The following is a 288,358-nucleotide window of genomic DNA, read 5'->3' as shown; positions in this document are numbered from 1 at the left end:
TCCCCATCTCCCATGCCTCTTACTGCTGTTCTATGGTGTGCACAGGTCATCATGATAAATTTCTCAGCCCACTATTTTTGTTTTCCTATTATGTCAGGTTGTGAGAACAGAACTGTGACAAGAAGGATAAATACAGGAAAGATGTGTAGTCGTCAGGAAGGTATGCCTTGGGCGATCAAATTCTATGAGCCATCATTAGGTGTGATGAATCCTTGGATGCAGCCTGCGATTGCTTCAGTTCTGGCCTGTCCGCAGGCCTTGATGGAGAGGATTCAAACACCATTTGGACTGAGGACAGTGCTCTGTTTCTTTTGTCAACTCTTTAGTGTTCGGTGTGTGCCCATATAAAAATCAGTGGGGCGCAGGCCTCTGTGCTTAGTAATACAAAGGAGACAAAGATGGACAAGTCCTGGACCTCAGCTGTAAAGAACTCTCAACTTTATTCTCCCCCAGTCTTTGTGTTTGTTTTCCCTGGGAATATTTCTTTTGTTTTGCTTTTTTAGATTATACTATAATTACATAATTTTCTCCTTTTCTTTCCTCCCTCCAGAACTTCCCCTATACCTCTCCTTGCTTTCTTTCAAATTCATTGCCTCATTTTTCATTAATTTTAATATATACATATATGAATATTTCCATTAGTTATTATATATACATATATATGAATATATGTGTGTTTGCATGATGTGTGAGTGTGTGTATGTATGTATGTGTGCGTATGTGTGTGTGGGTTCCTAAACACGCAAGTACAACCTGCTTAATCTTTACTTTTTGCCCTCTTTTCTATGATCCCTGAGACTTAGGACAGGAGATGTATTGTAGATGTTACCAAGCTCTACACTCTGTATTTTGATTGTTGTGATTTTTTGTAATGGTCTCCATCTGTTGCAGAGAGACGTTTATTTGATAGGGGTGAAGATTACACTTATCTGTGGGTATGAGGGCAAATACCTACAATGTAGTTAGAGATTATGCTGGTTTAGTACTATGGTGGTCATAGGTTCTCCTTCAAGATCCATGACTTGATTAGCCCTGAGTTGGCTGGGTTTCTGGTACCAGACATGATTTTCCTCTAGTTTTGAGGGTCTTATGTTTAATTAGAGCATTGTTGCTGTCAATATCTGTGTGCCACTACTGAACACTTTGGGTTATTGTGTGTGTTAGTCATTGTTGTGGTTCATAGGCATCATAGCTGGGTAGAGTTTTAAAAATAAGAAGAAAACAAGAAGCTGTTGGGGGGACCTACTGGGAGAAGGAGAGGTGCGTTGGGGTGGTGTAATCAAAATAAATGTGTGTGTGTCTGTACATATATATATATACATATATATTAGCCAAAAATAAGCAAAAATTTTAAGTTTTAATTTAAAAATTAAGAGTAATTTAAAAAGAATTAAATGAGTGGTGTGACTCCCTAGTAATGACATGGGAAAATGTTCTCAAATCATTTTAAGAGGAAAGTCAATGTCTAGAGTCATGTAACAAAATATTCTCCATATTTGAATATAGGTCATGTGTGCACATAGACTCACTGTCAATGTAATTTATATATTTGAAATACCTATGAGGAAGAGAATCAGATAGTTGCCATGTAGACATCTGCATGTATAGATCCCCACGAGATGTGTGGAATGCAAGTACCCTAGCCTAGCAGTCATCGCAACCATAGAACTTGGTCTTGAAAGATACTCTGAATTAATGGAATGCTGGATTGTTTTCTGTTATCACCCTTCTTCTACAGTCTCTCATAACCACTCTAGAATAGTCAGAAAATTGAATGGTCATAAAAATGCATTTGGGTCTGTGTCGGAGCTGTGATGTTCATTTCCTGTTGCTTCTGTCCTGGGCAAACATGAGTGCTTTTTGAGAAGCTGGCCTGAGATGATCCCATCTCCAGGGGCTGCAACATGGGTAATCAGGCTAAAGTGAAAGGAAGATGCTAAATGCTGGCTTTGGATCCGCCATAAGTGAAGCGGCTTTGATGTGGGTGCCAGTGGTGAGTCTGGATCAATCTGAGAAGCCCAGGATAAGTGGGGCCTGTGCCCCCTGTTCTGTCTCCTGTGGTGCCCAAGGGGAGATGTCCTCTTCACAGAAGCTGCACAGCAAGTGGGAGATGGCCAGGCTGTAATCCAGGATGCAGATGCTGCAGATAGGCAAACAGTGCAAGAGCTTGCCTAGGTGGAGGCTGTGATCAAATTAAGCCTCCCAAGGAACAGATTTTCATTCTCAACGGTGATCATAGCTCTTCTACTTTTCTCGATATTTCTTTTTTTTTCCTACTGCTCTCCACTGTAGAAACACCACAAAGAATCAAAGAATCTTCCTCCCAGATTCTCCACTTCGATAAAAAGGATGACCTGGTTATGTTATGTGGCTGTGACCAAAATACCTGGCAGAACAGTGGAGAGAAAAATGTTTATTTTGTCTCACAATCCACACTGGGTTGAATATGTGGTGGGGGATAGTGTTCACTCTATAATGGACAGGAAGCAGAGAAATGAGAAGGTGCCAGGGACAAGGTGTACCATAGGCTACCCTCACCCTAACTTACAAACTCTCTCTAGCTGGGCTCCACCTTTTAAAGTTTCTAAAACATTGCCACCAGCTGGGTATGAAGAGTTCCTGGGGAGACATTTCCTGTTTAAAGCACAAAAGGCCATGACAGAATCAGGGTGCCCTCATAATCCTGAGTTTCCTGTGACCACCATGGAAGGGGAAACCATATCCCCAGGGGCATGGAGAAGGGCATGTTTCCTCCAGCTTCTTCCCGTTTGTATCCATAAGGCCCTCAGAGTCACAGTCACGTGGGGCTTCTGCTGGGAACATTGACTCCCTTTCTCTATTGCTCAGAGAAAGCACAGCTGTGGTCTCCATCTTCCAAGAGCATCTGACATGCCTGGACCTGGCTGGCGGTTCGTTTTATGTGAGTCAAGTTGGCCGGACCACAGCAACCAAATAATTAAACAAAGATTATCATCAGTGCTTCTGTAAGACTGTTTTTTGGACAGTTAAACTGATGGGCTTTGAATAAAGCAGACGACCTTCAATAACACAGGTTGTCTGCATCCAGTCAGAAAGCTGAACGCAGAAAAACAACCAGGCTTTCTCAGGCAAGAAGGAACGCTCCACCAGACAGTCTGTGAGTGAAGTGTCAGATCTCAGTCACCAGCCCACCTCCCAGACGTGGACTTATCAGCTTCTATAATCATGTGTCTGAACCACCCAGTCTCTATCTGTCTCTCTATCTATCCATTTTCTCCCTTCTGTCACTCGACATACATACATGCATGTATGCATACATACACACATATAGTGTGTGTGTGTGTGTGTGTGTGTGTGTGTGTGTGTGTGTGTAAAACACTGACTGGTACTACCTATCATGTAAGATTTCTGGATTTCCTTGCCTGGGTTTGTGGCAACCACTGCAAACCCTAAGCTTAGACTGCCTCCATTAACACCTCTGCGTAGACTCTGAATGGCTTCTGGGTATCTCGCCCCTAGTCAGTCCTTCACAAACTATGGTTTCAGCAGCTGCCTTTGAGTCCCATGTGTAAATTCAGCTATGCCATGCTTTGCTATAGGACATTGCCTTGCACACTAAGAGACAAAAGAGAGAACAATATTCCTGGGAGCCAAGTTGCATGCTGTTGTACACAACTTGCATTCTCAGCCTGTCTCCCATCAAATACCCTTTTCTTTCTGTTTCTTACTTCACCCAAGAAGATTACAGAACAGAAGCATCTGTAAGTAGATGGCTTACTCTGTAGGTCTGGTTGCCCTTTGGTATCCTTCTTAGTAAAAAAAAATGCAGGAAATCATGCATGATAGAAAGGGCACTCTACTATCCCTACCTGAGATGCGGGGGTCAGAAGAAAAGGACTTCCACAGCAATGAGACTGGGTGCCTTCTCATGGGATTTTGAGGCTTCCAGGATTTCCTAGCACTGAGATTTGGTTACATTCATAACAGAGAGGTTTTGCTGGCTGGCTGGCAGGTTGATTGGCTGAGTGGTTGTTATCTTTGCACTTTCACAGATATAATAACTGAATAAAATTTTGAAGGGTGAGCAAAGCATCAATGTCATGCGGTATCTTAGAACTGAAAGCTACTACTGGGCTAGCATAGTGGTGGGGTACAGACATGAAGGACTAGAGCCCCCCAAAGCAGGTAGTGATCTGAATGAGAATTGTCCCTAATAGGCTCAGGTATTTGTAGACTCCATTCCTAATTGGTAGTGCTGCTTGGGGTGGGGTTTTGGAGGTTCCACTTGCTGCAGGAAGCGTGTCACTGAGGTCAAGTCTTGAGATTAGATAACCTCTCTGTACTTGCACTTTGTGGTGATGTATTACTTTTGATTTATTAAGGCTTGCCTGAGGATTCAGAAAGCAAAGTCAGCCTCAAGTTATAGAGATCAGCAAGTGGTGATACACACCTTTAATCTCAGCAGCCAGACTCTAAGAGGTGGTGATACGCACTTTTAAGAGGTAGATGGATCTCTGTGAGTCCAACGCCACGGAGATGTACACAAGAGTGATCCAGTCCTAAGGACAAACATCTCACACAAAGATGATCTGAGCACCTGGGATCACACGCCTTTAATCCCACCATTAGGGAGGCATATAAGATGGGAGCAAGGTCTTAGTATCAAGATTCATTCTCCAGCCACACTGAGGAAAGGAAGACACTGAAGTCTCAAGACTCTCCAGCCACGCTGAGGAGAGGCAGCAGTCTGAAGTTTGGGAGCACTTATGGATCAGCCACTTCAGTCTGAGGTAGAGTGAGAGCTAGTGGCTACTGCCTTGCTTTTCTGATCTTCAGCTTGAAGTTTGAACTGCAATATCTCACTCTCTGTGCTCCATGCTTCTGGTTGAGATGTGATCTCTCAGCTTAGGGCTCCGGCCATCTTCATTTGTCTGTTGCCTGTCATGCCTCCCCACCAAGACTTATCCCTCTGGAACTACAATCCCAAATAAATTTGTGTTTCTTAGTCATGGAGTTTTATTACAGCAACAGAAAAGTAACTAATTCAGGCGTTATTCTGACAAAGTTTAAAACACACAGGGGAAGTGCAGAATTTAAATGAAACACCTCATTTTGAAACTATTTTGGGGGATCATTCATTTAAAGATATATATTGAGTATCGGCTGTTGTATAACCAAAAATAAATGTACTTTTTCTATATCTTAATGCATATCATACATAAACTAAGCCTTACATAATTAGACAGTTCTCATCATCTTGATCAAACACTGGGTTACCTAGGTAAGGAAGGGGAGGGGAAACAATTTGTTCAAAGAATGCTTAACTAACATTCTCCCCTAACAAGGACCTTCTCTTTCAGGGAATGGAATGCATACAGTACACGAATTATGACATCTTATTCAAGACTCACTTCACAAACTGTCTCAACAGAAGATTTCATCAGATTGTCCCCGCGTAAGCAAATCTATATTCTATGGCTGAATTAAACCCTCCAAAATCCCAGTGTCCAGTACAGACCTGAATTTGCCAAAGTGTGCAGCATATGAGGGTTCTTCCTCCAGCCCTGAGGTCAATAGATTGGGGGGAAGGCCATATGAGTCTGGTAATAAACTACAGACTCAATGAGACGCTCAGGTGCAAGGTAACAGAGTAATAAAAATTCATTGCCTGACATAACATTTTTCCCTGAGGCTCCTATGGACTCTAAAGGGCAGGCGTGGGGGTAATTAAATATCAAGGAGGAGTGTAAGGGACTCTGGAGGTCTCCTCCTCAGCCTCTCCCTCCAGCTTACGACTGTTTGGATAAGATTGCGTCTCAGAAACAAGCATCTCTTGCACATGTGGTTCTTTTCCCTACAGCGAGCAAAGACTACCAAACAAATGCAGACACAGGAGGGTGAGAGGCCTCATCAGGATTCAGAACACGGCATGCTGGGGGAGCCATCATGAGACTGCCATGTAGCTTTCAGCATAGTGACTGGGCTCCATGCATGGCTCACAAGGATTCCGCTGCTGGGCTCCCTCATCTTGCTGCTGTGCCCAGCATATCCTCCATGTCTTACCCAGTGCTCACTTCTCCTTGTCTTCTTAGTCACTGTTCCCTTCCCTTGTGTCCCCCACTGTGGTTCCAGGTTCTACATCCTGGCTCAGCTCCAACCTGGTTTGTGTCTTGTGACAAGCCAGCCCTACACTCAGAAGTCCCCTTTCCAAGCTCCGCAGAGTCTAAGTTGCCTGAGTGGACTAACAATATGGCAAGTTCAGGCAGTACATGCTACATCTACAGAACTGAGAGCAATGACCGGAAGCTCAGCTCTCAAGGAGGCCTGGGGCTCCAGCCATGTGCGCAGGCACTGAACACTGTATCCTAACTCTAGATCACATAGTCTGTAAATGACAGTACTCCACAGTGACAGACCACATGATCCATGGAGTTGGAAAAGGAAGTAGCACTGGAGTTGGTAAACACTCTATGGAAGCAGGCAAGTGACTACTTCAGTGTGGGCTGCCAGTCTGGAGACCCCTCCCAATGGTGCAAAGGAAGCTCAGAGGTTGGTCACTAAGGGACACCCTCCTGCTCAGAGATGCCTTTTGTTCCACTTGAACCTCTGACTCACACAATTCTTTGGAGTCTCCTTCTGGTTCAAGGCTAATGTCATCCAAAATCCCCTTGAAATAGGGACATAAATTAAATGCTACACCCCATAACACTGTGGATCTATAATTAGAAGATAATAAAGATTAAAAAACAGGAGGCTCTTTGCTCTTAAGGTAAGTCCTAATAGCTTAATGTCCATCATGCATAAAACCCAGTCCTAAATGATGCAACAAGACAGCTCTCATTATCATCTTAATCAAACACACACACATGACTTAAAATAATACAAATAAATCTTTTTAAAAGAATGAAGTTAAATGGCCACATATTTGCATTCCAGTGAAGTGTTTCCATTCAGAAGATCAATGTTTAAAATATCTATGAAGCACCAAGAAAAAGGCAGGCAGCCCCATCTTTTCACGGGGACATGGTAGCTAAACAAGCATGTCCCAAAACTATTCTATAAATAGCAAAGAGCATAATGTCATCCTCTGCCCCCTCACCAGGGGTTATGTTGAGTCTGGGGGTGTGAAAGGTCATAGGATAAATTAACGTACAGCTGGTTTAGGGCATGTGCTTGGTGTCTACACGAACATCAGCAATCAGCACCATCATCTTTCTCCCCTGTGGCAGGAATCCACCACCCCTGGACAAATGCAGCAGGAGGACAAGAATATCAGTGTCAGACATTTCATTAAGAAAAACCCCTCGGCAGCACTGGTGATCTTCATCAAAAGCCAGAAAGAAGCCAATGCACATGAGCAGGATAGGGGAATGATCTGCAGGGTGTTTCCATGGGAATGAGTGGTCTACAAGTGCAGGCAGCATGTGTGTGAATCACACAAGCCCATTTGAGTAAAAGGAGCCAACAGCAAACTGCTCCTATGCTTTACTTAGAAAAGGCTCAAAAGAGGATGCTACAGGCCTAGAGAGAGCACACCCTGGAGGTGAGGGGCCTGGTGGAGCCTCTAACAATCCAAAAAGATGGGTTGTTTTTTCCTGATTTAGTCCAAGGTTTCATAAAATACAACAAAGTCTACACATTACAGTGTACATTTCTGTAAGTATACGTTCTACATCTGTTTTTAATAAAATTATCGATGCACATATTATTGAAGAATGTGGGGTTAGATAGATGTTCTAAATTACAAAAATAAAAAGGAATCATCCTCAATTCAACATAGAGTCTCACGATGTTTTCCTAAACCCACACAACCCACTACAAAGTGGTTACAAAGAAAAGCCAATTAAAAATAGTTGCATATAAACCAGAGGCAAGTTTGCAGTTAGACCTCATTGATTCTATCAAGACATGTTGACAAGTGAGTTGAAGCCCTTCGATTTCACTATGTCATGTTTACCTTAATAAGGAAGTACAACAGAATTAATAATTCAAGAACAAATTTTCCCAAGAACAAGAAAGTATGCACTGGCTTTAATTTTTAAATGCGAGTCTCCCAACCATTTCACCTGCCTGGTGCTGAGAACTTCTACTTACTCCGGTGACAAATGAAGTGGAACTTGTAAAATTTCCAGAAAAACTCTTAGAAATGTAAATGAATGTTGGAATTCAGAAAGCCATTGTATTTTTTTACCCTAATACAATGTCATTTACTCTATTCTACTGAAAATTATACACAACATGAAATGCACCACCTTTGCCATGTTTGAGAGTGCAATACAATGGTAATTAGAACAATTTGGTTGCATTACTGTAGTCATCATCTGTCTCAGAACTTTTTTCATCTAACCAAAGTCAGATTCTGTGCCCAATAAACACTGACTCCTGTTGAGGGATATAGGGTCACACTGTGAACCCTGAGTTTGCATTTGTGTTAATTAAACAAAAATCAACCTTGGGTCAGGGGGCCAAGTTGGCAACTAGTTGGCAGAAAGTAATCATAGAGAGTCAGGGGGCATCTGGAAGACTATGGAAAAACACACAGGAAGTAGTAGGAAGGGACTTTGTGTGGTGTGGGTTTTATTTGTTTGTTTATTTGTTGTTTGTTTTAGCAGAATAGAAGGACACTCTCTTTTGCAGACATGGACAAAGAGAAATGGTCAGCTACTTGCTACTCAACCTCCCTAAGCTAGCAGGTTTTCACCCCAGCCTCTGACTCTCAAGTCTCATTGATAAATAGAATGAAAGCAATTTGATTAAAAGCTATATTTGGCAGCAAGGACAGAGCCAGTGCCTGCAGGAACAGAATTCTCACCAGGCTGTGGCCTGAGCAACCGGGCCACTGCCAGTATCTGTGGAACCACCAATTGCTGACTAAAAAAGCAATAGATTAAAAGGCAGCCTCTTTACCAACAGAAAAGCAATAGAATCCCCTGCCCCATCCCTGAGATCCTGACAAATCCAATCCTACTTTATCTCTATGAATCTGCATGTGCTGAATATCTCATATAATTAGAACACAACTTGCTTGTGTTTTGAGATTGACTTGTATCATTTTGCAAAGAGCCCTCAAGGTCCACCCAAATTGTAATACTTGTCAGAATTCACCTCGTTTTTAAGGGTGAATAATGTTTCATTTTATGAATGAACAGACCTTGTTTTGTTTTTAAAAAGTAAACAAAACAAAGAAAATGTCATTCTTTAAATTTGATGTTCTTTGTGACTAAATAAAAAAAGAGATCTGGAAGCATAGCTCAGTACTAGAACTGAAAGACCCCCAGAGTGGGAAGACCCTCACTCAAGTCTCGGGATAAGCCGATGCCCCAATAATTCAAGAGAGACCATTCTTGCTGCAAGCACACGAGGTTTATTCGGGAAAACAGTGCGCTGGGGCCGAGTTCATGACCCTCGCAGGGACAGAGGAGTTCGACCCCTAGTAGCTGCAATTGGGGGTTTTTTAAAGGGAAAACCCAAATCGGGGAGTTAGGCAAGCATCATAAAGGATGAGAAGTTAAATAATAGCTTATGTCTTAACAGGAAGGTTATCTCAAGCAAGCATTCTTTGGGCATTGTACAGTTAAACACTGAGCAGGAATGTAGTGAGCTAGTTCCTGGATAAGGGAGGGTTATCTTTTAGGTTTATCTTGAGGTCTCCGGTTTCTCAGGAGAGGGCAGAAGGGCAAGTCACTCTGTGATGGGCTAGTCACTAGGGGTCCAAAAATGTTGAGTTGGGATCTCTCATTCCCCACTTCTTTTAGTAAGCAGTTCTAATCATAGAACTGCAGAACTAAATTTCTGACTCTATATAGTCTGCATTGTCCCTTTCTAATCTCTGATACTGTTGGTGTAGCATAAGAATCTGTACAGCACTAACTCTTTGTCTAATAAAAGCAATTAATCTATTAATTATGCAAGGTCCTATAGTCATCAGAAAAAGCAAGATCAGTAAGGGACCCATCAGGGCGGGCAGAAAGCAAAGTCGTCATCTATGGCGATCTGCTGAACCAGCCCTTGTACCAGTTTTGTGTGGCCTCCCGGTCTCATTTGCATTTTTCTAATCTTTCTCTGAGCCTGTTCATGGAATCTCTGATAGCTCCAGAGTGATCAATGTAAAAACAACATTCTTCTTTAAAGGCAGCACATAGTCCCCCTTCCTTAAGGAACAGCAGGTCTAAGCCTCTTCTATTCTGTAGAACTACCTCAGACAGGGAGGTGAGAGATTCTTCTAACTTAGTGACAGAGCATTCTAGTGCTTTGATATCCTGTGTCATAGCGGCCTGCAGAGTATTCAGGCCATGTTGGAGGTCTTGGGGTCCCTTACCGAGTGCTGTAGTCCCAGTACCAATTCCTGCTGCTATGCTCAAACCCAACATTACAGCTAAGGTGAGGGATACCGGTTCCCTCTTGTCCCTTCTTTGGTTATAATCATAGGCACCTGTGACTGTCTCCTTGGGGTGGTAGTAGACACAAGGAACCAGCTAAACCATAACACAAAAGTCTCTTGATTGGTTAAACACAACAGTAGAGACACAGGGGGTAAGCCCAGTACTACACGCCCACCAGCTATTGTTACTTGGTAACAGACAATGGTTGGTCTCTGTTATCATAACAGCTGAGCTGTTGCAGAGGTGCTGGTGGGAGCGAGGTACTGTCCCTAGGCATAATCCTGAGCCTGAGACTTCAGTAAGGGTGAGCTTACTTCGGGAGCCCCAGGAACATTGGTTTGGATCTGTCACAGAGGTGACAGTACCAGAGATGGCAGTTCCCTCGTAATAAGGAGGACCAGCAGCAAGACAAAGCCAGCAAGACGAGGTAGCATCGGGATTGGTAGTATTTAAAGCTAGAAAAGCCCCTTGAATCAAGTTAAAGAGTCTATCACCAGTGGTAGGGGGCAGAGTGAAGGTTTCTGCAGTGGGAATTATCGTCCCATGGAGTTGGGGCTCAGAAACAGGGGAATCAGGACTTATGGGGGGAGGAGGCAGTGGTAACACCCGTTGGGGAGGTCCTTGCTCTGGGAGTACCTTATCAGGTCCTATGGGAACCACTGGAGGGCTCTCAATCTTGAGCCTAATCTGGAACGAAAATCCGTTATCCCATCCTGACATATAGAACCTCAGACCCCAGGTTCTCCCCTTGGGCCAGGCAGTAAACTGCTTCCCTGGATTTGTGAAGGTGATATTGAGGGAGTCTAGGCCCTTATTCTTTCTAGCAACAGTAATCAAGTCCCATAGGGATGTGGGATGCCAGTGGGCATCTCCGGTAGTTTCACATCCCCATAGTTTGCAATAGAAATGTGCCAGTCCTCCACATCTATGTGTCTCCAACCTAGATCTGCCGTCTCTAGGGCAAACATAAAAGGAGGTCTGCTGAAGTCTTCTCTGCATAGATCTATCTTTACATCCCGGGGAATCAGCAAGGTGCTGGCCCTGTGAAACTGTTCCTTGATGAAGGGACCATTTTTGTAAATGCACCTCTTCTGAGGGTATTTCTTCATGAGTCATCCCAGGAATGTCCCATAAGTCTAACCCTGCCATCAGGGCACAGATTTCAGGAAACAAAGAGAGCCACCAAGTACCAGGGGAAGCGACTTTAGAGGTGGACCAGACTACATCCCCAGTTTGTGATAGTACCTGCCAGGTTAATGCTTGAGGAGCATGGGGATTTCTATTCTTTTGTGGTGAGCAGGCGACATAAACGCAGCTTAAGAGGATCACCAATCTGTTCCAGCTTCCAGGAGTCATCTTGGGTTGCAGGAGGGGCCTCTTTGACATGGGATGTGTGGATCCAAACTGGGATGCCATCAACCTTGATGGTGGTCGGACTTGTCAGGAGCACCAGGTAGGGTCCTTTCCATCTGGGTTCGAGGTTGCCAGATCGATGACGCCGGACCAGGATGGAGTCTCCCACTTGGAACTTATGTGGTACAGCTGTGGTTCCCGGATTGTATGCTCCTTTTAGCTGTTCCCAGGCATCCTTTCTGACCAGTTCAAGAGCCTTTAAATGAGCTAACAGGAGTTGGGAGAAAGAGGCATCAAGATCAAGTACCCCTCCTGCTTCTGGCAAGGGGGGCGGTCCCCCATGGAGGAGCTCGAATGGTGTGAGCTTAAATTTCCCTGGTGTGTTCCATACTTGGAACAAGGCGAAGGGTAGGAAGGCTGTCCAGTCCTTTCCACTGGTCTCTAAGGTTAATTTAGTCAAGGTCTCTTTTAATGCTCTATTTATTCTTTCTACCTGTCCTGAGTTCTGGGGTCTATAAGCACAATGTAATTTCCAATTAATCTCCAGTTGGGTGGCCAGTCCCTGACTTACCTGGGCAGCGAAGGCAGGGATGCCGAATCATGGGAAAATCTCCTCCAGTATCTTCTTTGCTACCTCATTGGCTGTTTCCCTCTTTGTAGGGAAAGCCTCTACCCATCCTGAGAAGGTATCTATGAAAACTAATAGATATTTGTTACCATATTTTGCTGGCTTAACTCCCAGTATGCTCCCGGCCTGTCTCCCGGGAGGCGTTTGCCGGGGTCACCTAGGTGATGTCCAGCATTGGTTAAGGCACAGGCTTTGCAATTCTGAACTAGTTTTTGAGCAATGTCCAAGAGACCCATGACATGATAATCGGAGTGACCTATGATGTCCTTTAGCTTCTTTGTCCCTAGATGAGTTAGTTGATGTAAACTGGTGACATAATGTCGTTCCTCCTCTTGGGGTAGTATGGATTTGCCACCTTCCGCCTCAGCTACTCCATGGGGGGAGTAGCCATGCATAATTTTTAGTTTTTCCATCTGCTTATGATCTTCAGGGGAATACCTGAAACTAGTTTCTCTAATGTCATAATAGTCTTTAGGTTCCTTAGTTTTTTGTTCAGCTGTGAGGATCATAGCTCCTTGAGCTGCCTGCTTGGCAGCCGTGTCAGCCATTTGATTTCCCTTGGCTATGACGTCTTGGCCCTTTTGATGGCCAGATCAATGTATAATGGCCAGTTTCTTTGGCAAATGTATGGCCTCTAACAGGCTCAAGCTTAAGATTTCTTCTTTATTTTTAATGTCCTTTCCAGCTGACATGAGTAACCCCCTCTGTTTATAAATTGCCCCATGTATGTGAGCGGTGGTGAAAGCATACCTGCTGTCCTGTAGATGTTGATAGCCTTTCCTTCTGCCAGCCGCAAGGCTTGTGTAAGTGCTATCAGCTCAGCTTTTTGGGCCGACGTTCCCTCGGGTAAGCTGCTGGCCCAGATGGTCCACTTCCCGTCTACTACGGCCGCCCCAGCTCTCCGCTTACCTTCAACCATGAAGCTGCTACCGTCTGTGTACCAATTAGGGTACCCTGGCCATGACTGATCAGTGAGGTCTCTCCTGGTTCTGGTTTCTTCTGCCAGGATGTCCATACACTGGTGTACCGGTAATGAGTAGTCTGTCTATGGCAGCAAGGAGCGGGGTTTGGGATAGCCGGGGGTGCAAACAGCATTCTCTCAGTTAACTAGAGGCTCTGATAGTGAGCCATGCGGGCATTGGTCATCCAATGGTCAGGCGGTGTCTGATGATGCTTCCCAGGGCATGTGGGGCTACCACTACAGTCTGTTGACCTAAAGTTAGTTTGTCAGCATCTTTGAGAAGCAGTGCCACTGCAGCGATGGCTTTTAGGCAAGATGGCCATCCACTAGCTACAGGATCTAATTTCTTTGACAGGTAGGCCACAGGTCGCTTCCATGGTCCCAAAGCCTGAGTTAGGACCCCTCGTGCTATTCCTGCCCTTTCATCTACATAGAGAGTGAATGGCTTTGTCAGGTCTGGCAGTGCTAGGGCTGGTGCACTGAGTAAAGCCCTCTTGATCTCTTCAAAGGCTTTCTGATGGTCGAGGGTCCATGAGAAAGTCCCAGTCTCCTTAGTGAGGGGGTAGAGTGGGGCTGCCAGGGTGGCAAAACCTGGAATCCAGAGTCTACCAAAACCCTGCAGTACCTAGAAATTCTCTCATTTGCTTTGGGGTTGCAGGAGTAGGGATTTGCGTCACGGTCTTTTTCCTAGCTTCGGTCAGCCATCGCTTCCCCTCCTTAAGAGTGTAGCCCAGGTAGGTTGCTTTTGTCTGACAAATCTGGGCTTTCTTTACTGAAACCCTGTACCCCAACTCACCCAGCTCAGTCAGTAATTTCTCAGTCCCCAGTCTGCACTCTTGCTCGGTGACAGCAGCTAGGAACAAATCATCAACATATTGAAGTAGGGTAACTTGAGGATTTTCTGACCTGAACGGAGCCAAATCTCGATGGAGGGCTTCGTCGAAGAGAGTAGGGGAGTTTTTAAATCCCTGAGGCAGACGTGGCCAAGTCAGCTGTCCAGCCTGTCCCTGATCTGGGTCTCTCCATTCAAAAGCAAAGATCGCCTGGCTTGTAGGATGTAGTCTCAGGCAAAAGAACATGTCTTTCAAGTCCAGAACCGTGTACCATCGTCTGTCAGGAGGGAGACAGGTTGTAAGGGTTAGGGACAGTAGGGTGGACATATTGCACCCTTTTGTTAACTTCTCTTAGATCTTGTACTGGCCGGTAATCATTGGTGCCTGGCTTCCTAACTGGCAGCAACGAATGTTCCAGGGAGACTGGCAAGGAACCAGAATACCTAGTTGCAGGAGTCTTTGGATGTGTGGTCTGATGCCTTCTCAGGCTTCCTTGCTCATGGGGTATTGTCGTACCCTAATGGGGGTTGCATCAGACTTTAGGCTTATGACGATGGGGGCACCCATTTGGCCTCTCCCATGCCCCCCATCTCTGCCCATGCTCTGGGGAACCGCTCTAGCCATGTTCCCCTCAGTGTCTTGTCTGTTGGGGCCAGGGGCTCATGTAACATATATTCTTCCTCCAGTTTTAAGGCCAAGATCATAGAAGTGGGAGTCTGCCAATTGACTATGGTTCCTTCTGAGGAAAAGCTCATTTGGGCTTTTAGCTTAGACAGCAAATCTCTCCCCAATAGAGGTGTGGGGCACTCAGGGATGACGAGAAAGGAGTGAGTTACTTGACCTTTTCCCAGATCAACCTTCCTGTCGGTGGTCCAAGAATATGGTTTCTGGCCAGTGGCCCCAAATACTATGGTTTTTTTATCTTTTAATTTTCCCAATGGTTTCTTTAAAACTGAAAATTCTGCTCTGGTGTCAACAAGGAAGTCCGTAGTGATCCCCTCCACAGTTAGGGTTACCCTAGGCTCGGGGAGGGGGCTCGAGCCCCGTCTCCCCTAATCATCTTCCTCTAAGGTGAGGACCTTGGGTGTCTTGTGTTTCTTCTTGGGGCAGTCCCTTGCCCAATGTCCCTTTTCCTTACAATAAGCACATTGATCCTTATCTAAAGGCTGCCAAGGGGGTCCTTCAGGTTCCAAGGTCTCCTTGGCCCTTCATTGCCCAGGTACCCTGTCTGCCTAGTTCCTTCTTCCTTCCTATGAGCTTCCCTGATGCCTACTACTGCGGCCAAAATCCTAGTTAAGTTTCTTTCTTGCCTTCTTTCTCGTCTATCCGGTCTCTCCTCAGCTTCCTTCTTTTCTCTTTCTCTTCTTTCTTCCTCAGTCTCTCTCTTATGGTACACTTTCTCTGCTTCCTTAACTAGGTCTTGCAAAAATAATGTTTGCAGACCTTCCAGGTGCTGTAACCTTCTCCTAATATTAGAGGCAAACTGTCCAATCAAAGCCATAGCAACTGCTGCTTGCTGACTCTCAGAAGTAGGATAAAAGGGAGTATAACACCTGTAAGCCTCTAAGAGACATTCTAAAAACACAGATGGGGGTTTCTTCTCCACTTGTAGAACTTCCCTTACCTTGGCCAAATTAGTGGGATGCCTGCCAGATCCCTTGAGACCTGCCACCAGAGCCTGGCGATAGACCGTCAGCTGCTCCCTACCTTCAGCTGTGTTGTAGTTCCAGTTAGGATGATTTAAGGGAAAGCCTGCATCTAATTCACTCTGAAGTTGAGTTGGTTGACCATTGATTCCAGGCACATTCTTCCGCACCTCCAAAAGTATTCTCTCTCTTTCCTCGGTGGTGAAAAGAACCTGCAAAAGCTGTTGACCGTCATCCCAAGTAGGCTGGTGAGAGAACATGAGGGACTCCGTCAGACCTGTAAGGCTTGAGGGATTTTCTGAAAAAGGGCCATGGTTAGATTTTCAATTGTAGAGGTCGGCCAAAGAGAAGGGCCAATACTGGAGTAATTGCAGCTGGTTAGGGTTTGCCGGTAGGGGGCCGTATACACGCAGAGGCAACGCTGTAGTTGAATCTGGACCCTCAGGACTCTGGGCACATCTGCTCCAGGTCCCAGGGGACCGTCCCTCTGCTGCTCCTCCAACGGCACCCTATTGAGGATTCTGAGGGGGTATCGGGAGGGGATAAGGGGGTGGGATACTAGGCCATCCTGGAGGCTCCTCAATTTTGGGATATATCTTAGGAGGAGCCGAGACTTGAGTCTTATTTGGCGGTTTAGACTCCGCCATTTCTGCTTTCGTTTTTTTTCTCCGTGTTGCAGAGAGCCAGGACTTGGGAACCTGGCTTACTTTTCTGGGTCCAAGGTTTTAACCAGGACAGAGGATCTTGCACCAGATCTTCCCAGATACAAATATAAGGTCCTTGGTCAGGGTGAGGCCCTGGTACCTTCTGAAAAACCATATTCTTAATGGCAGAAATCACAATAAGGTCAAATGTACCCTCCGGAGGCCAGCCAATGTTGTATGTTGGCCATTCTGAAGAACAACAAGTTCTCCAACGTCCCTTCTTAACTTCTACAGACAGGTTGCGTGCCCTAGTTCTAATTTCTGTCCAGTGGTCAAGAGTTTGATCAAGAGGAGTACTGACAGTCTGTCCCATCATCCAAGTCACACAAAAGAAGACAAACAGAACACTCAAAAAGACAGAAAAAGCTGAAACCAGAACCCGCCTCTTGCAGGACTTCAACACCAGGAAACAAAATCAGACGGCCAAGGGAACGCAAAGTCTCTCCTCAGCACCCAGACGGGAAATCTCCGGGCATCTCCGACTTCCCTCAGACCTTCTGGGATGTCTCCCAGGGCAACAGTCGGTTATCTCCTTACATGTCTGTCAATAACTCTCCTCTCCATCCTGGATAGGGAGATCATTGCTCTCATGAGCGTGGACAACTGCAAACCAAAAGTATCAGATTTAGACAGCCAGCAGACAAAGACACAGACAAAGACAGAATCTTACCTCCAAGAGGGGTCCCCAAGAATTTGGGTGGTCGCAAATCCCGGACAAGCCCCCAATTGAAAGACCCCCCCAGAGTGGGGAGACCCTCACTCAAGTCTCAGGACAAGCCAATGCCCCAATAATTCAAGAAAAACCATTCTTGCTGCAAGCACACGAGGTTTATTCGGGGAACCAGTGCACTGGGGCCGAGTTCACGATCCTTGCAGGGGCAGAGGAGTTTGATCCCTAGTAGCTGCAGTCAGGAGGGTTTTAAAGGGAAAACCCGAATCGGGGAGTTAGGCAAACATCATAAAAGATGAGCAGTTAAATGATAGCTTATGTCTTAACAGGAAGGTTATCTCAAGCTAGCATTCTTTGGGCATTGTACAGTTAAACATTGAGCAGGAATGTGGTGAGCCAGTTCCTGGATCAGGGAGGGTTATCTTTTAAGTTTATCTTGAGGTCTCTGGTTTCTCAGGAGAGGGCAGAAGAGCAAGTCACTAGAGGTCTAAAAATGTTGAGTTGGGATCTCTCAGAACATCTAAGGCTCTAAGTTTGATTCCAAGTACCACACCAAGATAGATAGATAGATAGATAGATAGATAGATAGATAGATAGATAGATAGATAATAAAAATAGAAAACAAAAGAGGAGGAGGAAAAGATAAGAAAAAGATGGCCACAATTTATTTGGCTCTCCTCCCATTCCATCCACAGGTGGGTTTGATGTTTTCTGCCCTGGGTCATAGCTGAGGTCCCTAACCATTTGACCAGTAGAACAAAACAAATATTCTCTTCAGACTTTAAAAATGGAAGGTTCCATCCTCCTACTCACTGGAGGATAAGATGATTAAGAGACCATAGCAGATGCTGTGCCCCTGTCCTAGCTGAACCTTACTTCCCTCCATCCAAGCCAAGACACCAGATGTGGAAAGACACATGGGCCCCTCAAACATATTCTCCCACCAGATATAGAAGGAAATACAGCCAGTCTACCTGGAAAACAAAAACTACCAAGACAACTTGTGCCAGTGATAAAACCCTTCTTAAATCAGTAAGTTTTGGAGTGTGGTGTGACAGAAAAATACTTAACCAGGATGATGGTGACTGTAAACATTCAGAAACTTCCCTGGATTCTCTCAGCAAGGAAACATGGAGGCTTTTCACATCCCAAAGATGCAGTGGCAGGAAGTCCCTTCCGGGGAGCAGACTGCAATGTCTAATGAGTAGCAGAGAGGCACAAGAAGAGGAGAGCCCACAGGAAACACACTGGAGTTTTGATGCTATGAGCCTGAGTTTGTTAGTTCGATCAACAGCATTGTGTCAAATGTGTGTTCTTAATAAGGACTGTGCTAGGACTTGGTGACAGATGTGTCACATGCCTGTCCTCAGTGTCACCACCTCTGTCCTCACAGTGCTTCTCACTCAGTCATTCTCTACCACTTCCCCATCCTCAACCCCAGCTCTTCATTCTGAAACCGACCGTCAGGCTCACAGATGGGTGGTTTTGCTGAAACCCATCACATTCTGAGAGCCACCTCCTGTTCAAAGGGAAAAAAAGACTAAAAGTAGAAAAAGATATAGCTGAGTAGCACTGAAAACCCTCATTTTGTGATGTCTTCTAATGAGCTGTGCTTCGTTCACTTTCATTCAAATCTACTAGACGCATCCCAGGGTGTTTGGAATTCATGAGACAGCGACAGCAGCTCACTGTTAACTTCTTAGTCTAAGACAACAGAGAGAATTCAAAGACAAAAGCAAGCAGAATACAGATATCTCTTAGGAATGAAATCTTAACTTTGTACAAGAAGACACAGAAAAATCAATTGTCCTAACAGGGTTGTGTCTGCCCGCCAAGCTTGGTGTGATCGCTTTCCCATGCTCAAACTTGTTTTATTTGTTTTGAAAGGAAAACAAGTGAAGGATTGGTTGCCCCAGGGAGAGAAGAGGCCTTATAATCAAGCAGAGTGGCCTCTGAACTCATAGAACCATATCTACCCGTTCTGGCTTTTCCTTGGTCTGTCACTGTGCTGTGGGCCATGACCACCTCAATTTATGGGTTCAGTCTCTCCCTGCACCATGGGTATCAGAGATACAAGCTGTGAAAACCAATTTCAATCAAAGAGTGGACATCTAGCATCAGCCTTAGGTACATGAAATGTCAGTGGGTCACCAGGAACCCGTGGCCACCCACAATCCTGCAGAACTGCAGCCTCTTCCCCAGTACGTGTGTGCAACCCTGCTACAGATGTCTCTCTCACTTCTAATGTATTACAACAGGAAACCTGTCATTACCTAAGTTCATTTTAATCCATTCCACACTTTAGCAGTGACGGGGTCTCCTAGTGTTAGATGACTTGGGGAAAGACTCAGATGAAAGAGTTGCAGAGGTGGACCTTCTCTGTTCAGGTGAAAGGTTTTTATTAATGGGGGGCACCCACAGGCATTGAGGGTCCTGGAGGTTTCCAATGGTGTGGAGAGGTCTCATGCCACAGGCATGTAGCAGCATGGGGGAATGTGTTACTTGGCCTACATGCTGAGAATTATGGAGGCTCTTGGTGAGAAATTACCATTGACCCTTGTATGACTGCAATTCAAGGTGCTTCTGGCCTCAGGCATGAGGTGAGGGTTGTTTTCCCACCCTGCTTCTGCTCGTGCCACATGCTGGCACTAGGCTCTGCTCCCTGCTTAAGGCCTGAAGGGCCTGGCTGCTTTGATACTCCAAGCTTCTTCATCCAAAGGTTTCCAATTTCGAAGAAAAGGGTTTTGAATCAGAGTTCCCCAGAGAAACAAAGCCATGTGACAAGCAGTGAATAGAAAAAGACCTACTTGGAGAGACTAGCAAATGCTGTGATAGAGCCTGGGCAAGGAAATTAGTCACATCCTAGTTGGAGCCCAAGAAAACAGATATTATAGTTTAATACAAGCCCACAGATCACAGAACCAAGGAAGCCAAGTTCACATGGGACTCCAAATCTGAAGGCTGAAACGAGGAGTGCTGATGCCTATGCATAGGGAAAATGGACATCCAAGCTCAGGCAGTGGATGGGAACTTGCCCTCCCTCTTTTTATTTTATTTGGGCCCTTAGTGCAGTGGTTCTCAACCTCCCTGATGCTGTGACCCTTTAATACAGTTCCTCCTGTTATGGTGACCCCCAACCATAAAATTATTTCATTGCTACTTCATAACTATAATTTTGCTACTGTTATGAATTCTAATGTAAATATCTGATATGCAACCGCAAAGGGGATGTGTGTTGTGGAATATTAGTTTAAGATATATTTGTTTATGCTGTGGAGTATTTATTTAATGACGCAAAGATGCATTACATTCTTTTATGTTGCATTTGTTTAACTCTGTGAAACTGTGTTACTTTGCCTGTCTAAAACACCTGAGTGGTCTAATAAAGAGCTGAATGGCCAATAGGTAGACAGGAGAGAGAAATAGGTGGGGCTGGCATGCAGAGAGAATAAATAGGAGATAAGAGGGAGGGTCAAAAAAGGAGGAGAAGAGGATGCCAGGGGTCAGCTAACAGACCAGTGATAGAGTAAAAATGAAAGAAAGGTATATAGGATAGAGAAAGAAAAAAGTCCAGAGGTCAAAGGTAGATAGGATAATTTAAGTTAAGAAAAGATGGCTAGAAACAAACCAAGCTAAGGTCAGGCATTCCTAAGTAAGAATAAGTCTTGGTGTATTTATTTGGGAGCTGGGTAGTGCACCCCCCCAAAAGAATAAAGGAACCAACTACAGCCAAGACCCATAAGTTGAGAATCACTGCCACAGTGGCTTGGAAGAGCCCAAAACACATGAGTGACAGCAAATCTTAACCCAGTCTACCAACTAAAATCAATGTCTTCTCAAAATGACCTCAGGCACACCCAGAATTGTGTTTCACATTATCTGACTCCAATTAACACCATCTCCATAATAGTCTCCATAAATATTTCCATATGCTTAAATCACTCCTAGCAGGCTCACCATATCTGAAACAAGGCAAATGCTGTACAAATAGTCTTCTACCAAACTACTCAGAGAGTAAGGACAGGTAAAATAAATCTAACCATTATCAGCAGCACAGACACAATTTGTAAACTGTTTTGAGTCTAAGATGATTGACATCCACTGAAAACCTCTTTAAAGATACATATAAGGTCAGGTCCTGCAAAAACAAATGGGACCAGCATAGGCCTTTGTGTCCACTCCCTCAGCCTTGGGGAGGGTGGTCTCTTTGTGTTAGCCATCATGGTTCTGTCACGATTAAGCTGCACTATCTCTAGTCAGAACTGGGTCTTGATGAGTCCATCTGGAAAAGGCTGGGGAGAGAAATCTCCCCCTTTCTCACACTTGGCACATCAGAGGAAACAGGTTTAATTGGGGTTACAGCATCAGCACTTCAAATGCTTGCCAGGAGATGTTTGTAAGAGTTCTGGTGATAGACACTCTTTAACTAAATGCATGGAAGTGTGCTCTGGGAAATGCCTTCTGTTTCTTTCCCAAATAAATGTTTGATTCATGCCCATATTTTAACACAAAGGTTTTTTTTCCTCATCACATGCCCCAAAACAATGACTGAACTCAAATAAGAATTCTTGTTTTAATCAACACAAGCCATTGAGGGAATATGTGTCTTTTTATTTACCTAATTTATTTACCTAAAGATAATTGCTAATTATCTTTAACCATATCGACCTTCACCCTCTGTTTTTGCCACATAGATTCATGAGTTGTTTTTCACAGAGTGTGGTTTTCATGCATTGAGAGGAGTGGGTTTATGCATTATTCACTACACATATAAAGGCGATTGCCTTTATTCAGAATTGTCAAAGATCTCAGAAAGAAACATGGAGGAGAAGTCCAAAGTCATTAGTGTTTGTGGAACACCTGAGAGTACCCCACACACGGGTCTGACCATCATCTGCCTCCACCTGCACAGGTAAAGAGGAGTCAACATGGGCCAAGACATGGAAAACTTTCAGAGGATCAAACACTAGAAAAATCAAGTAGCCAGAAGAATCCTGTTTGCTTCAAAAACTAACAGTGACATCAGTCTCCCTATAATCCACTACAATAAATCTCTTGTGAGAATCTGAAAAACAAGACTCAAAGTTAACTAGACTGGGATCACAGTTACTGACTGCCCCACCTACATAGCCAATCCATGCTGCCACGGGTCCTCATCAAGGTGTTTTATTCAAGACCTGCTGTATACACTACTCTTTTCATTGCCATGACAAAAGCAACTTGAGGAACGAATGGTTTCTTGGAACTCCCAAATATAGTTCATCACAGAGGGAAGTCATGGTGGCATGAAGCAGAAGCAACTGTCACACTACATTTGGGTCAGGGAGGAACATGTGCTGTGCACTTATGCTCAGTCTAGAAGCCCAGACCACAAAAAGGGACGACCCACACTTAAACCACCAATAACCCAAACAGAAAACTCCCTCACATATGCCCATTGGCTCATCTCCTAGGGGAGTCTAGATTCCGTCAAGCTGACCACATGTACTCCAGTTCATACTATGTATGACTACTTTCACACCATGAAAAGAGCATTGAGTGCTTCTATCAGAGATGACATGTTCTACTACATACAAAGCATTTAGAATGGAGTCTTTCAAATGAAGTAACTCCTCAATTAAACAGGTTGTTCCAACTTACTGTGCCTATGTGTTTGGGGAATACCCAAACACAGAAGTTAATATGCAAAAGTTAGCCTCAGGATTTTGCTATCACTGGGGTCCTACACAACCTGTACCACAGAAGACTCTCCAAAATGACAATCCACTGATAAATGAGTCACTGTCAAAAGCACACACAGGAGCAAGGAGACAGCCCCAGGAGAAAAGTAACCTCCACACAAACACTGTGACAGCAAAGTACAATACAATTAAAACACTGGAAGTCTTTAAAAGATTTGAAAAGTACTTAAAGAAATTCTCTAAAACAATTAGAACATAGCTAGAAATATGGAAATGATACAATAGCAAAGGAATGGCAAAACTCAAAGTCCACTGCTTATCTTGTTTCATAATCTGGAAGAACAGGCAGAGAAAAAGATTTCTATTTTTAATCTTTTAAATCTTTGGTTTTTATCTTTCAAATGAACACTAAAGTAGAATATCTTTGAAATTCGATGAAAAATAAGTACCAAGTTTTTAAAATCACATCTTCTGGGTAAGATGATTTTCTACACTGGCTTCAGATGACAACCACCTCCTGGTACTTACGTCCTGGAGAGGCAGACCACCTTGAGTGTGGGCTGAACCGTATGCCTTATTTCTAAGTAGACTGTGGCAATGGCAGTAGGTGGATGGATCTAAGGTAAGATGCAGAAGTCTAGTACTTCTCCTCTCCTGTGGTTAGCCTTTGTCGCTATGATAAAACATGATCAAAAGCAACCTGGGGAAAGAAAGGGTTTATTATATCTACAGTGGTGTCTTAGTTAACATTTCTAGTGCTGTGAAGAGATGCCATGACCGCAGCAACTCTTATAAAGGAAAACATTTAATTGGGACTGGCTTATAGTTCAGAGGTTTAGCCCATTGTCATCATGGCAGGAAGCATGGCAGCACACTGCCACGGACACACTTCCTGCAGCAATCCCACACCTACTCCAACAAGTCCGTATCTCCTAATAGTGATATTCTCTACTGGCCTATGGGGGCCACGATGGACTCTAACCCATATAAACACTTTCTTCTCCAAGTTGTTTAGGTCATGGTGTTTGATCACAGCAATAGAAAAGTAGCTTATCTTACAGGTTACAAGAGTCCATCAAAGGATGCCCAGGCAGGAGCTCAAGGAAGGGACCTGGAGGGAGGAACTGAAATGGATGCCATGGAGGGAAACTGCTTACTGCCCAGCCCGGTCTATTTGCTTATACACCCCAGGACCAATTGCACCACTCACAGTGATCTGGGCCCTCCCACATCAATCACAAATCAACAATGTCTCAGACATGCCCACAAGCCAATCTGATGGAGGCAGTTTCTCGGTTGAGGTTCCCTCTTCCTACTTGATCCTAGTTTGTGTTGAGTTGACAAAAACTAGGCCAGAACAATGAGCCATAAAACCAAACAAGGATTAAAGTGGTCAACTATAATATTCAAGCTACATTCCGAGACAGTGTAGAAGGATTCAAAGTATATATCTCAGGGAAACGGTGCTCAGGAGCTGTAGCGATAATGCAAAAATATCAATGGTAAATTAAAGATGCCAAACACCACGCATAGGGGAAAGAACCAATGAGCCCAAAAAGGTTACCAGAACTCACATGAGTTCAGGTGACCCAACAAGATAGTTTCAAAGCCTCTACTATAAAATCTAACTTTATTGTATAGAGGGGAGGGTATTGTATATGCGTGTGTGCACATGCATGTACAATGTAGAGACCAGAAGTAAACCTTGGGTGTCGTCCTTGGACACTCTCCACCTTTGGTTTTTGAGACAGGTTCTCTCACTTTTCCTAGAACTTGTCAATAAGACTGTGTTGGTTGGTCATTGATGCCCAGGGTGTTTCTGGTCTCTATCACCCTAGTGCTGGGATTACACAGATGTACCACCAAGTATGCTTTTCACACAGATTCTAGGAACTGAACTCAGACCTTCATGTTGCACAGCAAAGACCTCATCTACCTTTAAGTTTATTTTTTTATTTTTAAATTTTTTTTACCATTTCCTCAGAAAAAATGGTAAGACCTCCATTTCATCAAAAAGATTTCAATATGCATCTCTCTTAGCATGTGATAGGAGAAGAAAATAATTAAAAATAATATTTAAAAAAATTATAAACAAGGTTGACAGAATAGGCATATATAGGCCCCTACATCCAACAATTAGAAAATACATTTTCAGACACACATGGTACACTGGCAAAAATCAGTCATGCATTCATGAGCAGAGGCAGTACCAGTTGGCCAATCAAGATGATGTTGGCCATAAAGCCATGCAATTAGAAGTAACCATGGATGCTCAGAAAGAACGCTGCAGTTATCACTTAGCAGCCCTGAACACGAGAACCAACCGAGCCTCACAAGTCCGCTCGCTCCCTTTCTCCTCCAGAAATCATAAAAGAAAGCAATAAAGAGAGCCAAAGCCATTTTACAAACTAGTTGTTCAATGAAAGGAGACAAATACAACCCACAGCCTACAAATTGCATGTGCAAGCTGCCAAAAGTCACTGGTTTAGGGTAAACCTACACAGCTCACACATCCTGCCTACCCTACAGGCCAGTGACAAACAAAAGGGAGCCACTGTGTCCCTGACTTGCCAGTATGTGTGGAAACTGGACTACCGGGGACACGGCAACTGCTCTCCCACCCACGTGTCAATCAGATGAGGCAAGAGGCATGCTCGGACCCGTCATCGGACTGGTGTCTGTGGCCACCAGGATTCGTTAACGGTTCAGATTTTGAAAACAACTAACAATAATAAACACACGGGGACTAAAAATACTGTTCCCAGCCTGGTGTTTTGTAAGCTTTTCGTGGGGAGATACGAACAGACACGCCCTCACCCCAGAGAGGTGCCTAATGACAGACTCCAGAAATGATTCTACCAAAGTCTAACTTGAGGGACTGATGAGTCTATTAGGGTTACTTCCGGGGTGTGGGTGACTCAAAGGCAGCTGCATCACTGAAAAGCCTACCCCTACACAGGTGATGATGCAGCGAATCTGCATCTCTGGATTTCCCTGCCAAGTTTGCGGGCGGTTCCTCCTGAGAGTCTCTGCCCTGGCAACTGCCAGTGTTTCTAGAACCTGGAGAAGGAGCCTGAAGATCTTGCCATGCTCTAAGCCTCCTGCACCAGTCAGTCTGTGAGCTTCTGGCACCTTCTAAGCTCCCTGTGTTCCCTGGTCTTCTGAGGGTGTTTTGACTTCCAGGGAATGGCTTCTCAGCACCTAGAGTCCTCCTCAGAAAGCCAATAATGGATCGATCTCAGACACTAAATTACAGAATTAGCAGATTTTTAAAAAATGCGGGTAGTGCTGTTTATGCACAGAACCATGACATAAGGTAACAGCCTGTGTGCATATGCTATGTTCCCCAGGAGTGTGGAAAGAATTTAATTTTAAAGGTAGCAGAAATAAAGGAGAAAGCTTGGAATTAAATTCATTGAATGCTTAATCCAAAATAGCTGGGAGTTTTAAAATATAGCTTAAAGCTAATAAGGTAATTAAAGTATAAACATGCATAAAAGTACTAGACAAAGCCAAGAATACTAATATTAATAACTATGAAATAGGTGGTTGTGGGATCAGAGCAAAGAAGTAAACAAGCTAATTTTATGATTGTTCTCTGAGGGGAACCAATAAATATTCTTTAAGGAAATGGAGTCCTGAGGTAATTATATGACAGTGCAAAATAACCTTTGAATAAACATACCAACTCCAGTAATTATCACAAGAGTGAAGTAAAGGAACAAATATCTCACATAATTACACATCTTTAGTACACTATTTTCAGACGTTTGGGGTTCACAGGAAAGCCATGGAAAACATCAGGAATTCCTGTGCCCTGCCGCATTCCACATATACAAATCCCCCACCAGAGAGGCACATTTGATTACAACTGACCAACCTGTAAAGGCATATGGTTATTGCTCCAGGTCCACAGGCGACACTAGAACTAACTGCTGCTGTGTACCACATGTGTCTAATGCACAGTGATGTGAGTCCATCATCAAACATCACACACAGCATCACACCATCACACACATGTGTCTAATGCACAGTGATGTGAGTCCATCATCACACCAACACACACATGTGTCTAATGCACAGTGATGTGAGTCCATCATCACACCATCACACACATGTGTCTAATGCCAGTGATGTGAGTCCATCATCACACATCACACACAGCATCACAGCATCTCACACATATGTCTAATGCACAGTGATGTGAGTCCATCATCATAGTATCACACACATGTGTCTAATGCCAGTGATGTGAGTCCATCATCACACATCACACACATGTGTCTAATGCCAGTGATGTGAGTCCATCATCACACATCACACACATCATCACAGCATCACACATATGTCTAATGCACAGTGATGTGAGTCCATCATCACACCATCACACACATCATCACAGTATCACACACAGGGGTTTCATGGTCCTTAAGCTCCTGTCTTCTGCTCCTTTCCCTCCCTGCCTCTTTACACAGGCAGTCACCATTCCACATACTGTGTCTGTTTAATGCAGAAATAGTAAGCTACACAAAATAGGAATGTTCTATGATATTTTATTGAAGAAGAAATCACTTTTGTGAGAAGCCAAGAAAGCCAAGAACCAAGGGTTCACACACTGTTCTCCGGGCCGAGACTGGAACCCAAAGAGAAAGAGTCTCCTCCTCCTAGCTCTTTTATCCCCCCGTACATCCTACGTACCTGTGAACATACCCAAACGGGCATGATCAGTGCTACAGGTACATAGATCTCTCCCTACAATTCCCTTTTTGATCTAAAGAAAAGATTTAGACTTAAACCTAGATTGCATCAACTTACAAAATGTCTCAAACATATATAAGCATATATATAGAAGATGATAAATAAATTATAACCTACATATATCCTATCCTAAGTATATCTATCCCATATAGACCCTAAATTTATCTGAAAGAGATGCCCAAGTCTGAATACCACCTTCCAATCCCAACCCTAAATAATTGAAAACTAACTCTAACAAATGTAATGACAACAGTAGGGAAAGGGGGCACAGTATTCTCAGAATTACTTCCTGCTGAAATGGAATGATGATAACCTCAAGGGATCATATAGAAAGAAAATGTTAGGGTAGTGAAAGTCTTGAGCGGACTGGCTACAACATTTGTACCCAGTCTCTGTTTGGTGGGAGATGCTTGACTGAAGTTCTTTACTGAAGTTCTAATCTTGATTGAAGCTCTTATCTGAGGCCCTTGCCGAAGTGTAGAAGGTGCACCACATCAGTTCATTGGTCTGGAGTTGTGTAGAGCGATGATGTAGTCCCAAACCAATTTCAGGGTGGTACTTATCAGTTCAGATGCATCAAGTCGAATCAGGTGGAGTCGATGATGTGGAGCCCCATTTTCTTTCTGTAGTGTTGGAATATTGCTGTTTGGAAAGTCCTTGTTCTCTGTGGAAAACTCAAGCATTAATGTCAGCAAAAAATTCAACTTTTATATGTATGTATACCGGGAAAAGCAACAATAAGGAAGATAGTAAATATGAGGGAAATTAGACTTTCAAAAAATAACCAAGTATAAACAGATGACAGTCCCTAGATTTTGTTCTCTTTTGTCTTACATCAATTGGCTACTTGATATAATACAGAAACTATGAATTTTATTTTTAATAACATACTTGGATTTAGAGGAGGAGAGCCAAATCCAATACCAAAGCCAGTTTTGGTTTAAGTGAATTGAGACCGAAAGAGTATCAGGAAGTAAAGAGAAATAGATACTATATGGACAAAGTTAAGAGAATTAGACATTGATATCAAACATTACATTCTTCTTTATTTGATGGTCCTTTGGGTAGTCATCCTCTCTTCTTTAGGTATCCACATATTCAGTATCTTCTCACTGTTTGGAGATTGGTTTTTCCTGTGAAGACAAAAACAAAACACTTCCCTTTCCTTTTGTGTGGTGTCCTTATATATCGTAGACCATGACTTTGTGGATGAGCTGTCATCTTTCCTCCTCCCAAGGTTTCTCCTGTTCAGATCAAATCTTCATCAATTTTGACGGAATCCAAAGCTTTTCTTCTCCTGCAGAAATAAAGGCAAAACGAAACCCTTCCCCAACGTTACACTTATCCTGGTTTCCATTCTGAGGTCATAACATCCTTGAAATACACTGACTGATTTAGTTCAGAAGTTTTTTTCTGTAGTCCAATATCTTTCTGCAGCTGTTTATCCTTTTTCATTAGCATTAAGAAAGCTTAATGGTAATAAAGCATTAGGTAATCTGTGTTTGGGGTCATTGCTCCCCCTGGCTGTTTATGGAGCATTTCTTTTAAAGTGCAGTTAGATCTCTCAACCACTGCCTGTTCTGTGGAATTGTATGGTATACCAGTTATGTGTTTTATGTTGTAATTTCTGAAAAACTGTTCCAATTTGCTGGAGACATATGCTGGAGCATTGTGAGTTTTTATTTGTGCAGGTATATCCATAACATCCATCACCTCTAAAAGGTTTGTGATAACAGACTCAGCCTTTTCAGAGCTAAGAGCAGTAGCCCATTGGAATCCTGAAAATGTGTCTATGGTATGATGCCCATATTTTAAATTTCTAAATTCTGGAAAATAAAACAAATTCATTTACCAAATTTCATTTGGCAAATACCTTTGGGATTACTGCCTGCTGGTAACAGAGTTTGATTATAGAATGAACTGGTGGGGCAGTTTCTTACTATTTCCTTGGCTTGTTGTCTAGTGATAGAAAAATCCTTCTTTAAGCCTTTCCTATTAACAAGGTGTTTTTATGAACTTCTGAAGCTTCTAGCACATTTCCTATTAATAAATGATCAATCTCATCATTACCTTGTGCTAGAGGACCTGGCAGACCCATATATAAATGATGAGTTCTATTTCTGATAGTTTCCTGCAATTGTATAAACAATGAAGTTAATTTCTTATCGTCAGGAATAAATTCAGCAGTCTCAATGTGTAAGATGACTCTCTCTGCATATTGAGAGTCAGTAACTACATTGAAAGGCTATGTAAAATCCGTAAGTACCATGAGAATGGTGTGTAAATCTGCCATTTATACAGATATATAGGGGCTTTGAACTATTTACTTATATTTCCTGATTTATAACCTACCTTTTCTGACTTGTTTGCATCAGTGTAGAATGTAGGAACTCCAGAGATTGGCATTTTTCTTGTAATACATGGCAGATCCGCCGGGCATTGGTGGAGCACACCTTTAATCCCAGCACTTGGGAGGCAGAGGCAGGCGGATCTCTGTGAGTTCGAGGCCAGCCTGGTCTACAAAGTGAGTTCCAGGACAGCCACCAAAGCCACAGAGAAACCCTGTCTCTAAAAACCAAAAAAAAAAAAAATACATGGCAGATCCGTATTGTTTCCTTTATGAATTTGATTCTCTCTGTTTTGGGATAATGATTACTAATCGTTCCCAAAAAGTTACTGCAAGCCCTTTGCCAATATTCATTATCCTTCCATAAGGAGGAAAATTCTTCATTTTTTTTTTTGGTTTTTTACGAGACAGGGTTTCTCTGTATTGTTTTGGAGGCTGTCGGTCCAGCCTGGCCTCGAACTCACAGAGATCCGCCTGCCTCTGCCTCCCGAGTGCTGGGATTAAAGGCGTGCGCCATCACTGCCCGGCAAATTCTTCATTTGTTAAAGGTACAGTAATTTCTGTTGGCTCCCTTCCAGTTAGTTGATTAAACCTTAATTTACCTTTTAAAATCAAATAAGAGATCTTTTCTATATAGGTCTTCAGTTTTTTATTCTGTTTATGTGGCAGAAATATCCATTCTAATATAATATCTCCCCTCTGCATCAAAATTCCTGAGGGATTTTCTCTAGATGGTAAAATAACCAGAATGCACTCTAGTTTTGGATCTATACGGTTCACATGTACTTCTAGTATTCTCTTTTCTACCCATTCTAATTCTTTCTCAGCCTCAGCTGATAATATTTATGGACTATTTAAGTCCTAGTCTCCTTTTTGGGCCATTTTTAGGTGTTTTAAATCATGCCCTTCTACTCCAATAATTATCTCTAGTTGAGAAATTTCTCCTAGTATTTTTTGAAGATCATGAAGAGTCTGATAACGCTCTCTCCTGATCTATACTTTTTATGATCTAAAAATAATTTTATAACCCAAAAAGTTAATAGAATCTCCTCTTTGTATTTTTTCTAGGGCAATCTGTAATCCCCATTGAGGTAAAATTTCCTTTACTGCCTCAAACAACTTTTCCAATGCTCCTTCTTTTGAATCAGCCAACAGTATATCTTCTAACTGATGTATCAGATTGTAAGTCATTTAAGACCTGCAGTCTACTGACCACCGTTTCTCTAAATGATTGAATTTCCTGGGTCAAAAATTGTTCTAAGGACTTCATAGAGTCTTCCTGTTTCTTGGATTCATCATTTATACTCAATTCCAAGTATTTAATATTTTCATCCTTAAATATTATCTGAATGGCATGTAAGTTGCCTTCTAGGAACAGTGTTCTACCTGTTAGCTTGTCATTATCCTCAGACATGGAATGAATTGTTTCATTAAGTTTAACAATCTGGTGTTCCAGCTTTTGAGTTTTATTAGTCAAATCATCAGACATGGAATAAGTTGTTTCTGACAGCTTGATAATGTCCTGCTGAATTGATCCTATTTCCACCATACGGGCAGTGGGCATGGAATCAATTCTGTCCTTTAAGTTGTTATGTTTAAGTTTTGAGGTATTTACTTTGTTAAACATTTCCCTCATTGACTTGAGGATTTTGAATTTTTGTCTCTAATTTACCAATAGTTTGCACAACTTACCTGCTTTCTGCCCTATGATCAAGCCCTCTCTTCCAGAATATTATGTCAATTATGAAGCTAATTGCTAGCATTAGGCATAAATATATTTGGGGCATGTTATAATTCTCTCCTAGAATGTCATTCATGTAACAAGCAATGAGATCCCTAATTTTCTACATCATAAGATTATCAGCCATGGTAGCAAGTATGTAATCTTATCAGCAGCTTAAACTATCAGAATACAAAACTCACCTCCAATGATACAGGTTTGAGGAAAGAATTTTTACCTGCAATAATTATGCTTGGCCAGAGGTGGTGCAGGTGTGCCGCCAAACACAGCACCTTTGCAGGTGCTCTGTATTTCCGAGTGAAATCTGAAAAATCCTAAGTAGGTTTTACAGAAATTTAGCGAGGAGGATTTTTGTTAAAAGGAAGGGAAAGAGCCCTGTGCAGATTACAGGAACCTGCAGGCATGAAGTGCTGCAGAACCTTACAGGTGGGAAGGAAAGCAAATGCCATGTGCCTTTCAGGACGCTGGTTTCAGCAACCACTGACAGCATGCAGTCAGGGGAAGCCGTGGCGTTTAGTGGCTGCTCAGGGGCGATCATCCTGCAAGCTCCCTGGGGAGCAGGGCTCGCCAGGCTGGCATGGCGGAAGTGTTGAATCTTGGGCCTACAGGAGGGCTGCAGAGATGCGAGGACTCCAGAATGCTGGTGGTCCCGGAACACCAGAGGTCTTTGGCATGGCCGAAGAACAAAAGGGATGGAACCCAGTTCAGCAGAAACCCCGGTGACTTAGGATGGCCTCTGGGGGCACCAACATACACAGGGCCATAGGCCACGCACATAGGCTGGTGGCCGGCACCCAGCTGGGGAGGGAGGTAGAGGACCAGGAGGCTGGGTAATCTTATTTGCTGACACCAGATAATGCGGAAATATTAAGCTACACAAAATAGAGATGTCCTACGATATTTTATTAAGGAAGAAATTACTTACGTGAGAAGCCAAGAAAATCAAGAGCCAAAGGTCTGCACGCTGCTCTCCAGGCTGAGACCGGAACCCAAAGAGAAAGAGTCTCCTCCTCCTAGCTCTTTTATCTCCCCTGCATTCTACGTACCTGTGACCGCACCCAAACGGGCATGGTCAGTGCTATGGTTACATCTCTCCCTACATCTGTCACCTGCCATTTCTAAAAGGTCATGCAGTTGTTTTTTCTTGCAATTTGCCTATGACCTTTCCCCCAGGTCTTCCCATGATTTGATCTTATTTCTCTTAATAGTTCACTGTTTGACTATACTACAGGTTGTTTATACAGTCATCCTATAGTTATAAATATAATTTATAAACATTCATGTGCAGATTTTTGTGGATACAAATTTTGATTCCTGTGAATAAAAACCAAAGAGGATAGTTGTTAAATCAAATGAATTCTGTGAGTTCAAGTCCAACCTGATCTCCATAGCAAGTTCTGGGCCTGCCAGGGCTACATAGTGAGACCCTGTTTTAAGGAAGATTTTTAAAAATAATTAAACAATGACAAATCCTTCCCAAATGGAACTAGAAAAACTGTTTTTCTACCTGGAAATGTACAGAATACGATCCTACAAAAAAGGAACAAGTTCATTAAAGTTGGGCAGTGTTTCCATAAAACCAAAATTTGGGGGAAAGCATTGAAATCATTTAAATATCCTGATGGAAAACACTGTATTAAATTAGCCACAGAAAAACACAAACACTACTAGAAAAGTATACTAGATGTATATCTACATTAAAATTAAAAATTAAGGGCTGGTGAGATGGCTCTTGGGTGTAAAGGCACTTACCACAGAGCCTAATATCCCAGGTTCAAATATTGGGCCTCCACATAGGAGGAGAGGAGAACCAACTCTTGCAAGTTGCTCTCTGTTGTCCACGGATGCACCAAGGCATGCACAGTCTTCTACAGATGCATGAGAGTGAATTATAGAGAAGTTTGTCCCTGAAGCTCCCACCTCATTTCACGGTAAGAACACTTCAGAGCTTTCAGACTGAATGACATTTTTAAAAAACCTATGTAACCCTGTATTACTTATTTCTTGTACAGTTTTGTGCCTTATACTGTGGCGCCTTAAGACCTAGTAGACAGAGAGAGACTGACTGCTCCTCATAGACACAGATAATTCCTAGAGCTAGAAATACTCCTGTGTGAATATGTCTTTCATGTGCCCATAAGCAAGCCCAGCACCACCTTCCAAACCACCTCTATCCATCTAGGGTATTTGCAGAGGCATGATCAGCTTACCAGGAGGAGTTCAACAGTCCGTTTCAAGGATGACTCCATAGAAAGCAGGTGCAGAGGGTAAGTGCTGTTAGAGACAGACACGAGCTAGCACTCAGAATGACACCAAGCAGGAGGACCTGCTTAGACATGTATATAGTCTCATGTATAATCAGTCAGCATGGGCACAGTGAGCATGGCCTGCAAGCCACACCCTCTGAAGGGCAGCTAGAACAGGGCACAGAGGGACTGTCAACCAAGTCACACTTTCAGACTCCTTTGACTACGTTGAACTGAAGCTTAAAATTTGGGTCTTTGATTTGTGAGTCTGGAGTTTCCTCCAAAAGAAATACATAGACGCATTTCTCCCTGAAGCCCCAGGCAGGGGATCTCACTCTCCTTTAAAAGGTGACAGCACGCTCTCCCTGAGCCCTGTGCAGATGGAGCAGCGGGGAAGTGGAGTTTGTTCTCCACAACATTCCCTTTTCATAAAGGAAGAGCTGCATCTGAGAAAGGCGCGGGAGTTCCTTCCTCTCATCTAATACTACCAACAACACATGCGGTCCAGGTTGGGGAATTGTTTCTCCAGATTTTCTGCTCGAGGCATGAACACTGCAGGCCGAGTATTCATAAACCTCAGAATTCAGAAAGGTCTCTCAGCAGCCCCTTTTTAAAGGTTTTTATTAGCATATACTAATTATGCATAGTAATGGGGCCCATCATGACATTTTCATGCATGTATATAATGTATTTCAGTCATATTCACCCCGTTACCTTTTGTCTCACCACCCCCAATCCTTATGACCCCCTTTCTCTTCCAGGTTAAACCCATTCCTGCTTTCCTCTGTGCGTGCGTGCGTGTGTGTGTGTGTGTGTGTGTGTGTGTGTGTGTGTGTGTGTGTGTATGAGAGAGAGGAGGGGGGAGACAGAGACAGAGAGACAGAGTTTCATTAGGCTTGCTTACAGAAGGACAGGTGGGAGGGTATTTACAGGGGCATGATCAGCTTACCAGTGAATGGAGATACCTTCGACAAAAATGTCTATCCCTCCTCAGCAACCATTAACTGTTAAGGGTCTCAGAATCGCTTCCATGATGCGGTGCTGACAGGGCCCCTTCCTGTGAGGGTCATGCCTAGAAGACAGCATTCCACAACACTCCGTCCGCAAGCTGCCAGTCAAACCCCTAAACCATCCATATCCTGGGCAACATTCTTTGCAGAAAGTCAGGCCTGTCTTGCCTCATCTTCCTTGCTGAGCACCAAGGTCCCAAGCAGCCAAGCATCAGGTACCCAAGTGTTAGGCATACCATCACATCTCAGCACTCATAAACCTCAGTGTCAACATTCATTGTCCCAGAGAGCAGCAGAAGCCTCCAGAAAACACCACGGGGGCAAAACAAATCCGAGGAGGTTTGACGCCAAACAATGGCATTCCCAAAGAGCAAAGAAATCCAGATTTCTACAACAGAAACATGTTACGTATGACATGGAAAAATGGCCAGTCATAGTTAACGGAGTTTACTATTAGTCCTTCAGTGTCTTAAAAACAATAGTCACAGAAAGCCATTTTGCCCTAAAAATTTCAAACTCAGAAGAAAACATTATTAACATTTCATCATGTACCATTTTGTATTTTAAATGTCTATGTATATGCATGATTACATACACTGGTATTTTAGAAATATGTAACTATTCACCACATGTTTTTTATTACTTTTAAAGATTATTTGTTTGATTTTACAGTTATCAGTATTTTGCTTGCATGTGTGTATGTGTGCCATCTATGTGTTTGAAGTCCAGGGAAGCTAGAAGGTGGCATCAGAGCCTCTGGGCCAACAGACAGGTGTGAGCCAGCACGGAGGTGCTAGGAACCAAACATGGGTGCTCTGTAAGAAAAGTCAGTGTCCTTAACTGACCATCTCTCCAGCCCAATCGTAAGTTCCCTTTAATTTAAAAAATGCTTTATATTTAATCTATTTAATTGTGCACGCACGCATGCCAAGGAGCACATGTGGAAGTCAAAGGACAACTTTAAAGTTAGTTTTCTTCTTCCATCACGTGTGTCCCAGGGATGGAACTCAGGGGGTCAGATTTGGCAGCAAGCTCCTTTACCTGCTGAGCCATCTTGCTGACCAGGCCACTGTCTTTGTTCTCAGCAAAATAATATAAATATTTCCTTGTCCTATAAAAACATTCTTTAAAGTAATTTTAAGGGATCCATCACTGTTGTCCATCCCCCACTGATAGAAGTTTCGATCACTGGTGCTGTACTTCCACAAACAAGGCTAAGATGAACGCATCTTGGCAAACACCTTTCTGTCACTCAATAATGGTTTCCTTAGAGTAAACTCATAGAAACAAAATTACTGTGCAGGGGGCTCTGTTTTCGATTTTTATTTACAAAACAAGCTAACTTAGTGAACACCTGTAACAGCAACAGGAGTCCCATCACTCCACTCCTGATTCCTTGTTCCCCTCATCCCTGCCCCTGACACTTCAACCTTACATGCTTCTGATGCTTGCTTTTCTCATTGCAATGATGAAAATACCTGACAAAAGCAAGTTCTGGAGGCTGGTTTTTCTGGCTCATGATTTGAGAGCAGAATCCATCTTGGCAAGAAAGCCATGCGGTAGACTCAGTCAGCTCCTCACACTGCATCCCACGTCAGGGAGCAGAGAGAGGGGAACACTGGTAGTCAGTGTGCCTTCTGCTTTTTATTCAGTCTAAGATTCCAATTCATGGGATGGTGTCGCCCACAGATAGGGCAGTTCTTCCCATTTCAATCAACTTAGCCTAGAAAACCCCTGACAGACAAGTCCCGGGGCTTGTCTCCTAGGTGAATCTAGATCCTGTCAAGTTGACTATCAATATGGAGCACCATACTTCTGAGTCTATTTATTAAAAACATGGATACCCTCCAAGCTATTATAGTTGGGGAGACGAAGGAAAACCAGTATTAACACAAACCATTGCCTAAGATGCACATCATGCCTCTAGTCCTATAGTTCCAAAGATAGCATGGTCGGTTACTCCAGACTTGTTTTTAAAGTAATATTGACATTTTCAGCTCTGTTGTCTTTGCAGAAGTTTCTACTTATTTGCCTTTCTGCTCAGGATCAAGCTCAGGTTCAGTTAATTTCTGCAAACTTCATTTATGACAACATTACCAAATTAATAATACTTAGATTTATACTCCTGATTCAATAACATGATGGATTCAACTGGTTTCCCGATGTATGCCTGCTTATATAATAAAATAAATAACCACAGGCATCACATAATTTGTCTTTCACAAACTTTATAAATGTGTCAGCTAACAGTAAGGCTCTGTTGCTAAAGACAAAACTTACCTAAGTCATTGAACATGAAGAAATTGAGCTGATGTCCAACTAGATGATTCAGCCCTACTTGTCAGTGTTCATAGTAAAGGAAGGTATTACACATACTACTGCAGGAGAAACGTAATCTCGTCAATTGTGCCCATCTACAAACCAGGTGGCCTGTAACAGCAACTCGCAATTACATTGGTGTAATTATGGTGCAAACCAACCACTTTGTGGTTAGATTTAAGGCCCATTCCATGAGATGAAACCCACGCCTCACACTGCTAAAGTGGCCAAGAACCTGAGGCTAGATAGGTCATGGACCAGCCGGGCATTGGTGGTGCACGCCTTTAATCCCAACACTTGGGAGGCAGAGGCAGGCGGATCTCTGTGAGTTCCAGGCCAGCCCGGTCTACAGAGCAAGTTCCAGGACAGCCTCCAAAGCAATACAGAGAAACCTTGTCTCAAAAAAAGGGGGGGGGGGGCTGGAGAGATGGCTCAGCGGCTAAGAGCACTAACTGTTCTTCCAGAGGTTCTGAGGTTCTGAGTTCAATTCCCGGCAACCACATGGTGTCTCACAAGCACCTTGAATGAGATCTGGTACCTTCTGCTGGCATGCAGGCAGAAGGCTGTATACACAGTAAAGAAAAAAGAAAAGAGACTTCATGAAAGAGAACATGAAACTGGATGCGTAGGGAAGTAGGGATGTCTGGGAGGACTTGGGGGGAGGGGAAAGAATGTGACCAAAATAGAATCTATGAAAATATTCAAATTTCTAAAAATGTAATAAAAATGAAAAATAAATCAGCCTTCAAGACATTTGCATTTCACAAACAATTCATTGTCAGTTGTAACTCATCATATTCCGCTTCAGTGCTGACTTCCTGTAGAAATCCCATACATCAGGAGGACCTGGACAAGCCACAAAGTGCCACCCACTGGAGCCTCACAGCAACTATTATGACACCTGAGTAAGTGCCACAGCATTTCAACAAAACCTTAAATATGCTAGAACTTGAAGTTTGTGTTATTTTCAGGTGTCAGAAATATTTTGCTTTCAAATATTTTTTCAACTACTTAAAACATGCAAAAATGGGCTATAATTTACTAATCCCTAAAACAGAATGCAAACAAAAGCTAGAGCATATCATATCTGGTGGCATTAAGTCATGCCAATGTGGATTTTTCTAGTTGCTCTGATAAAAACCAAGCATAAAAATTAAAACAGGAGAGTAAATAAGAGGAAGCAAGTGTAATTCAATTCTAACCTTTGAGACACTATGCCGGGGAAACCCCAGTGAGCCCCGATGTCCCAAACTAAGCAACTGTGGTTATTTATGATTGAAATACTTTATTTTTCAACTTGTTTTTTCATATGGCCACTACATTGGCATGTCATAAATATTAAACATCATGGCATTTCTACTGAATGAATAGAACTGCTAGGCACATTTTTGCATCAAGAAGATAGCTGCAATTCTGAGGGACCCTGCCATGTGGGATGTCACTTAAGTCAGGGCCAGCTCCTCCTGCATGGTATGGGGTCCTTTCCAGAGGCCATCATTCTCCTACCATGCTTAGGGTTCTATGCCTGGCACTCTTTCGTTGATTCCTAGAGAGTAAACAGAATAACCCCAGAGAAAGTAAATGACAAAAACAGAAGAAAAATAAATAGAAACAGGGAGACTGTAGTCTGGTATTTCTACGCTGCTTTTTCCCCTTCCTTCTTTGGGCTTCCCCTACCTTCTCCACCATGTATATTGCCATTGCTACTAATCCCCAGCCTGCTTGTCGGTTTACTTGTGCTGTTGAGGTAGGAGCTGGTTTGATTGAATTCTCAGCATGAAAGCAATCTTTGCCGACAGCAGGCTTGTGTGTGAACACATCTCTTCCTCCTAGAGGCCTGACAGCAACAACTCCAGGGAAGAAATTCATCTCTTCCAGAGACTGAGCAGCCCTGGTTCTGAAAGGGATGCGCACCTTCCCCAAGGAATTGAGTGCAATGCCTACAGCCAAGAGAAGTGAAGGAGGATGGCAGAAATGGAAGAGAGACAGTTAAAGTTTTCTATAGTGAGTTACACTCACTAAAGAGGTGCAAGGTGGAAAAGGCTGCAAGACGCGAAAAGACAATTTGATAATGCAAATTAGAACAGAAAGTGAATTAGGTAGAACCTTTTGGATTCACCAAGATAGGATAGATAATGGAGTATTTTCTCAGAATTTGTCAAATGCAAATGGACTAGATATTGTTGATATACTTATTGCCTGTATATATTGTACACAGTTATTGTATATACTTTTTCTTATATTAGTTATAACCTTCTTTTTTGTATTTGACAAAAAAAGGGATTTGTGGTGATATATTGTTTTTGAGCTATTAAAGCTCGCCTGAAAATCAGAATACAAAGCTAGCCACAGCCAAAGAGGCCAGACAGTGGTAGCACACACCTTTAATCCCAGCAGCCACACTAGTTAGCCACAGAGGCTGGGCAGTGGTGGTGTATACCTTTAATCCCAGCACTAGAGAGGTGTATAAGAAAGGAACTCAGGGTCTCATGTGGCATTCAGTCTCCAGCCACACTGAGGTAAGGACTCTAGTGGTTGACTGCTTTGCTTTTCTGATCTTCAGCTTGAACCACAATATCTGTCTCTTGGTTTTTGTTATTCATACTACAGGAGAACATGAGGGAACTTGCTCACTTGTGGTTTTTGGTTTTTTTTTTTTTTTTTTTTTGGTTTTTTTGGTTTTTACGAGACAGGGTTTCTCTGTATTGTTTTGGAGGCTATCGGTCCAGCCCGGCCTCAGACTCACAGAGTCTTACTCCAGATACATACCTCCCTTGTTCCACAGAGATCTGGCCCCACATGCTATCAAGGCTGTCAACACCCTGCCCCCACCAAGCTCCTACGGGTTCCTCAGTACATGCCAGCTTCAGCCACATCAAGTAACATGCCAAATTGCTAGGTCATAAATATTTTAAGTATCACAACATCTCCATTTAATGAACAGGACTGTGTGTCAGTCGCCATGGCACCCAGGACATCTGATCAGAACCTGGTCTTCCAACTGCAAGCTTGAGGGCTCCTTGACTTCCCTAAGCCAAATAAATAATGTTTCCCTCCAGGAAGTTTCCCTCTGAAGTCTGTGCTGCCTAACCAGTTTGTGCAGGTCACAGGGAATGCATGTCTGGGTAAAGTGCTGCCATCTCCTGAGGGCCATCTTTCACCTCTGGGAAGAAAAGGCTCTAGGCTTTCTCTTCGGGTCTCACCATCGCCTGTGACAGATCCTATGCTATGCTATGTGGGAACGTGTTGTTATGATGATCATTGGTCAGTACCCTGGATCTGCTATGACAGGAAGCCTGGGGGCAGCACTTCACACCCCATCACTCTCCCCGATGCAGGGATCTGTTCAGTGTCTCTAACATCTAAAAAGAGCTACTGTAGCCACCCCAGTATAACTTCTGAAATAAGGCTTTAGAGAATGCTGAGAAGATCAAGGTTGGCAAGAGGGCTCAGAGGGTAAAGGCACCCGCACCCAATCCTAACAGCCCGAGTTTCATCCCCAGGAGCAAATGGGAGAGAGAGAGAACCAACTCCCTCATGCTGTCCTCTGACCTGTACCTCCATGTACACTAAATAAATATGTAAATTAGTAAACAAATGTAATTTAACATCAGATTAAAATAAAACAACATTGAAGCCACATTTATGAGACAGCAGATATGAGACTTGAGCCCAGCCTTCGTGTAGAGTGGTGCACACCTCTGCTCAGCAAGAACACACGCTGCATCAAACAATGAGTACCAGAGTAGCAGGCTCCTCCTGTCTTGCAGACAGATAGCAGTCCTTGGGTACTAGCAGAAGGAGAGACTCTGGGAGCAGATACACAAGCCTAGAATCCCTGAATGTGGGAGAAAAAGGCAGGAGGAACAGGCATTCAAGGGTATTCTTGGTTACAGGCAGAATCAGACCAACCTGGGCTATTTGACACCCTATCTCAAAAATGCTAAAATTTAATAATTAATTATTTCCATTAGGTAAGCAACAGAAACTGACTCGGACTAACTGGTTCAAACAGCATTTATTATCGGTGTGCTGGGAGCCCATAAGATACATGAGGCTGAAGAAATCCACAGCCTTAACATGGAACTGGCCAGCAAGACACACAGGCTGGCAGGAGAATTGTTGACTTCTGGTGCTAGGGGGTGTTGTGCTTAGAGTAAACATCCTACTAGGCTGACTGGCTGATGAGGATGTCCATGGCATTAAAGACTTAGAACTCAAAGACCAATTATGTGCTGTATTAGCCCCCTAAGTAGTCATTTATTGACCATCTCTGCATTTGGTCTAACGCCCTCATAAAACCCTCTTGGAATGTACAAACAGAGCTGGTTCCCACCAACCCGAAAGCTGAGGATGTCGTTGGACAGCATCTGAGGTCTACAGAAGAGATTTCCTGGTTTTGCTATAGCCCCATACCCCATGTTCCTTCCGATGTATTTTAAGTATCTTGATTTATGATTTTCTTTGTTATATTACTACAAAAAAATTTGTGAAACTGTTATTATGTTGGAACACATAAATTTAGGTAATGACCAGGCCATGGCCACTGGGATTTGGCTCCAGACTAAACCAGGCCTTATTCCCTTTAAAGTGATAACCATGTATTTTCCAGTGATGGTCCACTGCTAAGGTTCCTAGCATCTGTGAGCTGGCTTCCAAGAGACCATCCAGCTAGCTAAGTACAAAGTGATAACTCTGCTCTAGCTGGATGAGGATAGGAAGGACTAGGGCACTTCAACTTCAGCCAAGGAGAAAAGCACCCAGGCTACTGTCCCCCAAGGCTGCATAGTGTGGCAGGAAATTCTTGACAAGGAGTTGTGGTGTGGTTGAGGGAATTCTTGGAAATGACACACAGATGTGACACTGGAGGTTAGTTTTGTTTATGTAGAAAATGACAGAAAGGGAGTCTGTTTATATTGACTGTTTCCCCTAAATAGAACCATTGTCAACATCATCGAAGTCAACTACATTTAAAATTCAAATACTCTAAATTCATGCATCAACTATTAAGGTATGCCAAGTTTTAGGATGCTGTTCCATGAGAGCTTAGTGAAATTTATTCCCTTCCTCTCTTCCTTCTTTCCTTCCTTCCTTCCTTCCTTCCTTCCTGCTTGCCTGCCTGCCTGCCTCTCTTACTTCCTCTGTAGTTGCCCAGACTGGACTTGAATTCACACCAATCCTTCTGTTTTAGTCTCCCAAATGCCACAGGCCTGTCCATTCTCTCTTCCTTCATTTATTTTATTTCAGCTTTATTAAGGGATAATGGTCAGATAAATATTGCTTTCTTTTAAATATATGTGCATCCCATCATGTAGAAGATTATCTAAATTCGGGACTCATGTCTCTAAAATCTTTCCTAAATTGTTTTGTTGTCATTTGATCTGTTTTGGTTTTTTAAGGCGGGATCTCACTCTATGGCCCAGGCTGTTCTGAAAGTTGCCATGTAGCCCTGTGTAACCTTGAGTTCAAAGGCATCCTCCTAAAAGCTGTGAGCCATCATATCAAGGTGTGAGCCATCATATCAAGATTACAGTATCCGAATTCAAGATGTAACCGCCATAGGGTAGGAAGCCCGGAACGTCTCTGGTAAGAGAAATACTTAGATTAACAATTATGGGGTAAATACTTAAGTCAGAGCTAGCCAGTAAGAAACAAGCAAGGCCAACAGTTTCATAATTAAAAAAAAGATTACAGTATCCTTTTTGTAATGGTGAAATATTCTGAGACTTGGGTGCTTAACTTCTGCAAGCTGGCTTTCAGAATGTCACGACACTTGGATGGCTGAGGTGTTCCTTTTAAAGCTTTTGCAAGTGGTAGGGTTTAAGGATGTGCATAGGAGTGAAGTTCCCACAGCAGCCAGAAGAGGGCATCAGACTCCCTGAAGCAGGAGCAACAGGTGTTTGTGAGCCACCAGATACAGGGTGCTCTGCAAGAGCTGTGTCCACCCTTAACCTCTAAGCCATCTCTCTAGTCTCCTCATATTTATTTTGTTTTTCCCTAGACACCACGGGGCAAACCCTAACTCCGTGACACCCAGAACTGATGGAACTCAGAGCTGTCTGAAATCACAGCTAGGCTTCCATTTCCATTGGATCTATAAAAATATGAGCCTGATAATTTCTCATTTGAGGTCACTGTTTTCTGTTTGGAGCATCATGATGCAATCTGGCTGGCTTGATGCTGCCTGCGGAGAGTGACAACAGCAAATGAGTCAACTCTGGACAGTGCTCAACTTCCTATTGATCAGTGAAATTTCAGGGGAAATCAATAATTAGCAATCTCTTTTTCTTTCCAAAATATTGAGTAAAAGAAAGATATGGAACAGTTATTTGCTATTCTGGTCATCCCACAGCAGTTAGAAACTTGACCTACAGCCACTTAATCTCCCTGTGCCTTAATGAAGCAGTAGCACTGGCCAGCGTCGGGGCAGTCAGACTGACGTTTATGGGACTTGCCAACATCACTTGCTTGCTCTTTCCAGAAACAGGAAAACATCTTTACAAGGCAGCTTTCCCAGGGAGATGGCTATTGTGGTTTAGATCTTAAGTGTCTTTAAGCACATGTTTTGAAAACTTGGTCCCCAACGAGTGGTGCTATTGGGAAGTAGTGAAAACTCTAGATAAGGGGGCCCTAGCTGGAGAAAGTAGGTCACTGGGGACATAGCTTTGACGACTACATTTTGTAACCAGCCCCTGGTGTTCTACCTCCGTCCCACCCCCTCTCCCCAGCCAGGCTTCCTCACTCCCAAGTGCCATCCCTCACTTCACCAAGGGCTTGCTGCTGTGATGATCTGACTCAACACAGCCCAGAATCAAAACTCAGCAGACCATGGATTGAATAAGCCCCTGAAACTGTGAGCCAAGATAAATCCTTGCTTCTCTTAGTGGATGCCCTTGGGTGTGTTGCCATAACAGCCTAAGAGTTGATTAACACAACTACTGTCCTCTGTGTCTCGATCTTACCTGACAGCAGCCTTCCAATTCAAGCTGCCCAAACTTCTTTAAGAAACAGGAATGAGCCGGGCGGTGGTAGCTCACGCCTTTAATCCCAGCACCTAGGAGGCAGAAGCAGGCAGATCTCTGTGAGTTTGAGGCCAGCCTGGTCTACAGAGCGAGTTCCAGGACAGCCTGAGCTGCAGAGAAACCCTGCCTTGAAAAAAGAAAGAAAAAGAACAGGAATGAAAAAGACGAACAAACAGGTGTTGTGTGGCAGTTTCCTCCCAGATTGAAGCCTTCCATCTAAAACAACTCAAAACAGCTGCAGGAAGTCCCTGAACCTGATGGGATTCATAAGACCTCTCCATCCAGAAGAGTCTACACACACACACACACACACACACACACACACACACACGCACGCACGCACGCACGCACGCACGCACGCACGCACGCACGCACGCACGCGCGAGTGATACTAGAGAGAGCCACTCTCAGCCGGCCAGCCAAGCAGCCTGGAAGACGCAGAGAGTAACCAAGCTGCATAGAAGTAGCCAAGAGCAGCTGAGCTGCCTGGAAGAGGTTCTGACACACTCTCCTACTTGTTGAGCTGCCTGCAGGCTGTGCAGGATGCTCCAGGTTCCCGGCTTTTGTGAGCTGTCAGCCATGCTTCGGCATGTGCAGCTGTCTTTGAGTCATTTTTGCCCCTGTAAGTGACCCCTCATCTATATGTAACCCCAATAGAATGCACTAGTTCACCATATTGGACTTTGGCAGTATCAGTTCTCTGGTATGTCATCGGTTCCTTACCTGGGGTGAGTAGACCTCCGTCCACGTCTCCCCAGGAAAAGTCTGTCACACAACAAGATGAATGGGGTAGGGTTAGAGACAGGTGGGCTGAACATCAAAGAGGGTTACTGCAGATATGTGGACATTCATGAAATATGCACAACGCTCCGTTTTTTATGGAAGTATCACTTTGACAGGGAAAAGAGAGTTAAAATCGGCAAGTGCATGTTTCCACATAAATGAAGCTGGGTAGACTCTGAGGTAGAGCGGACAGTGGGACAGATGGAGACTTTGCCCTTTCGATGGGAACCCTGTTAGGGTGACCATACATCTATCTCTACGCTGTGTCAATGATTTTCTGAGAGAAAAAAAGGGATCTTTCATTTGGGGTGACTGATGAGACAGGAGAGCTGGGAGCTTAGCCAGGAGCCATAAACACAAAGTAAGCAGGGCAGGAGGGGTTGGGGACACTGCAGCCTGTGGGAGAACCTGGGGAGGAGTGTGGGGGAGGTGTGAATGAAGAGGGACAGGAAGGTGACAAGAAATGAGATGGCCAAACAAGGAGGTAACATCCCCAAGCGAAACTCCCAGTGAAACATGGTAGAGTCTAGTTTGGCTCAGCATTTACTTCTAAAAACTAGAAAAATGCTGTGGCTGATGGAACCACAGGGTGGAATCTGAGACCAGACCAACAGCTGTGTGTGACACTGGAATGATTTCTGGAATTCACTCAGGTTTACAAGATGAAGCCTTATCCTACCTGATACGGAGATTTTACCATGTACAGAACCAGCTGTAGAGATTTGGCTGTAACGAACAGAGCAGGAGAAAGCCTAGCTGTCTTGGAAGTCACTTTTAGATCAGGCTGGCCTAGAACTCACAGAGATTCATCTGCCTCTGCCTCCTGAGTGCTGGGATTAAAGGCGGGTGCCACCACTGCCTGGCTCAATAATCAGTCTTTCTAACAAGAGTCTCCACATGGCTCTCAAGCCTCTGTTTTCCCTCAACTGTCTATCTGGATCATTTGTTCCCAGAGATGAGGGAACTCATTTCTGGGCTAGGGGTTGCCTCTCTGAAGTGGGGCTGGTTTCTTGATTGCTCTGTTGAGGATGCTGCCTCAGACACAGATCCACATACTTCTTTCAGAACTCAGACTCACCATGGAGGACACTATCTTTCCTTAGAAACACTGAGAACGAAGCATGGATTAAAAACACAAAAAACCTGGCTCTGGAATCATTGGGAAGCCTGTGGTTCTCGTTGCATATTGTGCTTTGCCTATGATAACTGAAACCCCTAGGCTACTTTTGTTTTCATTTAAATAAAAAGGGGGAAGATGATTTGAAAAGTCTATGTAGTATAATTTCATGATCTGCAAATGTGTTGTTTATTTTATGTTTGTGAATGGGTGTGTGTCTGCTCTCTCTCTGTCTCTGTCTGTGTGTGTGTGTGTGTGTGTGTGTGTGTGTGTGTGATGCTGTACAGACTTGTTAGGGTATATGCATGTTGGTTTGTATGTATACCTGTGCATGTAAAGCCCAGAGGTCAACATCAGGTCAGGAGGCATCGAAAACCCTTAAAGTTGAAGTTACAGTAGACTGTAAGATAGAAACTGAACTCAAGTCCTCTGGAAGAATAGCAAGCACTCTTAACCACTGAGCCTTCAAAGAAATCTTATGGAAACAGTTTTCACAGCCAGACCAACCTAGTTCCATTGTGCTTTTGAAAACTACTAGTGAGGGGACCTTGAGCCAGATGTTCTGTCTCTCCTAGTCTTGGATTCCTCAAGATAAACTATATCCAACACAGTCCTATGGGAACTCAGTGTGTCAGGCACACAAATTATAGACCATGGCTCTTGTATATAGTCTCTTAACAACTCTTCCTCTTGCTGTGATGAAATATCATGGCAAATGCAACTTAAGGGAGAAAGAGTTGATTTCAGGTCGCAGTTCAAGAGGACTGTCGATCATAGAAGGGAAGTCATGGAGGCAGGAGTTTGAGATGGATGGTTACATTGCATCTGAAGGCAGGAACCAGAGAGTGATAAGTACTTGTACTCAGCTCACTTGTTCCAGAATCCTAGCCCAGTAAATGGTGCCACCAGTAGTGAGTAAGTCTTCCCACCTCAAGCAATCTATGCCTGTTGCCTGGGCGATTCTAGATCTCATCAGGGTTGATACCTGAGATTAAACACCACACATGCTAAGCCTTAACAAGTCACCCATCCTAAATATCTTCACAAGGAATCAGGCTTTCTGAGACTGAGTAGTTACCTGAGGCATCAGAGTTGCAAGTGTTACAGCCAGGATCCCAGCACAAGTCTATGTGAAGCCTATGTCCTTTCCAGGATTCAAATTGAGTGAGTGAAGCTGAGCCCTATCCCTCTCCACAATGAACAGGCTGTCCCCTCGCAGGTGCTGTTGGGTACAAGTTAGCTAATAGATTGTAGTCACTCAGCTACTAGAGTCACTTAATTTATTAGCTGTCCTATTTTCCCCTGGGAGTGGTTACTTATGCCTCACAGAGTCATCTATCTTAACTCTGGGCTATTGCAAAAAGAAGCTATACAAGGGATGAGCCATGGAGATAAATACCTGAGGACAAGAATGAGCTGACCTCACGCAAAACCAGCATCTTAATCAACGCAGCAGGAGAGAGCTGAGAGAGAGGGGGGAGGGAGAGAGAGAGAGTATATGGCATCTCTGTTTAGACTATGAATCATCCTCCGGGCAAGGCTTTTCTGCTTTTGCTCTTTTTATATGTTCATTGAAATAAAGGCAAGCTAGCATTAAACACATTAGCATTCATTATTTATTTCAAATATACATATCTATGGGCAGGTCATATGGTCAACAGCGAGGACTCCCTGAATATGTGAGCTTGAACTGAGAAGCTATTTTCCCTGATAGAATTCGCAGGATGAACTTGTCATAAATAAGCCCAGCTGTCTGTAGAAGCACTTGCCTGCCCTAAGAGATCACGTGTAGTCATCAGAATATGAGGCTTATTATTTAGTAATGCCTATAGTTCCTTGCATCTAGGGTGAAGAATAGCTCAGCATCGGGAGATGAAGGGTAACACTAATTTAGGCAGCAGTCACCATGTTGGATGCTGTCATGTATCTTTTGTTGACAGAATTTTTACAGCAACTTGATTGGAGTTCCACTTCACAGGAGAACAGAAGTGCATACCAGTGACACCATTTGTCCAGGAGCTCAGGGATGAAATGTGAGTCAAACTCTAGCCCCAACCACATCCTTTTTCCACAGGGAAGAATGTGGATAGCAACATCATGTTCTTATGCCTAGAGGAGACTTCAATACAGCAACACTGGAGACTTTAGGTGAGGTGAGTTTGCAGAGAGACCAGCAACCCTTCTCTAAAACACTGCTCTCCACAGACCTCCCCTAGCAGGGTTGACACTGGGCCCCTAGAACTCTTCTTTCAACATAAATTATCCCATGCTCAATCTGAATCACCTCCTATCTTCTTGCTAACCTAATAATCATTCACTGGCCTTTTTAGGTACCCAGGAAACAGTTTCTGGGTCTTGGAGAGGCTGAGACTGCCTGTAACGGCTGCCCCTTAGCCCCGAAGCAGGTTTTAATGCTCTAATAGAACATTTGCAAATGTCTGGAGCCATCTCTGTAAAACCTCTCTCACTAGTTAAATTCGGGACACCCCCCCTCCCCGCCATGCTAGAGTGCCTTGCATAATCTCTAAAGAGCCCAACTCACATTTGTTACTTCAGTACCCCAGTGCCCAGATGCTAAACGAAACACAAAGGGTTAAACCATAATTCAAAGATGACAAGATCTACCTCTGCCTTAGGGAAAACAGGCTCACAAAAGCTCACAATTTCTCACCAGCAGATAAAAACCTATCTGATCATATGGACAGGTCTGTCTCTCTAGGAAGCAGAACACAGAGACACAGGGCTCAAAGATCACATATAAAAATGAGTTGAAAGAAGGACAGGCATTGGTGATGCACATCTTTAGTCCCAGGACTCGGGAGGCAGAGGCAGGCGGACCTCTGTGAGTTGGAGGCCAGCCTGGTCTACAGAGCGAGTTCCAGGAAAAAGTGCAGAAAGAGGGAAACGGAGCCTCCCTTCTGAGTTGTGGAAGTACTGCTTTTTTTCCCATTCAGTCTCGTTTGCATTCTGGGCCCCTCATTACTGCTGGAAGAAGCGTACAGAGGTTCCTGACACGCTGGTGGCCTCGGGCCCTGAGGGTCCTATCTGTCTGCCTTCGTCTACCTTGCTGTGTCTTCTGTCTCCCTCTGAGCATCCAGGATTTTCAGTGGACACGGCCAAGGAAACACAGCGCTTGTACTCTGTCTCCCCCAAACCATGTCAGCCAGAGCCACCTTGTGTCGTACATGCCCTAGAACTCACATGAAAAGGACTGAAGCTTGTTTCCAGCTTATGCCATGCCTGAAATGACGGTGCCCTGTGGGCGCCGCCTGTCCCCACCCTATTAGTCTTTCAGACTCACAGCAGAATGACAGAGTAACTCCCAGTTCCTGGAAAGGTAGGTGGGCTGAGCGGTGGGTGAGAAAACAGTCATTCCTCTCTGGCTTCATTCTGCTCGCTCTCAACTAGCAGCATAATCAGCCATATGCTGAACTGGATTCCTGGCTAATAACCGGGAAGGAGGAAATGAGCCCGTGTATGAATTATCCTGTTGATGTTCTTTGGCTCGCAGATCCAAGTGTTATTTTAAGTACTATCTCTGCCAAAATAATCAGTTCCCACCACTGATGCTTCATTTTGAAGTAACCTTGGAAATGGTCTTCTTCACAAGGCCCTCTTTACATTTTTAATCTAATTTCAACCTACTAAGCTTAATTTTGCACCAATCACTGACACCCAAGGATCAATGGGCATCAGCTACTTAAAAAAAAAGGCACTTACTGGCCTGTATGTTGAGAAAACATAAAAGAGGCACAGCTTTCACTTGAAGAGCCAACATCTTTGAAAAAATGCATCAAATAATATTTTGGCATAAAATTTGATAAGCAAATTCAGACATATTACTAAAAAGTTCTTTGAAATAGGGATGGATGCTAAATAAGAAACAGAACATTCTCATCAAAGAAAAAGTTAAAAATCAGAAAGTAAGGAAAGCTGGGGCTGTCTCTTTCTCTCTGTTCTTTCTAGGCCTCAGTTTCTGTGTGACCACTCATAACTGTGTGTTCCAGTTCATTCTCAGAACTTCTGAATCCCACACTACCTCTGTTAGTGTGCACACCTTAAGATCCTGCATCTGTCTTTCCTTACGACCCCCAAAGCATCCACATGCACAGAGTGGGAAACAATTGTTAGCCAGGTACAAGGCTACAGAACCAACCACACAGTGCACAGGCAGGAAGAAAACCACACAAGCATGTGAGCCAAATTATAGCAGAAGGGCAGACACGGGAGCTCACTTTCCATGAATCTTTACAATCTCTTAGCAAATCTTCCCAAGTGTATGCGTCTAGCTTTGAATCCCAAAGCTATAAAGAGTCAACTTAATGAATCATTCTACTCTTAACTCTGACAGAATAGGGAAAATCAACAAAAATCTATTATGGTTTCTGGCCTGCAAAGGCATTACATTGCAATGTCTTTTGTTTGGTTGATTGGCTAGTTGACTAGTTGGTAGGTAGGTTTCTTTTGAGATAAAATTTCATGTAGTGTAAGTGGGCTTTAAGCTTGCTATTTAGACGAGGCTAGCCTTGACCTCCTAATCCCCCATATTCGTGCTAGGATTACAGTCCCGAGCCATCACACCCAGCCTTTTCTTCTTTGGTGTGGTTGCTGTAATACTGCCTCCCACCTGATCCACATGAAGCCTCCTACATAGGCAAGCAGCATGCTGTCCCCCTGGCCCTGCAACTCCACATCTGCATGTGATGCACCCATCTTATTCACAAGAGTGTTTGAAACATCTACTATGTCAGGTACCTGGTTAAAAAAAGAGCATAAAAGTAAACATGCAAAATCCGTATATCACTTGTCGACAGTAACCAAACACACACACACACACACACACACACACACACACACCACTGTCAGTGTGTTTGCTTACTTACAGTCCTAGGGTTGAGATTGAAACCTGGAAGGGTCAGGCTACAGGACTCATCTGTCCTCTTACCCATCTTGTCCCTCCTTATTTACTCAAAGGAATTTATCAATCCAGATTTAGGAAGTTCCCAGAGAACCCAAGAGATACCAGTATCACATCTGGGTTTCCTGGCTCACAAGAACCCCACTCGTTCTTTTGCCAACTTAGAGGAGCAGACTTGAGTATCTGGGGGCGAAAAAATATTTCAGCAATTAGCCAAATAGAAGAAAGTGTCCCGCACTGAGCGCAGACATACGGAGGACTTGAGTGTGTGCAAAACTGATGGCTTTGATGCTGTGCCCGTCTCTGAGGCTGCCTGAGCCGGTGACAGTCCCCCTCAAGGAGCCCCAGATGCTTCACCTGTGAAGTGACTGCCAGGATCCCAATGCCGCCTTTTTGCACAGCTGCCAGAGAAGAGGAGAGCAAAGCTATTGATGGAGAGAAGGCCCTGTGGATTCCAGATGTTCGCATCAAACCAGGCACTAATGCTGTCATTGTTGCTCCTTCTCTGGCCTATTCTCCACTCCTTCCCGTGCTCGGCTCTGCACAGCGTTGCCCTCAGCCTGTCTTCTGCGTCATTGCAAGGGTCTTCTTCAGCACAGTCCTTCCCCAGCCCTGTGGGCAGCAGAGTATGATCACGGATATGCAGACTCGGCAGGCAGGCCAAGGATGACACCCTGTGCTGTTTTTGAAGGGCCACATCACCCCTGTCAGGGGACCCATCCTTCTGCAACCATCTTTTTTTTTTAATTTTTAATTTAATTTTATGTGTATTGGTATTTTGCCTATATTCATGTCTGTGTGAGGGTATTGGATCACCTGGAACTGGAGTTACAGACAACCTGGGTTGTCTGGAAAAGCAGTCAGTGCTCTTAACTGCTGAGTCATCTCTCCAGGCCCTGAACACATCTTTTAACTTGATTAAAAGTATCTACTTCGTTGTGAGCAAGAGGAAATCTTGTAAAACACAAACAGGATATTGTTCCTGTTGTTAAGTACACTTGAGGGTCATGTATACAGACATTCACAGTGGCTATTTCTGCACCATCATCTCCAGAGCAAAACATGGACCCACATGTGTCTGTTTTCAATAGAATTGTCCATTTCTTTCCAGTATAGCTTTAGCCAGCAAAGTGTCTTGTGTATTGGAGCAAGACTACATCGTGTCTTTAATATGCATCCTAAATCAAGCCTCTAAAAACATAATGATAATAATAATGTTCAGTGACTCAAAATCTTCTGAATGTTACGCCATATGTACAGAAACATCTTAAGAAAGTTTGCATTTTATGTTCATGTGCATCTTACAAGCTGAGTAAAATCAGCCTTCTTCCGCTGAGATCCAGCACTGGGACCCATCTTCCGGCCTTTCTCATTACCCACTTTCCTACTCCACCCCGAGTCAGATGACCATCTCACCCCCATCAGCTGTCAGTCAAGATGTTAAGAGCCAGATGACCTAATGAGGAAACCCAAGATCTAAGGCAGTTGCTTGGAGGAAGAGGACTCAAGAGGCCAATGAAGACATCTTGGTAGAGACAGAGTCAAAATGGGGACATCACAGCACGGTAGAGCTCCCCAGAACTGGAGATTGGACACAGGAAGAATGTGAGAGGACAGATTGAGATTAAATAGGGAAATGCCTTCATTTAAGGCCTCAAAAAAAACACGTGTTGACTTCTGTCTGGAACCTAAAAAGGCTGAATTACAGAGAGAACAGTGAGGTCCTTCTTGAGCATCAAGGTACTTGATGGTACTTGTGGAGCTTCAAGTAGGAGAAGGAGTAAAGGTCGCAATGATTTCCAGAGTCTGAGAAAAGTGGCTGCTGGAGAAGAAAAGTTCATAAGGAAGAGTGCTGTAAATCCCTGAAGACAGCCAACGGGGTTAATGGAAGATTTGTCAGAGGGGAGACTGAAGAGGGAAACTTCTTCAGTTTGAAAATCTGATGCATTTTTAGGGGAAAACATCCCTACTTATACGTTTGATTTTTACCTCTAAAATGCATCCTAATCACACTGCCTTGTGAACCAGAGGGAAAGACCTTGATGAGGTCAGTCGGAGGAAGCAAAAGCTGAAAGTCCATTTTCACAGGGAGAAAGGGAAACCAAGAGGGATGGAAAGGGAAGTCTAACACTTAAACCCAGCCCAACAGCAACAAATTAAAGCATGGGTAAATTATTTTGAGTACAAAATGCTCTTTTTAAAAAAGTAGAACCCAATGGCTCTTTTGCACCCAGATAACACCATTTCAAGTAACAAGAAAAGAGTATTTGCACAGATTTATTGTACATATGCACAATGGGTGTCGGTGTGGATGGGCTCCATCAAGATGTTTTCATTGAACTGTGTCATATGCTTCTGCCTCCCCATCCTTTCTCCCTTCCCCTTCCTGCTGGCCCTCCTCCATTCCCAGAGATCCTCTCTTCAACTGTTATATCGTGTGTGTGTGTGTGTGTGTGTGTGTGTGTGTGCGCGCGCACGTGCGTGCGCGTGTGTTATAAATCTAAGATTCACAAATGAGAGAAAGCGTGATGTTTGTCCTTCTGAGTCCAGATGATTTCACTAATTATCCCCAGTACCATCCGTTTTCCTACAAACACCATAATTTCATCTCCATTAAATATTTACTTTTTAAAAAATGCTTTTTCAAGATTCATTTTACTTAAAATACTGAGCAGCCTACAGAGAAAATACATTTTATCTTCTGACATACAATCAGTACAAGGATTGATAACAGTAAATTTCTTAACAGTAAATCTGTTGCAGGCTGTGGCTTGGCTGTGGTAGAAAGCTTGAGCATATATGACCCTACATTCCACCCCAAACACAACAGTAATTCATTACTTATAAATAACTTTTGAATTCTAGCATTCAAAGCACCTAAGTGGCCACTTATTCTGAGCAATGGAGAACAATTTCTGTCATCCTCCCTCCCAGCCCTCCTCCCTGTCCCTACAGCTCTACCTCTCCCCCACAGCTCTGTCCCCCTCCCCCACAAGCCGCCCCCCTCCCCCACAATCATCCTTACTCAGGAAAGCTTGTTCTTCACCGTCACTTCTAGTCCTGGAATGAAAGTTTTCAGGCCGAGATTTAATAATTATAGGCAAACACTGTACAACACCATCATGACACAATTTTCTGTGGTGACAATGGCCTCCAGCTCATTCCTAATAAATGAGAAAGTCTCTCCAGTTCCTAATACTACATACTAACTTGTCATCGCTACTCAATCACCTTCGAAATTACAGTCTCAAACCATGGAGTGGTTTCATACAGGAGGCCATGAAAAGAGGATGGCTTGAAGCCAGCCAGGGATACATAGCCAGTACCAGGTCAGTCAGGGCCACAAAGCAAAATATTATATATCAAAAAAAATTATAAAGCCGAGAATTTTACCTCTGATGTGATGCCCAAGTTCTGCACAATCTTCACCCTCCTTGAGACATCAAACACAGACACCCCCCATTTCCTCCTCCACTCTACCCTCACTCAACTCTGGCAGAGTGAGTCAGCCAGTCCAGACACTCTGCTGACCCTGCAGATGCCCCGCCCCCTCTGAAGACCTCTGCCATGTTCTGGTGGAAACACCTCCTCACCCTGGGATCCCCAGGAGAGGCTCTTGTGCATGCCTTTGGCGTGCTGCTCGTTTTGTCTTTCCAACACCTGCTAACATCACAAACACAGACAACGAAGGAAGGAAATCCAGTGAGAACACAGTGGGTCTACATAGGAAACACAGCCATTTGCTTAAGCTCACAATTCGAACGACGCTGCGATAATCCTGGCTCTTTTTTCCAAGGATAGAAGGGCAGCCACACAAGGTTAACTGATGCAGCCAAGACAGGACTCACTCCATAGATACTAGAAAACAAAAACAAGGCGCTTCCCGCCAGTAACTGAGAAAAGAGACTTCTCAGTACCTCTTTTTTAAATCTGTAAATTTCGGACACAATGACGGAAAAAAACGTATAGCTCCATAGCCAGTGGCTCAATCAGGAAAAACTACGGAAGAATACCAAGCCTGGTCCTGCGCCAGCCACACACAGCACACTCTGCTTTCTGTAGCTTTTGTACAATTCTTACTTCTGGAGAGTTACCTGTGACTGGAGGGGATGTGGGAATGGAGAGGTGCTTCTTAGATGTCTCGTGTGTGGAAGACGAAAGGAAGGGAGGAAAGGGAAAGATTAGATCAGAATCTTTCTATATAAATAATGTTACTTTCACTGGATGGATTTGGAAAGTTGGAAAAGCTGAATAATTTAGCCAAGAGTAAGATAATCATAGCCAGGCATGGTGGCTTGTGCTTATATCACACCAGCACCCGAGAGGTGGAAGCAGAAGCCCCGGGAGTTCAAGGCCAGCCAGGGCTATGCAGTGAGTTTGAAGTTACCGAGGACTACAGGAGAACTGGACTGGAGGGGTGGGTGACAGGCAGCAGCAGCAGCAGTGATCCAGCTACTTGCTAAACCACAGGAGAGTTCACCTCAAGCCACACTTGTCCTCTGCCCCACTGTCTGCCCTCACTTGGTTCCCCACTGTGTCGAATGAAGGCATCACAAATCTGCCATTCCCCAACAGTCATCAAGCTAAGAGGAACTTCTGGGAAGTAAATTAGCCCACAGATATCATCAGGACCACTACAGGGAGATCAGCACTTTGCACATCTAATGCATGTGTTTATGTAAATGGCGGTAAACAAGGCTGATTTACATCGGTGTCAGCATGAGTTGTGCTTGACTTTGCATAATGAATTTTAACCTTCAACTGTGGGTAGGTGAAATTCAGAGGCAGACGTCAAAGCCACAGAGGAAAGCACACCCAGAGCAGGGAAGCCAAGTCTCTGAGACTCGAAGAAGAAAGTGGGGCAGGAGTTCTTTAGATCCTGGGGAGATGAAGATTAGAAAGCAGGTAGAGGTGTCTTGTAGCGAGCCGCCGGTGTTTGCAGTTACGGTGCAACACTTCACAAGGCGAAGGGCTAAGGATGTGAATGAAGACAAAGACAGCGGCTCATTCTTACAAGGAGAATGGCGTTTATTTTAACAAGGGTAGAGCCTTATATGCCAAAGGCAGACATGGTGGAAAATCCCCAAGGTCAGAAACCTACATTCCCAGGGCCCTCCAGCAAAGGGTGAGCCAAAAGCAGGAATTAGCATTTAGACAAGAAGGATGGACAGAAAACAGGTACTTGCACGCAGGCCTTACTGGGAGAAGGGGACGAGAAGTGTTTTGCTAAAGGCTCCTAGTCACAAGCTGGTCAACAGACCCCCATGAGGGAAGGGTGCAACAGTGTCTGCCTCCCCGAGTGGCTATGTCTGAATTCAGACATTTCCAGAGTTTCTTCTCACCCTGCAGCCTATGACACCACTCTACAGAGGAGACCCTGGTGGCTGAGCAGGGGACCTCTGAGGTGAGATCTGTGAGCTCCTGCATCTATCTCCCTTCTACATCCTGGGCTAAAAGAACCCAGCAGGAGACCTTGGGTCCCTCACTCAGAATGAGTGGCGTTGGTTCTCTGGCCAGCAAAGTCCTATGACTGGGACCCCAATCCTCCAGGTGCTTCCTGAAAGGTTAACCTTTCAAGTCAGTTAAGCATTCTTTCCCAAAAGAGGAAGTATCAGCCTAGCTTGGTTCAGATTCCGTCCTGCTCCTTAAACTCTTTTAAAGGCCAGGGTCCTAACACAGGGTCTCAGGATGACTCTGCCGGAGAGCCGTCTCTCGTTTTTCTTTTCTTCGCAGGGCATGTTTATGCTCACAGGTGTGCAGGGGCCAAGAAGCTAACACTAGCCTCTTCCTCAGTCGCTCTCCACCCTATAAAGTGAGGCAGCCTCTCACTTGAACCTAGAGTTCGACAGTTTAGCTAGCCTAGCTAGCCACCTTGCCCTGGGGATTCCCCCCATCTCCGTCTCTCAAGGGCTGGGATGACAAGTGGGCTGCCACGCCCAGCCACCACTTCTGTGGTGCTAGGGATGAGAACTCAAGGAGCCTCCTGGCCTGGCGGCACAGCAAGCATTTTAAACACTCAGCCATTTCCCCAGCCCAAGGAGCAAAGTTTTTATATGCCAGCTGTGTGCATGCGGGGAGCGGGAGCTAAGTCTCTTGGGAAGGCGTGATGGCATCTCATGGTGCCCCCACTGATAATGTCTAATGAACACTGAGTTGGTGGCACCGCTCAAAACTGTGCTGGTCTGCAGCTCGTTTCCAAAGAAGACACTCTCACTAGACTTCCTTCACAGGGAGGAGCTCTGCACTGAATCCTGTCCACATGAGAAACTTGTTACAAGTGCTCTGTCTACTAAAATGCCTTCAAATGTCATTAGCAATACATTACAACACCACATAAGCAAAAACTCCTTCCATCCTAAACACACTTGTCACTTACAAACAATTCTGGAAAGATGACTTAAGCCTCTTAGAAAAAGATGCATGTAATATGTTATTTGGGTGCATTAAAATGGGAGAAATAAGCAAAAGACTTTTAAGCCTTCTTCAGATGGAGCCTAACTTTTCTGAAATGCATTAAAGTCAATGTATATTTTCCCATCTAACTCTGTTATCTGCCTTGTTTAAAATGCTGGAGAGACAGCCTTTCCTAGAAGAATTTGTGACTCAATTAAAAGCCATTGTTGCTGAGCGTGTAATCCTGTTTTCTGGTTAGGGAAGGCTCATCTGCTGCGGACCCTGCCTCTGAATAAATATACCTGGGTTTTCGTTGTTTGTTTGTTTGTTTGTTTGTTTGTTTGTTTTTTCCACTTCTTCCACCACAGTTTGGGTTTTAGAAGTTCAAACCCCAGGAGGCTGGACCCGGATCTTTTTCCCAGTGACCCTTGTCACCATGGCCCTTCCCTGCTGGGGAGGCAGCCACCTGCCCCGTGGTGATAGCAAGCAATCATCAGAATTAAACTGATGATTGTATAAAACTCACGAAAGCTCATGCAAGAAGTTCACAACACCCAGAGCTCGAGGCAGAGGTGTGGGGAATTCGAAGACCAGAGTAAAGCAGAGGCGCCAGAACAGACGGGGCTAAGGCAGGCGGCTTCAGGGTGGTATCAGCCCTGCTTTTCTAAAAGCTGTGTGGAGTGTGTCCAGGGACCGTCATCCTGACCGTCTGCATTCTCTAACTCGGTGATTCGATGTTTTCTTGCCCCTCCTCGGCTCACTCAATAACTGGTCCTGTTTGTGTTCTAGCATCTCTACCCTATAGCTCTGTGTCACACGCACCTGCAGGCGCCGGCTGCAGCGCCGTTTCACCTCCACTCCAGGGCAGCTTACACACGTAGCGTTGTCCTCACCGTTTCCAAAGAATGACAGCGCCACCTAGAGGCACAGTGCATAACTCCGGCTCGTTCAGGTCTCCCGGCGGATTTGCTTACCCATGCATCTTGTGATTAAATCACAGGCCCTCCCTCAGATTTGAGTTCTATGGAGAAGACAGTAAAATATACAGGCAATAAATATATAGTCAAACCCGCAAATTTTTCATTAATAGTAGTTGTATGCCTCGTGCAATTTCTAAACGTTTGCAATATCTGGATACTGTTGTAAGACCAGACACGTTTCACCCAAAGGTGATGTATTTCAGGCATGAGTTATTTCTTTTACAGAATTACACTGCAGGGTGAGAATCCTGATCCATGACTCACCTGCCCTAATTAAATTATCTTACAAATTAATAGGAGACAGTCCCTGGATTTATTGCTCTGCAGTTATTTATCTGTTAATGAATTTTTAGAGAATTTTAACTGGATAGGCTTTATTAAGAGAAAGGTTTTCCATCAATCCTTTCTTGAGCTAGGTATTTCCTGGTATCCCACCAAGTTACGCAGATGGGATATATTTGTAAAACACGGCAGACATTGAGGGTCTCTCTGTGAAGACAATCCAGCGGCCACCATTGAGACCTCTTTACTTCCGTCTTCAGCTTCCTCATCCTTTTAGATTCTAAATTACATTTGAAGCTTTCTCCTCCCCTGTCTTGTTTCTGCAACGAACACCAATGGCGGCACTCACAGTTTCATCTAAAATTCCGCTTTCACAGAATCTCCCTACATTGTTACCATTACCCCAGTCTAGACGGTTGGGGGAGCCAGTAGGCAGGCTCATCAGACTTTCATCATTTCTCTGTGTTCTCAGTAGCTTGACGGTCTGAAAGTCACAGGGGTGAGTGATCGATGCCGAGAACACGTGTTCAAGGGCTGAGGACGTCGCTGTCAGTGTATTGTTATCCTAGCACGAAGGGATGCTCTGATTCCAACCCCAGCCCCACATAAACCAGGCTCTGTGACAACACCTATCCCCTCAGAACTCAGGAGGATTGGAAATTCAAGGCCATCCTAGGTTATGTAGAGATCTGAAGGACAGCCTGGGCTACATGAAACTTTCTCCAAAAAAAAAATAAAAGTAAAAGTGTGCAAAACTCAGATACCAGACAAAAAAAAAAGTGAGCTTCCTGCCCCTTCATTCCTTCCTTCCATCAGAAGTAGTGAGGGGCCATGCAGTGATGTTAATGCCTGCTATTAACAATTATAGATTTGTAAACACACACACCACCACCACCACCACCACCACCACCACCACCACCATAATTTCCTCAACAGCAAAGAGAGTTCTGCCAGGGGAAAAGATGAGCATGAACGTGTTGGCGGCTGGGCTGTATGTAAAGACGGGTTTAGTGTCACAGTCGGCCGTCTTGCCTACCATTTTCCTACTAAATTGCCTAAAAATGCAGTTTCTGGAATGCAATTTGAAGTGGACTTAATCTTACTGATCCTCTTGCTAATTAGCAAGTTCAGAAATCTCTACAGCATACTCATCCTATATGCTGGCAGGACTTTACCTTTGGGAACTTGGTTTTAGCCATTTGTACTAACTGCAATCCTGGGTGGAACGTGACACTCAGGTTTAATGTACATGTCCCTCACAGGCTCACATTTTAACACAGTTGGTGGCCCTGCTTAGGAGGTGGAGTCTCACTGGATAGTAGGCTTGTATGTCGTATAAATAAGCCAAGGCTTTATATGGCTGGGTTAATGTCTCTGTGTTACTTTCTTATCACAATTCCATGTAACAATTAGTCGCTAATTTAATAGCCACTTCAGAGGGCAGAAGCTCACCAGGAGCTTCCCTGGGTTCAAATCCAGGGGATTTGAGAGTCAAGTTCCTACTGGATACTCCACAGGGGGCCCTGTTCCTGTTTTTTGTTTTGAATGTCAGTTTCCAGAGGCATCTGCAGTCCTTAACTTGCAGTCCTATACCTTTAACCTCTGCGTCCGTGGCCACATCCTTCTGACTCCTACCCTTTTTTTGTTTGTTTCCATAGCCATATCCTCTCTGACCCTTCCTTCATCATTTAAGGCCCCAAGATGACCCTTAGCCCACTGAGTAAGCATTTACCCATCTCAAGGTCTCACCTGAAATCATGCCTATAAGGTTCATTTGGTCTTATCCTAACACACTAAAAATATGCACTTGGAACTATTTTACAGAATAATAAGATGCTTTTGCATCATAGGCTGTGAACTTTAAGCACCCCCAATCCACTTAGATCAATATGTGGTACAGTTTAAGCAGTTATACTTAGTGGTGAATGTCTCGTGTACTTTTATACATGTTCTTTAAATTCCCGGGACTTACTATTATGTGCTTATGTGGGCAGAGGTCTGGGATCAGATCAATTCAGTCCAGCTCTGGCTGTGACATTCAATCTTGGTAAGTTATCTGACCTGGCTAGCTCCAGTTTATCATTTATTTAGTCAGTGAAGATCATGACTCACTGAGAGTTTTGAGGGGTTAAATGTGAGTATGCTGACCACAGACCCTGGTACACAGTGAGCATTTACGCTGCTGTGGCTGCAGTTGGCTCTAATTGCCCATTCTCTGCACCACTGCCGTCTCGGCCGCTAATGCCCTCACCTGGAAAGCCTGATCACATCAGGACATCTTGTCCATGGTTCCACAGTGAAGCAGGCGTCCACATTCACAAGACGACGTCGCTAACGCTCGCATCACGTCAAGTCTGTTCTGTGCCCTGCAGTGCCACTCACAAAGTTCTCCTTGCTGTCTCCTCCTGTCAGTCATGTGGCAGGGTCTGCCTGCTGCAGCAGTACTCCGCCCCTACCCGGGCACTGCTCCAAAGCCCAACTCATTTCCCTCTGCCAAATGACTTTCTTCATCTCCTGCTTCCAAATGTTGCCTTGCAGCTGAGGCCTATGCTCTTTGCTCTTTTCCAATCTCAGGCTCCCTCTTCCATGTCCACCACAAACATCCTCAGCTTAAATGCCTTGCATAGGATTTGTCTTCAACCCACATAATATTTTCCATCTGTGTTTTTTCCAATTATTAAATATATAAAGGTAAGAATTCCTATAGCCAGTCCAAGCTAGTAGCACACACTTAATACTAGTTATTTGCGTAACTGACTCAGAAAAAAAAACAACCACGATTTCAAGGTCATCCTAGGCAACATAGTTGAAATCTTATCTTAGATTTTAAAAAGAGAACTGGAAAACGGCTCACCAGTTAAGAGCACTTACTCTTCCTGTGGAGGAGCAGGGTTGTGTTCCCAGAACCCAGGGGACAGCTTATAACTACCTACAGCTGGAGTTCCAGGGCATCCAATGCCATCTTCTTCCTCCATGGGCACCTGCACACATGTCCTGCACATAGACCCACAAGACTATACACGCACAGACATAACTGTAAGCAAAATCTTTAAAAAGAGGGTGAATGTCTAGCACAGTGATACAGTGCCGGCCTGGCTCGCGTGAGGCTCTGGGCTCAAAACCAATATAGAAAATAATTCAATTAATGAGTACTCACAGTTTAGCCAGTGCATATTACATGCACCAAAAAAGCTGTTTCCAGAATAAATGGTAGGGCACGTTCTGGTGTGGATTGCTGGTGCCAGTCTTTCCGGGTTGTATGCTCTTCCTACTGTATTCGTTACTTCTGTGCTGCTGTAATAAGACAACACAACCAAGGCAGTCTACAAAAGAAAGAGCTTATTTGGGGATTACAGTTTAAAGGGCAAAGTCCATGGCCCTAGTGGCAGAGGGCATGGCACTGGAACAGTAGCTGAGAGCTCACATCTCGAAACACAACCACCACGAGGCAGAGTAACTGGGATTGGCAGGGCCAGTCTTTTGAAAACTCAAACTCATCCCCAGTGACACGCCCTCTCCAACAGGCTACACCTCCCAGTCCAAACGTTTCTACCATGTGGGGACCAAATTTGCCAACACAGGGGAGCCGTTGGCATTCACATCACCACACCTGCTTTGTAGCCCTGGACGTAACTCCTAACTGTGACCAGCACAGGCACTACTCGATGCCCAGAGAGTAGAATGAGATGCAAGACTTTAGAAACATTTTGTGAATGTTGTCACCTTCACAAAAATGACAGAAACACTCAGATCCATTTTGTGGCCACTCCAGTAACTACGATAAGAGAGAAACAAATGTGGAAGAGGAGGTAGGCAGACTGGGATTTGCCCAGCTGGGTGGGAACGTAAACCGGTGTGGCCACTTTGGAAAACAAGAGTCTCTCAAAGAATTAAACGCAAAACTTCTATCTGCCTCATTCATTCATCTCCAAGGTGTCCACTCAAGGGAAGTGGAAACATTAAAACGAGACTCCCATTATTCCTAAAACTGAAAAACTGCTAACAGTCTTGCTATTGGATGGAGAGTGAATAGACAAGATATGTATCCACACAGTGGAATCCCACCCAGTAATGAAAATGAGTGAGCTGCAGACACACACCACACATGACCTTACAAGGCATGCTGGGATACTACCAGACACAGTAGAGTAAGGACATCCAAATGTCTGCTCCCTGAAAAGTTGACAGAGCTACTACGCAGTCTGGGGATTATCTGGAGACTTGCAAATGATCAAGACATGTCTATTCCAGAGAAAACAGCTCATTTCGGTTAGTGTCATGTCTGAGTAAGTGGGCTTACTCCCAGGCCCCTTGCTACAGCTGTGCAATGACCATAAAAACCAACAGCCCCTTTCCAATAAAGACAGCGGCATGACAACCACTGGAGAGGAAGAATGGGTCTGAGGTCTCCCAAACTCCCCATTCCCAGAGAACTGAGACTTCAATACACATGGTGGTGCCCTGTGGATCTGCCGACACGGGGTTTATTCTTGCATGATCTTGCACAGTCCTGGCTTGGTAACATGGTCCTTTCCCAGGGGTGTTTTGCTGAAGGTAATCAGAGATGCTTTTTAAATATCCATCTGTACGCGGCAGTGCCATCCAGGGACTGAACAGAGAACTAGGCAGAGTGTCACAAGCTTGTAATCCCAGCATTCAGGAGGCAGAGACAGGTGGTTCTCTGTGAGTTGGAAGCCAATCTGACCATCATAGTGAGTTCCAGGACTGCCAGGGATACACAGTGAGACCCTATCTTGAAAGGAGGGAGGAAGGAAGGAAAGGAAGGAGGGAGAGAAAGAGAAAGTGGGAAGGAGGGAGACAGAGGGAGGGAGGGGGGATCTGAGCAGGCAGGAGGTAGATAAACATCAAGGCAAACTCTTAAGCTGTTGAATTTAGAAAGCAGGCTTCCTGATGCACACAAAAACCACTTGACAGAAACTGGGAGGTCAGCCCTAAGCACCAGGTGGCAGTGGCAAGAAGAAAAACAAAGAAAAACAAAATGAAATTGCTCAATACACTATGTAGATTTAGTTTTGAAAGTCACTAAACAGTCTACGGCAACCACACACAGAGAAATGAGCTGAATTTGATCCCCAGGGTGGCATTACGTAATCCCAAATGTCCAGGCTTCAACAGGGACTTATTGACATAGAAACCAAGTTTGACTTACACATGTGGGGGATGCACAGTAGAACTGGTTCTTAAGAAAGTGTAGACATTAAACTTACTGGACAGACTAGGTTTTGTTCTTTTTATTACAATTAGTGCATGAGTGTTTGTGTCTGTCTGTCTGCCTCTGTGTGTGTGTGTGTGTGTGTGTGTGTACATGTACTAACAACTGCATTTGCCACAGTGTACATGAGGTCAGAGAACAATTTCAAAGCTCAGGTCTTTCCTTCAACCACGTGGGTTCTGGGATCAAATTCAAGTTATCATTCTTGGTAGCCAGGGCGGTTGCCCACTAAGCCATCCTGGCATCCTCACAAACAAAGATGTAATCACTGTTTTGTTGACATTTTGAGACAATATCTTACTGCGTATCTTAGACTGGCCTTGAATTCATGGTCTTTCTCCTTCTAATCTCAAGTGCTGGAGCTATAGAAATGCATCTCCTGGTTAAGCAACTATTTTAAATATGTCCAATGAACCAGGAGCTTGCATGTAAAAACTAAAGACAAATATGAAATGCTGTCTCTTCAAAGATAGACTATCAAGAAAGAGATAGACAACTATGAAAGAAAACCAAAAATTCCAGAGGTAAAAATACACTAATAAGATTCTTTGTTGAAGTATGTGAGAGAATTTTGATGACAGACTGGACAGAAGAAAAGAGTCAAGAAACTTAAAGCTAAATTGAGATTATACAATGAAGGCACAGAAAGAAAAATGAAACAAAATTAACAGTCTCAGAGGCCTGTGGGGCTTTACTGGCATACTAGAGGGAGAGACAGACATGATATTTTGTAGAGTGTAGACTTTCCTGCCATCCACCTGGGCCCTGCCACAGTTGCAGTCCCCAAATAACACACAGGACACTGTATTAATTATGAAGCTGTTGGCCGGTTGCTTGGTTTCTTACTGGCTATCTCTGACTTAAGTATTTAACCCATAATTGTTAATCTAAGTATTTCTCTTACCAGAGAAAGGGTCCAGACCTTACTTCTATGGTAGCTACATGATATCTGCCTGTATCTCTCTTTCCCAGAATCCTCCTCAACTCCTAGTCCCACCTATCTTGATTCCCAATTGGCCAACAGTGCTTTATTAACATATACACAGGATTTCCCCATAAATATTTTAAGAAAAAGTTGACAAAATTGATGACCTATGTTACTCTACATAAATGGCAAATTAAAAAAAGTTGCAGTTGATATAAACTCAGTAAAATTCTTGCCTAAGTACATTGCAATCAAAATGACAAATGGCAAACACAAAACAGGAAGAAGGAAAAGAGACATATCATATACCCAAGAGTTTCAGTATGGTTAACAGCTGATTTCTCATATAAAACATTGGAGGCCACTGGCAGTGAAATGGCATACTCCAAAATCTGGAAGAGAGGGCCAGCCTGTCAATCAAAATCTATCTGGCAAAACTATCCTTCAGATATAAAGAATAATTAACAATACATTTGTTGAAGCTTAAGTCTTTATGCACATTTGATTGATTATATATATATATATACATATATATATGGGGAAGCTTAATAAACCTAAAAATTTTCACAGCACGTTGTTCTCTGAGTCTAGGCGGGTAAGTGTAGTCTTCACCATTCAGCAAAGAAATGGGTCTCAGCACAGAGATCATGACAAAAACCAGAATCAATCAAAATCAGAGTTGTGGAGCACCAGTTCCAACCAACACATCTACAACATAACTCCTTCACCCAAGACCCAAGGACTACAGGGAAAAAAAAAGGTGGACCTTTGGAATGAACAGGGAGTTTGCTCTGACATTGTTTCTCCTACAAATACTAGAAACTGCACTAGTGATATCTCATCAACATAACTGCCTAAACATTAACTGAACCAGGACAACATCAATGACCATGCTAATATGGACAGGGGATTCTCACAAGGATGAAGCAGCTAAGGAATCCTGAGAGCAAGAAGAAATAGTCTCCCTCAGGGAAGGACACACCAATCGGTTATCCAATACCAAATGGTCAGCCCTGAGAATATACATGCACATAAAACTATCCAGATTTGAGCAGGTTGTAGTTATGCATTTAGGAGCACATGCACATGCACACACACACACACACACACACACACACACACACACACACACACACACACACGATGTGTGTATGTGTTACAATTTAAGAAGACGGTCATGAACTGGAAAGACACCAAGGTGGGGAGGTACATGAGAGGATCTAGAGGGAGGAAAGGAAAGAGAAAATGATGTAATTATAATCTCAAAATATAAAAAAATGTTTTAAAAAACCATAAAGGGTTCTACTACGAACTGAATATTCCCATTCAATTTTGATATTGAACAAAAGATTTTTCTGTATCTAAGTCTAACGTGGGTGCTCCTTTCAAAAAGAAGGATGTGAGCATCAAAGTTACTTCAATTCACAAAGGAAGAAGGGTAGGGGCTCCAGCAGTGACTTTCAGACAGTCTCCAGAGGAAGAATAGTTACATCAATGAGTTCACCTTGCCCAGGCTTGGTGCTTTGTTTTACTTTGTTTTCCCTAGAATAGAGGTATTTATTTTGCTCATTGTATCTCAGTTTTATGATTCCACCATAGATTTGTTTATCTGTTTAACTCATTTCCTGGCACAATCCTAGCACAAACACACAATCCTGGCATGCACGCGCGCGCACACGCACATACGTACAATTTAAAACATTCTCTTCTTCCCGAATAAAATATTCATAGGCAGGCATTGTCTTTGTGGGTTTTTACCAACTTCTTAACCTAAATGAAAAGCAACTGAGTTGGCTATCTCCCTGACTTGAACATAAATCAGCTGACAACTAAAACAAACAAACAAACTTCACTGTCTATTGATTTAGTTAGGCCTATTTTCACCAAGGGTCCATTTATATTCCAACACTGAACAACTGTTACCATTTATTGAAGATCTCTTCCCGTTGGATCTGCAGCACTCATTATTTCTGACTGTCCCACCTACCTAGCGGGTGGAAATTATTATCGTTCCCAGGTCAGAGATGAGTATTAAGTATTGGCTCTGAAGTTTGTCCTCAGTAAAGCTAAGCCTGGCCTCTGAAGTTATCCTAATTTTCACCGCACCATCGCAGTAAGAGAATTCCACCCAGAGATTCACCCTTCATCTCTTCCCACCTCTGAATCCTCTCTCAGAGTCCTTGGTGCTCTTCCTGTTACAGAATTTTAAATAGACAGCACCACCCTAATCTTGGGTGACTTAAACAATTGACATTGTTGCAATTCCTCCTTTTACCCTCCCTAGCAATAAATCCCTTCTGCATAAGATAGTTCATTAATAAGTGTGGTGGTCTAAATGGCAATGTCCCCATATGTTCATACATTTGAATACTTGGTCCACAGGTCATAGAACTGTTTGGGAAGGATTAGGAGGTGTGGCCTTGCTGGAGGTGGAGTATCACTGAGGGCAGTAGCTCTCACTGCCTCCTTTGTGCGGACCAACCCTGCTCTCCACTACTGCTCTAGGGTTATGCCTGTCTGCCTATTGCCATGCCCCTTGCCATGATGGTCATGAACTCTAACCCTCTGAAACAGTAAACCCCAAATAAACTCTTTCTTGTATAAGTTCCCTTGGTCACAGCATCTTATCACAGCAACAGAGAAGTAACTCAAGACAGTAAGAGACCAGGGAACATGAAGGAATTTTCACAAGCTTGGTAAGGAAATCCCAACGAAGACCTCACCTCCAACCAAACTACAGAGGGTGCTGTAGCCTGACAGCACAGAGCTATGACCCTGTGCATATCTGCACACTGACCAACCAAGGATGCTCTGATACATATGGTCTTTATTTGCATGGCTCAGATTGCATGCCTTTAATTTGCATGGCAGATGCATAATTGGAAATGACACACAAAGCAATTTGTGCTAACCTCCAGACCTGTACACTGCCCAACATGGGCAGCCCTCGGTCGCATGGTGCAAATTACAGGTCAGGAAACTGCACAAACTAATTCACTGTAATAGCACAAGAATTCCCCAAATGGAGACTACTCCCTTTGTCAATGTCTCATGTTACCTAGCATGCAGTTACCTTATGGTATGTTGGACAAACCTGTCTCTTCCTAGGAGATGAGTCCTTTAGCCATTCTCCAATCCCTGCCTTCTACTTTTGTGTCGCTTTTCTCTCAGACTACTTTTCCTGTTGCTTCTTGCACCTCTTCCAATGTTGGAGGCCTGAAGAGATTTGTCCTAGCTACTTTGCCTTTTCTTTATTCATTTATTCAGATTCAACAAAACTTTCTTGAACCAATACTATGAATAAGCACTTATGCTGGCAGTTCTGACTCTGAGAGAGACCAGCGTTAAGCCATTACAATAAAGGCAGGAGTAAGTACATAATGAGGAAGCGTTGAAAAGGAGAACTCACAGGAGGCCTCTGCGAGGTGTGGCTGAGGGAAGGTACAATGTGGGACAGGGCAGGAAGGAGGAGCTCCTACTCCAGACAGCATTTGAAAGAGGAGTGGAGGCTATTAGCCTATGAAAGAGAATGAATTGTTCTGCCTGACCAAAAATAAAATTAAATTTTAAAAAATCCAAGAAGCTAAGAGTGAGCACTGCTGAGTTCAGGAAAAGGTAGGGCTGAAATAGGGAGCCAGAAAATCTGGAAGAAAACCATACCATAGCATGTCTGGAAGGCTGCAGAAGGACCTTGTGTACTCACTGAGGGCAGCAAAGCCATTCACTGAAGGAATTGAAGAAGAGTGGTCTGACCTTGACTGTGCTTTTACGGGAGCATTTTGGCTGCAGCAATGAGCATGCTGAGAACGCAAGTTGGGAATCTGTATCATTCTTGGCCTGACTTCTGTAGCCTTTCAGTTTTTCTTTACCCATGTTATTGCTGTTCTCCAGTGTTTTATGTGAGGAGTGGATAGTGTGTGTGTGTATGTGTGTAAATCATGTGCCTACACATGTGTGCAAGTATATGTGGAGGTCAGAGATAAACATCAGGTCTTCATTTCTGATGCTTTGATAAGACGCCATGACCAAGGTAACTTAGAAAGGGATAGTTTGTTGGAGGCTTACAGTTTCAGAGGGTTAGAGTCCCATGACCATCATGCCAGGGAGCATAGCAGTAGGCAGGCAGGCATGGGGATGGAGCAGCGGCTCACATCCTAATCCACAGGCACAAGTAAAGAGAGAGATACTCGGTATGGTGTGAGTTTTTAGAAACCTCAAAGTCCACTCCCCAGTGACACACCTCCTCCAACAAGGCCACCCCTCCTAATTCTTCTTAAGACAGTTCCAGGAACTGGGGACCATGTATTCTAACATGTGAGCCTCTGGGGCCGTGGGTATTCAAACCACCACAGATGTTTTCTGTTATTCACTTAGCTTTTAAGATGAGTTGCTCACTGAACTTGAAATTCAAAGGCACATGGCCAGCAAGTTCCCAGGATCCCCCTGTCTCTGCTGTCCCTGCACTAGGTTCACAGGAGTATGTCACCATGCCTGGATTTATACATGGATGCTGAGGATCAAAACCCAAGTCCTCATGTGTGGCAAGCACTTTACTGACAGGGTCATAGCCCGCCCTTGGCATTATACTGTAATTCTAAAACATCAAAAGGAATGCATGGACACACATTGTTTTTCAGCTCTGTAAGCACGGCTTCCCAGAGGTGAATCTATCTAGATCCTTTTTCATTTCCCCAGTCAAAGTACAGATCTCAACACACCATTTCAGGGTGCTTTGGGCCATTTATGTTTACAGGAAGGAGCTGCCTATTGCTGTGATAAAACATAATAAGCAAAAGCATCATAGGGAGGGAGGAGTTCTCTGGTTTACAGGTTACAGTCCATCATCAGAAGTCAAGACGGGAACCTGAGGCAGACGCCACCGAGGAATACTGCTTACTGGCTCGCTCTTCATGGCTCACTCTGCCTGCTTTCTTTACAACCCAGGCTCATCTGCCAGAGCTGGCACCACCCACAGCGGATTAGGCCCTCCCACATCAACCATTAATCAAGAAAATGCCCCACAGGCCTGCCTATAGACAATCTGATGGGGGTATTTTCTCAGTTGAAGTTCCCTTGCCCAAAGTGTGTATCAAGTTAACAGAGAACTAGCCTGCAACCTGGTATAGATGCAAACCTGTTATTATTAAAGGTACTTAACACTAGCTGGCGGACTTCTGCTGAACAAACCATGGAAACTTTTGGTTGAATGGGCCCCGAATTTTAGAGAAAACTCCTGTATTGAATATATGGTGGATTTTTCAAAGGAGACGCTACTGGTTTGGTAACCTGTTGCGTTAATCTGCTCCGGCTACCACAACTGGATATACAGTCCATGTTGCTAAACGGAAATCTAATATATAAACTACAAAACTGTTACCAGTCTTGTAAACCTGACTTGAGAAAGACAGACTGCTGAAAGCCACAGGGATGTTAAAATCTGACTAGCTGTTAACTCAGCCAGCTGATCTTGCAGTCGCTGACTACCTCCTTGGAGCTGTGTGACTTCGGGCTGAGAGGAGTCCTGGGATCCCTCCATCACTGTCTTATCCCACATAACATAGACCTCAACTTGTATTTCTGGACAGCCATCGTTTCAACACAAACAGTAGAGCTGTCAGGAGCATTTGGTAGAGAAATATCAGAATTCGAATCATGCATTTTCCATCTGTAATTGAGTCCTCCACTCCTGCTGTATTTCAGATGGCAGAAAGCAGAATCCCAGTGTTGTGGTAGGACTGGCCAGCCGCTCTAATAGTCTCAGGACGTCCAAGCCTCCATTCTCATGCCTCCCTGGTTAGTATGCAGCTTATTAAACCAATGAAATTTCTTCCCGTGTGTGTGTGTGTGTGTGTGTGTGTGTGTGTGTGTGTGAGAGAGAGAGTGTGTGTGTGTGTGTGTGTGTGAGAGAGAGTGTGTGTGAGTGTGTGTGTGAGAGAGTGTGTGTGTGTGAGAGAGTGTTGTGTGAGTGTGAGTGTGTGTGAGAGAGAGTGTGTGTGTGAGTGTGTGTGAGAGTGTGTGTGTGAGTGTGTGTGTGTGTGAGAGTGTGTGTGTGTGAGAGAGTGTGTGTGTGAGTGTGTGTGTGTGTGAGAGAGTGTGTGTGTGAGAGAGAGTGTGTGTGTGAGAGAGAGTGTGTGTGAGTGTGAGTGTGTGTGTGAGAGAGTGTGTGTGAGTGTGTGTGTGAGAGTGTGTGTGTGAGTGTGTGTGTGTGAGAGTGTGTGTGTGTGTGAGAGAGAGAGAGAGAGAGTGTGTGTGTGTGTGTGTGTGTGTGTGTGTGTGTGTGTAAACCTGGAGCCTCATTTATGAGGCCAGCACTGCAGCAGTAAACTACATCACCAGTCCAAGTCAGTAAAAGATCTGCTGGCCCTGATTCTTCTATTATACTATGAGCCATCTAAGTAATTTCTAGAAAATAAAAATGAAACCCTACAGAAAGAAATGAAAAGAAAAACAATAGCAAACTCAACCACACAGGTGAACTTCTCAATACTCCTGCTCCAGGGAGAGCAGAGATGGCTGTTAGCCCTGCAGACTCTGACAGATGCTTCGGGAAGAGCCTGGTCTATGGAGGTTTTAAAAAGCACTTTTATATTACTTTTTATCCAAATTTTATATGAGAAAGTAACCGGAAAATTTAAATGGGCACACAGATAACACTTCCCCCCGCAATTTCAAGGCAGTGTTTTCATTTTCTCTCTCCTTTTCTTTCACATCGCTCCACTTTCTGCCCAGTTTCTATTTGGCTGCTCTTGCTTCCTGAGGCTGTGAAATTTAATACTGCTCTCTTAGGTGCCATACTCTTCCCTCTCTTATCTGGCTGACTTATTATATGTCCCCTTTACTACTGAATAGCTAAGGAATGAGCAGGCCACAGGGTCCAAACTGGAAAAAAGATAGTATCAGAATATACGGCAGGCACTGAAGAGGTAGCTGGATTCGCAAAGTGCTTGCTGTGCATGCATGAGGAACTGAGTTCAAGTCCCAGAAAGCACATAAAAAATCTAGGCACAGGGCTGTCAGGATTGCTCAGTGGATAAAGGCTCTTGCTGTCAATCCTGACAACCTGAGTTTGATATCTAGGTGCCACATGGTGAAAGGGGACAACTGACCTCCACACCTGCACAGTGGCGCATGTGTCTGCTGTGGGGTGGTGGATAAATGTAATAATATGTTTCATGCTAGGCATGGTAATGTAGCACATCCTTGTAGAGCCAGAATTAAGGAGAGGGAGACAACAGTGGATCACTGTATGTCAAGGGTCAGCCAACTTAGCTTAATAATAACCAGTGAGAGACCCAGTTTCAAAACAAAACAAAAAGGTGGCACCAGAATATACACAGAGATAGATAGATAGAGAGGGAGGGAGGGAGGGAGGGAGGGAGGGAGGAACTAGGTATAGTGGCACATGTCCTTAACCCCAGCACTCAGGAGGCAGACAGCTGGATCTCTAGGATTTTGAGATGAGCTTGTTCTACACAGCAAGTTACAGGCCAGCCAAGTCTACAGAGTGAGACAGCAAGGACATGCACGCACTGCTCCAAGCCCACCCGGCATGCATGCTTCCACTGCCTAGCAGACCTTTGGATTCCATCTGTTCATCCCCCTACATCCCAAAAGATACCTACAATTTTCCTTCTTTTAGCCTTTGCCAGGCTGTCTAGATGGACTTGTTCAGTGTGCAGCCTGTCCAGTATATACATCTAACTTTCCCCTATGCCTTTTCTGGGCTTGATAGCACTTTTCATTTTAGATATCAAACGGTATCTATCTGTCTGGATAGGCAATGACTGTTCCCATTCATGCACTGAAAGATATTTTGGGACAATTATAAATAAGCCTGCTAAAATGCTCATGTGCAGATTTTTAATGCATTTGCTATCTTTAAATATATTATATATAAATATATGAATATATATCTCTCGATATATATCTATGTTTATATAGATATATCTGAAGTGGTAGCTTGGCAGCAGAGTACTTGTCTAGCATAAATTCAGTTTCAAACACTGTATAAATAAAGTTGCTCCTGTAGATATTCAAGGATCCTCATTAGCAAAATTATCAGCAACTATAGTATAAGTACCTATACTCAAAGGTCTGGGTTGAGTCTCTCACAGTCCCTGCTAAATTAGGAATTAAAGATATGGGGCAGGGATCATAGGGTAGCAGCCTCTTCCGAATTATCCAATGATTGGTGATACCCCTGTCCTCAGTGGCAAAGCCGAACACAGGACCCCAGCAGTGGATCACCGAACGTTTTCAGTCACACCACCTATAAGTAATTATGCCCCAGCAGAGTTTTCATTTTGGTTTCACAATATGCTGTGCTCATTTCCCACACTGCATGTGCTTATCCAAGCTTCAGGAAGATATCGGAGGTGATTTAGTTTTGAGTCAGCCTATGAGTGCTGAAGAATAATTTCTGTAGCCTCAGAGAATTGTTTTGAACAACCTCCTTTGTAACGATGGACTCTGCTGCCCTTTATGAGAACAGGAACCTATCCATTTGGTACATTGCTGGATCTGCAGGTCTCCCTGGTGTACCCAGGCCATGGGAAGTAGGTGGTTGGGGTATACCAGGGTCACAGGGAAACAAGGAGGAAACCCACTTTAAGTGATAACTGCCAAGAACAGTAGGTAGAAACTGGCCAGGCAGTTTTAGGGCAGGGGCCTCAAAAATGAACAGTTCTGATTCTTGTTCTTGGACAGAAGTTGAAAATGCTCCAGGGTCTATTCTGGCCAGAAGCCAGAAATGGCAAGAGTGTTTGGGGGCAGGGGCTAAATCATGATGGGGTTTCTTATTATCCTCTTCACAGCTGGAGCACACGTGCATGAAGGGTTGAGTGAAGGGGTGTCCTAAATGGCACACAGACATCCATGGGTAGGCCAACTAGACAGATCAGCTCACCTCTCCGGCATACAAAAAGCTCCTGTAGCTAGCAGCTAACGGCAACCCATCTGTTGGGTCCACTCCTGTTATACTGGAGTCCTGCTGCCCCCTGCCTCTCAAGTTCTCACCTGTAAACCTATACATAATTCCTCCTAGACTCCTTCTTGTCTATGAAATTCATTCCAGGTCAGGAGATGAAGGATCTGGAAGCCACTGTCCTTGCCTGTGGTGGCCTTGGTGGCTGTTAACTGTCCAGGACTCAAGCACCCTGAGTGATGTTTGCCTAAGGGAGAAGTCTCACTATTTTCCCCTCAAATCGTTACTACCTTAGGAGACGTAAACATTTGTAAAGAGCTAGCATTTCCAATAAAACCAATTCCCTGGCAATCTGCGCAGCAACTTTTCATCTGTACGGCACAAACAAGGATAATAACTGTAGGCTTTCCAGACAGAGTTTACATAGATCCTACCAGGAATAAAGATCATGGGCTATATATTTCTTAGCTCTTAAGAGACGTAGCTAGTCAAGATTTAAAACTTCCCTTATGATAAATCCTTATCTTATTTGACTAGCTATATTTCTTAAGAGCTAAGAGATACATATTAATTAAAACAAGAACTCTCCATGCTGGAAAGACGGCTCAGTGATTAAGAGAACTTGATTAAGAGAACTTGTTCTTGAAGAGGACTGTGTTCAATTTCTCGTTACAACCACCTGTTAACTCCAGGCAGGGGATCTGACGACCTCTTCTGGCCTAAGTGGGAATTGCATGCAAACACATAAAATTTTTTAAAATTTTGAAACTCTGCCTAAATTTATTTGCTCACCCACTAAAATTCCACTTATACTACAAGGCATACAAGTAAAGCAATTCATTATTTTTCTCCCAACTACCTCTCTGGTATGTTATATTTGTTTTGTTTTTTTACCCTCTGATTTTTAAAATCAATTTACTCTATTTTCAAAATACTTCGGTCTGTCTGAGTACAAGAATATTTCTTATTAAATACCATCAAATAATATTTTACAACATAAAATATGTGTTTTAATCACTTTATTTTTAATTTATATATTATTTGTATGTGAGAGAGAGGAGAGAAGGGGGGTGCCACAGAGTGCTTGTGGAGGTCAAAAGACAATCTTTTGGGGTCAGTTCTCTTTTTCAACCTTCATGTGGGTTCTGGATACTAAAGTTAGGTCAGCAGGATTATGTAGCTGGGCCATCTAACTAGCCACAATAAAATCTGTTAAGAGAATGGTGTTCTGTTATTATTGTCGGATTAACATAGTCTAGGCAGCAGTGGGAAACTCATTTGTCTACAAAAGTTTTCTATTAGAGTTAATGTCTATTCCTCAGCTCTCTGGCTTCCCCCTACCCTTTCTTTCTCTTCAATTCCGTTTGGTTTTTCAGAAAGAGCAATAAGGAAAGTGCGCCTGCCTGGTTGGTACTTGGCATTTGATATTCACGAGCTTCTAGAAACTCAGATCTATCTATCCCCTGCTGCGTTTGAGCCACACTGTTGAGAATGCAGGCTTGGGGAGGGGGACTGCAGACTGCAGGGGGGCAGTGTTTTCCTTGAAACCACCCTTTCTCTGACTTGCTTGCCAGGACTTCTTGGAGACTTGACTGCTGCCCCAAAGCTGTCAGGTTGTTGAGAAGAATTCTCTGAAAGCTGGTCACCTGCTGAGCCCAAGTGTGTGCCTCACAAAAAGTCAATATTTCCAGCTCTCCCTTAGCCCTAGCGAGTTTAAAGGGCTTTCTGGTGTACATCCTTTGATTGTGAGAGAGTGCTGGTAAGGAAAATGGCTTTCATCTTTTGTCTGTGGAGGGTGGAAAGAAGCAGAGTTGCTCTGCTCTAGTCTTCACCAGCCTTTCCTTAGAAGAAGTTAATTCATTTAAAAAATAGTCGAAGAGCAGTAACAACAACAATAAGCATAAGACCACAGGCAAGGGCATCGTGATGCAAAGTCAGACACATTTGCATTCTCTAACGTTTGCTGGCCTGCAAAGTGAGGGTCGGCTGAGGAAAGAAGGTAGCACAAGAGGAAATTCCAAGGCCTATGTGGCAGCAGGAAGGTCTTGGTTGTTACATAAATTACTAAGGTCCGTAATCTAATTTATACGTCTTACTAAAGGAGAGCGCTTTTTGAGACAGGTTTTTCTCTAGCCCAGGCTGGCCACCAACTCACTGTATATCCAAGATGACCTTGAACTCCTGATCCTCCTGCTTCTACCTCCCAAACTCTGGGATAACAGGTGTAGGCTACCATACCCAGCCTCTCTTTGCTGACAGGTGTGGCTGTGTATGACTTTAATCCTGGAACTCTGGAAGCAGAGGCAAGTGGATCTGTGTAACTTGGAGGCCAGCCTGGTCTACACAGCAAGTTCCAGACCAGCTAGACCTACATAATGAAACCTCTGGCTCCAGATACTGTGATTTTAAGATTTATTATTATTTTTTAAATGTATAGTTGTTTTGCCTACGTGTATACCTGCAGTCACGTGAAGTACATGTGGATTATGTAAAGCCCTTAATAACCGAGCCATCTTCCTAGCTCCTTACATAAGTTTCAAACAGAGCATTTTATGCTAGTATTTCTTTAGAGAAAATAACATCTATATTAGACTAACCCCACTTGTGATAACTGGATGAGAAATGTCCTCATACGTGCTGGCACTTGAGCACATGGTCTCCGGTTGGTGGTGCTGTTTGGGGAGATCATGGAACCTTTAGGAGGTTCAGCTGGAGGAAGCCCATCATTGGAGGTGGGCTATGAGCCTATATAGCCTCACCTCATTTCCTGTTCGTTTTCTCTGCTTCCTATGTACGGAATAAAATGTGATCAGCCACCTTCCGACTCCTGCCACGATGGACTTGATTCCTCTGAAATCTTAAGTCAAAGAACCCTTTCTTCTCTAAACTGTTTTTGGTCATGGTGTTGAATCACAGCAACAGCAAAATAACAACCTTTAAAGAAATGACTTTTAGCTTGCACAGTTAGGCTTTTTTATCAGTAGGCTACGATACTGCTACAATCTGAATGTTGGTGTCTCTTCAAACTTCAAGAGTTAAAAATCCACTCCTCCCTGAGAAGGGCGGTATGCACCAAAAAGGGATCGCAGCCCTCCAGGTCATGGCACTAGGTGAGTGAGGTCACTGGGAGGTGATTGGCCCTGAGAGCAGAGGTGGAAAGGCACACCCTAAATGTGGGCAGCATCAGGCTGCTAGGATGGCGGGTTGAATGACAGGAGAAATAGAGCCTAGATGCAATGCCAGCAGCTCCCTCATAATCTGGCCCCCGCTGCCTCTGTGCCCAGACGAACTATATCCTTCAACTGTGAGCCAGAATAAACTCTTGCTTCCTTATGTTTCCCTTTCAGGTATTTTTGTCAGAGCATCAAGACAGCAACTGATGCAGCTCTCCGTATGGGCTCCTCACATGTACATAAATATGGAAGAATATCCAACTGGTTTCAGCCTTGAGTGGGAGTAGGGTCATATTGACCAAAAATTATTTAGCCCACTACTTATTTTCCTGCTAGATTTTCTTAACTTTTCCTTTTTTAATAAGAATTTCAGTCTTATAAAAATGCATAAATAGTGAACAATCTTATAATCCATTCACAGAGTCACAATGTGTGCCACGCTTCCTCAGTCCTCTCTAATCTAGCCTATCTATTGCATTTTAGTTGACTAAAAGCCCATTTTCAACTTTGATTACAGGCTTCACCCACACGGCGCTAACCGACTTGGAGGCCAGTACTCTTTCCCGCTGGCACAAATTCAGCAAGGGTCATAGGGGACTGGAGATGGCAGCCCCTAAAACGATTCTGGGAGCCGGGCGTTGGTGGCGCACGCCTTTAATCCCAGCACTCAGGAGGCAGAGGCAGGCGGATCTCTGTGAGTTCGAGGCCAGGCTGGACCGACAGCCTCCAAAACAGAGAAACCCTGTCTCGTAAAACCAAAAAAAAAAAAATTAAAATGATTCTGGGAGTGGTGCTGCTGCCCTGTGTTGGGAGAGAGCGTGTCCAGGGGAGAGACGATTAAACAAAGATCTGGGGCTGAGCTTGAACACCAGGTCCAACAGAACCGATCAAACCAAAGCAGAGTCGGTCATGCTAAGTGCCAGACTGTGAAAGTGAAGGTGTAAAGGAGCCGAAAGATCCCAAAGGTGAAAGCAGGTTCCAGTCCACCTAGGCCAGCCAAATAAGGATATCCAAATAGATAACTACACGAACAAACAAATAAAAGTTGAACCATGGTTCTGCTTCTGTGTTCCCTTCTTAGGAAGCCAAGTCCTGCTCTTACTGCCTGTATAAAGTGAGGACATGGCTACTCCAAGGTATGGCTGAGGAGAAGGATCTTTTTTTTTTTTTTATTTTATTGTAGATATGAGGGAGAGTACAGCCAGAGGCGTCTGGAAGAGTCCAGAGCAAGGGAAGTAGTATATTGAACATGGACAGTAGGGTGGACCAGGCCATGAGGGGAGGGGGGGAGAGGAGAGAGAGGAAGACAAAAGAGAGGACCAGAAAGAGAGGCAAGAGGGGGCCAAGAGGACCAACAGAACTCAAGGCCAAAACGACAGGGTTACCTAGAATGAGGAGCTGGAGCAGCAGCGGAGAGGTTGGGGGTGGGGGGGGTGGGGCGAGAAGCGCTAAGAGGAGTCCCAGGGTGCTGACTGAGCCTGGAGGCCAGCAGACACTTTGGTATGTTAATAGGCATCGGTTAGCCCTTTGTCTGAGTTTCTTACGCACCTGACACTGCCTGACAGTTCCCAGGCGGTTTAAGTGAACTCTACCTCGACTCCTGAATTTCCAATAGTAGCTAATTACTTTTAATTTAAACATTGTTTTTAAAAGATAGGGTCTCTCTACGTGGTCAAAAGTGGCTTCCAATTCCCAGCCCTTGTCCCTCAGGCGTACACCATCACATTCGACAATTTATCTTCTGACAGAAGCAGAAGGAGACAACACAGACAAATTCCCTCCCAAGCAATGGTTCTCAAGCCGGGGGTCATGACCCCTTTTTGGGTGGAAAGACTCTTTCACAGCGATCGCCTAAGACCATCAGAAAACACAGATCTTTACAATTCATAACAGTAGCAGAATTACAGTTCTGAAGTAGCAACGAAAATAATTTTACGGTAGGGGGTCACCACAACATGAGGAACTGTCTTAAAGGGTCGCAGCATTAGGAAGGTTGAGAACCTTCAGAAGGCTAGCAAAACCAGGCAGAGAGCATCCCCACTTCCCAAAGAGGAAAGGGACACAGCCTAATCAATGTCAGTTAGGGATCAACAGAAACTCCTTAAAGTCCAATCTAATCCCAAAGCATACTCCTCAGTTCTAGGTTGAGTCCCTCTAATTTTTTAGTGCCGTGTTTTTATTAAGCTCGTGAAAGGATTATGGTCTTCAAGATGGAACAAAGGGTAAAGGATTACCATATGCATTTGGCTCATCTTTTAAAAAACAAGGTGGAGGACCGTCTGAGGTGGCACACCCAGCAATCCCAGCACTCGGGGAGGCTGAGGCAAGAGGACTGCTGAGAGCCGTGGGCTAGAAAACAAGACCCTGTCTCAAAAACAGAAAAACAAACAAACAAAAAAACCCAGGGGCTATAGAGATGGCTCAGTGGTTAAGGACACGGATTTGGTCCCCGACACCCACATGGTGGCGCATAACCACGTGTTAACTCCTGCTCCTGGGGACCCGACGCCCTCCTCCGGATGTCCACTGGCAGGCACCAGGCACGCACGTGGTGCACATATGTACACGGCAGGCAAAATACTCACACTAGTAACATTAGTGGGTATCGAGAAGAAATAGCAGAAAAAGAAAACCCCGTCTAACCAAAGAAGGAGCTTTGAATGCCCCGTGCTTAGGGCGACTAAAGGAGACCTTTGCCATCAGATCAGCTGGCTCCAGCAGGCAGGGGTCCTCCCGGGCTCGTCTGGCCCCCTCCCCCTCCCGGCAGCCCTTGCGCGGGGAGGCGGGCCGGTCTCCGGCTCTCCCACTCTGCGGATCGCCTTGGCGGGCGTTTTGAAAGGCCGGGCGCACGCAGAGGCTCCCGCAGCCGGCCTCCCGCTCCACGGTGCGGGGCTGGGTCGAGGGCCCACGAGTGGGTCTGGGTGGCTGAGAGCGCAGGGTCCCCCGACCGGGTCACCGGCAAGGACGCGGCGCTGACCGGCGCCCTGAAGCCGCCGCCGTGCGGCGGACCGACTGCAGCCAGGGCGCCGCCCGCAGTTGCCGGCGCCGCGGATAGCTTCCGGGGCTTCCTGGAGGGAGCAAGGACTTTGCTGCGCCGTGTCACAGACGGAGCCCGGAGCACGCGGAGAGGGAAGGGAGGAGACGCGAGTTGCTCCCACAGGCGCCGGGTCCCGAGCCGCCGAGCCCCCGGGGGCGCGGCCTGCGCATGCGCACCCCCTGCCTTCCTGCCCGCGCACGCTCGGTCCGGCCGCCCGCCGGGTCATGGAGACCTCGGGAGGCGCTGGGGGCGCCTTCCTGAAAGGTGAGGAGACACGCCTAGTTCTTTTTTTGGGGGGGGGGTGGTTCTGCGTGACGCGTGCTCGGAAGCCCTTCCTGGGCCACCCGGGTCCCCTGACTCAGGGTCCTCATCAAGCTGTGTGGCCCGCCCACCCCAGTCACTGTGTGGCCTTCACCTCTCTCGGGGTCCCTGCCATGACACCTATGCGAGTGTGTCGCGTGTGTGTCCCCCCACCCCCGGTGTAACCTGAACCCTGGGCAGCTGGCAGGAGGATCAGGTCCTATCTTAGCTCTCACCTCTGAGGCCTGGGTAGTTGTGGGAAGAGGAAAAGTAATTCTTTTGGTAATAATGGGAGTGGCCTCTCGGTGGGTCCTACCTACTCTGAGCTGGCACTCGTGGAACCTTCTTACTTTTGTGGTGTAAGGAGAGCAAGGCTTGTTCCTCCTTTGCTTAGCAGGGTCCTCTTGGTTGAGCCCGCAGGGTGCCTGTTGACAGGCATGACTCCACAAACTGAGACCTGGGCTGTGCTGATGCCGGTTGAGGTTGGCTTTGAGGAAAGGTCTGTGTGGAGGGACTTGGAGTGCCACAGCTGAAAGAACAGACTGACTAGTCGTTTGCACAATTCCGTAACCAGGCAGGGGTGACTGTTTTTCTGGTATTGCTGCAGTATTTTGTAACAGAACCAGGTATTGCATTTGCTTCCCCACTGTTACTTAGCAGTGGGACCTCTTGGAGAAAAAAATAATTTGGTTTTGGAGACAGTCTCAAACCCATGCTAACCTACAATACTTGCTAGGCAGCTGAGGCTGACCTTGAATCCTCCTGCCTTGAGATGGGATTAAAGGTGTGGGCTTCCAAGTGTTGTAGTAGGCTTAAAACCCAGAACCTACTGCATGCTAAATAAGCAGTCTATCAACTGTGCTACATCTCCAGCCCTTCTTCAGAGTTTAGATATGAAAAAAAAGATGAATCTAATTTCCTTCTCCATATATATTTTAAGACAAGGTCTCCTGCAGCCCAAGCTGGCTTCCAACATGCTCTATAGCTGAGGCTGGCCTAGAACTCTTGACCCTCTTGCCAAATCCCTAAATGCTAAGGTTACAGTCATGTGCTAATATGCCCAGCTCCACAAACAAAATCTTACTAGAACAAAGATATATTGGCTTGTTAACCTACTGCCTATGATATGGCCTGGAATAATTACTGTTTGTTTACAGAAAGCAGAATTCAGGATAATTAAGCCCAGGTTAGGAAGATTTTTAAGTACCACCAAAATAGCAGTGACGATATTTTGAACATATTCCTAATAGAAATTTTCATTTATTTTCTTAACATAAATAAAACTAGAGGAAAACCTGTTGAGCAGGGGGTATTGCAATTTTACAGTGTGTATTTCCCCCTGCTAATGTCTTGCTTATTTTCAGATATTGTGGCCTATGTTGAAGTATGGTCTTCCAACGGGACAGAGAATTACTCAAAGACATTTACAAAACAACTTGAGGATATGGGGGCAACGGTAAGAAATTAACATCAGAATGATTGATAGCCCACTGGCATTTTCTTGTTAGGGGAGCTGTTCCTTAGAAGACGAAGGACGTGGAAGACAAAACAAAGAAACGAAATAGCAGTTGGGCAGTGGTGCTTACAGAGCAGATGGTCTTGGAGGGTGTGAGGAGAAATCTAGGAGGAAACAGGAATCTGACAAGAATAAAGATACAGGAGAATCTAAGTTCCTAAGGGAAGGCTGTGACCTTAGACTTACTGGAAACATCTCATAGCCATTTAACTATCCATATCTACAGCTTGAAGCAGTCACAGCTATAGATTGCTATGTGGCACCAAGAGCTCTGGGTTCAGGAGAGAATATTGGCCTCACTCAGATTCCAGTTAGAGTGAATAGTGCTGAAGGAGGTGGCCTTTTGAATATTTAAGGACCAGTAATGGCCTGACCACCAACCCAGGGGCAAGAGAGAAAAATATGTCAGGAAAATGCGGAAGCAAGTATGGAAGAATTAAAAGACTGGAATTCAGCCAGGTGTTGGTGATATACCCCTTTAATCCCAGCATTTGGGAGACAGAGGCAGGTGGGTTTCTGGTTCAGTGCCAGCCCGGTCTACATAGTGAGTCCCAGGACAGCCAGAGCTACATGGAGAAACCCTGTTGCAAAACAAACAAAAACAAAAGATGGGGATTCAGAACAAAAGAGCCCCCAAGGAAAGGTATGATATACGTGAGGTTTGAAAACTCTGAGGTGACTTTCTTAGTTCACTTTCTCATTATAGAGATAAAGGGGTTTGAGGTAAGTCTAAGAATCCTGGCTTAGAGCCAGGCGTTGGTGGCGCATGCCTTTAATCCCAGCACTCGGGAGGCAGAGGCAGGCGGATCTCTGTGAGTTCGAGGCCAGCCTGGTCTACAGAATGAGTTCCAGGACAGCCTCCAAAACAATACAGAGAAACCCTGTCTCGAAACCCCCCACCCCCAAACAAAAAAGAATCCTGGCTCAGGAGAAAATGGAGACAGTGCTCTGGTAGGCAGTTTTGCTTTGAACAATGTGTGCTCACTTACTGGTCTTCAGGAGCCGCTCACTGACATAAGGTAGGTGACAGGATAGATAACTCAAGGCAGTGTAAGCATTGATGTTAGAAGAAAATTGAAAATGTATTTAATCACACAGCTTAGCAGCTCTGTGTGTGTGGAGCAGTGGCGACTCTTGGGACTGACTGAGAATTGCTGTTCTTTGCATCATGAATTGTAGTGTAATGCATATCCTACAGTACATAGCCCACTTAACAAAATGCCGTTTCTACCACCTCAATCCCAAGTAAAACCGTGATAAATCAGGGACTTTCTATATGGAAGGCCAGTGTAGTTTCCATTGAAGAGGCACAGCAGGTTTTGTTACACTGACATGTGGGACACCAAGTAGAGTTTTATTTTAGGAGGGTTGGAGTGTAAATTCTGGCTCATGTCTCCGTCTAGATGTAGTCCGTGGCAACCCCATCCAAGGTGTGGGATTTTTTTTCCAGATCCTCGTCTGTTAAGCTGTTAAAGGCGTACAGGTGCTGTTTATTGTCTGATAATGGGAACATCTCAGGGAGGGTGTCCCCAGCTGTTAAGTTGGGCTCTTTCTGATTGCCTTGAGAATGGCTGTGCACTGTTTAAAACTACTATGACAGGGCTGTGAAATCTGTAACGAAGCCCTTTGTCCTTTGCTTTATGGTCCTTTTGTGCTGGGAGAGAATTCTTGGTCTCATGAGTACTAGTACACCATCAGTGAGCTAGGTCCCCAATCTCTTTACAGTTCTGGAAAGATAATCATTTAAAAAAAGTTTTTAAACATGTATGGGTGGAGGACAGGAACACATAGCATATGTGTGGTCAGAAGACAGCTTGAGGTGGAGCAGGGCCTCCTACCATGCAGGACCTGGAGAACACCTGTCATTAGACGTGGTGGTGCAAGTGACTCCCTTTACCCACTGAGTCGTGTCACCAGACCCCAAATGTTTTGTTTTTAAACTCTTCTTTTTTATACTTGCTTTCATATTTCCAGTGTACAGTACTTTCCAGGGAAGATAAAGTCCAAGACCTCCCCCCCCCAGGATGCCTGAACTTGCAGATAGTACAGAGCCCTATCTATGCATACACACCCATGAGCTGGCCCAGTAGTATAGGGCAGTATCCCAGCTACCTGAGAGAGTGAGGCACATAACCAAGTTGAAGATGTCTTATCAGGTCTTGTATCACAGTTAAAAAAATAAAAACAGCTTTATTCTCAGTACTAGTGAGGCAGAGGCAGGTGGATCTCTGTGAGTTCGAGACCAGCCTGGTCTACAGAGCAAGTTCCAGGACAGCCTCCAAAACAATACAGAGAAACCCTGTCTTGAAAAACAAAACAAGAAAATAAATAAGAACAGAAAGGGTTGGTTATGTACGTATAGATTTAGTAGTAGAATATCTGCCAAGCATGCTTAATACCACAGGTTCAAGCCTCCCCAGTACTGGGATTATAAGCATGAAACACCATGTCTGACTTTTTACACAAATCCAGCAAATCAAACTTGCAGTTGTTTTTTGTTTTTTTGGTTTTTTTTTGTCTCTTTTACTTTTGGGGGGGCTGCCACCCAGCTCCAAGTAAATATACAAAGGAGGCTTATTATTACTTATGAATGCCTGGCCTTAGCTTGGCTTACTTATTGCCAGCCTGCCCTCCTTCCTTCCTTCCTTCCTTCCTTCCTTCCTTCCTTCCTTCCTTCCTTCCTTCCTTCCTTCCTTCCTTCCTCCCTGCCTCCCTCCCTCCCTCTCTCTCTCTCTCTTTCTTTCTTCCTTCCTTTCTTTCTAATTTTATGTGCATTGGTGTTTTGCCTGCATGTATGTCTGTCAGATATTGGAGTTACAGACAGTTGTGAGCTGCCATATGGGTGCTGTGAATTGAGCCTGGGTTCTCTGGAAGAGCTGCCAATGCTGTGGAAGAGCTGCCAATGCTCTGAACCACTGAGCCATCTCCAGCCCCCATTACCAGATTTTCTTAAATTATCTCATCTATCTTTTGCCTCTGGGCTTTTCTCTTTCTCTGCATATTTTTCTTTATTTCTTACTCTGTGGCTTGCTGTGTAACTGGCCCCTGATGTCCTCCTCCTGTTGCTCCTTCTCTTTTTCCCAGATTTCTCTTCCCATTTATTCTCTCTGCCTGGCATCCCTGCCTATCCTTTCTCCTGCTTTGCTATTGGCCATTCAGCTCTTTATTAAATAATCCGGTGTTTTAGACGGGCACAGTAACACAGCTTCACAGAGTTAAAGACAAATGCAACATAAAACAATGCAACATATCTTTGCATCATTAAACAAATGATCCACAGAATAGACAAATGTAACACATCTTAAAATAGTATTCTACAACACAAACTGCGGATATCAGTATTTGCAAAGCAGACACTTCACTGACTGAGCCATTTCCCCAGTCCCAAAAAGCATATTTCGACTTAGTATTTTAGCTGATTGAAAAATATTTTAGCTGATTGAAAAATATTAGCATGTACTCTTTGTCCCTGAAGGAATGGATTCATTACCTTTTTACACAAAGTCTCATTATATCGCTGTACTCAATCTCAAGTGATGATCCTCCTACCTCAGTCTCTGAAGTGCTAGGATTACAGGCTTGTGCCACCATACCCAGCTTCTACATTCTCTTCTGACTTCAGATTGCTATTGATAGTGTCTGATCTAGTTGTTCTCATTGCTTGAAATGATGGCATGTGTGCTGGCTAGTTTTATGTCAGCTTGACACAAGCTAAAGTCATCTGTAGTATATCTCTTAATTAGTGATTGATGGAGGAGGGTCCAGCCTATTGTGGGATGTGCCACCCCTTGGCTGGTGGTCCTTGGTTCTTTAAGAAAGGAGACTGAGCGAGCCAGGGGGAGTAAGCTAATAAGCAGCACTTGGGAGGCAGAGGCAGGCACATCGATGAGTTCAAGGCCAGCTTGGTCCACAGAGTTCCAGGACATCAGGGCTACACAAAGGAGCCCTGTCTCTGGGAGGAGAGAGGGGAAGACAACTTTCCTCCCAAGTTGCTTTGGTCATGGTATTTTGTTTCTTAACAGCAATAGTTAGTAACCAAGTCAGGATATGTGATTGGTATGGAGCATTTCTCACACTGTGCTATGCCTTAAAAGGGTCTTTTGATACAGAATGCAGGTCTTTTTATAATTTGTTTCGTTTCCCCAATTTGTTATGTTTTAACCCCCTAACTTGGCTACAGGATTGTGATCTGTACTTTTTATGGTCCTGTCTTGCCTTATTACTTATTCTCTGTGTGCTCTGTTGCTGGGGAGATTTTATTTACCTGGCTGTCTACTGTTTCTATGGATTTTTTTTCCCATTCTTAACTCTTTAGGTCTTGACCCCTTTGAATTATCTGATCTTATCACATACATATTGCATTGTCTCAAAATACTGCTTTTAGCTTTAATTAGATACATATTCTCCTTGCTGTTTGTTTCCTCCAAAACACTGTCTCTCTTTAATGTAGGAGATTTTCATTTATATATTTATCTACTGACTTATTGAGAGAGGGTCTCGTGTGCTTAGGCTGGTCTAGAACTGGCTGTGTAGCAGATGATGATGGCCTTGACTATGTGTCTCCACCAAAGCACTATGATTACCAGTGTCTACCACCATACCTGGCTTTTAAAAATGGTGGGAGGATAGAACCCTGTTCTTTGTGTGTGCTAGGCAAGCATTCTATCAACCGAATTATGCCCACAGCCCAACTTGGCAAGTTCAGAAGAATGTAAGGTGTGTGTGCCTATGCATGTGCACACTTGCCACAACTCACATGTGGAGGTTAAAAGCTGAAGATGGTTTTCAGACTCCCAGTCTTTCCAGCTGTAAGAAGATGCTGCCTTCTCCTGTCCGTTTTTCTTTTCCTTGTGCTTTACCCCCAGGGGCTCCTGGTTTGGTCTCTCCCATTCTCTTTATCCTTGTTCTGTTCTTGGAAGCTTTATTGTTGGAGTAAGGGTGACATGAGCAGAAGCGTTATTGGGAGGTAAGGGTGACATGAGCAGAAGCGTTATTGGGAGGTAAGGGTGATGTGAATGCTAGCCCTCATTCTGATTGCAGCAAATGTCTCATTATGTAGTTCTGGCTGACCTGGAACCCTGTGTGGACCAGGCTGACCACAGACTCAGAGAGAGCCTCCTGCTTCTGCCTTCTAAGGGATAGGTGCTGGAATCAAAATTATGTACCATCATGCTATGAAAAAAAAAAAAAACATTCCACATCCACCACAGTATTTTTTTCTGGTCTATTATGAGAGGTGAAATTCTCTGGTAAGGGTTTTGATCATTTTGACAAATTTTGAACAGATAGCAGTGAGTTACTTAGTTTTTGGATTTTGTCCACAGGTTTCAAAAACTTTGAACAAGCAAGTGACCCATGTGATCTTCAAAGATGGGTATCAAAGCACCTGGGACAAAGCCCGGAAGACAGGGGCGAAGCTGGTTTCCGTCCTCTGGGTTGAAAAGTAAGTAGTTGCCCTCTATTTTTCTCCTACAGTTTTCTAAGATTGGTCCAAATCTAATTTTAATGCTTTGACTGGGTCATAGAATTCGGTAATATTTGATTTTCATCTTTTCTTGGCTTTCTGTGGAGGCCAGTACCTTAATATCTTTAAGTCTTAGTTTCTGCAGCTGAAAAATAGATGAAGTGCTGATTCCATGCAGAGAGAGGGTGAGTATGAAGGCCTAAGATGTGCAGGAGACTTGTAGAGTGTGACAGAGCACTGTGTATCATTACCTGATGTTGCTGTTAACATTAGGTAGCATTAGGTTGTCATTGCAGGAGCTTATTTTCCTCACAAACTGTGTACCTCAGTCGTCTGTTGCTTTATACTTCTGCTTGGTGAAGCAGAAAAATGTGGGTGGACATTGGGTAAATCTGCTTTTTGCTTTTAAGTCATCTCTTTTAATTGGCTTATCCAATTTGAGTAGCCAAACCTGACTTGGGGCACAAGTTATAACCCCCAAGTGTAATAACAATCCCAGTACTCCCCACTTGGGGTCTGAGATGGAGGGAGAGGAGTAGAGGCAGGAGGAGGACCAGAGTTCAAATTCATCTTCTACTATATAGGAATTGTTGTTTGAGGCAGTGTGGGCTATGTAAGACCCAGTCTCCAAGAAGAGGAAAAAAGCCCTTTGTATTAGAGATGCAGGAAATAGCATAACTGGCCTGATATGGCATTTTTATTTAATTCCCCTTTCCAGTCAGAATCATTGGACCTCTGTATATACTACTATTCTGTAGATATGTCCTTCTGCAGGTTTAAATGCCAGAAATTGGGTTTTTAACTCAAAGGGGCTTTCACATTGTGATTTGTGGTAGATGCTGCCAAATTTTCCTAGAAAGAATACCTTAATTTCTATTCTTTCAAGTAATATGAAAAGCTATGTCTTAATTTGTCAGTAAAGAGTATTGTTTTTATTCTAATTTTTCCTAACTTTAAGTGAGCGGAAATGACCTCTGTTAGTCACTGGTCTGGCTTCTCTTTTTAACTGCCCAGGATCACTCATCAGTTTCTCATTGGCTGTCATCGTGTGTGTGGCTTCTAGTGTCCCATTGTGCTGGGTCTGTTGGGCACCAGGTTTCATACTTTAACAGTCTCTGATGAAAACGACCTTTCCTTTGGACAGCAGAAAATTTTATATCCAAGAAAACAAAAGATGAAGACAGAGTAATTAAAGATCAACCTGGCTCTCATCTCTTGGGTCTTTTGGAGAAAGTTGTTCATAAGTTAAAATTTTAAAACAGTCACTAACATACATTAAAAAAAAATGAAATGCATCCATTAACTATTATCAGCCTGTTAAAGGAAGGTCTAAGACTGCTTGCTGCAGGTCCAGGACCTAGACCTGTGGAGGAGTGACCCTTAGGGGTCAGTGTGACTGGCAAGTGCATGGTGATGCAAGGGACGGAGAACGTGAGGGACCTGCAGTGGCCACTTTCCAAAGCAGTGCGAGACAGAGTGGTGATCAGCGTGCCCACTGCTTTAAGACCTGCTGTCTGGCTACCCTTTGCAAAGTCTCAGCATGCCCCTAGCTAACGTGTGCATCCTGCTAGAGGTGGGATGGACTGTAGGTGGCGCTAGGCTGACAGACGGTCAGAGAGCAGTTTGGCTTCTAATGTGACATGAAAAATGGGCCTGGCAAACTTCAGGTGACCAGCGGACACTATCGTATTTCCACAAATGACTTTCTTTGCACAATTACATAATTGCATTTCCTTTTTTAGCACCTAGTTCAGCTATAGTTTCCTCCAATAATATTCGAAGAACATAGTCCTGTGTCCTGTGCTGATTCTCATCTGGATCCAGCCACCTGGTGAAGGATGGAGACTGGTGCGCGGACACTCTGCTTTCTTCTGACCCTCACTGGGGACAGCCTGGTGTTCAGTACCTGGAACTCAGATCCCAGTCCAGCTCCACCCGTGTTTGCTCTGCACAGACACCCCTCAAACACGCCTTCCTGTGCTGTTCCTTGTGTTCCAGGGGGACAGCTGTTAGGACTGTGTGCTAGCCAAGTGAATATTTTCAGATATGCCCAGTACCCGATCCGATATGTCTGTGTTCGAAAACAATACGCTGCTGCTCAGGTGCCTCCCTGACTGTTTTAAGGGGTAAAGGGCAGTGAGGGAGCAGCCGGGCTGGCCCTGGGGAGAGAGTGGAAATTACAGGTTATCTCTTGGGGAGAAGCCCTCTTAATGGGAAGCAAGCCGCTGTGGCCTCCCTGGGCTACAGACCTTGTCTGCACTGCTTGAGACACTGTTTCGACTTGGCCACTAGATGGGGTGCTGATGTTGCCATTTTGCATTTCTGAAAAATACTAGAAGTCTAAAAGAAAGCATGGGGTGCCAGGTAAATGTGAGGCTTTTTGTTATCAGTGCAGTTTGGTTTTTATTATTATTATTATTATTATTTTTTTTTTTTTTGGTTTTTACGAGACAGGGTTTCTCTGTATTGTTTTGGAGGCTATCGGTCCAGCCCGGCCTCGAACTCACAGAGATCCGCCTGCCTCTGCCTCCCGAGTGCTGGGATTAAAGGCGTGCGCCACCACCGCCTGGCGGTTTTTATTATTTTTATATGTCTGTGTGGGTATGTGCACGTGAGTTATTACCCAGGAAGGCCAGAGGCATCAAATCTCCTTGGAGTTGGAGTTACAGCTGGTCGTAAGCTGCCTGATGTATGCCCTAGGAATCGAGCTCCAGTCCACTGGAAAAACATTACATGTCCTTAACTACTGATTCATCTCTTTAGACCTTGTTTTTGTTTTTTGAGACAAGGTCTCACTTTGTAGCCCAAGCTGGTTTGGAACTCACAGAGAGTCACCTGCCTCTGCCTCCAGAGTGCTGGGATCGAAGATGTTTATAATCATACCTAGTTCAGTGTGAGTTTTTACCGAGTAACTTCATACTTAACATCAGTGTGATCATGCAAGTCCCTTGCCTAGATTTGTTACTGACATCATGTTTTATTTCATGTGTGAACTGACTGAATTCCAAACCTGAGCTTGTCACCTCCTAAAGGTGAGTTATTGAGATACTTAATCTAAAGTTAGACAAAACATGTCTTCTATAACTGTCCCCTAGACCAGACAAATTTTGCTGATAAGAATCAATCCTTTCCCCAAACTATTAGCTATAGAACATGTTTAGTAATTTTATAAACTTGGGCAGATTTAGTTTGTAAACCCAAAGGGAGACGGCACTGCTTACACACCAGATCTGGTGCAGACATCTCCAGACTAGCTGACCTTCTCCTTACGGTGACCAGGGTATTCTGTATGTGGTGATAGGATCCCAGACTTAGTTTCTCTTATGTTCAGAGGAGTTCCCACCAGTTCTCTGCTTTTACTGACATTTTTCTTGAGTGAACAACTGGTAAGAACAACTCAGGATTAAACTCGTAACCAGGCTAGAGAAGAAGCACATAAGAGACATTTCCCTCCTGCTGCTCTTTGACTACTTTTGCTCGCTTTTCTCGTTTGTCTTGTTTTTTCCCTTTCATCTCCAACCTTCTCTTGTCTGACCGTGTATGTATCTGTAGCTCAGCAGTCTTTGTGCCGCTGCCTCCACAATGTTGAGATCCCTGGCATGAGTCGGTCAGTACGCCCAGCTCTTCTGTTGGGACCATTCCTAAAGCTATGGGCTTCTGGAGGCTTAAATGATGGGATTGTTTCTTAAAACCAGCTTTGTAAATGTATGACTTAAACCAAGTGTGGGGCTCATGCTGGTAACATTTGCATTTGGGAGGCTGAGACAGGAGGATCACTGAGTTCAAGGCTACGTTGGGCTATTATAACTAGTTCCAAATAGCCTAGGGTACAATTTGAGACCCTGTCCCAATATGTACCTATTTAAGTTTACAGATCAATATGTTACATTTGTTAACCACCAGACTCAAAATATAGGGGTTTTATAGCCCTGCAGAGTACCTCCTGCCCCCTTGCGGTCAGCTTCCTTCTCTCCAGCCCCTACCCCAAAGCAGTCTCTTGTCTGGATTCTGTAGCCGGAAGTTAGTTTCGCTGCTGTAGAATCCCAGGCAGATGGACTCTTCAGCGTGGACTGCTTGGCTTCCTTCAGTCAATATGATGTTTTAGAGATTTCTCCATGACTTATGCAGCAATAGTTTCCTTTCATTTGTTTAGCCAAGTAGTATCTATTGCATGTACATACCACGGTGTGTTTGCCAGTGTTAGAAATTTGAGCAGTTTTCCATTTTTGGTTACTATGAATGAAGTTGTTATGGAGATCTGTGTTTGTGCCTTTCTGTGTTTTCATTTCCCGTGGCTTATTACCCAAACAAGATGGCCGCATGGTTTTGCATTCCTGCATCAGTGTGAGTGTTCTTGTGTTCTGTGCTTTCACCCACGCTTGGGATTTGTCTATCATCGGAATTTAGCTATTAAGAGTGGATATATAGCAGTCGCTCGTAAGTTCTAATTTACATGCCATACAGTTTTCTCAGAGTATACAGTCCACTGCTTTCAGACATGGCTCCGAGAGTTGTGCAGCCATCTCCACAATTGTATTTTGTATCTTTAATCGAAGCTTGTGCCTTTAACCATCACTCCCCATGTCTGAAGCCTCAGCAACTGTTTGTCTGCTCTGCCTGTATAGTTTCCCAGTTGTGGGCATTTTGTATAAATGTAGTCACATAGTATGGCAGCACCTGAGGTGGCTTCTTAGCAAAGTCCGTCTTGTTATAGTTTGTATTTACTTCTTTTTTTTCTGACCAATTATTATATGAATGTACGCGCACATGCACACACTCTCTCTCTTTCTCTCTCTCTCTCTCTCCCTCCCCCCTCTTTCAGGACTCAAACATTACAGGACTTGGGGTGTAGCTTAGTTTCTTTTCTGTTGCTGTGACAGAAATACCCTGACAAAAACAACTTAGGAAGAAAACTCTCTGAGATCTGTCTACCTGCCCCTCCTAAGTGCTGGGATTAAAATCGTGAGCCACGCCGGGCGGGCCTTTAATCCCAGCACTCGGGAGGCAGAGGCAAGCGAATCTCTGTGAGTTCGAGGCCAGGCTGGACCGACAGCCTCCAGAACAATACAGAGAAACCCTGTCTCGTAAAAACCAAAAAAACAAAAAAACAAACAAACAAAAAAAAAACAACAAAATCATGAGCCACCATACCTGGCTTTATTGGCTGTTATTTTACTTGAAATATGTGCATGCTCAAATAGGACTGGTTTGTAGTAAGATAAAAGTGTCATTTCTTCTTAGTGGATTGGGAGTATAGTCAGTGAACTATACCACACTCCTAATTCAAGTGCTCTGGCTGTCAGTCCCCTCCCCCCATACCATCCTGAGGGAGAAGCAGTAGCTGCAAAAGCAGCCACAACTGCTGGAGAGGCTCATGACACATTGTAGTAGTTAATCAAGTCATTCCTCTAACTTCACTAACTATTCAGAGATAAGCTGGGCAAGGGTCCTATAGTGGATCAAAAGACACCAGTTACTAAGGTTAGATCAAAAGACACTAGTTACTAAGGTTAGGAGTGGAAAGGAGATAGGCTGCGTAAGGGTGAGGATGCTATCAGATCAACTGAGGGAGATTAATGAGTGGAAAGTAGAATTGTCAGGATCTGCAGTTTAAAGATTCTTACAGCTACATAAGGTTAGAATTAAGTAAAAGGGGGAGAATGGTGGAGGGGAGAGGAGAAATGAGGTAGGAATGAGAGGTGAGACTGGGCTATATGTAGAATGGATATAATCAACCAATGTCAAAATCAAAGCAACACCATTAACATACTTGTGTAGGCTAGAGAGATGGCTCAGAGGTTAAGAGCACTGACTGTTCTTATAGAGGCCCTGGGTTCAATTCCCAGTACCCACATGACAGCTCACGCTGTCTGCTGCCTTATTCTTGTCTCTATGGATGTGAGGCGCATAAGTGATACACAGAGAAACATACAGACAGAACACTTGCACTCATAAAATAAAATAAGTGTAAAAAGATATTCTATAGGAGTGAAAATTGAAAAACAAAGTGAAAGTGATGTTAACCCTGTGTCAGTCAGTATCTCTTCCTTGTTGGGGTGAGTTTTGAGTCCCTCCCTGTGATGTCTCGTGTAGCACGTGATGGGAGACATGCAGTTCGTTCTAGTTCAGACTTTGAAATCAGATTTATGGGTATGCAGTGAACGACCTTTTAGGTTGAGTTTCCACTCTTCTGCCAGTAGGTGTCAGACCATCCTTGAGTCTTTTTCTGGTCCTCTATATGGAATGCTGCTGTTGCAAAATTTTAATGTATTAGATGGTAACACTTCCCCCACTTAGGTTATTGAAAGTTAAGTCCGAGGTACTGGTGTGACCATGCCTATGTTATTGTTTACCTTGTTGTCTAGACATGTGCTTACCTGGGCTCTGACTGCCTCTGTTCCTGTCTGCTTCCATGGTCTTCACCTAGTTTTAGATCAGGCCCATGATTACTTGGTTCTGAGCTCAGCAGAAATTTTCCATGTTGTTGGTCACCTATGGAGTTTGGAGGGGGCTTCCTTCTTAGGGTATTGCTATCAGGGTGCCCACGGATAATCTCATGTTTAGGCTTACTGTGCTGTGTGACACATTGGTCGCTATCTCCACAACCTTTTAACCCTGAGTCTATCAGCCTGGGTATATATCTAGCCGTGATTGTGTCTCAGCCTCTGGGTATATATCTAACCCTTGCGCCCATCTTTATCTAGTTCACTGGCTCCCGTGTCTCCAATGTAGGGAGTGAAGGTGGGTGGGGAGTGCTGATTTTATTTTGGCAGTACTTGGGATTGAACCCAGTGTGTCTCACTTGCTATACAAACACCCTAACGCTGAGCCACTCTCTCAGTCTCTCAGGCACAAAGAAAGGTAGCTTCCTTCCTCACCACCTGTCTGACCCTCTTCTGCTTTTCATTGGGGCAAGGAGACCATGTAGTGAAAGAAGATTTTGGAAAATCTAATTTATACCAGCTTATATTTGGCATTTTATGTATTTATATATTATTGTAAAATATATTAACTTTTGAATCTGCTGCCTGATACATATGCAGTTCTCATGCTATATGTTATAGCAAAAACAGTTACTCACTGGACTGCCTTGACTTGGCTCCACAGATGCAGGATGACTGGAGCACATGTTGATGAATCTTTGTTCCCTGCAGTGAATACTAATGAAGAATTACCAAGCCTAATTAGAAAAAAAGTAAGTATGCAATTTTGGTGCAGACAGGGGCGATTATGAATGTATGCACCCTTGGTTTTTTATTCTAGAAATCAGCTTTTTGCAGGTATTGTTTAGAGTATCTTAAGTTACTGTTGAGCTCTTTGCTCCTCTCACATAAAGTTTCTAGTTAGCTATAGAGTTTTTTTTAGTATGTGAATGCTTTGATGTAATCCATAGGAAATGGAAGAGAGTGCAGTTGCCCTTGGGAAATCAAAACTTGCCACAGGACTAGGCAGCCTTCTGTATTTGGTGTTTCTTTTCTTTTTTTTTTTAATTTATTTTATGTGTTTGTATGTTTTGCCTGCATCTTTGTCTATGCACTACATGCAAATCTGGTGCCCATGGGGTCTAGAAGAGGGCATTAGATCCCCTGGAGCTAGAGTTGGTTGTGGGCCATCAAATGGGTGCTGGGGATTGAACCCAGGTCCTCTGCAAGAGCAGTCAGTGCTCTCAACTGCTGAGCCATCTCTCCAGCCCCCTAGTTTTTCTTTGTTTGAGGGTAGCTCACTGTGAAGTATCTAAGCACCTTGTTCTCACACAAGAACCACTGGTGATCTAATAGGATTGAATGAGGTGGTTGAGAACTGTATACTTCCAACTGAGGAAAAGAAGTAGCTGTGGGCTTCTCTGCACTTTTAGAAGATACTGCATGATGTGCATCCATTATGTTCACCGCAGTAAGCCAGGTACCAGGGCAGACTTCCTCATCTGATTCTAGGCAGTTGTTGACTGTGACATGCCCAAGTAAAGGACTCAGAAAAACGCATTAGCAGTACATGCTATTTTCAGTTAACATACTTGGTAAACTCAGGCACAGCAGGCATCTCTGATGTTTCTTCCTCTGTCACTTCAGTTTGACCAGTGACCTGGGTAAGAGTCTGAAGTGCTCACTACATGGTAGCACATAAACCTGCTCTGCACAGTGGAGCTCTGTTGAGCTAGGTGTTTAGTTTGCTGGGCTGCCTTTTCTTCCCCACTTAATAGTGTGTCTTTGATCATGTTAATTTCACTTTATATTGTAAGTAGGCCTTTCCTATAATACACACACATACACACACACACACACACAGATATACTCACAGTCAGTTTTTAATGAAGCGTGTTACATGTGCTCACAAACAGAAGTAGAGTTGCTAGCTCAATGTGCATCAATAGTGTGCAAGGGTACCTCTTTCTTGTCCAGTGTTTTGTGTTATCTTTAAGCTTTATCTAGTCTGATGTACAAATATTGACTACCTTTATCCTATACTTACCACTTCTAAAAACTTCCTTTTTCTTCCCTTTTCCAAATGCAATTGCGAGTTAAACGTGACTTGAAAAGCATTATTATTTTTGGTGCTTGGAGGGCAATTTCTACTCTCTCCTTGTCACTCTGTCCCCAGCCTGACCATGGCTGGTTGCTCAGGAAAGAGTTTAGTCACATCATCGGATTACCTGTTCCCTTTGTCTGGATCATGTTCCCCTGAAGTCCACTGAAGACCCACTTTGCAGCTTTCCGTGGCTCTGTGTAGATGTCACATTACCCATCAGTCCTCTAGGTCTTTCTGCTGGTTCCACCCTGTGACTTAAGTCCCAAGGTGCTGTATGGATTTGGAAAATTGCTACTTGCAGGTTCTGTTAATCCTTTTTTTTTTTTTTTTTTTTTTTTGAGCGACTGAGCCCCATTCTAACTGCCACCATTTGTCTAGTGGTAGAAAGAGACCCAGTGCTAAGGTCACCGAGGAGAACTTCTGTCCCCTGCTTACCACATACCCATGAACTCTGCCCCTGGGAAGAGTCCTCCAGGCACACCGCTAACCCTCCTGACAGCAATGTGCACGAGCTGCCCTCATTGTGCAAAGCAGCACTGTTAAGTAGTACATTTCACACTGCAGCAGTGAGCCTGCTGGACTCATCCGCCTCCCAGAAAGTACTAGTACTTGTTAAAGAGTTGTTAAGGCTCTTCCCTGTCACGAGTCACTTTGGTGCAAGCTCTCAAAGGCAGAGGACCGGTGCCTGACGCAAAGGGATGTGGTAATGTCCAAGTGCCCACCTGACCTAGCAAGTCAAGAGCAAAACTGGAGAAGGGGCCTAGAAGGGCCAGAAGCAGCTAAGACAAAGAAACTATGATTCATTTTTTTAGTAACTGAAATAATTGCTTTCGTTTCCTGTGTCATTTGAGGGAAGTTGGTGTGAGAATAGCAGAGTGCCTAGGCTGTTTCTGAGAACCACCTCTGGTGCTGAGAATGCTGGTGTCCTGAAATAGTTCAGAAAACCATTGCCTAGTAGACAGCCTTTTACTTCATCTCCTAAATTCTGTGATATTTGCCAAAACAATGCCTCGGAAATAAATATTGCCAACCCACACAAGTATCATGAATAACTCATTAAGGAATTCTTTTAATTTTGATGTCATTAAAGTTACCAGAGTTGCATGGAAAGGGCTTTCTCTCCTGTTTTAAAAAGTCAACAACCCTAGGGAATGGGAAGCTGGCTCAGCAGTGTTTTTTAGAGGACCTAGCTGGAATCTCTTCCCAGCACCTACACGGTGGCTCACGACTGTTCCTTGCTCTAGTTTCAGGGAATCTGACACCCTCTTTTGGCCTTTATGGGCACCAGGCATGCATATTGTATACATATATAAATGCAGGTCAACATTTCTTCACATAAAAATAAGCAATTTTTCCCCCAAGACAGGTTTCTCTGTGTAGTCCCGGCTGGTCTCAAAGTCACAGATATCTGCTTGCCTCTGCCTCCTACGTGCTGGGATTAAAGGCCTTTGCCACCACCACCCAGCACAAGTAAATCTTTTTAAACAAGCAATAAAGAACACAATATACTTTCATTAATGTTGATAACCTTTTTACCTAGCACAAGTGTATGCAGCCCAAAGATTTTATTCCAAAAACACCAGAAAATGACAAAAGACTTCAAAAGAAGTTCGAGAAAATGGCTGAAGAGCTACAAAAACAGAAGACAACCCTAGGTAAGCCAAGTCCTCTGGCCTGACGGCTGGAGGCTTGTCACCTGGAGGTGTGGGGGCTGTGGTAGCTTTAGGGAAGAAGGCAGGAGAGTACATCTGCCATCTGCCTGCTGGAGACTGAGCAGTAACTGAGAGAGCCACTGGGAAGGAAGGGCGTTCAGATAATCCTCATCATTCATTAAGTCAGTCTCCTTTCTTTAATGTTCCTTTTTTACTTCGTGACTGGTCTTTTTGCTTCATTATCTGAAGCAGGTAAAACTTAGGAGGTGTTTGCTTTGAAGCTGTAGGGAAACACCTTGGGCTCACTTCCCGTGTTCATATTCATGTGCGGGTATGTGTCTATGGAGGATGAGCAGTGTTGGGTAGGAGCACTTTCTGACACCTGGATATAAAAGCAGTTTTAGAAGCCAGTCCACATGCCAACTTTCTTGCTAGTTGTGTGATTGTATACATGATATCTGTTTACCTGTGACTCAGTGGCTATCTCTGCACATGAGGATGCCAACACCTATATTAGGTAGGGCCTGGCTACACCTGGATGAATAATTGCATGCCCCTTACTGAGAGAGAGCTCATCAAGGGTCACTGCTGGCAGAGCCGTGATTCACGGTGGGGTAGTACTGTCTGGGGACGAGAGAATGGCACTGAAATCAGCAGGAACGCAGAGGGTGGACGAGGGTCTTAGAAGAACGGAGCTGGTGAAGTGTGGCAGTGTTTTCTGTTTTCAGATGATGGTGTTCCTGTCCTGCTGTTTGAGTCTCCTCGCTCACTGGTGTACAGCTCCACGACTCCCATTAAGAGTCACAAGACCACCATGGAGAACAGACTACAAGAGATGAGGGAGAAAAGGGAAAACCTTTCCCCTACCTGTAAGTGATTGCTTTGTAAAACAAAAACTACGCATACCGGTGGATTACAGAAGATGGATTAAGTCACTGATGACCTAGATATTTCCTGTGAAAAGTTGAAGGTTTTCCAACCACAACACTGTTGACTCTTGAAGATAATTCTTTGTTGTGTACACAATCTAAACCAGTAATAGCCCTCCCTTACCCTGTGACAGACATTGTCCTGTGTCTGCTTTAGCACTGGGTTCCTACTTGTTACAGCATATTAAGCTTAGAATATAGTTAGGAGTCATGTAATGTGTGTGGGGATCAAGAGCAGAGTGGATAGGCATGCTGTTGTTTGTGCAGTAGGAAATTCTGTGTCCAAGTCAGTGACATGTCATTATTTTATCAGTTTCCCAGATGCTTGAACAGTCTCAGCAGAACCCAAATGTCTCTCTGTGTGAAGCATCTTTGAACATTGCTCATGAATCTTTACGTTCAGGTAAAATTATAGTATGTTTTTCTTTTTCTTTTTGTGACAGAGTTATGAATTGGAAGGGTGTGTGTGTGTGTGTGTGTGTGTGTGTGTGTGTGTGTGTGTGTGTGTGTGCGCGTGCCCACTCACACTTGCACTTTTTGAGATAGTCTTTTAATGTGGAGCCCTGACTGGCATGGAACTTACCATGTAGACTCAGCTGGCCTCCAACTTAGAACAATCCTCTTGTCTCCTTTTGAGTGCTGAGATTACAGACATGCACCACTGTGCCCAGCTTTCATGTTGTTACTTCTAAACACTCAGGAAACGGAGTTAAACTACAACTTGTGTTTCTCCTTGAAATCTGGTATTATGGTAGAATTGATACAAAGCCAGGATCTCCTGCTTGAAGTCTATAGGTTCATTCCTGGAGATTTGGTCTTTCGTTGTGGAACAAGTTGCTTGCTTTTAGAAATCCTTGTGACTACATATGAACTGCTAAAAGCAGTGTAAAACACACCTCTCTCAGAACAGTAAACACTAAAGAGGAACCGTTTCATGTTTAATTAACCTGTGAAGTATGTTATTGAAAAGAGTGTATAAAGTAGTGTGAGAACCCTTGACTTACACTTTTCCCCCTTAAGTCCATGGGAAACCCTGAAAGAGCTGTGTTCATAAGTTCTTCAGCTACTATGCATATCTTGGAAGGCTAAAAGAGAAGATTGAGCTAGGCTTTCTTCCTACTAGTGTGTGGTATATCCTGGCATTCTGTCCTGCATATTCTGGATTATTTACCCATTTATCTTTCCCTTTTCTGCTCACATTTCTCTGTTAGAAACAAACAGTGATAAGAATGCTGACTTCATTTTCCCTGTGCCATTCTGGGTCTCACTGTAACACACAGGTACATACATGCACACAAGCACACACACAAGCACACACACACACACACACACTCAGTGACCTAGGCTGCATCTGCATTCCCATTTACCAGAGAGAAAACCAGGACATGGAGAGGTCAGGGGGATTATGCAAGAGCCTGCGGTTGTGAGTGAGAGACCCAGGCTTCTGACTTAAGTAGTCTAAGCATTTTTGCTCTTAATGATATACCACAGTGTGTCATGGCTCTTTGAAGAGTGTGATTATTTCATTCAGTTCCTAAGCATAAATCTCATGTGTTCCTCTAGCTGTTGCCTTCAAAGCACGTCCACAAGGGCCCAATGTCAGGCTGGCCTTGGCTCCCTCCCTTCCCAGAGCACAGTGTCCAGGAGGGTGTGTCTTTGGCTTCTCCTCTGTTCTTTTTGCTTTTTCAAGACAAGGTTTCTCTGTAACTTTAGAGCCTGTCCAGGAACTCACTCTGTAGACCACTCTGGCCTCCAGCTCACAGAGATCCACCTGCCTCTGCCTCCCGAGTGCTGGGGTTAAAGGTGTATGCCACCACTACCTGGCTTGCTCTGTTCTTTTTTAAAGTTGAACTTCCATTGTCACAAGCAAAAGTTAGATCCCAGTATTGCCTCCAGAGTGTGTAGTTTCTCTATAATGGAAGCCCTTAGCCAGCCAGCACTGTGCTGGTGGAGAACCAGCCTTGAGTGATGACCCCAAGTTCCCAAGTGAGCTAAAATGGTGACTGCCCTCTAATACGTCATAGTGTAACAAGAGGACAGGGAACCTTATGCTGTGATAAATATTGCTGTGTCATGGGAGGGTGTAGCAGTGTGACCTGACAGGGTAAAGGGATTCACAGGTGACACCAACTCTAAGGTGGTTTTGAAGGACGAGTTGTGTTTACTCACAGTAAAAGTGGAACAAGGACGCCCCGGTGTGAGGAGCCTGGAGACTTCAGGTGGGGCCAGGGGGGATCTTAGCATTGCTCCTGAGTAAAGTGCATGCTTCACGAAGGTCAGAATACTGAGGGTCTCATGAGGTTCATTCGAAATGTAAATGAGACGTGAGAACTTGCCAGAAGAGCTAGGGAGAGAGGGAGCTGGGAGGAGGAGCGGAATGGTATTTATCAGGAGAAATGTTTCATAGAAGACAAACACTTAGCCAGACATGGGGGCACACACCTCTAAACCCAGCATAGGAAGAAGGAAGGAGCAACCAGGCCAGCCAGGTCTACACAATGAGACTGTCTTTAAAAGAGAACGAGGTAGTTTATGATCGATTGCACACTTTAAAGATGATTTTTATTGACCTCTCCAGATGAATCCTTTGCCAGTTGTCCTCGCTCATCTTTTGATGGCCTCTGTGGAAATCAGGAAAGGAAACTGGGAAGATCTGTTAATGAGATGGCCAGGATGGCATGCTCTTCTTCACCTGTGTTGAAGACAAGCAGTTCTTACAGTTCATTGTCACCCAACCATCTCAGTCAGCCAAGTCCTCAGAAAGCTAAGGACCATCCTCCAGAGGAGGGCATCAGCTGGCAGAAAGATGCTTCAGGTGAGAAAGCTGAGCTGGAGAGAGAGCAAGCTGCAAGCGTGTCTCAGGGGATGCTCTGTCTGTCCCCTGCCACCGCAGGGAACATAGATGCCATAGATGAACCCAAGAGTTGCTCAGCCAAGAGAAAAAGGCCAATGGACTTGGGTTCACCTCCAAAAGGAAAACTCAAGAAGAAGAGGTATAATAGGAAATCTGCCCTGCCGATACAGCTGTTCAAGTCTGACCGTAGCCCCATCTTGAGGACTCCTGATGTTGGGGCTTCCTCTTATGAGGACTACTTTTCCCCTGATAATCTCAAAGAAAGGTATTCAGAGGCTCTTCCTCCTGAGGCTCAACCATTATCAAGCCCTTCTCTGTTCCACTGCAGAAGTCTCTCAAAGTGGGAGCGAAGCAGCATACTGGAAATGTGTGATTTTACCTTCATTGGTGACAAACCCAGATCCATCAGCTTTACTGACTCAGTTTCAAGAAGTACTTCTAGTCTTGAGAAACCCGGCAAGGAGGAAGTGAGTACAGTTTCTAGGTGCATTGTTGTGGAAACATCTGCTAAAGGAAGCCCAGAGCTTTGCAGGCAGCCTGGCCCTCAGCTGAGGGAGGACGCAGCCCCACAGGGAAGCACTCTTGCTAACACACCCAGCAGCCCTGCTCATCGCATCATGCCCTTGAAAGGGGATAGTAAGGAAGAAAGAGACCACGTTGATGTAAAAGGCTCCCCAGAAGACAGTACCACTCCTCCAGCGTCGGCCTCTTCTGAAGGAGAAGCACACAGCTTTAATTTTGGAAGGGATTGCAATGTAGAAAAATCTATAGAAGAAAAGAACAAGTCTACAGGATACAGTGAAAGTATGTGAATATCATTTTCTGAGTCTTTTTGTTCTGCCAGTATGTAATAGTGTGCTCCTATTTTAAATTTGTTAAAACTTGATAATTTAAGTTATACTCCCTCCCCTTTTAAGGAATATATGTTTGGTATTTCCCAGTGATGGTCAAATCTGCTTCCATGAATACACTTCCCCAGGCTTTGTCCTTGTGAACTTTTTTTTTTTTAAAGAAAAAAGCAGTAATGTTTAATGGTTGGCTTGTGCCTTTCTGTATGACTCTGTTATGTAGTATGACTATACAAGGAAGTGACCAATAGAGGAATTTTTTTTTAATTTAGGTTTATTTAAGAAGGGTTTTTTATGTGATAGGTACAGTAAAGAAACTGGCAACATGAGCACTCCATAATTAGGGTTTTATTGTAAATAAGAGAGAGAGAGTATCCAGAGGCATCTGGAAGAGTCCAGAGCAGAGAGAGACGAACAGACTGGACACGGCCAGGGCTGTCTACCAGACAAGGGGGAATGGCAGGAGCAGAACAGTACGTAACAGGAGTGGGGAGGATGTAAGAAATAGGGAAAGAGAGAACAGCGAGGGTAGCAGGAGTACCCGGGCCAGGACTATAAAGAGAGCTGGGATCTGAGATGAGAAGGGCCGGATAGAGTAGGCGTTTCGTACAAGAATTGCTTGTGGATAGGAACTGAGGGCGTCTGGAGGCCAGCATGGGCTTCAATCTGCAGCCGTGTGTCCTTCTGCTAGACATAAGGAAAATGACAAGTTCCGAGGAATTCTGGCTTTTGTCTGGTCACCAGAAAGCCTCCTATAGTCCAGGTTGAGCTCTTGAACTGAGCATAGACTCCAGTTTGAACCAAGTCAATGGGCTTGCCCTTTCGAACCTGACATGTTTCTACTGTAGAACTCTAGAGAGGATCAGCCATGGTTTTTCTAGGAGAAATGTGAAAAAGTAAGTTTTGAAATTTGTCATCAGTGTTTACTTTTGAAGCAACTTTGGGAAATGTTCAATAAGAACAAATATTTTTAGGACATTTTGTTCAATTAAGAATTTGGTTATGGCTAAGCGGTAGCGGCACACACCTTCAATCCCAGCATTTGGAAGCAGAGGCAGGTAGAATCTCTGTGAGTTGGTTGTCAGCCTAGTCTACACAGCTAATTTGAGGACAACCAGGACTGTTACACAGAGAAACCAAAAAAAAAAAAAAAAAAAAAAAGAATTGGTTAATTTGCTCTCTCCAGCCCTCAAGTAAGGATTTGGTTGTCTCTTTTATTTCTGCTCATTTTGCTTTAATAATTAGCTATATGATTATAGATTTTGAAGCAAAAGTAACAAAAATATCAGCAAAATTTGCAATCAGAATTGAAATTTTGACCATTTTTTAAAATTTGGTTAAAATTAAATATTACTAAATTAGCCCTTCATCATTTATTTCCACATTTGAGGTGGCTTTAGCCACTGTAGGATAGACTTGCCAGGGAGAAATCATTACAGTTCCATTTTTCTTTTTTTGAGTATAAACTAACACAAAATCAGCTCTAAACATCAATTAAATGATTTTTAGATTTTAAGCTGATAAATAGGTTAGCTTTTGAATAATTTATTATTTTCATGAGTTTTGTTACATCAAGGTTAATGTGTGTTTTCAGGTTGACTCTAGTAAATATAAAAGAGTATATGTAGAATTGTTTCAATAGCTCAGAATATCCTGTCTTCAGTTCTGAGTTTTTATTTGAATATTATATATTTTTAAACCATTTGACTATTGTATGATATGTAAATGTAAACTAAGTGGGATGCAGCTGGTTCCAAACAGCCTGGCACACCCTAAACCCCAGGATTGCAGGTGTGCTGTCCTCAGAAGCAGGTGTATTTCTTCATCCAGGGCTCAGCCTTCCTGTCCACAGTCCTGAACATCAGGCTTCAGAAACAGAAGGTGAAGGGCACAGGCTTGGGTTAGCCCTCCAGGACCACTGGAGGAGGCTGAGAGGTTTGGTGATGATGAAGGGGTTTGACTTGCTGGTGCACAGACAGGGACTGCTGTGACGCAGTTTGACTCTGATGGAAATGTTCTATAAATTGTCATGTCGTCTGCAAAACAAGCATGGGCTCCTAGGGCAAGGTAACACCTATCTAGCCTAAACCCAAGCATTTTCTTTTATACTAGTAAGACTCATGGATATTTTGCATTGTTCACCATTAGCCCAGCCTGGACTCAGGCCAGTCAACTCTTTGGGGATCCAGCACAGATCATAAATCCTTGGGCTGAAATGGGAATTCTGTACCTGCCCCAGCTGGAGCCAGGAGGGCTGCTCTCAGCATCAGCTAGGCCCTCGAAATGGAAGGCTTTCGGTGTCTGCTTTCATCTCACTTGCACTTGTTGACGCTAAGATAGTGAGCAATAAGGTTTCTAAAGAAAGTTACCAAAAAGGTCTCTAATAGACATTGAAACAGTGGGATATAATCACTAACTCTTCACATTTTTATTCTCTAATTTTATGAACAATAAAGAAGAAATTTCCATTGTTAAGAATAAACTTTCCCATCTCAAGTCCTCCTTTTCTGCTTGTATGAATTCTTGAATTATCATCGAAGAGTAGTTGTAGACCTGTTATGTCTCACACATACTTCTAGTTTGTAAGGAGACGCAGAGAAGGAAACAGTGTGTACCCCTATCTCCCAACAGACTCTAGAGTCCTGGAAATCAGATGGTAAATCTAAGTAGGTCATGGTGTCAGCTAGTAAGTATATTCAAGGGTGCACAATATGAGAGAGAACAATCAAAAGCATCTGGAAAAGTCTGGAACAGAAAGATAAAGAAGTAGACTGGATATGGCCAAGGCTAGGGAGAGAAGAGTGAGGATGGCAGACTAGGATAAGAGCATAACAGGATAGCCAGAGAGAGACAGTAGTGAGAATAGCAGGAGATGGCCGGGGTTGGGGAGGACCACAGCTTTATAAAGAGGGCAAATGCTGTCTGGAAGGAGTGGAGGTGACAAGGGGAGGGTGCTAGTGTAAACTTTGAAACGTGTAATAGATCGTTGTGATGCCGAGGGCTCCTGGAGGCCAGCATCAATTTGATACGCAGCCATTGATATATATCAATGGTGCCATATGTCTCTTTGGCAGATGGGAACCAGTGTCACCAGTTCCTGAGGAATGCTGACTTTATCTAGCAACCAGAAATCCTATAGTTCAGGTTGATCTCATTTCTTGATATATGGACTGCCTCTTTGAGTTTGGGAATTGAAGTTTCCTTTGGCTCCAACAGCGAGCAATTAGAAAACCCTGAGAGTATAGGTGGTTCCATCAGGCACCCAGAAGGCTTCTCTAAGGAGGTTTTACTAGCTGCAGGCTAAGTGAGGGCATGTTCGTGTCTACTGGAAGTAAGCATGAATGACTGAATGTCCTGTATGAAGGAGGAGCGCCATGCGGCCACAAGCCTCTGAGGTGGGAATGATGATCACAAATGTGGCTGGAATCAGACCCTCAGGACCATCCCTCCCCAGCGAGGCAGGGAGTTCCAGTAGGTTTTATAGTGTGATGAGAAGCCACTGGGGATTTTGAGCTGGAGTAACCAAATCTGACTTGTTTTCATCGTAACCCTGGATACTTTGAAGAACAAACTGTAGTTGTATTGTGTTTGCTAGAAGCAATTACTGTCAACAGTATTTCCTTCCAGACAACTGTGTGTATAAACATACAAATGAAATATATTTAAAGAGTTTCTCTTGCATACATAGAACCATATTATCCTGTTGCCCTAAATTGGCCTTTTAAAAACTCATAACAACATGTCAGATACACTCTTCACAGTAGATATTTGTTTCTTTAGTATAATCTGTATTGAGGATCAGTGACATTTCCTGTAATGGGTCAAAAGGGTATAAATATATAAATATACTTAGAGAAAGACATTTTTGTTGATGAAATTCAAAATTGAGTATAGTTTTTTGGAATGTGTGTCTTCCCTTGAACACATTCTTTCTTTTGGAGAGGGAGAATGAGTAACCCTGTGATTTCAATGGGACTCCAGTAGGTGAGTCTCCCATCAAACTTGATTGCATAATATAATTCTTTACTACTGATAAGGTATCTCATCCTGAGGGTGCTTTCACAAAGATTGGTCCTGTCCAAGTCTGATGTCAGTTCACAAGGAGACAGTCTTCAAGCATATTGTCCTAAGGCAGTGTTTATGTAACTGCGGGTTTGCCTTTCCATGTGTACCTTCCAGCAGGTTCTTATCTTGTGCATGCATCACTTGGCAGTGGAGAGCTAAGCAGAAACTCTTGGATGGTGTAGATAGTATGATCTCGCAATTAAGATATTGATTGCTTTGCTCTTTTATCAGGTCTGGGAAATACTGTAGAGCTCTAGTCAATGCAGAAAGAAATGTCTAAACCCAGTTTGTGTGGGGATGGGGTCTTGCTTTCTGTTTGATTGTACTTATTTATTTTGAAAGCAAGATCTTACTATATAGCACACTTGGCCTCCAGTTAATAATCCCCCTGTCTCAGCCTCCAGGCAGCTTAGACTATGGGTATGCAGCAAGATTCATTTTAAATTTTGATGCTGCAAGACAGGAAGCATGAAAAGCAGCTTGGTCATTATTGAGATGACATCTTCTGCCTCTGTTCCCTCCCATATGAATCAGTCACCCAGTAGAGTTGTCCTGCATACCTTAGTACATAGTAGAGTGCCTACTGGTCTTTCACTAATGATACTGATGGCAGGAACTCCATATGTCTCACTTGAATACTAGCAGAGTTGGTCCTTTCCACACTATGCCCCATGTCTGGCCATTGATTTAATGCACATTTTCTCGTGTGTAGCGTGTGGTGGAATTTTACATGTCAGCGTTTTATACATTTGTGTTCACTTATCTGTGCAGTTTGGCCATTTCCAAATATTGAATTCTTTTATGGAATACCAGCTGCTGTCCTTCCAGCAGGTCTGACTACCAGATCTTAAGGAAGGCAGGTTTCATCAACATTTGTTGGCCAGCAAAATGGGGGAAAGTCCTCCAAGTAGACAGATCTGCTGAAGTCCCAGCCTCTGTCCCTTAACTTACTGTCCTATTAGAGGCAAGCCTCTATAAATTTTTTGTCTCCCTTAGCCTACCACATATCTCTTGACTCTGTACTTTATTATAGGTCATTTAGGGATCAAGATGTGGGTATCTTCTCTAGGGATACAAGCTTCATCTAATACTGGATTTTTCTGTACCCTCCTCACACATGGTTTAGGGAGTGCTCTGTAATATCCAGCCAGTCCATTCTTGAATCCACAAGTTTATCCGATGGGAAGCTTTCTAACCACTTGATGTCATCATTTAGAGCTCATTTGTTCCATCCATGGTGATGGTTAGCAAGGCATTTCAAAACGGACTTGTTGGACTTGTCTCTGAGGTGTGGCATCTGTTAATTATGGTCTGTCTGTCCACTCAACCCTCTTGTACTTTTTGAGATTGAGACTTACATAATGACAAAAATGTTGGAGCTAGGACTCTTTTCTATTTGTTTTTGTTTCTTGAGACATTGTCTTGCTCTGTAGCCCAGCCTAGCCTTGGAGCAATTTCCCTACCTCAATCTCTAGATCAGTGGTTCTCAACCTTCCTAATGCTGCCACCCTTTAGTACAATTCTCTTAACCATAAAATGAGTTTCATTATTACTTCATATCTGTAATTTTGCTGTTATGAATTATAATGCAAATGTGTTTTCTGATGATCTTAGATAACTCCTGTGCAAAAGTCGTGTGCCCCCCCCCAAAAAAAGGGATCATGACCTAAGGGTTGAGAGCCACTGCTCTAGGGTGCCAGAATTACACCCCTGTTCCACTGCTAAATTATTTAAAAATTTTTTATTCCATTATTTCATGATAACTTGGACAGCACAATGCAAGCAATGAGACTAGAATGAAAATGAGAAGGCATCTGAGGTTTATCATTGGGGTAGAATACTGTGTCCACCCCTCACCTCCCCCACCCCACAATCTCTAACCCTACCCTGGTTGAGAGTATTTGGAGGCTGAGCCTTTGGAAGGAAACTCCATTCAGATGAGCTCCTAAGACTAGGGCCCTAGTGAAGTAACTGGTGTTTCATGAAGAAGGCAAGAGATGCCAGGAATCTTCTTTCTGCCCACTTTGCCCCGTGAAGTGGAAGCGACAAGGCTGCCATCTGAAGCCAGGTGGGTGGGCCCTCACCAGAAGCCAATTATCAGCATCCAGTTGAGATGAAAATTTTCACAGTCTCTGAAACAGAAGATTAATCCTCGCTATCAAGTCACCAGTTAGGGCGTTTCAAAGCAGTCCTCAAACCTACTTTTTCCAGAGAACGACTGTAGGTGGGTGGCCAGGCTTTACCTAAGACTCAAGATAGATACATGTTAGCTGGTTCCATCTGTCCATACACTGACAGGAGGTCTAGAGAAGGGACATTGCCTTAGCAATGTAGGAACGGATGGTGTTAACAGGACATGATGCTGTCACCCAGGGAAGCACAGATGTGCCGACCTGTGAAAAGCAGCACTGCAGGAGCAGACAGGCTAGCCCAGGGGACATGGCACCAGACTGGTCCCACAGCCAGCCCAGAGCTACTCTGCCCTCAGCTGCTTTGGTGGCCTGGTGACATTAGAGGAAATGTGAGCAACCTTCCGTGGAAGAGTATGTGACATATAAGTGACTGAGAGAGACCTGTCTGCCGGCTTCACACTATGACCCAGTGTCCTCTGTCCTCTTAGGCATATCCTGTCCCTTAGCTACTTGTAATCTCAGGTCTGAAAGGGTTAAAAACAAATTCTGTCTGTGTTCCATGCCTGTCAGGAACTGAGAGACTGTTTTTAAAAAACATTGTCAAAAAGCATTAGGAAGCAATACAGAAATGTTGGTGTCACTCACAAAGTGAGAGAGTCTGCCCTTGTCTTAGAGCAGACCCGTTAACCCTTTACCTGCCTGCTACAGCCCATCTACCTCTTTTAGCAGCTGAGGGCTTCAATGGGTGGGCAGTTATCCAGGATTGAGAGAGACATGACATTTAAAAGACAGCTAAAGAGGAAGGGGTTTAGTGTGTGATGGTTGGTCTCCAAAGGGATCCAATTTAGACATTTATAGGCAAAGAATGTTGATCTTAAAATGTTTATAGGGCCTAGGATACAAATAGTAGCTAGTTTGAATTCTGGAGAACCCTTAACTATTATTCTATCTCTCTTTTTCTTTAGTTTGCTGATTCATTTTTACACTTAATTATTGGGGGGCGTGCATTGGTGCAGTGTTATGTGTGTATGTATGTAGATCAAGACAACTCGAAGGAGTTAGTTCATGCCTTCTTCCACATAGGGTTTGGGAATTGGACTCAGGTTCCTTACTCACTGAGCCATCTTGCTGGCCCCTATTTCTGTTTAGAAAGAATTCTGCTTTCGAAGCATAAATAGGAATTTTCAAGTGTGACTTCTCAAGCTTGGGTCACTCTGGGTTTTATCATATTGTCCTACCTATAAGGTAGACTTTCTTATGGATACCTTTTAGTTTCTGGAAGCGTTTTTTAAATTTTTTTATTTTGACTTGGAGCATATTTATTTGTGTGTCTAGCATGTGCATGGGCAGTGTCTTCTGCACTGGGCCACCTTCACTGGCAACCTCACATAGTTTTTGCCCATGAACCAGTGCACAGGTAGGATGTGCAGTTCAGCTGGCATCACCTGCCACAGCTGCTGCCTTCCATGATCATAAGTGTGGCTCATGTATGCTGCACATATGTACTTCTTAAAAAGCATGGTACCCCGGAGAAGGAGAATGGGACAGGATCTCCTGAGCGGATTGGGAATATGGGGAGAGGGGAGAAAGAGCAGGGAGAAAGGGAGAGGGAGTAGAGGAGGGGAGAGGAGGACATGGGGGAGCAGGAAGGTTGAGTCAGGGGAAGAATAGAGATACCATAGTAGAGGGAGCCATTATAGGTTTGAGGAGAGATCTGGCACTAGGGAGATTTCCAGAGATCTACAAGGATGACACCAACTGGCAATCTAAGCAATAGTGGAGAGGCTACCTTAAAAGCCCTTCTCCAATAATGAGATTAGTGACTACCTTATATGCCATCCCAGAGCCTTCACCCAGTAGCTGATGGAAGCAGAGGTAGACACCCACAGCTAAACACTGAACTGAACTCCTGGAACCCAGTTGCAGAGAGGGAGGAGTGATGAGCAAAGGGGTCAAGACCAGGCTGGTAAAATCCATAGAAATAGCTGACCTGAACAAGGGGGAACTCATGGACTGATGGCTGAGAGGTCAGCGTAGGACTTATCCAGACGCCCTAAATTTGGGTGTCAGTGAGGAGGCCTTGGCAGTCTACGGGGCCACGGGTAGTAGATCAGTATTTATCCCTGACATACGAATGGACTTTGGGAGCCCATTTCACATGGAGGGATGACCTCTCATCCTGGACACATGGGGGAGGGCCTAGGCAAGGCCCAGAAAGATGTGACAGACTTTGGAGATCCCCCATGGAGGGCCTCACCCTCCCTGGGGAGTGGAGTGGGGATTGGGTGGGGGGCTGGGAGGGTTGGTAGGTGGCAGGGGAGGAGGAGAGGGAAAGGGAGCTGGGACTGACATGTGAAACAAGCTTGCTTCTAATTTAAATAAAAAGCCCAACTATTACGTTGTAATAACCAATTGCATCTAACAGGTATCTTCTCTGACAAGCTGAGGGTTTTTTTAAAATTATTTTGTAATTAAGATTGTTGTGAATGGTGCCTAAGGAACATAGATGCGAACACAGAAGTATGGTGAAGCATTGTGACCAACCTTGAGCATTTGCTGGGATGTCTGCAGGGAATTGACTGCTACCTCTAAATAGATTTTTTTCTTTTTTACTCTATTTTTAGAACTTGTATATGAATGTAGTGTCTGTGTGTAGTTCCATGTGTGGGAGCACATTCACACGGTATCTAGCCCAGTGTTCTGCCATGGCGCTCCATCTTACTCTTTGAACCAATGTCTTGAAGTTGAACCCAGTGCTCACCTATGTGGCTAGTCATTAAGTCATTAAGCTGTATAGAGTTTGGTTCTGGTTAATTCTGGTGTGTGACATTGTTAGTTTAATTAAAATACACACAACACACACACAGAGAGAGAGAGAACAATATGGCCCGTCTGACTAGCCAGCTTGCTCTGGGATCCTCCTGTTTCAACTTTCCGAGTACTTGCATTACTAGTGGGTATCACACCCATATGGTGTTTATGTGGTTTTAGGAATTCAGATCCTGTTCTTCAGACTCGTGTGGCAAGTGCATTATTTGCTGAGTTGTCTCCCCAGCTCTCTAACTAGATCTTTGGATATGGTTTGATTGACAGAGTCTGCAGTATCCTATTCCTGTTAGGTATACACAGAATGCTTAATTTTTGTTGTGCCTACTGACTTTTGCATTCAGTCCATGTTGTTTCTAACTAACCTTCGCTCCACTTTGTTTTAGGTATTAAAAATGGACCAGTGAAACCTGAGTCTTCAGACGGCTCTTGTACAGACCTTGTCAGACCTCAAGAGAAACCAAAGAAATGTGGGAAAGAAAAAAAGGTCAGTGGATAAAAATATAATTCCAAACCTTCAAATGTTCAGATCTCATAATGTTCTACTTTGGCTTAATGAAGCAAATTATTCTACTCACCATGTGTTTATGTAAGAAATTAATTACCTGTGAATGTGGGTAGTTTGAATACAACACTGAGAGGTCCGAAGTTATCCAGGATGGAGTGTTGGCACTGACAAATTTAGCTTCCTCATAGCACTTTGCCAGCACATGCCCGGCTGTGAACAAGCCTACCGCTGCTCTCAGACACAGTAGGGGCCAGCGTCTGTTGCTCTATGCTAATTCAAAAAATATGCACTAGATAGGAGTAAAGCACCCAGATATCCTTTATTTGTGAATAATTCAAGGCCTGACATAAAACCCTGAGGCCAATTGTCATAAAACTCATGGAGTATATGTTGAACTTGAAGTCAGTATGGTGGGGGGACCACCCTGATAGACCAGGAAAATAACTGCAGACTTGATTGCCTAGCCATTACTAGAAGTACTGATTTAGATAGAGGTATGGAGAGGTCAAGGTTCATGCTTTTGTCACTGTGAATTTGAAGAATAGAAATTTCTTGGTATGTGATTTATATCTAAGCTTCCTAGCATGTTGAGATCTTTAATGTAGGGTGGGGATGTGAGTTTGTTTGGCATCTGATATTGTTATGAGTCTTCGTTGACACTGGGGTCCATTGATATTGACAGCCAATTGTAGAATTAGAGTGGTAAGTTAAGTATAACTTCCTATTTTAATCATCTCCAGGCTAAGCTAGTATCTGCCATTCTCCCCCTTTCCCCTCAGAAATGAGAATTTCACTTGCTTGTTTTTGGTTCTTAATAGATTTTAAGATATTCTATGTTAAACTCAAGTTTGAGACTTTGGCAGGGCCCTGTTTTTATGTACAGTGCAAATCAAGAGGTTTCTTTTTATTAAGCGCAGATCTTGTTCCTGCTATCTTTTAAAAATCTTGTCAATGAGCCAGAGATGTAGCTCAGCAGTAACCCTGCCTGGTATGTGGAAGGCCCTGGATTTGATCTCCAGTGCTGCAAAGAAATGAAAATCTTGTGATTGAATTTTAATGTTGAAAAGCAGTGGAGTGTGTGCCTTTAATCTCAGCACATGGGAAGCAGAGGCAGATGGGTCTCTTGATTGCAAAGCCAGCCTGGTCTACAGAGGGAGTTCCAGGGCTGCCGGAGCTGCACAGGAAAACCCTGTCTCAAAACACCAAAAACAGAAAAGAAGAGGGGCTAATTGCTGTGGCACATGTAGCTTGCCAGTCCTGGTGGTTAGCGTATGGTGTTTCCGTATATGCTACCGCTGTGGGGATGAACATGGCTTGAAGCTCAGATGTTTCTCTGGGCCCTAATGATCTTCCACTCTATTTTGGGCGGTAGGGTTTCTCTGTACAGGCCAGTCAGATTGCATAATGCTCAATCCTGTGTAACATGGAGATTCAGGGTGAGACTGGCAAGTGTGGACCCAAGGGGTGCAGAACAGTTCTGGAGGGCCCTGAGAAGACCCAAGATCTAAGCATCAAGGGAGATGTGGTACCGTGTGTTTGTTGTGAGTCTTCTTGAGGGCCACAGGCTTCCTTGTTTGATCTTTGATTTGTTTTGGGAAATTAGCAGCTATTGCTGCTTCTGCCCATTTCCTCAACTCTGTATTGCTGGCACTATAGTGTTACTTACCATGTGTTACCCATTGCTATTGGAGTTTATACCTTGTGGCGTATCTTTCCTCTTGGATCTTTTTGTAAGACAGGAGGATTTCACTCTGTAGCCCTGGCTGGCAAGTCCATTTGCTGCTAAATCTACAAACTGAAGTTCAGCATCCATTCCTTGTTCTTTTAGGTCCTTGTAGCTTTAGTTGGGCTTTTTTCTTATCATTTTTAGTTTTGTACCGTGCACGCACATTTTGAAGTCTATGTCTGACACCTCTGCTCTCCCTTGTTTCTGTTTTCGTGATTTGTAGTTTTCATGGTTCCACAGCTAGTAGCATGTTGGTTTAGCGTCCAGTCAGGAGATGGGATGGTTGAGCTGTCTTTGGGAATCTGAATGTCGTTGGGAATGTGCACCTCAGATGCCATGTCAGCAGTCCAGGTCTCCCAGCTAGCTACAGGGGCAGTGTCGTCACAGACATTGCTTGCCTGCTCGTACAGTTTTGTGACTGACCCTAGTTTGTTGGTAGATTTACAGTACTCAGTCTATCACTACTGAAAACCATGGTTTAATTTGTACGGTCTTTTAAAATAGTGTCGTGTTATTGATTGGTTTGTGGTGGGGACTGTGGGGGCTGTGAATATATGTATATGTGTGCACTTACATATGGAGGACAAAGTCAACATTGCTCCACACTTTTTATTTCTTGAGACAGGATGAACCTGGAACTCACTGAACCTGGAACTCACTGACTGGCTAGATTGGCTAGCCATCAGACTTCAGGGATACACCTGATTCCATCTCCTTCTCCCCTGCCCCCATGGGGACTTTTTCCATGGATGCTGGGGATTTGAACTCTGGGCCTCATGCCTGTACTGAAAGCGCTTCACTCCACCCCCACCCCGGCATCTCCCTAGTCTCCTATATGCTTCCCTTTGTGAAAAATAAGGAAAGATTTTAAGGGAAAAGAAAAATTTCCTGAAACAATTGTTCAAGAAAAATGTATTAAACATCTAAGTGATTGTTCTGGTTGGTTGTTTTGTCAATGTGACACAAACTAGAGGTATCTGGGAAGAGGAGCCTCAACAGAGAAATGCCTCCATCACATGGCCTGCAGACAAGTCTGCAATGGGTTTTCTTGATTCACGATTGAAGTGGGACAGCCCATCCACTGGGAGCAGCCACCCTTGGGCAGGTGGTCCTGATTTTTAAAAAAAATTTTTTGAGATTTTATTTATTTTTTTGTTTTTGATTTATTTAACTTAGAAACAAGTTTACTTCACATGTCAATCTCAGCTCCCTCTCCTTCCCCACCCCCAACAGTCCCCCCAACCCCTCACCCCATCCCCACTCAGCTCTCCAGGGAGGGTGAGGCCCTCCATAGGAGGAATCTCCAAAGTCTGTCATATCATGTATCCAGGATGAGAGAGCATCCCTCCATGTGGAATGGGTTCCCAAAGTCCATTTGTATGCCAGGGATAAATACTGATCTACTACCCGTGGCCCCGTAGATTGCCAAGGCCTCCTCACTGACACCCAAATTCAGGGGATTTGGATAAGTCCCATGCTGGCCTCTCAGCCATCAGTCTGGGGTCCAAGAGTTCCCCCTTGTTCAGGTCAGCTGTTTCTGTGGGTTTCACCACCCCAGTCTTGACCTCTTTGCTTATCACTCCTCCCTCTCTGCAAATGGGTTCCAGGAGTTCAGTTCAGTGTTTAGCTGTGGGTGTCTGCCTCTGCTTCCATGATTTATATAAGCAGCCTGTGCAAGCCAGGAGGGCCAAGCCAGTAAGCAGCACTCCTCCATAGCCTATGCAGCAGCTCCTGCCTCCAGGATCCTGGCTTCCCTCAGTGATGGACTTACAAACTGTAAGGTGGAATAAACCATTTCCTCCCCAAGTTGCTTTTGTTTATGGTGTCACATCAATAGACACCCTAAATCAGTGGTCTCATTTCAGTTTCTATTTAGTGGGGAAACAAATAAAATGCAATAAAGGGTTTAGGGTCTTGAAATTAATAGCTTCCATTTGAATGTTTTTGCTTTGATACCCACTTTCAATAGGAAAAGTATCTTTACTGTTTATTTGACCTCTTTTTACTCCGAGGACTTGGTTAAGCAGTTTATCAGTTCTCCTCTCTTAGTTTATAAGGTGTTTAGTTGTAGGCAGTGATAAAGTTCTGCATCATTGCAGGGAGGGAGGAATATAAACAATGCACACAAAGTGACCATTGAGGATTGTTGAGCATAGAACACGAGGAAGCTAAATGTGAGCTTCATGCTTGAACTCCGTAAAAAGTACATGAACTCTGTTTCTCCATGGTTTTTCATTTGTTCTGTTACTTCTGGGCTTGTTGTTGTCCTAAAGATTATTATCCTCAACAAAAATTCCACCTGAATCATCAACTGCATAGCTCTTGGTCAGTGGCTGAGTTTTTGAAATCTCATTTTGGGCTATGCTTGCCAATCCAGGTTGTTCCACAGGAAGACAAGCTGTGGGTCAGAGCACAGAGGGTTTGCAGATGGCTTTCATAGATGCAAAGCCTTGGGGAGAAACAGGACCAATGGACCGCACCTATTTTGACAAGGTTTTTGTTGTTGTTTTAAAAGAAACCATACACCAGATAGAATGCTTACATTATTATTATTATTATTATTATTATTATTATTATTATTATTTATTTGTGTGTACACGTGTGTACGCACATGTGTGCAATGGCTTACATATGGAAGTCAGAGGATATCTGTAGGACTTCCTCCTACTGTGTGGATTCTCAAGATCAAATTGAGGTTGTCAGACTGCACAGCAAGTCATTTTACTTCCTGAGATATCTTCCTGTTTCAGAATATTTACATTCTTAAAAGCCTTGTGCATGAGCAAGGAAACAAATAGCTTGCATGTATTTTAATAATTGCTTATTCTCCAAACTTTATTAGTCTATGAGTCTCTAGGGGCATGCTCTGTGCTGTCTTGGAGTACTCTGCATGGTACAGTACTCCATGCATCAAGGATGTAGTGATGTCCCTCCTGTGTGTGTGCATGTTCACATGTGTATAGGTATGGGTGTTTGAGTATGCATGCATATGAAGGCCTAAGGTTAGAACTAGTAGCCTCCCTTGAATGCTCTCCCCCCTAACTCAATGACTCAGGATGTCAGTTGAATTCAGAGTTTGCCAATGTGGCTAATCTGGGTAGAACTTCCTCTAGGGATCCGTGGTATCACAGGTTGGGAACCACACCCACTCAGCAGGTTTTCAGATCTGGACTTCATATTTCACAGTTTCATAGTCAGTGCCGTAGCCATTGAGTCATCGCCCAACCCCCCCCCCCTTTTACATTTTCATTTGTTTTATGTGTGTGGACGTTTTGCCTTTATGTGCGTCTATGTACCATATTGTACAGTGCTCATAAAGACCAGAAGGGGCATCAGATCTCCGCACACTGGAGTTACAGATTCTGAGCTGCCATGTGGATGCTGGGAATCAAATGTGGATCAGTCCTCTGGAAAAGCCGCCAGTGCGCCTAGCCTTGGCGCCATCTCTCTTTCCCCTCTTTGACTTTGACTCAGCATGTTTCAGTCATTTCTTGTGCCCTCTGTCCCCACTCCATTGGAATCATTGCCCCATTATTTGGTTTGTTTGTTTTTGTTTTTGTTTTTTTTCCAGATGTCCCCCTCCTAGACAGGTGCTTTAGCATCAGGGAAAGATGGAGTCTCTCCTCATGGCTGCACACCGCAGTACTTCAGTGAAGTTGACTCCTGACTGAAGTTCTACTCTTGTATCCATGAAAAGGCTCCAGACATGCATCTCACTGCTGTGCTAGAGTAAATGGTTTTCCAGTTTGCAGTAACTCCAGGACTTTGGCTGTATGCCTTTAGATAGTATGGTAGACACTTTGATTTCAAGCTTAACTCTCAAGTTTAAATAGCAGTGATTCATCCAAATGACGGGTGATATTTGTTTTTGTTCTTGAAAATTCAACATGAGTATTTATTATTAAGCGAGTCAGGGAACTGTCACACTTCCTCTTAAGATGACACATTTTATAAATGTCCCCATAAACAATTTCCTGCCGTTTATTCCTGCTGGGTGCACTGAGACAGGGCCAGCCTCAGGGTGGGTCCCTTGAGAGCCTTTGGGAGATGGGTTTAGAGAGATTGAGCAGTGATTTCTAACGCAGGTGTTTGGCAATCTGCTGTTCCTTTGATTAAACCCTTCCCGGCAAATCACACCCTGAGTTGGGAGAGGTGGGGTGAGTTCTCGTTGTGACAGGTGTGGGGTTCATCAGCAGATGCTGCTTTGTGAAGCCATTTAGAAACCAGTGGCATGTGGATGGCCCACAATTACTGTCTACTCCCATGAGCATGTTATTTTTTTTGTTATGTATGACAAAATGTTTCTATAGAAAATATTTAATGCAATCTTCAAAGAGCTTTGGAGATACTCCGAAGTGTATAACGCAGAAGTCATCAAATACAGGTATGGTGGTGCACCTGGCTGTAATCCCAGCCCTCAAGAGCAGGAGGCAGGAAGATGAGGAGTTCAATGTCATCCTCAGCTGTGGAGGGAATTCAAGCCTTGTATTGCACAGATGTCTCTACCAAACTAGTTACGAATAAGAAGAGCAATGTGAATGTGTTTATCCTGAGCTACTAGACCCTGTCTCATTGTCTCAGAATCAGCAACAGCAACAATCTTGCGATGTATTTGGACTAACAGTAGTGGAAGTGAGGGCTTATTGGACAGATCCCCGTAGGCCCTCCGGTGACTTCTGGGCCACATACAGCTGGAAGCCAAGGTGACAATGCACTCCCTACTGAGAGTCCTGTGTGGCAGAGAGATCAGCTGTTCCAGGAGTCTGGTAGGATGACTGGTAGGCATCTGGGCAAGGTTGAGTCATCAAATCCCATCTAAATATGTTGTATTAGTTACTTTTGGTTGCGGTGACAAAACGTCTTACAAAAGCAACTTGAGGAGTTTATTTTGGCTTAACAGTGTATCTATGGGGGCTTTGAGTCATGATGGCAGAAACTCAAGACTCCTGGTCCCATTGCATCTGCAGTCAGGACACAAATGCATGCTGGGACTCGACTCCCTTTCTCCTTTGTGTTCAATCCCAGAACCCACCTGGGGAGATGGCGCCACCCATCTTCAGTTAATCCTTTCTGGAAAGGCCTTCACAGGCCCACCTAACTTCCCACAGTGATTGTCTGAGTCTAGTCAAGATGCAATGAAGCTTTGCTGTCTCATACACATAGCTGCTGGTCGCTGAGGTCTAGTTTACTAAATATACCACTTGGGAGTTTGAAGGAATATCTGAGAAAATTGCTTATGTGGGTTGCTACTCAATCCTGTGCCCACCTGTTCTCCAGAGAATCACCACCATGCTGGTAACCATGCCTGCCCAAGTGCCCCACACTGTGTTCATTCTGTCCCCCAGTGACTCAGCCAAGCTAACCGCATTCACGCTGTTCTTACTTGTACTTAGTTGGTGACTCACTTCTGTCCCATATGATGTGAGGGAAGTCTTACTGAGAAGTTCCTGGGACTAGTGTTCTCTCACGGAAGATACCCCTGGGAAGAAGAGGCTGGCCACGTCCACTGGAACATGTACAGCCTGAGGCTGAAGCCAAGAGTGAAGTAAGGAAAGGAAAGGAGGGTAGGAGGCAAGTCCTGCAAACCTCACTGTTTCCATGGAAATTAGGTGGCAGCGTGCCTGAGGGAAGGGCTGCTTCAGATAGGTGCCTCAGGGCACATCATGTATTCAAAGCCTAGGAGGTAAAGCCAGTAGACCGCACACTGTGTCCACCGTCACCGGAAGCCAGTGTACCTAGAGACGGGGCTGTGTCAGTTATGAGCCTTGCCCAACACCATGCATAGCACAGGAGTGTGACATCTGCCCAGAAGCCTAGACCTCACTTCAGACGTGTTGCATTCCCAAGCAGGCCGGACATGTAAACTGACATATAAACTTCCTCCCTGGCTTCCTCTCCATCACTAGGATTTTATTCCTTTGCCTTTCTGTAATTCTTTGACATTTTGATCCTTTTAAATAGTGTTCTCTAGGTATTCAGTGCTATTACTAATTAATATTAATACAGGGTAATTTGGGTTTTTTATTTTAAAAAAAAAGTAGAAGACATTAGAGAGTGACATATAGAAGCTGCCAATTACAAATCAATGAGGCATTATATATGAGTTAAACTAAATAAGCATTTCAAATATGGTTTTGGCATGCTTTGTGGCTTTTGGATATGAGCAGAGATTTATTCAGTGTCTGTCCAAGAAAATCTCATGTCTGTTGACTGTCAGATTAGAGCAATTTGTGAGGGAATCTTTATCCTTAGATTTTCTATAAATATGTTATTAGTAGTTACAGTGTTTTATTTTTCTGTGGAATTATCCTGTTTTCCCTTTTAAAATATATTTGCTTCTTAATTCTGCTTTATGTTTAAAAAAATAATGTCTGCTTCAATGTTAATAGAATTCTTTCTTTTTCTCATTTTTTAAAAATTTTTCTTGAGTAGTTCCACTTCTTCCAGTAAGCTTTAAAAAAAATGTATGTGTGTATAAATGTGCATACTTGGGGTAATTCCTAAAGAGGTCAGAGGGTGTTGGGTACCCTGGAGTTGAACTTACAGGCAGTTGTGAGCTGCCAGTATAGACACTGGGAACCAAACCCTGGTCTTCTGGAAGAGCAGCAACCTCTCTTAGTCCCTAAGTTATTTCTCCAGACCTCCGTGTCTTTTACACTATGTGTGCATGTTTTGCCTGTGTGTGTGTATGAGTACTACCTATGTGTAGTGCCAGCAGTGCCCTTGGAGGCCAGAAGAAACCATTAGGTCCCTTGGAAATGAAGTTATGGTTAGTTGTCGGCTACCATATGGGTTCTGAGAACCAAATTTGGGACCCCTAGAAGAGCAACAAGTACTTAAAACCATTGAGCCATCTCGCCAGCCCCATTTGTGTCTTTTAAAAAATAATTTGGATACTAGTGACAATTTTCTTGGCTATGCATTATGTTTTTTAACTATAAAATTATTCCTTTGATGATTTTTAAACTATTTTTGATAACTTCAGTGTATGCAATGTATTGTGATCATCCTTACCTGTGTATGCAGTGTATTGTGATCATGCTCATCTGTTGCTCTGCTGGTTACCCCTCCTGCTCCTACAGACTCTTCCGCCTGATCCCCTCATGCTTTCGGGCTTACTGTTTTGTGCAGGTCTGTGCAGCTAGCCGCAGCTACGATGTGCTCATGATGACACAGGTCATGGCCCAGAAGAGAGTGTTTTCCAGGACTCCTCCTGTCCTCCAGCTCTTACTGTTTTGCCAACCCCTTTCCCATAATGCTCCCTGGGTCTTGGAGGGATTGTTACAGATGCCTCGTTTCAAGAGACACACTCGACGGCCGTCTGTGCTCAGCATGTTGGCCAGTTCTGAGTCTCTATATTAACTGTCACTCACTGCAAAAAGAAGTTTCTCTGGCCAAAAAGGATGGCAGCCCCAGCTTAAGGGTGTAGAAAAATGAATATTTGGAAGGCAGCTTGGCTACCTACAAGACTACTGCTAAAAATACACCTGGAATGAGGCTCTCTAACCTCCAGAGGAGACTTTAAATGACATAGACTCCAGGGGTCTGGCTAGGGAAGGAACATCCCAGGGAGTGATATGCAGACTGGGAGGGGTTGTTTGTTTGTTTTGGCAGCCTTTCCTTTGCCATCGTTGGTCTACCTTTTTCATTTTCTCTGTAGTCACAATGTTTTATGATTCTGACAGTGATTGTGGATTTACATGGATTTACACCATGATCAGTCATGTTTGAAAATGCATAGATTACCTCCTCCATTCACTCATTTTTGTTTCACTTTGTTTTTGTTTGTTTGTTTCTAGACAGGGTTTCTCTGTGTAGCCTTGGCTATCCTGGAACTCTCCCTTTAGATCAGACTGGCCTCAAACTCAGAGATCCGTCTGCCTCTATCTCCTAAGTGCTGGCATTAAAGGTGTGCGGCACCAATGCCCAGCCAGTTCACTCATTTTTAAGAAAAAAGTAATTTTACTATTTACCTGAAAGTTGATGCCTAAATCCAAACGATTTTACAGTGCTTTATTTCTCAAATGCTTCTTTTTATCACTAATAGCGTCTGTTTGGCTTGACCTACCTTTGATCTTACTAAAACAAAGTCAATTGCGGTTTCCCAAATGTCATATTCCCTCCTCCTCAACCTCCCCTTCTCTCCTTCCTTCCTCTCGACTCTCTGGAACCTTCACTCTAGAAGCTTTAGTAAGTCTTTTTTCTTAAGTTAACAGCAGTGCTCACTGTGCGTGCATTAGCTACTCCTCTGTTGTGGGGCTCATTCTGTAGTTTCTGTTGATACTGTGTGGCTGACTGTATGGGCCAGAGGCTGTGTCTGCCGTCAGTGCTCTTCAATTCAGGACTCATTCTTGCCTGTTCTTTTTCTAGTGAACAGCAATGTTGAAAACTACCCCATGCCTCAGATACAGTTTCTTCTGTAGTCCCTCACTCATTGATCAAAGACTATCTCTTAGAGAGATTACTCATAGTCACAAATCATTACATTGATTTGCATGGACAACTGAAGCTAGAATGGCAATTTGTCAATAGGACGTTAGGTTGGATTTTTTTAAAGATTTATTTTGTGTGTATGAGTTTTTTGCTTGCATGTGTGTTTGTGTACTTTGCGTACGTAGGGTACCTGAGATGGCCTGGGATTCTCTGGAACTGGAGTTCTGAATGGTTAGGAGCCTCCATGTAGATGCTGGGAATGAGACCCAGGCTTTCTGTTAAAACAAGTGCCTTATGTTCCGAGGCAACTCTCCAACCCCTGTGGGCCTTTCCTAGAGTCCAACCACACATTTAACAGCCTCTTCTGGCTGGAAGCTGAGCCAGGCAGGAGCTTGCAGCCAGGTCAGCCATAGCCCCTTATGTTTGTGTGAGTTCCCTTTTTCTGAGTTTCGCCCCACCCCACCCCCGTACATCCCATGGCTACTCTGCCATGTGAACTTCCTCACTCACTTGAAGGCTGAGGATCCCTTAAGCAGGTCCCAGTCTTGTTTTGCAAAGAGAGTATTATAAACACTAGCTCCCTAAAGCAACCCTGTGTTCCTTAAATGTGCGGTGGCTGCTCATTATCATAACATTATTCTCAAATATGACGTTGTGGACAAGGCTGCCACTGGGAACAGTGTTTAATTACTTTCTGGTAACAGCGAAGACAAAAATTATGCCATGGTTTCTGGGTTCTGGAGAGACCAAACAGGGAGAAAGAATAATAAATCCTTCCCAAATACGTCCTTTCTGTTCACAAAAGTATGGTCTACCAAGTCATTATGAGATCCATATAACCTAAGAAGGGAAACGGTCTCCTGTCTACTACACAGCACAGAACACTAACACATCAACGATACCCAACTTAAAGTCTGGAACACTCCCACCCATTAGCTCATTTACGTATAGTCATAAACTGTTCTGCCTGGCTAGTTAGCAGTCCCTAGAGTCTGTCTGCTTCTCAGAGTTCTGGAAACCCCATTTTAATCCCGTGGGAGCGGGGATCAGAACAAAGCAGACTCAAGATGAGTGTGATTAACTTCTTATTGACCGTTTTCAAATCCCAAAGATCTGGTGAAAGTTAATTATAACAGTCATGCCAATGGAGAGGTCAGGTTGAACATGGTGTGCAAACCACGGAGTATAGGGAAAGCATCTGTAAATAATGATCAACCTTATTTTCCAAAAGAAGTAGGAATTACGTTTATTTATAAAAGCAGGAGGGGCCAGCAAGATGGCTCACTGGGGGAAGGTGCTTACCGCCAAGCCCGACAACCCGAGTGTAATAGCCGGGATCCACATGTGAAAGGAAAGAACCTGCAAAGTTGTCCTCTGACCTCCGTATGCACTCCATGGCACTTGTATATTTAACAAATAGACCAATTTGTGATAGACATTCTTACAGAAAAAACAAATCAGATGCAATAAAGTACACCTGAGACGTGTTTGTGGTCTGTCAAGCATAAAATTATAGCAAGAATTCCAAGAGAGTTGCTGGTCTAGAGTAAGCCCCCCACATCAGTGAAATATTAGAAGAAGTTACATCTCTTGCACTTCCATTCCACTATACAGATACCTGGGGGTGGCAAAGCATCTCTTTGTTCCCTGTGTATTATCAGTAGAAACATGTCATGTGGACACAGCTATTTCCAGGTCTGTGTTCTTACAAAGTAGCACACATACTTTTGTGGTTTTCCAGGAAATATCACAGCTTTAGATACAAAATATTATTTTAGTTTGATTTGATGAAGGCAAAATTCTCAGAAGCTGTCAGGAAATTTTGAACACCTGATTTAAGACAGAGCCATAGTTAAAGTATTAGTATAAGTAAAATTAGAGGTTCTCATCTAGACACCTTATGAACAAACACATATAAAGAGAATGAATTAAAATCCTAGTAATATAATGGAAGGTTAGCTATTTTCCCCAAGTCTAAAGTATTCAACTAATTTCATTTCCTAAAGATTTGTTTCAGTATGTAAGCTTGAATTATTAAAATGTTTGAGTTTAGTAGGAATGCCTTCCCCTCCTACTACTGAAAACATTTTAGAGCATTCACTATCCTTACCTTCTTAGGACAGGGATTTAGGAAATTTGTAGGTTTCAGTGCATCTCCAATCTAAAATATATGACCTCATTTGGTGGCATTCCCTCATTAGGGTCATCACAGAAGGGGGGTGCTGGTTGAGAACCCCCAGATAAACTGGGCTTCAGTACCAGGATGGTCTGCACTACTGCCCAACAGAAGATTCTGGAGAGCTGGATTAGTCTGGATACGGTGTGCCTCTCACTGGCGCTATGGGACACAGTGACTATGGTGTGTCTCTCACAGGTGCTGTGTGACACAGTGACTATGGTGTGTCTCTCACTGTGACACAGCGACTATGGTGTGTCTCTCACTGTGTGACACAGTGATTATGGTGTGTCTCTCACAGGTGCTGTGGGACACAGTGACTATGGTGTGTCTCTCACTGTGTGACACAGTGACTATGGTGTGTCTCTCACAGGTGCTGTGGGACACAGTGACTATGGTGTGTCTCTCACAGGTGCTGTGGGACACAGTGACTATGGTGTGTCTCTGCATGTGACACAGTGACTATGGTGTGTCTTTCACTGGCCCTGTGAAAACATATTGCCTAGTGTCTGACCTGTGACTAGAGGTTTGTCCCTTAGGACTGCTGTTTATACAGGGAACACTACTGTACTTTTATCTGATGCATGCTAAGTTTGTGCTACCACTCCGGCACTAGAGCCTGCCTTTGTTGATTTCCCAAGGGAATCCCAGCTTGAGGTAATCCCGAGTTTTCATACTGGACGGCAGAATTCAGTGTACTACAATAAAGAATGACTTTCATTTAAAGATTGGATACGTGTTGAGTGGTGGTGCACACCTTTAATCCAAGTACTCAGTAGACAGAGTAGGTGTGAGTGCCCGATGTTGCTGGAACAATATTACCAGACTCAGTAAAGTGAGGTTTATTCAGGGAGAAATCATTTACACGCAGTGCAAGTGACTGCCACAAGTCCCTGCTCCCAGGATCCACACTGGCTGCCCTCCATGACCTGATCAGGAGCAAGAGAGGGTGAGCCTGTCCCAGACCCCAGACCAAATACCACAAGCCACAGGTGCGGCTGGGTGGATCTCTCACTACAAGTAGGTAGATCTCTGAGTTCCAGGCCAGCAAGGTCTACAGAGTGAGTTCTAGGACAGAGGGCTACACAGAGAAACCCTGTCTCCAAAAAAAAAAAAAAAAAAAGATTAGATACAAGAGATTAGGTATTCCTCTATCCCCTGGCTATGGCAGCTTAGAAGAGTCAAGCAGGGGATGGAGAGGGAATGAGGAACACACACACACACACACACACACACACACACACACACAGAGAGAGAGAGAGAGAGAGAGAGAGAGAGAGAGAGAGAGAGAGAGAGAGAGAGAGAGAGAGAGAGAGAGACCCATGATCAATGCCTTTATTTTCCAAGTGGGTTTCCCCATAGGGACTTTTATTGAGGGGTTGAAAGAAAGCAGATACAAGTTTTCTGGGGTCACATTGTGACCCAGACATGGTTGCTAAGCTAGAATAGAAAGAGAAGCACGTATAGATGTGTCTTAGGAAGTTCGTCACTGTTAAGAGAAGCTTTTTCTTTGAGAGGAGCCTTCCCGCCCACCTGGTTCCAGATCTGCATCAGTCCCAAATAAACACACAGGAGGCTGTATTCATTATGAAGCTGTTGGCCTTGCTTGTCTCTTACTGGCTAGCTGTGCTTTAAGTAATTACCCCATAATTGTTAATCTAAGTATGTCTCTTACCGGAGAATAGTTCTGGGCTCCTACCCCCATGGCGGTTACATGTTGACTCTCTCGTGTTTCTCCTTCCCAGAATCCTACTGGACTCCTAGTCCCTCCTATCTTGGTTCCCTATAGGCTCAACAGTACTTTATTGACAAATAACAGGCAAATAACAGGACTTCCCCAACACGTCACCACAAGGAGGCTGTGTAGGACAGACATCTGGGTAGCCCAAAATGAGATCCTAAGTGAGATTGTAGAACTAGAAACCAAGAAAAGGTGGCAGAGCTCTCTTTCTTTATAAAAATAAAATAAAAAATAGAAAAACTTAAGCATTTTAAAAATAGATGTCAAGGCAATGTGTAGTTTTAAATATTCTCTATAGTGTTATGCACACACGCAAAAAGAACCAGAGTTTGTAGCTTTGATACCAAAATTTCTGTCATGAATCAGGCATGATTATGGTAGTACCAAACAGCATATCTACTTCTTGGTAGCATGAAACTTTTATTTGCTTTGAACTCAAAGCAGACAAACCGAAAGATCTCTCAAGCCAGATTCTCCGTTATTTTCACAGTGGAGACAAGATCTCTGTAAGCATCCATCCATTTATAGAGAGTAGCACAAGACCAGACCCTGAAATCAACAGAAGCTGGCACCAGACTCAAAACAGAATTGAAATCAGATTCCTGCTGTGACACTGTCATGCACAGGGTCAGTAGCTGAGTTCTTTGGCATGTCCCTAGATCTCCAGGAATGAGTTCAAGGACTCCTGTACTCCTTTTCCTAGAAGAAGAAGAAGCAGGGCAAAGTCCTGTGTACCTACACGGGTAGAGACAAGGTCACCATCCCAGCACCCTGTGCAGACTGTTGTAATTCATGAAGAATTTTTTGGAAGGGAAGGAAGGACCCATGGTTTTGAGAACAGGCTATTAGGTTATCTCACAAGCATGAGGGCACATGGCAGTGGACTTTTGGGTCACTGAGGAAGGTGAGAGGCATTATTTTGGACTCTGAGAGCAGGGAAAGTCTTGTCAGAACATAAAAGGTTAGGGGAATTCTTAACCAGCACTATGTTTTCTAGGGGACACATGACTCAGATAAAGTTTAGCTTGGCCATAGAGAACTAGCTTCCTATAAAATCAGAATAGGTTTTATAGTCATCCAGCTCTCAGGTATAAATAAATCCCTGCTTGGGTTTTTAATATTTAATGTATCAAGGCTTCTAAATGTTAATTTGTTTTTCTGGTCTTTTCTAATAACATTAATCAAGGTTTCCTAATTCTAATTAGATTTTTGCATTGTGAATGTTGTCTCACACCAGGGATCTCATTGGATCTAGAACCTTCAGATTATTGTCATTGAAGAGAATCAAACACCAAAACTCATTCAGCTCTTATTTCCATCATTGAAATCTTACATAGAGCAAAGGTTATCTGGGCAGATGACATGACTTACATTCCTAGGTAATAATACTATGAAGATATGAAGATTTTTTTTGTTTAAATTAGAAACAAGCTTGTTTTTCATGTCAACCCCAGTTCCCTCTCCCTCCCCTCCTCCTCTGCTCCCCACCAACCCCCTATCCCATTCCCTTTCTGCTCCCCAGGGAGGGTAAGGCCTTCCATGGGGGTCTTCAAAGTCTGTTACATCATTTGGAGGAGGGCCTAGGCCCTCCACCATGTGTCTAGGCTGAGAGAGTATCCCTCTATGTGTAGTGGGCTCCATGAAGATCTTTAACACTTGCAATATGATTATTAGCTATGTAGCACTTGGGGATAGTTCATTAAAGTAGCTCTCAGGTGAGACATCCATACAGACAAAGCTCACGTGGCCTGTCATGTAACACCAGTGACACGGGTACTGCAAAGTTTTCCTGGAGCTCCTAGCAACAGTCTTTTCTTTTACTCTATTGTTTTTTTGTGTAATGCACTCTGGTTTGCTGTTCTGTGGGTCTCCAGTAGTGACAGCATGGGGGAAGTTACTTCCCCTACAAGTTTCTGCTCATCATCATCAGAGTTTGCTGATGCCAGCCAAGGTTCGGGGCTTCCACCTCCCCTCAGAGGGTTCCATGAGTGAGCCTCCTGGCAGAAACTGACAGTTCAGCAGGGGAAAGAGCATGTCTATTAACAAGCCAATGCGCAAGTGTCACACAAAATATGGAACTCAAACCTGTGCCAGGTTATCGGCTCTTCAGGAGGATTTTGACCTTCAGAAAGGAAGAAATTACAAGGTGGAGCCACACAAAGGACTGATCAGCCTTCCAGCTTTGCCTGACCATGCTCTGTGCTCCCGCTGGCTCTGCTGTCACCATGGTGATTGACTAAAAGTCACAGGCTCCATCAGTTGAATAATTCTTTGTTCTTACTGAGCTGGTCAAGATGTAAGCCTTAGTAAATCCATCTATAGATCATGGCCCAGTTGATTTTCTTGTCTTTTTAAGAAGGGGGGGGGTGCAGAGATTAAAGCAGGGGTGGACGTAGCTTTCAAACTCCTTTTGTGGTTTTCAACTAGAATACTGAGTTCACAGTGTTGCAGACAAAGCCCCTGTCGTGCCTTTCAAAGACAGTCTCTCTGTGTGATGCTTAAGACTTTGGCCAAAGCCCAAGGGAGATTCGAGAAACACCCACTAATTGGACTTTTCTTCCCGTCATTTAACTGAGAAAGTGACTAAAGGACAAGGCTGGGACATTCTGAGGAACAGGGTAGGTAAGGGTACCGAGAAGATGAAGCCGGAGATGACATTCAAGAAAATATTTTCTGTTGGGTCTGAAGAGATGGCTCAGCCTTTAACAGTACTGGTGACTCTTCCAGAGACCCCAAGTTGTGTTCCGATCACACCCACACGGCAACTCACAGCCATCTGCAACTCTAGTTTCAGAAGATCGGCAACCCTCTTTTGTCCTCTCAAAGGGCACCAGGTATACACACGCTACACAGACATACATGCAGGCAAAACACACACATACACGTAAAATAAAAGATTTTTTTCTATTATCAAGTACTTCTTTAAGATTTTCATATAGGGAAGAGAGGTGGCTCAGTAGCCACACGCACACACTGTTGCCCCACCAGAGGACAACAGTTGAGGCAGCTCACAACTGCCCATAACTCCAGCTTCAGGGATCCAATTTCCTCTTCTGGCAGGCACACACACACACACACACACACACACACACACACACACCTTTTTATAGAAGTGGTTTCATTTTGTCTGTCAGAAATGCATCTCACTGTTTGTGGAGCATTTAGACTCTCCATAAAACACCACATAAAGTGAACAGTTTTCTCAGCTGAAATCTTTCCAGCATGGCGCCAGCACTGTATTCAGGGTAAGGTTCACCTGTTTCTTCAGCTTGAAAATTCCAAGTCAGCAGCATTCAGCCTGTGGATTTGGATGATCCTACTGGTCCCCCTTCAAACCATTATCCACCATCTGAACCCAGGCCTTTTTTTCTCCAAGCTGCCGAACTTCTAATGCCTCTAACTGAACCCAGCTTAGATAATCATTGGCCATAATCCAGTCCTGGATCCTATCCAGTCCAAACATTGCTCAAATAAGCTCAAAACTTAAAGTGCAAGTCTGTAGGTCTTGAATCCAAGGAAGGACTAGCCTGTGACTCTGGTGCCAGGAAAGATTAGCAGGTATAGCAGCCTAGAAGGCACTGTCACATGATCACCAAACTGATAAAGCATTGACAGAGTAAACTGAACAGAAGTTACTCAATCAAAGAGCAGTTTGTAAGCTGGGCAACCAGGTTCAGAGACCCAAATCCGGGACACAGCAGGCAGCATCGGCCAGCAGAAATCAGGGGACATCAGTGGCCTGATGGTGTAGCTTGGTATTTGCCTCATCTGAACAGGGTCTGATCCACCCATCTACCTGCCATTGACTGACACCCCTGCCACTGTGCCCTGCTGGAATTCAGCTATTTACCACAAGTTTTACCACTAAGTTAGGCTTTTGCTGAGCTTACACACTAAGTTAGATTATTTATAATTCATTGTGTAAGGACTCTGAGTACTGAAGCATCCTCAGAATTAATTTACAGTGACGTAACAACTAAAGCTTAATTGAGGTACCAGCCCCTGTGTTTCCTCTTCCTCAGAAGAGACTAGATTCCATTGGTCTAGGACATCAACTGACCCTACCAAACAACCGAATTCCTACACATCGCTTTCCCTAACCGGGACCAATTTATCTAAGCAAGTAAAAACAAAAGCTAGTAGAGAACAAAATTAAAAATGACAAAAATGGTTAGCTAACTTCTAGGGACTCAGCTCCAAAAGCCAATGAAAAATGTGTCTTCATCTGAGCTGCCTGGGGAGCCCGCTGTGATGTCACAGGCCTAAGCCTGATGCCTGGAGAGCCCTGCTGTGATGTCACATGCCTAAGCCTGATGCCTCCAGAGCCCTGCTGTGATGTCACAGGCCTAAGCCTGATGCCTGGAGAGCCCTGCTGTGATGTCACATGCCTAAGCCTGATGCCTCCAGAGCCCTGCTGTGATGTCACAGGCCTAAGCCTGATGCCCAGGGCACACTGTTGTGGGGTCTCAGGCTTGACCCTGAGCAGTAAGTATACTGGCTTAGTGTTTTCCTGAATTGGTGTAGCTCACTGGCCTCCTTCAGAGTCTGCTGGGTATTTCAGGAGACTTTCAAAGTAGAAAAGGTTATTTTTAAAGGTACAGACATTAATCTTTCACTAATATAAAATGAATATTCAACACATCAATTTGTGAGGGAGCCAGAAAGCCCTTGTGTCCTACACAAAGGACAATAAACAACTGGATGAGAGAAAAGAGAATGAATGGTACCCGGAGGCCATGGGCTCTGGCAGCCTTCCACTAACGCTTAGCTCTGTACAGCTATCCTGATGCCAGGAGAACATTGTGACTTAGAAGGAAGTATGCCCTGCTTCTTTGCTGTCACATACCCATGACGAGTGACAGATTGCCATCTTAGATCCATGTTTGGCTAAACCCTTTTCTTCTTTCCTTCAGTCTGTAAAACCAAATTCATTGAACACCATTTTGGAAACACATACTCCGGGCAACTAGAGTTCCTGGTTTTCTTTTGGTAGCCATCCTTGTTTTGACTGTGGGCTTCTCACACTCTGTGTGCCTCAGTTTGCCCTTTAAGTCATTTTTAGATTGTCGGGCATGCTGAAATGGCTTTGGTAGTAGTTTCCCCAGTGGTGGAGTGTACCAGTCAGCTTGTGTTTATTTCAACAAATTACCTGAGTCTGTTCTCTTAAGAAGAGAAGTATTAATTTTGTCTCACAGTCCAGCAGCCAGCTGGCCCTATTGCTTTGGCTTGTGGTGATACACCATGATAAGAGTTTATGGTGGAGGAAGACTGCTTATATTTGTGGTAGGGAAACAGAAGCGAGCATGGGGGGATGGGTGCTCCTGTAAGCCCCCTTCCCCACTGTCCTAAAGACCTCTCACTATGTCTTAAAGGTCCCACTACCTTCAACATCAGCTCATAAGCTTTTCTGGGGCATTGAAGACTCAAACTAAGGTAGAGAAGGATCAGTTGAGATGCTACTGGGTAGACTTTGCATGTCCATAAACGAAGACTATTTGTATTACATGGTAGTTACTCGTCTTGTTGCTATGACAAAATACCCAACAAAAGCAACTCAGGAGAGAAAGAGTTTATTGGGACCCCCAGTCCGTGAATGCAGTCCATCATGGTGGGGAGGACAAGGAGGCAGGAGCTGAGGACAGCTGGTCACATGGCAACCACAGCCAGGAACAGGGAGAGTTGAGCCCTGCTGCCCAACCTGCTCTCTCTACTCAGCCCGGGCTCCAGCCCATCTGATGGCGCTGCCCACATTTAGGATGTGTCTTTCCACCTCAGTTAATGCCTTCCAGGCAGGTCCAGAGGTCTGTTTCCATGGTGATTCTAAACCCTACCGAGATTGACTGTTGTGTATTACAATCACGTTTGGCGGTTCTCATCTCCGGCTTTGAGTTATACAGTTGTTGCCTTTGGGACTTTATTTACTTTGTCATCCAACCATCCATTTATCTCATCCATCAACAGTCTTCATTTTTTTTAAATTCATCTCTAACAGTTACAGATGCCAATATCTGTCATGTTCTTAGGAGTTCCCTTGATTAGTAGGAGGAGTCTCACTGGATATATTTCAAGTCTCTAACTTATGTGGGCAAATAAACAGCATGCTGTGACCTCTGCAGCCAGATAAGTGGTGGTGTGCTGGCTCTCTGTGTAAGTTGCTCTTGGCCTCTGTTCATCAACTGGCCATGACACATTTGACTTTTGGAGCAATTAACAAACTGTTCCCTAAAGTTTACCCTCCCTCCAGTCGTGTCTGAGTCTCCAACTTCTTCATATTCCCATCAAGTCTATTGTTTTCTATTGTGTTGGTTCTTAAAAAGCCGATACAATGGGCGTGATCTATCATCTCAATGGGGTCTTAGTGGTTTCCCTGGTTACTAGGGATGTGTAACATCTTTCTGTTTGCTTGATGACCATTTGATTCTTTTCTTTGGAGCCATCTCTCTTCAAGATGCTTGCTTACGTCTTAAATTGAGGTTTTGATCTTTCTTTAATACTTCTTTTTTAATCTGTGTGTACATCTTCTCTGCATGTATTTCTGTGCAACACATGTGTGTTTGGGGCCTAGAAGACCAGAAGAGGCCATCAGATCTCCTGGAAAGCTGGTTGTAAACTGCCGTGTAGGTGCTGGGAAGAAACATGGTTCTTTGGAAGAGCAGCCAGGGCTCCTAACCAAGGAGTCATCTCTCCAGCATTAGATCTTTGTTTTTTTTTTTTTAAGTTGAGTTGTAGGGGAGGCCAGAGGTTGACATTAGGTGTCTCCTTGCTCCCTCTCCACCTTATATGCTTAGGCAAGGTCTTTCTTTTGTACCCAGCGTTGAGTGATTCAACCAATCTAGCCAACTTGATCTGACCATGTCTGTGGCTTCTGAGTAATGGGGTTACAAATGCCTGTCCAGTATTTGCTTGGCTCCTGGAGATCTGAACTCCAGCCCTCACACTTGTACAGCAAGCAGTTTATTCCACTAAGCCTTCTCCCCAGCCCTTCAACAACAGTTTTCATTTTCAGTGGACAATATTGTACCTTCTCTGTTAAATTTATTTGGTGTTTTTTTTTCATACTGTTGTCAGTGGAACTGTTTTCCTAATACCCTTTTCCGATTGTTCACTACTAATTTGTAGAAGAATAGCTAGTTTTGTGTGTTGACCTTATTTCTTGAAGCCTTGTTGAATTTAACTTAGTTCTTGTGGTTACTTTTTATTAAAAAGCCAGAAAAACAACCCATGTAAAATCCGATCTGTGGGTAGAAGTAGTTTTACTACTTGCTTTCCAGTGTTGGTCTCTTTTATTTCTTTTTCTTTCCTAATTGTCTGATCAGTGCAGTGGTTTAGTTTTTGACTAAATTAAACTGAAAATCCTTGATAGACATCCAAGTAGAACCGTGAAGCCAGCAGAGCACTGGAGTCTAGAGGTTAGAGACTGAACATATAAGAAGCTGGGATCACCAGCCACGTGCTGACATGGCTGGTATTTAAACCCAGGTGGCCACTCTAGAGAACAAACTTGTGAAGGAAGAAAAGTGGTGGGCAGCGGACAAGGGATGGGGATGGGGAGAGTGGAGGAAGGAGATGCCTAGCATCTAATTGCCCAGCTCCCTCCCTGCCACTGTGGCCCCCTGGGTTGTCCCACCTCTGGCCTGTGGTCCCTTGGACTATCTGATCCCCATCCTATCAGAGATGACACTCAAGGACAGTCTTAGCTCACACAGAATAATGTTGGAAGACTGGAGTCTCCCACCCCCATGCCCTGTGTGTCCAGAACCAATCAGAAAGATGTGTTGTTGTTGTTCCACACGGGTTATCAGAAGTACAGAGCAAGAAACTGTAATGTTCCAGAAGGATAACTAAAAGGACAGGAAAGTAGTAGTCTATTGCTTAACTGTCATCCTCAGAGCTCTTCTTCTTGATATCTTTTAGATTCATATTACCTCTGCATCCTTCAGTCTCCATCTTCCCTAAGTGTACTGTGTTAAGGCCCCTCCCCAGAGTATCAGTGTCAGGCAGCATCCTTAGAAGCCTTTTGTATTTCTCCTGTGCTTTCTCCATTCAAGAACAAGTGAGGCTCCTCCCTTCAATTGCAAAGGGGTGTGTGTGTCTGTGTCTGTGTCTGTGTGTGTGTGTGTGTGTGTGTATGTGTGTGTTTGTAGTAACTTCACACAATCCCCTGGAATACACACTGAAAGACATCAGCAAATTCTAGGAAAAAAAAACCTAGGTTACTCATGGAATTTGCATTTTCTGTAGTGTACACACTGTTCTTGTCATCCCAAGGAACATCTTAAAGAAGGCTTTATCTGGGCTCCCAGTTTGATGACATGGTCCATTGTGACCAGGAAAGCAGGAACTTGAGACAGCTCACTGTGTCTGTATGCAGAAAGCAGAGATCGTGACTGTTGGTTTCTTCCCTTTATCCCGTCTGGGACCCCAGTCAATGGAACAGTATCCACTCACCTTTAAGGTGGGTTTCCACCTCTGTTAACCTAAGCTAGGTAACCTCCCACAGACATGCCTAGTTGTTTGTTACCACGGTGATTCTAAATCGCGAGAGTTGACCAGCAAGATCACACTAAGTTAAAATGTCTAAAATACCTTGTTGGGCAGGATCTGGTAGTATCCTTCAATACCGCAGCAGAAGGATTGGGAATTCCAAGTCAGCCTTGGTTACGTAGCAAGTTGAAGTTATATACAGTGAGATCCTGTCTCAGTAGCAGCCACCACCAGCTAATATGTGCAGTTTTCATCACAGCAGACAATCGCTGAAGATGTGAGATTTGCTAGGCCCTCCTGACTATAAACAGTATTATATAGGAGTGTGTTCAAAATGAGAACATGGTAGCTGATAGCTTCGGGACAGTGGGCCAGCCTTTGCAGCACCTTCTCACTCCTTCCTAACTTTAAAGTCTGCACTTTGACTTATCTGGAGGTTCTCTGTGGGCTTCTCCATCATGTCTGGGTTTTTTCGTTTTGTTTTTGTTTCATTTGTTTTTTTTGGATTGGTTTTAGCATAGTATCTAAATTTCCATCTCCAGATTTTTTTCTAAGAATATAAAGTTCTTATATATATATGTGTGTGTGTGTGTGTGTGTATTGTGTGCTTAAATGTTTGTGTTTAAGTGATATAACTATTTGAAAAACTTATTAAAGTTTATTTCTGTGGGAAAAATTTCATATATTTTTGACTGTTTTTTTGTTCTTTTTTTTTTTTTTAATCTCCAGACAGTGAGAACATTAGTCATGACAAGCATGCCATCTGAGTAAGTACTTGTTGTTTTGATAACTTTCTATTCATTGTAAAAATTAGCCTTCTCTTGTATATACTGTAGGTCTTTGTGCCTTCAGGACATTCACAGAACTGGACTGGATCACTTTTACTCAATGTAACGAGTATGGGGTTAGAAGATCATTAGAAACTGAAAATGTAGTTAAATGTGGGCTATTGAGTGCAAAAAGCTTTTTGGGTCCTTTGCATAGCATTAAGAGATTTTATTTATTTATTTATTTATCTCTGTCATCTTTGTTCGCTTAATTCCTAATGGTTTTGTTTGTCCGCCCCTCACCCCATGAATGTTCAATAGGCTGAGCAGTACAGGTCGAAGCATTTCTTTCCAGATCTTGGAGAAACACCACGTGATCTAAGGCAGCTATCTCTGCATCTCGTGGAAGGGTTAATGGCTTGCTGCTGGCTTGCTCTTATCATCCCCCTTAAACATTTAGCACAATAAAGAACATCCAACAAAAATATATAATACTATATTCCTTGCAACGGATTTTCAAATTTGTGCTTAAAGAGGAAAACCACATTTTTTGTATCAATCACAGGTCTTGAGGTTTTAAGACATTCATCAAAACATTTGGACCATTTCAGTGAAAACATGCTGCAGGAAGCTTGTGCGCATGGGCCACTTTTTGTGGTGGGCTCCTTTTCCTGCCATGGCGTGCAAACAAAAGCACTGATGTTTTAAACATTGTACGCCATGTATCACAGAAGAGGAGCCCTCTTGTTTTTATTAATACCTTTGACGTGTCATGAACACTTTAGTCTGCTCTAGGAATACTGAATATGAACGTAAGAAAGTCCTTGGTTGTTCTGTAAGTTTAAAAAAAAAATGATGGCCTGTTATTTTTGTCCTTAAAAGATTTCAAAAGAAAACTTTTCATTTTGGCTGTTCCTTCCCCTGATCCCTTCTCATCTTACACTTCTTGCATATCTTAAGGAGGCCTTGGACAGTCTGATTCCACGTTGATTAACAAGGCCATAAAAAGGCAGTTGTTCCCAATTAGCACATCCATGAGCTGCTGGTAGCTGCCAGGCTTGGAACAGACAAGATCAGATACTCTGAAGTGAAGTTCTAAACTTAATCCCCTCTGAGATGCTAACAAGCTTAGTGTCTCCAGGTCAGTTGGGGAGAGGCCATCTCCACTCTGTGGAGCCCTAAGATTAGAAGTTGCAGGTGGTCTGCCCTTCTCACAGGGAGAGGCTGAGCTCTTGAGGTGCTCTATTCCGGGAGATAAAACTCAGGAGTCAAAAGCACGGGGCACAGCAGGCCACCCATTGAGGTACCATTGTCATGTCTCCACTGACAGCATGGCCCAGAAGGCCCTGCTCACAGCTTGTGATTCACTGGGGATTTTCACCCAAAGCTGGGCAGGGGCCATGGATATTAGCAGGCTCACTAAAAGAAAAAAGCGGGCAGATTAGAACTAAGGGCCCTTGTAAGGATACTAGAGGAAGATATTGAAAAACAAACCAGAAAGGCGTGCCAGCCATAAAGAGAATGACAAGTTAAAGATGCTAGTGAGCTTTGGGAATCAAAGAGATAATTAGAGTCCCTTTATTTCCTCTCTTTTTTTTTAAATGGGAAAAACTGCATTTGACACTCCAATAATGTTACATTTTCAAAGTAAAATAGGCAAATAATAAACCGGGTCCTGGGCTAGTGGATCTGGGTCCTGGGCTAGCGGGATGCTTGTGAGAAAAGCTCTGCTGCCGGACCTGATGACCTGAGTTCATTCCGAGAACCCTCGCGGTAGAAGGAAAGAATCTACCCTCACACGTTGTCCTCTGCCCTCCACACACTCACGGCACACATGCACACGCATACCTCTTTAGAAGAGCATGTACACACCGGTTCAAAAGGGCATGATCCAATGTGCCGGTATGACTCCCAATGCTGCTGCTGTCCCTATGCCTGTGTGACCCTGGAGATAACCATGGGCAGCTTCAAGGGCTTGGAATTGAGACCTGAAAAGTTCCTGTTCCCCCAAATCCCATGTTCCTGTTTGTAAAGAAACCAGGGTTTGAGCGCTGTAACTACAATGAAGCCAGACTGTCTGTCTAATGGACATACAGTGTGAAGGCTGACCGTCGACTCTCTTGGTCCACAGGAAACAGAGCCTCATCATCCAGGTGGTAAACACACTGAAAGGCTTTTCATTCGCACCCGAGGTCTGCGAGTCCACCTCCCACGTGCTGGTGGGGAAGTCTGTCCGCACCCTCAACGTGCTGATGGGGATCGCTCGAGGCTGCTGGATTCTGTCTTACGAATGGGTAAGCCCTGCGCTCATTGTTTCATTTTAAAACTTTTGGTCTGAGGTGACGGCATGAGCAGCCGTGCTGATGCTTACATGCACGGAAGTGACTCTGAGAGCCGGCAAGCTGTTTGCTCTTCCCATGGTCACTCAGAGAGTGTGTCACTCACGGCGAAGGCTAGGGAGGATGGTGGCCTATAGAGTAAACTCCCAGTGTCCAATGGAAAGAAGATCAGAACAGGCTTGAGCTAAAAACAAACTGGGTTCTCTCACATGCCAGTGAGTGTTGCTGTGTGTTTGACTGAGGAGTGATGGGAACTATGTTCTTGATGGCTCAGAAGCCAAAAAGAGAAAAGAAAAAAAAAAAAAAACTCCAGAGATTGTTTGCACAGATGGATTTGCTTAGGATGAAGCATGTTCAGCTAATCCCATTGGATATGTTGCTGCAAGCGCACACATGCATTGTTAACATTATTTTCTGTGCATTTAAGACCGTCTTTAAAAATGTATCATCATTTTCATAATTTATAAAAATTGTGATAGGCTGTCAGTCGGTGTGGTTTTCCTTTGATCCTCAGCCTAGGGATCACTTCAAAGGCCATCGGCTCGTTGCCAGTGGGAACAGCCTCATTGGCTACTTGTGTTACGTTGACTTTCGCGCTCCTTTCTCCTCACCCAAGAATGTGCTACATTAATACTGGGTTAATTTAATCCTGTAGGATTATACTGTAAAAACAAGCTGCAGATGTATTTTTAAGACGCTTTTTCCCGTGTCATAACCCACAGCTGTCTGTGACAAAAGACTTAAGAGGGATCAGGGGAAAGTTGCAATTGCTAAAGTACTTGCTGCGCATGAAGACCTGGGTTCAAATCCCAGGGCCTACATGAAAAGCCTGGCGTGCTGCATGAATTTGTAATCCTTCCTGTCACTGGGGAGGTGGCTGCAGCAGATCTCTGGGCCAGCCTGGTCTAATGGGCAGGTCCCAGTTAGGAATGCAGTCTCGGAAAACAAAGCTTCTGAGGAACGACACACAGCATCCACAGATGCGCACACATAGGAAAACACACAAAAAGACGTGGATTTTTGCTTAAAATCATGATGTACAAAACTTTAAAAGTATTCTGTTTTGTCTTGGCTTTGTGTTTGTTTGTTTGAGACAGGGTTTCCATATGTAGTCTTGGCTGTCCTGGAACTCACTCTGTAGACCAGGCTGGCCTCGAATTCACAGAGATCCACCTGCCTCTGCTGTGATTAAAGGCACGCGCCACCACTGCCTGGCTCTGGAAGTGTGCTCTCTACAAACGTAGGTATCCGTACTTGATTGTGTGCCAGGCGTTCGTCTGGGAGATGAGCACTAGGAGAGACCAGATGAGACTTTGGGACACTCACTGTCAACTTGCAGAAAGACTCTCGGGTGTGAGGGGGCACAGTGAAGGAACCGCTGACATCCCCACTCCATGGAGTAGCTAAGGTTTTTATTGTGAATAAGAGAGAGCATCCAGAGGCATCTGGAAGAATCTAGAGCAGAGAGAGAAAGAAGCTGACCAGACATGGCGAGGGCTACGCATCTTGGAGAGAAGGGAGAATAGCAAACGATTGAGAGACTAGACCTCAGGGAGGGAGCAGGAGAGCAGGTGTGTAAGCATGGCTCTGGATCAGTGAGAGCAGGACATGAGGAAGGTGAGGAGCTGGAGCAGGAAGGAGACTGGGGTGGGGGCTTTGAAATGCCTGGCACATGCTTGCAAATGGGGACTGATGAGCCTGGAGGCCAGCATGGGCTTTGACATGCAGCCAAACGTCAATGGACAGCCATATGTCCCTTCTGCCACAAGAAAGCAAAATGACTCCTTTGGCTGATGGGAATCAGTTTCATAAGTGAGAAATGCTTGCTTTTATCTAACTGCCAAAAAAATATCCTCCTATAGTCCAGGTTGAGCTAGGCCTAAACTCAGTTTGGACTGAGTCAGGGCCCCTGCCCATTTTGGAGGATGGGGGGCCGGGAGCCTGGGTACCCTTTGGACTGCACAATACTAGAACCCTTACACTTCTGCTCAGTGTCTGCCAGTTCTTCACTAATCACATACGGCCTCCTCAACTTTACTCTTTCTTCTTCATGGACCTTCTACCTTTCCATGGATGGAGCAGGAACCCCATTCTCCCCCATCCCAAGCGTCAATAGTTTCACTACCACTGCCACCCAGAGTGGCCATGGTCCCTCTGGAATACACCTCCCCCTCGCAGTCTCTCATCTTCTTCAGCACCCAGCTCCAGGCTCTTCTCCATCTCCTTCCATCACCTCTCCATCTAGCCCTCCTGGGAACTAGATCATTGCAGAGACAAGCTGCCTTACTTTGCCCTGACGTGCTTAGTCACAGCACATGGTGAGGACCACTCACAGTTGCCAGAGGGCAGCTCCTCACTCAAATTTTCCAGTTCTCTCATTATGTTCAGATGGGTCACTCAAATCAGGGCTGTTTAAAGAAATCATTCTTCACAAAGCCAACCCACTTATTTAAAAATAACTCCTGGCTTTGGCCATGCTGCTTTGCTAGGTAGAGTCCTCCGTGGCTGCCACGGCAGGTAGGATATGGTGGAGGTGTCTCAGGGTGTTCTCACATGGCTTGCTTACCTGTATTGGTTGGTGTTTTCCACTTTCTCTCCTTCCCTGCGCCAAAGCCTCATGTCCCCTCTTAACTGCAGAGCCCCTGCAAGGCTCTCCAGGCCCCTCTGACTAGATCTGGGCCGTTTTCACACATCTCCTGGTCCGTCCTTCTTCTTTTCATTTCTTTTCTCTCTTCTCTCCTTCCTTTCTTTTTTCCTTTTCTGTTTTGTTTTAAATAGGATCTTGCTAAGGCCCTGGCTGACCTGGAACTCACTCTGTAGACCAGGAGAGCCTGAACTCAGAGCTCCTCCTGCCGCTGCCTCCTGCATGCTGAACTTAAAGATGTACACCACACACTTGTTTTGTTGTTGCTGCTGTTTTTATTTTGTTTTTGTTTTCCCTTTGGTTTTTGTTTTCGTTGCTGACTTTTTTGACAACTCCTTTATCCTACCTGGCCCCATCTCCAAAAAGCTGTGGGTTAGACTATCCATTGTACATTTTCAGTAAGATTTATCGAACTTACATTCAGTCATTAGACTTCCTGGTATCCATGGCTTCCTACAGACTGGAGGACATGTCCATTCTGTTTGTCTCTGTCTCCTTGCTCCTGATCATACATGCCTGTGGAGTAGAACAGAGGAAAGAACACCACCCCAGATACAGAATCTGGGGTGCAATTCTGATAAGGAATGTCACCTCTTCAGGATAGCTCCTTCACCTGTTAATTTACTTATATTGATATTTGTGCAGATTTTCACTCCATGAAACTGTGACTTATGTATTTTATATCTCAGCCAAGAGATACCTTTCTTCCAAGAGAAAGATCCTGACTGTGCTACTTTAAGTCTGTCCTGGTCACTGTTCAATTGTCATGAAGAGACACCATGACCAAGGCAACTGCTATAGAAGAAAACATTTAATTGGGGTTTCGCTTACGGGATTAGAGCGTTAGTCCATGGCCATCATGGCAGGAAACTGACGGGCATGGAGCAGTAGCTGAAGGCTTATACTCTGACCCACAAACACAAAGCAAAGAAAGCTAGCTGGGAATGGCATGGGCTTCACCCTCAGTGACACAGCTGCTCAACAAGGCCACACCTTCTAATCCTTCCCAAAGAGTTCCACTAACAAGCAGTCACACATTGGAGCCTACAGGTGGGGGTGGGGGACTTTCTTATTCAAACCGCCACAGTTACTATCTGCTGTCACCATTGTTTTGTGTAAAAACAATGTGTACAATAAAGACATCAGAATCATAGAACTACTTCTTGTCCTTCACCTGTCATAATCTTTACACCCTCTTCTCTGTGCTGTTCCTGGGCCTTGGAGAGGGTCATGTGGATGCCCAGCGCTTACCCCAGTTACAAGTTTCTTTTATCAGTCACTGCCTTTTCTGTGCAGGGCGGACAGCAGTTAGTGTAAAGCATAAATATGTAGATGGCGATTTGGCTACACCCAGCTTAATGTGGGTCGTAAGTTCCTCACTAAGGCCTGTGACTTCCCAGCCATAGATGTTTGCCCTGGTTCACAAAATCAGATTCGAATTTCTTCCCATGGAGGAGACCTCATGTCTAATCCAAGACTGTCACTTTCTTTCCCGCCTTTGAGTACTGTATCACCACACGCACTCCCCTTCAGATCTTGAGAAGACTGTTTTGGAGGCTTGAATCTTATGCAAAATGAAAACCATTGCAGCAATAGCTAACACAGCACTATGTGGGAAATGCAGATGTCCCCCACGTGAAGCAGACATCTGTCAACGTAGCTCCGCATGGCTCTGTCAGCCGCCGGGATCTCCCTTCTCTATCGTGACATGTGTAGCGATGCTGCTAGGGTTTTACCCTTTAAGAATGAGTCTAGAAATTAACCAGACCGTTTCCCCTATTCATACCAATTTTCAACAAGGCAGAGCTTACCACTTCTTCTTGTACAGCCTTCTTGCATTTGCATTATTGCATTGTTTCACTTTGCTTCTGTTTGTGTGTTCCTATATGTGACTGCACATGTGAGCACAGGAGCTCGCATGCATGGCACACATGTGAGGTCAACATTAGGTGTTGTTCCCCAGGTGCTTTCTAGCTTCTCATTGGCCTAGAGCCTTGCCCAGTTGCCCCACTGTGGCCCATGAACTTCCAGAGATCTATCTGCCTATCTCTGCCTCCTGCCTCACAGTGGCTGGGATTACAGGTGTGCACCACCACTGCACCTAGCTTTTTCCTTGGTTTCTGGGGATCCAAATTCAGGTCCCCTTGCAAGATACATGCTTTAGTGACAGAACTATCTCCCTAGATTTCCTCCTTGAATTTTGAAAAGAAAGTCAATACCAGCGTAATATATTTGTTTGAGAGAAATGGTTGCTGCCACCATTAGGATGATCAGTCACCAAAATTTCTAGTTTAACATCCAACTTAATTTGCATCTCCAGGCAGCATATAGTCTCAGATATGTTACAGCCTTCACAGACTGCGGCTTGCCTTCATGTCGAGGTTATGAGTTTTCATAATCTGTCCTTGAAGGATGGCGTGGACCTTGCTGTCAGAAGGCCCCCTCTCTGCGGGCCTTCCTCTAAACCCGTCCCCAGTGCAGTTGGGGGATTCTTAAAATATTCCCTTTGGCTAGCACCAGAAACCTAGCTCCAAGGAAAACATCTCTGAGAATGTTTTGATTTCTGGATTTGTGTAGTGTTCTCAGGAAATCTCTGTGAAAGACCATTGTAGCAGCCCTGCAAAGTCAGGACTGCTCGGTCACAGAAGCTCCTGGTGATTTTGTAACACAGTTTGGTGTGAAGTTTTGCCTCGTCTTCCCTTATTCTAATATTTGAGAACTTTGCTGGTGATTCCTTCCTGCTCACAAAGTAGTTCGTTTCCCCCAGTGTTCACTGTTTTCAGAAAACAAAAGAATCTGTGCTTTTCAGATTTTGTGGTTGAATTGCCTGGCGCATAAGTAAGAGAGAAAACCATGCCTGACATTGCTCTGGTTGCTGTACATGGAAGAACAGGAGTAACAACAGAAAATAAGCTGATTTGATAAGGTGTCCGTCTGGACTCAGGCTGCGTTAAACATATTGCTTACTGTAAAAGTCATTGGGCTTTCTCCTCTCCTTGTTGTGGTCTGCCTAGTGTTGCTCTTACCTCTGCAACTTCTGTGCAGCCTGGCTCTGCCTTTTCAGCTGCTTGTGGTCACTAACAGGCTAGTAGAGTGTCTGTGACCCCGTCTCTCCCTTCTCCAGTTCTGTCTCTAGTCAGAAACAGCCTGGCAGCCTATTTTTCGTATTTTAAGATGCCAACTCCAAACATCTAAACAATTGATGCTTGATAAGAGGTTTTAAAAGTTATATCTGCTATAAATCCAAATAAATAATGAAGTGTTCTCTGATTCAGAGGCAACAGAATACGTCTCTGCCCTAGAATGATGTGGCCAAGTTTGGGACTCTCTCCCCCTGGATGGAGTCAAATGCTGTTGAGCAAAGTGTGTCACTCGTGTGTGGTCTGAGCCTCGCACTTCACTGCTGCTCATTCCAGAGCCAAGGCCAGGTGCATCCGGACCCAGTCTGCCTTCTGCGTGCCGAATCTCTTACCCCCATCCAAAGACTGTTCAGAATAAGGCGCACACACACCGCCTCTTTCTTGAGCCTTACATTGGTACATTCTAAGGATAAATTTTTAAGCAAATCACCCCTGCCCTGTCAGGGTTTCTGGGCACTCTCCTTCTGCTTCTCTGGTGGGCAGCTGCGTATGCAGTCTTGGGTTAGCTCTGGCCACATACTTGATCAAGTTTCCGGGGATCTGCCTGAGTAGCTCTGGGACCCTTGAGCTTTCATGGACTTCATTCCAGAGCTATTTCTCCCCTGCTGCAGGTTATAGCATGAAGGACTGCAGGCTACAGAGCACTTCACATGTGCCAACTCACCGGTTCCTACAGAGCATTTTGCAACATACAGACTACATGTCTAGATGAGAATACAATGCAGAAATAACTTGATTGGGTCTCTAACACGGGTCTTTGAAACAGCCTTGGTAAAGGCATCATCCCTAGGCAATAGTCATGATCATTTATTTCAGCATATCCCCGATTCACAGATTTTCACCACTGAATTACATGGATTCTCTCTACAGGGGTAAAACTGTAGAGTCCATCTGCTTCTGTCCCCTGTGTGTGCCCACGCACTTTTTCCACCAGGAACTGGCCATGGACCGCTATACTAAGGATTCTGTCTGGAACCCTTCCCTAATCCTCTGTCATCTTTTTGTCCCTCCGGCGAGATCCTGGAGTCCTTTTCCCACACTGGAGGCACAAACTGCCCATGATTGAGAACAGATTAAAAAACAACCACACGATTCCCCTGGAATACGAGGGCCTTGGCATTTACCTTAATGAGAACAGTGGAAAAACGTATCTGGAAGGGATGAGTGGTGGCCTTTGGCATCAAAGCCATTTTTCCAGAGAGAAGACACCATGAGCCACAACCCCGGACTTCCTCTTGAGCAAAGCTCTACCATCATGGCCTTTTTCTTTAAGGTGGTCAAGGACCAAATGTACCTTCATAGATCACCACAGAAGGCTGGGAAGCCATTCCAGCTGGGGGTGGCAGGCTTTTGTGTGTCTGTCGTCTGCCCTGAATGGGATTCAGGGAGGCTAGGGCAGAAATGACAGCAGAGCATCAGCAAGCAGCTAGGATGATCCAGGGAGAAATGCCTGTGACCATGACAAGGGGAGTTATAGCACAGCTTGTGTTTGTATAGCTTTGGCTATGACAAGGACTCCTATAGTGCAGATAGTGCCTAGAGAACTGCAGCCATGAGGATCACCTATAGTGGAGACAGCTGTGGCCATGACAAAGGCAGGTAGGGTGTAGAGAGCTAGTCTGCAGCCTGTTGGATGCGATTTGATAATGTATGCTGTGAGGGAGTAGAGGGAACAAAGTGACTCTTACATCTTTACAGGAACAACTGGTAGTAGTCATGTAGTTCACTGTGGGGACAGCGAGGGAAAAAAACCTGGATAGACCAAGGTGTAGGGTACAACAGAAAATTCTGGACTATATATATTGAGCTGGAAATTCCTATCAGGTATTCAAGGAGAGATTGTGTGTGTGTGTGTGTGTGTGTGTGTGTGTGTGTGTGTGTGTGTTAGAGGTTTAGAGTGTCATGGAATGATTGTGCAATGAAGACCAAGAGGAAGACCAAGTCCTAGGCTAGACCAACACCAAGGAGTCCAGGAAGAAAGCCATGAGCAAGCAAGGGAAATCAGGAAAGACATGGTACTGCACATTTAAACACTTACTTTTTTAACTAACGAAAAATGTCCCTGGGTTACAGTTAGCTTTAAAGTACATGTTCCTGTATTGGGCAAATAGTTTCAAAGAGTCAGACCAAGAATCTGTAAGTCAGCTTCAATCAGCTTGTCTCCATCCCTTCGTTAGCATCATGGACATAGGGGCCACACTGTTTTTCTATGCTTCATTTTCACTAAAAGCCACTGATAAGAGATTTAATATCTGGGACTTGGTTATCCCTTCCTTATGAATGAAAACTCTGGGACATCACCATAAACTGGAATCAGTCCAGTGCTCACTCACGCCTTTAATCCCAGCACTCAGAAGGCAGAGGCAGGTGGATCTCTGTGAGTTCAAGGACAACTTGGTCTACTGAGTGAGTTCCAGGACAGCTAGGGCTATTACATGTCTCTTAAAGCCAGGAAGGAATGAAGGAAGGAAGGGAGGGAGGGAGGGAAAGGAAGGAAAGAAGGAAAGGCTTTAATGAGCTGGAGATGACTCCGCATTAGCACAGCTGGCTGCTCTTGCAGAGGACCTGGGTTAAGTCCCCAGCCCTCACATAGTGTCTCATAACCATTTGTACTCCACAGAAGATATGATGCATTCTTCTCGTGTCTGCAGGGACCAGGCTTGCACATGGTGCACATACGTACATACATGAAGACAAACATTTATACACACAATAAATAACACTCTAGATAGCACTTTAGTAGTGACCTAAAGATGCATCTTCACCTTCTTTTACACTTTTTTGTTTCAGGTTCAGAAATTATTTCTTACGCCTTCCTCCCTCCCCCTCCCCTCCCCTCCCTCCCTCCCTTCCTTTGTCCTGGGGATCTAACTCTGTCTTTGTGCTTGTTCTGGAACACTGAACTTCACCTCCAGCCCAATTTCTAATGGCTTCATCAGTGTTAGCTTTGTTAATAGCATGGAATATTTTATCCATTGGCACACATTGTAAATTTCACCCATAATTTGATTTAACTGGAACTTTCCAACAGCTGCCTCTAGCCATCTGTCATTCAGATCCTTGCCAATGACACTGGGATGCTGTCAGCTGTCCACACTTTCAGGGTTTCTGAACTTTATCCCCAAGTCAACGTAAATTGCCAGGGAGATTGTGCTTGAACTGTGCTAGTCTGTTCTTAAGTACCTCTGTAGATGAGACTTGAGCGTCAGGTCAGCTTAGAGGGGAACCGATTGAAGAAACACTCACTTGATTTTCAAGACTTTTGTACTATCTTCCAAAACTATAGTTAGTAGACAGTATCCCTCATTTTACTGTGTGATACATTTTATGAAAAAAAACTAAAATAAAATAAGCATTTTTTTTTGCCAGAGAATAAGAAGAATACGTACAGCTCAGTGTGAGGTTGTTTACTGAAATTGAAATAACAGCTTGCAGTATGCTTAGGGTAGCCCTTTTCTCTGGACTTTTATTTTTTTTCTTTTTCTTTTTTAAACAAAAAGTTTCTTATATAAAGCAAAATAAATTAATGTAGCTTATATCAGACTTTTCTCTGTTCTTTTCAGATGGTCTTGGTTTGTTTGAAAGAGCATGTCTCTGCTGGTATATTAACATTCTTCATACCTAATAATTTATCTCCCTGTGGCCATCTCAGGCCATACACAACCCCTTTAGGGACCTTTATGTCGATATACTCATGCCAGGATGTGACCAAGTCATTAAGCTCAGTACAAGAGAGTGCAGGGCTCTGTCCTCAGTGTGGCAGCCTCTTCCTCCTCAAACCGCCACAGGGTGCCACATCTCAGACCCTGAGCAAGCAAAGACAGGTCACTTGATGCTACAGGCATCATTTTCTCTTCAGTTTTGTTGAGTAACAAAAGAACAAAAAAGAAGAGCATGCATACAATGAATGTCACTGATAGTGGTTTTTGTTTGCTTGTTTCGATTTTTGAGTCCTCCAGGCATTCTGGTATTCTTTATTGTAGCAGGACACTGATTTCAAGGCTTAAATTATAGCAACACCTCACTTCACCCCTCTCTTCTTATCACTGGGGATTAAACACAAGACCTTACACATAATGGGCAAGCTTTCTCCCAGGAAGCCACACCCCCCAGGTCCCATAAAGAGCACTTTGGTCACAAAGGTAGTCATACTCTGTCTGGTACTCAATCAGACATGGAACCCAGTGCTTATTTTTTGAATGATTAAGTGAGAAGATATGTGACCTATTTCTTTTATAAATCGGAGAATTTCTCCTTGCTTCTGATGGAGTCAAGGTTGTGACCTGGTGCTCATTTTTTAAAAGTGATATAAAATCTGGTATTTCCCTTAGTAACCGTAGCATTCAGTGTGCTGTCTCCTTGGCCACAGCAACTTGTGCTCTTGTTTCATACTGCGAAGTGATGTTTCTGCTATTTATTTTAGTTACGTCGGAATTCGTTATAGTCATTTCTTTGTTTTCATTCTGATAAGGAAAGTGCATGCTCATGCTATTTATAAAGATGTTTGGATTTGACATCCAAGTCCAGTGGTGAAATGCCGGGTCACCCTGGTCACTGCTTAGCTTATTTTAAAAGTGGCTATGACTGAGCAGCTTAGTCTTAGGATCTCAAGAGATCCTCATTTTCATTTCGTGAACTGGAAAGGACTGGGTAGGATGGATGCAAGCTCCCTTTCATAGAGCTCACCTCTTGTGATGCTGGCAAGGGATATGCAGAGATGCCCAGAATGCAGGGGTCAGAAGTAGGAGGAGCTTAATGACTGTGAGACCCTGTCAAAAAGTCATACATTCCGTGCTGCTAGTTTTATGTCAGCTTGACACGAACCAGGGTTATCTGAAAAGAGGGAATTTCAGTTGAGAAAATGGCCCTAAAATCTGTCTGACAAACATTTTCTTTTCTTAAGAATTTATCTGAATTCATTTTATGTGCATTAGTGCGAAGGTGTCAGATCCCCTGGAAATAGAGTTACAGACAGGTGTGAGCTGCCATGTGTATGCTGGAAATTGAATCTGGGTCCTCTGGAAGAGCAGCCAGGGCTCTTAATCTCTGAGCCACCTCTCCAACCCCAAGGGGCATTTTCTGAATTGGTAATTGGTGGGGAGAGGGGCAACCTCATTGTGTGGTGCTGTTCCTGGGCTGCTGGTCCTGGATTCTGTAAGAAAGCAGGTTGAGCAAGTTATGAAGAGCAAGCCTGTAAGCAGCATCCTTCCATGACCTGGGTATCAGTTCCTGTCTCCAGGTTCCAGCCTTGCTTGAGTTCCTGTCCTGACTTCCTTCAGTGATGGATTACAGTGTGGAAGTGGAAACCAAATAAACCCTCTCCTCTCCAACTTGCTCTTAGTCACAGTGTGTCATCATAGCAACAGCAACCCTAATTAAGACACATGTAAAAGAAGCTTATATGTTAATACGTAAATTGTTTTCGTCTTACCATCTGGTATCTAGGCTCTGTCTGTTAATATCTTCTTTAAATGAGATGCTTATTTTTGATGGTGTATTGCTTATCTTCTCTGTCTTAAATGCCACTAAGCTTTTAATTTTTAATTTCTAGTCTTTTTTTGTGTGTGTGTGTGTGTGTGGCAGTGTGGTGGTTTGAATGAAAATGACCCATAGACTCATGTTTGAATACTTGGTCTCCAATTGGTGAAAACGTTTGGGAAAGATTAGGAGGTGTAGCCTTGTTATAGGAATTGTGTCACTGGGGGTGGAGGGCAAACTTTGAGGTTTCAAAAAAGTAACACAATTTCCCATGGGAAATCATCAGGATGTGAGCTCTCAGGAGCTGCCCCAGCACCACACCTACTTGCCACACTACCTGCTATGACTCCTATTCCTCTGGAACCGTAATCCCCAAATAAACCCTTCTATAAGTTGCCTTGAGCACGGTGTTTTATGGCAGCCATAGAAAAGTAACTAAGATAGAAGTTAGCACCAGATGTGGAATATTTCTGTGACAGGTCTGGTTATGCTGGTATTAGGAGGAATGTACAAGACTTGGGGGTGGGAGAAGGTAGCTCGGCAATGGTGGTCCACGGCTTCAATCCCAGAACTCAGAGGCATGCAGGTAGACAAAGAGGCTGTTTTCCCGGTGATTTCCACCTGCTGCTTCCATCCATCAGCACGAGCATCTGTGAGAATGGTGGCTTGAATACCATTAGTAAATTCTCCTGGTCAAGTGGCTCTGTGCTCAAACTGGTGAGGTTTGAATTTGAATCTAGCACTTCCATAACTTATGGCCCATGCTAATTCCAAAGGTGACCTAGGGGGTCATCTTTATTCTCAACAAGGCTTCGACTTTCACATGTTATTTCTGCCAGTGGATAAGATCATGGGTTTCATACTAACCTTACTGAAAGCCCTGTAGCATTGGGTTAGCAATCACAGTCCCAATCTGTAGTAGGATAAAAAGTCATCTGTATAGTGTCAGCAAATGTGAATATGTGGCATTATTATGCAAAGACTTTGACACCTTTCAGGATCTGTTATTAAAATCATAATTTAGGTGAGCCTTGACAGCCTTACAAGAGATCACGTACCTGCTGGTGCTTTTTAGTGCTATCTCTGTCATAGATGACTTCATGGAGATGAGCTCCGATCAGTCATTGTCAGGAGAGAGCTGGAGAGAAAATGGGGAAGACTTTGTAGGCATCGGCAGGCTTCTGTTGTTGTTTTATGTTTTGATCCAGGTGTGGTGGCTCACTTGAGAGGTAGAGGCAGGGAGGTCTCTGAATTCAAGGCCAGTCTGGTCTGCATAGCAAGGTACAGGCCAGAGTAAGACCCTGTTTTCAAAATAGAGCCGAGAAGGAGGTGCTGGAGGGATGGCTCAGTGGTTAAGAGCACTGGCTGCTCTTCCAGAGGACCCAGGTTTGGTTCTCAGCCCTCACACTGTGGCTCACAACTATCTCTAACTCCAGCTCCAGGAGCTCTAATGCCTTCTTCTGGCTTCCTAGGAACTACACACATATAGTACACAGGCATATATGTAGACAAAGCACTCATATGCCTAAAGTTTTAAAATGGAGTATTGACTTTATTATCTAATTTTTAAAAAAGCTTTAAAACTGCAGAGGGATGAATGCACACTGTGGACAAACTAAATTCTATACTTTAAAGTAGTTAACTGCATTTGGAAATATTTACTACCATTAAAGATTTACACCTGAAAAATTGTTCCAATGTGGCGGGCACTGCATCTACTGGATCTGCTTGCTTGTACTTTTAAAAATAATTTTATGTAATTATAGGAAGCATTTCTTGGTGTTGTGAGATAGGGTGGAAATGCAGGGGGGAGAGCTTATTTTGGAACAAATGTTATTGCCTTGAAACTTTGCCAGTTCAAGCTGGGTTCTTTGGAAGCCCAGGCCTCCTGTTTTCTGGCTCCAATGTGTGTGGGACATAAGTAACCATTTACTTTGTCATTAGAATTAAACTGTTAGTCTGTGTCTCTTTGTCTCTCACCCCGTCTCCCTCTCTCCTCTCTCCTCCCTCCCTCCCCACTTCCCTCTGCCTCTGTCCTGAAGTTCCTGAAGTTCCATGTTACCTAGAAATAGCTACATTGCCACACTGTTTCATTAACTGCCTGGTTACTCTTCAGTTGATGGAGATGGGTGATACATATTTATATATGTGAAGGATTAACTAGCTTGCCCTTTGTCCCAAGCTGCCTGCTTTGTGTGTTTAATCAGTTCTTTGTACTTCTTGGTTGGGGAAGAATCACAGACTTTATTCATTACCTTGAAGCAGCCAAAATGAAGTACGTAGTCCAAATTCTAACTTTCGTTATTTGAGAAAAATCACCCTAATCATTGAGACTAAGACTGTGACATCTGATGGGGAGGTTTTTTTTTTTGACTCAATATATGCTTTTATTTAAATTAGAAGCATGAATGCTTCACATGTGAATCCCAGCTCCATCTCCACCCCTCCTCCCTTGTCTCTGCACCAGCCCTCCAGCACACCACCCAATCCCCATATCATTTCCCAGGGAGGATGAGGCCCTCCTTGGAGGGATCTCCAGAGTCTGTCATTTCATCCAGGGCAAGACCTAGGCCCTTTGGTGGGGAGATTTTTATAATTTGAAATTTATGATTTTACCAAATGGCATGTTTCTTTTTGCAGCTTTGTTTTTATTTTTTATTTTTTGTTGTTGTTTTTTCAAGACAGTGTTTCTCTGTGTAGCCCTGGCTATACTGGAACTCATTCTGTAGATCAGGCCGACCTTGAATTCACAAAGATCCTCCTACCTCTGCCTCCCAAGTGCTAGGATTAAAGGTGTGTGCCACCACCACCCAGCAGCAAATGACAGAAAATAAATAACTTCCATTGTCCTTGAAAATGCTAAATATGCTTCTGTTCCTTAAACCATAATTGATGGGGAGGGTAGGTAGGTAGATGGTGGCAGAGATGACCCTGTCACTCTTCTGATCAAAGTGAACATAAGACCATGTATATATGACAGCTCCTACTCTGTCTGCTGACCCAGTGGACATGAAGCAGACCTTGACTAGTATAAAGTTAATCAGGTTCCCACAGATTAAATCTGTGACTCGGGTGCCCATCAGACTTGACTTAATGAGCTAGCTGGTGTTTTATGCAGACTGCAGGAAGCCCTCTCTTGCTCCTTTCCTGCTAGGACCCTAAAGGAGCTCATATTGCCTATTGCTATTGAATTTTGTTTTGTTCTGAGGCATGGTCTCAGGTAGCCCACACTGGCCTTCTGCTCCCTACGAAGCTGATGAGGACCTTAACTTCTGATCACCCTGCCCTCACCTCCTGAGTGCATGGGTTCCTGTCACTACACCTGTTCATGTCATGCTAGGAACTGAACCTAGGACTTTCCTGAGGCAAGCACTCAGTCAACTCAGGCTCCATCCTCAAACCATGAAGTTGAGTTTTTAACAAGATAGCTGGAGATCTGTTTTCTCCAAACAGGCTCCAACATAAGGGCCAGGAAGGCTTGTCATCTGGGACTCTAGAATAAACCCAGTTTTTATAGTACAGTCACAGTAAGTTTGTTCATCCAGAGTAGCTGTTCGTACATGGTTCAGCATGATCTACAGCGGTGCTGTCAGTGATTGGAGCCCTGGTCATGTTGTATTTCATGTCAGCACTTAATCACCGCTGATTGGAACCATTAGCTTTCTCAAGCCCAACCTAAAAAGTCTGTCTTACAGTTTGGTTTTTGCTGTAGTCAAGCCATATACCATCACTTTAAATTAAAATACTTTGCTATTATTTTCTTCTTTTAAAACATTTTATGAGAAGTTAGAAATTAAACTAAGGAAGCTTTGCTTCGAGTCTCTGCTTAGGAAATACTTTGTGAATAAATATCCTTGAGATATTTAAGCTGTTAAAGAAAATACTATAAAATTTTTAAGCTTGGTCCCCAGCACCCGCAGGTATGTTGTGACAATGGTGTTCCCACACTTCTTTGTGAGTCTGTACACACACACACAACACACACACACACACAACACACACACACACACACACACACACACACACACAGAGTGGGTGCTAAGCTCTCTATTGTGCTAGGATCCATGGAATTTCCGAAACTTCCTGATTTCTTGAGTTGATGACTACTGCTGGGATTTATTGTATCTTTCCCTGAGTTCCTGCAGTAGAATAATTTCTCTCTCAGGTACATCTGCACATCAGAGAGCCTTGGTTCCAGTATTTTGGGATCCCTTGGTTGTTCTGCCTCTCTCAGAACTCAGGCTCACAGGCAAATGTTCCGTCGGTGCTTCTCCACTGCCATGACACCAGAATATTCCCTCTCTGTCTCTCTCTGTCTCTCTGTCTCTCTCTTTCCTCTCCTCTCCTCTCCCCTCCTCTCCCTCTCCCTCTCCTCTCCTCTCCTCTCCTCTCCTCTCCTCTCCTCTCCTCTCCTCTCCTCTCCTCTCCTCTCCTCTCCTCTCCTCTCCTCTCCTCCTCCCCTCCCCTCCCCTCTCCTCTCCTGTCCCTCTCCCTCTCCTCTCCTCTCCCCTCTCCCTCCCCTCCCTCTCCTCTCCCTCTCCTCTCCCTCCCCTCCTCTCCCTCTCCTCTCCCTGCCCTCCCCCTCCCCCTCCCCTCCCTCCTCTCCCTCCCCTCCCCTCCCGTCCTCTCCTCTCCTCTCCTAATTTTCCATGCTGTGACTGCTTCATGGTGGGGGTAAAGCTATATCCAACACAGAGGTAACAAAACGGATTGATGGAGCCTGACTGGCAACCGGTCTCCTGTAGATTGAAAGGTGACAAGGGTCAAACCCCACTTTTTCTGTTTTGTTCTGTTTTGCTGGGTAAGTGCTGAGGGCACTGTTCCTGTGTTTGGGTGACATCTGAGCAGCAGCAGGTTCCGTCCAAGCTTCTCTGCCCTTAGAAAAGCCACAACTCTTCTCTCTTCAGGAAAGGGGCTACTCCTGCCCTGTTCTCTACCTCTGGTTCCCTTGTCCCCACATCCCTCAGCTTTAGGAATTCTGCAAAATGATGAAATATTCCTGTTGCCTTCTTCCTCCAGACACTTAAGGCTTTCAGCCCTCCTCAGTTGGCCACTATTCTTTGGCTGCTCTGTTTTCCAGAGTTTAGTTACACCACCTCCTCTGTGAACTCTTTCCCCCTTCCAGTCTCTGGTGGCACTAAAAATGTGGTTACTTTGCTGTACCAGTCATATTTCAGCGCATTTTCCTCACGACATGTAACGGTCATCTTCACTGGCACCGCTCTCTAGCTTCTCCAACTACAGCCAGACTGCCTCACATTGCCCACGAGAGTTAGTAAAATGTGTGTAACATGAAGAGAATTGGAAGGGATGGAGGGATGGCTCAGTGGTTAAGAGCATTGCCTGCTCTTCCGGAGGACCGGGGTTCGATCCTGGCACCCACATGACAGTTCACAACTGTCTATAACTGTAGTCCCATGGTATCCAATGGCCTATATACATGCAGACAAAACACCCAGATGCGTGTATGTATGTATGTATGTATAAATAAATAAATGATGGATAAATCTTTAAAAAGAAAAGACTTGGTACCGGAGTAGTATAGCATCAACTATATAGCCTTGCATGGTGAGACGTCATCTAGTTATATCTAAGAATAAGCAAGAAAATGGTTCCTCCAATAATTTCATCAACAAATTGTGGACTTTATGAGTGATGATCGAATGTTAACACTGTCATTTCTGTTATCTACTGTGTCTGATGTCTAATGGGCTAGTATTGGTTACAGGACGTTGAGCTTTCATTGAGGTGGGTTCTGCAGATAACTTCCCCTCTCGAGATTTATATACACATAGGATTCGATCCCTTGCATACAACCCCACTCCTTGTTGTATTTAGTTACTTAGTTATTTTTGTCTTACTCTGAATTTTCTGGGAAATATGTGGGGTTGGGTAAGATCATTTCACAAGCCTACCTGGAATCCTACATAACAGACTTCCTCTATTTTGAATATTGTACTGAGCCAAAAAAAGAGATTTGTCTATAGAAATGAATAAAGCACAATTTTTCCTGTATTTCTGGTTCTGTGATTTCTACCTCCATGCAGTATGTATTCTTAAAGAAATTGAATTTATCTATTTGCTTAGAAAAATCATTCTGTAACTGCCTTACAGTTTTGTTTTCTTAACATTTAGGAAGGAATAAAGTCAGAGAACATGAATTTTCTCCACCAAGTTGTTTAGGTTCCGTTGACATTTTAATGTGGGTTGAATTTGAACTTCAGTGCCACACACATTTCTACAGCTGACTTCTGGCTTCTCACTGGTATACCACATTTCCCACCACAAGATTTACCATTGCCACATGTTGACATGAACCTGATGGCGAAACTGAATTTCATCTCCTGGGCTGATTCTGTGAGGTCACGGGGACCCACAGTATTGGTAGTGTATCTCTAAAGGATAGATAGCAAAGGACAGCTGATAGCAGTAAGGGGAACACCGTGTGATGTGAATGTTTTTAACCCAGTTATTATTGAACTTACTATGATCCTTCTCTTCTCCTCCCTCCTCTCCCCTTATCCCCCTGCTTTCCAGTGTCAATAAAAGTTAGGAGAAAACAGAAAAAGGGAGTTAAATGACAAAATGTCTGTGACCACAGGGATCTAATTGAAAATGTAGTATTTTCCTTGAGCAGGGTTCCTGTGAACACAGTTTGCTGTTTTCCCATTCCCTCCCGCTCCCCCCACCTTCCCCTCACTCCACCCCCACTTCCTTGGCTCCTCCCATGGGGCGCCAAGTCTTTCCCATCGCCACTTTGAGGCAGGACCCTGTGTCTAAGCTGAGCAAAGCATCTCTCCATAGGAAAACGAGTATTTTCCCATTCTTAATGGATATATGCTTTCCCATATTGTTCTCCACTCTCCTTTCTTGACTTGAGCTCAACACCCTCATAGCTGCTTCTCCTGTCTTGTAGGCGTGATTGCTGACTGTCCAGTCCTGTCTTTTTTTGTCTGTTTTGTTTTTTGCCTTTTGGCTTTTTGTTTGTTTGTATTTGCCATGTGCTGGGCCATCTCCCACAACCCTCCCCACCACTGTTCTAAAGGCTTACCCAGCCCAGCTCAGCCCCGCCCGCACATGCTCTTCACCCCACTTCTGCCTAGTCCAGCTCCACACATGAGCCTCACCCGCTTCACACAGCTTCTGCTGGCTCGAAATCAGCTCCTTATGCAAGCAGAGCATGTACTTCACCAACTGAGTCCTCTCCCCAGCCCTCACTGCATTTTTTTAGTTCATAAAATCATAGGATATTTATGGAAGATTCTAAAGTACAATGAATTAAAAACTTATATTCCTAACACATAGCCTTTCATATAAATGCAGAATAGTGTTTAAATACTGTGTTAGTATTGCCAACAGGACATGAAATCACCTAGGAGACCAACTTTCAGGCACACTTGTGAGGCTTACTGTACTTAGGTAAGTCTCTGTCCGTACCTGTATGAGATGTTCTTAATTGGATTTACTGAGGTGACCAAACCCATCCTAACCTAGGGCAGCAGTATGCCCTAAGCTTGAGTCCCATAATGCATGAAAAGGAGAACCAAGCTAAGATCAGGCACTCAGCACTCATCTCTCTCCGCTCCCTGACTTTGGATGCAGTATGACCACTGCTTCAAGTACTACCTTGATTTCCCTACCCTGAAGGTCTGTACCCTGGAACTGTGAGCCTTGGTAACCTCTCTGCTTCCTGCGGTGCTTCTGTTGCCGGGTACTGGCCTCCATTTCCAACCATAGTGAGATGTTCTTCTTAATAACATGTTTGTTAGTGACTGTAGCAGGTAGTCTGAGGCTTCCCAAAGTGTCTTGGTGTTTGGGTGGCTGATTTCAGACCCGCAGTGCTCATCTTTGCTAGGATTTTAGGGGCTTTGTTTTTGTTCTAATCAAAGTGACTTTGACCTACTGCCCAGCAGTCTAATCAACCCGTGACTGATGTTCTCTGTTCATTGTGTCCCTCTTAGGTGCTGTGGTCCTTAGAATTGGGTCACTGGATTTCTGAGGAGCCTTTTGAACTCTCTGAGTCCTTCCCTGCTGCTCCGGTAAGTGAGCACTATCTGGTGGTGGTAAACGCAATATAGTTTTCTTGGGAAACTGTTGCAAGCATAAACTCCATGTCTTAGGTTAAGAGTGGTCTCACTCAGACTAAAAGGATGTCTCCCTAGAAATAAATGCCTTCTATTCATTGACTTGTGGGATCACATGTGAAAACTTGAGGAAGGACACTTATAAAGTGCAATGAGAATTGTCGCCTTGAGAAGTTTTGTTTAACCTAGGCAATCCAGCATTCAAGAAACTAAACTGAGTGGATTGCTGCAAGTTTGATGCTGACCTGAGCTATAGGGTGAGACCTTTTCTCAAAAAAAAATTATGAAAGCCTGTAGAGGACTGTAGAAAACAGAAATATTAACAAGAAAAGACAACTCTTCAAAGTAATGCTAATACAGATAAAATTGATAGGTATAAAAATCATGGCCTGGCAACATTGTGATGTGGTTTTTATATTTTGATGTTTGTCCTAATCTATACCTTTAAGGACTCTTAAGTAGTTTTTTTCTTTTTCTTTTTTCTTTTTTTTAATTTAGAAACAATCATTTTATATATCAAGACTTAAGTATTTTAAATATTTGCTGAGTGAATTCTGACTTTTCAGATAATTAACGTTTGCCTGGAAACAGGGTTATGCAGAAGTTGGCTTTCATTTCCAAACATGTTGTCTGGTTTGGGACAGTTTATTGTTTGAAAAGATGAGTCTCTGAAAGGCAGTGGCCGTTCTGGCTGTTCCTGGTGCTCTTACGTAGCTGTCCAAGTGGCCCTGTGCCGGGGACCCAGCAGGAAGCTGAACTCTGCCCCCTAATCGCTCAGTCATCTAGCTCGCTGCATTGTTTTGTTTTCATTTTTAAGATTACTGTTTTGATTTTCTTTCAACTTTGTAAATGTTTTCTTAAGAACAGAAAAAAAAATTCTTCCCAGTAAGTTTGTTTGTTTAAAATACTGTGTAAGGAGCTGAAGTATAAAGTGAAGACCTGAATTCCTCCCATTCCGTGACCTAAGAGAGTGTGTAATTCTGAGTCGCACAGAAGGTTTGCCTTTGAAATTCATCTTCCTGATCATGAGAGACTGCCTGATAGAAATGAAACCCTGATGTCGGTTTCCTGGGCGATCGTTCTCCTACCTCAGTCCCTGTCATTGTGGTCGGTCAAGAAACTTAATGCTTTTTGAAGCTGAGGGATGTTTTTGGTGTCAGATGTTCTAACTGGGTACAAAGCCACATGGGCGCATCAATGTTCCCTAATGTAATAATAGAAACAGCTATCAGAAAGCAGGGACCAAGTTTTTACTCTGGAGTTAGTTGGTAGAAAGAGAAGCATGGCAGAAGAGAAGGGTGCCTTAGCCACCCGAGTCTGCGGATTGGCCAGAGCACAGAGCAGTGTGTGACGGTTTCTGACACCAAGACTGTGTGCAAGAAAATGGGTCAGAGCAGTAGTTCTCAACCTGTGGGTCACTACCCCTTGGGATATCATATCAGATATTTCCATTACAGGTCATAACTGTAGCAAAATTACAGTTATGAAGTATCAACAAAATACTTTCAAGTTGGGGTGTCATCACCAAAATATAAGGAACTGCATTAGGAAGGTTGAGAACCACTGCTTTAGATAAATAAACAAAACAAAATCAACATCTGGATTCAAAGAAGGGCAGATGGACAGGTAAGGAAGGCTACATGAGAAATTGCGTCAAACGGCACTGTACAGGTGTTCATTAGAACAGGAGGAACTAGGGTTTAACAGCCCCAAGCATAAAGCTGTGTTCTGAAACTTCTTCTGGAAGCATCCGGTGATACTATAAGCAGGACATTTTTTACTTTACATTCTAAAACACTTGATCAGTTTCCTAGTGAAGATAAAAATGTTACTAAGGCCAATTATTTTTTCCTTAAAATAATTCAGAGAATTACTGCTTTGTAGATGTCATAAGTGGGATGGTTTTCCTCAACCACAAATCAAGTTTTAGTTCATTTTCTATAACATGTCTTACTCTACTAGGGAACATCTCTTAGAAAAAAGCTACTGTCTCAATGGTGAAGTCTCTTCATCACGAATCAGTGTTTTCTTCATTAAAAACAACCTTCCTTGTCATGAGACACAGGGGATTTTTTGTATGTGACTAAAAAACAAAATTGTAGATGTTACCATAAAAAATTAAACATAGTCACCTCAACTAATAAGTTATATTTAATTACTAAAAATACCTTCATATTTAACAGCCAGGCAGAAAACAAAATAGTACAGTCTCCACATACGCCAACGTGGCACCCGCCTGGTGGTAATTCCAGAGATGTGGGTATTTCCACCATACAGGAAATAGTATCCAGCCATTAAAAGACTAAGCCGTCAAGATAAGTAAATGTGTTGTTTTCAAATGAAACTGTAAAGCACCTAAGAGGAAAGCAATGCACTGTGCTTCTCCAGATAGTAACCTGTAACCACCACTTAGACTCCTCGCTGCTGTCATGAGGGACACAGTCTTGTCATCGTGACGGCTGTGCTGCATATTTCTACACTCTATAAACCGGGCTTAGGGGACTGTGCTTCCAAGATTATCTTCTCTAAGTGTTCTGATTTCCAGTTATTGACTGATGAACTCTGAAGTAACGCTGTCCCTTGTGGCAGAGTCTGCATGCTGTCCCTCTGATTCTCAGCGCAGTGTCACCTTCCCACAGGTGTTTCTCCAGACCACAGTGCCTTTGGGTTTCCTTGGGATGGTTACTGGTGCAGGCTTAAGTGATGTGCTTCTGTCTGGCACACAGAGCTCCTCCCCGTCTCCCCAGGAGCACCTCCTCATGGGGAAAGAGGTTGCTGCTGTGCATTGGTGTCTCTCAGTGCTTTTGGTTAATCTTTGGACACAGCAGGATCTTCTGGTAGCATAGGAGGCATTTAGAAATCTGCTGGCCGGATCATCATGGTTGTGGCCTTGAGCGAGTAGCCGGACCCCTTCCAGTAGTACCACTTGATCCCGTTGAACTTATTTGTATTCTGCTTTTGTGGGTAGTACTGTCCATTCAAGTTGGAAGGACCGCAGGCATCAAACCACCAGCCTGTGAAAGTGAAACACAGAGGGAGTTAGGAGCGGGTGGTGGCATCGGGGCGCACCTGTGTCAGCGGGGTTTGGGAGGGGTCAGGCATGCACGTCAGTTTCCAGCTTCAAAGGAGGTGTGCGCACACCCTCATGGTGTGGGGAAGAGCCACATTGGTTTGCTCCACCCCGGGCACACACTTCACACCTGTGCAGTCACAGTGCCGTCATGGCATGCGCTCTCGCACACTTTCTAATTCCTTTTGTGCAGAGTCCTTGCAACACGGAGAAATGTGGGTTGGTACTGCGTGAAAAGCCTGCCATGCGTAGGTACATGTGTGTGTAGAAGTCATGACAGCAGGGCGGGCCAGATGATTCCCACCCACCTCTTCAGATTGTTCTGGCTGGAACAGAAGCCGTGTGCCTAGTGCTCCATGGAGCTGGGGGAAAAGAAACTTTAAGGCCATAAGGTGGAACGCTAAGGGAGAGTTAGGCAGTAGCAAGGACCTTCCTTGTGGTAGCTGTGGGTCCCACAAACAGGAGCATGGAGGGTGGTAAGATTTGCCATATGAAGCAATAACGTGGATGATGTTCTGATCTGAATTTGTCTCTAAGCCTCATGTGGGGAAGACCGATTATGTAAGGTTGTATGATAGCATTTATGCTTGTTTTTCTATACAGAAAAACAATAACAAGAGTTGTTAGTAAAGAATGTGGATCAAATACCAATTCAGAGGCTACCACCTCAGGGCAGGTGGGACGTTGTAGGGTAGCTTCTCTGAAAACACAAATTTTTTTCCCCATGGAATGCAGCCATCTCCCTGGACACTGCTGCCTGGAGACCCTCTTTGGCTGGTGATGATGATAAATGGGGGTGTATAGGAAGATCCTGTGTTGTGCAACACTTTGGGACACGGAGAAGTGTCAGAAGAAACAGCTCTGCCTTAACCTCCATCCAGGCACCTTCCATGTTTGTCGCTGCTCCTGCACACATCTCGCTCCTCCATAAGTCAGCTTCCCCATGGGCCCACCCATGGCTTGGAACATGGCCTCTTTCAGCCCAGACCTCCCCAGCCCTTCCCTGGCTGCCTGCCTCCTCCCCAGTCTCTCCCAACTCCATTCTCAGCCCCTAAATCTTGAACTAGGTAAATAAATAGATTGTGTCCTTGGTTATGAAGCAGCTCTCCCGCTCTCTGGAGTAGCAGCACATGGGTGGTCTGGAAACAGCCAGCCCCTACGGAGAGGTCTTAGTGTGGGAATGGCGGGCAAGACTTGGGGTTAGGTGTGTTGCAGCCCCAGAACCCACCCCCATTGTCATTTGATTTTAAAGAAGATTGTCACAGTGAGATGAGAGAGTCTAGCCCCCTTTACAGAATCTTTCCTTTGAATAATTACTACTAATGGGGGCAACTCATGCCACCAAGTGGCCACTCTGTTCTCCCAAGAACTCCAGTGTCTGCTCTATAGTGGGTTCTACATCCGTGAAATTTCAAGTTCTGAATTTCAGTTTTGTCAATAAATCCAGTTAGTACTGTTGATGCAAGGATTCTTGACAGAGGCGTACATGTTGTGGTTCAAGCTTAACTCTCTTACTTGTCTTAGTAGTAACTTATATTTCTATTTAATTAAATTTAATTTATTTACGGTGGGCTCATGCCGCAGCACAGGTGTGGAGATCAGAGACCAGCTTGGGCGAATCAGTTCTCACCTTCCACGGGAAGGGACCCAGGAATCAAACTCAGGTTGTCAGGCTCGGCATCAAGCACATTTACCCACAGAGCCGTCTCCCGGGCCTGAGCTAGGGTCCCTTACCAAGCCGGGAACTCTTGGATTCAGCTAGACTGACAGGCAAGCAAGCCCCAACACTGGGATTGCCGGAGCACATCGTGTACTTAGCTTTTCCAGGGGTCCTGGAGACCTGAGCGCCTGTCTTCCTGTTTATGTGTCAGGCCCCTTGCCCACCCAGCTGTCTCCCCTGCCCACTTTCTGTTTGTAGTCATTTGCTGCGTATAAGAACCTTGACAAGAAAGAGACAGTTGAAAAGTCTTGACTGCGTGTTACACTAAGCAGAAATGAAGTAAAATGGAGCTAAATCATTCCCTTTCATCTGGCTGGTGAGCACAACCTCAGGAGAGCTTGTTGGATCTCGTATATCCACCTAATTTCCCCGGGCTCACTCCTGAGAACAGACTGTTGGCCTAGTGACAATTCTGGCTCCCTGTCATGTTCTCCCATCAACTTGGGCCAAAAGGAGGAGAAACCAATGTACTGGTACCCAGCTAGCTTGTCTTCTCATGAAATCAAGGCCGCTCTCCCCATGCCAGTCTGAGCTCCATGCCGCCAGCCTTCTAGGCTATGAAGTTGCTCCTTGCCAACACAAATAGGAACCGAGTCGCCCTACCTCCCGTGAGCATCTGGGAGCACTTGCAGATGCATTTGTCGTTGTCCGAGTCCTTTGTGCTAAAATCACTTCCTGGTTGGCTGATGCTGCTTATTTTGCCCGCGGTGCCTGTAAGTCCTGTAAGGTGAATCCTGGAACATGCAAAGGAAAAAATAAGAGCTGTAACTGGCTGGGATTGTTGATTCACCATAGTGGAAAATTTCCCATGGTGAAGAATTCCATTCTACAGAACGCGCTGGGGCCGGCTAGTGCACTCCAGTGCCTACTCTGTACAAAATATTTTGCACTGGTATAAACAGGAACCAACTTATCATCAAACCCTCCGACAAAGAGGGATGTTTTCATGACAACTGCAACACGTATTGCCTGCACCAGCATCAGCAGGGGTTGGCGGGGTTTGTAATTCATTTCCCCACTGCCTCCAGATAAACAGAAGGGGGACTGGCTGCAGCACGAAGGAGTGTCCCCACAGAGCTCCCCACAACCACTGTCACAGTGGAATAGGTTCTGGAATGACTGGACACCCTGTCTGTTCTGGCAAGGTGGGAATTAGGGTGGAGAGGCTAGGAGGTAAGGAGTGACTGTCGAGTTAGGGGAGAAATCTAGTGTCATATAGAGAGTAAATCCCGACAACTGTTTTACCTCGATTCGGTACACTGGTGTAATAACCCTGTCCCACCTTAGGAAAGGAGTCATTGTCGGTGCTCAGACACCTGGTTGTGGCCCACAGTGTTAGTCTGTTTCCAAAGTGTGACTTGTAGCAGACAACTGAGCCGACAAGGAGAGTCTCAGGGAAAAGCATGATCATTTTGTTAGTTTACTGCTTTAGTTTTGAGACAGGGCTGCACACTGTAGCTCAGGCTGGCCTGGAACTCACTATACAGTCCAGATTGACCTTGAACTTGTGGCAGTCCACCTGCCTCAGCCTCCCAGTGCTAGACATAGACACGTACAGCATGCCCAGTTAGAACATGTAAGTCTGTAAACTATTACATCACTGTCGCAAACTGCCTGTGGGCAGAGGGTGCAAGACAGGCCAGAGCTGGCTTTCACAGGTCAGGGTGGCTGTGAGGGTGTCGCGTTGGTGTCTTAGCATGCCAGTGACCAGCTCCAGGAGACTAACATGCTGAATCCCCATGACATGATGAGCTCTGGACCAAGATGCCATAAGGGAAATCACTGCCTTGGTACTGGGAAGTGTCCTGTTAGCCCCGAATGTGCTCTTCTTTGTACAGCCTGCTGCCCTTGCCAACCAGCAACTGGGATTCAGTTGTCAGGCTGTCACGTACAGTCAGAGAGGAGGGACCACTGCCCAGGGCTGTGCCACCGATGTGCACAGTGGACGCTCATGGCAGCCCCAGGACACCAGATGCAGTGTGTGCAGTACTAGATCTTACGTGTTTGGGAATCTGAAACACGTTTCTTTCCGGTCCTTTTCCCTAAGCCTAGGCAGACCGGATATGTGCTACCCCCCACAAGAACCCCCCTTAGGCTCATCCTCCTTTTCGGTCTCTTGTCTTTGAAAGGTCAGTGCTCAGGGGACTCATTAAGTGTCCCCCAAAGGCAAGTAATATAAGAGAGAAAGCTATTTTTATTAGTCTCTATTTATTTGAAATGCTGTTCAATTTTAGATCCTTTGGAGGCCTACCAGATAAAAGTGCATTCTTTCAAATCTGTTATTAAGAACAGCCATGAGCTGGCCATAACAGTGCCCATGCCTATAATCATAGCATCTGAGGGATGGAGACAGGACGATCAGGGGTTTGAGGTCATCCTTGGCTACGTACAAAGTTAGAGACCAGCTTGGGCTCCATGAGACCCTGTCTGAGAGAGACAGAGACAGAGAGAGAGAGAGAGAGAGAGAGAGAGAGAGAGAGAGAGAGAGAGAGAGAGAGAGAGAGAGAGAGAGAGAGAGAGAGAGAGAGGGGAGAGAGAGGAGAGAGAGGGGAGAGAGAGAGAGGGGTCAGGCAGGCAGACTGACTATCCAGTTGCTGCATACCCCTTTCTTAGAAACGTTTCAATTTTCTGCTTTTTCTCTTTGGCAAGAAACACAGTCAGGTGTCTAGCCTTTGTCACTCCCAGCGTATCACGCTCCACTTACCGTATTGTCACCCTGCTAATTACTGTAGCGAGTTTTTATGGAATATTTGGCTTACATTTCCAAATAAATTAAGCCTCAAAAGCCAGCTTTCTTTTGAAATAACACATTCAAAATATGTTTGCTTCTCCAAAGGAGCCTCAGCTTAAAATATTTGTATAATGTCAGAGTGGAAGGGTGCTGACCCGTTTAGGGAAATCTCCTTATGTAAACAGGCTAATTCTTCGTTTCTGTGTTTCTTTCTTCTTTAAAAAAATTAATTCCTCTACTGTAGCTTCCTAACTGCTGCCAGTTAAGAAAATATTTAGCTTGGAGATGGCACAATGAAGATCACTTGTGTCTCGTAACCCAGTGATTTCTGGACTCTGAAGTCAGGTGGGACCTGCTGGGGGCTGGGACGGCGCATCAACTCCCATTCCTCTCTTAAGAAGCCTGATCTACGCTAGAACTTCACCGAGAGCCTCACCAGCTGCAAAGTCATGTCAGGCCTTGTGTGTTTTGAAAGCAGCTTCTGAATCCTCACCCACTGTCTGTAAAATCAGGCTGTTCTGGGCAGCACGTAGCCCTCAGGTCAGGCCCCAGACTCTGAGCCTGCTTCCCTGTGCTGTCCACTGTGACCTCTGTAGGACACCAGCCAAGGACGTTGGAGTCCAGCTTCCTCTCCACAGGGCTTGGGCGCCACTGAGATGGAGGTGGTGCTGTGGGCCATGGCTTTGTTTGTGGAGTGCCTGTGGCGCGTCACTTGCCCTCTGTGGCTTCAGCAGGTTTACTACGAGCTCAGTGAACGCAGGCATCAGGTGCCTTTGAATGGCTGTGGTCTGCTGGGCCCAGGTCTGTTTCTTTAGCCCATCCCACCCTTCCTGCTCAGCACCCCTGTGGAACCTGGATTTGTACTCCAGAACTGCATGCATGGCTCTGGTCATCCACACAGAAAGCCAAGTCCTTGCTGATCTCCTCTTGACCCTGCTTTACGGCCAACGAGTGTGCAGTCAAGGTTGCCCACACTCTCAGAACATTTGTGGTCACTGTCGTCAGATGGGCGGGGGTGAGCCAAAACCTGAGGGGGCGCTGTGACTTAGGTGTGCTTTCTGCTTCTTAATTTGGAATTTAGCACAAGTAAGTGCTTGAACTTCAAAAATAAAAATGGGATGACTTTTAATACCTTTGGGAAGAAAACAGTATGTCTCCAGGTATCTGACTGCTGTTACATACAATATGTATCAAAGGGATATCTCGTGTCCACTAATTTTACAGGGGCTCCAAATTGCACACTGTCTACCATGTAGCAGCTCTTCCTAGACCATACACAGGCAGGCAACAGATGCAAAACTGTCCTGACAGTTTCCTGACAGGTAGAAATCTATCCTCTGTTTATCGGTCATCTGTCTATTTACCTTGCAGTCTTGGGGACTGAATTAGCGGTCTTGCCCATGCTAGACAAGTGCTACACTAGTGAGTTATATCACGAGCGAAAGCTAGACTCTTAAAACTAGAGAAACTTGCAATGCCTCTGAGCACAGCAGTTCAATATGGATCAATTCTGGATCTTGTTGGGTAAACATGGATGGCTTTTATTCTCTGGAATAATTACCCAGAGAGGTCCTTCAGTTTTTCTCAGTGGCGGCTTACTTACCTATAATTGAACTCTTCGCTGGAGAGGTAAAAGTGTTCATACAGTGAGTGTGCCTCGTTGCCTTCCCAGTCCTTCAGCTGAATCTTAAGCACATAGCGATGCCAGTTGGTCAGCTGTGAGACGAACTCGTTTCCCAGCCAGTACTCTCCCAGAGGGCTCCCGAACCCCTGCGGCCAAGAGCAGTTCAGTCAGTCTGCTGGCTGTTCCTTGTGTCATCATGCAGTCAGCAGATGCTACTCCTTAGTAGAGATGCAAGGTCTTACACACATGAAACTTTTCTTTAAAGAGAGACACACAGAGAGAGACTGGGGGTGGATAATTACCACATGTGCTTGTAGAAGTCACCAACACCTTGGGTGTTAGCTCTAGCCTTCCACCTTATCTGAGGCAAGGTTTCTCACTCACTACTGCATACACAAGGCTAGCTTGCCCACAAGGTTCTGGGGAGTCACTTGTCTTTGTCTCTCATTTTGTCATAGGATTACAGACGAGAGCCACCATGTCCAGTTGTATATGGGTTCTGGGAATTCAAACTCAGCTCACCACACTTGCATAGCAAGCATTTTATGCATGGGTCATGTCCCCAGTTCAGGAAATAGAGTAGGCTGGAAAGATGCTCAGCAGTTAAGAGCACTAGATGCTCTTCCAGAGGACCTGGGTTCGATTCCCGGCACCCACATGGCAGCTCACACAGACATAAATACAGGCAAGACACAAATGAAAATAAAATAATAACTAAATTTTTAAAAAGCCAACTTTAAGGAACTGAACTGTACTTAGAAGAAAATTGCTGCTAGAATGTTTAAAGCCACTGGCATGACCATGAGTAGAGATGTAATTGTAATAGATAAACCCATCTAGGTACCATGAGACATAGCTACAATAGTAACATTTATGCTATTGGAGCCTCACAACAGAGCAACTTGCCCAGAGTCCTCCATATTATATTTCAGCTACTTTGACTGCAACATTTCTTAAGAGAGACAGAAATGCTGGGTCCAAAGAACAGTATCAGAAATAACTTCTTCAGAAGCCACTGGTCAGTTCTGTATTTGTGTTTAAAGTTCTGAAGGCCTTAGGAAATTAGTTTTCCCAAAGGAAAGTATTTTTCCAAGGTGTTTTAGCATCCTCCCTTACCTCTTTGTACTCTTTCCATGTCCTCTGGAAGTCAACGGTGCCGTCTTCCCGGTGTTGCATGACTGTCCACCCACCTCCACTCGTGTCCATATCACAGTAGGCCTGCAGGGAAAAGCACACAGCCATTGAATGCTAGACCACGGTGACCCAGACCTTTGTATTGATGTCGTCTTCCAAGGGGGCTTTGTTATAACTTGTGGGATAAATTATTTCACATTTTTAAAGCTTGCTGGAAGCATGTAAAGTGTTGTTGATCGGCAAACAATGCAATCACCTGACACACTGGTGAAAACTGGCCTTCCCACTCGTGTACTCTGACTAAAGAGTCCCACCCCATAGTTGATTTAGGGAGTGATTCCTCGTGATCAGGTGACTGGCAGATTCTCCTGAAATCCCTCATCTTTAACACATAGAAAACCAGAGACTTGTGTTCACAGCATTGACAGCCCTCACTGCCAGCTACATCCTCTCTGTAGAGTTACTACTTTGTCACTACAAGGTACCAAACTCTCCTCACTTCTCATGCTTTGGAGCTATTGAGCTTCCATTCTGTGCAGAAAAAGCCGTGAGGGCCTTGGGGTTCTGGAGTGCCAGCAGCACTTGACCTAGCTTGGGTAGGCAACACTGACACTGGAGTTTGAGTTTAGGCTTCTGCACACGTCCCTTGCTGCCTGTGGCATTTTTCCCCAGCATTTTATTTCTGCTTTTAAATTGCCTCAGTGGTCTTAAAAAATTTTGTCCAGAACACAAAATTCTTTGGACTTGCATGCTTAATTTCAGCTCGGCTGGAGTTTTATTATGTAATTAAAAACCCTTGAAAATAAGATTATATAAATACTTTTCAATTGTAAGATTATAGTAGTACCCAAAAAAAGTTTTCCAGAAAATAAGATAATTTCCCTACAACACATGTGGTAGGAATATTAAAGTTCACAACCAGTTATGAATATTCTTCCTCTGTTGAGTGCCATGGTCTGTGGAGGCTAAGGAAGACCATCTTGGCAGGGTTAGCCTACATCTAGCTACTCTATATTTGTGAGTTAGGATCCTAGAGATGAGAGCTAAGGGAGTCATGAGAGCCTCTGGTCCTGTTTGTTCATATTGCCTGTAAGGAACCAAACCCCAAGGAATCCATGCGTTCCACCATGTTGTTCACCTCTGTTGCTCGTGGACCTTGAGGCCTTTAGTAGACTGCTTTGTTGTGGTGTCTCTCCAGAACTATTCTACCTCTCCATGAAGACCCTGGGCTCATGTTACCTTCTCCATGACCAGTGTTTAGAAAGATACACGGGGTGAAACAAGATCATATTTACTCATAAAAAGATTATTTCCTCAGTGAAATTATACAAATAGATATATCTGATCTGCTTAAGGAACCCCCAGCTTGTACCATGTACGGATGCTGCTTTTGTTAATTAACCCCAATTGTTTGACTCCTCTGCTTGCAATTTGCCAGCTATTTTACCTGAATCATTTCCCGCCTCACCACCACCGTGAACTCTTGACATAGTTGATTTTACACTGATTGATTCATTTGGTCAGCTACTCAGCTAGTAGTGGTGAAAAGCATTTGAACACGGCAGCCTCCTTAATTCCTGTGACATATCTTTTCCATGACATCATGCTGCCCAAACAGAGCAACTTGAACCTTTTGACAATAGACAAAAAGTCCTTTAGCCCAGATCTACACTGAAGTCGGTTCATGAGGAGTCCTTCATCTTATTTGCCTGTGATCAACCATTTAACCAGCGCTGGGCCGTCCTATCTATGTCACCTTAAAACTCCACTTGGCACACTGATTGAACAAGTTACACTAGGGTAAGGCCATAGTGGTTGTGTACAGAATTAACTCCACAGCATCCTCAGGGACACATTGATAGGTGGGAAGAAATGTTTGTAGTGAGCCCACCCTAGTTCTAATATCTGATTCCTTGGTATCAAAATTACCACAACGGAGGTAGTTGTGTGATGGTATTTAAAGTGGGCTCTTTCCTGTGTAGGGGGCCATTTTGCCTTGTGGGAGTCAGAAGCAAGACTCCCAGCTTTGCGGGTCACTGCTAGTACATGAATAAATTACATGAACCACGTTTTTCTTGTCTTTGACTCCATTAGTGACCATGACAAAGTTACTAGAACATTCTCTTAATACTTTGCCCAGATTTTTAAGAAACAAAGAACAAAGTCTTTGTGGGAAACCGAGAATCATGGTTCACTGGGTTGTGAAATTTGCAAAAAGAGATAGTATTCTAGTAGAGTACCTACATAGCCAGGAGATGTTCAGTGAAAATACGACAAGGATCAGAGCAGGATCTGAAAGGCAGCGGTACTCTGTGCAGGACATGCCCGCTTCTGTAACAACAAACCTGGAGGCTCTTAGTGGTTTTGATTTGCGTGCCGGGACCTGGCACAAGGACCCAAAGCCTGAAGCTTTTCAGCAAGTAATGCTTGAGTTAAGTGCTGTGCTCCAGCTTCAGGCCTTGGTGAAGTGAATGAGTAGCAGACATCCATAAGCAACTGAGGAGTGGGGGGAAGGAAACGATTGTGCTTCTAACTAAAAACGCTTGCTTGTGCTCCTCATGCATGTCCTTTCACAGTGAGTGTCTTACGTCTAGGAAAACCTCAGGTTCACCAGCCACTCAAGTTAGTTAAACTGATCAAGTGTAACGTTGCAATACTGAAGCCTCTGATGTGAGCATTATTTCCCTTGAATTAGATGACTGTGCCTGCTGTGACATCTTGTGCAGGCTTCATGTATTATTCCCTCCAGGGCCATCTCTGGTGCTATGCTTTGACTGTCACACCTTGCAAGGTAGGGTTACAGGCCAGTGACACATGATCACATTGTCATTTATGGAACACCAAGTCTAGAAGGAAGTTTAGAGTTAACAGTACAATGCAGGCCAGTTATTTTAATTTTTAAAACTTAATTTTACTAGTGTGTGTGTGATCTCTGTGTGTGTGTGCGCACATGCGTGCGCGTGTGTCTGTCTAGTGTGTGTGCTTGTGTATGCATGTGTGCGTGTCTGTCTGGAGTGTGTGTGTGCATGCGTGCATATCTGTCTGGAATGTGTGTGAAGTGTGTTTAAGTGTGTGAAGTGTGTTTAAGTGTGTATATGTGTATGAAGTGTGTGAAGTGTGTGTGTGAAGTATGTGTGTGAAGTGTGTGTGTGCATGTGTGCGTGTCTGTCTGGAGTGTGTGAAGTGTGTTTAAGTGTATGAAGTGTGTGTATGTGTGTGAAGTGTGTGTGCGTGTGTGTGCATGCATGTGTGTGCATGCATGTGTGTCCATGTCTGTGTGTCTGTCTGGAGTGTTTGTGCATGTGTGCGTGTCTGGAGTGTGTGTGAAGTGTGTTTAAGTGTGTGAAGTGTGTTTAAGTATGTATGTGTATGAAGTGTGTGCGTGTGTGTGTATGTGTGTGTGTGTGTGTGTGTGTGTGTGTGTGTGAAGGGGAAGCATGCAAGTGGAACTCAGAGGACGACTTTTGAGAGTTGATTCTCTCCTTCCATCTTGTGATCCAGGAGCCACAGTCGGGCCATCAGGCTCGCACAGCAGCCACTTTACTCATCAAGCGGCCACACCACCACAGACCAGGTATTTTAAAAAGGAAATTGAAACTGTGCAAACTTACTGTGCCCTGCTGTGTAATGGATTTAGTTTTACTCTGAATATCTAAAAGGAATGTAAATCTGTCTCTAAGCATGACCTAGGCACATAATCCAAAGTGTAGGCTTTTTCCATCTTTGTGCCTGTCAAACTGTAAGGGTAGCATGGTGTTTGGCAGGAAGCTGCACTAACCCAGAAGGGCACCCCTAAAGCAGTGTGACTGTGTAGTTCTGGAAGTGTTCACAGTGCGCTCGCAGCCCCTGTCCATTCTGGGTGCTCCTGCCCCCATTGTCACCAGGCTAAGATCATGCAGGCATCTGGTGACAGACACCATAATGCAAAGAACTGTCTTTCTAGCTGCATAGCAGAGACAGTGGAGACCCTCAGCGTGGGGATACTTGTTTTTTGTCTGCAGCAATGTTCCCCTTCGGGGCCACCAGGGACATTAACCGATTTTCAGGGTTGGTTTAAAGCAGCATGAATGAATTAGAGAGATTTCTTTGGAAAGTATTATCCTAAATAGCACAGTTTTATTGTTTAATTCATAATCAAAGTGTATGTTACTGTTTCAAATTCCACATCTTTAAACACTTAAATGCTAGTATTTTTCTTTGATAGCATGTTAAATTCTGAAGATAATACTGAGTTCAAAAAGATACTACTTCCAGGAGCCTCTGAAATTTCCATTTTGATATGACATCCCATGGATTTTTTGGAGTCATGTTGGCTCAGGGAGTAGCCACTCTTACTTTTAAATGCAACCATATCTGTCAACACGGAGCGTGTATAGCTGTCCAGCTTTTACATAACCCTTCATACTGATTCCTTTGCAATGCCATTCTACCTCACCAGACCCCTCAGAGAAACTTCGGGAAGTGATTTTCTGAAATACAATCTCCCAGGGCTTATTCTGAGTGCATCAGTAAACCAGGCTGCTTGTGGATGGCCTCGTCTGCCTGTGTGTTAACCTGCCCTGTTGGACAGGGCTGGGGTTCTGTCTGCTTTCTGCAGATAGAACAGGTACCGAACTGAATTCCCCCATATGAGAGGAAAAAGAGTTGCACCCTTGGCCAGTGTGCTTGGGTCTTTTGGACTACACTGAGTGGAGTCATAGTCTTGCACTGTGAGCCCTAGAACCCTGAGCTTCCTGGAGACCCTGTGAGCAACTCCATATGGAAACAGTTGTCCCCAGGTGAAGCTGGCAGCCCCCGGGTGTGAAGCTGGCCTGAAGCTAAAGTTGCTGGTGATGTGTGCTCTGCTCGGCCCACATGCAGTCTAAAACAATTGCAGTGCCAAAGAAATTTTTCAAAGCAATGAAAGTATTTTTGCTTTGGGATTGTGTTGAGAGAGGGTCTCAGTTATCAAGCTAGTCTTGAACTTCTGGGCTCAAGGAACCCTCCTGCCTCAGAAAAAGTGACTGACTTTATTAAACTTTGGCTGCTAAGCACACATCTTTCTACAGTTTATATGACAGGAAGGGAAGCGTGTGCAAATTAGCCTCTCCTGAACAGTTGTGTTAGGTGTGTTCTCTGTGAGCTCCCTCCAAAGTGGAATGCAGCTATTGCTTGGGGAAATGATTAAAAGTCAGACTGTCGTTAATCCAACTTGAGAAGATATATTCATTAAAATTAATGAGATAATGCTAGCACCTGGGGTCGGGGGTGGGGACACCTGAGTGTGAGCATTATCTCAGTAGAGCATGCTTGTAGAAGGAGGTAGAGCTTCAGGCCATGCTCAGCATCTGTGCTCTGTCCCTGGCAGCGGCAGAGCCCTCTATGTACGCCTGGGAAGGACATGAGGCATGGATGCTCAGGGGTTCCTTGGCTCCTGCAGTGGTTCAGGGGACTCCCGCACAGCTCCCAGAGGACGATCTTCCTTACCTTGATCTCCTCTGTGGAGTTGGGAAAGGTCAGCGTGTAGATGCCACTGGTGGTGAGTCCTGACTTGAAGACATCTGCGCAGTCTCTGAAGGTGCTTTGTTCTTTGGGGATGACAGCAGAGCCCTTAGCTGTGTTTAAAAAGCAGTGGGGCATTTAAAGGGGGTTGTGAATGGCCAGAAGTCTGTAATTCAAGACCTAGTTGTTTGTTTTCATATAAGCAGAACAGGTTGTGCTTGCCCAGAGTTACTTTTGAAGCACGCTTTCCTGTCACTTTGGAAAATTAGCACAAATAGCTCAAATATATTTGTGTGCATGTGTATGTGTGAACATATGTGCCCATGTGTGTGCCATCATGTATGTATGGCAGTCAGAGGACAATCGATAGGAATCAGTTGTCCTTCCACAGTGTTAGTCCTAGGAATCTAACAGGGTTTTGGTGGCCAACACCTTTACCCACTGAGCCATCTTGCCAGCTTCTTACTCCCTTTTAAAATCAACTGTTTTGGCACTTCATAATGAGCTATAATAAACCACTCCTTAAAAAAGAAATTCTTGCCTAGACTTGAGCAAACATTATAAAAGAACAAAGAGAGAGTGCACCCTCCACCATCACCCAAATCCTTTTAGTTCATTGTCCTAATAAAGTCAGAATGTACACATTGTCTGTTCTTTGTATGTCTAAGTATTTAATCTTTTTTATAATATCAAATGGAGGCCTAAAGAGAGGGCTCCATGTTAGGTCAGAGTGTTTGCTGAGCAAGCCTGAGGACCAAAGTTCTGATCCTAATACCCACATAAAAATCCCAGTGTGAACCGGGCGTTGGTGGCATATGCCTTTAATCCCAGCACTTGGGTGGCAGAGATAGGTAGATCTCTGTGAGTTCAAAGCCAGTCTGGTCTACAGAGCGAGTTCCAGGACAGCCAGAGACCCTGTCTCTGGGTGGGGGTTGGGGGAGGAATCCCAGTGTGGCAGCACACACCTGTAACCCCGGTCCTTGGGGCCAAGACACGGGAGGATTACTATAGCTCATTAGCTGCCAGCCTAGCTCAGGTTCAATGACAGACCCAAGAGAAGAAGACAGAGAATGCTGAAGCGGGATACTCAGCATCTTCTCCAGGATATTCAGCGTCTTCTCCAGGATATTCAGCATCTTCTCCAGGCCTCTCCTTGCATGCACAAATTCACACGCACACGTGCGCGCACACACACACATGCGCCTCCACAGGCACCACATCCACACAGACATCCACTGTTGAATGGGCATGTCTAGTGTCCTTTGGGTTTTCAGTAAATGTGGCAAAATAGTCAGACCTTTGTGGGAGCGGAGTGTCTATTTATCTACGTGTTTAAATTCTTCAAGTCCAAACCTTGTAGGCTTATGAAATTCCTTCAGGTTTTAATTCTGCCATCATTGTTTCAACTTTCCATTCTTCCCCCACCTGCCATCCCTACCTCACAAGCACCAGCTGAGGGGACATCATGAAATAAACCACAGTATGATTGAAGTCAAATTCAGTTAGGAAAAAGAAAAATCCTACAGAAAAACACTACATCCCCCAGTAACTAAAAGAATCTAATAGTAAAAATGGTAATAAAGAAGGCTAAATATGTTTAAGGGCACGGACAGAGATAGGAGCTGGTGCCACCTTGGTACCAACCATGCACCAATCACAGGGAGTAGGGGTCTCTCACTTGTGTCTCCAGCCTTCCTGTGGGCTCAGGGCAGTTTGCCCATTTAAAATCCAAGGAAAGAAAGAGTCACTATAGCTTAATAGCTTGCCAGCCTTCTCCATCTGACTGCTAAGGAACTAATTCAAGATGAGAACCTTGCAGCCTTGAGTCAAAACTAGCTTTGTGCATTGGAGTGACAGCTGTTGTTAAAGGCTCGCTTTGCAGGCATGAGGACTTGAGTTTGATTCCTAGAACTCACATCCAGAGCCAAGCCAGACATGGCATCACACACCTCTAATCTCAGTGCTGGGGAGTTGGAGATGACGAGATCCCTGCAGCTCCCTGGCCAGTGAGCCTCACCTACTCAGTGCGCTCCACATCCCAGTGGGAGACTGTCTCTAAAATGAATGGCAACCTCTAGACCAGCAGTTCTCACCCTGTGGGTCGTGACCCCTTTGGTAGTTGAACAAACCTGTCACAGAAGTCATCTAAGACCATCAGAAAACACAGATTTTTATATTATGATTCATAACAGTAGCAAAATTACAGTTATGAAATATCAACAAAAATAATTTTATGATTAGGGGTCACCACACCATGAGGAACTGTATTAAAGGGTCACAGCATGAGGAAGATTGAGAACCACTGGTTAAGACACACGTGTATACATGTGCCCGTGAACACACACTCATACACACAAACTGTTGGGCATCTGTGCTTCATGATAATTAGTGTAATATGTGTCCTCCTCTGTGCTTGGACTCCAGTACCGAGACTCTTGTGCTACCTGAGAGATCATGTTGGAGTTCTGAGGGCTCGCCCACCATAAGTCATTGGGAGTGAGGAGGTCTACTCACAGTTTGGCGTGGACATCATAGTCAGCAGGCTGTTGACTGTCTCCATCAGGTCATGCTGCTGCTTCTGAAGGACCGAGTTGTTCACAGTGGCCGTCACCAGCTTCTTCTCCAGCTCGTCGATGACTGAGCTCTGCTTGGACACAAGCACTTGGAGCTGGTCCTTCTGCTCTTTCATCGACTGCAGCTGCACACTGTGCTTGTCCTCCATGTCCAGCACCTTCTTTTCTAGGAAGCTTACAGGGAAAGTGTTTGTAAGCGCAGGGAGTTCCAGATGGCTTAGGACCTTGTCAACCAAGTGCTTCGTAAAATCTCGTCATTTCCAGAGCTAATAACTCTTTCCATCTCTTAGACTTCTGTTTGGTGGTGTTTAATTAAAATGCTATATAAAGTGAGAAGATTTGGGGCCTGGAGAGATAGCTCAGTGGTTAGACACACTAGTTGCCCTCGTAGAAGACCTGGCTCCATTCCCCGAAGCCGTATAGTGGCTCACAGCTACCCATAACTCCATTTTCTGGATGTATGGTGGTAAGCATAGCTGCCTTCCATAATTCCAGTTTTAGGGGATCTGATGCCCTCTCCTGACCTCCACAGGCACCAGGCATGCACATGGCGCACATACCTACATGTAGGCAAAAACTGAGACACATAGAAATAAATCTTTAAGGAACATTCTTTTTTAAGTGGTAAGATTTCTCACAGCCCAAAGAAATCTTCAAATTGCCATGTTAAGCTACTTAGGTATATGTGTACATGTGCGTTTGTGTGTAAACCTGAAAGAGTATAGAGTCTTATCTGTGCAAGAATACACTGGATCTCAGTAATAGACCCTGAGGGTCATAAGCACTGCCTGTTACAAGCTCACAGGAAGGTGACATTATTTCAAGCCATGCTTACAGAGTTCATCGTGAGAGCAGGGAGTTTGAATTAGACCCTCAGGTCATGTATTACCTTTCTCCTAAACTGTTTCATTTTAATACTAATCAAGACAACAGTACTCTCTCAATACCATGTGGCAAATAGTCTTCTATGATGGAGGCAAATAATATATATACACAGGTTTAAATCCTACCGCTCTGGCTTTGTGAGTGTAAGTGACTTCCTCAGTTGCACATCGGTTCCCTCATCTGTAAACTGGGTAAATATTACCCACTGCATGAGAATGCTCTAAGGAATAAGTGCATGTAAAAGTATAAACAGACTGGTAGTTGACACCTAGGAAATGTTATTACCAATATCAACATTATCATCTCATGTTCAAGGAGAACTCTGAACAAACATAAAATTGAGACACAATAAATCAAATGCCTACACATATACCCAGGTGGCTGATGATGCCAAATCAAATGCGGATCTTTCTTACTCTAAACTCTGTGTTCCTTTGCTTGCTTGCTTGTTTGTTTGTTTTTATGTGGATCCATTTCCTAGGGAAGTTTAGCCATCCTATCTCACATAGGTGGTCGTTAACACGTACAGCCTGAGCAAACCCTTAACAATTACCTAATAAAGTTATGCCATATAAGCACCAAAATGTTTTATTAATGGTTTTGTAGTTATTTCTAATCTTAACTATAAGGTGCTATAACCACTCATAGATTCAGCTAAGAGTATACTAATTTTTAACTGAAACTTACTCCTGTAACAGCAAACTAGACAAAAAAAAAAAAAAATCCAAGTGCATGGGATTGCGTAAATGCTGGGAGATCAGGAACTCGTTCTAGGAGGAGTCCTGCAGTAAAGGCCCATGGCAGCTGCTATTGTCTGTGAGATGAATGGAAGATGTAGAATCTAAACCGTGGCCTCTTGGTACCCACGTAGAGTCAGTGGCTACGTGCTTCATAGCAGAGCATTGTAACTGTACTGCTCTACAGCCCCAGAGTTATTTTTAGAATAAAAATGAACGACAGAATGAAGACTGCGTAGGAGATTTAACTTCAGCTGGTGAATCCAAAGGGGCAATAGTGTTGATCTTGGGAGACATGCTGATCCTGGTAAGGACTTTTGGTTTTGTTTGAATCTACAAGGAAAGCAATCTCAATCTCACTTTGTAGAAATTTTTAAAGATTTAAAAGTCATTTGTAGAATGTGAAACACCACATATTTTTTCCAATTTTTTTTAATCTTAAGCTGTTCAGAATTGAAGACAGGAAACACCCACCCATCGAGAGAGCTAATGTCATCAAGGAAATTTCATGACGTTTTTGATGAGGAAGCTTTATTATTCCTTTACATATTTGTAACAAAAGAAGACAATTTCTGTACTCTGTAAGGTTCTTGTTCCTGCCGTGTGGTTCTTGTAACTGATGGGTTTTGTTTTGTTTTGGTTTGGCTTAGATAAATCAACCTTTGTATACCTGTACCAGGGAAGGTAGATCCAACACACCACCCCCTCTGGTAGATTTTTAGCAGTTCAGGTTGTGAAACACCACTGGGGCAAATCATGGGAACTTTTCACTTTGTTAGATATGTGTGGAAGGTGCTTTGATAGAGACACTTCCAGAATTAATCATAAACTCATAAAATGATTTTCATTATTGAAAAGGTGCATTATTTATTGGCCCAGGTCAGTTAAACTGGGGGAAATGTGAAGGACTTAAATAAGGGGTAGAATGCAAGGGATTGTTTAAGCAAGAATTACTGGAAATCACATGATGGTTGGAAGCACTGTTCTCTACAGTAAAGAACCTCCATTCATGAAGAAATCTCACCAAATCCTGAAATGGATTTTAAGATATAGTGGAAGTTTCTGTGTATCTCGAAGCAGTTCCCTGAGCAACTGGTTTGTGTAGCAAAGTTTATTCCAACTCATCTAGGAAAAAGGCAAACTCTGCCAGTGAATACGGTTAGCCCTTCATACCCACAAGCTCTGAGCCAGTGGATTCAACCACACACACTGGGATTGAAATTATTTGGGAGGAGGTGATGCACCCATTAACAACTTGAAAAACCCCTCTGTTTTGTTATTACTCCCTAGATGACACAGCATAATTGTGAGTGCAGTTGTTATCTGCAAGCAGCATAGGGACACTTTAAACCATAGAGGAAGATTATATAGGCTATAGAGTAATGACTGTCCCATCTTACATAAGGGACTTACTTGTCAATAGCTTTTGGTATCCAAAGTGGATTATAGATCCAAATCCCCTATGCATCCTGAATGATGACAGAGTTCACAGAGAAGACATTGGGTGGCATTGTGGGCACATTGGCCTGATTGTGAAGCCTTGGGAAGAAGCGGTCATCAGTCCCTGAGTGTGTTCAGCAGACTGAACAGTGCCGCCTTTCTGAGAGGTGGTATGTTTACAGCAAGTGAGAGCTATCAGCAGCATCCACAGGAGCCTTGCCAAGGGAAGATTGCAGCATCTCAGTTAGCATCTTAAGCTCTCTTTCTTACTGTGCAGTGGGGAAATTTCAAATAGGAACGAAAACTGTTCCAGTAAGGGAAAAAAAATCTGTTTGCTTTTCAAGCTCGTAAATAAAAGACAGAGTAAACCTGGTTACCCAGAAAACACAGAGAATAACTGTAGCTTGGGCTTTACTAATGCCGAGGATGCTGTGAGCCTGTGTTCATTCCCTTTTCTGGGTAAAGACTGAGACATGCCGTAAGGACCATTCTCCATGTGAGATGCAGTCTCAATTGAAAACAAGGAAATAAGTACCACCTATTTTGTAAAACTACTCCCTGGTGTTTCCCCCGATTGGGGGGAAAAAAAAACATGAAAACAGTTTGCATTCGTGTAGATTATGTTGAGATTTTAAATATTTAGTTTAAATATTGGCACAATTATATTTCACATTAGCTTTTCCTTTTCGTCGTGTGTACGTGTTTACGTGTGAGGGACTGAGCAAGCAGGGAGGCAGTGGGGGCCACTGCTGCGTATGGAAGTCCTTGGGCAGTTTTGTGGAGTTGGTACTCTCCTTCTACCTTGGGGAAGGGGGGGAATTGAACTCACGTTCTCAGGCTGGTCTGGTAAGCTCTTTTTCCTGCTGAGCCATCCCATTGGCCCTCGCCACAAGTTTTAGAAAGTATTACACAGTGAGACAGATACTGTCTTCCAGCTTCCCCTGGCGTGCTTCATCTTACAAGAAACAAGGTCCCCACCAGGTAGGGCTGCACACGCCTTTAATCGCAGCATGAGGGAAGCAGGGACAGGCAGATCTCGGAGTCCAAGGCCATCCTGGTCTACATAGTAAGTTCTAGGCAAGCTAGAATTACAAAGTGAGAAACCCCACCCCCACCCCAAGACCAAGAAATGTGTCAAGTTGACATTTAAGGCCTCAGACAGTATTTGTGTGGACTAAACTACATAATGTTGAGCAGATTTGGGTCTTTAAAGGCCCAGAATGAAAAACAAACTTCAAGACTAATGAGATGTTTGTGTCAGTTTAGAAATTTTCTCTAGATTCTCCTTGTCTCTTATTCTCAGAGCCTCTGACCCATATATGTTCCAGGCAGAAATCCATCCTTTTGGGGAAGCTATGCTTATAGCCGTGGGTAGGGTATGTATCTAGAAAGGGTACAGTTTGGAATATCAAGTATTTTGTAGTGTTATTACCTGTTCTTATCTTGTAGTTTGTTTATTTCACTGGTCTGATCCAAAATCTGCTTTTCCAGTTTGTTGGTAGAAATAGAATGTTGGAGAAGCTGCAACTCGAGTCTGGTTGTCTGGTTTAATACCTGCATATAACAGACAGAATTACTGCCTACCGCCCTGATTAGTACAATGTATGCCCTTTCTTGATTCAGTCGTCCAAGTGATCAGACCGCATATTATTCATTAACTCGACTGTCTTGTCTTGACACATGGTTTTTCTTGCTTCCATTTCCATCTTCCAACTCTCCCCCCACACACAGCCTCTGCCCAATGGCTTTTTAATAACCAAGTCAAAGTAGTGCTACCCATATGAGTTTGGGAAGAGGATCTGTCCGCTGCAGCACGGGAGATTTTCCAGTGCTCACACATTTAAAAGAAAGAAAAGAAAGATTCTCCCTTCCCAAGCAGCTGTTAACTGCCAGTAGCTCCTCAGTATGAGATGGGCCTGGAGTGTTCCTCCCCCATCTGGATTTAGCCATTTTTTTATGCCCATAAAGATTTTGGTGTCATAGAACACGCCTAACTGTATTACTCCTTTCGTAGTAAATGAGTAACAACTCTGGAAAACAACTAGTATCAAATAACTTATTATGTTACTGCTTCTATACTATTCTATTGTTTTATATAGCATAGCAAGTGGTGATACTAAATAACGACTTTATAGATCAAAAGTTAGCCTAGCAGGATGGTTCAGTGAGGAAAGACACTTGCCACCAAGCCAGGTGACCCAAGTCCACTCCCCAGGATACAGCAAACTCCTGCAAATTGTCCTTTGACCTACACACACACACACACACACACACACACACACACACACACACATACACAGCTTGCATGCAAACTAAATAAACCTAATAATTTTATTTTAAATAATTTCCCTCTGCTCAAAACTTTCTGTCCGTGGACAAAAGGTCGGAGTCACATGCTCCCCGTGTGAAAGTGAAAGCTCATTGTTAGCCTGCTGATACCCACTTGTTAAGCCTTTTCTTTCTTCTGTTCTATTTTTCTTGTTCCTATTTTAAAAGTCCTTCTGGCCAATTAGGGAATAATGAAATCTCAATATCCCGTGGAAGCCAGCGCTGCCCATTGTGTGGGCTCTTTGGTGCCTGGCTGCCTCCCAGCAGGAAGAATCAACTACTCACATCCTTGTGTGGTGTCACTCAGGATGTGATATCACCTGTTAATGGAAGTCTGAATTGTTGCCCAGCAACCAGAGACCTTGAAAAAGAATCATTGTTTGTGGGGGTCCTTGTCATCAGCATAGCCCTGGCCTGTCTCACCATGCAGGTGCCGGGCATGTCTGGTCCTTGTCAAGCCTGGCTGAGGTCATAGCAGAGCACTTCTGGAAATGAGCAAAGGACTGGCCTGTAGCTGCTGTGCCAGCAGGACAGCGTTGGCCTCTGTTTTCTCTCTACAGACATTCTATACCAGTCTATTCGTTAAGGAACAGGACAACTTGAGAAATACGGAATGAGGGCAGATTTGGGAGAGGCGGAGAAACATGCCAGTAGGGAACCTGGCTGGGCGGTAGTGGAGCACGCCTTTAATCCCAGCACTCGGGAGGCAGAGGCAGGCGAGTTCGAGACTAGCCTGGTCTACAAGAGCTAGTTCCAGGACAACCTCCAAAACTACAGAGAACCCTGTCTTGAAAAATCAAAAAAAAAAGACCCTGTTTGACATAAGAATTGTGTGTGTATACTAGGGGAGAGAGGGTAGTGTCTGTGTAGAGGTACGCACATGCCATGGCACACATATAGTGGTCAGAGGACACCATTAGCACTTGGTTCTCTTCTTCTGCCTTATTGAGGCAGGGTTCATCTTGCTTCTGCTGTGATGTGTGCTCCAGGCTAGTCAGCCCCCAATTGTCTAGAGAGTTCTGTCTCTGCTTCCCATCATGCTATGGGAGCAATGGCCTTAGGGATGGGCACCACCACACCCAGCTTTCTTCACGTCACTTCTGAAAGGGGTTGTATAGACAGACCTCAAGGTTCTGAGTTAGCTGGTACTATGTTGTCCAGGTCAGATAATGGCTGTAAGACCTCAAACCTCCAGCTGTGTACGATGTCTAATAAGCTCACTCTGGCAGTCTAGAAGAATTGTGCATCTAACCAGAAATGTTCCTGTTTTATGGGACCTATTCCATACCACTCGTTACGTGACCAACAGTTGCTGTCAAATGGACTGAGAACCTCAGTCAGCCTCCGTGTCCTTCCTCGGGCTCACCTGCACTGATGTGTTTATTTGGACTCTGCAGCTGTTTTCTCTCCATCCCTGGCCTGTTTTCCTGTTAGCCTCAGTCATAGGATGTCTAACTTCGTAGTGGCATTTTTGAAATCCTGTGATCTTACACCGGATGTCACAAAGGTTTGCAGACTTGTTCTGTGTCCTAACTTTATTGCTTGTATCAGAAAAAGAGACAAAAAATGCTATATTGTGATTAAGGGACGTTTCAGAAGAACATGATAGCCCCCCAGAGTTACTGTCAAAATCTACAGAATGTCACTTAACCATTACTATTTTATTTTATCAGTTGACTTGATCCATACACACATTGTTTCTTTTTAAATTACTCTATCTCTTCATGTTAACAAACAGGATTATATCTCAGTGCCTTGTGATCTGTGGGAAATGTGTGTTTCTTTATAGTGTTTCCTAAATGGCTGACATTGTTGAAAGATGATAAGCAAATAATTCCTTACTCTGTTGTTTTTGATCTACTGTTTTCTCAATGAAACCAGTTTATAGAGAGACTCTGAATGATGATTGTCGCCACACTAGCAGTGTCTCAGGGTCTGAGAGGCTAGTGGTTTCTCTTATGGGAATCAGGCTGTCTTGTGCTGAAGTCTGGTTCAAGCAGCAGGGGTACTAAATGTTGGGGCAGTTTACAGTGGGAACCTTCTGTTGTTTTCTAAAGGATTGATGGAGCTCAGAGAATGATGACACTAACTTCTAAGCTTCCAAGAAGTAAGATTGGGATTCAGGAAGCAGACTTGCAGAAACTCGAGCAGCTGCCCAGGCTCACTCGTTCTGCCTTGGGACTCTTGGCTCCGAGTCATGCCCTGTCTGTGCCCCTGCAGGCTGTCAGGACTCCCTCTAAGAATCCACTCCACAAACTTCGTTAACAGTTATCTCGACTCCAGGGCTAGATTGAAGAGCAAGGCTTCAGCTCTCTGCTTCATGGTTTCTACTTCTCAAATATGCAAAGCAGAACTTGGAGATGGAAAATAGTGTCTCGGGCCTAGAAGAGGCCAGCGAAGGGAAGGAACATTTATCTTAGCATATTAAGCCGTGGATAACATGCATATAGCTAGGGGGCCCCTGAATAAATTGAATAAATAAATTTAGCCCCAGTTGTGAAAACCCATTGGCTTCTCAGAGTCCCGGCTGCCCCTTAACTCCTCAGTCCTGAAGCCGCCACCTTCCTGCACAGCCAGTGTCTGCCTTCCCATTACCCCACTGCACAGCCAGCCACAGGCACGTGGTCTGTCAGCTGCTGCACCAAGGGGTTTGTCCGTCACGTACTTGGGCCTCCACGTCAGTCAGTTTCCGAGTCTGGGCCGCTGTCTGGTTCAGCAGGCTAGTTCCGATCTCTATCATCACGGCCGTCTGGTTCTGCACCACATTCTGCTGTATCTCCACCATCTCCTTCTTCATGTTGTCCTGGATGTAGTTCTCCAGCTAGGAGGAGCAAGTGATGGACAGACAGTCGTTAGTTAGACAGTGGCTAGAAGCCCGGTTCCTAAGTGCTTGCCATTTGCCCCTTTTCTAAAACACTGTTTTTAGGGTGGTGAGAAGGCTTAGCAGCCAGGACCCTGGCTCTACTGCTTAACACGGACTTTTGGACACCGATTTCCTTGTATGTAAGTTAGCATTTCCAATGGCTCAGTCGAGCACCTCAAAAATAAGGCTATGCTTCTACATCATTGCTCGTGAGTTACTCCGTGCTTAAAAATTCAATTTCCTTTTTAAATTGGTAAGTCTGATGATGAGAGCTCTTGATTGGCCCAAACTATAGCTCAGAGACAAAACTTATTTTTATTCTTCTTGTGCAAAGTAGAGTGTTTTTTGTGTTAACCTGAATATGAAATCCGAGTCCAGCACCTTTCTTTAAGTCTCTACAGAGGGTCACCGGTTCAGTCATCAAAGTCACCTTCTTAAACATTGACCAGTGACTCTTCACTTCTGCCTTGAAGAGTACGGAAGCAGTGTGGGAGTTTCTGAGTTCTTCTCTGGTCAAGGGCGTCCTTGTTGGTGGGCCTCATGTTGTGTCTCCTGATGGGTGCTGTGCAGTCCGTGGGTTTGCATTCTTAACTATATGCTCTCCCACAGTGTGTTTGCTTTGGGTGCTGCCCTGTCCACGGTCTCCCACCTCCTACACAGGCTTTCTGGATAGTTAGCAGTCAAGCTGACCAATGTTCTTTGGTTATTGAGCAGTGTGACATGTTCATTGTAATTTTTAAAAGCAACACTCAAGAAAAAGACACCATGTGACAGAGCTTGTTTGGAGGGTTTTTTTAATTGGGGGAAAGTGAATGGGAAAAGGGGGGAGGGGAGGAGGGAGACAGGCCTATGGGGACAGGAGCAGCAGAAGAGAAGAGAGAGGCAGAGAGAGAAGGGGGGAAGAGAGACAGGCAGAGACAGAGAGATGGGAGGTGGTCAAGGCCTTTTAAAAAGGGAACATAGTTAATAGGCACAGGTGATGCTCTTAGTGGCTGCAGCTGAGAGCGTGTCCTGTCAGAACCCCAAGGGCAGGCCAGTACAGACGCCTGGAATACAGAGTCCTAAAGCTCTGTGGTCATTTATGAAAGCTTGAAGTTGAAGCCTCCACGATGACATGGAGTGAAACGGTGTAAAGCTCCAATGGCTGTGTGTAGCAAGCAGTCTACCCTCAAATGCTGGTCTCCACTGACCTCCGTCAGGCCTGTGCCAGGCTTAGTGTAGTGTCCTGAATGCACGGCCTCCAGAAATGAATGGGCAACATGTGTTTGTGAGCCTGGGTCACAACTCATTCAGAACTGTCCTCCATGCCTCGTTCCTCTCCACCCCCAGCAAAGACAGTCTATCCAGAGATATATTCTAGAAGTCTGGAACTAGGAAGAGGCCCTGAGCCTGAAGTGTAGATCTATGCTCAGAAACAACAGTCGACAAGCCTGGTTAAGTGAAGATGTTGGCTTCCCCTTTCTCACTCTGAAGCATGAAACTAGAGAGGGAAAATAAACCTTCCAACACCTCCCTCCTCTTTTCCAAGCTACTGGGTCAAATGTGGTTGCAACTGTCAAGAGACAGGAGAAGATTGTTTGTAAAGGGGACATTTAGACTCAAGATCCAATTTAAAATTAGACCTAGGAGCTCTAAAAAAAAAAAAAGCTTATTTTTTTAAATAAAATTTCCTCATTTCCTTACCCTTTTTCTAAGCTTCAAGACAAGAAATTCTAAAAGGTCAGTAACTCAGGAAGAGACAGGGGAGGGTGACAAAGCCATGTACTTGGATATACTCCGTGTAATGCTTATGAATCAATTAAATGCGGTTCCTTTTCGTGACAGCATCTTGAGATATGCAGGGTGGGGAAAGTGACCCACCCACAGTAACATCAAGTGACCAGTTTTACACCAAGGCACTGGAAGTGAAGCCATAAGCTGCTCAAGGAAGAGGACATTGACTCTTCAGAAGCCGCCCAGCAGCAGCAAGGCCTGTTGGAACCTGAGTGTCTGTTGATCACTTGCCACACCTCAGTCCTCGAGGGTCTCTGTGAGCTCGGAATGGCCAGCTGAGAGCTAGTGCTTGCAAGCACGTGTTATCTTATCCCCAAAGCCTCGAAGGACATTTAGCCTTTTAACAGCCAGCAGTGATATAACTGACTCAGAAGTGGCCTGAGGCTACCTTCCTATCCTGGGTTTCATGTGCTTACAGCAAACCACCTCACTAGACCACAGCCATGCTGACCAACAAGAAAGCCTAGAATCAGGGCAGGGGGTCTAGTTTGGTGGTAAAGTGCTTGGCTAGCTTAAGCACAATGAAAAGAAAAAGAAAGCCCTGAATCAAAAATTATCAACACCAAGAGTGTCATGACAGAAGAATCTGCTTTTCCTCTCCAAAGACTAGTAGTAATTGTGAGATGGGGAGTTTATGGTTGTTCATAGGAAAATGTGAAGATAGTCCTTTCCAAATGAAGGTATCCATCATACTGTTGCCTTTCTGCAAATCATGACATCTCAGAGAATCTAAGACTAACTCTATACACATGAAGCTCTCAGCCAGTCCACAGAGAGAGATAGACCTGGAAACTGCCCTGTCCCTGGTCCTTACTTAACCACCCGGGATGTCTTTTCAGTCAGTGTTTCTTGTTGCTTTTAATCCATGACAGCAGAAATCTGCACGGTGAAGCCCATTCTGGTATAAGAAGTCAACTTGATGGGGGACTGGATAAATAGCTGTTCCCCCATGGGTCCCTTTCCTGTCACCCGCACTTGGCAGCTGTTACCAACAACAGCTCTAGGAACCTCCTTGGGCCTCCCCATGGAGGGGCATGGGTCTTACTCCATCCCATGCATGCAGTTTGACATACTCAAGCTGCACATGCACCTTTGATATCAGCTTCCTGTGATCATGCAGGGACTGTGATCTAGAAAGATCCCTGCATACCTGTGAGAGGTCACCCTGTGTTTGGATGTTTACTTCTAATGCTTAAAGCGCTTCTGGAATGCTGATCCTAAGTCCCTGTGCTCAGAATGCAGGGGAACTCTGGTTCTAACACTACAGCCCGCCATGATTCTGTAATTGGAGAGCATTGTTGTTCAATGTTGGACATACTCCTAATACAATCCATAAAGCTTGGCAGCAAATCAAAGCTCAGCTGTCTGTCATAATACATTAACACACACGCACACACACACACACACACACGATATACCTCTCATGCTCTCGCACGTGCATGTATGTGTCTGTGTGTGTGTGTGTGTGTGTGTGTGTGTGTGTGTGTGTGTGTGTGTAATGTCAAATATGTTCTAAGGTTTAATTACCGCCTTTGCCTTTTGAATGATCGGATTTGACAGGAAAAGTAAGTCTATTTGTGAGACAGCCATGCAGGCTGGCTGTACATTAAACTATCTCTCTGGCTAGCTTCCTTATTCTTTAGATTGAAAGAAGAGCCATCTTGCACTTTGCTGGAGAAAAGAGAGCACGTGTAGTTTGCTAGAATTGTCTTCAGCTTTGGGGTCTGATGTTGGCCCCTTAGCAACAACAGATGCTAGTTGAAGATACTAGTAGATGCTAAGTAGAACTGCTTTACTGGGAAATAAAAAAATAATTTGATGTTTCCTTGAACACATGCTGGGCTATCGCCTCCCTTGGTAAACAAAATACTGTAACTGTTCTGACAGATGAGACAGAGGAAGGGAAGGAGGGTCTTGTCTTTATCCTTGTTTGTTTTGTAACCGGGTCCCTTATAGCCAGGCCTGGTCTTGATCCTGTGATCCTCCTGTCTGCCTACCAAGCGCTTACAATACTGGTGAACCCTGCATGCCTGGTCAGTCCTTTACTTCTTTTTACCTCAATGAGCCCTTCCCCCATGGTGGTTGCTCTGGTGGAAGCTTCACCCTAGCCCCTGATATCCATGTACCCAAAGAGCCTGGAATGTTCTGGTGTAAGTTCTACCCCAAGCCCTCTCCCCCATCTCTCTCCAAACCCTGCCACATCTCAGAAAGCCTGCCAAATGATGACCCCCCCCAGAGATGCTTAAGATCACTTCTTTAAACTGCCCCCCAGGAAACAGAAAACATGTGGTTTTCCTATCTCTCTTTTTGTCTCCTTTCTGGGTGGCTGGAAAATCATCTAGGAGCATTTTATCCACTAAACGTGGGCTTTTCCTAATTGGGTTTGATTTGGTCTGATTTGGGTTGCTGCATCAATGGAGAGGCTTATCAGGGTGCAGCAACTTTTCAGCTATGTGTTCCTGTCCCTGTCCCCCACCTTTTCCTTTAGACCTTAAGGAGGTCCCTGCCTTCTCCCCCACCACCCTGCCTTCAGAGTAAGGGAAACTCAATATAAATTTGATCCCTCTGTGGCTCACATTGCTCCCTGACTTTGTCTGGAAAGGAATCACCACACTTTCACTTGGTAATGTTCAGGACTGACATCCGCTAATCTCTCTGACCTCTGTGTTATTCTGGTTTTGTTGTGAAGAAAGAACACCAGAGGCTGGGTAGTTTGGAAAGGAAAGAGGTGTAATCAGGTTCAGTGAATGGGTCAGAAGCAGAGTCATGCCTAGTGTGTGCAAGGACTTGGGCCCAATTAGCTCACAGTTCAAGAAACTCAAAGCCCAAGGGCATGATGGACACTCTCCCTGGCAGCATGACAGCCCAGGTTATCAGAGCAGGAGTTCACGTGAAAGGGAGAAACCAGAAAGACCATGAGGGGACAGTCTTGCTCCTTCATAACGACACTTGGAAGACCTAACTAGGGTCCCAGGAGAACTACTTCAATCCCTTCTTAGTGCAGTGCCCCCAAGTGACCTATGGCTAGACTCCCAAATGATGGGTCCCATCATTTCCCAAAACTGTGACACTGGGGACAAAGCTTCCACCACACAAATCACTGGGAGACGTGTACAAACTAAATCTAAACCAGAGCAGTCTGAATTTCTGGGTCATATGACCTTCCTGCTGTGCCTGCTTGCAAATATTAGAGTAGCAATAAAGGCACACTAAGAAAATAACTCCTGTGGCCAAGGATAGGGGATCAATGGGGTCGATGAGAGTCACCTAACATGGCAATTGGGCCAGGTCAGTCACCTGGCCAAAGGACTAACCCTGGGAAGGCAGACTTACCTTAAGCCACTCTAAAGAGGTAGGAGGAATAATTAGCCCTTTAATGAGATACTGTGTTTTTCTGTCCCAGAATCCTCACCCCTAACTTGGTCTGTTACAGAGTGCAACCATGCCACGCTGCTCCTGAAGCCTGCCGAGTCTTCGGAATTACTAAAAAATACTAACATCTCCTCTTCTCTCTGTCTCTTCACTGAGCTTGTTTCCCCTAACACTCTGGGCTTCCTTTCTGTTCACAGCTCCTCTCACTGCCATGTGCTCTTTGTCCACCTCGTGACTAGTTTCCATGCCAGCTCAAATGGTAGAGCCTTTTCCCTTTCCTTCTCCATTCGCCTCTTCTGGATAGCTGCTACTAAGATTTGTATCTTACCTGCACTGCATTGCTTTTCTTTCAAACTCTAATAAATTGTCTTTAAGCTTCCACTTGAATCCATTCTTAAATTCTTACATAATAAGACTAGGTACCCCCAAGAAGGGACCCCAATCTCCCCTGCATAATAAGACTACTCAATACCTCCCAACACACCTGTCCCTTGAGCCCTTCCCCTCCTGTGTTCATACTCTCCCTCTCTGTGGTCCTGGAGCAAGGGTGCACTCTGATTTATATATATATACTGTTGAATTTATTGTGAAATCCACCACTGGAAGTGACTGCTCATGTTCATTTCAGATACTAAATTTCTGTAACTGTTTCCATAAACACCCTTAGAAACAAGAACCCAAACATTTGCTCTTATAATTAGTTTGCAATTCTGAGGACAAGATTATTAAATCCAGGGATGCTGTGGCTGTGTGGGGATAGCTTTTGACCTAATGTTCTCTAGCCTTTGTCAGGGGGAAACTCTGAGGCATCTTCTGAGGTCTCTGGACAGAAAAGTGGCAGTGTCTGGACCCTCCCCCTCCTCATAGCGCTGCTTTGTTGGTTTTGGTTTCCAAGTTCCTAGCTTTTGCTGCCTAAGCATCTGTGTTCTCAGCAGTGTTGCTGGGGGATGCTGAGATTAAAGGGGATAGCGCAGGAGGCTCATGCTTCAGAGAAACCTCCGTCTTCCTAGGATACACGTGGCAGGCCTATCGACAGAGACACATCAGCACAGGTTACATGTCATGTTTTGATGTCCCCAGAGCTAGGAAGCAAGTGTCTTCCTGACTATCATGTTTGTAAACCATCTTACACTCTATGGCCTTGTGACACCCACACCAGAGCAAATCGCCCACCTCTGCTCTCCAGGTTTGCCTCCTTTGCATAGTTAGCTAGCATAAGGCAGCTTAATGCAGATGTAGACAGAAGCCAGGCCTCTGGCCCAGGCTCCTGGGGTGGTTGGCTCATAGGACTTTTCTTAAACAGCAGTCCTGCTTCCATTTGCCGTGGCCATGGACCCCAGCCTGGGTAAGGTCTTCCAAGAACACCAATTTTCTTTTTTCCTCATGGGTTAATCTGAGTGACTTTCTGTTATCTGATGCAAGGTCCAGACAAGCTAGCCTCTTGCTACCTTCATCAGCATGAAGAGACGAAGTGGCATTTGGTGACCCCTGTGCATCAAGAAACCATAGGCGGGAACTGCAGGCCCTGGTTGGCAGTCTTGTCCCCGGCTCCTGGGATGACACATCTTAACTGCGTCTGCATGCTTCCTGCACACTGCACTGCCAAGTTCCACCTGCTTTGTTCTTATCTTTCTGTGACTGTGTTCTTCCCTGCATCGTTGGGGTGCCTCTGCATGTGCCCACACCCCTCTGCTGCTGTGCCTACTCTACTATCCCTGCTTCAAAACCCGGCCTTTTCCCTCAGCAGCCGCCGCTCCGAGTGTGTGCAGGTTTAACGAAACTTGGAGGAGTGTGTGGACATTTTATTTAGTACAAGATGTCACACTTTATAAAAGTGTCCTCTAGAGAGCTCTTGGGGTGCACATGTCTATCCAATACCTGTCAGAGCACAGGAGGCCCGCTCCACCTTGCAGAGATGTCCATCCGCAAAGCAGAGCCGTCCAACATGCTGTAGCAGAGTGCTCTTTATATCCTCCCTCTCTCTCTCCCTCCCTCCCTCCCTCCCTCCCTCCCTCCCTCCCTCCCTCCCTCCCTCCCTCCCTCCCTCCCTCCCTCCCCCTCCCTCCCTCCCTCCCTCCCCCCTCCCTCCCTCCCTCCCTCCCTCTCTCTCTCTCTCTCTCTTAATCTCAGTGGGTTCTCACATTCTTAGCTTGGGTTTCCCCAGGATCAGAGCCTGAGACCCAGGCAGGCATACAGGAAGTTTATTTAGGAAGTAGTCCCAGAGAGTGGCCATGGAGGATGGCTGAGGAAGGCAGCAAGGAGGGACAGTCAGTTCAAACATGAGGATTCTGTTGGCTGCCACACTGGTTACTGGTGAGATCCCCAGAAGACCAGGGGGACCCTGAACTGCCCTTCAGAGAGCATGGTGGCCCTGTAGATACCCATGCCTTGGGCTGGATTCCTAGGGCTCTCACTGTGTTATCACCAAGTAGAGTCAGCCAGGGGTCCACATCAAGGCCAGTGTCTGGGAATGGCCCCAAGGGTTGAAAGTAGCCACCAAAAGTATGCCCCATGGCATCAGGGTGCCTCTCTGAGGGCTTCTCGGTAAGGTGAAATTGAGACTCCGAAACCTTCAATGTTTCTTCCAGTGTCCCTAGACCCGATTCTGCAGGCTGATGGAGCAGTGGATAGGGTGGGGGGTTTGAGCTGTGTCAAATGTGGCCTTTGATTATATGCTTCCAGCCAACAATTTGTGTGGTGGCTGTGTGGGAGAGCAACAGCAAATCTGAAAATGACCCGTCGGAGAGGGTGAGAATGCAGACCGGAAATGCCAGCTGCAGTCCCTACAAGAGAACAAGCAAGGCATAACCTCGCCTAAGCCTGAGCAGCCAAAGTATGGAGAAGAAGAAATTCCTTTTAACCTCAGCAAAGGAGTCGCATCCAGCAGATTCCACAGGCTTCTGCCATACATCTGCTAGGGAGGTTAACTAGCTCATCTGACTTGTTATTAAGGGTAAGGTGAGCCTGGAAGTGCAGGGCTTAAGTGTAGGCTTCAGAGATGTATCTCACAGTGTGCCCTGCCGTGTGCTTCCGCTACGGACAGATGCCGGCCACTTCTTCATTTCCTCTCTCTAGTACCAGTTCAAGCAGGCAAAGGCTTTCAATGGAGAGAAGTTTGAGCTGCTAAAAAGTAGACAGGGTTAGCTCCATGAAGACTCAGTCGTGCACCTGCCTGCCTTCAGTTACAACAGTGTGCACCAGCCCTCTTTACCCATGGCAGCGTACACCTGCTGGCCTTTACCCACAACTCTGTAGTGTTGCCCCCATCCTGAACTGATGGCAGGCACTTTCTCAGTGGATGTTGCCTTTCTCCTGGATAGTCTTCCCTCTCTTAGCTGAGCATCCTTCTTTATGCTTTGCCCTAGGTTGGAAAGCCTGGTACATCTGTGGGAGTGGGGTGGGGGCATATGTGTATGTGTCCCCTCTTCATTAACGTGTAGTGATGCAAACCTGGAGAGACACTGAAGTATAACACCAGGAGATCTCAGACCACTGGATGCTCTTCATCTTGTTGGCCACAGCTTCTCTAATTTAATGATTTCATTACAACTAAACTTTGCTTTTCTGACCTAGTTAGCGGGGGAAAAAATCATCTTCTTGTGTTGGATTAGATTATCTCTCCTTTAACCTCTGGTTCCGTTCCCACTCTTCCAAGTGTTTAAGGCTACAGTTTTTTCATATTTATTTTCATACTTGTAGTCCCTTGTGTATACATATTTCACAGGACTGCACATGTGCCTGCATCTTACTGAAGCTAAAAGTGACCAATCTTTTTATAACTCACATTACAAATACAAAATATTTCACAAGGCCTTGCTTTACATACCAGTTTTTAAAGTTAAAATATATCTTTAAACAATTCAGCAAACTCGTCTTAGATCTGATCAGCAGGTTTTTGGTTTTTATATGACTTTATTTTGTCTTGAGTCAGTCTCATGGTGCCCAGGCTGACCTGGAACTCTATGTAGCATTTTGCAAGCCTGTCCTCGAGCTCATGACTCTCCTTCCTCAATCTGCCTCCCATGTCTGAGATTGCAGACAAGACCAGTCATACCTGGATACGTATACATACTTAATTTTGAAAGAGAAAGAGAATACTTCAGGGTCTGAGACTGTAGCTCGGTTGACAGAGTGATTGCCCACCATCCACCAGGCCCTGACTTGACCCTGAGCACGATCTTACAAGCAGGCGCAGTGGTAAACGCTTGCTCTCTCAGCCCTCGGGATGGAGTCAGCAGTATAAAGTCGTGCTCATCTACCATGCTCATCTAGGCAGCAGATTAAGACAAGCCTGGGCTATGCGAGGATGCAGCACAGTGCAGGGAAAGCAAGGCAGCACTCAGCACTCATCAGGGAATGGGGCAGGACCGTGTGACTTTTTCTCCTAATTATAATGTATGTTAATTTCCTGACCTGAAGTCGATGGCACGCATATGAAGTACTTATCAGTGTAATTGTGGTGGTTAATCTAGGACCAGTGTTCACTTTGTAAGACTCTAGAAAATCCCTGCACATGTTCCACTTCTGCCTGTGGCTTACAGTCCATCACCACTGCCCTGCAGACCACATGTCCTGGGTCCTGTGGATGAGAAGAGGCTCAACTGGGAACTGCAAATGGTGATTATGACTTCAGGCAAATCATCGAGTGTCTAATTATGTCTCCTAACCCAAAATAAGCAAGTAGCTACCACAAAATACACACTGTGCCGAGCTTCTCATTCCAGCATTCCAGCTCAGGGCTGGTATTGCTTCTGACTTCTGTACAGAGGGAGTTGCTCAGATTTCTGTTTCGGGACTCATTCATGTTGGAGAAGGAGCGGAGCTCCAGGCAGGGATAGAAACAGAAAAACAATTTGACCATAAAATGAAGGCATGCTACTCCAAACTGAATATAACTCTTTTAGTTTTTATGTGTGCTTATGTGACTGTGTGTGTGTCTGTGTGTCTGTCTTTGTGTGTGTAGAGGCGAAGGAAGACAACTTTGTATCTGCTCTGGCACTCTGCTTTATTCTCTCTCTCTCTCTCTCTTTTTTTTTTTTTTAGATTTATTTATTTATTTATTGTGAATACAACATTCTCCCTGCATGTATCTCTGCAGGCCAGAAGAGGGCACCAGATCTCATTATGGATAGTTGTGAGCTACCATGTGGTTGCTGGGAATTGAACTCAGGACCTCTGGAAGAGCAGTCAGTGCTCTTAACCTCTGAGCCATCTCTCCAGCCCCCTGCTTTATTCTCTTAAGACAGGGCCTCTCACTGAACCTGGAGCTCACTGATTGGACTAGACACACACACACATACACACACACACAAACACACGCACGCACGCACACACACACATGCATGCACGCATGCAAGGGTACATATGCACACACACACAAAGATTACAGACAGACAATAGAATACTTCACATGTTGACCTATCCTAGGAACAAGTTATTCAATGAACTCTCTTCTTAAAGACAATATAAATCTGTAAGTTTGATGTCATAGTGTCCTATGTATTCCCTGCATTTTATAACTCAACAAAAAGAGCTTTAAAGGGGAAGGTGTTTGAAATGAAATATGTAGTGTATTTTACTGTCATAGTATGATGTTGCTTAAAATGGGTGACTTTGTATTTCTGCCTTTTACCTGGGACTATCTACATAATGCCTGGAGAGTGAGCTTGGGAATGTGAGTTCCCTCTCCTAGAACTGTGGATGATACCATTCTAGCTGCCCAGGGAGGGTTAAAGGATGCAGTTAGGTAAATTAGTAATTTAACATTCCAAACCATGACTCTTTCCGGATCAAGCATAAAAGGCATGTGCCCTTGGAAGCCCAAGAAAGAATTCATACAGTTCCCATTAGTCTAAAAATAAATAACAAGTAAATAAATGTCTGAGTCATGCATTGCATTTCGATGGAGTTCAGCAGCAGGGAGAACATAAGCTATGCTGTGAGTGGTGGCTCTGCCGAGTGCCCAACGAATGAGGCCATAGTGCTCTGAGAAATAACAGAACTGGTTGGATTTCGTTCCAGGTTTAGTTCCTAATGCACTGTGTCATGCATTTGAGTGGCAATGTGGAAACCTGAGTGAGATGGCTGTGTCGGGGCTGAGTGTGGCTAGGGAGGGTGTGTGTCTATGTCTATGTCTGTGTCTATAGGTCTGTCTTTGAAGCTGTCCTCTAGGCACCTCTGCAGCAGAGGCGAATCCCAGCTCAGTTCCATATTCATTATTGACCGGGCCAACATTTTCAAGCTTCCCATTCCTTATTGAGAAAACTGACATAGAAATACTGTGGAGCTGGTCACGGAGCCCATTTGTCACAGTGTATGAAGCTGTGGGTTCAGTCCCTAGCATCACATAAACTCGTCATGGTTACCAACACCTGTAATCCTGTCACTAAGGAGGTGGAGGCAGAAGTATCACAGGTTCGTGGCCATCCTCCACTGCAGAATGAGTTCAAGGGTAGCTTGGGCAACAGGAGACCTGGCTTCAAATAGGTGGAAGAGGAGGAAGCAACCTACTGTGATAGATTAGCATTCCAAAACTAATTTGAACAAATGAGCAGATTCCAAAGTACACACCAAGGCAGCCTGAATCCCTTGCAGCAAGCAGTAACACCATGGAGGGAAGTTTTAAATGCTCCAGGAAAACCCACAGCGTTCAACTCTGCCAACTGTTAGAAGAAACAGGGGTCCTGGGCCCCTCAGTTATAATGTCTCATTGTCCTTCTGCAAATCTGAGTTTCTGGTGGTCACTGTTGCAGAAAGCAAGCCCAGCGGGATAGAAGATGGACTAGAAGGTACAGGGGCAGTGTCCACTTTGACTCCAAAGAAGCTGTGCAGTGCCTATAGGCTTAGTCCACTCCATTAATGCATAAGAAACTAATCCATTCAGAAAACTGAGACAAATTTGAGACAGACCTAGGCTACATAGAAACACTTGGTCTCAGAAAAGAAAAAAAAAAAAACTTAAGAAACCATCATTTATTTCTTGTAATTCATGTGCATTTATGTTTTGAAATGACTACGAAGTAGTTAAGTATTTGGACCTAATATATCAGCCAGTTCATTTATTAAGTATTCCTTTCCACCTAGGAGTCCTGGGGTGGGGGGTCGGGCAGTAACTAGTGAGATACTTTGGATGCCAGGAACTGAAGAAGATTGGTAAGACACTGCACAAAGCCTTGCCTTTGGTGCAATGGAAACCAACCCTCCCTCCCCTTTTCCTGCCTGCAGTCAAGGTATTACCTTTAGTTGCTGTCTGTGTGCTTGTTGGAAAACTAGAAACACAAATAGAACTGCTGAGTCGTCTTAGGCCTTAGCAAAAGTCTTAGACTTCAGTATTTTTTTAAAAAAACTTTTGGCATTAAAAACAGCAACCAAGCCAGCAGTAGTGGCGCATGCCTTTAATCCCAGTACTCAGGGGGCAGAGGCAGGCAGATGGATCTCTGTGAGTTCAAGACCAGCCTTGTCTACAAAGCAAGTTCCAGGACAGCCAAGGCTACATAGAGAAACACTGTGTCGAAAAGCTAAAGTAAAACCAGCAACCTTGTTCCTTGTTAGTTGGTTTGCAGGCTCCGCCCTCTATAGGCAAGCAGCTTTTCAAAGCAGAGAGTGCTTGGTAGCATGACTCTCAGAGCAGTGTACAGGTGCCGTGTGATTCTGTGCTCGCCCCGGGCTGGTTTGTTTGAGTGGCAGACGGAAACACAACGTGAGCATTGACTTTCAAAGGGTGATCTTAGTCTGCACATGTCCTGTCCTCGTCATTAGGTGAACAATTCTGGAACTCTGAGTTATGCAGAAAAGGCGAATTGACTTGAGTGCTACAACCATTTGGGAGTAAAGCTCAGCCTGTTTCTCCAAATGTTTGTGGTGACAGTGCAAGGGACTTGACTCATTTTCCCATAATTAACCGCAGTTCTGGAGGTCTGCCCCCTCCCCTCAGCCCTCTTGCCTTGCATGCACGGCTGTTCAAATGGAAGCTAGTGGAAAATTCCTGTCCCCTTTCACTCCACTGCCATGAGTTATAAAAAGCATGCCATTCAGACCGAACTTTCTTTCTGCATGCTTAGATTTTTTTACTCACAAAGTGAAAGGGGGAGTGAATTTTAAGAGCTATGTTGTACTTACCAATGAGGTTAGGGGCTGCAGTACCACTCTGCATCGCAGAGCAGCTGGCCCTGTCTGCCACTTCCTAGTGGCTTGTATTGGTATCACTGAGACCATCTGAGTGCACTTCTTTGTCAGAGCCGCAGTGACATGAGTTCCACAGGTCACTCAGAGCCCGCCCTGCCTGGCTCGCCTGGTGGGAATGAGGGGCAAGCTCAGAAGTCTGCAGTAGCTGGAGTTTTCTTCCTATTGTTCGATCAGTTTGTTTGTTTCGGTCAAAACATGAATCTCCCTGCCCCATTTTTAAGCCAGAGCTCACTGTGGTTATCCTGTGATTTGGTCTTGATCCCATGAGCCAGCTTCCCTTGGCTCTAGGAGGAATTGCGTTTCAGATTTAAGAAGTGTGGCTGCCAGTTTTAACCTCGCAGCTTACTGAGTCCCCAATGGAAGGACCTACCCTGGAGTCTGGCCACTTGTTGGGGTTTACATTCTGAATATTAGGTTCCTTGGAATCCTGCCCTCCCCCCCCGTGACTTTCAAGGCCAAAGACAGAGTCTAAGTGAAGGATTTGCCCCCAGCACTTTTCCCATGTTCCGGTATTTTCCAGCTGGTAGGTGCAGACCAAGCAGTATCTTTCCTCATTCCTAAACCCTACAGCCCCCAGCCTCTATGGCTTGCATTGCCTTTGAGAGCAAAGCCCCTACTAAGAGAGCAAGTGCCTCCAAAATGACAATGCAAAACTAGGAGTCAGGGTGAGAATCCTCCTCTATGTATGTCGTTATCCCCAACAGCTAGGAGCCCCACATGGGCCAATTTCAGCACAAGAACTCGGTTCTCATGACACCTTTCTCATGCATTTGTGTGATCCTAGTAACTGCTCAGGAAGCAAGCTCTAGGAGAGGAGCTGGCGTGAGCTGTGTTCAGTGAGCACACCTGTCGGAGGGCAATGCTGTCCAGAAAGACCTAGGAAAGGAAGAAAACTCCCAGAGCTCACAGAAGCAAACTCTACTTTGGACACCTTGTGTGTGCCAGACCTTCGCCCCACCCCCCACCCCCAATGATGGGAAAGGCAGATGACAGGGACCAGGTAGCAGCTTCCTGTCTGAGTGAGCAGCACCAGGACACCTGACCCTTTCTCCCATCCCCGCCTCACTTCTCCATCTCTTGAGTCTCCCTTGTCTCCGTTCTAACCTCTGACCATAGCCTTGGGGGAAATTTATTATATTTGTACTTAAATCCACAGAAATAATCTCTCACTTCAGAGTTCTCCCTCAACACCTCAAGAATGAACACCAAGACCACTACTCAGCATGGGCTCTGAATGGCAGATTTCGTTAGAAAATAAGTTGATCTTGGAATTCATGCCAGACTGCTTTTAAGTCATTCTAACAGTATAGACTCCAAAGATAACAGTGCATATGAGTTTGGCCAACAGAGAAGCATTGAAGTATTGACTTCTATGAAAAGAGCACACATCCACCTGAACTAGCGCACTCGGGTATGGAAATTGTGCTACATAACAAATCACTCCCCAGTAACCATGGGAGCTCACTTCAATGCATGCAGCACCATGAATGAGTCATTGAAAAAATAAAACCACTGGGCAGAAGTATAGACTGCACTGCTCCAGTTATATGAAATTTAAAACATGGTTACATAAACCTGTAGTTGGTAGCAAAATAAAGATTAGCCTTGAGCAGAGAGGACCCAACCAGGGAGGGGGACACAAAAGCCATCAGCTATGCTGGACCTCCTCCATGTGCTGGCCTGGGGTGTCATTAAACAGACATGTGAGAGTATATTCATCAAATTATGTGCTAGGGATGAGTGGGCTGCAGGCTGTATAATTTACTCCTTGAAAGCTGAGCTAAGTTTCATAATACAGCATAGCCCAGGGTCTAAGGCAGCTGAGCCAGCAGTCCAAAAGGGAGTAACTACGAAACCTCACCCGGTGGGTGAACGGTGAAACAAGGAGCAGGGGCAATGGGACCTGACTTGCTCTTCCAGGCTTGTTTAGCCGGGCTTTGAAAGTGACCTTCCCATCTTCATAACGACCTTGTTCATGAATCCTCCCCACCCCTGAAGACATCACCTGCCCTCCTCCTGTCTCCAGATCTTTCTGCACACCAGGCTTATGGCCTCAGGAATGGTTTGCATCTGTGATCCCTCAGATTAGTTGCATGGAAGTTAAATCCCATGGGTCTCAGAGCTCTGCCTCTCAGTCTGGGTCCTGTGAAAGGCAGAACCTGAGGGAAGTAGGACAGCCTCTGTCTGCAGGGTTGGTTCCATGTTCCCATGTGGAGGTAAGCCCCTGCCTTGTGGCCCCTGTCCCTCACGCAGCAGGACACTTCTATCTCTGTACTCACCGCCGAGCAGTCTGCCAGAACTGGGCCCCCTGCTTCTCCTCCCTTGTTTCCTGCTCATTTAGCATGGCAGGTGTGTTCTAGAAGTGGAAGCTGTGTGCAGTGACAGGTTTAGGGAACAAGATGAAGTCTACTGTGTGTCCTGAGGACACAAGAGGCGGTACAGACCACTGTCTGAGGCCACGGAAAATCTGCCTTATCACAGGAAGCTGCACTGTCCCCCAGTGTCCTCCTGAGTTGAGTCTCTTCTCTGGATGGAGACGAGAACATCTTCCCTACATGGGAGTAAGCTGAACAAGACTGAAGATTCTTAGTATCATATGATTCTTTTGTAAAACTGCAATTAAAAGGAGAAGCTGCTATGGATCTGTCATCGTTAGCTCCCTCCAAAGGGAACCAGATTTAGTATGGGCTAAAGTTGGTTACAAATTATAAAATGAACAACTATTACCTTTGGGAATAGTTCTGATTAGTCTTCATTTTTAATTAATATGTCTTTGTCCCAACTATCACCACTTCTGAGAACATTTCACTGTACAATGTAGTTAAAATTATACTTGTCAGAAATCCCTGTTAACCCTTTATTAAGATCAAATAAGTTTCTTTGCAGTTAAAAATAATAAGGGTTTTCACAAACATACCATGAATGTTAAACAGATAATTAGCTTGTGGTTGGAATTTTGATGGTTTTATGTCACTCAGCAAAATGTAATGCAGTCTCTCTAGCAGCATTTTTTCACCAAATTTTCCCGTTAAGGAGCCCAGTTTCTTCAGGGAATTTTAAGGCTACATCTGTATCTAATAAGTGCTCAAGATTCCAAAGACTAGATAGTCTAATAAAACTCAAGACTCCAGTTATCTTCAGACTAATGTTTATCATTATCTAGTAGATACCCCAAAGATTGATATCATCTGTTGATTCTAGACATTTAATAGCAGAAAAAATGGTTCGAAAACTCAGAGGAAACACTGCCTCTGAGTAATTTTGCATCTTGTCCAGCCGGGCATGCAGGTTGACTGGTGAGCTGCCCGATCACTGTCTAGAAGGTGGTATGGGACTGTCATTAGCATAGATGTGGTTCTGGCTTTGCTGAACAACAAAGCATGCTGAGGCACCCCCTCCCGGTTGCAGACAAACTCCCAAAGCCTGAAGTGCTAAAAGTGTACTCAAAGAGAAGAAGTAGCCATTTTAACGGGTGAGTACAACAGGAGCAGGACAGGGCATGTAGTGGACGACTGTCGGGCACGCCCATCTCCAGAGAAGCCCTTCTTGGGGTGATAATGCAGAAAGAAACATTTGCTCACAGCCCTCCTGTTCCATGTTGAAAGGTACTTAGGTACTGTAAGAGCAGAGATGCTCTCTGGGCCCTACCCCAGACAGCATAGTAGTTGGCCAGAACCAAAAGCGTTAGGTCCTGTGAGCATCTTGATAAGCATGGCTCTGATCTGATATCACCAATCAATTCATCCCAGTTGCAGTTTGTCCCTTATACAGCCTCTGACAGTTTCCAGTGCACAGCTGCTCCCACAGGCATTGTTGGAAGCATGTGACTGTGCTGTGAGCTCACCACTGTTAACATAAGAAAGCCCTGGTTTTAAGCAGTGCCCTTAGCTGAGGGAAGCAAAGGGTGACTAAGCAGATATTGAGTGGCTAACTCTGCTCCTAAAATGCCACTGAGTAAGCAAAAGACTGAACGACTGTGTGTGTGACTCTACGTACATGGCATTCTGAAGGAGACAGGAGGGATTGGTGACTGTGGGGGATGTTGAAGGGAAGGGTAGTTGAGGTACCGAGGACTTGGGGGGAGGCATTGGAGACATTTTGTATGAAATGCTAGAATACAAAAATGTCACTCTAAAGCCACAAAATGAACTCAAGGTTCCACCATGGATTGTGACTGATAAATATGCCTGTGCTGGTTGGCAGCTCTCCCCCTGCAGTATGGGATACTGATAATGAGGGAGGCTGTATAGGCAGTAGCTGGGGAATCTCTTAGCTCAAAACTATGATGCTGGAACTGCCAAGTGTGCATGCGCACACACACACTCTCTCTCTCTCTCTCTCTCTCTCTCTCTCTCTCTCTCTCTCTCTCTCTCTCTCTCTCTCTCTCTCTCTCTCTCACACACACACACACACACACACACAAGCATGTCAACAAAGGCCAGTGAAAATACTTGACTTCTAATGGTTTGTTTTATGGTTAAGTAAATGTGCAAACACAGACAACCCAGGGAAGTAAACTCAAAGCAAATCATACAGTGATAACAGTGTGGACACAACACGTAAACCTTATAAACATACATCCAGACCTCTCTCTCTCTGGTATAGAATGACTGACTCTATTCCATACCCTGGTTGAACATCAAAGTGTTGTTCCCCCGCCCACCCCGGTATTACCTCCCATTGCTTGAGTTTGGCAAAATTCCTGAGGCTGGCTCTGGCCAGAAACAAATTGTCTGGAACAATGTTAATGTTTTCACCCCTTTTCCTTCTGGTTGGTGGTCTTGAGAGCCCAGAGGTCCCTCAGCCAGAGTGGGTGGGCAGCTTCCCAGCTCCCTCTCCAGTACATCTTGGAACAGAAAATCGATCTTTATGCTAAAGGCCTTTCAAAGTGTCATACAACCCAGCAAGTTATGCTGAGAAGGGGGGCCTCCTTGCTGTAAATCCATGTGCAGACAATTTCATGACATATCCCCCCCAGCCACCCTTTTGCTGTTGACTGTTACTCCCAAGATACCTTCCAGGCTGCCAAAATAGAAATAATCAGTTTGTGTAGATTTCAGTGGGATCCCAGAGTTGGGGATATAGCTCAGAAGTAGAGAGACTTTTCCTGGCATGCACAGGCTCTGGGTCTAATTCCCAATACCAAACAACAAAACAAAAACAAAAAACCTAAGCAGACATGAGTCTAAATCCAGGCTTACCCTTCCTTTTACGAATTTGCAAGAACAATTGTAGGGGAGGTTCAGATATATGTCCTGGAAGGCTCAGGAATCCTCTTAGGACAGGGTGACTTGATTGGTGGTCTTCACGGCCACATTGATAACCAAAGCAAGCCACCCAGGAAAACTGAGCCACTCCCCTCAAACAGGAATGCCGGGAAATTGGAAGAAGTAGCCACACATGCCCAGTTGTTCTTGATGGAATGTGACAAAATAAATGGGGAAGCCTGGGTGTTTGCTTTCTGTAGTACCTTATAATCCCCCCCAAAAGGCAGATAACAATAATAAATATTCACCACACAAAAATTGCTCATTCTCTCTGAGACTTCATTAGCATGATAAAATAATACATTTCCAGTACCCATCCCTTAAGAATTCTCCATTTTCTTTTTTTGAAGAATTCTCCATTTTCCATAAAAATATGAAATCTGTTTCCATAAAGCTATATTTTTAAATGATATTTTAAATTTAATTTGGTTACATTTTTAAAAACATTGAGTGCTGCTTTAATATTTTCTTGCATTATCAAATTGATTCTAAGGTTTATTCACAGATATGAAATGTTGTTCATAGGAAGAACTGAGGAAGAAAAATTGCCCTTTGAGGATCCCTGTGGGGAAAGGATGTTGAGGACGCCCTGTAATTGATTATCCTTGGGTTGCAAAGATAATAGTTCTTAACGTTGGAGGAGTGTTTCTGGGGGAAGGATTAGGTCCACTTGTCTGATGTTTGGAGGTTCACATCTTTTGCCAATTGGTACAGGCTAGGATTCGAATGTGAAAGTTAGGTAATTTCATAGGGAAAAATCTAATTAAAATACTCATTTAAAGACACCCAGCTAGACACACCAGACTTAGAGTTTAAGTGGAGGAGGGCAACGTCTGTCCCTTCTTTTAAAACGGCACATGAAATAGTCATTTCAATCCCATTAAACTGGTTAAAAAAAACTTTTAATTACAGCATTGCCTGTGTTTTAACCTTTTATTTTCATCAAATCATTCGGTTTTATCCCACCTTAAACATGCATGTGGTGCTGGTATCCAGCCATCTTTGGTCCTGCCCATGCTAAAGATGCTAGATGGGAAACAGTCCAGGTCCCTGGTGGGAGAGTTGTCCACTCTGCTGGGTCTGCTGAGTGCAGGATGTGCACACATTACTGACTCTGGATGTGGGCCAGGTTGCTGAACCTTTCAGGTCCACTTCCTTTTCATCTCTAACTGAAAGTTAAATTATTGTCGAGTCTGGCTATATATAAACATCATCCTTCATTCCACATGCTTTAAAATATTTGTCTGTAGGCATTTGTTTTACATTGATGTGTTTAATGGTTATTTTAGAAGCTGTATCTCTTGTAGCCCAAGCCTGCCTTTGAACTGTGTATTGGCCATTTCCAAAACATGAGGCGTGTCCATTCAGAAATCATTGTGATTTTCATTTTGTACGTTTCTTGGCAGTGACCAGTTCACATTGCCCTCACACACTGTCAACACCCCTAGCAGGCCTGTATCCATCCCTCTGAGTGGTGCGGGTCCGGATCCACAAGGTCCCTCCAGGCCACATTCTCAAGCAGTCTCCTCCCCTTCCACTTAGCCCAGCATCCACAGCAAACACATTCTGGACACTTGGAGCCCCTCAGTCAATATTTTTTGAACAAATAAATGAACTCCAGTGGCTTCGACCCTGAACAAGAAACGCCTCCACATTAATGATGGTACTCGCCCACTCACGTCAGCAAGCTTCAAAAAAACATGGCACTTCTGTTCAAATCCATATTCATGTGCCCCTCTCTGCCCTGCCTGGCATCTCTCCAGCTGCCACAGGTTCCCCTACAGTCAGAGGAGGGAGAGCTTACACACTCTTCCTCTCTCTGAGCTCCTCAGGACCTCTGAGCTACACAGAACATGGTGTTATCACACCGGTGAATAAGCTGGTACATGGGGGAGACTGCATCCACCAGACCTGATTAGAGATACCAAGGCACTTTCAAGTGAGCTTGTGCCACACATAGAACCTCCCATTCTAACGTTACTGCTACTGCTTCAGAGCTAAAAAGTCTGACAGAAACCGGGGGGCTTTCTTTATATCACAGAGAAGACTCTAGAGCAGTGGTTCTTAATCTGTGGGTCATGACCCCTCTGGAGGTCAAGTGACCCTTTCATAGGAGCTGCCTAAGACCATCAGAAAACAGATATATTTGCATTATGATTCTTAGCGGTATCAAAATTGTAGTTATGAAGTAGCAATGAAAACAATGTTATGGCTGGGGGTCACTACAGTGTGAGGAACTGTATTAGGGTCACAGCATCAGGAAGGTTGGGAAAGCACTGCTCTGTGTAAGAGGTTCCTTCATGTCAGGAGAAGACAAAGAAGAAAATTGGCAACATCTTGCTCAGTCCTGTTTAATAGAGTGAGTCTTTGTGCTTTTTGACAAAGCCTGTTTCTGAAGTGTACATTCTACAGAGTTGATAGACACACACAGAGAGAGAGAGAGAGAGAGAGAGAGAGAGAGAGAGAGAGAGAGAGAGAGAGAGAGAGAGAGAGAGAGAGAGACTCACAGTCACAAAGGCAGAGGGTACCTTGTCGTTTATTACAAAGTAATAGAAAAAAATCTTCAAAGTTTGACCCATGATTTTAGTAGTCTGCCCATGGTCCATTGCACACACCGTGTTGATCCCAACTCAGGAAGTCCTGCAGCTCTCCTGGTCTGTCCTCATATCATGGGCAGTGATGGAAAGATACAAAGTACCTCCATCTGTCTTTGTCATAACGGTCAGCCCTGCCCACTTTCTCTCTTGCCTTTCCTGTCACCCTTGCCCCTGTATACACTGGACTTTAATCCAGGTTCTCCTTCCTCCCTTGCCTTGACTCCGTCACAGGTGGCCCTCCTTCCCTTACACCTTGCTCCCATACACGCTGGGCCTTAACTCGGATGTTCCTCCCCTCCCCATTTCTTTTTTCTGGCCTCTTTTCTTGTGACTCTGTAAGCCAAGAAATAGTCTGGCTGTGGTACACAGAATACCACAATCTGTGTGATGAGAAGGAAAGCTATAGGTCTTTATATTGACCACACTAAGCAGCTAGTGTAAGTCCTGAAGGAAGGTCTGGAGATCTTTTCACAGTCTGACTTGACGGCTTTTTTGGTTCTGGATTCTGTCATTTTTAAACAGGGTCTCACTATGTAGTCCTGGCTGTCCTAGAATTTACAGAGATCTGCCTGCCTCTGCCTCCCAAGTGCTGGGATTAAAGGCATGCATTTTTTATTTTAACTTTGCCTCTATCTTTCTTAATATTTTTATTTTTTAAAGTGTCTATCTGGTGATAGGGTTGGTTTTAACTTGTCTTTTTAAACACAAATACAGAAAAATTTAGAATTTCGTGTGTGGGGGGGGTATAAATTTCTGTACCCAAATGGAAGCCAGAGGCAAATGTGGAATGTCTCTCTTAGTTGCTCTCCACTTACTTATGAATCAAGATCTCACTGATTCTGAACCTCACCAATTCAGCTAAATTAGTGAACTGCAGGGCCCTGTCCATCTCTGTACTACCCAGCAAATGCTGGAGTCACAGATGCATGACACCATGCCTAGTTTTCACATGGTGCCAGGGACTATCATGCTTGTGTGGCAGGTAAGTCAGCCACTGAGCCATCTCTCCAGCCCCAATTTTTCTGTTATTGTATGTGTCAGAATAAAATAAGCATCACGGGCCTCAGTATCCTTGTGAGCTTTTAGGTAGAGAGACTGGCTTGCAGATGAACCTCTGAATCACCACTTGTTTGGTAACTGTATAGACCCATTTTAGTCAAAGTCAGACAGACTTTCCAATATCAGCATTGAAACTCAACAGGAAGTGAGATGGTATGAAGGAAGTCATTTCTTAGCTAATCAGCTCCGTATAGTTAATAGTTAATCCAGCACATCTAGCGACCCAATTTGATAGGCAGAGACCGCCTGACTGCAGTAAATAAATTCCATATCCATGTATAGTAAACATGTATCCTTGTGCACCAAGAAGAATTGGCACATATTGTGCTAGGCACACACTTGCGGTATTGCTCTAGTGAAAGTTACACGCTGTACTGTATCTGCACCCTTCATGCACACTACCCTTCTCAACCCTAGTGAAATCATCCTCCCACGCCCCACAATGATGATGCTAATATATAATGACCATAATCATAGCAATTGTTTCCCCGAGATCTAAAACAGTTGGTTTAGTCATCTTATCTAAATGCAAAAAAAAAATGCTTCTAATACTAATCATATGCATATTTCCAAACTCAGCATGTAATTCCTGGAGTACAGCTGCTGTTCTCCAGGCTGCAGGGCACATTGACCATAAGTGTCACAGAAGATGGGGAGGCATCTTTCCCATAATGAATTAGGTTCTGTATTCTTTCACATACAGATAAAGAGTGCTATGCACGATAACACTCAAGCATCGTGCGTGCACGCGTGTGCACGCGCACACACACACACACAGGTGGGAAGAGCCTGAGGGGCTTAGATCCTCTTTTTTTTTATACCCCCAGTAGCAACAATTGTTTTGTAGGAACATAACTGCCTTGGTCCTCCTGCATTGGACTGATGAATTGCCGTTTCTAGGCTTTTCTTCAAGGATATCTTATTATCGCTTTTAAAGAAAGAAAGGGATTGCCTTTCCTGGACTGTACTTGTGTTGTTTAAAAACCAGCACAGCGAGGCCGGTGGCAGAGGAAATGTTTACATCAAGCTAATAAGCATTAGCCGTGTTTTTCAAGTCACTGTGTCTTAAAGTGGCTGCAGGGTTCATAGCTGTTTATAAAATATACGGCATTCAGTAGCGTGAAATAGTTGTTTATTTCCTTTCCATATTTCCTCTTGTTGGGGAAAACAAAAATACATTTGACCTACCAAATTACAATGCATGTTGGTAAGCTGAGAGTCTGCATAAAATGTGTTTGAAGTCACTGGGACAGAGGTCTGTCCTGACAGTTGCTCACCTGGTAGGATGGGGCCTGGCAATCGGGAGTTTATCTTATCCATGCTTACCCGCCCAGCTCCTTGGAGAGTGAGCCTTCCCCTGTATTGTCCCATTCATGTGCTCCCCCACATTCATTCAGAAGGCCGACACTTCCTTTGCAGGAGAGATTAAAGGGGCAGTGCAAAGCTGGCTCTTCAATGGTGTTCCTGGAGCGTTCTTAGTTTGAGCTCCTTGGGCTGTGCTCAGCGCTCAGAAATTGAAATACCATTCATCTGCCAAACTCACCAAAACCTTGCCCGTCTTTTCCTTCCTGACAAGTTTTTGAAACTCCTGAAAACCGAATGGTCCTTCGGTGAATTTCGTGTGTAGAGCAGGGAGGGCAAGGAAATAAGGAAACCTTGCTTAAAAACAGCTCAAGAGAAAACATGTAAAACAATGAAAGCAAATCTTGCCTTTTCTTTCTGTGATAATCTATAAATAGGTGTTGGTCGTGTTGTTGCTCTTTTAGTTATCAGGCTTATCTGTGGTTCCATTAGACGTTATTTTCTTCCCGCAGAGAAAAGCAGTGTTTATTATTGCAGGTGCCAAAACACGGAGGAGAAAAACAATCAGGGAGATTTCGTCTAATCATTCCGAATGGGCTTCATATTTACCTTCTGCTTTTGTTTCCACTCCTGGAGCCCATAAACCAAGTAATGAGCTGGCCAATTGCCTTCCTCAGGTGCACTGCTCAGAGCAAGAGCAGGTGCTAAAGGGAGCAGGTGCCACCACTGATGGTAGATAAGCACCACCGCCCCTCCCCTCCGTGACAGTCAGCTAAACCGGCTCAAAGAAGGGCTTTTGAAATGCCATCGTGCTACTGTTCAAATATTTACTAATAGACCCAGGGAAGGAGGAGGTGGTGGCCGCCTAGCTTTGAGTTCCTCCTCCTGTTCTCTCTGCAAAGCCCCACGACAGGGGTAGTTTTCTCTGCGCATGGAAACACAAGTCCAGGTATACGCAGCCCAGGCTCCGCTAAGCAATGTACAGCATTGCCCCTGGCAAAACATCACCCCCAGCCCCCCACCCCCACCCCGTGTGTGGTGACTGTTTATCTTAGCAGAGGGCTTGGTAGTCCTCAGATTAGAGTGTTTACTAGAAGGATGTGCCTTCCTCCCTCCTTATCCCCAACACCACAGTAGATGTAGAAGGTCCCTGAAAGTGAGCGTGACAGTTCCCAAAGAAATCCAAAGAGATAAGCAGATACCTGGGACCCCTCACTGCCCCACACGTTGCAACATGTGTTGTCTCACGCTTAAAGGTCCGTGTTTAGATATCTCTGAATTTTTCGAAAGGAGGAAAACTGAAGAAATCACCCAGGAAAAACTAAGGATTTTGAAACGTATTTTTGTGTTGTGTCTACTGTAGTCCTAGGGTAGTCTTTGTTTTCTGTCCTTTGATCTGCATGACTCCCCTCTCTCCACAAGATCACGGCTGGCAACACTCATTCATTTAGACTCTAGTTTCCAGCAAAAGCTTGTCCACTTCCAAAAGCAGGGGTATGCATGAGAAACACAGATTGGGACCCCAGCTCTACTCTCAGGTTAAGGAAGGGCGTCAAACCAAAAGTTTATGGAGAAGTCTGAGAGAAATAAATTATGCTTTTCTGGGAAGCAGTATTGAATGAAGTCCATCAACTTTTAAAAGATTTATATGACTTTAAATAGTTACCTTGTAAGCATGTGATGTCATTGTCATAATGTTGAACGATTCATCTACTATCTGCATGTTTTGTTTAAACTTCCTGTGGAATACATATGGTTCACATAAAGAAAACTCCAGGGTCATTTGAGGTTTTGTAGAAAACAATCATTTGTGAAAGCAAAACAGACCTTTCAATGTCTTATTTTGGTTACGCTCTATAAAAAGGCCATGAAACAGAGAAATTGTTGCAGCCCCAAGAACAAAACTGTCAGACCCCCTCCGCCCAGCTTGACTTGAGCATAACAGCCCCACGTGGGGACAAGCTCACAGCCTGTCTCTGGAACTGAACAGGGCTGCAGTGTCTCTGGGACACTTGGGAAATAGAGCCCCGTTTCCAGATGGCAGCCCCTTCACAGCACAGCCCTGAGACTCCGAGAACATGAGGTTGGCTTTATTTAATTTCCTCTCTTTTACCAAGAGTCATAATCTATTTTCGTAAAGAAATTCAGGAAATTGGTAAAGCACTTGACTGCATCCGTTAAGTATCCGTAATTAACATGATCGTCACGTTTTTCCTGGCTCCGTGCTGTCTTGTTCACAGCCTCCCTCACATGCCTACAACCCACTGAGAAGATCCTGGTAATGGGTGTCACTCAGCCCCCGCTACTCAAACACAGCAGCGCGCAGATCTGCGGAGAGGCACACTTCCTCTGCTCAGCTAGTCAGGATTCCTAAGCTCAGGGATTTTTCTGAACAGATTCTGGCATTCTTTTCAGATAACCCTTTTATTGCTCATCAGTCCATGCCTACTTTCCTCCAGGACAGCACAAAAGACACCTTTCCTATACTCAAGGATGCTTGCAGCCCATCTGTCTCCGTAACCCCAGTCCCTGATAAAACCAGGGCGTTAGTTCTTGCTCAGCAGAGCCAGCCCGCCTTCCTACCTTCATCAGCCACTGGGTGTTGTTCTCCAGGATGTTCTCCAGCACCTGCAGCCTTTGCACGGAGTCGTCGTAATCGAGGGGTGCGTCCCTCTGCACGGCATTGGACATGTAGGGGCTGGAGGAAGATCGGCAGCTGTCGGTCTCCGGCAGCAGGAATGTGTAGCTGCAGGGCCCGTTCTGGACCTGGTACTGCCGCCTCCCTGTGCTGTCCACACTCTTCCGAAAGTTATTGTAGGCTGAGGCCAAGACAAAATCACAGCCAAGAGTTAGGACAACAATCTGCCACATTCTTTCTCCCTTTGGGTTATAAGCTGTGAGCTCAGCAAACTTGCAGGCACGTATGCTTCCCGGCCCGCTCGCGCGCGTGCGGCTGCTGTCTAGAGCACAGGGCTGTGCTGCATGAACAAGTCCATCAGTGAGAGCCGTCTCTTCCCGTGCCTGAAGCAGGCTTGACTTCCAGTGCCTTCTCTCCTCTTCTCCCCGGCACACTGGGAGCTGTCCTGCAGAGGAAGGAGCAGCCCAGCTCACTCCAGAGGTCTGCACAGACTCTTTGTTTCTACCCCGAGTCTACAGTGTCAGTATCCGAATCAATCACTTTCCTTCCCTTATATGATAAGTTGATAAGAGCAGCCAGACATGTGCAGCCAGCCGCTCCGCCCCCTGGCTCACCCACTATCTTCCTGTAGGGGGTCACTAGCCAGGCAACAGGAAAAATCAGAGCATAGTGCTTGCCGCCCCGAAGGACCGTGCACTGCAGGAACCTTCTGGGAACAAGGACCGGCCACAAGGCCCCTGGGCATGTCATAGGCACCACCCTAATTATTTCCTCGAGAGACGCTGGGGATCAGTTGTCTGCCCCGCGCATTCGCTGGCTAAGCTTGCAAAGTAGCTGAGGGAATCACTTTGACTTTAAAGCAAAAGTTTCTGTGTTTTCCTGTAGGAATAAAATGTCAGCTGTATCAGGATTTTATTTGTGTCATCGTAAATAAAAAGAGCACGAACACCCAGCTCTTGTAAACTGTGCCTTTTCAGGGAGGAAGGGGGAGGTACAGTCCTGTTGTTATTATTTGATTTTTTTTAACTATTAGCTGTCATGCATAATTTTTATTTTAAACCCAGTTTGATGTTATTCAGTCAAGTTAACAAGATTGGTTTCTCAGCACGTACATATCTGTAACTTAAAACAAAATATCCATTTAAATACACAAAACTTAAAATACTTTGGCCTCCTTAATGGTCTATTGAGTTATGATAGATATTTAAATGAAGTACATTGAGAGGGAACATATACCCTTTACTGTACTGGGGTTTGCTCAGGACTCATCTTACTGTAACATGTTATTAATTAAATTAGTCCCAGTCAGCAGGCTGAGGCAAATCACTTTCCCCTTTTAATTAAGCGCTAAAGCCCTTGGCCATAAAAGTCAAGGGCTGCACTTCTAAGGCACTTCCAGCCCTGCGGCTCTGCTGGCCCAGACTCACTTCCCTTCACAGCTAGAACTTAATGCTAGAGATCGGTACTGTGTAAATTCCAGTATCCTGCAGCTGATTCAAAGGATCTCATCTGCCTCCAGAAAGCTCAGGCAGTACCACATTATGCATGCCTGGCTTTTGAAGAATACAAGAGTCATGATTTTAAATCATCCATGTCTCTGGACTCTGCATGGTGAATTTTGCTATCCACAGAATCAGTTTGGAAGAGTTCTAACTAAGTCTATTTAAAATGCATCCTGTTAACAGACTGGCTTCCCAGTTGCTACTGGTACAGGGGTTCTTGTCCCAAGGTCCGTGGGCAGATATCATGGGGTCCATGAACTTGGAGAAGAAAAAAGATGTGTCTTTATTTTTCACCAACTGAAATTCAGCTTTTCCTGTATAAATGAGGAGTTAGCCAACCACATTTTCCATCAGTGGAGACATGTCCTTCTAACAGACACCTCGAGCCTCCCACTTGTTAGAAGGGACTCACAGGCTCCACAAACTACTAGATAGTTCTGTGGCTCAGAAAGGCTGAACTCATTCTCTGCACAGACAGTTAGTAGGGGAGGGAGTCTGATTCCTGAGAGAGGATGCATGGTTAATTATTGCCGACATCCCCACTGAGAACACCTAGAAGACAGTAGGCAGGCCTTAGTGTCATCCTGAGTACTGTGTGTACTTAGTAAAGCTTAACTGCTCTCTGCCTCAGTTTCCCTCCTTGAAAACTGAGGCTGTTCTTCCTCTGGATGGTCTTTGGAACATTCTGGATGAAGCTGATATACAATAGGCACAATTTAAGATTGCTAGCTTCTCTTTCCTTTCAGACTCGTTTATTAAATGAAGAATAATTAGCTCACCATCAAACAGTAGCTTTGTGGTTCAGGACTTAGTCTCTCATTCAAGGTGAGGCGATAGCAATGGACACGAATCTTTTTGTTTGTTTGTTTGTTGTTTGTTTGGAAAAGCACAATTCAAGATTTTAATATATGCTTCAGGTTGAAACTATTCACTAGTGTTCCAGGCAAATCAAGAAGCTTTGCAAGAAGAAACATTGAAAAATAGATATGCCAGGTACCAAGTGAAGCACTCTGCCGGGCAAAGGGTGACTCACATCAGGTCTTCTGATCCAAAGGGGACCATGGGACACGGAGGGAATGAGGCCAAAGGCAGACCACTGTGAGAGCATAGAGGAGAAGCACCAAACCTCTGTGCTTTTACAGTGAACATTGTCCTCTTCCAGACCCCACCCCCAGAACATGATAGGAGCTGCTCTTCATAGATTCTGAAATGGAAATGACTGAGAGTGGAGTCGGCACGGCTTCTTTGAGGAATGAGGTGGTAGAGGCTTCAAGCTCTCTGGACTGCCCCATGCAGTAGCGTGTGTGTGTGTGTGTGTGTGTGTGTGTGTGTGTGTGTGTGTGTGTGTGTGTGTGTGTGTTTTAATCGTTTAAGAATGTAGGGATCAAAACAAGGCATGGTATTACATGTCTGGAATCCCAGCGCCCAAGAAGCTATAGCAGAAGGATTGTTGCCGGTTTGAGGCCAGCCTGGGATACATGGAGGCTCTGTCTCAAACAAAGCAAAACACATACACACACACACACTTATTAAAAAAATCATTGCTAGCTCATACACCCAAATAGGTTATGAGTTAGAAGCAGGGGAAGGAGTCAGCAAATCTGTACCCGGGGGACAGGACATATTCAGTGAGTACTCACTGTAGAGTTCACATCCAACATGAAAAGAGAGACCTTCACCTAACAGTATGGAATATGCCAGGGCAGGGAGCTAGTTCAAAGATCAAAGGGAAGTGACATTTCAAAGCTGGATATAAAGTGTTAGGAATGTGACACCATTGCAGAGCAGAGTGACACAGTTTGACAGGCCTCAGGGCACAGGAACACAGTGGGCCTCACAGTCAGAACTGCAGAGAACCCCCAGGAGATCCTCACAGGACATAAACTCCAAGGAGGCCAGCAACCAAAAAGGCCTCTCCTGCCCATGCTATTAGTGCCACCAGCCAATGGCTGCTACTTCCCACCATGGCCTGGGGGGTAGCAACTAAACATGCCCAGGTAGCCTCCATCCTTTCTGCGGCTCTCCAAAGTGTTCCCTTTCCATAGAATCTTCTCCCTCGGTCGCTTCCTGACAGGATTGCTGAAGCCGATGAAGATACAAACTGAGTGATATTGTTACTCGTTTCCCAAAAGCTGCCCCCAGCATCCATCACCTCTGGGGAGCAGCTGTGCATGGTGCTGCTTGTTGTTGTCGTTCTGTGTATTTTCTGCCCTATTACACATCATCAGCTGAAATTTCAGAGCCCCATTTACCCTCTCAAGATCAGTTTCTGGGGGCTGGATGAGATGGCTCAGTGGTTAAGAGCACCAATTGCTCTTCCAGAGAACCCGGGTTCAATTCCCAGCACCCACATGGCAGCTCAAACCTGTCTGTAACTCTGTAACTCCAGTTCCAGGGCTTCTGACTCCCTCACACAGACATACATGCAGGCAAGTCACCAATGGTCATAAATTTTTTTATATAAAAATAATAATAATAATAATAAGTAACTGTCTCCGGTTCTCGTTAAGCCATTTGATGGTACCAGAAAGACGTAGTTACCTATTTCCAGAAAGGAAGCCATCTACAAAGACTTAAACAAAACAAAACTACAATAACTTTTTTAATTCTCTGGGAATTCCGTACAATGTACTTTGAGCATATTCACCGCCTATAACTACATAACCATCCTGTCTGCTCTCCCCACCCAACTTTGAGATAACGATTTCTTCTTCTTTCTTCTTCTTCTTCTTCTTCTTCTTCTTCTTCTTCTTCTTCTTCTTCTTCTTCTTCTTCTTCTTCTTCTTCTTCTTCTTCTTCTTCTCCTTCTCCTTCTCCTTCTCCTTCTCCTTCTCCTCCTTCTCCTTCTTCTTCTTTCTTCCTTCTTCTTTCTTCCTTCTTCTCTCCCCCTCATTAAACAATGATTAATTCACCCTCTCCCAGCAGTTGTCAAATGCCGCTAACTTTGCAGCTCATGGTGGGATTTCATGCTGACCCCCATGCTGGAATTTTAGCTGCCTGTTGCTTGCACAGGTCTTATGCATGTGGTCACAATCACTGTGAGTTCATATGTGTATCCGCCCTGCTGTGTCTGGCAAACCCTGCTTCCTTGATGGTATCAACCACCTTTGGCTCTTATAATACTTCTGCACATTATTCCACAAGACACTGTGAGTCTTGTAGGGAAGGATGCGTCACAAAGACCCTTAAGCACCACCCTGTGGCATCATTTCACCCCATTAGACCGAGGCAAAAGCTACAGGGTCTCCTGAAGGCTTTGGCTTCTCCAACCTTTAAGGAATCTAATCCCTCACAGATCCCCTGCTGTCTGAATCATGGAGTTAGAGTGGCCAGACCCTAAAGTCACCCAGAAGGTGGTTGATTCTGTGCAAGTAGTGCCCTAGGTAGCCAGGTACTTCCCACTTTTAAATCGGCACAAAGCGGGCAGCTCCCATGTGACCCGTGCCAGAGGCCATTTGTGAGTAGCTTACACAGCCTCCACTGTCACTGTGAACAGTTTACAGAACGTCACTAGGTGTTTTGTCAGATAAGTGCGTAGACCCGGGGCCTCTTGCCTGACCTGGATGAACATGCTCACCACATAACAAGGGACATTTTACAAAAGCCTGTATTATTAAAAAAAAAAATACACAGAGCACACAGACCATGCACAGGCACGGGGTCCCCTGCACTCAGATCTGAATCGCAGTCATTCTCTACAGTGCCAGGCAGCCCTCTGAGCCAGTCCCCTGCAGGACCCTCACCAGGCACAGCGGAGCCCTCTTTCCGTGCCATCGCTGCCTACAGCCCTGGCATGCTGACTTGCACAGGCACATCTGGCCAGCTTGGACTGCATTTCTGGAAAGTGCCTTGGTATATGAGAGACTCAGTGCTGAATTACCCTACGATGCGAAGCTGGGACACTGTGTCTTTGCGGTCAGAATGGCCCACTTGGGACTCTCAGGCGCCTGGCATTCGACAGTGGGGAGAAAACCGGGGGACCTCTTGGCCATCTCTCCTACTGCCCTAGGCATCTTTAAAATTGGCAAAATAGTTGATATGTTTCTATATACACCTCAAAGTTCATTTGTAGGAAAAAGCATTAGGGCCTCACTGGACATAAAACTTGTCAGGGAAGTTTTCTACTGTTCTCTCCACATTGTCTGCAGTCATTAATGGGAATCAAGGAAACAACCAAAACTGCCACGCAGGCACGCAGGCACACACACACACACACACACACACACACACACACACACACACACACACACGCACGCACGCACGCGCGCGCAATGGGTGGGGGGAGATAAGAATATTTCAGTAGTCTCAAAGCAGTTCCTGCAAAGAAATACCTTGGCATGGCTTATTTCTACTCCATATATGTTGACCTCGATCTGAATGACTCAAAGGCAGACTGCAGCCATCAGCAAAAATGTTAGCTCAGCAGACCAACTGCCACCACTCCCGGGCTGCCAGCATGCCCATCTGGAGCCCAGAATCTGGGATGCTTTGAGGTAATCCCCAGATGTAGACTGGAGAAAAAAGTACCAGAGGAAAGCCCATTGAAGTTACTCCGAGGCCAGAAGAAATGTTCAAAGAGGCACAGATCCATCAATACATACATAGTTTGTCATTCCTGGTAAAGATGAAGAAATCAAGGCTCACTGAGGCGAGAAGCAAAGACTCCGGTTGGCCAAGTACATCCTTGGGCCCTTGTTTTTTACTGATGTAATGACATTGAATTTAAAGCTATGGAATGCATATGTGAGTATACATGCATGGGTGTGTGCACACAGGCATGCCTGTGTACATACACTCACGGGTCCTCATGCTTGTAGAGCAAGTACTACTACTCGGCTACTCACTGAACAGTATCTCAGACCCTAAAGCAGTCATTTTTTCAGTTTTAACAAGGCAGAAAACCAATCTCCTTTGGAAAGGATTGAGACTTGCTGTTTTGGTCTGGCTGTCACCCCTGTGTAGTAGTGATATTCCTCCTAATGACGGGAATCCTTGTCATAACCCAAAACTGAGCTGCTAGGCACTGTGTGAAAGTACAAGCTTATGTGAGTAGCATCAACATGTGATCATGGGGATGGGGACAGCCCTGAGGTCATCCACATGGGGACCTGTGATCATATATGTGAGGGAGCAACCTGCGATCATCCATAGGGGGCATCCCTGTGTGAGTACATAAACTCATTCATCAGTGGAGACTTAGAATCCAGTCCGTGGAAACCCAGCGTGTGTGCCAGTGCTGTGTGTTTACATCACCCCTACTTTTTCATTGTTCTGGCTTTTGTAATTCCTTCCCAATCTGTCTCTTTAGCTTGGTCCTATATTCACAGCTAGGAATGTGATGGGTCTATGAAATAAAACACAGTGCCAATTGGAGCATGATTTCCTGTTCTCCTTGTGTATGTACTTATGTATGTTTGCTGTATGCACATAGCATTTGACATAAAATAGCTGGCCCAGTATATTTAGAGTATAATTAAGTCACCGGCTTAGAATCGGGCATCGACTCTGGAATTTTGTGAGGTGAGGAAGTGAATATTTTGTTAAAATCATTCTGTGACTGCCAAAGGAGGGAAAGACCGTCTGCCAGATGTGTTTTCAGGCCACTTCCTTTCCTGGGAAACAGCCATTTCCGCCAACCGCCAGCATGTTTTCATCTACGGGAGATGGTGACAAGTGCATTAAAGGCACACAGGATCTGTAGCATGGGCCTGTCACCCTTAGTCACCATCTTCATCCCAGCTGTGTGACTTCCATTTGACAAAGAACTGCAGACCTGGTGTGTTGATGAGTGAATATGAGGGCAGGGAAAGGGGCTGCAGGATCACGTGACTTCTCAATGCCTGCCTTTCCTGTTTAAGTTATATCAAAAGGTGCCAGGTGCTCACTCACTCTGTTATCCGAGTGTTTACTCTGAAATCTTGTCTGAATGACACATAGATAGGAGAGATTTTTTTGTTTTAAAGAAACTTAAAAGATTCTCAGATTGTTTACAGTTTGCACCGTCAGGACCCAGCAGAGCCAAAGTGCCCTCGTATCTGACAACCACGCTGCATCTTCTAGAGCCCATGGGCTCTGAAAGGGGGAGCTCTTTATTTATTAGGAACTTGAGAAATATGCAAGTAAATATTTTTTTAAGATTACACCACAAATTCCTCAAATTTTTAGGAAGATTTCAGTTTATATAATTATCCTGTTGTATAAAGTTATCTCAAACACTGTTTGATTTTTAAATATTATCATTCTAATATTTGGGGGGAATATTTTATCTCTCCATCAAAAAAACAAATGTCCAGATACAAGTCACAGCTTTGAGAAGACAGTGAGTACAATTCCCCAGCGACGAGTAATTTCCAGCCTGGCATTGCTGCATTTCCTCTGTGGAGGGAAAAGTGGTAAACATTCTTTGTAAATGATCCCTGTGTCATTGATGGCTATTTCACCCATGACCTGAGTTTAATCTTTGCTCTGACACAATAATTGATATTTTGAGGTGAGTTTACTAGCTAAAATCTTACATTAAATATTCCTAAATTAATTTCAACAGACTTAAGAGTTTGGATCCTACTGTTCCTGAGAAATGTGTCCAGCCTCCCTTCATAGGCATTCTGAATGAACTGTCTGCATCTCTCACAGAATGAGTTTTCATTTCAAGTGGCTTAATGTCATGTAGATTAATCTTCTTTTAATCTAAATTTGTAAATTTTTATCTTAATTATCGAGAAACTTTTTTTAACAGAGATAAAAATGCCACAATGAGTATTCCCATTTAGATATATTATCTCTCTTGGTTTTAAGTTAACATAAATAAATAGCTCATGTCAAGGTTATTTAAAAAAAATGCACATGACCCTCATTTGGTATTCCCATCCATCTGGCTGAGTTAACATAAAAATCTTTCTGTGGGAACTTACATTTGGTCATGGACTTACATGGACAAAAATAATTTTTTAAAAACTGTATCACGACTATGATAAATGGTTGAGCATGAAGGTTACAGTCATGATTGCAAGCATGAGCATGAAGGTTACAGTCATGATTGCAAGCATGAGCATGAAGGTTACAGTCATGATTGCAAGCATGAGCATGAAGGTTACAGTCATGATTGCAAGCATGAGCATGAAGGTTACAGTCATGATTACAAGCATGAGCATGAAGGTTACAGTCATGATTACAAGCATGAGCATGAAGGTTACAGTCATGATTACAAGCATGAGCATGAAGGTTACAGTCATGATTACAAGCATGAGCATGAAGGTTACAGTCATGATTGCAAGCATGAGCATGAAGGTTACAGTCATGATTGCAAGCATGAGCATGAAGGTTACAGTCATGATTACAAGCAGCCATGATGCTTGTACTTAGGTGCACAGAGGACATCATGCTGTCTTTGTCCCAGCATGGGTCCAGTTGTCTCTTAATGACCAGGTTTTCCTGGTTATCTGCCCTAGGTAACTGTGCTTTTCTTTCAAATGCTGTCTTAAGCCCCCAGTCTGGCAGCCACCAGCATACCCTCCAAATGTTCCCATTCCAGGAAAAGGCACGCGTCAAAGAAAGACTGACACAAAAGAGAAAATAAAAGGAAACAAATCAAAGACTGCAAAGAGAGGCCATTTATTAAGTATTAGGTCCAAGTTCCTGACATCTGTTTCCCTCAAGAAAAAAAAAATGCAATAATATTTTTAAAGCCTAAAGACGATTCTAGTGGAAAAGAAATTATCTACATGATCCTAAAATCCTGATGTCTTTAAATGACTTTCTCTTTTAGTTTATATACCAAGATTACAATAAAAATCAAGCCAAAAGAAAACTGCAAGAGAAGTTCCTATTCCAGAATGCTAACATCAAGTCCAGTATTAAATGCTCACCTGCTCCCTCTGCTGGCCTCCTAACAAGTGACGCACAGAACTGCCATTAATGTCATTAGTAGAAACACTAGGCAGTTTAATCAGCTTCAACTCATAAGTAACCTGGATGCTGTCAGTCAGAATGCAGAATAGCACGGCGCAGACAGAGCCTTAGCATCAGTGTATGCAGGCCTGCACATTTAGTGTGCACAGCACACACAGACATAGTTACCAGCCATAGGAGATGAACCGTGCTTCGTGACAGAAATCTGTGGTAGCAGTCTCCAAAATGAGTGGAGTTTGAGACCCAACCACCTGCAACAAGATCCCACTCCAGAGAGGCAAAGGAATGCTGTGTCAAAGGTATGGCTTGGTGGCACCGGTGGTGAAGTCCATGCCCGCTAGGAAAACAGGCAAAGGTTAAATGAACTGCTGGAATGCCTTCAATGTCGGTTTTGATCCCAACTGTTTACTTAGTCAAAAAGAAGTCATCTCCCCAACCCCAACCTGCTCCATGGAGCATCCTAAACTGAGAGAAATTAACTGCAGTTGAACAAAGGGATAGTGAAGGTGTAAACTTTTAGATGGTGCCCGGAAGGAACTCACTCCTAAAAGAGTCTGCTCGGCAGTTGGACCTTACCCGCCAGGGGAGACTTTGAAGCAGGGGAGTAGCCCACTCTGATCTGGAAAGTCCTCTGAGTCAAGAGTGGGAAGGGGGTGGCAGAGAAGCTGCTGTGGCCCCTTGTGGCAGATATTTCGGTGGCCTGAGCTTCAGTGATAATGCAAGGGTTGTAAACATTGGAAAAGGAGAATTAGCATGACTGCTATGAGGAGTTCAGTGATTGGGGTTGCTAGACTAGCATGAGCAAAGTCCTGAAGTCCATCCCCAGCAGCATGGAGTATTCTCAGGGAGAATGAGTAATAAGAAATGTCTTTCTTTAGCATCTGTAAATGCTGGACCAAAGAATCATTTTAATAGCATGAACAATATGACAAGACAATAATAAAATATTAGACTGATATAGTGCTATGGAGAGTGGGAGCGTAATGAACATGGTTTAGCAAATGTCTCCGTCGTAGGATGAAGCATCCTTTAGGATATGCCCAAGAATGGTATAGCTGGATCTAGAGGTAGATCCCATCTCATCTTCCTGAGGAACCACCACACGGATTTCCATAGTGACTGTATGAGTTTGCACTCCCACCAGCAATGTATGAGTGGTCCTCTTATTCCACATCAACAGTATGAGCTTTCACTTGTTTTGTTAATCTTAGCCATTCTAATGCGTGCAAAGTGAAAGCAAAGTAGTTTTGATTTGCATTTCCCTAATGGCTAAGGATGTTGAACTTTTCTTAGTGTTTTCCAGTCATTTGAGTTTCCTCTATTGAGAATTCTGTTTAGATCTGTACCACACTTTTTAATTGGGTTATTTGGTTTTTTTTTTTATAGATATCTAGCTGCCTTAGTTCTTGGATAGTAGTTCTTTACTAGATGTGTACTTTTTAAAGTATCTTTTCCCATCCTGTAGGCTGCTGCTTTGTCCTAACGATGGTGTCCTTGCTGTACAGAAGCTTCTCAGTTCCATGTGGTCCCATTCATTAATTGTTGATCTTAGTGCCTGTGCTTACAGTGTTCTGATCAGAAAGTCTTCTGTGCCAATGAGTTCAATGCCATTCCTTACTTTCTCTTCTATCAAATTCAGTGTATCTAGTGTTACACTGAGGTCTTTGATCCATTTTAAAGTTTTCTGAAGGCATCCCAGGCTGGTGATACCAATTCTTACCCTCTCCTGGTGCAGTAGAATCCAATGAGAATCCTTTCTGTGCCTTCACCACAGCTCTCAAAGCAGCTTGACAGTTTCTTAAGGCAACTGAGAAGCTCACAGACAAAAATAATAAAAACACAAGCAATCCTTTGCCATTGGCAAAGCCCAGCAGATAGAGGAAACGGCCAGGCTAGCAAAGCCTTCACAGGGAAAACTCATGGGCGCTTTTTACCAAGCCACTGCCCTTCTTGCTAGACCAGTCTCTTGAGGCTGCTGCATAAAAGGTACCGCAGACTCAGACTTCCCAGTCAGTGCTAGCCTCCTTAAACAGTCTTAACTGACATCCCGCGTGCAATGTGGATAAAAAGAAGCTGTCCGTCACTCAAAGCTCCATGGCTGGTTTTTCTTATGCTGAGTGCTGAAGTTAATTTCATCAGTGGTCCTTCCCTGAAGGCTCACCAGGTAGGCTCTGTGGTTTCCAGCATGCTTGCTATCCTTTGCTCTAGTTTCTGTTCTAGAAGAAATACTCAATGAGAGAAATAAAGAAGAGCCAGTTCAATGAATAAAAATGCGAAAGTGTTCATGGGGTATTGCAGATGATCCAAAGTAGAGTTAATCTACAGGATACAACATGTAGCTTAAAACCTTTAATTATATAGATATAGATATTCCTTTGTTAAGGGTTGGGTTGTATTACTCCTAAATCCAAGTTGAAATCCTATCTCCAAGGACCTCAGATTGCTGCCTTATTTGTAATTACGGTCATTCAGGTATACTGAATTAAGCTAGAGCTGAAATAGTGTGAGCCCCTCACCCAACATGGCCAGTGTCTTTACAAGAAGACTATCATGTGGAGAAAGAGACATCCTCTAAAGATGGGGTGTAACACTGGAGGTGGAGAACAGGTGATAGTACCCCCACATAGCTATCGGCCTCTAGAAACCTGGGAGAAGCCAGAAGAGGTATGATCACGGGCCTCAGGAGGGGCCTACACCTTGACCTGGGATACCCTGGCCTCCAAAACTGTAAGAGTATGAGTTTCTGTTCCCAATGACACTTGGTTTGTGGCAGTTCACTTTAGAACAGGCATTACCATATTTCTCCACCAAACCAACCACCTGATGCTCATGCTTTCTCTTTAGCCAGGAGGCAGGGGGGCCCCCAGGCAGTTCTTAACTTCTGATGATACCAATAGCCATGTCCAACTCTTACAAGACTTTCTTGGGAGGACTGCTGATCTACAACTGCAGCCACCCTCTAAGGGACCAAGCCTAGTGTCATGTCCCCTTGGAAGCTCTCCCTGTCCTTCCTCATGTCAACTCAGGGTCACTGTACTTGAGGTGGAATAGCTCGCCACATCACTGTGTGATGCAGTCCTAACCTGAAACCTTATAGGCCTGATGCAGCCCACTGCTGCTGTCAAGTGACCCGTGCACATTCATCTGCTGCACCCACAAGGGTGTCTACTACAAACCTAAGACAAGCGGGTGTAGGGCTCCCACCCATGCTGCCCGTGTTTGTCTCTGCTGCCTGTGTGACAAGAGCCCCTTCTCCATTCAGCTTGCCGCTCCCGCCACTGGAGTGGTATTCTGCAGAAACTTAAGATGATGTCCTCAGTCCCAGCCACCTCAAGCTACTGCTGCAGTAGAGGAGAACAAGGGTTGTCAGGAGTACCTTGACTGGGAAGCCTTAATCTAAACACCCAGAAGCCTTTTCCTTGACATCTGAAGCTCCTGGCATCTTGGCTCCCCCACCACACACACACCAAAGGTTCTGCCCTTTAAGTTGTGGTGCTGTGGAGGTCTGCAATGGACTCCCCCATCTTCTCTTCATCCCACGTGATCTGGAGTTTGTTTTATTCTAGTGAAACCAATAAACATACAGAAGTCAGCAGCTCTGAGCCAAATTCAACTATCAGATGCACAGCACCTGACATAGAATAACTTGTTCCCGGGTAAACACATTCAGGGATTCCATTGTGCAAATGGCCTAGTAAATATGCTAGATCCTGCACATAAAAAAGTGTTAGCAGAGCCGGGAAATGGTGGTATACACCTTTAATCTTCGGAGGCAGAGGCAGATGGATGTCTTGAGTTCAAGGCCAGCCTGTTCTACAAAGGGAGTTCCAGGACAGCCAGAGCTGTTACACAGAGAAACTGTCTCTAAAACGAGAGAGAGAGAGAGAGAGAGAGAGAGAGAGAGAGAGAGAGAGAGAGAGAGAGAGAGAGAGAGAGAGAGAGAGAGAGAGAGAGAGAGAGAGAGATACCCTTCAACATTATTTGCCACATCATGGATGGCACTGCCCTTATTCTGCTACTTTTAGAACTACTGGACTTCAGCTGAAAGCCACACACCTTACATTTGAAGACTTCATGACAGGTGGCAAACCTTCTTTTAAGGGCAAAGCATGCCCCCAACTACAGCGTTAGCTTAGTATGTGGATAAGCTGTCTGTGGTATTACAATGTTAGTCCTTTGGGGTTTCAGCTGTGTGCAGTGTTACAATGTTAGTCCTTTGTGGTTTCAGCTGTGTGCAGTGTTACAATATTAGTCCTTTGGGGTTTCAGCTGTGTACAATGTTACACTGTTAGTCCTTTGGGTTTTTAGCTGTGTACAATGTTACACTGTTAGTCCTTTAGGATTTCAGTGCTCTTTCCTTGTATTCACTTCTATAGGTGTGAAAGGTATTTTAGTTCCTATACAAGAGACAAAGTAAGCCTAGAAAGACCTCTAGAAAATAGGTCCTCCTGTTTTTTGCCAGAGCCAAATGTTCTAGAGCCTTCCACCTGCCTGCACAGTAAAAACACATTCTGACATATCTGGTGGTGGGAACAAGGTCTCCTCTGGCCTCCTGTGGCACACTGCATCTCTCCCACGGCTCATTCAAACCATGGGTTCCCTGGCCCTCTTTGGAGAAAGTTTCACCCCTAAGGGCAATTCCAAAGTGGGCTTCTCCCTTTACCGCCTACTAAAAATAGCATGCTGACTTTGTGTCTCCCACACTCAGCTGTCCTGGTAAGTGTGTGGCTGGTGGCCTTTGAGCAGAGTCAAGCTTGGACTGTTAGAGTGACTCGTGGGAGAAGAAAGCCTTGGAAATGCTCTACAAAGCTGGTATTTCTAGGAAAACACTCATCTAGAACCTGCACCTGTCACTATCCAACGCCAATCCTAATCAATATTTTAGTTGGCAAAGGGAGAGAAAACAATAAAGCTTGTCGCCTTAAACTTTGGGAAACCCCTTCCCATGATGAGTTTATTTAACACTTAAAAATATGGGTGTTTTCAGGACTACAGAAGCAAAGCCCGGCTTGCACCTGTGTTCTAGAATGTATTTTGAATGCCTTGATGACCAAATGGGGAAATTTTGGGACTGTTTTCTAAATATGACCTTACATTTTACTGTATGATTGTTTTCTCTTTGGAAATATTCTACTTTGTGGCTCCCAAAATGTCAGTAATGAGGAAGTAAACTAGATTTGAATGGGAGGCAGAGGTGGGCGGGTCTCTCTTTTTTTTTTTTTTTTTTTTTTTTTTGAGGCCAGCCTGGTCTGTATGATGAGTTCAGGGACTACAAAGAGAGACCCTGTCTCAAAGGAAAAAAAAAAAAAAAGAAATCAAATGTAAGACACCATCTGAGAAACTCTTTGTCTGCTTGAGTTAGAGTCTAGTTTTATACACATGACTAGCTTCAAGCTCCCAGAAGTCATCCTGCCTGCCTCAGCCTCTTGAGTGCTGAGATTGCAGGCCCGAGCCACCACACGCAGATGTTCTGTGACAGAAGAGTGAAGGCTGCACAGGAGCCTCGGCATCTCGGGGCAAACACAGGCTCACTAAGGTACTAGGCAGCCATGCCCGCCTTGGGGTGGAAGAGCTGATGAACACCACTTAGTACTCCATTCTTCAGCATCTGCCGAATCACCAAAGAAGAATTCCCTCTACGATTGAAATGGGTCTGGTCTACTCCCTTAGGAATGATGACCAGAGTGCACTCTGTCCCCTGTAGATACTGAAAACCATGTCTGTGTTCAGAGTTGAACTGTCCGAGATCTTCTGATTAACTCGTGCATTCCTAAGGAAAGTATTTACTGGAACTTTTTTTTACGAGGGGCACTTAAGCAATCGTTTTGGCTCACAGATAATCTGAGCATACCTGACATTAACCTCTGAAATCAATGCTAGAGGTATATTGTGAGTCCCTTGAATCTTATACTAAGAAAAGATTTTAGAGAAAACAGATGCAAAACAGCGTGTTGCCTCACCAGGAGTCACCAGATTTCATAGTTATAAAGGAAGATACTAACAGATGTTTCCTAATTTATACATAAGTGGAATTGATTGCAAAGAAATTTCATAATTTAAATAGTACTAGTGAGGAAGGGACTATGTGCTGTTTGGTCAGTGGCTGAGGTACAGTTTGAACACAAGACAGACAGATCTGCTCCCAGCACCACCAGCCCTGGCCAGATGCTAAGGCTCCATGTGCCCTTGACAGGGAGGCATTATCCCTCTGTTAGATTCTCACTCCTGAGTGATGAGTCTGTCTCTTCGTACATGGCTGTGCATTTCCTATCCGCTGCACACATTAGGAAACAGGGAACTGGGGGGCATCTCTGCCATCACATGATACGAAATTGCCAAATTTAAGCGACACTCAAATATCAGCCATGGGAGTAAGATCCATGTGCCCTTACGAATACAGTCTGACCTACACGTTGTTAGGTGTTAGCACCTCCGTGATGCCCCTATGGCTATTGGCTGCCTAAAACTGGAATCATCTGAGTGTCAGAAAGAAAATTAGACGCGCTTATGTTGTACATAACCCAGTAAGGCAAAATTCCTTCCCCAGACCCATGGCTAGACTGTGTATCACTGGAACACAGGCTTCCTGACTCTTGTTTGTATAGATAACTACACATGATGTATTTACACATTTAATGTTGTTTGACAAAGAGTCCATAACTGTATTAATTTTTAATAGGTAAGAGACTTATTACTCAATAGATTGCTCACTCCAAAAATCTCCACACCCTGCTAGTGGTCTGTCACTTCTTGGCAACTTCTGCTCATCCCCAGATTCATCTGTAATCAAAACCCCCATGTTTCATGTTTAGTTTGATTTCATGGTACAGACACGCTTTCAGAACAGCGCTGCACATGGAGGAGCTGGGGACAGAAGGGTTCACAAGCTTCTCTTCTGCCCCATCTGAGACATTGATCCGTCCTCTCCACAAAATGTTTACATTCATATCAAATCTGGGGTTTAGTGAACCATAAAAGCTAGAGGTTAATGGAAACAAGAATTGACCCCAAAGCATATTTCAACTGATTTCAAAAGAGACAAAGCAGATGTAATTACTGTGAAAAGTACTTTTACTGCACTGAGCCTGCTCCCGTGTAATCTCTGCTTCCTCGTCCTCTTAGCTGCATACACCCATGCATTCCAAGTGCACAGTGACATTAGCAGAACACAATTCAGGGCAGCCCTGACTCCTCAGATCATTAGAACTGGAAGAGAAAGGGCATAAAGAAGAGTTATCTCCTGAAGCACTTTGTTTCAGCTACAACTTCACTTGATATTCTGACAGTATACACAACAATTAGTGATGACTTGTTAAAGTGACCTCAAAGGGGCTGGGAAGATGGCTCGGTGGGGAAAGCGCTTGGTATGGAAGCTTAAGGACTTGCGTTGGAATCCTCACCACCCATATAAAAAGCCAGGCATGACAACAGAGTCTGCAACCTCAGCACTGGGATGGGGGGGGGTTGTAAAGAGATAGAATCCCAGAAGCTGGTCAGCCAGTGGGGTTCAGTGAGAGACCCTGCTCACAGACCAATTAACACCAGACCCTGGCCTCTACACACACACACACACACACACACACACACACACACACACACACGCACGCACGCACGCACACACACACACACACCTATGTATGTGAACATGAATATATTAAAGCACACATACACGTGCATACACATTCACACACGGCTTTACAGCAAAGTGATTCTTTCCTGATTGCCTTCTCCCCAATCGGATTCTGCCAAAACTTGGCTGTTGCAGAAGATACTTGCTTACCAGCACAGTTCTGTTAAGTAGGTGGGGGTTCACTATGTCTCCAGGCCCCACCATGACTCCATATATGAACCACAAATTGCAGAAATGCCCTGGAGCCAAATATAATGTCAGAAACAGGATCTCAAATCTAAGCTGTGTTACATTAGCATGGTTCAGTGAAGCAACAGGCAGCTCCACCCATCCTAGTGCCAACAGTCTTGGCAAGGCAACAGGTGTAAGAGTTTGTAAGCATGAACTGGTCTTCAGCGATTTAGCTTGAATTGGGAGAAACACTGTATTTTTCTAATCTTTCAAAATAGCTACAGAATCTCTGTTTCCTGATTTTTTTTTCTTGCGGGTGGGGTGGAAGAGCAATAAAAGAACTTGTCAGGAGTGAAAACACAGTTTTTCCTGTTGGAATATGCAGAAAAAAAGGAGGTTTGGTTCTGGCCGACAATACACACAGCTAAGGTGAGAAGGAATAACATTCCCTGGAGTGCTGAGTCTACAGACTGCAACTGTCTTACAAGCTTCCTGTTAAGACCGTTTGGGTGAGCACTCCAGGGGAGCAGGCTATGTTGTCAGCACAGCTGGGAATGTGGTGGTACAGGACACATGCAGCATGTCACAGCAGCATGTCACAGCCGTCTGGGAGCTCAGCCCTGGACAGGCTTCTCCCCAGGGCTGCAGAGCAGCTGGTGCCTGGATGCTACTGCTGTTGGCTGCCTCTGTTTTTCCTTCACCTCCTAAAACCTGAAGCTCGGGTGCTCTGGGTAGATCAATAACCCCCTGCTCTAAGTCTGCCTTTTGAGATGTTGCAAAGTAAGAATACTATGTATATATTTTACTCCTCTTATTAAGATGCACTCTCCTTTCTCTGCCACCCAAGTGATGGAAGTAAAGGTGTGCCTCAGCATACCTGGCCTCTTTCTCCTCTTTTAAAAACGAAGTTCATGTCTAAAAACTGTGGCCGCTGTGTCTTTCCTCGTGGCCAGTCATGCTAGCAGACTGTAGCTCCGTGTCTGCAAAGCAGAAGGTGGCCAACAATGCAGTGATGGTGTGCAGCGTTCTACTTCCTGTTTGGCTCTTAACTGAAGTTCACTCATAGCTCTAACTACAGAGTTTCTCCCACTCAAGAAGCAGCCCTGTTAGAACAGGCCGGCATTCAGTGATGCAACCGGGACCAGCTGAAGGTCTCCAACTGCTCCGAGGTTTCCTAGACAAAAGAAACTCCTTGCTAACGGCCCCACCTTCAGAGATAAGTCTCGGAGGCCCAAGCGTCTCCGCAGCCCCCGTGCTCTTTCTTCACTGTGCTCTCTCCATGGCAGGGTATACATGGGGACCACTCCTTATCAGTCATTGCTGTCTGCCAGGCAGAGCTTGGAGGTGCACGTTTGAGGAGAATTCTAGCAATGTAAACCCCAACTAAAGGCTTGTGGAGCGGTGTATAGGTAGAGAGGAAACCACGGGTTCACCAGAGAGGGACAGGCAGAGGCAGAGCTGGCAAAGGGAGTGCAGGCACTAAACACAGCAGTGCTTGTGCTGTGAGCCCAGGCGCTTGTGCTGTGAGCCCGGGCACTTGGAGGCTGGTAGCAGCTTTTTGGTGAGACTGGTCTGTTGCATGCTGCTCACGGTGGAAAGAAAAGAAGGGGTAAGAGCCATGAGAACACCCTCACCCACCCACCCACCCCTGAGTCTTAGACTGACTCCCGCCTGACAGCATACAGTCTTCTCTACACAGTCATCCTGAGTTAAAAACTCACCTTGATAACTCCTGTCAAGAAAACCCTCTTGCCACGGGCTGTGGATGGAGGGCTACTTAGTGGGTGGCCTTAAAGTCTCACCCAAACCAGAGTCAGGCTCTGCTCCTGCTCCTCAGTGCTCGGAGCTTATTTTAGTTGTTGTGAGTGCCCCTGGACCCTCTCTGGTCCATGGATTACACTGCCCTAGAGTCTGGCAGTCATAGAGACCCTGACCTGATATCATACCCAGCCATACCAAGGTTCACCTGGATGTCCCTGGGCTTACATTCTGTTTAATCTGTTCTGGAATGTTTCCCATGGCTTCATTTGTTCACTGTCATTTCTACACAGAAGAGGCCCCACCCCCACCCCACCTTCCATGTGCGGTTTAATGCTCTGGGCAACTGTTGGCAGATGTATGATCACAGGGCACACCCGACACATGGTGAAACCGTTCCCCAACTGCTGACGGCTGGACAGCCAAGTGCTTTCCAGCTGTCAACTGCTGTGGATTTGATTATGGTTTCTGGCAGAGATTTGTATGTATACATAAATCACTTGGTAGTTTTTCAGGAGAATAGCTGTCTTGGGGCCTGGATAGTTGAGTATGGTTTCAGAATGTTCCCGATGACAAGGGCACAGCCCAGGGCATCTATATGAATGTCTTCCTACTTGCAGGGAAACTGGGGTAGGTGGGAAAGAAAGTATGTGCTTGGGAGACTTCTGCCCAAGATAAGTAAAAGGACACGTAATGGCAGTTAACTCCCAGGAGCTTGTCAAAGACCACGGTCTGTGCTCTGCATCTGAGCACCCCAAGACTGAGTGTTCTCTGGTAGGCGTGCTGTGAATCAAACCCTCACTCGGAAGAGTCCAGAAAGTGCACGTTTATTTCAGTCTAAGCCGTCATCACTAGCACTGCTTTGTCGTAAGCTGTGCAAAGTGGGCAGTGGATGGCTTTCACTCTGCCAGGCTGGGATATGCTCAGGCCGAGGGCAGGAGATCAATTGTGGTGCTGTGGGAGAGGTGCTGATGCTGGCCAACACTAGCTATAGAGACACCAGCACCTCACCTGTACCCTGCCGTGTCCAGTGGACAGGTGAAGGGACTGCAGCTGCAAGTCTGTCAAGAGCCAGCCAGCTCAGCTCAGTCCTCTGAGGCACTGACTATCGCCGAAGCAATACCCATGGATTCCGGGGGGGGGGGGGGTATCTAATGACAGCAACTAAAAGAAAACCTTCACTGAAGACCTTTGGAGAACAGATTTGTGGCTTGGAAGGCAGGGGAGCATTGGAAACGCTCTTTGAGGGGAAGATGAGGGTCAAAGATCCCCAGGGAAGCTGGATCCCCACTGGGTTTTTAGATGGGCATGCCACCAAGTCACACAGGGCAATAAACACTGGCGTGTGCTCTCTGGGCCTCCGCTGTCCTTCCTACTCCAGCGTTTGCCTGTCTCTTAGGTAGAGGCTGAGTGCTCTGGACAGACTTAGCTGCTGCATTATCATATCTACGACACTGCTGGGCCTCACCAACTTTTGTCCTCTTCCCAGTGTGTGCCTGTGTCCCCTAAATAGCCAAATCCATGGTATTCTGCAGGGTCACCAGCTCCACTGAGGACAGGCTTGGGTCCCAACTGCAGTGAGGAAGACTCACGGGAATGCATCAATTATAACCTAGCTGTTATTTACAGGCACCAGGGAGACAGGGTCACCAGGTACAGGGGCAGAAATCAGTGTTGGGAAGGTGGGGTGAGTGGCCAGTGAAAACATTCCTATACAAATAGATTCTTCTGAACTAAAAACTAGAGTATAAGACTATCAACAAACCTAGTTGATAAATTGGCAACCGGGTCTTCTTTATTTCTGGGAAAGCCAGGTTGGTTGGGCAGTGATATAGAGCCCAGAAACACACAGAAATTGATGTATGGAACTCAGATCTCAATGATGGCCTTTTCATGTAGTGATGGTGACTTTTTTTCCTTGAACTATCAGTCCCTCAATTAACAAGACATTCTCTTGGTACAAATCGGGAGAAGAGAATATTTATATATTCTACTTCCTCTCTCCTCATATTTTGTTACTGAGGATATTGACATAAAAACAGGATCTTTGTGGCCAATGAGTTCATCTACCTCTGGTTCCCACCAGAAATTCCCGGCTTTGTGACATCAACATGTGTAGCTCTAGGTGTCACTTCAAGAGCAGGCATCTGGAAATGATGAAACCTCAACCAACAAAGTTGTTTTCAGGAAAACAAGCTACTGGGAAAGGGGAAGGAAGCTGAACTTCCCTGAGCTCCTACTACAGGCTTGCCATCCGTCGCTGTCATCTTAAGAGTTGGGATGAGAAATGCAGACCACACGCTGCCAGGCAGACAGTGCCCAATTTTGTCCTCGGTGTGTCCAAGTGCTGTAGCTAACAGAAATTCTCAGGCATGTGTCTCCTTTACACCATCGAATGCCGCTTGGATGCCCCCACACCTGTCAGAAAGTCTGTAGTCTGAGCAGAAATGTATGTGTCCTCTAGATTTGTCTGCATTTATTGTGGTAAGAATGTTAAAATGTGACATCTTAAGTTTTTCTCTAACTACTTAAAAAGCATGTCTTATAAACAAGGCCTCCAGAGTATCTCACTCTATTACATCCAAATATTGGTTCTTCAAGCTCAAGTCTGCTCGCCCCTCTGAGAGGATTGTGTGGGTTTCTGGTTCAGATTGACCAGCACCCTAACCTGGACTCTGACCCACTTGCCATTGTTTTCTTGCCTGACGTGTTAGGTGCACTGTGTATGGAAACAGTTACAAGCAATGGTTTACCAAAATATAAACAACAATAGTATAGATAATAAAATTGCAAACATCACAGGTCAGTGGGGATGTAACCTCCGGCTTAATTGCATCAAATAGACAAACATGAAGTCTTTAAACACTTTTAAAAACATTTTATTTATTTGTTTGCTTGTTTGTTTATTTTATGTGGAGGCCAAAGAACAATATTTGGGAGTCATCCTCTCTTTCTACCCTGTGGGTTCCAGGGATGAAACTCAGGTTGTCAAGCTCAGCAGACAACACCCTTAGCACAGTCCTGCCTCACAGGTCATCCTGTCCCCAGTACTACAGGGAGATGCCTCTCTGGGGAAGTAATAGTTAAAAATCACTCCCATTGGCCACGTGCCTACTTTATATAGCCACTGAGCTCAGTGGGTTTTGGCCACATCGTAGCTGAACTCTGGGGTTGCTATTTGTGAAGGGTTCGCTCTCACATGGTGTTTGCAGATAGTCGAATGTTGAGTGATAGACAGGCCCTGGTCACGTGAAGCCCATGAAGTCAAAAGACTACATAAATCATGGGTATTTCCCCCTGTAAATTTCCCTAGTGCAGAATGAATGGTGAGAGAAATATACTGTCTTTCCTTGCCTTCCTTGCCTCCTCTGTCTTTCAGGGGTGCAGTGATGTAGCCTCAGAGATTTCTTTGCCGTCTCCTTTGTAGCATGCTCTGTGGGGTGATGAGCTATAGATATCCACTCTGCCGTAGCACATTCGACCCTTAGAGAAGCAATTCTGTCATCTCAACAATAGTGCCGAAGTTTGAAGGCTGAGTTTTGTAGAAAAGTCAAGAGATGCAGAGACACTGTGTGGTATTTGAAGAGAAGGGCATTCAGCCTCTACTTGGAGCAACTGTACCCGACAGACTCCTCGTTGTGATCTGCAGCAATGCTGTTTATGAAGTAAGGAAGAGCAGAAATTGATCCTGTCTGAGTGTGTAGCTGGGCAGTGTACAGCAGAGCAAATGTCAATTTAGGTGTGCATTCGGAATTCCTCAGAATGAAGTGCTGGTGGCCCTGGGGGTAGAGCCAGGGAAAATTCCGTGGAGCAAGCAGAGTAGAGAAGCGAGACTGTGCTCCCTTCAGAAATGTCTTCTTTTGTGAAGATTGAAACCATTCCATTAAAGTACACATAAGCTCCTCACTGTCTTATGTGACCGTCTCTGCAGGGGACAGGGACTCCAGCCACCCCTGCACTCAGCCTGCAAGCAAACAGAGCTTCTAGGGTGGCCCCATATTTGTGGAGATCACACACACACACACACACACACACACACACCTTTCCCTTCGGTCAGCGCCTCCATGGCTAGCTGTCTAGGTGAGTTGACCACAGTGCACAGAGGGCCTGAGCACTTGGCTTCCCTGGAACTGTGTTCACCGAGGACATCATCTGTAGCAGTCATAGTAAAAAATCCTTAGAAAGAGAGTGAGAGAGAATTACATGTAGAGACAGAACCAAAAGTTCAAGACCAGCCCCCCAGCCTCAGCTGGGGTTTGAAGCCACCCTGGACTCCATAAAACCCTATCTCAAATTAAGAAAAAAAAAATCCCCTCATCACCATGGGAGTCACTATGGAATTTTACCCTAGTTCTCATTGCCCTCGGGTCCTGGGAGAGGACACAAAGGGCTTCCCCTCTCTGGGACCATGTTAATTTTCCACAAGACCCACTTGTTGCCTGCATGGAAGATCCCAAGGCATACCTAAGATGCAAACTGTCGTTCCCACCCAAGTGGTGAACCAATGAATGAACATAGATGCTACCTCGGCTGTGGAGCTCAAGATGTCCTTGGTGCAGTATCTCACCCGGTTTGCTCGCCGGGCATGGGGGATAATTAGACTGGATGTCAGGGATTAGCCAGGCTCTCCTGTGACCAAGACATGGGGACCCCACAAGTGTAAGTGAGAAGCACAGTGGGACCCAGGTGGTCAAAGAATTATTTCAGCTGCTGTGGTGACAGAGATGAGATACTGTCCGGAGTGGGAAAAAAGAGACATGGTCAAGAGGGTCGTTTATTTCCACCACAGAAACAATCCTGGAAAAAGAGCTTAGGAAAGCCATGTGAAGGATCTAAGTGACGGTAAGAATGCTTACGTGAGAACATTTCACTCACGGTTGTGCTGTCTGTTTTACTGTCTTGCATCTTCCCATTCATGTGATACACACTTGCGGGCATCTCTCCTGGCCACACTGACAACGGTGAGTTCTAAGAGACAAAGTTTACATCCACCTGGAAAAGATCCTGGAAGATGTTTTGCTGTTTCTTCTACTCCAAGCTCAGCTTGCCCTCAAAGCAGCTGTGCCTTTAACTGTGCAGTCCATGCCTCTGGGCTGGAGGTCTCAGTTCATTCTGAGCTTCCCCTGGAGCTCAGCCAGATGTTGGATGTCCATAACCTCTGTCCTCCTTCCCAGTCAACGCTATAGACGGGCAAGTGCCTGTTGAGATGCATCCCACCAAAGCATGATGCTTCTGTCTCCATGCCTGGCTAGCCAAAGGAGTCTAGCAACTAAAACAGTGGGAAGTGACCCACCCATACAAGATAGGCAAGGAAGCCAGAAGCCTAGAGCCAGTGTGGAGAGTGACAGTATGCTAGCCTGTGGGTATGGATGAGGGCCACACAGGATACTCCTGGTCCCCAGGAAGAAGCTTTGCATCACTTGACTGTATTCCTAGCACCCAGCACACTGCTCTGAAGAAGACAGCTGGCACTAGATGGACCCAACCAGATCAATGCAAGGTAATCCCTCTTGCCCTGGAGTCCTTAACCTGTTCCAGAGACAATATATTTGCAGAGGAAGTAAAAACTACAGTATCTGTCAATCATAAGATGACTGAAACTCGGCTGCCAAGATCCAGAAGGACAAAGAGTAAAGAAAGAAACTGCTGTGTCGATGCTTTGGCAAGAACCAAGGCAAGGCTATAGTCTACACTGGGAGGCGGTGCAGGAGCCATGAATGCTCCCATCATTCCTGGCATGCAACTCCCCCTTGAGACTCAGCATAAGCCCGATTCCAGTTGCTGCAAGAGAAATGTGCCAACAATGGTCCTGCACAGAGCACCTGGGTCCTCAGAAGTCTGCCTCAGTGTCATCTTTGTACCATCACTGTCAACACAAAGGAAATCCTGAAAGGAAACAGACAGGACACAGGGCTGCCACCTCCCTCTTTTCATCAGACACATGGACATTCCTTAAAGCCGGGTCCTGTTCAGTGTGGCCACAGGTAACACATGTGTCTTGTTAGGGCCTTCTGCCAGGTTCTGGTCTGCCTAGAAACACTGGAGGCAGAGCAAGGAGGCAAAGTATCCCAGGCCCTGAGAGCTGGAGTTCCCCACCAGGCCCAAACATCTACTCCCCCCTGAGCATTCCTGAGCTTCTCCAGGGGCTGTTACCACTGCAGACAGAGCCAGCAAGCTGGGAGCTGATGCTGGGAAAGAACAGGAAGAAGAGTTCCTTTCATTTTCCCAGTGTGTTCATCTCAGCTGGCATTTGCCTCGGGGCGGTCCTGAGACCTCAGCCTCCGCCTGTACCGCCCTACTTCTGAATGCAGCCCTCTGCCTAATATGCACATCGTCCTTACCGAGCCCACCTGAAGTCTCTCTCCTGAGAGACCCCTCCTTGGCCAGTGTACCCTTCTTGCGCCTGCCTCTCTAAAACTGGGAGCCCCTGCATGGCAAAAGCAGATGCCTGGCTTTTGGACTCTGTGTTCTCGCTCAGCGTGGTGTGCAAGCCTTCACCTGAGTCAGTGTATACTGAAAAGGTAGTCTCTTTCCAGGATGATCTCGTCCTTTTGCAATCAACAGTATCTCAGTATTTCAGAGCCCCTGCAATGAAGTGAGGATCCCCCACATTCACCATAAATGCTGCCAAGAGAATAGATATAAGGGTGACTTGCAAAAGCCACAGTCCAGACACTCAGTGGGAACCTTCCCAACACAAAGTAGTATCTGTAGTGTAACTCTCGGAGTGACACCCTGGAAGATCCAATACAGAAAAGAGAGTTTTGGTGCTGTGGGCCCAGGAGAAGTGTTGATCACCCCCCCCAGTGAAACCCCATCTCTCTTGCTCTATTCAGCTGAAGACTTGTGTGCATGAGGTGAATGTGGGTCCTCCAGCAGCCTCTGCACTGCTCCGGATCAGACACTGAGTGCATCACCCGAGAAACTCGTGAGGATAGTGATCTCCTGGGTTCCCTCCTCTCTGTCAAACTAAGAACTAACCAGAGCTTGGAGAACGGGCGCGATCGGGTGCCTCAGAGATAGCTGCAGCTGTGGCTTCTCCACAAGTGTGATTTATATTGTGACTCTTCCCAAACACAGTGTGTTGCACGAACATTTCCCGGACAGAAACCTACTCATCCCCCAGACAGGGCAACAGTCAAAGTCATGAGGCCACTCAAGTTCAGCTTAAATAAAAACCAGTAGATTATCGGGCTTGCCTGATCAGTGAGTGAAAACTTGTTTAAAGGAGTGTGAGTAAGCGTAACACAGCCACATCTCACAAAAAGTCTCACTCTAGCATAGATGACAACTTGTCCACAACTGTGTGGATGGAGCTCCTGTACACACACACACACACACACACACACACAGTCTCCGCCTCTGAAGACCAGGCGATCACCTGCAGCCAGGGCACATGAGATAGTCTGGTGGACAGACACCGAAGGAACAAGCTGGAATCTCAGGTGCAGGTCTAATGACCGTTGCCGCCGCGTCCTTCTTTATGGCAATGTCAACACTACAATCTTGAGGTTCTCTTGTGAGAGGTCACATTTGCTCTGATAAAAATGGCTGTTAGCTGGAGGGCAGCATTCCACAACACAGTCCTTTGTAAGTTAAAGGCATTCTGCACACTTGCACCTGGGGAACAGAGAAGGGGTGCAGTGCTCGGGGCTTCTGGCTACCGAAGCTGTGCATTTTAAAAAAGCACTCGTCCTATTTAGACATCCTTCTCAAAGTAAATACAAGAGAGGCTTCTAAAGGTCTTCATAAAAGCGAAAATGTAAAGCGCTCCTGGGAAGTAAGGCTGTCCTTTCAACTCGGCTTCCAACTCACTTCCTCAGTCATATAAATAGGAAGGCCTCTTCCTCGTTTCAGTATCTTAAAAAGAAACCTTGATGTTACGTGATGACCTAAAAGGAATGCCTTCCTCCCAGGGCGGACGGAAGGATATTCTTAAGGAATGTTAAGCTTGTGACAGGAATTATTGATACCTTTGGAATTTTCTCTCAAATGACTCAGGCTTCTTCAAACCGTTACCTGGGAATTAGTCAGGGACCGCGTGTCGCCAGTCCCCAACTGTTTTAAAACAGAGCCCAGCACAGCAAGCGAGTAGAAGGCGAGGATGTGCTTTTGTACATTATTCTTACCGCCATGGGTGACGCTTGTTTTCCTCCACACTTTAATTAGAATGTTTCTACATTTGCCAAAGAAAATGTTGGAATGGAGACAAAACCGTGAAATTATAGGAACAGGGCTTGATGTAATAGCTTATTTGTGAAGGAAACACAACTTGTTTGGTATTTTATTGAAGCAGGAAGTTCAGAGCCTCAGAACACACAGGCACAACAAATTCTCAGGTGCTGGTTGAGTCATCTGTTGTTGGCAGCGGGCTCTGGTAGCTTTCCCTGAATTTACTTTTTATCTTCATTTTTTTGTTGTTGTTTTTCTTTTTTTTTTCAGAGTCATGGGGGTCAGGTGGGGTAGGAAATTACACAGAACTCCAATCAGTGATTGTGTACTTTTTTAAAGATAAGTATGATGATTAAACACATAAAGCAAGTGTGACAGGCCTTAGCCATAGCCATGCATTTTTGTAGTTACCTATATACAGGCTATGGGAAAATGAAATAAGAAGAGAATTTGCCTGAGTGATGGCTATCTAAATACTGTCAGTCTGGGGAATTGTGTGATAAATCAAAAAACACGTGCTGTGTTCTGTGTTCCTCTGTGTTCTGTTACCCTTTGGCCATAGAAACTAAATGACAGACCCACAGTATTTGAAAACTGCAGAGCTATCTGGGGCTCATGTTGTGTTGTTTTGGATGCAGAAACAGTTAAGTTGGGGTTTTGTTTAGTTTTTTTCCAGAGGCTTTGTCTTGATACTGCTTTAAAATCGGTAAGAATTTGCAGTTACATTGTGTTAACCACCCCTAAGTCTCCTTTCAAGGGACTGCTTCAGGTAGCACTTGAGTGGAGTGCTAGAATGGGGTCCACTGGAGAGTGTGGGGTGGTAGGGGCAGGACCCAGGTCCTGTCTAATTATGTGTATGTCACTTGTGTGCGTGCGAGGCCCTGGGGAGTCAGAAAGTGATCTTCTGTGGTGTGTGGGTGTGTGTGTGATGTGGGTGTAGGGTGTGTGGGTGTGGGTGTGTGTCCTGTGTGTGTGTGTGTGCATGTCTTGTGGGTGTAAGTGGGGGAGGGGCATATGGGTGTGAGGGTGCCCTTGGAGACCAAAAGTGTCTGATCCTCTAGAACTGGAGTTACAAGAGGTTTTGAGCCACTAGGAGGCTTAGAATCGAACTTGGGTCCTTTGCAAGGGCTACAAGCAATCCTAACTGCTGAGCCATCTCTCCAGCACCCCAGGTCCTCTGTAAATTGCTGTGTCCCCCAGGATATTTGACTGGTGAACAGCTCAAGGCTAATAAACAAGCCTGTGTAGAGACAGGTGACAAGGTAGAGAATAAAGACAGGTGCCCTCAGGAAGGAGCAAGTGTAGATCCTACAGATACAGACATTACCTGCCTGTAGCCACAAGCCAGGACCAACAGGGTGGGGCTTTGTCGAATGGCATGAGGGTACCTTCCTCCTGCTGCTGCTGCCCATGCCTGACTCTCTACTCTTATTGATCTTTGGAATACAGATACCATGAGTTCCACTATGCTATGGCATTTCTAGGGATTTCCTCTTGTTGGCAGGTTCAAACCCCAGAGTGTGGCATTCTAGAACTTTTCAAAACCTGCCAGTTACATTGCTTCTTTCTTTCTTCCTTTCTACCCAAGGGCAGCTACCCACATTAGGGCTAGCCTGCCCTACCAAAACCACTGTTAATTATTTAGTAATGCTGAACATGTGCATACATGTCATACACATGTGCCTATGTCCATGCATACACTCAGAGCACACATCCCTATGTGCGTTTATGTTTGCGTATATTACAGTCAGTACACATATAACAGATCTCTCTCTCATACATACACACACACACACATACACACACACACACACACACACACACACACACACACACACACTTTTTCCTAATTAGCCACAGGACAGGCTTCTCTGAGAAACATTCCCCAAATCCTCCAGAAAGTGTTGAAAATTTCACAGGACCATTGCATGCTACCATTATACATGAGGATAACTAGCCTGCTTTCATTCCATTAGATGTGTCTGGTGTCTCCTGCTAGGTTGTGAGTACATGTATTTTTCCCCTTTCCTTTGAACTTCCATACATTATACATTGGGGGCATTCTGTAAGTCTTTGAGTTAAATTTGAATGTGACAGAAAGTAGCAAGGTTCCAAATACTATGTGGGTAATTTAGGATCTCCAGAGTCCTTGCACAGAGTGACCAAGAAAGGTGCTCATTCGGGATGCAGGGGGCCAGATATATAATAAGTCTTATGCCTTATTTGTCAAAACGTAGCTCCAGTGAGGACTTCCATAGTAACCTAGCGTTGGAAGATAAAGGTAAACCTGATGGAGGTGACCCCCCAAGCAGAGGTGCCTGAGATGCTGAGCCACAGTAGTGGCCATGGAAACAGAAGGAAGACTAGGTCTGAGACTAGTGAAGTCCAGGGACCTGGGAGGGATGGCGCCAGCTGTGCCCTCCCACTCAAGCCCCAAAGTGGGAAGGCTCCTGCTTTGCAGGTCATTTCCTCTCCCTAATGCGCAGTGAATTCCTGGTCAGCCTTTGTTGTTGGCTGGCTTGGTTTGTAGCTTTCCTTGTTGTTTACAACCTCCAGGTATTTGTAGACAGATCTTATCTCCTTCCCTCTTAGTCACCTCTTGGCCCAACTCTGTGTATTTTATTCTTTTAAACTCTGCTCCTGGCATGACCTTTCCACACTCTGTGAAGCATGTTTGTTTTGTGTTGCTCTACTGGGACTATTTTAAGAGATGCAATAAACTAAATAAGACCTGGCCTAGATAAGAATGATCTTAAAAAGAAAGAAAATTGAAATGTGTTTTTATGATGTGTGTATATTTATATCTATGTACACACCTGTGGTCATGTGTGTTGTATTTATGTATGCAAGCAGGTGTGCGTGTGTGTGTGTGTGTGTGTGTACACATGAGCAGGCATGTGCATGTGTGTGCATGGGTGGGTACCCAGCCAGTCAACTATGAATAGTTGTTGGGCAGGAAGGAATGAGAGGAATAGACATGGGGGAAACAGCAAATCTCAAATAGTTCATCAGAAAGAAGATGATTCAGTGGTCTTTTCCCTTCATAGGTGAAGAGCTAAGGACTGGAGGAATGGGGGTCACACTGACAGTGTTGTGTGCACGCCTGCTCCTTCCCTGTCACCCAGATGTCACCATGTCTGTGTTCCTGCTCCCACAGGTGCTAGCCAGTGGAGATGCAAAGAGGGCGGGGCTCCCCTCATAGCTCTACACTCGGCAGGTCTCTGGTCAGTTTTTAATTCCTTCTTCCAGATATTGATGTTCGATTAGGATCTTTCCTCCCCGGGCTCCTCGGCTGGTGTGCTCCTCCTCCCTCCTCTCTTGTCCCTGCTTTCAGCAGCTGGCAGCCAAGGAGCACCCTGAGGGAGCTTTTGGAGAGCACAGGGAGCCCTGCCTCAGATGGTTCCCCAGAAGCCTCAGGAGGCAGCTCTAAAAGTGCTAGGGGACTGGGCCTTGCATTTCTGACCAAATAAATCATGGAGACAGGCTACAGAGCAGCCCTGAGCCATGGAACATCAGAAGACCCTACTGTGAACAACTGGACAGATGTCACAGTGCTCTGCCCTTCCAAACTTAGATTACAACCCAGGTGACACTTGTGACCACTGGCCTGCATCCCAGCTCAAATCTGAAAAAAATAAAAGAAAGTCACAGCAGGTCACTTTTCCACTTTATAGATATTTAAAGTGTAGGCTCCAAACATTCCAGAAAGCTGAAGAAGCAGTAAGGAGCCCCCACCCAACCCCACCCCACCACACACACACACACACACACACACACACACCTCCCTGAGACGTGTCTACAGACTGCTGTGAGGCCTGGCCTCCCTACACCTGGATGGAAGAAACTTCCTCTTCTCTGCACACTGGAGAGCGGGTACCCCACCTTCTCATGCCCCAGCTCATCATTACATCACACCTGCTTTGTCCAATCACACTTCTGCTTGGCCTTCACACTCCAGTGAAACTAAGCACACAGGTGTCCCCAGCAGAGTAGGAAGAGTATCTCTCCTCTCCACATAGCCCAGCATGCGCTTGCAGCAAGCAACCAGGCTACTTCAGGACAAAGATAGAGATTGGGAGACCAGACAAACCACTTAAAGTCAGGTCTTCTTTGGTCCCGAGGCAGCAAAACAGTGGTTGTGGCTCTTACAGGGGACAGAGTACTCACCCACAACAAGGTGAGTGAGCCATTTCCTGGAACAAAACCCCAACATCAGAACTGGCTGGCCAGCCAGGAAGGATAAGCTGACAGAGACCATCATGCCAGGCATGAGAGCAACTCAACACATGTGTAAGCTTGTGAGGGCCGATTGGCCAGGACTCACCTGCCCATGGCAGCAGGGCTGTCTAGGTATCGGAGATGCCCCTAGTCAAGTAAGAGCCTAAAGACAACCCAGAAAGCACAAACAGGGAGGGGTGAAGAACCACATCACTTACCAGGGTGGCTAATGTGCCTGGGACTAATGTGAGCGCCATCTTCCTGGATATTTCCTCATCACTGAGAAAGGATCACTACTCTTCCTTGCTGGGTAATCCAACAACCATGCCTTCATAATAACGTGCTCAGGAGTGCTCTTCAAGCTCACTGTCTGTGAACAGACACTGACTATAAACAGACCTGTCCAGTCAGCCAGCCTGACTCTCCTGAAGCCCCTTTACTCTAGTTCTAGTTATGATCTGGGCCTTCTATGACTATAGAATCACATGGGGGATTTAATAAGGTCAGTTGCTGTGATCCTGGCCTCTTTCATTGCCTGAGCATCCTACTCAACTCAGTTGGGGAGTAGGGTCTGGTCTCACCCACCCAGTATTCTGACTTCATTGGAGTAGTGTGGGTCTGCAGCTTCTGAGACAGTTCTAATAGCTACTCAGAATGAGAACTGCTCTCAAGAACACTATAAAACTATTAGAGTACAGCCCTGTCTATATTTTTGCTTAGAACTCCTAATTGTACATGTATGCCCAGATCCACACATGGGAGGGTAATATGTATAAGCATATATATATATATATATATATATATATATATATATATATATATCCATGCCCATATAGACTACAGGTCAGTGTCCTTCCAGTACAATTCCTCAGGAGCCATCCACCTTGTTTCTTTGAGACAAGGTCTCTCACTGGAACCTGGAACTTGTCAATTGACTAGGCTAATTGATCAGTGGACCTCGAGGGTCTTCCTATATCCTCTCCTAGGACTGGCATTCCAAGCACATGTCACCATGCTCAGCATTTACATGGAGATTCTGGGGGATCAAGACTAAATCCTCATGCTCATAGGACAAGCACTTTATTTTTGTTGTTGTTGTTTTTGTTTTTTTGTTTTGTTTTGTTTTGTTTTGTTTGAGACAGGATTTCTCTGTATTGTTTTGGAGGCTGTCCTGGAACTCACTCTGTAGACCAGAATGGCCTCGAACTCACAGAGATCCGTCTGCCTCTGCCTTCCGAGTGCTGGGATTAAAGGCATGCGCTACCAACGCCTGGCAGACAAGCACTTTATTAAGAACTCATGACTTCCTAATACCCTATGGATGTGCTCTGGACCTTTAGATGATTTACAAAGCTCTTACTGTATACCAGGCAACTTTAAAAAATGTTGCATTCATTTATCTTGTATGTGTGAAGCACGTGTATGCCACAGTGTACTTCTAGAAGTCAAAAGACATCTTGAAGAAGTGAGTTCTCTCTTCCCACCATGTGGGTCCAGAGGATCAAACTCAGGTCGCCAGGCTTGGCAATGGATGCCTTTTCCCACTGAGCCATCTTGATGGTCCTACCAGATGGTTTTTAAAGGCTCAAATAAAGATTCTGTAAACCTAAGGAGTGACTTCCTTAAGTGTTAAGTTTCCTAAAAATGAGAATTAAAAACCAGGTGTTTAAGAGCCATACACCACAGAATAGCTCACATTTTTAGTAGTGAAATGTATAGAGAAACTAGCCTCAGACCTCTGAAGGGGAGATCCTGGCAGGTTGGGGGGGGGGGGGTGGAAGGGAATGGGAACTGGCACATACGTGGAATCGCAGCACTTGGGAGACTGAGGCAGGAGGATTGGGGCAACTTCCAGGCCAAGCTATAGTGTGAGACTTGAAAAAATAAAAGTACCAAAAAAAAAGAGAAAAAAAAGTACCTAACAAGTTCAAATTCTGAGACTTGTAAAAAAAAGTACCTAACGAGTTCAAATTCTGACATACTTTTTGCAGTCGCTGAACACTACGAGGCATGAAATGCAGATTTATGGCTTTTAGAAAGTTATTTGTGGATTCCCCAGACAGCTATGTTCCCACCACTTATGCAGCCTTTAAAACTCAAATGATGCTTTAAAACTCCAAGCTTGGCGCACACCAAACTCGGATATCGGTTGTCTGAGTAGCATTCAGCAAAAGTCAGGAAAACACTTCTGCCTTGGCCAGCCCAATCATCATCCCAACAACCGCAAGCATCATTTGTACATGACTCCTGGAGACGCTGGGCCAACCTCCTTCGGTGCTTCCATCTGCCTTTTTCTCATAACGTGAGAGTTTCATCCAGTGCTTTGGGCAAGTGACAGCTGTTTTGTCTCCCTCGACAACACATAGACCCTGTATTTATTGGGAGTTTCATTATCAAAGTAATACCACCCACATACCACCAAGTAGTCCCATACTGATGCAGGCATCCAGGGATTTTCACCTCCCAACATTCCCTCCTCTGTCCTCACCCCATATTTTTTCTTAGCTTGTTCTTTGGAATCTATCTCATTTTATTTCGAGTTAAAACAAAGGGAGATTATATAAACCATACTCTCAGACTCAACAACACATGCTTTGCCTGAGACCATCACTGCCAAGGACATAAGGGCTCTCTAAATCATTTGCATTATTGTCACTGGCCTTCACGTCTCCCCTCTTTGACATGCTCTCATCTCCCAGTCATCAGCCTATTAATGTTCCTGAGTCCAGTCCACTTAACCAGACACAGATGTTCAAGGCTGAGTTGCTACTGCATTAGAGGCAAACTCCCCTCCCATCCATTCCTGGAGCTCAGATTTCAGAACATAGCCTAAGCAGCAGGGAGGGCTGCATTGCCTAGTATCTGGAGTCTACATTGTTATTGACTTATCACCTTGGGCTTTGTGTAAATTCTTTATGGACGAATACCTAAATGTTGCTTATATGTACCTACACATACACTTTTGACTCTTCAGTGGGGCCATATCCATGATTTACCACACATTGTCAAGGGTTTCAACTGCAGGCATTTGATGACTAGGCTAGCAGGATTAAAGATGGCCTCCACCATCATCTAGGAGGTCATCACCCACATCTTGGCATAAACAAAGTTGTATAGCTTGAGGTTTCACAGCCTAGGATGTGGAAGAGTCAAGACACCATATGAAATATCCATGTGTTTAAGTCCCAGACTAACAAGGTCAAGCTTAAAGTTTGACAGGGAAGTATAATGAATTTAGGCCTGTTGAAAGATTTTTGGTTGTGGATCTAGAATCATGGACTCTGATATCTTCAAACACTGTCAGAGAACTGATGACTAGAAAGACCATCGTGCTCTCAGACAAGAGGCTGCTAACAGCTCCTGGTTGAGCAACCATGTCTTTAAATCACTATGCTATGTAGCCAAGGGCACAGGCTTTACCTACACAGTAGGACAGATCTAGTTTGAATGTCTCCTACCACATTACCAGCTCGTCACCTGGGTCAAGATGCCTTAGACTTCAGTCTCAGTTAACTATAAAATGTTACAATGACGGTCTCTGTGTCTCTGTGTCGGGAAGTTTGTAACAGTTGGGTGTTTTGTGGAATGTACCTAGAACGGTTTAGCAAGTATGCAGAGTGCAAATATTGCATGAATGTGAATGAGTGGAGAGCTGTGATAACATGGCCACCAGCATTTGCAGTTTTCTGCTGAGCAGGTGGTGTGAGAGCTTATGCGGAAAGAAGGTGGGAGTCAAGACAAGTAAGGACTTCCTGAAGTCCACACAGTAACAGCTGAGACTGAAGACTGTGCCCTTTCTAGACCCCAGGCCCTCTTGTCCCTCAGCTTCTTGGAAGAGGAGAGATACCGAAGAGATACTATTGGGTGTTCTTGAAGGGTTTCTCAAAGTGGGGCTTCAGGGTGGCCCCAGGAAGGGAGATAAAACAAGAAACAAGACAAATTCCAAGAGAACGTGGTGTATATTGGAGACTCACACTTTAGGCATCCTTAGATGTATCCAACAGAAGCCAAAGGTTTGTGGCATATGACTAAATGAGCAACAATGTGTGATCCAGCTTAGCTTCACGGATCAGGCTCCAAGGGAATTAACACACATAGAAAAGAGGTAGGGTGGGACTGGAAAGTCCCAGTGTTCTAGTCTGGTGGTCCTCCTCTCTGCCACATGCTGGGGTCAGCCTCCAGGGTGAGGGAGAGCTACCCAGAGAGGTTCCTGGTCCCTGTGCGGGAAGTGGCTGACCTTTACTTGTCTGTGGCCTTTTGCCCTTCACGTCTCCAGGCCTTGCAGTGCTTATCCGCAGACTATGGTAATCCCTTGGAATAGAGCATTTTGTTCCAAGTGTGGCAAGCTTTTCAAAATACTCTTCAATGTCACTCTACTTTTAAACTTGTATGGTGTGTTTACATGCTGAGTAATTTATGGCAGTAGTTAAATAAGCATTTTATAGCTCAGAGTTCAGTGAGAAAACAGGAACCTTTACAGACATCTGTGCAGAAAGCCTCAGGACACTGCAGCCACAGTGGTGAAAAGCCAGAGCACCCTTGGTGACAATCAGGAACCTTTATTCTTAAGGTGTGGTGGCTCTTTCTCAATCATTCCAATGTGCTCCTGGGAGCTAAACACCCCTTCAGGACCTCGCCTCTTTCTTCTCTGCCCCACATTTGTAGCGCGGGGTCAGCTCTGGTTGTCCATCGGTGTCTCTACCCCAGTCATCCAGTCAGCTGGAGTGGAATAGTGGGCCTGGCACATGGGTCCCGTGTCGTGAAGACCCTTCACTAGTGAGAAATCACAGCAGCATCAAAACACACTTCCAAGAGAAGGGCGGGTTTCAAGTTTGTCACACCACGCCAGGACTAAACTTGTCACATACTGTCGATGTGTGCGAGCTTGAGAGGGAGCGGGGTATTGACCCATTTACCCCAACTAGGATTACAAGACATGGATTTTTTTTCTAAGTCTTTGTAGTTCTTTCAGAAACGCCTGTGAGCAATGATTAAAACTAAAGACTTAAAGCTTCCACGTTTTAAGTGACAAGTTAGAAATGAATTCCTCTGGTGACTGTTGTTGCATACGCCTGTCTGTGAGCTGCCCCCAGAGCGTCCCTGTGAACTCACAGGCTCCTGCCTTCTGCTGTCCTTGCACACAGTACATCAGCATGAACCACGTGGGGTCTCCATTCCAAGCAGCCCTCTGCTGTGGGCACCAGCTGGGCGTCCTGAGACTCAATCCAGTTCTGTCGCCTGGAGTAAGCGTCAGACAGGCTGGGTCCCCCTGTAACTTCTGAATGAGCAACCGTGAACAAGGGAGAAGTCAGGGAAACACTGAATTACATCTGTCAGTTTATTATAAAAGACACTATGGAGGGATAAAGTGAAGAGCCTGGAGAGGAAAGGCCTGAGACAGGCGTGGGACACGAGCACGAGGCACGTGTACGTAGCCCTTCTCTTTCCTCTCTGCCCCTGGACATGCTGCCATTTTGAAACTCTGCAAACCCACAGGCTAGGGACGTCTGTGGAGCTGCAGCATCCCACATCTGCAGTGTAGCTTCAATTGGAATCACCATGGAAACACACCTCTGAGCACATCTGTAAGGGAACTTCTGGATTAAGTTAAGTGAGGTGAAAATCCACCCTGACTGTGGGCAAGCTCCATCCCAGGGACTAGGACCCGGGAATGAGTGAAAAGGACACGGTCCAAGCACCAGCTTCCATCTCTCTGCTTCCCAACTGTGCGTGCAGTGTGACCGGCCTTCTCGCGTATCTGCAGCCATGCTTCTGCCTCCGTGGATGGCAACCCAGAATGAGCGCTCTCATTCTTAAGTTGTTTTTCCAGGTATTTGTTGGAACACTGGGAAAAGTGACTACAGCATCTGAAGCTGAGTCCACACCCTGTCAGGCCTGCTCTCCCCAGCAGCCTGTTCATGGCCGTCGACCTCTTCCAGCTCTCTTAGCTGGAGACGGCTCGCTCCTCCTCCCTCTCTGTCTGTGGTGTTTTGCCGTTCATGCCTCCCCCCCTTCCCCATTCCATCAGTGGGTCCTCATCCCTGCGAGCTCATCCGTCACTGAAGTCCACCCTTCGATGCGTCGCCTCATCTGCCACCGTCTTGAGCCGTAAGACGGCTTCTCTCTCCGCATTCCTGCCCTGATTTTGCCCCTAAAGTAGTGTGTTTTGCTTACCAAGCTAAAGTTGGAGCTTTCTTGAAATTAGATTCCACAGAACCCCCGTTCTCCTGCATACCGTACCCCACAGTTGCCCAAGATATCCATTAACTGCAAATGTAGCTGAGCACCCACCACATGCCAGGTGTTGCCGGGCGTGCTGGGGGTCTACCGCTGAACAAAGAGGCTGTTTCTTGCCTTTGGTTCCTGCAGGAGAAACTAGAAATAATACACACACAAAAAAATAAATGATCTGTTACATTGGAAGGTGCTGGAAATTTTGACAGAAGGAAACGCAGACTAGGCACAGGAGGGCGAGAGCGCTGGAAGCCGAGGGGTACCCTCAGGGCTTAGAGGGCAGTCCCCTGCAGACAGTGAGAGCTGAGTTAGCTGCACGTGCGGCCACCTAGGTGGGAAGGCAGAGCCATCTCGGGCAGAGGGGTACAGTGCAGGAGCATGAGGCAGACCAGTCATGAGCCAGGGATGGGCATGGCTGCCTGAGAGGTGAGGGCCCGGCTGCCCGCTGTGGGGGCAAAGGGGGGAGGCTTCAGCTTTCACATTCCAAGCTTATAATCCTGAAATTCCCAAAGTACACACACACACACACACACACACACACACACACACACATACACACATGCACGCACACACGGGAATGGAGCAGCAAGTGGGAAGAGTCTGTACCAGAGGCGGAATCTGGGCATTGACAGCATACAGAGGCCCATTGAGGCTGGTTGTTTGGAACTGTTGGCAGAGCAGAAGAAAAAACATCAAGGGCTGATACCATGGGTCATCACCATTAAGAGGTCCGGACAAGAAAGAACCAATGAATTGACTCACAACAGAGGGGCACTGTGGGTAGGATGGGGAAAGTAACTCCGACAAAGGCAAGGTGAGCCGTCTATGCCGTGTGTTGTGAGGACAGTGCATGTCTTGTCTAGCACACCGAAGGTGCCTGGCTGGCAGATGATGTCATGGGTGTGGCGGAAGCAAAGGTTCTAGGGAGGAGGAAGAGGAGTGAGACAAAGAGGCAGGGAGCTAGCAGGTAGGCAAATGGAAATGTGCGTGTTTTTAATTGTGGGTGTGAGGTAATCAGGAGGATGAGGGAACTGACAGGGCAGTCCTATGTTGGGCAAGCAGGGCAGTCATGCTCTGTGGGGACTGTTAGCTTTCCCTGGGGAACAGTCCACCCCAGTCACTGGGAGGAAGGCAGATTTGTAGGGAGGCTGAGTCCCCAGGGAGCCTGTGGAATGTCTATTGTCCTACTGTTTCCAGAAAGCAGTGTCTTGGCTGCCTGTGAGAAATGGCATGCAGTGTGGGAGGGCGGAGACCAGGCAGGTGTGGTAGGTGGGGAAAAGAGGAGAAGAAAGAGGGACTAGAGACAGCTCTTTCTGTAATCATGAGTTCTTGAGTGCCTGGAAGTCACATGACTGCAGGCCCAAGGCCAGGTCTGCAGGCAGCTGCAGGGATAATAAAAAGCAACCGTGGTCTCCAACTGCTCACCTCCTGTAGTTCCTTCCTGTTGAACTTGTACTGGAGATGGGTACTGGAAACCTTCAAACATCAATGGTTGGATCTTCCTCCGGGTGCCACACATGGCCCTTGCACTGATGTTCATGCTGACCTCTCTGTTTGTACATATCAAGCAAATAACATGGCTAGCTTCCAAGTAGAGTTGCTTTCTCGTTCTGTCTTGAGTTCTCTTCCTTCCCAAACTCATAGCCTTCACATTTTCATTTCTTGCTAAAATCATGACAGTTTTTTTTCCTTTGGCCTTTCCATCCTGCCCTGTGAATGATGCGAGCACATCCTCGGGTTACTAAGGGGAGGAAATACACAACAGAGTTTCACTTGAATATTATATATTTGCACATCACATGTTTCATATCAACCATATGTCTAATCAATCAGCATAAGCAAAATAATCATCTAACAAATAAGCAAAAAGATCCTAGGGGCCATGGAATAATATGCTGTGACCAGATGAGTGTGATGTGGGTACCTCCGCATTCAGGGTCGGGTTTCACGTCTTCTTGTTCCTCTTGATCTGCCTGCACAGCAAAGTGTAGTGGCCACCTAGACACCAGGACTCCACCTCAGTGCTCTGTCTTGATCTGGCACGGGGTCGCTCGGTTGGTTGGTGGAGGAGAGTCTGCCCTGCGGCTTGAATAGCATCTCATGCTCGGCACATCTCAGTGCTCTGTTCTGCTGTCCTCCTTTGTGGTTGTTTCCTCTGAGCTTTCTTCTATGCCTTTCTATCAGCCACATACACACCACTTATCACTCTGTTGCCCTCCAAGAGCATCACTCCCTCCAGACTGTTTACAGCTTCGTTTTCACAGTCTGCTTACATGCTCCTTACAGTGTATTTTTTTCCCACAGGGCAATCCTCCTAATTTATTGTCATTTTTGTTTATGTTTTGATTTCTTGAGACAGGGTTTCTCTGTGTAACAGCTCTGGCTGTCCTGGAACTCCCTCTGTAGACCAGGCTGACCTTGAACTCACAGAGATCTGCCTGCCTCTGTCTCCCGAGTAGTGGGAGTAAAGGTGTGCACCACCACTGCCCGGTGAATCCTCTTAGTTTAAAGAGTTGATGATATAACCTGCTATTTATATGAGGGAGTGGATGGATGGATGGATGGATGGATGGATGGATGGATGGATGGATGGATGGATGGATGGATTTTGTTTGTTTTCAGATAGAGTCTCGCCCTGTGGCCCAAGCTGGCCTGGAAGTCACTGTGTCATGAGTTTTTTGATGGCCCTGTTAACTACCCTCCTCCCACTGTGTGCTCACGTTGGTCGGCGGCCTGCTCACTCAGCCTCACCACACGGTCACTTCGTAAGCACTCTAAAAACAGTTGTCTTTTCCTATTACCTGCCCATGCCCTCCTGCTCATTCACACTCCAGCGATCCTGGACTATGCGTTGGAAGGTGCCCAGCTCCAGACCTGTCACCTGAAGTGCCCTGCCATGTGCTTCCTGCTCCCCGTTTCCCACCACCGCCGCCAGGTCTCCCCAGTCTCTTCCTTGACTGAGATGTCTTATTGTACTCTTTCTCACTGGAGAAACAAAGTGGACTGGCTGTCTTCCCGTCTCTGTGCTCTCACAGTGTCGCCTGTTTTTCTATTGAATGAATGGTGGAATGAATGATTGGGCTCACCAGTGAGTGTCACAACAGGAGAATGAAGAGCATGCCAGGGGAGCCGGAATGAATCAGTGGCAGCATCCTAAGAAGTGTGAAGAGTTAGTGGGAGCGGGATTTGCCAGACAGCTGCCAGATTCTCTGTAACATCCAAAGGAGATCTGGGGCCTGTATCCCCTGTATGGTGAAAGCTATGGTCAAGATGTCCTCTGAGAACCACACCCTACTCTGGGTACTCCGTATTCTTCCAAAGTAGCTTCATCAATCATAAGTGACTAGGATAGCCCAACCCAAGGGATTCTCTCTCTAACTCTCCTGGGTTCCACAGCCCCCCCCACACACACACACTTAAGGCACCTCTGGGGTCTGTGCACACTGTGGAGTGAGGTTCTCCTGTCTCTTCAGTTCATCTCAGAACACCCAGACACCTGAGCCCTCAGAGTATAGTGAGGAGGGAGCCACTTCCACCAGTGGGAGAAATGTACAGAGAGAGAGAGAGAGAGAGAGAGAGAGAGAGAGAGAGAGAGAGAGAGAGAGAGAGAGAGAGAGAGAGAGAGAGAGAGAGAGAGAGAGAGAGAGAGAGAGAGAGAGAGAGAGAGAGAGAGAGAGAGAGAGAGAGAGAGAGAGAGAGAGAGAGAGAGAGAGAGAGAGAGAGAGAGAGAGAGAGAGAGAGAGAGAGAGAGAGAGAGAGAGAGAGAGAGAGAGAGAGAGAGAGAGAGAGAGAGAGAGAGAGAGAGGAGAGAGAGAGAGAGAGAGAGAGAGAGAGAGAGAGAGAGAGAGAGAATGTATTTGTGTGCATATGTGTGGAGATGAGAGGGCACCTTCAGTTGTCATTCCTCTGACAATATCCACCTTGACATTTTTGTCTATTTGGGGTTTTTTGTTTGTTTGTTTGTTTGTTTGTTTGGTTGGTTGGTTGGTTGGTTGGTTGGTTTGGTTTGGTTTTTGAGACGAGGCCTTACTCTAGCCTTGGCTGTCCTGGAATTCACTTAGTCACCCTGGATGACCTAGAGCTCACAGAGATCCCCCTGCCTCTCTGAGATTAAAGATGTAAGCATCTTTGCCTGGCCACCTTGGTCTTCTTTCATGTACGTGTGTGGATGTTTTGCCTACATTTGGGTCAGTGTACCATGTGTGTGCCTGTTGCCTAAGGAGGACAGAAAAGGGCATCAGAACCCCTAGAACTGAAGTTCTGGGTTGTGAGCACCATGTGGGAACTGGGAATCAAACCCAGGTGCTCTGGAAGAGCAGCCAACGCACTTAACTGCTGAGCATCTCTTCAACCCCTGTCTTGATTTATTTGAGGCAGGGTCTCTCCCTGACCTGGAATCAGCCTGTCTCCATCTCCCCTGTGTTTACATGGCAAGCACATGCCACCACATCTAGCTCTTTCTGTGTGGGTTCTGGGGGTTGGACCCAGGTCTTTGTGTTTACTCAGTAAACACTTTACTGACTAAGCTGTGTGCCCTGTCTTCAGTTGTTTTGACTGAAATTACTTATTAAGTTAAAAATTACAGCACCTGCCTCCTGTTCCAGCAGACTGAGAGGTACCATGTTCTCTCTGCATCCTGTCTTACCTCCTGACTCCAAGTCATCTCTCTCCAGCCTGGGTCACATGTACCAGCTGCTATCATTCTCTCTGTGTGTCCCTGGCACACTAGGTGCTGGTGTGCATAGCCATGCATGACCAGGGGCACCAACTGCCTCTAAGATAAGTCAGGTGGGAAGGATTTGAAGGCATTGCCCATTAGATAGTCATCACAGAGGAAAAGGCACACTGTCCTTGAAGGGGAAAAATAACTGGAACAAAATATAAGGCTGAACAGGCACAACTCATGCCCTCTAACATGGGAGAAATTGGCATTTTTTCATACAGTTCTATGAGTGTGGCACCAGCCATCCTAAGCAGGGATCTGAAAAGTCCAGGTTCTTTGGCAGCATGCTTGAGGAAACAGCTCGAGGGGCATAATACATTTCACAGGGAAAGCAGGCCCACATTAGCAGCACCCCCAGCCCCAGGCCACAGGAGTAATGCTGGCTACTAATGACATGGACCGCATTATAGGTTCAGAAGCCCTGACCCAAGAAGGGGGCACCAGTCGACTGCCCTGTGATTGCACACCCATGAGAATGTTCTAGAGGTCCACCCAGTGTACTCAGAGCTGATATCATCAGCTCCTCACCAGTTAGGGAGGTGGCAAGTGCCCCGTTCAGCAAATCTAAGATCCACTGATGGTGCCGCTGGATTGTGTCTCTCAGAAGAGTCATTGACTCACACCCAACGTCTGTGTGTTAGTGTTAGGCTATGGAAAGCTTGTCTGGGGACTCAGGTGTGGCTTTATTTCACTTGATCTGGATGTGGATTTGTCTCCTTGCGTGTGGTGAGAAGCAGTGGGGCCCAAATCCTTTGATTCTAAGCCTGGCTGCCCTGTGGCTAACAAATGGCCTCAGGCAGCCTCCTGCCCCTTATACCATCTGCTGCCACCAGGATTTGGTCACAGCAGCTCTTCACCCCCTCTCCCATATGTGGCCCACCAAGGGCCTGTGTATCCCATCGATAAGCCAGAGAGACTCAGCGGGTGAGCTCTCCCTAATTGTAACCCTATGCCCTGGCTACAGTGAGTGAACAGTCAACTTCTACCAAGTTTTATTTCTTGATCGTGGATAAATAGCTAGGATTCCTTGGCGCTAGAAGCCTGGGGGATTCCGTTCCGCTTCACAGTGCAGTCTGCCACAACTGATTTCTAGGTAAACAGATTTGGTGAATGGGTAGCCTCTCTGACTAGGAAAAGCACACAGTCACAGAGGCAGCATTCTCTAACGCAAAGCTGATATCCAGTTTGGGCCTCAGCTGGCACCAGACTGCTGCAGTGTGGAATGAAGAGCTCAGAGCAAGAAGCATGCACTTTCTGTCTCCCCTCCACCTTTCTGCCCATAAGTAAAGACGTGGAAAATATCATTGCACCGCCATCTGCAGAGAGCCTCAGGATCTCCCCTGAAAACCCAGGGTTATTTCTTCAAAGCTTTTTTGCATAGAGCATCTCTGTGTAAATAAGGCTGGCCTCACACAGTGGCTGCCCTTGCCCCAGACTCCTGAGTGCAGGCATGGCAGATGTGCACCGCTATACCTGTCCTTGACTTCTCAGGAGGCATGCAAGGAAGAATCTGCTTCACTGGAAAACTGTGCTCTGTAGCTGTGTGTGCCCTTCTTAGTCATCTGATTCCGGCTGCTGTGGCCTTTGAGACACTTTGGGACTCCATAGATGGTAAGGACTGCTGGCCATGCAGATTCTCTTGAGATGTAGTGGTGAGCATGAAGACACTTTGCCTCCCCAACAAGAAAGCCAGTAAAGTCCGCACCAGTATCCCTAGTCCATACAATATGCGCCTCTCCTAGTCTATACAATATGTGCCTCTGGTCTTCCTATCACAGATGTCAGCTTGATATATTTATTCTGAATTAATACATAATCTGTGATTCTTTTTTTAACTCTGCCTTTTTGTTTCTCCACATGTGGGTGTGTTCATATATATGGGGGTTTACGTGTGGGAAGGGTGTGTGTGTAGGCCAGAAGTTGATGTCGGTTGCCAGGGCGGGGTCTCCCCACTACTCAGCTTGTCCGAAGGATTCTCCCACTCCATCCCTGCTCTCTGCTTTCTGGGATTACAGGTTCTTCACCATACCCACAGAACTTTTATGTGAGGGATGGGGATCTAAACTCTGACCCTCAGAATTGCACAGCAAGTGATTTATCTACTGAGCTGTGTTGTAATTTTTCAAAAGCGACTCAAGAAAGAAAGATGCTATGTGGCAAAGTTCAAATGGAAGGGTTTTTTTATTATTATTTAGGGAAAAGGGTCGTAAAAAGGGGAGAAGGGGGAGGACTGACCTCCAGGGACAGGGGCTGTGGGAGAGAGGAAAGAAAGGCAGAGAGAGAGAAGGAAGGAAAGAGAGGGGGGATGGGAGGTGGGCAGGGCCCTTTAAAAAGGGAACATAGTGGATGTGCTCAGGTGGTGCTCTTAGTGACAGCAGCTGAGAGCATATCCTGCAAGAACTTCAAATGCCTAAATACTAGCAAGCTGTCTCCTCAGAAAATCTTTGGTCAGTGTTCCTTGTTGAGGTGACAACAGAAATAACATTTCACAATGGCCATACAGCCAACTGTTCACTGATTCACGCCTGGTCAGCATCTTCTCTTTGTGTGTGTGTGTGTGTGTGTGTGTGTGTGTGTGTGTGTGTGTGTGTCTGTGTGTGTCTGTGTGTGTCTGTGTGTGTGAGTGTGTGTGTGAGTATTTTGTAATGAAACTAGAGGTTAAGGAAGTGCTTGAATTGTGGTAGCAAGGGGACTAAGACAGCCTTGAGAATTATCAGCCCAAGACCCCTTGGGATATGATCTTCCTCTGCCTCTAAAGGGATGGGGAGGGAGCACAGCAGGGGAGCCCTCCCTTCCAGTGCCTTGGCTTTCCTTTTATGCAGTGTATGGCCTCGCAGTTCTCAAATCACTTTAAGAAAGCACCCGTCAGGTGCTTGGTGCTTGGCTAGAAAGGAAAATGCATGAGACTAGGCCAGGGTCCCAAGGCAGTATCAGTGACTGGTAGGCAGTTTGGTCACATGCAGTCAGAGGCATGGGGTGTCTCCAGGGGCAGTGCTGCAATGGTCCCTGTGCTTCCGGTTATTTCCCCTCCCCCAAAAGGTAAAAGTCTGAAAGGTAAGGAGGACTAATAAGGACTTCTATCTTCAGAAAGCCCTGACAAGTAACCTGTTCCTAAGCCTTCCTCAGGGAAGGGCCTCACCAGAGCTTAGCAGTGAGTACAGTGATGTGCCCTGTTGCTCTTAAAAGTGAAATGTGCCAATCATCAGTTTCTATGGCAATAAACTCCTCATTACATTCACGTTCTTGACTACAGAAACGGTCTTAGTTGCTCTTCTCATTACTGTCACCAAATTCTTGGCTGGAAGTTGAAGGGGAATCATTCCTTCATGCTGGGGGAGACACTGGGAAGACTTGACCACAGGAGTGGGAGGCCAGATGGCTACATTGTACTCAAGAAGCAGAATGAACAGGAAACCACCCTGCTGCAAAACCTCAGAGCCACCCTCAGTGGCCCACTTCCTCCAGCAAGGCTCCACCTCCTAAAGGTTCCACAGCCTTGCCAAACAGTGCCATCAGCCTGGGACCGGTGAGGGACACATCACTTTCAAACCACAACAGTGAGTGCCTGTGCAGGCTCAATTGTGCTAAATAATAACCAGAGCTTTTTGTTTTTGTTTTTGTTTTTCAAGGCAGGTTTTCTATGAGTAACATCCCTGACTGTCCTGGAACTCACTTGTAGACCAGGATGGTCTGGAACTCACAGAGATCTGCCTGCCTCTGCCTTCAGAATAGTGGAATTAAAGGCATGAGCCAGATGCTGGTAGTAATCAGATTTTTTAAACACTATGCCAACTCTCATTTCCAGCTGTGTAAATAAACAAAAAGAAAATTTTAATCTGTTGACTTTACTATTATCATCTGAAGTTGGGAACCCCATTTCTCATCACTCACCAGCACCCCAAGTGAGTCTGGCAAACGTATATGGTTGGTGGAGGAAATAATAACTAGTCAAAGAAATTAGCAACCAACTCCACATTCTGAGATGTCAAAGGCTCATTCCCCTCTTCCTAAATAAAAGCAAGCTGCCTACTGCTCATACTATCGTAAAATACTGAACTTATCCCATTTTTTGCTTGTTGTTTGAGGCAAGGTCGGTCACACGTAGCAGAAGCAGGCTCAGATTCACTGTGTAGCCAAAGCTGGCCTTGAATTCCTGATCCTCATCCCTCCACCTTCAAAGTGTTGGCATTGCATGTGGGTGCCACCAAAGCTAGATTATGTTGTTGTTGTTGTTGATTTGGAATATTGTATTGTAATTATGTGGCTCATTGTGTTAGCATTTTAGAGTGAGTTAATAAATACACAGCAAAATAAAAGTAGGTGGCTTACACACTTAGAATTGGCTTTCTAGTATAAGGAAACAAGGATATGTCTTTTGGTTGGTCCAGGACTTAATTTCTTCAGGATCCTAGACTTACCATCTTCCCATTCATCAATTTTCATCATATCCCAAGGGTTCAATAACTACATGTGTCATACATAGACATGACTAGTTAGTCCAAAGGACATTTGGAGTTCCAATAGTAATGAAAGCATCCTCCAAATATCACCTAGTCTTAGATGACTTGGCTAGGATTATGTCATCTGCAGAGGAAATGGGATCTTTGATTGACTTGGATCAGTCCAGTCTTTCCCTGGGCTGCAAACGGGCCCTGAGTAGAACATAAGAGGTAGCACACCCTCATAGGACCCATGTTTCGTGCCTGCCATGATGGAAGAAAAGACTTTAGTGAATTAGTAGATAGCAATGTGTAATGTACAAACACTGACTTTTTACTTTATCCTTATTCTTCAGTCACTGGTCACATTTATAATTACTGTTTGAAATACATGGTTGTGCCCTGGATATTGTTTCTTGAGCTCATATTTCAATGTAGCTTGGTCCAGCAGCTACATTGAAATATGTAGCTTGGAGGATAGTGATGGTCTTAGTTTCCTCTTAGCACTTAACTCACCATGTAGGTGGAGTAGCTTCCTCTGGACCTGCTTCATCTAACAAATTGTCCCACTGCCCTTCTCACAGAAATAGTGGTGTCCTCCTCACCATTTTAGTAAAAGAATTACTGATATAATAAGACCACTGGCAGTTGCCAGTCAAGGGCACATTGTCAATGCCCAGTAATAAAATTCAATGGAAAAGAAGAGAAAAGAAAATTTATGGCTAAATTGAAGTATATTGAGTGGGCCCTACTACTCTCATAGTGAAGCTACATTTCCATGGTAGGGCCTTCTTTTTACACTAGGGGTAGGTGTGGCCATGCTCACGTAATTGCAGCATTCAAGTGATAGCCACAGGAAACAGAATTTGAGGCCAGCCCTGGATATGAATAGAGTTCCAGGCCTCTCTGACAGACACAGCACGACCCTGTCTCTGAAACAAAACAAAACACTACTGTAGTGTGCAAACTGAGTGGAAAATCATATGAGAGGTATAAACTAAGGAACTTACTCTTTGCTGTTGCTGGGTCTCTTGCCCATCAAGGCTTAGTCTTTCCAAAAAAGTTCCTTTTCCCCATCCAAACCCCTAATTTCCCTGAGCCATTGATCCCAGTTGTTGGGGTAACAAACTAAAATATTTAAAATACGTAGCTCTCAACAACTCCAAGGATATGTGTACTTTTAAAAGAGTCCTTATTAATCTGCTATTAGTAAAGCATATTTAAAACAATGGGCCTTCCCGTTGCCCCTTGGGTCAACCAGATGGCCACAGCAACTGTACCAAACTACCAGGGAGTATAGCTTCACATGTCTGTTTCTCAAATGCTGTCTAAAACACCCTTCAAACTACTTTCATAATGACTCAATTGAAAGATCTCCCAGGATATCCTATCCCACATACACAACTGCTCCCTTGGAAATTCTCTTTCTGTCCCTTTGCCATCTCACCTGGTGGTCAATCTGAAGCAATGTTAGAGTCTGTTAGTCAGTTGCCAAAGAACCCTGGGACCCCTAGAGTTGAATGATGGCAAAGGCCATGCCAGCAGTAGATACTCCCCTCACCACCACAGTCCTCCGAGTTACTTAAGCAGCTCCCAAAGATGGACTTGGTTTCTCTTCAGTACTTTGTCTTTAAGATTGTGATAATTCAGAAGCCATCACATTTTTTGTATACATTTGTATTCCTATAGTTTTATTCTGTCCCACTTTGGAAAACATCTTCCTGTAAGCGTTTCGGGATGGGTCAGGACAGGATGGAACAGGAGTGGGTTAGGTATTCTGGCACTCGGGAGCCAAGGATACTGAGTGTTATACAGCTCAGGTGGAAAGGTATCCTGGAGCTCGGGAGCCAAGGATCACCACAGGTTGCAGTAAGCTTGGCAGCTTACAGCCTTGCCTCAGAGAAAGGCTTCTCTGGTGTATCAGCTCTGCTCCGGCAGGACAGGGTCTTCCAGCTGGGGATGTTCGCCTAGTGTAGCAGTTTTGCTAGGCAGGAGGTTTCTCGGGCGAAGTTGCTAGAGTTCAGCTCTGCTCCTGGAGAGTGGGGAGCAGAGTGTAACAACTCCGCTCTGCCAAGGAAGGTTTCCCGGGCAAGTGTTACAGCGCTGCTCGCTCTGCTCTGTTCTGCTCTGCTCTGCTCTGCTCTGTTCTGCCCAGGGTCGCCTCTGCTTGCTCTGCTCTGCTCTGCCCAGGGTCACCTCTGCTCTGTCGCCGCCGCAAAAGAAGATCTTCACCCAAAGCTCATCCAAAGGGGTTTATTGGAAGACAGCTGGACCAGCCAAGCTGAACATACACAGGGTTTACATAGGGATTCTTGGGGTTGGGGAAGTTTTTTCAGAGTAGGAATTGGTCCGATTTCAGTGCTGAGCTCAGATTGGCTAGAGCTCTGCTCCGGGATTGGTTACTTTTTTACACAGGATTAGGGTCAGATTTGGCTCTGTTTTCAGGGCCAAAGTGTGTTTCTTTCTCTGGTCCTTTTTAGCCTTTTGGCTCCAATTTTAGGGCCAGGGTACATTTCTTTCACTGACTCTGAACCAGGGACAAAGTGTGTTCCTTTGGCACTGGCTTTAGGGTCAGGGTGCATTTCTTTGGTTGTGGTTGCAGGGCCAAAGTGGGTTTCTTTGGCTCTGCTCAGGGTGTGTTTCTTTGACTGGTCCCTTTTCCCTACACTTCCACGTCATCATCCTCTTGAGCCTTGGGAATGTAAAATTTGCCCAAGAATGGATAGCTTTTGTGGTTTGGATCTAAAGTAGGACCCCAGAGGCTGGTGTGTTCAAGTCTTGATCTCCAGCTGACCATGCTGTTTGAGAAGTGATTAGATTGAGAAGACGCTACCTTCATCACAGAATTAATCTATGCATGAGTTCATGACTGAGTGGGCTTTTAGGAGGTAGAGATTATTCGGAGGAAGCTGGTCACTGGTGTGTGCTGTTTCCCCTAACTGTTCTCTGTTCTGTGCTCGGGTTCCCAGCCATCATACTGAGCACAGAAACCGTGAACCGACATCTCTGAAACCATGAGCCGAAAGAAAGCCTTCTTCACAGGTGGTGTTTGCCTAGGATACATTGTCATATTGACAGAAATTGGCTGATACAGCAACCTTACCTTGGGTTTGTTTTTGAAAAGAGAAGTGAGCTTGTCTATTAACCTGCTCTCCATAGTGAGTGAGTTCCGCACACACTGACTTCCTTCCGTCTACCCACAGGTCTGCAGACTTGAACGCCAGTTATCTACCCGGAGGTACCAAGGAACCCTCTTTGCTAATCAGCCGAAGATGTTCATTGCACCAGCCAGCAGCCCCCCAAGAGCCAAGCTGTGTGAACTGGTCCTCCTGTGTGGTGGCCAAGTCAGCCCATCCCCTCAGCAAGCCAGCCTCATCATTGGTCCCTACTGTGGCAAGAAGGAAGCAAGGATCCAGTACCTGTCAGAGAAATGGGTCTTAGGTAGGAACCAAGGTGGTGGAACACAAACAGGAGGGATGGGGGGGGGGAGGTCCTGCTGGTCACATGACCATCAGGAGCTTAAGGAGAATAATGCTTTGTGGTCCTCATAGTAAGAACAGGACTTGGAAGAGAGAGATGTGCCCATATGCTGTGGGGCCTGAGATTAATAGCTCAGCCTCCAGGCATCTTCCCTAACAATCATAGACACACGTGCCCCTTACTGCCAGCTGAAGGACAGTGCCCAAGGAGAGGAGATCGCACTGGGCCATGCCCTCTCAGCGCATGTGGGAAACCTGCTCACTCAGAGCCGCCTCAACCTCAAAATGTGAGCAGGGGGTACACTGGCTGACTTGGGTTACACACCTGTGCCAGGTGCCACCTGAGATTCCCAGGGAGGAAAAGATACTAAGTTACACATCTGGCCACAGGAGGCTATCCACACAGACGATGGTGACAGGCAGTTATCCCACATTAGAGGAGTGCAGAACTCTCAAGCGGAGAAGGGCCCCTCCAGCCAAGAGTGAGCTTTCCCAGGGGTGTCCTCCTTGCTCCTCCTTTCCCTCCTCCCTTCCCTCCTCTCCTCTCCTGTCCTCCTCCTCCTTCCCTCCTTTCATGCTGGGCTGCTCACCACCCTACAGTGGACTCTTCCCAGACAGAATGAACTCCAGGGTCAGCTTTGAGGCTAAAAGTCAGTCTTCTTTCCTGAGGTTGACAAATGATCGGTTTGGTAGGACTAAACCCTGTAGACCAGGCCACTCAAACACTTGTCTTCTCACCAGGAAGGACTAGGCCAAGGTAGGACCAGGCAGATCCCCTGTGGCTTTCCCCTGAGCTTGCAGGTGACATCCCTGCCCTGTGTGACTTCTGTCTTTGAGTCCACATTTCCTCCTTACAGACACTGGTGAGACTGGCTAAACCCTACCTGGGACCTAATCTTAATTAGATGTCTTCCCTGGGGCCTGTCCCCAAATACATCTACATTCTGAGGTGCTGGGGGTGGGGCTTGAACATAGGAGTTTTGAGGGGACTCAGTTCTACCCTAATAATGGATCACCCCACTTTGTGGTCCTTACCTGCTTCCTTCAGCACTATTTTTCCTCTCTCTCTCTCCCCCCCCGTGTGTGTGTGTGTGTGTGTGTGTGCATGTGCGTGTGCATGTGTGTATGTGTGTGCGCGCGCGTGTGTGTGCACGTGTGGTGTGTGTATGTGTGTGCGTGTGTGTGTGCGCGTGTGTGTGTCTCTCATGTGTGTGTGTGTGTGTGTGTGTTTCTACCTTTCCCTCTCCCTTCCTTTCTTGTGGCTGAAATCCCACCTGCCTTCCTCTCCTCTCCTCCTCGTCTTCCTCATTCTTCTTTTCATCCCCTCCTTCTCCCTCCTCTCCACTGCTGTCTTCTTCTCCTCTCTTCCTCCTCCTCTCCTCCACCCCCCCCGTCTTCTCTTTCTGTTCGCCCCTCTTCTTCCTCTTCCCTTTCCCTTTCCTTCCTTTTCTCTCCTGAGACGCAGGTCCTTGCTGCATCCTTCAGAACTGCCTCCCACCATATGTATCGGTCTCTCTCCTTCCCCTCCTCCTTCCAGATTCCCCCTCCTCCGGGGTTTCTTATTCAGGCCTCCTTTCCCATCTCACCCTCATCTCTAAATCCCAAGTTCTGGCTTCTCTCACTCTCCTCTTGACATTCACCTTGAACAAATAAATAGATAACCTTGTTTTCCAAAGTTACATTCACACAGAAACACATAAATTTTATTAATATCTTTTAAATGATTGATTGTCCCTGTACATTTTGGGAAAAGGAAGTCAAAAGTACTTTCTACCATGTGCTACAGAGCAATTTGTCTTTTGCTTAGAAGCTAACTATTAAAAAAAAAAGCCTTTAGCTCCAGTTTAGCTCCAGTCCCAAAGCCAAGCCACTGTTTACTCTTCTGAATGCCAAGAATAGAACCTTCAGACATCACATGTTCTGAAGCCGTGTTCGTGTTTGGTTTCTTGGAAAATTGCATCAAATTAACAGCTACTGCAGACCAGAACTGGGCTTTGTCTGTACATGCCTGGTGTCAAGAATCTGAGGCAACAGCTAATGGTTCCTAAGTTCGGGAATTGTGTGCCTCTCAAGGCCCCAGACTGAACCAGTAGTCCTGTTATTTCCAGGCCGGGTGATTGACGGCCCTTCCTGTTGCTCCTACGTCCTGTGCAGTCACTGTCTCAGCCAGGCTAAGTTCTTCCGGTTGTTTTGTCAGTTGGCTCTGGCTGGGATTTTAGGGGACAACTGCCTACCTGCCGCATCTACCCACAGCCCTGCAACATTCTCTGCATGCCAGGGCTGGCTCAGGGGCCCTCGTTTCTGCTTCTTTCCTCCCCCTAATTGACGTCCTGTTGCTGACCTGTCATTGATTACACCAGCTCCTCTGCCCTTGGCAGCATCCGGGTATTGTGTGTGCTTCAGGCCTGCCTATGTAAGATGAGTCCCCATGGCTTGTGGGTGCCCCCCAAACACACCGGGTCTCTGCCTAAGCCACGTAGCCTCCATACACTAGTTAGCTCCGTTTTTCTCTTTCTGAACTGAATTACGACCCAACAGCTGCCGTGGTGTACACACAGAACAGAGGTGTGACCTCCACATCTGTACGTCAAGCACAGATAGACAAATACAGCTGAGTCCTATGCTTGCAGTCCCCTCCAGGCTCTGCACTGGCTTGATCTTTGCCCGTTCACCCAACGCAGTGGCCAAAGAAGGCAACACAAGAACGTGTGATATGGTGTGTGCTGTGGTCGGCCTTCCCAGGAATTCCTGAGTGACAACGTCCCTGCAAGCATAGAACTGTCACCCCAGGACTGTAACAAAGTGACATGTGTCCTTCAAAGGCTCTTACTCTCCCAGACTTCTATTATAAACATTCCTCTAGAGAACATTTTATTCTCAGGCTGGTGGATTAGGCTCAGGGATTGAATGCTTGCCTACCTTGTACAGGGCCCTATGGTCAGTCTGCAGAAGGGGAGAGAGAAAAGAAAGGAGATACTGTAGTCTCAAAACAACTCAAAGGGGCTGAAGATACAGCGTGATGGTAGTGCCCTTGCCTACCATGTATGAAGGCTCAATCCCCAGCTCTAAAGTAAATGAGTAAAAAGAAAAAAAATACTACCAGGAAAGCATTGGTTTGAAAGGAAAATTATTTTGTGATAAGTTATGAAAGACAATATTTGGCATTTATTAATTAAGTTTGTTCCAAGTCGAATAGGCAGTATGAGTTTGGGTCAAGACGAGTCTTGAGTAGTTTGGATAAAATGTTTATTTAAAAGTGTTAAAAAGACTGGACAATGGTGGCACATGCCTTTAATCCCAGCACTTGGAAGGCAAAGGCAGGTGTGTATCTCTGAGTTGAAGGCCAGCCTGGTTTACAGAACAAGTTCCAGGACGGCCAAGGCTATCTAGAGAAACCCTGTCTTGAAAAAAGCAAAGTGTTAAAAGTTTTTTCAATCCCCTTTCACATTTGTTAGTTGCCATCCAAAACGAAAACACAAGGTCTGCGTGTGCTGCATGTGGTTGGTGATAGCTTTGTATTTATTCTTCTAGTTGATGAGTTTTATGTGAAGCTGATGAGAAGTTCCTCAAAGCAAGAGAGTGATTCTTAGAAGAATTTCTTCTAGCCTTGTCTGGTGATCTGTTAGCGTCGAGCATCCTGCCTCCCCTCCCCAGCCATTGTGTGTTGCTGACACAGGACATGAAGGAGTGTAGAATGTCTGTTACCCTGTGGAAGTCACCAGGAGGCATTTAATCCTTGCCTTACTCATGCTCTCCACACAGGGTGTCAGATGCCACGCTGCCTTACAAGGAGTCTGTGTTCCCCATTCACTCCCCAGAGCCCATTTTCCCTGAAACAGCACTGTACTTGGGCCAACACTCTCCGTGAATCATTCAACCAGAAGGAGCAATGGGGATTTTTGAGCAAGAACACCCTTGTGGGCACTTGAATATACGTGAAAACCAACAAGAGAACAAACATCAGTTCCTGGCAGCAGGAACCAGGCACTACCTGTCCTAATGTCAGTAATATGGGTGTTCCTTAAAACTGTTTTCTAGTTGTTGGAGTCTCCTTGGCACTCTGACAAAGTATAATTCCCATTTCATATCTCAAAGACTCCGGGGTCTAAGGACCTTGACTGGTGAGAAAGAGGCAGGCAGAGCTCTGCACCAGGAGCTGTCAAGACGTGTGACTTGGTGCTGTGGTCATTCTTGGTCACACCATCCCTTCCCTTCAGTGTTATCAAATAATATCGGTTTGGCCTTTCTCATGAGCCTGGTTCCAGTCTCCGCCTCCCCTTAATTGTCTGGGCTACATTCAAGAGATAAGACATACATTTATGCTATTGTGGGGAAAGCATTTATGCTATTGTGGGGAGATAGTATAGTATTCTCCACAGAGCTGCCAGAAAAAGAAAGTTTAGCCTTCACATGACTTCCACTTAGCTTACAAAGAACATTTGACTCAGCTGTTGCCCCAAGTCAGAGCTTTCAGGAAACAGGTCCCTGATAGCTTGGGGGCCTTCCTATGCTGGCCTGGGCTATTCATTGTGTCCCCACTGTCTGACCAGCTAAGTGCATTAACGGTGGCTTTCTGTGAAACAGGGCTACCCTAGACACCATGTTCCCTGGAGATTCATAATTAAGTGGGCACATGAGGGTTGGTCAAGTTCGCCTTGTCCCGTATCCCAATTACATTGATAAGAACTAGACACAGAAGGCCAAGGTTCCAAAAAAAAAAAACCCAGAAGAATGGGAGGCCAGTCTGCCCCTTTGCTCCATGCCCATCTTTTCCACTGTGCTTAATTTATCCCTACCCTGGAATCCAGGCCCAGCATCCCACCAGTCACACTGAGGGAAAGTAATTACCAAAATATACATGATTAAAAGCTAAGCAGTAGAATTTTGCAATTTTAACGTCTAAAGTCAGCTTGTGTGCCAGTAGGTCATTGATAGGCTTCTGTAAGTCAGCCGCTGACATGGTATCTTAGCTTTGGTTGAAGAAATATATGGAAAGAATGGACTCAGGAAAAGTCCCTAACCTCTCTCGCAATAGTCCAGGTGATCATCCTTGAATTCTCCTGGCCAGCCAGGCTGCCCTTGTTCTACTCAAGCCACCACCGCCTTCAGCCTCCCTCAGCACAAAATACCACCTAGGGACCAAAAAGGCATCGGTGTCTTCAGCTCTGAGCAGAAATGATGTCACCACAGCAGCATTTTATACCCATCTGAAGAAATGTACATGCTAGTTTGGGAAGTCATAATGGCCATGGGCATGGCTGTGCTCAGCATTTGTGATGTGACAGGCCCCTCTCTGAGACTTGCTGTAGAGATTAGAGGTTCATAAAGCCGGCAGCAGCCCCTCTCCTGAGCCCAGTGTGTAACAGCTGCCCCCTGCTCCCAGCATCTTAAAGGAACTTCAAAGCCTGACCTCCTAATGGGATGGTACTGATCACTTAGCCTGCCTTTGCTCATTCACTGGCTTGGTTAATTGATGCTCTGGGTTCTGGCTGAAACGTAGTTTTCTTGTGACTTAGGAATACCTTAGGCTTTGGCTCTTTTTTTTTTTTTTTTTTTTTTGTGGCAGTCGCCTGCTGGACAGTTAATGTTAAACACCCTAGAATGTCCAGTGAGGAGACTCAAGTGGTTGAGATAAAGCCAGGGGGGGTGGGTCTAGAATGAGACTGTATTTGGAGATAAGACCTTGAAAGAGGGCAAAAGGTTAAGTGCTCATAAAGGTAGGATGTTAATCCAATGGGATGGTTCTCTTCTAAGAAAAGGGAGAGCTTGCCGAGGGAAAAGACCACGGGAGGGTGCAGAGCTTCAGCCAGGCAAGGAAGAGACCTCCAGAGAAGCACCTTGACCTCAGATGTCAGTGCAGATGAATGCTGTTTGCCCCACCCTGCCTAGGGGCCTCTCTGGTCATAGCCTGGGGTTCCTGTAATTCACTGAGTCCTGAAGTCCCCCATGAAAGTCATGGGTGGATCACAGAGAACTCTAGAAACCAGCCCAGCTACCTGATTTCCAGTTCAGCCTCTTCCTCTTAAGGAGTGGGGCTTATACTAGTAGTGCAAGTTTCTTTTGATTGTTAAGACTGCTAATAGGTAGACTAGCAATTGTGTGCTACAGAGCAGTGTTCTGCAAACAGGCCTGAGGCTGAGGTGTCCTACCCTAGATGATAAATCTCCCCAGCTCTAAGCAGGGAAAACAGCAGCTGGATGAAATCATGCTGTTTTAATATTCAGTTTTTCCTTAAACATCAGTGCTTGAAGATGAATGACATCAAGATAACCTTAAGCACAAAAAGAGGAGAACACAGTAGTGACGCTCCCAGATATTAACAGACAAAGACAGAGAAGACCATGAAGCTGGGCGGCAGTGAAGCCCAATCTCTAAATAGTAAAAGTGCAATCAGTCCTGAGAAGAGAAGGCAAAGCAGTCAGTGAACAGTACTGCAAATGAGCCTAAGACAACTACACACACAGTAGGGATGTTAGAAACCAATGCAGTGTGATGAGCAAACGCATGTTGACACATTTGAAAATGAGACGCCAGAACCGAGTCAGGGAGTGGAAACGGAAACTAAGAGTGAAGAGGAATCAGGGAGTGTGTTCCACCATCCATCAAACTGCCGCAGGGGGACGCCATCCCAACACCAGGCCCATGGTCCAGAGGCTCCTCCGTCACAGAAACACGAGAGAATAAGCAGAAGTTACGCAAACCAACTTTGTGGGAAACCCACACAGCCTTTAAAGGTTTGTGGCAACTAGGCTATGCCCCAGTCAAGGAAAGCCATCTTGAGAATGGCGTGACAGTGTGCATGTGGTGGATAGCCAGGAGGAGGGCAAGCTGGCGCCGCTAGGGCTGGGGCTCTCCCCACCACCTCAGAGACTGCAGAGTGGACAGCGGGGAAAGAGGTGGCCACTCTGCGTCAACTCTGAAGGGAGACAGCTGAAGTAAAAGCAGATAAATGAGAGTACATCAGAAGGATGGGCTTTATAACGAGTGTGCGTAAGTAAGCCTCCTGTGACTCAAACAATAATGGTAAGATCAGGGTGAAGGAATGGGACCGTGAGTGTGGAGAAAATGCAAATGTATAATAAGCCCATGACAAAGTGGCCAACAGAACTAACCACTGGGGAAGTGTGAATCAGAACCACACACCCACCCCCCACACACACCAAAAGTTAGAAAAAAGAGTGTTCAAGAAAATGCGGATAATTGGAACCCTTGTATGCTACTAAGGGAAATGTAAGTATTGTGGCCACTAAGGAAAACACTGTGTTGAGTTGCCATGTGAGCCAGCAGATCCACTGCTTGGCATACATATCCCATCCCAAATATGAGTGATGAGTCTCTCAGGATGTGGATGTCTATAATTAAAGCAGCATTATTTCTTCACAGTGACAAAAAGATGGAAGGAACTCTTAAGTATCAGTTGACAGATGACAGCAAGGCAAATACAGTGTGTCAGCATGGTGTCCTATCTCCTGCCTGCAAAAGGAGATCCTGATACCTGCTCCACTTGGACATTTTGCCCAGTGGAGTAAGCTAGCACAGAAAGACAAATCCATGCTAGTGATATCCCTGAGACAGAGACAGAACATGTGATCAGAGTTGCCAGAAGCAAAGACAGGAATTATGGGAGTGGCAAGTTGCTGTTTAGTGGATATAGAGATTTGGAATCATGAGAAAGTTCGGAAGTTCCTAAGTGCTGGTAGTTGCACAGTATTTTAAATATGCTTTTTTTTTTTTTTTTTTTTTTTTTTGGTTTTTACGAGACAGGGTTTCTCTGTATTGTTTTCGAGGCTGTCGGTCCAGCCCAGCCTCGAACTCACAGAGATCCGCCTGCCTCTGCCTCCCGAGTGCTGGGATTAAAGGTGTGTGCCACCACCGCCCAGCTTTAAATATGCTTTTAATGGCATTGAAGTATGCAGTTGAAATAGCAAGCCAGTGAGCAGCACTCCTCCATGGCCTCTGCATCAGCTCCTGCCTACAGGTTCCTGTCATGCTCGAGTTCCTGTCCTGACTTCCTTCAGTGATGGACAGTGATGTGGAAGTGTGAGCCAGATAAACCCTTTCCTCTCCATGTTGCTTTTAGTCATGGTGTTCCTTCACCCTCCCTAAGACAGAGACATCCATCACCTAAGCCCCTACTATTGAAGGGTGAAGCTCTTGCCATAAATATCCCCCAGAGACTAGGTAATACCCATCCCACACTGAAAAAGAGGAGACGCCTAACTGAATGAGTTTGTGTACATGGCCACTGAACTTCTTTGATAAGCAAAGATAAAATAAAGCCTAGTCCCCAGTGCTGTTGAGCTGGCACAGTGTCACCAGCCACTAGCTACCAAGTTTCAGTTAAATATATTTGTCCTCAGCGCCATAAAACACTAATGTTGGCAGCATGTTGGTTCCATACTTCATAAGACCACACAGAAGTGTGGTTAGAAAATTGTTGCTTGCCCTAGATGAGTGCCAAGACCTATTAAAGAGCTTGGCCAGTGAGGGGCTTAGAGATTTTTGTTTTTGTTTTAAGAATGAAAGAGCTAAGGCAGGGCAAGAATAAGACAAAGAGAGGGAGAACTATTGCCTCAATTTCGAGGACATCTCTTGCATCATTCCTGCTTAAAACTCTTAGCTGCATACTGGTGACACAGTTGAGAGGTGGCAAAAGTATCGAGATCATGTACAACCTGGGCTACATAAAAGCCTATCTCAAGAAGCTGAATGATAATAGTGATAATAACTATAGTTGTCCTACTGTCTGGAGCTGTAGTTTACTCGCTGTAGTCTGAAGGACTGGGGAAACAGGGCTGGTCATTTTTCTGACCTGCCTGTTGGACATTGGTATGCAGGGACCCCTTTCACTCACTTCCTATATATGGGCTCATTTCACAATTTCCTGCATTGTTCTCTTTGTTCTTTGCAAATCACATTGAACTTTACTGCTGTAATTACAACAGTTCAGTTATTTTTATCACCTTGTTCTCCTTTTCCAATCTGTATCCCTGTGTTAGAGTCAATAAATTAATTTCCTTTTTCATTTTTAAACTTGAAATTTTTTGTTATACTGAATTTTCAGATTAAGTAGGAAGATGCATCCTTTTGACAGGTTGGGGTTTTGTTTTGTTTATTTTGTTTTTGTTTCCCTGGCCTTATAAACTGACCCAGTAAGAAATCCATGTGTAAAACCAGAGTCCAAAGAGCTCTTACAATCTGGATGGAAATTTGGCTGAATTACTTTATAGACCGGGTGCAGGGAGCCTATCTTCATTTGTGACTCAAAACCCAGGTACAATTAAGCGAAATGTCAATAGAATGTAAACATATAAAGAAGACAATAGCTTTTTTTTTTTTTTTTTTTTTTTTGGTTTTTCGAGACAGGGTTTCTCTGTGGCTTTGGAGGATGTCCTGGAACTCGCTCTGTAGACCAGGCTGGCCTCGAACTCACAGAGATCCGCCTGCCTCTGCCTCCCGAGTGCTGGGATTAAAGGCATGCGCCACCAACGCCCGGCGACAATAGCTCTTACATGGCAAAAGTGTGTACAAAAAAAAAGAAAAGCAAAAGACACAACAACAAAAACATAATGCATCATGCATCACAGCCAGCTCAGACAAAGGGATAAACCATACGGCCTACTTCACCATTGTGGAGTAAACTAGATGGTGTGCCCATACTGGCAAGCGTTGTCGTAACTATACATGTGTGCGTGCACACACATGTGTTCTTAAGTACAAATATATGCATCAAATGCTAGTCAATGTGTTTACCACTCTGAAGCCCACCAGGGAATCCCTCACCAACTCGTACTCTATATGGAAGTGTATCTATACAGAAAGGCATACTTTCTTGGATACTTTCTTAAGCCAAAACTAAGATGAGCTTTTTTATTTCTCTACTTCCCCTTTGTTCCACACAGCCATCATAGCTTTCTGTCTTTCATTAGCATCACTCCTCCAGGTCCTTCAAATGTCATTGTCCAGCTGACTATACAATTGTGATGGGAAATGCTGTAATGATTCTAACTAATCTTGTCAGCCAGTGGTTACTGACAGTCATCTGTGTTCCTTTTTCATTTTTACAGTAAGAAGACAGTTATGCATAGTAAGCTTCTTAGTATTGACAAATGGTAACACATCAGTCATAACTTTTGTTCCTGTGACCAAAACCCTGAGAAAAATGACACGAGAGGAAGGATGTATTGTAGCCCTCAATTCAGCAATCTCAGCTCATTCTTGGCTGGTTCTACCAGTTGGGGGCCATGGGTGGGCAATGAATCACGACTAAGGGTGTATACTGCAGAGCAAAGCAGCCTGTGGCAGCTGGGAAGCACAGGGAGAGAGGAGAAGGTACCAGGGAAAGATCTAACCACGGACATGCCTGAGACACCTGCTTCCTCTGCTAGACTCCACTTGTAAAGTTTCCAGCACCACTAGGGGGGCACTGAGCTTTCAACATAAACCCATGAAGCATTACATATCCCAGTCATAGCAGAGGGACTGGCCAACTGTCGCACACTGCTGACCAGCTACCTACCTCTGTCTGTGACCAGGTACATCTTATAGTATTCATGAAGTAGTTACTTTGTTTTACTTTATTTCCTTTTACTTTAAAAATCAAGTGGGACTATGAGCAGTTCTGAAACATTTAGGATGTTTAAACTATCATTTTATAAAAAGTAAAAAAGAGGATTACCTGTGTTGCAACTAGCCATCTTAGCAACCTTAACTGTAAAGTTACCTTTTTTTTCCCCTCTGTTTAGATTCCATTACCCAACACAAAGTCTGTGACTTTAACAACTACCAGTTGCTACAATGAGAGACATCTCTGACTGCTGTCCTCAACCTGCAAGAAAACCAGCCATGGAGAGAAGGAGCCGTCATACAACTTAAGGCCTGATGTCACACATTACCTCATGTGCTGTGGTTTCTAGCTTCAGAGTGTGTGTGTGTGTGTGTGTGTGTGTGTGTGTGTGTGTGTGTGTGTGTGTGTGTGTGTGATACTAGAGATTAAATCCAGGACTTGCTAAGCAAGCACTCTACTAGTGAGCTACATCTCCAGCTTTTATCTTCAGAACTCTTTTGAGTAACTTATTCATGACTCATATTGTAGTTCAGAGAAGTCTTGGTCGGCATTAGTTGGGCTCGGTGTACAATACTAATAATGACCATGATGAAAAGGTCACAGAACCTTTGTCTTCAAGATACTTTACTCCCAATAATAGAATGGAAATTTATTCAAATCATTTTAGTCCTAAACAATCAAGCAACCTCTTAACTTTCTTGGCTTGGGCACTGAGATCTTTATTAGTGTACTGTGTCAAGATAGGAAGGATAACCATGCGTTATTATTATAACACGGTTCTGAGATGCTTCTCAGAGCAGTTAAGGATGATGGGTCTGAAAGTTTTGTGCAATGACTATGTCTGCCTTCTGAATGGCTACCCCAAGGTTCCCTACAGAAAGTCAGCTGCTGGGGCTGAATTATGTCAGGGGTGTCCAACCCATTGCCTATGTGTCATATTTGTCCATGGATAACTGTGAATGCAGCTAATATAAAATTATAAACTTACTCAAAAGTATTATAAGATGTGTGTGTGTGTGTGTGTGTGTTTGTTGAGGGATAACTCAGTTGCACAGTTTTTCTGAGTAAACTTTGTAAATGACCACATTGCATTGCAATATAAAAAGGCTGGACATATCAGGGTTGGTCACTCTTCCCTGTGTTGACACAGGGGTCTCACTATATAGCCCAGACTGGCCTGGAACTTGCTGATCTCCTATCTGTGTCACAAATGTTGGGTTGACACCACATTCTCGTGCTATTCAGACATTTAACAGAGATACTGAGTCCCAGTAATCTTGAGATCGTCCTACAGCTCATTGCCAGTTTCTGCATTATGATTGGTTGCTCGTGTCAGCTGCTGTTTCCAACTCATTAAGTCTCAACTCCACTTCCAAAACCCTGTCATTTCAGAGATAAGCAACTGAATCATACAATATGTGAGTTTGTGGCCTTGGCCTTTTTCACCATGTAATTAATGTTCTGATGATTCATTCGTGTCATGTGTGTCAGTAGACAATTCCCTTTTGTTGCCAAACAGTATTCTGTGGCATGGAAGTTCTACAGCTTTGTTCTTCATCCCCTGAACAGAGCAAAGGAATGAAGCCCAGTGGGAACGCCCTCTGAAATTTAAAGCAATTTGTGGTGTCGTGTTGTACTGGATGGTCCAACTGTCCGAGCTCCTTTGAAGGAGTAGATCAAATGAAAGTGAGAAAGACCCCATTTATCATTGTCCTCCCTCTTCTATAATATGAATAATTCTGTTTTCCCTCACCACTCCCAAAGGGTGTTAGGAGGCTTTACAGGAGTGACCAGATAGATCATGAAGCCCTGCAAAGAGACTCAGGGCACCCTTTGCTTATTCCACCACACGAGGACACACCAAGAAGGCACCAGGATCCCCAAAAATGATTTGTTCAAACCATACCCTAGCTTATTCATGCACCATGGACTTGGGAGTCTCCCACTTCTGTTGGTTATTGGGAAGGTGCCAACACCCAGTCTGTCACACCCAAGGTGTGCGGGGGGATGTAGCATCATCCTGAGAGGCAAAGGAAGACCAGCGTGTTCACTGCAAAGAATTCAGATGGAAATCAAAGCAAGACAAAAGGAAAGCATGTGTAAGTCTGTCAGTAGACAGGTGGCAGGGGTGCACATTCTGTATGATGGTACGCCCGTGCAGGCTACTAGCGTAAAGTCATCGTCAAGAGCAAGTGGCTGTCCCCTCTGTCTTGGCATGTGCAATGCCATTAACCTGTTTGTTATTTTGTTGCACACAGCAAGTGGTAAGTGCTTGCTTCCTTGTGTGACCCGATGCAGACCTGGCTGATTAAATCCTTGGTCGCCTGACTTCAGTCTCCAGTCCTTCACTCAGCCCACACTCGCTGGAGCTCATGGCTACTGAAATCTCACCCTCAGAACATGTGGTTGATCTTTCTGGTGACCAGCCCCAACCAGAAGCTACTTAGGGGCCATCATGAGGAGGTTCTCCAGCATGACTTCAGGATCCCTCGAGGTTTTTCTTTTTCTTTCTTTTTCTTTTTTTTTTTTTTTTTTTTTTTTTTTGGTTTTTCGAGACAGGGTTTCTCTGTGGCTTTGGAGGCTGTCCTGGAACTAGCTCTTGTAGACCAGGCTGGCCTCGAACTCACAGAGATCCGGCTGCCTCTGCCTCCCAAGTGCTGGGATTAAAGGCGTGCGCCACCAACGCCCGGCTTCGAGTTTTTTCTTGATTGATTTTTTTCCACAGTGAATTATTAAACTGCTTCAATGACCACTAACCCTTTTGTGCCATGAGTCCTAATGCTAATGGTTGAATTGGGTAGATTTTCTTTTTTTTTTTTCTTAACAATCCTTTGAGATTCTGCAGTTCAAGTTACTTTCATGCATCAGAGTAAATGTAAAAGCCCAAAGACAAGCATCTTCTATGTGTCTAAATAAATAGAAACGCCCTAAACCAAGCATCTCCCATCTCTTTATTCATCAGAAGCCATTACTAATCCACTGGAAGACATTAAGACAACAGTTTTGAGAGTTAACCACCAACACTGACAAGGCTGGCTCTGTGTACCTGTCTGCGGCTGGTGGCTTGATAAACTGACATCGTGTCTTGATTTTTACATGTGGAAGTCAAACCTAGCACCTCCTACTCGCTGAGCAAGCAAGCACTCTTACACTGGGCTATGTACCCAGCCTTTGACATGATGACTTGAGGAAGCAATTTGTTAATCACCATGGAAACAGATGCATTTATGTTCTAGATCCATGTGATTTACTTGTAATAAAATCTTCTAAGAGAAGGAAAGTCGCAGGTGCCCAGTTCCTTCTTTACTTTCCTGGTGCTATGCTAAAACACTCCGACAACATCAATTTCAGGGAGAAAGGGTTCCCTCTGCCCCAGTACGAGAGTATAGTCCAACATTGCGGGGGGGGGGGGGGACAAGACAGCAGGAGCCTGAAGCAACTGGCCACATGGCATCCCACCTATAATCAGGAGCACAGAGCAGTGGCTGCTGCCCCGAAGCATCTCACCCCCTATTACCATCACCACTTACGCAGTCAGGACTAGACCAGACCTAGGGAACAAAGCCATTCGATTCGGTGGGTGCCCCCTCCTCATTTAACCTAATCAAGATAATCCACACAGGCATGCGCTGAGGTCCACCTCCCAGGAAATCCTACATTCTGTCAAGTTGACAACATTTACCATCATACCGGTGATGTTCACTGTAGCAACGCTCACCATCAAGCATTAATTCAATGGATGCCCAGCAAAAAGAAACATTTTTTTTATTTAGTAGAAATCAGTCCAAGTGAAACGTCAAGCAGCACTTACATTATGAAAAAAACAGTACAATGTAAGAAATATTTATGATCTGAAGTAAAGCTACAAAATTCTGCAAATTTACTATAGTCCACCATGCAAATTTTATTTGCACAACACAGTGAAGTTCTAAGACAATAGCATGAAAAAAAATGATTTAAGTAGACCGTGGTTGATTTGTTAATGCTGTGATGTCTGTCCAGGAATACTTATAATGCTTTTTGAAGTGCAAAATTCAGCCTCTTGCAGTCAAGACCAAAGCTCCTCCGGCATCAGGGAGGTGGAGAAGAGATTAATGAAATAAGGTGTCAGATGAGCTGATTCCTTTTCAGAGCCCTGAGGAGAAACCACCGCTCTGGGTGGTTTTCTGGGTGAGGGTTCCCACCCTGACCCCTTGGCCTGTGCTCCACCTTAGTCACAGCAGGTAAAGCCTTTGTCCACTTGCCCCACTCTGATTCTTATTCCTCAGGAGTGGCCTTGTCATTTCATGGACTTCCCAGGTAATCCGGGATAGTACCTTTATTTAAGCCACCTGTGTGCCTACTTTCCTATATTCCTTTGCAAGTAAGGTACCTCAGTTGCAGGTTCCAGGGTCGGAACATGGATGTCTTGACAAGGCCTTGATTCTGCCTCCTACACTGCTCTTAGTCTCCCCACATGAACCAGAGGCTTGCTAAACAACCGTTTTCTGGGGTGCAGCCTGAGACTTCTGAAAAGTCATTTATGGTTCCTTCAACTGTGGAAATCACCATCCCACTTGCCCTGATACCTGATAGCCCAGGGTGCAGGGCCAGGAGGCAGATCCTCATGGAAAAGGGTGCCAGGACTCAGGTCTGTATTCTGAGTTGTGTCTACCCTAAGCAACTCATTGGTGCTCCCAGCACAAATTAGAAAATGTCTTCTAAATAGGTCTGAGTCCAAACAACCCAAGAGCACAGAGACAGTAGGTAATGTGTTCAATTACTGTGTGCTCAGCAGCTATTTGATTTAATTAATGTTAGACTGTGAAGTCTATTTTAGTTATCTGTGACTACAAAGTGTTACATTCTCTGCCCTCAATGTTGCTTTTTTTTTTTTTTTTTTACTAATTTAAAGCTGTGAAGGTTTTATGTGTCCCAAAAAGACAGTATCTGGTTTTCTCCCTCTAATGTTTGAACTGTTAACTGAAAGACAGTAATTAAAATTGTTGACCTGAAACTAAACAAGAGCACACACATCTTCTACAGGCTACACTAATATTTTATTTGGTACGAGTTCCCAGCTTAGGCGTTCCTATTTTCCCAAACCCTTAAGACCTTCCAGGGGCGAAGCTCCACCTAGAATTCTAAGATACTGGCAGCCGTCGTGGCTTTATTAATCTGGTTTCAATTTTTTAAGCATTTAGATTCACGGCTTATCTATGGGAACAAATGATTGTTCTATCTTGAAGAGTCCAGAGGGAAGATTTACTGAGAAAGTTAACTTCATATTCCCTTCTGTGGGCCAGCCAGTGGTGTGATCCCGCCAAAGCTAAGGAGAGAGCAATGGCAGGGAGGAACTCCCTCCTGGGCTGGGCCAGCATCCACAGAGGAGAAGCCAGGGCTCTATCATTCAGCCCACTGGGCCAGAGAGAGCTAGAGAAGAGGAGGCTGCCAGACCTCAGGGCTCAACACCAAGAGCACCCTATCAACCAGATGGGGCGCTCAGCCAGCGGTGTGAAACCCAATCATTAAAGTATTGGGAAGCTGTTAGGGGAGGCAAGAGAAGGACTCTATGTCCTGAAAGCGTGAAGTTGCGGATGGCAGGGGCAGGGCAAGGGTTTGGTCTCGGGAGACCACAAGCCTCATTTGAAAAACAGAACGAGGATGCTGCATGGAGCAGGGCCAGGGACACAGAAGGAGGTAGAGGCTCAAGACATCTTTCTCAGGGTGATGAAAGGCTGTCACCTCGGCTTGTGGCCACAGAACCCAGAAGGGACTGTGCAGCAGCCTTCCAACCTGATCAGATCTTACACCGGGATTAGAGTATTCTGAATTCTAGCCCTCTTTTTTTTTTAATGAGAAATCTGCCACAAGCCTTGTTAAGAAGGGCTTAGTGCACACAGGGACCACCTCACAATATCCTTTTAGCCCAAATTAGACCTAACTTCTAACACTCTTGTGCCCCAGCCACTCTTAACATTCACCTTCAAAAGACTAAAGTTGGTTCACACCAAACAGAAAAAGAACATAGTAAGACGTTTACTAAACATTTATTTTGTATCACTTACTATGCCAAGCCCCAAGGGTCAGAGTAGCTAGTGTTGTAGTTAAAAAAAAAAAAAGCAGAGATACCATGCAACAAGGTTCAAGCTGAGGTGTTTTTTACTAGGGATAGGGATCATAAAAAGGGGAGGGGGGAGACTGGCCTCTGGGGACATGCGCTGTAGGAGATAGGAGAGAGAGGCAGAGAGAGAGAGAAAGAAATGATGGGAAGGGAACACAGTGAATGTGCACAGGTGGTGCTCTTAGTGGCTGCAGCTGAGGGTGTGTCCTGTCAGAACCCCAAGGACAGGCCAGTACAGCACGGCCCACAGAGGGATGCCCTTGAAGGGACTGAATACATCTGAGTTCCTGTGTATCAAGTTCAGAAAGAGGTCAGTTTCCCACAGAGGAGTGGGGAGGCAGTGCTCTGCATCTAGGAGGGAGGAAGGAAATTCTGGAGAAGTTTCCATTACCCATGAGCCTCAGCCAGTGGAGACAGGGGTGAAATGGGGAGAATTTGAACTAGTGGCTTGTAAGGAACAGGGTGGGCTTGGAAGGTGCTTAGGAGAGGATGCTAGTAGGGCTGGGTGGTAGTATTTGCTGAACTATGGGCAGAGTTGGACAAGGATGAATCATGAGGTCCAGGTAGGAAGGACTGGAACCCTCAGGAGCATCTAGGAGTGATAGGAATCAGTTCCCTGTGCACCCTGCAGGAGTACCCATCAGTGAATGGGAAGAAACAAGAGTTCTGTGCTCTGTGAATCCACATTAGACACCCCATAGCATAGACACAGACTTTGTTTTATTTATTTTTGAAACAGGGTATCTCTACATAGCCCCAATTATATAGACTCAGGGTTAGACCAGGCTGACCTTGGATTCAATAGAAATCTACCTACATCTGCCTCCCAAGTGTTGAGACTAAAGATGTGTACCATCAAGTCTGGCAGCTACAGACTTCAAAATGCAATGATGTATGTTATCCAGCAGAACAATAGTCATTTCCAGCCATACAACCCATGTTCTTATGGCCATGTAAAGACATAGCATGAAGGGCAGCTAGGATACAGGCCTTCTCCACCACACCAGCTTTTTTCCCAGGCTTGCTCTTGAATTCCTGGACTCCCTTGATCTCTCATAACAGTCTTCCAATTTACTATTGCTACAAATGCACACCACTATGCACAGTTCAGAAATGTGTCATCAGACCCTGAAAAAGCAAACACATGGCTACTTGGAACAATGTCCCTCAGAGGGGCTTCTGATTGCTCACACACATGACCCTGACATTGAATGTCAGACAGTTCAAATGAACCACACACCTTAGGAAGAGGACCCCTTCAATGATGAAGTGACGAGAGGATCGTGGAAAGAAACAGAATTTTTTATTAATTTATTTTTTGCATTCCAATCCCAGTTCCCCCTCCTTGCTCTCCTTCTGCTCCCTCCACTCCCACGTCCTCCCATCTGCTCCACAGAAAGGGTAAGGCCTCCCCTAGGAAGTTTGTCCTATCATCTAGCTTTATCCACAGACTGAGTATCCTTTGGTGCCCAAGTTACAGTCCTAAAGTACCATTTCTGAAGAAAGATATAGCAAGACTTCTCTAAGAAATAGTTAATTTTTCATTTGCTAAAGGTATACGATGAGTTTGGAACATCTTGTCACAACAAATAGAAGGCCATCTATGACAGTGATGTCTAAAAGAGTCCACAGACCTGCCAGAAGAGGCTCCTACTGGGGAAAGTGAAGCATCTTGCACTTTGTAATAACCAAAATGTTTCCAGCTCCTTCAAAACGTTTCATGGTAGAGCACTTGCCTAGCATGTGCAAGGACCAAAGGTCAATCCCCAGCAAGGAGATGAGGAGGTTCAGTGTCAGTGACTGCTGAAATCCCAACAAAAGAGAAGAATCAGACAGTGTTCCTCCTAGAGTCTCAACAAAGCCTTGAATCTGAGTTATGATCCCATCGGTGAACTCAGCATCAATTTCCAGGAAACCCAAAGAACCAACGATGAGGGAAAGTGTCCTGCAAACATTCAGCATTCATGTGATAGGAAACTAGAAGCTACAGATCAAATGATTCAGGTCCTTCAGCAGATAAATAATTATGAGAAAAAAGGGACAGAGTAGGACCATAGCTATTTTCAAGACAATAAAAGGTTGTTAACATCCAAGAGTAATAACATTTATATTAACATTAATAGTATTTAGTAGAAGTGTAATCTGAAAATTAGACACCATTTAAGAAAGAATCAGTAACCTAGAAATCACATCCAGATAAATGGTTCCAAATGTATCACAGAAGGACAAATGGAAAATGTGAAAAAGCAGATAGAAAATGAAAAAGTGAGAAAGTACTATATAGTCAATTCCAGAATAGCAGAACAGTGACATTGAAGATTGTCACTGAAATAATGACGTCTGTGTGTGTGTGTGTGTAAGCATCCACACGAGTGTGCCTGTGGGTGTGGAAGCCAAGGAATGGCATCAGGTATCTTCCTCAATCACTCTCCCCCTTATTTTTTGAGACACAGCCTCTCACTGAAGCTGGAGGCCACCAGGTTGGCCAGTGTGACTATCCAGCAAGCCACCTCTCTCTACCTCCCCAGACCCATACATAACTCTAGACTGTGAAGTAGAGAAAGGAATCTGGAGAAATATGGCGTGTGTCATCAAAATCTGTAAAGATAAATGAAGGGAATGAAAAAAGCAGATCCAAGGTTACTCGGCATGGTCCTGAAGCAAAGGAAGGTGGAAGATACACTGAGGTTTTCCCTACAGGTACAGGATGATACTGGACTACAAGGATGAGCAAGTGGCTGGTGTTTTCATGGGCTCAGTTAAAAAAGAAATAACATTTGTGTGCGTGTGCGCGTGCGTGCGCACGTGCGTGCACATGCATGCACTCACGTACTTGTGGCTTCAACCCATTTATCTACAGTTCCCTTCAGCTGTTTCTTTGCTCTAACTTTGGCAAACAATTTGTTTTTACCTCCTGGACAGTGGGCTTCACAAGAGGTTCCTATTTCTCTGGCTCCAGTGAGCAGCCACAAGGCGTCACCATGGATGTTGGAATCTTCTGGCTGGCTGGATGCTATAGTTGCTGACAGACCAGCTCTAGACTCTCTGAGTAGAGCAAGCTGGGAGAAAAACCACTCACGTCTCACTAGTTAAAGAATGGTCCCCAAATTATAGTGTGCTGTATGACTTTATGAGGCAAGCGTTGGGAAGTCTACAAGAACCCTGTCAGAGCTGGTGCTAGCTTCCTGAACCGACCATTATATAACTGTTATCCATAACATAATTGAGGTACAGTAGAAACACTGTAGATTATCCATGTCTTTAGACATTTTCAGAGTAGACCTAGACCACCACAGAGCACTGAGCCATTCACCTAGACTTTAAGGTCTGTGCCCTCTATTTGCAGAATCACTGAGACTTTGTCCTGAACTGACCCCTGACCTTAGTGAGGGTGTGGGAATGGAAAGACATGTTTCACAGTGTGGGTACTGTGTGACGGGGAGGAGGCTCCAGGGCCTCCACCCAGGAGGCAGGCCTTATCTATGCAGCACTAGTCCAACCTTTAAAAGGTTCAGGAAAAGGAAGAGGCCAGGGAATGGGGTAGCTGGCTGGTCTGCAGAGCAGCCATCCAGAGGGCAGGACAATGAAGGAGCCCCAGAGGCCAGATGCTCATGTCCTGGAGGAGGACATATACAAGATGACCACCTAGTACTGGAGACCTAAGGACTGTCAGGAGGTACCAAAAATTTCACCTGCTTCATCACTCACCATGTACCCAGGGTTCAAATTTCTGCTACACTATTCCATTTTTAGCTCAGTGCTCTCAATGTCAGGGCTGTTCCTGTTTTGGAGACCACTAGAAAGTGGCGTAGTTGGGGGTGGGAGAGATAAGAATAGAGTCAAACTAGACTTGCTGTGGAGAGAAGAAAAAGCAGAAGAAATGGATCTGGGAAAGAATCGGGCTCCCAAAGTGGGAAGGGGGTTCATGACGTCTGGAGAACAGAGGGTAGGTATGGAAGAGAAAGGCTTCAGCTAAATGGCCTAGCTCTTCTCTATAGCATTCAGGCAGTTCTTGTGGTGTTGACATGCGAGATCTGAGGTGACGCAGACCCCTTTCCTGCTCCACCACCCCCTCCACAGAGGAATAGAGAGCGATCTGCCGTCTGTGCTGAGTCACTGGCTTTAGGGAGCTCTGCAGCTGTGTCTAGCGAGGTTAGCAGCCAAGGCACAGCATCCTCCATAGAAGATGCCAGCCAATGCCCCCAACAGAGGCAAAGCAGCAGATCTGTGGGATGTTTGTAACAGTGGGCCCAAGCATCCCACACCGGGGTAGCCATTGCATGTGGCCAATGAATCAGCCAGGCCTTCTCAGCTCACCCAACCCCTAGTGGGTAGAAAGACAGGGAAGATGATCCTCCTACTGCAGATGAGGACCTTAAGCGAGTGACTGTCCGTCCCCCTGTAGCAGAGCTACACACACACACACACACACAGAGCACCCTTACAAACCCAAAATACTTCAGCCCCAAGTGGTCACTGCATCTAGAATGCAATTTGCTCTTCGAAATAACTCATGAAGTAGCTTGCCAGCAGGCAACAATTAAACCTCAGTAACTAGTATAGACGCCAAGGGAGAAGGGGAGCCAAGCAAATTTAGCCCAATTCAATACATTTTCTTTTACCGTGTGAGTCCTCTGAAAATGAAATGCTGACTTAGGCTACATAGAATTAACAAGTAACAAATGCTCACTCTGCCTAACAACATAAACTGCCCCATAGGGACAAACTTAACATAATAAATTAAACACAGTGGCTGAATACTTTTAATGAAATAGACAAAATTTCCCAAGCCATGAGTTGAGTCAAATAAATAATGAGATTAGAGGATAGACCTGAGAGAAGTCAGAGTCTTGTCAAGGGCTCCATATCCCATCTATTGGCTTGTACTAATGCAATGCAGTCGGAGCTTTAGGGACCACGCTGGGGGCACAGTGGGGAACTGTACAGGTCCACAGTCGGAGGTCCTCAGCCTGCCAGCAAGCATGCCTCCATGTTTATTCATTCCCAAGTAATGAAGCTTCAGCTCACCAGCATAGCCAGAGACAGGACCGTCGGAGTTCTCAAAATTCCATGGCTAATGTGGTTAACCAGAAATGCTTTATTAAATATGATGTACTAGGCAGAGGATCCTCCGAGCTTAACAGCCGTCAGCCTCACCCAAGCATCTGTGACCCCACATTCGTGATTCCCCCATGATTAGGTTTGTCAACTGTCCTAGAAGGGAGTCGGGAGTTTTTGGACCCTCACCTGAGATTCAGCTGTCCCTTCCGTATTTTGCAGACAGTTGTATGTAATTTTTCCCTAATTACACATGGTCTCATGGTCTCAGATCCTGGAGTATACAGACTACGGAAGGGTGACTGAAGGGCACCTTCCATCTCTGTAGCCAGGGGGACAGTGTTATCCATGCTTGGACTTCGTGATGCCATGGCTGCTTTGGGGTCACCTGTGGTCCTGTAAATAATCCCTCACTCATGCTCTGTGAATAAGCGCAATAAACTCGTTAGCCCCCCAAGTTGTACTCTGGGGGAATAGCACTTTGGTTTGTGTGCAGCCAATGGTTAGTTCTTGCAGATCTCCAAATGCTCGGCTCTATTCCAGCTCCTTCTGTGTGTGCTTGTCCCGGGCTTGCTAGACCTGCATGCATTGCAATTTATCTCTCTCCAGGAGTTAAGGAGTTCGATTTCCGTCCCATGCCAGGACTCGTCTCTCGGGGCCAACGATCTTGTACATGCACAGGATTGCTTTTGACCTAACATTTTAATGAATTACCATTTTCTTATCTGAGTACACAACAAACTTTAAGCACAGAAACTTAAGCACCATGTATAATAATGTTTCCCATGTAAAATCGAGAGGATGGCCTCATCATTGCTTTTGTTTCCTTGAGATCCTTTTGATTTGGGGCTCTACTGTGAGCCATGTGACTCCTTTGAGGACTGTGCCAAGGCAGATGCCAGGGTAGAAGTCATTAGAACATCCATCCTGTGTGAAGCCAGGCTGATGCTGGGGAATCAAAGATGGAGAGCAGAAATCCTTCCTTTTTGACTCCAGCTCAGTGGATGTCAACCAGGCTGGTTGGGCCCATCTGAGAACCTCCTCCTTTCCCTACCTCTTTACAAAATGACTTTGCCTAGGGCTTCTATTCCTAAGGGTCTCAACGGGTTCCCATGTGTCTGTCTTTTAGAGAAGGATCATCATTCTGTTTTTTTTTAAAGTTTGTTTTGTTTTTTACTTTTTGCAAAGGGCCTCACTATGTATCTCTGGCTGGCCTGGAACTCATTACGTAGATAAGGTTGACCTGGAAGTCATAGAGATCTGCTTCCCACTGTCTCCTGAGTGCTGGTATTAAAAGCGTGTGCCACACCCCAATCTCATCCTGTTGTCTTTAATCATGACATGTGAAAATGGAATGAGCTTTCAGAAGAAACAAAGTGGTCCTAAATGTTCATTAAGTTAGCTGTTATGTGAATTACACAGAAAACCAAGAAGGTGTGGAGAATAGGCCTGTTCAACACCAAAATGTCCAGGGAATCTACTGGCACCAACTGGTCCACCTGGACCACTCAGTGTTTCCCTGGATGCTTCCTCCTGCATTCTGGTTGCACCTTAGCTCTTTCCCCCTCTCTCTGCCTAAACAACATGCCAAGTCCAATCAATAACCCTGCTCAACCCTTGGGAGAGCTGATAACACAGGCATCTGTGCCACAGGCTAGGGGAAGGACTAATGCCAATAACAAAGAATCGGGGTCTGGTATCCCAGGGCCATCATCATGGCTATTGCTGGATTCAGGGCACAGGTAAGCAGTTCCAAGTCAGCTCTGAACAACCACAGATCCTGTCCCACCTGAGCTCTGGCGGTTCTCAGCAGCACCTCCAGCTCTGACACTGAACTCAGTCTCACTGTTATCAAAAACCCACCCATGCTCTGCCTCCACTAACACAACCAGGCCCTGTCTGGTCCAACCAAAGAGGCAGACAGACAGGGCACAAAGAGCTGAAGTCAAAGTCACACAACCTTGTCTTGGAGGCCTGTACTGTGAGGCCCAGTTGGGCACTGCAGAACCTTACCCCTTCCAAGAATGGAAAGCGTCAGTCAATCTCAGGTTCAAGATAGCCAGCAGGGCTGTGCCAGCTGTGTGTCTGTCTGCCAGGGTCATGGGCTTCCTGACCTGCCCTCAGTCTGGAACAACAGTCTTGCCCACGTGGATGCACACTTAAACCTTAGAGTTGGGGAACAGAGTTGTAGGTGTGAACAGCTTGTGGGCTGTAAGACGATGAGGTTCTCAGAGTGTGGTTCCATCCAGGGAGGGGCTGGAAAGAGAGGGAAGAGGGTACTGGTTGCTGGTGGGGCCTCTGAGAAAGTCTGGCCCTACCTCCACTTAGCAAAGGAAGCAGAGATCTCACCCAGAACCACTCAAATGCTGTCAGCAGACATTGGGTGGGAACTCGAGTCCTAGCTTTTCCTTCCAGGTCCTTCTGGTCCTTGCAGCCTTGTGGCTTCCCGGAAACCATGTGGCTTCAAGCACTACGAGTCAAAGCTGCTGGAACATACCAGGGTGGTCACAGGAAATAAGTGCTTCATAAAGGAAGGGTGATGGCGTCAGAGATGACGTAAGACAACATGTAACTGAGGTAACTAAGAGACAAATGGGGGGCGATGCTACTGGGGCTCTCAGGAAGACAGTGAAGAAGTTACCCCAACTTCAAGGGTGTGAAGGTAACAGGTTGAGGAGGAGGCTATGGGCTCTTATGTGACACCACCCAAGCAGAAGAAAAGGGAACTGTAGCTGTTTGCATGCTCAGAGGTCTGACCTGTCTAAGCCATGCAGAAGTTGAGTGGATTGTGAAAATCCCACTTGATTGGCACAAGTGACAGTCATAAGTGGACATGTGTAAAGACACAGCTGTTATCAGCAACGTGCTATCTGGCTATTCTCCCATGACTATGCTTACCCATTCTTATTCAACTCTAGATTTATTTTTCTGTTCTGTCCAAGTCCAAAGTGTTCTTAAAGGAGGAGTTTTCCTTTGTTTAGAACTTCATTCATTCTTAGCATCTCAAGGAGGACAACTGATCCTGGCTAGAAGACATCCCCGCCTCATCTCAGCACTGTCCTTTCCCAGGAATGTCAAGTATCACAGTCACTGCTGACCTTGTCTTCGTGCCCCCAGCAGGAGCAAATAAGACACTAGTAGACAAATTCCTCAGGTCCAGAGGTTATAGACTGAGTACAAATCCCATGCTGTGTGTTCAAGGCCTCATCATGGCTTGCCGTTATGTTCTGGGGGAGTGTCTGAAAACTGTTAAGCCTTAAAGGCTGTTGTTTGAGGGGTTAGGAGAGATGGCTCTACTCGTAAAGTATTTGCCATGCAAGAATGAGGACCTGAGTTTGACTTTCCATCTCCCACACAAAAAAGCCAGGTGCAGTGACACATATCTGTAACCCCAGAGAAGGGGTGTGTGGAGATGAGCCACCAGCCAGTGAATCCAGCAGGGGAGGCGGGGATGAGCCACGAGCTAGCTGAATCTGTGAGATCCAGGTCCTGTGAGACGCTGTTTGCAAAGAGGGAATGTAGAGCAACTGTAGAAGCAACAACCTCAACCAGGCCTCCACACACCACACAAGGGTACCCACAGCACACACACACAGAAACATAATACACATGTACACACAACACACATGCACACATGTGCACGCACAGGTACACATACATATAAACAACATACATGCATACAAACACGTGTACCCACAGGCACACACATATAACACAATATACACAACGCACATGCATACGCCACACACACATGCACCCACAGCACACAGATGTATGTATGCAGCACACATGCATATACAACACACCCACACACACATGCACACACGTAATACACATGCATACAACACGCATGCATGCGCGCGCGCACACACACACACACACACACACACACACACACACACAGAGTGATGTCTGGAGTGTTTTGTTGGTTTTTTTTCCTCTTATCCAGATGATGGGCCAGTGTTGGAACCACGATGCTGGCATCTCAGTTTATAAGCCCATTCTCCTCCCCTCTTGTCATTAGAAATCCCACCTGCCACAGACAGGCTCAAAGGTAGCTTGCAAAGCTAAGAAACTGAAGTGTGAATCCCATAGTCAGAGAAAGTTGCTTTTTGAATTTAAACAAACGATTGTTTTCTAGGTCAAGATGTATTTGCTGTCATTCCAGAGTCACTCCAGTAAGTCTCTAGCTATCATAGACAGAGAGACAGCTGCTCAGTCTTCACTGCATGGTGGTAAAAGCAGCGGCATTTTCAAGATTTCTGGTTTCACCCTTTTAACCCAAAGACTAACTATAAATAGACGTGAAGTCTGGGGTTTCCATGGCTGAGTGCTGCTATAAATAGCTTTAGACATTTTCCCACTTCATGCTTTCTAAAAGAACATTCTCTACTTCCCTTCTTGGATAACCTCTGGGAATATGGCAAGGCCACATTCAGAATTTTATTGAGCGAGCTTGACAGAACTGCTAATGAGCCTACCAGTAACCACGAGTGTCCCTCAAATATTAAAAACAAACCTGAGAACAAAATGACTTCATAAGCGTGTTCAGTTACATAAATATTTAAATGTAAACATATTTCTGGAAAAGATGTTTTCAATGCAAGCAAACTGCTAATATTTTCATCCACTTTCTCACATCCCTGTGAATTTTCTTCTAAAACACAAAATTAAGCCTAAGCCTAATCATTCACCAGTTCTGAAGTGAAACAAGTGTAGTCTCCTTCCTTAGGTGGGCATTGCCTTCAACTCCCTCACAACACCAGCCAGAAAATGAGGTGCTCACCCAGCTACCGGGTGTTCAGAAAGTCTGTCCTCTTCCTTGAGAATGTTCATGGACCCCCCCCAACACACACACACACACTGTAAGGCCACATCCCTGGCTTGCACTGCTCTCCTGTGATACTAGCTTGGGGAGGTTGAAGCCAAGCCCCACAGAAAGGCCTCTGAACATGTTCAATGCCTGCCTGCTAGCAACCTCTGCTGGCAGTTATTTCCAAAGGGGGAGGAAATGAAACAGCAAGAAAGCTAAGCAGAGAAAGGGCCGGTTGAGACAGCCCAAAATCAGGCTCTGAGTTTGTGTTTTGCTTAAAGGTGGGCAATAGAAGAGCTGTAAAAAAAAATGCTCAAGATATTAATGATCTTTTTTAAATTTTTATTTTATCTGCACTGGTGTGAAGGTGTCAGATTCCCTGAAACTGGAGTTACAGACAGTTGTGAGCTGCCGAGTGGGTGCTGGGAATTGAACCTGAGTCCTCTGGAAGAGTAGGCAGTGCTCGCAATTGCTGAGCCATCTCTCCAGGACAAATATTAGGGATGTTTTGTTTGTTTTTCAAGACAGGATTTCTCTGTGTAGCTTTGAGTCTGCCCTGGCACTCAGTCTATAGACCAGGTTGTCCTAGAACTCACAGAGATCTGCCTGCCTCAGCCTCCTGAGTGCTGGGATTAAAGGTGTGTGCCACCACCACCTGGCCAATATTAGTGATTTTTAAAACAAAGTACTTGAACAGTTTTAGGCTTATCGAAAATACTGAGCAATAAATAAATAAATAAGGTTCCCATGTGCCTTCTCGGCATTGCTAATTTCCTCTATTTTCATTCTTGCAATATTGTGGGGTATATTGACTGATTAAAATCTAGCCCATGGTTTAAATTAAGAGGCACTGCATGTGTCAGACACTCCGCAGGTTTTGGCAAGTATAAAAGACACAAGCCACATTATAAGTGTTATACAAATTAATAGATTACTCTCCCCCCAAAACTCCTGACTCTCCCTCTGCTCATGTTCCCTTCCCCCAAATCCTGGGCAACCATTCATCATCAATCATGACCTCCATGGTTTTATTTTTCACAGAATGACATGAAGTTGGATTCAGCAACAGGCGGCCCTTCAAACTCGGCCCCTTTCCCTTAGCAACATGCATTTAAGTTCCCTCTGCATCATTTTGTGGCTTGATACTGCATTTCTTTTTACGGAAGAATAATATTCCATCTCTTAGACTAGCCACAGTTCATTCTTTCACAGACCGAAGGACACCTTACTTTTCCCAGATTTTGGAAGTTATGAGCAGGCGGGTGTAATCACCAGTTTGCAGGCTTTTCTGCACACATAAATCTTCAATTCCTCTGGCTAAATACCAAAGAATGTGGTTACTAGGTCACGGGGTCAGTACACTTAGTACTTTAAACTTTTACTTATATTTTTATGCATTTATTTCGTGCATGCGCATTTGTGGTCAGCCCACCTGTGGAGGTGGAAAGACACCTTGCAGAAGCAGGTTCTCTCCTTCCACATGGGGTTCTGGGATCAAACTCAGGTCTTCAGTCTCAACAGTCGGCCCCTTTTCTCATTGGATCATCTCAGCAGCCCTACGTGTAGTTTTGTGAGAAACTACCATACTCTTCCTCCACAAGGCCTATGTCAGGATGCCATGGATGTATCTAATTGATGGTTCCTGATACACGTTGCTAAGCACCTTCTGTATGCTTAATCGTCTCTGTATATTTTCTCTGATGAAGTATATTAAGATATTTTCTCCATTTGAAGTTGTCCATTTTTGTATTACTTAAGTTCTGTGTATTGGATATCAGTTCTTTACCCCGGTGTGATTTGCAGAAAAAAGTATCCATCCCACAACAATTGGTTTCTTCTCTTAAGTTAATCACTGAGCCAGCATTTGGCACGGATTATCAGAAGACATTTAAAAAAATAAAAAATAAGCATAATTGATTCTTCTGACTCTTTTTATAAAGTTAAAAATAAAGGTGTGTGTGTGTGTGTGTGTATGTGTGTGTGTGTGTGTCTGCACAGGCCCACTTGCATGAACATAACACCTCTAGAGGTACATGCAGGGGTCGGAAGAAGGCATTGGATCTGATGAGTGGAGCTGTAGTTATGGCAACTGAGTCCCTAGTCTGCATGCTGGAAACCAAACTCAGGTC

The 288,358-nt window shown here is 44.9% G+C and overlaps 2 protein-coding genes, 1 long non-coding RNA gene and 1 pseudogene across 4 annotated transcripts; 2 read left to right on the top strand and 2 right to left on the bottom strand.

The window, feature by feature from the left end:
• Positions 1-11,640: 11,640 nt before the first annotated feature.
• On the bottom strand, positions 11,641-16,799 carry LOC121135092 (annotated as a pseudogene).
• Positions 16,800-76,828: 60,029 nt separating this feature from the next.
• Positions 76,829-78,062, top strand: LOC110343253. The gene is made up of 2 exons (XR_002385463.2): positions 76,829-76,944; positions 77,182-78,062. It is a non-coding gene; the product is annotated as an uncharacterized LOC110343253 (long non-coding RNA).
• A 1,772-nt stretch (positions 78,063-79,834) lies between these two features.
• Positions 79,835-271,252, top strand: Mcph1 (microcephalin 1). Of its 2 annotated transcripts, none has more exons than XM_040733413.1 (14): positions 79,835-80,308; positions 81,709-81,800; positions 87,185-87,303; positions 94,432-94,519; positions 97,391-97,505; positions 98,231-98,371; positions 98,745-98,834; positions 101,010-102,089; positions 111,543-111,643; positions 134,954-134,991; positions 137,123-137,285; positions 156,554-156,631; positions 259,413-259,650; positions 270,434-271,252. In XM_040733413.1, the coding sequence occupies exons 1-14, from the start codon at positions 80,269-80,271 to the stop codon at positions 270,487-270,489; spliced, it is 2,439 nt and encodes an 812-aa protein (XP_040589347.1). In that variant the 5' UTR covers positions 79,835-80,268; the 3' UTR covers positions 270,490-271,252. The 2 variants fall into 2 exon arrangements, with proteins under 2 accessions (XP_040589347.1, XP_040589348.1); XM_040733414.1 differs by lacking the exon at positions 79,835-80,308 and adding an exon at positions 80,748-80,970.
• Angpt2 (angiopoietin 2) lies at positions 158,810-210,144 on the bottom strand. The gene is made up of 9 exons (XM_005082601.4): positions 209,400-210,144; positions 183,065-183,220; positions 179,504-179,625; positions 174,951-175,183; positions 172,422-172,549; positions 166,938-167,039; positions 165,801-165,967; positions 162,070-162,200; positions 158,810-159,690 (listed from the first exon to the last, which is right to left on the bottom strand). Exons 1-9 carry the CDS (start codon positions 209,685-209,687, stop codon positions 159,530-159,532), a joined length of 1,488 nt encoding a protein of 495 aa, XP_005082658.1. The 5' UTR covers positions 209,688-210,144; the 3' UTR covers positions 158,810-159,529.
• Positions 271,253-288,358: the final 17,106 nt, after the last annotated feature.

The sequence above is a fragment of the Mesocricetus auratus genome, unplaced genomic scaffold, assembly GCF_017639785.1.
Source record: "Mesocricetus auratus isolate SY011 unplaced genomic scaffold, BCM_Maur_2.0 Super-Scaffold_100031, whole genome shotgun sequence".
NCBI lineage: Eukaryota > Metazoa > Chordata > Mammalia > Rodentia > Cricetidae > Mesocricetus > Mesocricetus auratus.
The sequence above is the reverse complement of the archived record's forward strand: the minus strand, read 5'-3'. Positions and strand labels throughout refer to the sequence as shown.

Excerpts from the sequence above, each read along its gene's own strand:
- Angpt2 (XM_005082601.4), bottom strand. The coding sequence starts at position 209,687 with ATGTGGCAGATTGTTGTCCTAACTCTTGGCTGTGATTTTGTCTTGGCC. Across the intron at positions 167,040-172,421 it reads ACTCCACAGAGGAGATCAAG|GCCTACTGTGATATGGACAC; the intron begins GTAAGGAAGATC and ends TTTTCCCTGCAG. Across the intron at positions 159,691-162,069 it reads CTCCCAGATGCTCACGGGAG|GCTGGTGGTTTGATGCCTGC; the intron begins GTAGGGCGACTC and ends TCACTTTCACAG.
- Mcph1 (XM_040733413.1), top strand. The coding sequence starts at position 80,269 with ATGGAGACCTCGGGAGGCGCTGGGGGCGCCTTCCTGAAAG. Across the intron at positions 94,520-97,390 it reads CAAGCCTAATTAGAAAAAAA|CACAAGTGTATGCAGCCCAA; the intron begins GTAAGTATGCAA and ends CTTTTTACCTAG. Across the intron at positions 111,644-134,953 it reads AATGTGGGAAAGAAAAAAAG|ACAGTGAGAACATTAGTCAT; the intron begins GTCAGTGGATAA and ends TTTAATCTCCAG.